We start from the raw sequence: 288358 nt of genomic DNA on the forward strand, positions 1-288358 counted from the left end.
AAAAAAAAAAAAAGGAGGGCCGGCTTTTAGTTTATTAATTTTTTAATTTGTCACAAGAAGTGTCTTGTCTTAAAAACTAGTGTGATAAATCTATTATAAATATGAAAAACAGTAACCTATTTTAAGTATTTCTAAGAAAAAGCAGATAAAAGGAATTAGCACAAATGTACAATTATGTAGTGTATAAAATGGTATTTTAAAAGCTGCTCATGCATTGATTTTGTCATATAATCCCCAATACAATTTTCTACATGAATCTGAAAACTTTAAACTCTGATTTATAATGAAAGCTCAGAATTTTATAAAGTAGATTATGTGAAGTAATAAGAAAAAGCCTATGGACGAATTATTTCTTAGAAAATTGCAAAACTGCTTCAAGCTACTCTCTGTAGAATGTCAGAGGGAAAAAAAAAAGAAAGAAGACTGAATATGAAGTTGTTTTCATGTTTTTAATAAATAGAAGATAGTTTCTTTCTCTAGAATGATTCACAAATGTGTTTTCAATCAATAATAATTTTGTGTCTACTCAGTCTATGTCGTGATGCTAGCTAGCACTGTGGGGACACAAACGTAAACTCTGTCTCTCCTTCCTCAGCTTGTAGCATAGCAGGGGACACAAAATAATTATTAAACAAGAGAGATTGTCACATGCCATAAGAGACACTGAAATACGTCTTTAAAACTTCAGAGGAAAAATAAATCACTTCTGGTGAGGGTGATGGGGAAAGAAATCTAAAGGAGGTAACATTTGAGGTGATTTGTGAAGAATGAACAGGAGTCAACAGTGGGGAGATGGAGAAGAAAAGACATTGTAAAATAAACAACATGAGAAAATATGTGGCAGTGAAAGAATATGGAGAAAAAATGGGAAATGACTGGTGGCAACATAACACATGAACTTTACAAACACTATACGATGCCTAGGGCAATGGAAAGGTGATAGAATTGTGGTGACAAGGGTGATCTTGAGTGATGAAGTAAAGAATTTGGACTACATTTTTTAGTCAAAAGAAACTGGACTAAGGAAGTGGAGGGACTGATGGGGAGCCATTGAAAATAGTAAAAAGATGAACATGGAAGTGAAAGAATTAGAATAATGTTTTAGGATGAATTAGTGAGTATTAAGGAGAGACGTAAGATAAGTTAAAAAATAAGTCAGAAATTTACTGTATTATCTAGATGAGAGCTATTAAGGATATAAACAGCGTAGGTGTTTATATTAATTTTTAATAAGAAAATACCACCTTTTGGAGGAATTACTTTGGTACATAGAGTCTAAAATGAAGGGAATGTTGCCTTATATTTTATTTTATGAAGAAAGGAATAGAAAAGAGAATGGCAAATCTATTGATGACCCATATCTTATTGTGCACTGGGAGTTGCTAATTCATATTAAGTTTTGCTAGTGAATTATCTATGCAAACAGGCCTCTGTGAAAAGTACTTCCTATTAAGTAGCCATGTATTCTGAGTGGAAAAGTTAAGCAAGTTTGGGGAAGATGCAACATTTATTCAACATTTTCAAATCATCCACTTTATTTAGCACGTTTCGTATGAGATTTGAGATATATTATTTAAATATCAAAATCACCAAATTTGAAAATCCCTGTTTCATGTTTATCTAAAAGATTGCAGGTATTTTAAACTAATAAAAACAGATATTTTCTGAGCCCCATAATGTTATCAAGTAATGGCCAAATTAAAGTTTCTAGAAAAGAATTACATGCTATTATATGCCATCCATATTTGTCATCTCATCTTACTTTCTAGAGACTCCAAATATTAGTGGTAAAAAGAAACGTATCCAATTTTTCCAAAAAACTACGCATATTTCTGGTACTATTTGTATGCAACTCCTGGGACGTTTATTTTATATTGCTAGATGTAAAATTCAGTTCTCTCTAGGTAGATAGATAATAGATCGATAGATATAGATATGTAGATATAGACAGAAAGATAAAGATATCTATCTATCTATGTATCTATCTATCTATATATATATATATACTCATGTGTTAAAATATTATGAGTGGCTCTCTCAATCTCTATGTATCTTTTATTTGGAGGTTTTGGAATGCTGAAACCTACATTTTCTAAACTCCCTTGCAGCGAGAGAGAATTCTACATATGAATTAGTGCTCACCAATTAAGTGTGCTCCCATAAAATTTGAAAGTCAAAGTCCAGGAAGGCCCTCTTCCTTCAACTCTGGCTACACCTGCTATTTAGGAAATTCATGACCCTCTTGCACGGGGTGCCCAGTGCTTATTCTTTAGCTTTCTGAAAGAAGCAGTAACCTCTTGATGTTACTGCTTACTCCTTGGGTTACAGCTTTGTGTGTCATTTCAGTTTTTTGCTATTCAGAGCTTCTCTGGAAGTAGAAAAGGCATTATGGCCCAACCTACAGCAGCCTAGCTTCAAAAGCGGGCTGGTTCTAGATTCTTCTTTGTATCACCCTGGAACCCCAGCCTTGAACTGGCTCCTTTAGCCTTTTCAACAATTTTGTAAGCAACTAATTCTAATACTAAATTCTTTTTTCCTTAGAGTGAGTGGTTTCTGTTTTCTGTCTTGGGCATTACATGGTACAGCCAGTATTGTATTGAAATTATATAAGTATGATTATCTCCAACTTTACCTCTTGATATTTTCTGAATTTGTATAACAAATTTCTTCAAGTGAGTGCTATTCACCCCAGACTAAGCAACTATGGAATGGGGAAATATGCTTTGTAGGAATGCTTTGTCTGAAACAAGTTATCAAAGCTAAAAAAGGTATGGTTAATTCTATTGGGCATGCGTTTTTGTGTGGATGGCCATCCTTGTGTGTTCCTTGCTTTTGGACTTAGAGTTTGCTATGTTTTCTTTCCTTCTTTCTTGTGTTCCTGCTTTAAGCATTTTTCCTTTCCTCTCTTCTGCCCTCTTCTTTTTTTATTACTCTGTTTTCTCATATTTCTATTATTTTTCAGTCACTCTTTCCATCCCTGTCACAATAATCCCTCACAGTAGTCCAATCAGTAATTTTTATTTTGCACTGAGAGAACAGGTTCTTTTGGGTCAAGGCCTGAAAGAGCTGTCAAAAATCACAGATATTCTCTAAATGTATCCTAAATTTACTGGTTTGTAGGGTGCCAGAATCATTGCTTTCTCTTAAGGTTCCTTTCCTCTAATAGAATAAAAATTTGAGATTGTGTTCGGTTTTTTCATTGTGTAAAAAAGAAGATATGTACACAAATAAAAATGACAATAATGATTGCTTTAAAGAACGTGGGAAGAAGTAATATAGAAGCAGCTATCTAGACATAATTGAACTTTAGAAGCCTCATGAAAGATTTAAGATGGCTATTGAAATGGTCTTGCTTGCTGGGGGAATTCCCTGATTAGTTTTACAAGAGGGGTCAGGAAATTTTGGCCATTTTCTCATATTGCTACATAAGACCTGTTGTGATTCAAAGGAAAGGGATAATAAGGTCAATGGGGAAACCTAACAACATATATTTGTCAGATGAAAGGAAGTGCCTTGAAGTTTTATAATATGCTTTCTAGATATATATTCAGTTCACAGAGTTAGAAAACTTACCATGTAAACTCAAGGCTTATGGAGAAAATCTTCCCTATAAATGTTGGCAATATAACATACAAAACTCATAGACTTACCTTGACATTGGTTTGTATAAAATATTTTTATTTTCATTACTAGAACTGTGCGTATCACAATTATATTAAACAGACATGAGAAAGAGTAGATACACGATTATGATAGTAAAATGACATGAAAAAGGATAACGTGATGTGCATCTTAATGAAAACAATCCTTATGAAGCAGCTAAATAAGGCTTTTTCTGATTTAATTGTGCAAAATTTGTCTACTCATAGCAATGTGATCAATCTAGTATTTGAGATATGTTCATGATTATTATTTTATTTTCTGAAATTTTTCTTTGACGTTTAATTAAAATCCTCAGTGCAATTAGCAAGAAATTGATCAACACTGTGATGGTTAATTTTATGTGTCAACTTGACTGGGCTAAGAGACACACATAGCTGGTGAAACATTATTTCTGGGTGTGTCTGTGAGAGTGTTTCTTGAAGAGACTAGCATTTGAATTGATAGGCTGACAAAGAATTTCGCCTTTACCAATACAGGTGGGCATCATCCAATCCACTGAGGGCCTGAACAGAATAAAAAGGTGGAACAAGGCTCTATTTGATTTTTCTCACCTGAGCTGGGACACTGATATTCTGCTCTTCGACATTGGTGCCCCTGGTTCTCAGGCTTTTGGACTTGGAATGAGACTTACACTAGCAGCCCCCACAATTCTTGGGCCTTTGAACTTGGACTGAATTACACCACCAGCTTTCCGGTTCACCAGCTTGCAGATGGCAGATTCTCAAGTCTCCATAATCTATTCATGATCATTTTAATTCTCAGCACCTGTTTTATCAATGAGTTAATAATTATCCTAATTGTTAATATAGATTATATTATTTCTAATAGAGGAAAATAATTCTATGCATTGAGTATTTTTAATTTAAAAATCATGTAAAAGTTGGGAAAAAAACTATATCATATATCTCTGCATGGAACAACATCTGGCAAACACATGATGGTAATATTCCTTTAGTCCTGGACATCACATGCAGGTTCAAACCTTTAGCATAAATTCTCTGGAGCAAGAACACAGAAGAAAATGTTAATGGGATTATTGCATCTAACTGGACATTTTCCTTTCTCCTCATTCCTTTCTCTTGTTACCTATAACGAGACACTGGCGCTCACCACAGTTCTTAAGGCTACATGGTTTACAGTCGTCAGAGCTGGTTCAGCCATTTGCCGATAGGAAGCGTCTGCACTTCCAGCTGGAAACTATCATGCTAATGATATCACTAAGTACTAATTAAACTGGTCTATGGCTTTTTTTCCTCTTCTTTCAATTGTCTTTGTGATGCCTCCTGATGAACAGAATTTCTTAAAATTAAGAGGTTAGTTTTTTAAATATATTATTGGCAAGCAATAAAGTGTACATGTTTAAAGTATAAAATTTAAAAATTACATATGTATACACAGAGAAACCATCAACAAAATTAAGATAATTAACATATTAATCACCCTAAATTTTCTTCATGCCCTTGGTAGTTCCCCAGGAGAACACTGATCTAATTTCTCTCATTAGAGATTAGGTTTCATTTTGTAGAAATGAACAATATATAAAGAGACTAATAGAATAATAGACTAATAGACATATCTCCTTTTTTCCTTTTTTATGGTTTGGTTTCTACTTTTTAATTTTTTTTAATTTTTGTTGATTTTTAACAACTTTATTTGAGTATAATTGCTTTACAATGGTGTGTTAGTTTCTGCTTTATAACAAAGTGAATCAGCTATACATATACATATATCCCCATATCTCCTCCCTTTTGTGTCTCCTTCCCACCCTCCCTATCCCACCCCTCTAGGTGGTCACAAAGCACTGAGCTGATCTCCGTGTGCTATGGGTCTGCTTCCCATTAGATATCTATTTTACTTCTGGTAGTATATATAAGTTAATGTCACTCTCTCACTTCGTTCCAGCTTACCTTTCCCCCTCCCTGTGTCCTCAAGTCGATTACCTATGTCTGCATCTTTATTCCTGTCCTGCCACTAGTTTCTTCAGAACCATCTCTTCTTTATTTTTTTTTAGATTCCATATATATGTGTTAGCATACAGTATATGTTTTTCTTTTCTGACTTACTACACTCTGTATGACAGTCTCTAGTTCCATCCACCTCACTACAAATAACTCAATTTCATTTCTTGTTATGGCTGAGTAATATTCCATTGTATATATGTGCCACATCTTTGTTATCCATTCATCTGGTGATGGACACTTAGGTTGCTTCCATGTCCTGGCTATTGTAAATAGATATGCAGTGAACATTGTGGAACATGACTCTTTTTGAATTATGATTTTCTGAGGGTATGTGCCCAGCAGTGGGATTGCTGGGTCATATGGTAGTGCTATTTTTAGTTTTTTAAGGAACCTCCATACTGTTCTCCATAGAGGCTGTATCAATTTACATTCCCACCAACAGTGCAAGAGTGTTCCCTTTTCTCCACATCCTCTCCAGCATTTATTGTTTGTAGATTTTTTGATGATGGCCATTCTGACTGGTGTGAGGTGGTACCTCATTGTAGTTGTGATTTGCGTTTCTCTAATGATTAGTGATGTTGAGCATCCCTTCATGTGTTTGTTGGCAATCTGTATCTCTTCTTTAGAGAAATGTCTATTTAGGTCTGCTGCCATTTTTGGATTGGGTTGTTCGTTTCACTGATATTGAACTGCATGAGCTGCTTGTAAATTTTGGAGATTAATCCTATGCCAGTTGCTTCATTTGCAAATATTTTCTCCCATTCTGAGGGTTGTCTTTTTCCTTTTCTGTGCAAATGCTTTTAAGTTTTATTAGGTCCCATTTGTTTATTTTTGTTTTTATTTCCATTTCTCTAGGAGGTGGGTCAAAAAGGATATTGCTGTGATTTATGTCATAGAGTGTTCTGCCTATGTTTTCCTCTAAAAGTTTGATACTCTCTGGCCTTACATTTAGGTCTTTAATCCATTTTGAGTTTATTTTTGTGTATTGTGTTAGAGAGTGTTCTAATTTCATTCTTTCAAATGTAGCTGTCCAGTTTTCCCAGCACCACTTATTGAAGAGCCTGTCTTTTCTCCATTGTATATTTTTGCCTCCTTTATGAAAGATAAGGTGACCATATGTGCATGGGTTTATCTCTGGGCTTTCTGTCCTGTTCCATTGATTCATATTTCTGTTTTTGTGCCACTACCATAGTGTCTTGATTACTGAAGCTTTGTAGTATAGTCTGAAAGCTGGGAGCCTGATTACTCCAGCTTCATTCTTCTTTCTCAAGATTGCTTTGGCTATTCAGTGTCTTTTGTGTTTCAAACAAATTGTGAACTTTTTTTTTCTACTTCTGTGAAAAATGCCATTGGTAGGGATTGGTTTGGTAGGGATTGCATTGAATCTGTAGATTGCTTTGGGTAGTAGAGTCATTTTCACAAAGTTGATTCTTCCAATCCATGAACATGGTATACCTCTACATCTGTTTGTAACATCCTTGATTTCTTTCACCAGTGCCTTATAGATTTCTGCAAACAGGTCTTTTGTCTCCTTAGGCAGTTTTATTCCTAGGTATATTATTCTTTTTATTGTAATGGTAAATGGGAGTATTTCCTTAGTTTCTCTTTCAGATTTTTCATCATTAGTGTATAGGAATGCAAGAGGTTTCTGTGCATTAATTTTGTATCCTGCTACTTTACCAAATTCATTAATTAGCTCTAGTAGTTTTCTGGTAGCATCTTTAGGATTCTCTGTATACAGTTTCATGTCATCTGTAAACAGTGACAGTTTTACTTCTTCTTTTCCAATTTGGCTTCCTTTCATTTCTTTTTCTTCTCTGATTGCTGTGGCTAAAACTTCCAAAACTATGTTGAATAATAGTGGTGAGAGTGGGCAACCTTGTCTTGTTCCTGATCTTAGAGGAAATGGTTTCTGTTTTCCACCATTGAGAATGATATTGGCTGTGGGTTTCTCATATATGGCCTTTATTATGTTGAGGAAAGTTCCCCCATGCCTACTTTCTGGAGTGTTCTTATCATAAATAGGTGTTGAAATTTGTTGAAGCTTTTTTCTGCAGTATTGAGATGATCATATGGTTTTTCTCCTTCAGTTGGTTAATATGGTTTATCACATTGATTGATTTGCATATATTGAAGAATCCTTGCATTCCTGGGATAAACCCCACTTGATCATAATGTATGATCCTTTCATTGTGCTCTTGGATTCTGTTTGCTATTATTTTGTTGAGGATTTCTCCATCTCTGTTCATCAGTGATATTGGCCTGTAGTTTTCTTTCTGTGTGACATCTTTGTCTGGTTTTGGTATCAGGATGACTGTTGCCTTGAGAATGATTTTGGGAGTCTTCCTCGCTCTGCTATATTTTGGAAGACTTTGAGAAGGATAGGTGTTTGTTCTTCTCTAAATGTTTGATAGAATTTGCCTGTGAAGCCATCTGGTCCTGCGGTTTTGTTTGTTGGAAGGTTTTTAATCACAGTCTCAATTTCAGTGCTTGTGATTGGTCTGTTTATATTTTCTATTTCTTTCTGGTTCAGGCTTGGAAAGTTGTGCTTTTCTAAGAATTTGTCCATTTCTTGCAGGTTGTCCATTTTATTGGCATAGAGTTGCTTGTAGTAGTCTCTTAGGATGCTTTGTATTTCTGTGGTGTCAGTTGTTACTTCTCCTTTTTCATTTCTAATTCTACTGATTTGAGTCTTCTCCCGTTTTTTCTTGGTGAGTCTGGCTAATGGTTTATCAATTTTGTTTATATTCTCAAAGAACAAGCTTTTAGGTTTATTGATCTTTGCTATCATTTCCTTCATTTCTTTTTCACTTATTTCTCATGTGATCTTTATGATTTCTTTCCTTCTGCTAACTTTGGGATTTTTTGTTCTTCTTTCTCTAATTGCTTTAAGTGTAAGGTTAAGTAGTTTATTTGAAATGTTTCTTGTTTCTTGAGGTAGGATTGTATTGCTAGAGACTTCCCTCTTAGAACTGCTTTTGCTGCATCCCATAGGTTTTGGGTCGTCGTGTTTTCATTGTCATTTGTTTCTAGGTATTTGTTGATTACCTCTTTGATTTCTTCAGTGATCTCTTGGTTATTAAATACTGTATTTTTAGCCTCCATGTGTTTCTAGTTTTTTACAGATTTTTTTCCTGTAGTTGATATCTAGTCTCATATCACTGTGGTCAGAAAATATACTTGATACAATTTCAGTTTTCTTAAATTTATCAATGCTTGATCTGTGCCCCAAGATATCTATCCTGAGAATGTTCCATGAGCACTTGGGAAGAAAGTATATTCTGTTGTTTTTGGTTGGAATGTCCTATAATATCAATTTAATCCATCTTGTTTAATGTATGGATTTAAGCTTGTGTTTCCTTATTTATTTTCATTTTGGATGATCTGTCCATTCGTGAAAGTGGGGTTTTAAAGTCCCCTACTATGATTGTGTTACTGTTGATTTCCCCTTTTATGGCTGTTAGCATTTGCCTTATGTATTGAGGTGCTCCTATGTTGGGTGCCTAAATATTTAGAATTGTTATGTCTTCTTCTTGGATTGATCCCTTGATCATTATGTAGTGTCCTTCTTTGTGTCTTGTAATTGTCTTTATTTTAAAGTCTATATTGTCTGATATGAGAATTGCTACTCCAGCTTTCTTTTTATTTCTGTTTGCAGGGAATATCTTTTTCCATCCCCTCACTTTCAGCCTGTATGTGTTTCTTGGTCTGAAGTGGGTCTCTTGTAGACAGCATATATATGGATCTTGTTTTTGTATCCATTAAGACAGTCTATGTCTTTTTGTTGGAGCATTCAATCCATTTATATTTAAGGTAGTTATCGGTATGTATGTTCCTATTACCGTTTTCTTAATTGTTTTTGGTTTGTTATTATAGGTCTTTTCCTTCTCTTGTGTTTCCTGCCTAGAGAAGTTCCTTTAGCATTTGTTGTGAAGCTTGTTTGGTGGTGCTGAATTATCTCAGCTTTTGCTTGTCTGTAAAGGTTTTAATTTCTCCATCGAATCTGAATGAGATCCTTGCTGGGTAGAGTAATCTTGGTTGTAGATTTTTCCCTTTCATCGCTTTAAGTATGTCTTGCTACTCCCTTCTGGCTTGCAGAGTTTCTTCTGAAAGATCAGCTGTTAACCTTATGGGGATTCCCTTGTGTGTTATTTGTTGTTTTTCCCTTGCTGCTTTTAACATTTTTTCTTTGTATTTAATTTTTGATAGTTTGATTAATATATGTCTTGGCATGTTTCTCCCTGGATTTTCCTCTATGGGACTCTCTGCACTTCCTGGACTTGGATTGACTATTTCCTTTCCCATATTAGGGGAGTTTTCAACTATAATCTCTTCAAATATTTTTCTCAGTCCCTTTCTTTTTCTCTTCTTCTTTTGGGACCCCTATAATTCGAATGGTCGTGACTTCAGTGTTGTCCCAGAGGTCTGTAAGACTGTCCTCAATTCTTTTCATTGTTTTTTCTTTATTCTGCGCTGAAGTAGTTATTTCCACTATTTTATCTTCCAGGTCACTTATCCATTTTTCTCCCTGAGTTATTCTGCTGTTGATTCCTTCTGGAGAATTTTTAATTTCATTTAATGTATTGTTCATCATTGTTTCTTTGCTCTTTATTTCTTCTAAGTTCTTATTAAATGTTTCTTGTATTTTCTCCATTCTATTTCCAAGATTTTGGATATCTTTACTATCATTGCTCTGAATTTTTTTTCAGGTAGACTTCCTAGTTCCTCTTCATTTGTTTGGTCTGGTGGGTTTTTACCTTGCTCCTTTATCTGCTGTGTGTTTCTGTGTCTTCTCATTTTGCTTAGCTTACTGTGTTTGGCATCTCTTTTTCACAGCGTGCTGCTTTGTAGTTCCCATTGTTTTTGGTGTCTGCTCCCATTAGCTAAGTTGTTTCAGTGGGTTGTATAGGCTTCCTTCTGGAGGGGACTAGTGCCTGTGTTCTGGTGGATGAGGCTGAATCTTGTTTTCTGGTGGGCAGGACCGCATCCAGTGGTGTGTTTTGGGGTTTCTGTGACCTTATTTGATTTTAGGCAGCCTCTCTGCTAATGGGTGGGGCTGTTTTCCTGTCTTGCTGGTTGTTTGGCATATGGTGTCCAGCATTGTAGCTTGCTGGTTGTTGATTGGGGCTGGGTCTTAGCGTTGAGATGGAAATCTCTGGGAGAGCTTTCGCTGTTTGATATTATGTATATCTGAGAGGTCTCTGGTGGACCAATGTCCTGAACTCGAGTCTCCCACCTCAGAGGCACAGGCCTGACATCCAGCCAGAGTATCAAGACCCAGGTAGCCACAGAGCTCAGAAGAAAAGGGAGAAAAACAGAAAGAAAGAAAGAAGGAAAGAGAGAAAGAAAGGGAAAGGAAGAAAGAGAGACACAGAGAGAGAAAGAAAGAAAGAAAGTTATTAAATTAAAAAAATTTTTTAATTATTAAAAATTTATAAAATTAAAAAGTAATAAAAAGAAAACCAAGGTAAGAAAGAAGAGAGCAGCCAAACCAAAAAACAAATCCACCAATGATAACAAGAGTTAAAAACTATACTAAAACAAAAAATGGACAGACAGAACCCTAGGACGAATGATAAAAGCAAAGCTATACAGACAAAATCACACAAAGAAGCATACACATACACACTCACAAAACGAGAAAAAGGAAAAAAATATATATATCTATATATAAAAAGATGAAAAAAAGGAAGAGCACAACCAAATCAATAATCAAATCTATGAGTGATTATAAACTCTAAATACTAAACTAATATAAACCTAAAACCAGAATCCAGTCAGTCGCATACAGCAAGCCTGAAGTCTGCGGTTGCTGCCAATGTCCACCACCTCAGTTTTGGGATGATGCATTGTCTATTTAGGTATTCCACGGATGCAGGGTGCATCAGGTTGATTGTGAAGATTTAATCTGCTGCTCCTGAGGCTGCTGCAAGTAATTTCCCTTTTTCTTTGTTCGCACAGCTCCTGGAGTTCAGCTTTGGATTTGGCCCCGCCTCTGCATGTAGGTCACCTGAGGTCATCTATTCCTGCCCAGACAGCATGAGGTTAAAGGAGCAGCTGATTAGGTGGCTCTGGCTCACTCCGGCCAGGGGGAGGGAGGGGTACAGAATGCGGGGCGAGCCTGTGGCAGCAGAGGCTGGGGTGATGTTGTACCAGCATGAGGCATGCCACGTGTTCTCTCAAGGAAGTTGTCCCTGGATCACAGGACCCTGGCAGTGGCAGGCTGCACAGGCTCTTGGGAAGGGAGTTGTGGATAGTGACCTGTGCCTGCACACAGGCTTCTTGGTGACTGCAGCAGCAGCCTTAGCATCTCGTGCCCGTCTCTGGTGTCCACACTGATAGCTGTGTCTTGTGCCCGTCTCTGGAGCTCATTTAGGTGGTGCTCTGAATTGCCTCTCCTCGCGCTTCCTGAAACAATGGTCTTGCCTCTTAGGTAGCTCCATACTTTCTCCTGGACTCCCTCCTGGCTAGCTGTGGCACCCTAGCCAACTTCAGGCTGTGTTCACGTAGCCAACCCCGTCCTCTCCCTGGGATCTGACCTCTGAAGCCCGAGCCTCAGATCCCAGCCCCCACAAGTCTCTCAGGCTGGTGAGTTTTGGTCAGCACCAATCCTCTGTGCAGGAATCTCTCTGCTTTGCCCTCTGCACCACTATTGCTGCACTGTCCTTCGTGGCTCCAAAGCTTTTCCCCCGCCACCCCCCATCTCTGCCAGTGAAGGGGCTTCCTAGTGTGTGGAAACTTTTCCTCCTTCTCAGCTCCCTCCCACTGGGGCAGGTCCTGTCCCTATTGTTTTTGTCTGTGTTTTTTCTTTTGCCCTACCCAGTGATATGGGGAGTTTCTTGCCTTTTGGGAAGTCTGAGGTCTTCTGCCAGCATTCAGTAGGTGTTCTGTAGGAGCTGTTCCACATGTAGATGTATTTCTGCTGTATTTGTGGGGAGGAAGGTGATCTCCACGTCTTACTCCTCCACCATCTTGAAGGTCTCCCTCTCTGAAGCAAGGTCCTAGCACAACACCCTACCCAGTGAAGCAGGTGGAGGGCATCTGGTTTTATTCTTAACAGAATTATTTAGAGAATCATTCATGTTGTAGAGTGTTTCAGTAACTCATAACTTTTTGTTTCTAAGTAGCTTTCCATTGTATGGATATACTACAGCTAATTTATCCATTCACTTGTTATTGGATATTCTGGTTGTTTCCAGTTTGGGCTAGTATAAACAGTTCTTCCAGTACTTGATATGATCAATGTTTCTAATGTTTAGCCATCCTAATATGTGTGTAGCTGTGTGTTATTGTGGTTTTAATTTTAGTTCCCCAATTACTGATAAATGATGATGAACATCTCCATTATGTATCTTCTTTGATTAAATAGCTTTTCAAAACTTTTGTCCTTTTTTTTTAATTGGCATTTTAAAAAAATGGATTTTTGACAGTTTTTTTAAATATATATTGTGGCCACTCAATTACATGATTTGCAAATATTTTCTCCTAGTCTGTGGCTTGTCTTTCATTACCTTAAACATGTTTCTAGAAAAGCAGATTTTTTTTTTAATTTTAGAGGGGTTAAATTGATCTTTTCATTCTTTAAAGGAAATCTTTGACAAAATCACAAATGTTTTGTCCTATGGTTTTTTGGTAGAAGTATTATAGTTTTAGATTTTACATTTATGTCAGTAATCTACTTCTGTTAAATTTTCAATATGGAATAAAGTATGGATCAAAGTTCATTTTTTAATATGAATATCTAATTAATCCAAAACATTTGTGGAAAGAAATCAAATATGAGATTTTGCCAAATGTTTTTTCTGTCAATTGAGATGATCATGTGGTTTTTCTTTATTATTTTGTTTACATGGTGAATTACATTTATTGATATTTGAATACTAATCCAATCTTGCATTCCTGGGACTGACTCTATCTGGTCATTGTGAATTAGTCTTGTATACATTTGGGGTTTGATTTGCTAAAGTTTTGTTTAGGATTTTTACATCCACTTTGACAAAAGATATTACTCTGTAGGTTCTTTCTTGTAATAATGTAATTTTTTGTCATTTTTATATCAGGGGAATGCTCTCTTTATTAAATGAGTTGCAATATATTATTTCCTTGTCATTTTATGGGAGAATTTGTGTAGAAAAAGTATTATTTTTTCCTATAAATGTTTACTAGAATTAGCTAGTGAATCCATTCCAGCCTGGTTTTCTTTGTGGGGAGGTTTTTAGCTATAATTTCTATTTTCTTTTACATGCTGTTCTATTCAGTTTCTTTCTTTCTTCCTGATTAAGATGTGCATTTCAAGGATTTTGCCCATTTCTGTTAAGTTGTTGAATCTATTGTCATTATAATATTTATAGAATTTACAGTGATGTCAATTCTCTAAATTCTGATATTTGTAATTTGTGTATTCTCTCTCTTTTCCCTGCTCAATCTGCCAATAAATTTGTCAGTTTATTGATCTTCTTAATGATTAACCTTTTGGTTTCATTGATTTTATCTACTTTTTTTCTTGTATAAATTTAATTGATATTCATGCTTACCTTTATGGTTTCCTTTCTTTTATTCATTTTGCATTTAATTTGCTATTCTTTTTATAGTTTCTTAAAGAGGAACCTAAGGCCTTCATTATGGATACCTCTATTATTTTCTAATACAGTTCTATTATATTTCATTATCATCAATTTCCTTCTATATATTGCTTTTTAACAATGTTTTATGAATTTGAATATGTTGTATTCTCATTTTCATTCAGTTCAAAATATTTGTCAATTTTCCTTTTATTTCTTCTTGAATAATGGGTTATTTTAAGTGTTGTATCTGTTTTCTAATTATTTGGAGATTTTAAAAATAATTTCCCTAGTATTAATAACTGATTTAATTCCATTGTTGTCAGAGAATATACCCTATGGGGATTAATTTTTCTAAAGTCTATTGAGACGTATTTTATGACCCAGAATATGGTCCGTTTTAATAAATATTGCATGTATATTTGACAAGCATGTGTATTCCATTGTAGGATAGAGTGTTGTATAAATGTCAAGAGTGAAGTTTGATAATGTTGAACTCATAACCTTATTTGTTTTCTATCTCTTCTCCCATAAATAATTGAGAGAGGGGTATTGAAATATCTGCTTCTATATTTTGATTTATATATTTCTCCTTGCAGTTATATCTGTTTTTGCTTTACATATTTTGAAGCTCTGCTGTTAGGTGCACAAACACTTAATATTTGTTGTATTCTTGATAAATTGGCAGAGTTATTGCTATGAAGGAGTCTTCTTTAACCTCAGTAATATTCTTTGCTCTGAAATCAAGTTTGTCTTACATTAACATAGCTACTCCTGCTTTCTTTTGACCAGTGTTAGTATATTTTCTCTATTTAATCTATTTGAGTCTTTATATTTAGAGTGTATTTCATTTAATTTATTCTATTTTTATTGTGGTAAGAACACAACATGAGATCAACAATCTTAACAATTTTTAAGTGCACAATACAGTATTGTTACCTGTAGGTATAATGTTGATAGCAGAGCTCTAGTTCTTATTCATCTTGTGTAACTGAATAGCACCTCTCATTTCTTTCTTCCTCAGCCCCTGGAAACCACCATTGTACTCTCTGTTCTTATGAGTTTGACTAATTTATATACCTTATATAAGTGGAATCATGCAGTGTTTGTCCTTCTGTGACTGGCTTATTGCACTTAACATAATGCCCTCCAGGCTCATCCATGTTGCCCCATATGGCAGGATTTCCTTCTTTTTAAAGACTAAATAATAATATTCTATTATATGTATATACCATATTTTCTTTATCCATCATTCATTGATGGAAATTTATGTTGCTTCCACATCTTGGCTAATATGAATAATGCTGCAATATTCATGGGAATGCAGCTATCTCTTCAAATCATTATTTCAGTTTTTTTGAATATATACCCAGAAGTAGAATTGCTGGATCATGTATTCATCCTATTTTTAATCTTTTGAGGAATTTTCATACTGTTCTCTGTAGCGGCCACACCATTTTATATTCCCACCAATAGTGTACAAGGGCTCTGATTTCTCCACATCCTCTACAGGAACTTATTATCTTTTGTTCTTTGGATAATGGCCATCCTAACCAGTGTGAGGTGTTATCTCTTTGTGGTTTAGATTTGAATTTTCCTGATGAGTAGCAATGTTGATCATCTTTTCATATACCTGTTGGCCACTTGTATGTCTTCTTTGGAGAAATGTATATTCAAGCCCTTTGTCCAGTTTTAATTGGATCATTTATACTTTTTGCTATTGAGTAGTTTTAGTTCCTTATATATTTTGGATATTAATCCCGTTTCAGTTATGTGGTTTGCAAATATTTTCTGCTATCTGAATTTTTTTTTACATAAATAGTAAAAATAATCCTGAAATGCATATGGAACCATGAAAGACTCTGAATAGTCAATGCAGTCTTGAAACAGAAGAGCAAAGCTAGAGGCATTACACTTCCTGATCTTGACTGCAAAATATATTACAAATCCACAGTAATTAAAACAGTATGGTACTCGCATAAAAACAGCCATATAGAACAAAGGAACAGGATAAGAATCCAAGAAATAAACTCATACATATATGTTCAACTGATCTTTGACAAAGGTTTCAAGAATACACAACGGGGAAAGAATAGTCTCTTTAACAAATGACATCTGCATGTCAAAAGAAAGTTGACATCTGCATACAAAATAATGAAATTGGATCCTTATCTTACACAGTACACAGATATCAACTGAAAATACATTAAAGATTTAAACATAAGATATGAAACTATAAAACTTTTACAGAAAACATAGAAAATTTTCATGACATTGTGGTAGCAGGGATTTCTTAAATATTACAACAAAAGCATAAGCAACAACAGTAAAAATGGACAAGTTAGACTACATCAAACTAAAAAGCTCTGCATAACAAGGAAACCATATACAGAGTGAAAAAAACTATAAAATGGAAGAAAATATTTATAATTGTATATATGATAAGGGGTTAGTATCTAAAGCATGTTTCATTTAGGCAGCATATAGTTGAGTCCTGGTTTATTGTCCAGTCTGAAAATCTCTCCCTCATAATTGATGTGTTTAGACCATTTGCATTTTACTTTTTGGTTATTATTTATGTGGTTAATTTTAAATGTACTATCTACATCTTACTTGTTTACTACATTTCCAATCTATTTTTACTTTTTCATCCTTTTCTCTCTTTTTTGAATTAATTAATTTGTTATTCCATTTTATTTCCTTTTTTTGACTTACTAATTATACTGTTTTGTTATTTTAGAGGTTTCTTCAGAGGATATATATATATATATATATACACACACAAGAGAGATTTTATATATATAGGAAAATATGTATATACAAATATATAAAATCTTTATGTATACAGGCATACTTTGTCCTGTTGTGCTTTGCTTTATTGCGCTTCACAGTTGGGTTTTTTACAAATTGAAACTTTGTGGCAACCCTGCATCAAGCAAGTCTATCAGCACCATTTTTCCAACAGAATTTTCTCACTTCAAGCCTCGGTGTCACATTTTGGTAATTCTCACAATATTTTAAACTTTTATTGTTATTGTATTTGTTACGGTGATCTGTGATCAGTGATCTTTGGTGGTACTGTTGCAAAAGGATTACACTCACAGAAGGCTGAGTTGATGGTTAACATTTTTTAGGAATAAAGTACTTTTTAATTAAGGTATATACATTGCTTTTTTAGACATAATGCTATTACTCACTTAATAGACTACAGTACCGTATAAATACTCAAAGGGGAAACTCTCCAGATTCCTGAAATTTTCTCTCCATGCTCTTCCCTTCTATCTGTAGTCTTTCCTGTGGACAATAGCTGTCTTATTCTTTCTGTAATCTCAGCTTTGTCTCTGTAATTCAGGGAATACATTGGAGTCTGTCTGATTTCTTGCTCTTTGGACCACACCTGTAAACCATCTACATCTATAAGTTTTAATGTTCACAGAGCTCATCTTATTTTCTAATCTCTCAGGGATCACTAAACATACCTAAAGTCCAGTGACTTTAAAACCATTGTTTCATGTTGTCTGTTTTTTTGTTGTTTAAGCAGGAAGGTAAATCTGATCCTTGTTACTCCATCTTGAACAGAAGTAGAGCTACTACCCATAGGTTTTTGACCTTTGTGATTTTCAAAATCAGAATGTATTGGAAACAATGGCATTTTTCTTATCTCCTCAACGTTCAACTGTTTTCTGTTCTAACTCATTTGGAACCATGAGTTACATTTCTGGAGGACATGTTTAACCTCAAAAGTGATTGCTCAGCCCTTAAGTTAGGCTATTTTCCAGATACATCATTTTCATTATTAATTACTATCAATGCTATTGCAATGGCAACACCATCCACCTCATTAGGCATGTCAGTAAGCTAGGTGTCAGCATTGACATCTCCTTTTCATCATCCTTATTCATTTATTACCAAGTTCACTCAATTTACATCATAAATTTTTCTAAAATCTTTAACTCCTATCAATATCCACAACCAAAATCTACCACCATCTGTAGACTGATGTATTGCAATCATTTGATAATTGGCCTCTTCTCATCCACTCTTAGACTCTTTTTAGCTGTTTTCTCAGGCTGTGATCAGGACAGCTTTCTGACACAAATATTTGATCATATTAACACTTTATTTTAAACACATTATTGACTTCTCTTTCTTTTAGGAAAATTATTAAGATCCTTAATAAGCCTTATAAAACCCCTGTTTTAAAGCTAATTTAATTTTAACTTTAGTATAAAGACTCAGTTCCTTAACATGATGTATTTCTCCTTAACACTAATCACAACTGTAATTTTTTACATTACTTTGTATGATTATTTGATTGATATTTACCTCCCCCACAGGCTTATAAACAAAGTATTTGCTTATTTTCAAATTCCCACTACTTAGTAGTGCTTGACACATTTTAGCAATAAATAAAGATGTGTTGATTTAATCATACAACTTAGTTATTACATTAATGCAATTATAAATATATGTAATATTATTATAGTAAAACTACTTTGAATATTTTAAAAGGCATTATGCTAAATAATTTACATAAAGCATCTCATTTTGTACTTAAATTCACCCACTGAGCTGTTATTTAAACTATATATAAAGAGGGAAAAGGTTCAGAGACATTAAGAAACTTGCTCAGTGTCAAACAGCCACTAGAAAGCAGAATGGAATTTAAATGAAGATTTGTCCAACTCAAATATACACCATCTCCAACACTATAATATATTGTTTATTTCTCCTCTATAAAATCTGAATAAACTGACAACCAGCTTTTATAAATAAAAATCTTTGCCACAGATTTCTAGCTCAACTATGGGCAAAGTTCTTTTTTTTTTTTTTGAATTTTATTTTACTTATTTTTTTATAGAGCAGATTCTTACTAGTCATCAATTTGATACACATCAGTGTATACATGTCAATTCTAATCACCCAGTTCATCACACCACCACTCCCACCACCCCGCGGCTTTCCCCCCTTGGTGTCCTTACATTTGTTCTCTACATCTGTGTCTCAATTTCTGTCCTGCAAACCAGTTCATCTGTAACAGTTTTCTAGGTTCCATGTATATGCGTTAATATACGATATTTGTTTTTCTCTTTCTGACTTACTTCACTCTGTATGACAGTCTTTAGATCCATCCACGTCTCAACAAGTGACCCAATATCGTTCCTTTTTATGGCTGAGTAATATTCCATTGTATGTATGTACCACAACTTCTTTATGCATTCATCTGTCGATGGGCATTTAGGTGACTTCCATGACCTGGCTGTTGTAAATAGTGCTGCAATGAACATTGGGTGCATATGTCTTTTTGAATTATGGTTTTCTCTGGGTATATACCCAGTAGTGGGATTGCTGGGTCATATGGTAATTCTATTCTTAGTTTTTCAAGGAACCTCCATACTGTTCTCCATAGTGGCTGTATCAATTTACATTCCCACCAACAGTGCAAGAGGTTTTCCTTTTCTCCACACCCTCTCCATTTGTTGTTTGTAGATTTTCTGATGATGCCCATTCTAACTGGTGTGAGGGGACACCTCACTGTAGTTTTGACTTGCATTTCTCTAATAATTAGTGATGTTGAGCAGCTTTTCATGTGCTTCTTGGCCATCTGTATGTCTTCTTTGGAGAAATGTCTATTTAGGTCTTCTGCCCATTGTTGGATTGGGTTCTTTGTTTTTTTAATATTGAGCTGCATGAGCTGTTTATATATTTTGGAGATTAATCCTTTGTCCATTGATTCACTTGCAAATATTTTCTCCCATTCTGACGGTTGTCTTTTCGCCTTCTCTATGGTTTCCTTTGCTGTGCAAAAGCTTTGAAGTTTCATTAGGTCCTATTTGTTTATTTTTGTTTTTATTTCCATTACTCTAGGAGGTGGATCAAAAAAGATCTTGCTGTGATTTATGTCAAAGAGTGTTCTTCCTATGTTTTCCTCTAAGAGTTTTATAGTACCCAGTCTTACGTTTAGGTCTCTAATCCCTTTTGAGTTTATTTTTGTGTATGGTTTTAGGGAGTGTTCTAATTTCATTCTTTTACATGTAGCTGTCCAGTTTTCCCTGCACCACTTATTAAAGAAGCTGTCTTTTCTCCATTGTATGTTCTTGCCTCCTTTGTCATAGATTAGTTGACCATAGGTGCGTGAGTTTATCTCTGGGCTTTCTATCTTGTTCCATTGATCTATGTCTCTGTTTTTTGCCAGTACCATACTGTCTTGATTACTGTAGCTTTGTAGTATAGTCTGAAGTCAGGGAGTCTGATTCCTCCAGCTCCATTTTTTTCCCTCAAGACTGCTTTGGCTATTCGAGGTCTTTTGTGTCCCCATACAAATTTTAAGATTTTTTGTTCTAGTTCTGTAAAAAATGCCATTGGTAATTTGATAGAGATTGCATTGAATCTGTAGATTGCTTTGGGTAGTATAGTCGTTTTCACAATATTGATTCTTCCAATCCAAGAACATGGTATATATCTCCATCTGTTGGTATCATCTTTAATTTCTTTCATCAGTGTCTTACAGTTTTCTGCATACAGGTCTATTGTCTCCCTAGGTAGTTTTATTCCTAGGTATTTAATTCTTTTTGTTACAAGGGTAAATGGGAGTGTTTCCTTAATTTCTCTTTCAGATTTTTCATCATTAGTGTATACGAATGCAAGAGATTTCTGTGCATTAATTTTGTATCCTGCAACTTTACCAGATTCATTGATTAGCTCTAGTAGTTTTCTGGTGGCATATTGAGGGTTCTCTATCTGTAGTATCATGTCATCTGCAAACAGTGACAGTTTTACTTCTTCTTTTCCAATTTGTAATCCTTTTATTTCTTTTTCTTCTCTGATTGCCATCACTAGGACTTCCAAAACTATGTTGAATAATAGTGGTGAGAGTGGACATCCTTGTCTTTTTCCTGATCTTAGAGGAAATGCTTTCAGTTTTTCACCATTTAGAATGATGTTTGCTGTGGTTTGTCATATATGGCCTTTATTATGTTGAGGTATGTTCCCTCTGTGTCCACTTTCTGGAGAGTTTTTATCATAAATGAGTGTTGAATTTTGTCAAAAGCTTTTTCTGCATCTATTGAGATGATCATATGGTTTATATTCTTCAACTTGTTAATATGGTGTATCACATTGATTGATTTGTGTATATTGAAGAATCCTTGCATCCCTGGCATGCATCCCACTTGATCATGCTGTATGATCCTTTTAATGTGTTGTTGGTTTCTGTTTGCTAGTATTTTGTTGAGGATTCTTGCATCTATATTCATCAATGATATTGGTCTGTAATTTTCTTTTTTTGTAGTATCTTGGTCTGGTTTTGGTATCAGGGTGATGGTGGCCTCATAGAATGAGTTTGGGAGTGTTTCTTCCTCCACAGATTTTTGGATGAGTTTGAGAAGGATGGGTGGTAGCTCTTCTCTAAATGTTTGATAGAATTTGACTGTGAAGCCATCTGCTCCTGGACTTTTGTTTGTTGGAAGATTTTTAATCACAGTTTCAATTTCATTACTTGTGAATGGTCTGTTCACATTTTCTATCTCTTTCTGGTTCAATCTTGGAAGATTAAACCTTTCTAAGAATTTGTCCATTTCTTCCAGGTTGTCCATTTTATTGGCATAGAGTTGCTTGTAGTAGTCTCTTAAGATGCTTTGTATTTTTGCGGTGTCTGTTGTAACTTCTTTTTCATTTCTAATTTTGTTGATTTGAGTCCTCTCCCTCTTTTTCTCGATGAGTCTGGCTGATGGTTTATCAATTTTGTTTATCTTCTCAAAGAATCAGCTTTTAGTTTTATTGATCTTTGCTATTGTTTTCTTTGTTTCTATTTCATTTATTTCTGCTCTGATCTGTATGATTTCTTCCCTTCTTCTAACTTTGAGTTTTGTGTGTTCTTCTTTCTCTAGTTTCTTTAGGTGTAAGGTTAGACGTTTTTATTTGAGATTTTTCTTGTTTCTTGATGTAGGCTTGTATAGCTATAAACTTCCCTCTTAGTACTGCTTTTGCTGCATCCCATAGGTTTTGGATCATTGTGTTTTCATTGTCATTTGTCTGTATGTATTTTTTGATTTCCCCTTTGATTTCTTCAGTGATCTCTTGGTTATTTAGTAATGTATTGTCTAGCCTCCATATGTTTGTGTTTCTTATGTCTTTTTCCCTGTAATTCATTTCTAATCTCATAGCATTGTGGTCAGAAAAGATGCTTGATAGGAATTCAGTTTTCTTACATTTACTGAGGCTTGATTTGTGACCCAAGATGTGATCTATCCTGGAGAATGTTCTGTGCGCACTTGAGAAGAAACTCTGATCTTCTGTTTTTGGATGGAATGTCCTATAAATATCAATTAAATCTATCTGGTCTGTTGTGTCATTTAAAGCTTCTGTTTCTTTATTTATTTTCATTTTGGATGATCTGTCCATTGGTGTAAGTGAGGTGTTAAAGTCCCCCACTATTATTGTGTTACTTTCAATTTACTCTTTTAGAGCTGTTAGCAGTTGCCTTATGTATTGTCGTGCTCCTATGTTGGTTGCATATATATTTATAATTGTTATATCTCCTTCTTTGATTGATCCCTTGATCATTATGTAGTGTTCCTTGTCTCTCGTAACATTCTGTATTTTATAGTCTGCTTTCTGTGATATGAGTATTGCTACTCCAGCTTTCTTTTGGTTTCCATTTTCATCGAAAATCCATTTCATCTTTTTCCATCCCCTCACTTTCACTCTGTATGTGTCCCTAGGTCTGAAGTGGGTCTCTTGTAGACAGCATATTTATGGGTCTTGTTTTTGTATCCATTCAGCAAGCCTGTGTCTTTTGGTTGCAGCATTTAATCCATTCACGTTTAAGGTAATTGTCGATATGTATGTTCCTGTGAGCATTTTCTTAATTGTTTTGGGTTTGTTTTTGTAGGTCCTTTTCTTCTCTTGTGTTTCCCACTTAGAGAAGTTCCTTTATAATTGTTGGAGTGCTGGTTTTGTGGTGCTGAATTCTCTTAGCTGTTGCTTGTCTGTAAAGCTTTTGATTTCTCCATCAAATCTGAATGAGTTCCTTGCCTGTTAGAGTAATCTTGAATGTAGCTTCTTCCCTTAGATCCCTTTAAGTATATCATGCCACTCCCTTCTGGCTTGTAGAGTTTCTGCTGAGAAATCAGCTGTTAACCTTTTGGGAATTCCCTTGTATGTTATTTCTCATTTTTCCCTTCCTGCTTTCAATAATGTTTATTGTCTTTAATTTTTTCCAGTTTGATTACTGTGTGTCTCAGCGTGTTTCTCCTTGCGTTTATCCTGTATGGGACTCTCTGCATTTCCTGGACTTGGGTGATTATTTCCTTTCCCATGTTAGGGAAGTTTTTGATTATAATGTCTTCAAATATTTTCTCTGGTCCTTCTCTCTCTCTTCTCCTTCTGGGACCCATATAATGCGAATGTTGTTCCATTTAATGTCCCAGAGGTCTCTTAGGCTGTCTTCATTTATTTTCATTCTTTTTAGTTTATTCTCTTCTGCAGCAGTGAATTCCACCATTCTGTCTTCCAGGTCACTTATCCATTCTTCTGCCTCAGTTATTCTGCTATTGATTCCTTCTAGTATAGTTTTCATTTCAGTTATTGTATTGTTCATCTCTGTTTGTTTGTTCTTTAATTCTTCTAAGTCTTTGTTAAACATTTCTTGTATCCTCTCGTCTTTGCCTCCGTTCTTTTTCCAAGGTCCTCGATTATCTTCACTGTCATTGTTCTGAATTCTTTTTCTGGAAGTTTGCCTATCTTCACTTCATTTAGTTATTTTTCTGGGGTTTTATCTTGTTCCTTCCTCTAGTACATAACCCTCTGCCTTTTCATCTTGTCTGTCTTTCAGTGAATATGATTTTTGTTCCACAGGCTGCAGGCTTGTAGTTCTTCTTGCTTCTGCTGTGTTCCCTCTGGTGGATGAGGCTATCTAGGAGTCTTATGCAAGTTTCCTGATGGGAGGCACTGGTTGTGGGTAGAGCTGACTGTTGCTCTGGTGGGCAGAGCTCAGTAAAACTTTAATCCGTTTTACTGCTGATGGGTGTGGCTGGGTGCCCTCCCTGTCAGTTGTTTGGCCTTAGGCAACCCAACACTGGAGCCTACCTGGGCTCTTTTGTGGGGCTAATGGCAGACTCTGAGAGGGCTCATGCCAGCCATGGAGTACTTCCCAGTACTTCTGCTGCCAGTGTCCTTGTCCCCACAGTGAGCCACAGCCACCCCCCACCTCTGCAGGAGACCATCCAAGGCTAGCAGGTAGGTCTGGTTCAGTCTCCCCTGGGGTCACTGCTCCTCCTTCTGGGTCCCGAAGTGCACACTACTTTGTGTGTGCCCTCTAAGAGTGGAGTCTCTGTTTCCCCCAGTCCTGCCAAAGTCCTGCAATCAGATCCCACTAGGCTTCAAAGTCTGATTGTCTAGGAATTCCTCCTCCCATTGCCGGACCCCCAGGTTGGGAAGCCTGACGTGGGGCTCAGAACCTTCACTCCAGTGGGTGGACTTCTGTGGTATAAGTGTTCTCCAGTCTGTGAGTCACCCACCCAGCAGTTATGGGATTTGATTTTACTGTGATTGCACCCCTCCTACCGTCTCATTGTGGCTTCTCCTTTGTCTTTGGATGTGGGGTATCTTTTTAGGTGAGTTCCAGTGTCTTGCTGTCGATGATTGTCCAGCAGCTAGTTGTGATTCTGGTGTTCTCGCAAGAGGGAGTGAGAGCACGTCCTTCTACTCTGCCATCTTGGTTCTGATCTGTCCAAAGTTTTAAATGTACACTTTCCTTCTGGCTGTTAGGAATTGTATGTTAAGAAGTCCAAGACTGGACTTCAGAAGAAGCTGAATCAGGTACTCTCTGCCCCTCAATCAGAGTTTGGGACTAGAGCTATGTCCCAACCACCTTCTGCTACTACCTGGTTGTTAGCAGTGACAGTGGGCAAGTTGAACTGCCTTGGGCAAAGTTCTCATGTGCACATATTCTGCTATCGTTCTGTAAATTATAATCCACCCACTGAAAGATATTTAGATATAATTTCTAAAGATATAATTTCACCACTGAAGATATAATTTCACCACTGAAAGATATTTAGAAATCATGTAATGTGACATTTCTGCCAGTTTTCCCAATGTACAACAAATTACAGTATAATGAGGGAATGATGAGAATGGGATACCTGATTAAGAATTCAAGGCCTGCGTCCAGCTATAAATATATGCAGACCTCCAGAATTTTAAATGTAAGAATTAAAAAGTAACTTGGAATCATTCATGGTCAACATAGTATAAGGAAAAGGGAAACTATGGGATGTGGTTCTTCTAGATGAGTCACTTATTAAATAAATAGCCTTTATATTAACAGAATATTACCTCTCCTCTTTCATTCACAAAGTTAGGTGTATCAAATGTTGAATAAAATAATCTTTAGGAAAATGTTCTATTGTTACTCTTGTGTTCTAATTTTTATTGTAATATCCTTAGGGAAAATAAATCACAAACACAGAGTAGGGTCATTTGAGAAAAAATTCTCTAAATGACTACATCTTATTTTACTAGTAAGAATTCTAGTGGTTTACATAAGTTCTTTCCTATTAATTTTTTCTGATAAACTCAAAGATTTCTTTAACTTGCCCATAAAGTACTATACCTGCCAGGATGATCTGAATCTAGGTGTACTCTTGTAATACAATTCTGTAACCTATGACTTCAGGAAATTAAGTGTTGTTTGTATCTTGTGGCTTGTTAGTGAACTTTGTTGCTAACACAGCCTGCCAAAACCATGGCAGTTTCTGGAGCTGAGGCTCTGACAGCCTGCCTCTTCCTGCTCTTTCTCAGAGCAAACTCTATGATCACTGCCATTAATGCAGATCTTAGAGTATTATCCAGGCAGTAACAGGTTTGAGGTACCACTTAACTCTCCCCTCCTTTGGTCTCCTTCCAATACAGGACATGTAACCAAAGAAAATAGTTAAATGGAAAACATTGTGTCAAAAATGTGCAAGAGGGCTTCTCTGGTGGCGCAGTGGTTGAGAGTCCGCCTGCCGATGCAGGGGACACGGGTTTGTGCTCCGGGCCGGGAAGATCCCACATGCCGCAGAGCGGCTGGGCCCATGAGCCATGGCTGCTGAGCCTGCGCGTCCGGAGCCTGTGCTCCGCAACGGGAGAGGCCACAACAGTGAGATGCCCACATACCGCAAAAAAAAAAAAGGAAAAAAAAATGTGCAAGATTCTGATTTCCCAGTAGAAAGATATAGTATAATAAAACCTAGATTAGAAAACATGGCTTTTAGTTGATATTAAAGTGGGGTCTCCTGCTTCTTACTCTAAAATAAAATTTGGATTCATTTTCTCAGGTGTGCCTATATATTATGAGATAAAACTAGCTCTGCTTGGCATACTCCAAGGCTGACCAGCTACATAGAAGACTACATTACTTACCTTGCTTCAGAAGAAAAAGAAAGTACTTGGAACATAGCCAAATATGGCAAAATAGGCCAGGCCAGGTATGCTTTGCCATATAGAAGTAAAGAACTTAAAGTCGGTAAAAGGATCTGTTATGTATTAGCTTCATTGACATTTCATGTATTAATAGGATTCTTGCACACTAGTGAAAGGGAACTCAGTCAGGCTTTCATCAATAACAGCAGCCCCCCATAATGGGGAGGGATAAATAAGATTAAAAGAAGTATTTACCCCAAATCTTACGTATGGTCAGATGGTCATCTGTGGCCCAGGACTGCAATGTGTGGATATTGAAAGGAGCACAACTGTTTCTCCCTATACCATTACAGTATTGATTACTTGAGGGAGTTTCTTCCCTCTAACTACATTTAGTCTGGAATATTTGATTGTAAAACTTCCTGGAGGGGATGGGGGGCGGTGCTCAAAGTTTATAGCACTAGAGAAGTGATTTTTTGAATTCACACACAGAGAGCCATTACCCCTAAAGTGCAGGTAGTTGGGCTGTATTTGCTTCTAGAGTCAGTTATATGCAATGCCAGCAACACTCTATTTGACACCTTGAGATCCAGTGCTAACTTAAGAACAATGTAGTGCCTAGGCTATCCCATCTCCTAAATAACTGTACTAACTAGAGTACATTTATTTTTAAATGGTACATAAATCTGTCTTATAATCCATCTTGGGACTGGCGTGTGGGCACAGTGTGAGGTGGTGTGATTATTATCAAGGTCTTACACATTTGCCCTCAAGAGTAATCTCTACCCATCTTATGTTTGAATGATGAGATATATTGAAATGCTATTAGCAGCTAACACATTAAACACTTTGTGTTTTGTCAAACATTCTGTGAATGTGCTAGCATGCATTATCTCATTTAATCTTCATAACAAACGTAAGATCCCAAATATAATTCTTATCTTATGGATGGGCATGATGGTTAATTTTGCTGTCAACCTGACTGGGCTTCGGGATATCTAGAGAGCAGGTAAAATATTTGTGGGTGTGTCTGTGAGGGTGTTTCTGGAAGAGATTGGCTTTTGAATTGGTAGACTGAGGAAAGAAGACCACTCTCATCAATGCAGGTGGGCATCATCCAATTCACTGAGGACATAAGTAGAACAAAAAGGCAGAGGAAGGATGAATTTGTTCTCTTGCTTGCACTGGGACACTCATATTCTCCTGACTTCAGACACTGGTGCGATTTTGGACTCAGACTGGGACTTACTATTGGCTCCCCTGTTTCTCAGGCCTTCAGGTTTGGACTGGAACTACACCACCAGCTTCCTTGGGCCTCCAGCTTGTAGACAAATCATGGGACTTCTCAGTCTCCGTAATTGTGTGAACTAGTCTCTTACAATAAACATCTTTCTATATAAATCTATGTATAGCCTATTGGTCCTGTTTCCCTGGAGAACCCTAATACAATGGGGTAACTAAAGCTTAGAGAAAATAAACAATTTGGCCAAAATAATACACCTAATAAGCAATGGACCCAGAACTGAAACTGTAGGTCCAAGGGCAACTGATAATATTTAGCTGCCTCAGGAGCACTGATGCCTTAACTGGGCATGAATGAAACCAATTCCACCTACCATCAGTTTGTAATTCTAAATTCCTCATCAAATAATTTTTAAAAGGTCCTCTTATAGTTACAATATTATAAAATAATCATATATATATAAAACACATATGTAATTACAATATTATGAAATAATCATATATATATAATATATATATATATAACACAGAGCTAATTGTAAATGTACATATATTACTTTGGGCACTAAGTGATTATAGCTGACAAGAAACTTGCTTTTTGTTTTTTCCCATTTAAAAACGTTGTGTTTCATTTTCCAAAAATAGAAGATTATACATGCTTGATTTTTCTTGCTTTAGACCTGGAACTGATTTTAAGGATGTGACAATTGGATCTCACAGCTTGAAATTTTCTATGTCTAGCATTAGATGTAAAGATTTTGAAGGGAATTTATTGCCCAAGAAAACTGTAATAAATGGGCTGTTGCAAAAGATGCAAGTTGATATATTAGAGGGAGTAGTAACTTCTCTCATTGAAAAAGAAGAATTGGTGGAATATTACAATGGTATAGGTATTATTTTTATTTTCAATATTTTATTTGGGGTTTGAGTAACATCAGAATCCCTGATACAACATCAGACTACTTTTCCTTAAATGAAGTGTAGGTAAACACTAAGGGGCAAGCTTGGGTATCACATATAAAACAATAAACAAAATTGTCCTTCAAGGGTAGGTTTGACTGCTAGAGAGAACTGTCATAATGTGTCAAGCAGGAGAGAGCCCCCATCCTGAATGAGAAAGTTACTTGTCTATATGTTTGGCCACTGCAATAACTCACAAAACTAAATGTGGTTATACTGTACAACATTGATGAATGGCTAACTTACTATAAAAGCCTAAGAATTAACATAGAGTTAAGAAGTTCAAAGATTTAATAATGAGGTGGCTTCAATCATATGCCTTATTGAGTTCCAGGTATTATTCTAAGCACTTTCTGAATTAATGCATGCAAAGCTCTGGTAGCACAAAGTCCACATATTTGTGCTAAAAATGTGACTAATCTACTAATGCCTTTTTTGATATGAAAGTGTCTTTGCCAGGAGTGAACAAACTGAAATGGCTACATGCCAAGCTTATGGAGTTGAATAAAGGATGCAAGTTAATATTTAACAGAGAAAATCACCAATGTTAAAGTCAGAGTTTCAGTAGACAAAGACTGGAGCATAAACCTTAGTCTTTGTTTTCTCTTGCCTCCATTTTAGTAAATGTTCTGCTCTCAGACCCAGTGACTTATGAGTAAGGCTCATTTAGGACAACTTGTCTGGTTGGTGTGTCAAACTATTGTTGGAAGCCCAAAGAGTTATGGGAACTTAGACATCTCTGTCCCAGCTGGAGGAAATACCAGCTCTAAGGTGAATGCAGTTACCCACATAATGAATAACAGATATTATTTCAAGAAACTAAACAGACACGACTGATACAACTTGAGACAGAGAGCCTTGTGAAAGATCCTGTAGAGACCATGAATTAAGAGATATGGGAACATATGTATATGTATAACTAATTCACTTTGTTATAAAGCAGAAACTAACACACCATTGTAAAGCAATTATACCCCAATAAAGATGTTAAAAAAAATTCATTTAGAAATGCCGTTTCCACTAAGCGATGATCATTAAACCTGAGATAAGAATTGGCATTGGCAGGTTAACAACTGGATTTTTTAAAATTTTAAGTTGCCGTTTTCACCACTAAATCTTTAAATATAAAAACTTCTTTCTTGTTAGTATAAATAATGTTATCCCTGAAGAATAGCACCAGAGCAATTGTTCTATTTTTCTTTTTTGAGAATAAATTTGGAAAATTTTATTTGAGCCAAATTTGAGGATTGTAACCCAGGAAGAGCATCTCAGAAAGCTCTGAGAACTGTTTCACCCGTTAGAAGTCAAGGCACAGTTATGTAAGTTTTTTGAGGTAGAGGATTGTACATCAAATGACATATTATTGACAGTTTACGTAATCCAGATCTAAGCATGATCGTGGTGAGTCATGTGACCCCTTACAAGATCAAGAAGGAATGTTATCTTTTAAGGAGTTGTCTTGTTGATGCTAGGAAAGTGTTACTCTTTATGGTTGAGTAGACCCCGTTCCCTAAAAACCAAGTCCCCCTAAAACTGAGTTCCTCTCCTGAGTTTATGATTAACATCTCTATCCAAAACGATGGTTCCCTTTTCTTGTCCAACATCTATTCTCCTCAAGATTGAGGAGTATCAAAGAAAAGGGGGGATTGATACTGCACAGGGCCCTGTGGGGCTCCTGGGCACAAAGACTTTCTGTGTCCCCCATTTCTTTGATTATAGGAAACAGCCTTCATTCAGCCTCCATGATCTTCCCTGGGTTCCAATGGGCAGATTCAAGCAGTTGTTAATTAGGGAAGGGAGGGGATGTGAGACCAGGGAGAAACAGTCAAGAGTAGCCTTGGGGCAAGGTCTTGTTTCCCCATTAACAATACACACAACAATATCTTTGAGCTGTTTTGCAGATGTTGAAACCCCCTCCATGTGGGAGAAGTTAGGGATGGTATACTGCCCCGAGCAATGGTTCTTAACCAAGGGCAGTTTCTCCCCCAAGGGGTATCTGTCAAGGTCTGGAGACATTTTTGGTTGTCACAGCTGTGGAGTTGGTGCTACTAGCATATACTGGGTAGAGGATAGAGTTAGTGCTAAATACAGTGCACAGTACAGCCCCTCCCACAAGAGCACTGTTCAGCCCAAAACACCTGTAGTACCTAGGTTGAGAAACCATGCACTAAAGTAAAATTTATAATATGTAAACGAGTCACTGCTGCTATGATCCATTTCATTTTTAACTATTTGTTGGCATCCTTTAGGTAGATAATAGTTAACATGGTAAAATAAGCTGCTTTGTAAACATTTTGGAAATGTTTTATGTCAATTTATAAAACTCTCCCTCTCTCTCACTTTCTCTCTCCCTCTACACACACACTTATGTATATCAGTACTGGGATTAATGTTTAAAAATTAATTGTATTTTCTATCAAGCCCATTAGATTATAAGCTCTTAAATGTTTGAGCCATCTTGTTTATATTCCCAAGTCCTAACAAAAGTCTTTTCTTTCCCTATGATGAAGTATGTGCAAAATAGACAAACAAATGACGGGTTTACATTTTGTGCATGTTGTGTTCAGATAGAAATAAACTGATAAGAAACTAGTGAAATAAATAATATAGCATGATGGTTCTGATTATCATTTATACCTCTTTGGTTTAATCTTATTTCCTTTACTCTACCAGCAGCATAACATTGGCCAAGTTGTGTAATGCCTCAATGCCTCAATTTGCTAACATATAAAATGGATCTATTATACAAGGTTATTATAAGAATTAAATAAGAAATATATTTTAAAAACTCGCAGCAATGCCTGGGCATATAAAACATTATTATTTGTTGCCATCTGTATCCATTCTTCTTCCCAAATTCTTTTAAAGGGTGGTGAAATTAGGCAGAACCCAGATCATTCATCTGACCTCAGCATTTCTCCCTGTACCTCTATAAAAAAAATAGACATGGTACCTTCTTCTTCTTTGTATGGAGTATAAGAATAGGGTCTACAGTGGATGAGAGATTGTGCTTTGCTTCCAGATCCCAGGCAAATAATGAGGACCTCAAGACTCCCTGAAGCTTCAGCATGCAGAATCCAGTAAATTCCATCAGAAAGGGGCTGTGCCTACCATTGGCTGGGTGTTATCTTGGCAGGACCTACTAGAACCTGCTGACTCCATTTGAGTTATTGGTAAACAGCTCTTGTGTGTTGATTGTCACCAGGCTTACTGCTTGGAGGAGGACTTTTGACACATACCAGGAAGACTTGAGATATGAAATTCCTCCATGTGCATTCACAATGGAATAAATCTCTACCAGCTTTTTCTCTGCCTGCTCCCTAGAGAAGAATCCTCCACATCTTCTAGTCATTCATTCACCAGTGAGAAAGGAATCCTGAAAGAATACATTAGGGCTTATTGAACTCAAAATCATGATCAAGAAGAGAAAATAATTACAGCTCAATAAAGGATGTGTTAGCATGAACAATGAAGATGGATGTTCAGGGTAGACATTCAGAACAAAAGTCTCTCCTTGACGTACATTAAATGAAAAAGACAGGATTTCATTGTGAAAAAGTTAACAAAAATAATAGTAATGAGAAAGCCCACAAATAGGCACAATGATTTTCTGAAACAAAAGAAATCCCAAGGTTTTCAAATTTTAAATTTATAGATTAACTGAAAAACAGGATTTTTACTATTATGAATAGAAATATTATTGAGGAAGGTCAAATAATATATAAATATAAATTGTGACTTTTCTCTCTGTAATATACATGGAAATGAAATTCATGAGGGAAAATAACAGGCATGTAGAACAGGTAAAGGAAATCTCATATGCAAATAAAAGAAATTATATAACAGACAAATATTGCAGAGATGGTTATTGAACATAAGAGAATTTCCCTAAATTGAAGAAAATTTTTACTTAAAAAAATTCCTAGAAAAATTAATTTTAAAGACATTCTAAGGCACAACAGTAATATTTCTACATTCTCAGGATAAATGGATATTTTACTGACATTTAGACCCAAATAAATCCTACTTACAGTTACGTTATCTGCTATACTAGAAGATAAGGACATTGGAAGAACATCTGTAGACTGAGAGAATATGACAGAAAGCCAGAGTCCTCTATCCAGCCAATATGTCCCTTTACTGTCAACATCAAGTATGACATATTTAGATATGTGAGAACTCAGAAAATATTCACTCCTATATGTACTCTAACCAAATATCAATTGCATCAGTACAGATATTTAAAGATACATTAGGCAAACAGTGGCTGGTGAAAAACCTTATATTATCTATGCTTAAATTCAGATGGTAATATCATAACTATAGGTAAAAATTAGTAATAAGTTATGATTATTGAGGCAGAAGATAAAGTGTGTAAGAAAAATATATAATAACCCAAAACTAAGGCATTTTATATTTTGGCAATATAATCAGAGATAAAATCAGGCAAGTAAAATAATTCTAAATTAAGCTTTCATGTTGTAGAAGAAGGAAGTAGCAAAGCGAAAGTATTCAAAATGTTTCACTCTGATGGAAAAGCTGTTGATGAATAAATCATCTGGGTGAGAGCATAATTTGAAAGACTGAAGAAGTATGGCTTTACTTATTGTTGATAAGAAAGGGAAGGATCAGGCAAAATTGAAAAGCAGAACTGAATTTAAGAACTAGGAAAAGTGAAAGATAAATGAGCAGAAACACAATCAGATAATAGGTACCAATGACAGGAATACAATCAAATGTCAGTTATTACACTACATGTGGATTGGCTGACTCCCTTATCAAAATACAGATGTTGTCAGATTGGGTGTCAGCCCATAAGATTCATACAGTTGCCCTTCATTATCCTCGGGCTGTTGGTTCCAGGACACGCCCCCTCCCTCGGTGATACCAAAATCCATGGATGCTCAATTAAGTTCCTTATATAAAACAGAGTAGTACAGGCAGTGCTTGGTCTTTCCGAGTTCCACATCCGTGAATTCGATCTGATGTCGATGTGGAGGGCAGACTGGATATTAAAAAAAGTCAATAAGGTAGATATCATCCATAACAAACTAGCCTAAAAGTGAAAACTAAGGCTTAAACAAATATATGCCAAGCAAGTGAAAATGAAAAAAAATCATACATAGCAAATAAATATCAAATTGGAGCTAAGGGTCAAAAGCATTCTGTAGGAGAAAGAAGAACATGTACTTACTAAATTTTAAATCCATGAAGCTACCAGCCACTTATAAACAAATGACAAAAAGCCAAATAAATAAAAACTAATTGGAAATGCAGGGCAACTTAAAAAAAGTACAAGTTTAGTGGATGATTTAATATACCCTTTTGAGAATGTAAGATGCCAGTTATACAGAAAACCAAATATATAGCAATAACATAAAAGATTTAAATAATGCATCATCAAAACCTTAAATGTTTGTGTGTACAAATGTTACATGTATGCAATTTTCATCTCTATAGATAATGCACATTTTTCTTTTATCCATACTTCCCTTACAAAAACCTATCATATACTTGATTACAAAGATACTTGTATTTAGTTCCAAAAGGGTAGATATTTTATGTTATAATGTGTTGAAACTTAAAAATCAAGAATAGAAACATGATCAAAGGAGATATATACTTTTTCTTTTTCCACAGGAAAGTAGGATTTATTGGTGGACATGAGTAAGGAGGGGGCAGCACCAAGGCTCTCATGAGTGCAGGGCCTGTCATTTGTCCAGAGGGCCACAATTAAGGCTGTAGTTGACCCCACAGCCTTCCAAGATGAACTGCTTTTCTGCCATCATGTTTTCAAATTCATCCGCATTAAACTTAGTAAATCCCCGCTTCCTGGAGATGTGGATCTTCTGATGGCCAGGGAACTTGAACTTGGCCCTATAGAGGGCCTCAATCACATGCTCCTTGTTCTGCAGCTTAGTGCTGATGGACATTATGACTTGGCCAATGTGGACCCTGGCCACTGTGTCCTGGGGCTTTCCAAAGGCACCGGGCATACCTGTCTGGAGCCTAGATTGGGAACAGCATGCCAGTCATGAATGTCCACTGGAAAGGGCTGTCTCTAAGGTCCCTTGGGGCAACCCATGCAGGTAACAGGCTGCATACACTACCGAGGAGGCTGCTGTTTGCAGCCATTGCACACTGGGCCCCCATGGGGAGAGATTTATACTTTTAAAAATTAAGATTCTCCAAAATAACCACAGGATACTAGATAATATTAAATAATCTCTAGTAAGTAAATGCAAAAGAAAATGATTGCAAATAAACCAGAAAATAATGAAAAGCAGAGCAATTCAGTAAACCTATGGGAATCAAGCAAGAATATATTTAGACAAATAATTATTACTGCATACATATTTATTATAAAAATCAGATTAAATAAATTAAATATTTAATAAATTGACACAAATTAAACCACAGAATTGGGAAATTAAATTATTACTAATGAAATATGACAAAAGGGAAAATAATAGAACTGAACAATAAAATTCTTTTTTTAAAAAAGAACAATGAGGGCTTCCCTGGTGGCGCAGTGGTTGAGAGTCCGCCTGCCGATGCAGGGGACACGGGTTCGTGCCTCGGTCCGGGAAGATCCCACATGTCGTGGAGTGGCTGGGCCCGTGAGCCATGGCCGCTGAGCCTGTGGGTCTGGAGCCTGTGCTCCGCAACGGGAGAGGCCACAACAGTGAGAGGCCCGCATACCGCAAAAAAAATAAAATAAAATAAAAAGAACAATGAATCTTTCGTAGTTTAATTTATGTAAAAAACAGAGAGATAAAATTTACAGCAATTTCTGTTATTGTTTAAGGCTCTGTTAATTTCCTATTCATAATCATTCTGCCCATTTTGATGCTTATAAAACAAATTATTTTTTACTGCCCTGCAAGTGATCAAGGTCTTCAGGAGAACCCAGATGGTCAATTTTGATGTATCTAAATAAACATGGATAAACTAAATCATGCTACAGAGACCTTGCTTTAGTTATGGACATATAGCAAAATTCTCAAAAATAAAAAGAGAGGGAAAGGCAACTCACTGGCTTATGAAAAAAAAAGTTTCTAAAATGAGACACTAGATAGGGGTATTTTATTTTCTGTCTAAGGATGCTGAAATCTGTATTAAATGCCTGAAAAGTTTCCACCCATTTAGGGAGCCATGAGGGGAGTTAGTAAGATTATTTCTTAAATTAGGGTGCACCCAGCGGCATCAACGTTACCTGGAAATAAGTTAGAAAAACAAAGTCTTGACCCACTCCAGCCCAGAGCTACTAAAGTAGAAGCCCTATGCTGTAACAAGCTCTCCAGATGATTCTGACACAGGTTAAAGTTTGAAAACCACTGCTTTCAAAGGAAAAGCAACATCCTAAAGATGGATGAGGGGAAATATTGAAGATAGTTGGGTCTCAATAATGTTGTTGAGCTGCTTATTTAATGAGACCTGGGACTGTCCTATCTCCAGAATTCTCTCTCCTCCTCTTCCCTTCCCTTCCCTCTCTTCTCCTTTCCTTTCCTTGTATTTCTTTATCTTATTTTTGTAAAGCAATACAATGAGGTTTAATGCATTGTATGACAGTAAAATTATTAAATCCATGGTTTGGTAAGACCAAAAATACCTTTATAGAGACTCTTGTTTTTGCCAACCAGGAGAGCCAACCACAGAGAAAACTGCTTGGCTTGGCCCCAAGAGATCCAAAAAAGAAAATGATGACTAATAGTAAAACCCTGACTGAGGACACAGAGGTCTATGCACAACTATGAAGCTTTGACACCTTTACACCTTTTTAATTTTTCAACTTATCTTTTTCCTTTGTATCTTCCATTAAAATGTTTTTATCACATTATATCCATGTCTTTCTTCACAACTAGGTACATAGTTATTAATAAACAGTGTTAAAATTTTAATTTATGTGACATCTCTTGTTTATAGACGTCATTTGATTATCCAAATTTGTTTATTTGTTGCCTAAAGCGTCTTAAACTCGTAAATAGAAAAAGAGAAACAAATCTAACAATGAAAAAACTAAAATTATAAGAGAATATGACATGCAATGCAATCACAATACTTGAGAAAATCTTGAGAAAATTGATTATTTTTCAGCATAATATAAAGTAACAATTTTACATGGGAGAAGTTAAAAAAATTGAACAGGCAAATACTAATGAAGAAATCAGAAAGGCAATTAAAACTCCACCTTTAAAAGAAAGATATGGAACGCCAATGTTTTCTATTGTTTTGTTTATGTTTCTAAACAAAAAGTAATTTCTTTATTCTTTAGATTATAAAAACAATTGGAACTTAGTATAAACTTAATATTCTAACAAATAAAGATAATCCAAATTTATAGTCACTTGTAAATACAAATAGAACATGCAGAATTATATATGGATCCAGCAATTCATAAAAACAACATAATATGATCAGTCAGCTTTTAATCTAGAAAATTCATTGCAAGGGAAAAAAATAAAGAAGGAAAACAAATAATTTAACAATAGATTCTAGGAAGCCAAGTGATAAAAAATATCAGTCATTCATAGTAAAATTCTAAGTAAGATAGAAATAGAAACTAGTTAAACAGGATAGAGTTAATTTTCAAAGCACAGTAGAAAACATTAGACAACGTTGAAATATTGAAGTCTTTTCTCTTAAATTCAGGAATAAAAGAGGAATGCTTTTCCTCACTATATAATTCATGATCAGGGAAAATTGATACATATTTTGGAAAGAAATGCCAAGTTTGTATATTTTTTAAATGATAGGATTATAAACTTGAGTCTCCAGTTAGACAGTGAAATAAGTGAGAATTTTTAATAGACAGTGAAATAAGTGAGAATTTTTAAGATAGTTGGATAAGAAGATAAACACAAAAAATAGTTTTTCTCTAACTCAAGAAAGAGCTATATACAGATATAAATAAACACACATGCATAAATATATATTCAAAATAGTGATCAAAGATATAAGAACCTGAGGAATAAATGTAATAAGGAATGTATAGTATTTATATGAGGGAAACACCAATTTTTAAGGACATTGAAACTGTAAGAAAAAATAGAGTTATACTGTGTTCTTAATGAGAAGATTTAATTTCAAGAAAGAAACAATCCTCCAAAAATAATATGTAAGTATAATGAAATTACATTGACAATACATGAGGATACTTTTCTAGATTCTAATACGGAAGTCTACAGTTCCATTAAACAGGAAAATACAAGAAAAAATAAGAATTATGGAGAACACAGTTTACAAGCTATTGAATTTTTCTATAAAACCATTGTAATTATAACATATTATCACAGGAATCGTGAATTAGATCAGTGTAACAGAATACACAGTCCATAAGGTTTAATATAAAAATGTTTACATTTCAATTCAGTGAGGAAAGGAGGTTTATTTATAAATGATCTCATCTTAATTGATTATCCATCTGAAAGCAAAAAACACATTTTCTAATTTTTCATTTCACTCCTATAAATAGATAATTCCCAACGTATCAGAGATTTAGATGCAAAAAAATATTAAATGACAAGGAAAATACTTGAGAAAACATGAAATGTATATCCCCAAGAAAAAAGAAAACTCATGATCATAAGGGAAAGATACACGTATTTAGCAATATGAAAATTTTTTTAAATGGCAAAACATACAGAGTCAAAATGCAAATGATGGGCTACTAAAAACATTTTCAATATTTATGAAGTAAAATTTCGAATCTGATTTTTAAAAGAGATAAATAAGAGAAATAAGGTCTGGAGAAAAATCTGAAAAGAATATGAATAAAAAATTCATCACAAAAGTTAAAATGTGCTCATCTTTAGCATCAGGAAAGAAAATACAAATGTAAATAACATCAGATTGACAAAGGGAATGCCTTCCATTGCTAATGGAAATGTTGGCACTCTCATATGTTGCTGAGCACTTTTTTATTACCATGCTATATTTGGAAAAATACAATATATGCTAACATTTTAAAATATGCATAATCTTTAATTTCATTACATGAAAATTTGAGATGTTAGACTATAGAAATTAATTCACTTTTTATAAATATACATATATATGTATATTTTGTGCAAATATATGTGTATATATATAAATGTACAGAACCATATATATATATATATATATATAAATGTACAGTACTATTTTTATGGGCCAAAACTGAAAATATTTACTTTCTTGAACAATAGATAACTATTTTGGTGTTATCATGCTGTATTATATAGGATTATTTCATCTTTGTTGCATAATATTTTATAGTTCTTATATAATTTACTCAACCCAACAATCCTCCAAAGTATTATCATTTCAGAGTTCCAGCACAGTAATATCACAAATTTGATTATGGTGTTAACCACTGGATCTTCTATGACTAATAAAATTAGAATGTAATATCCTCATTTTCATCACTTCTATAAATTTAAAATTCCCCCCATAATGTTGATATACAAATTTTTTCTTGACTGAATTAGTGATTATTTTTAATATGAATATACTTCAGCAACTAATTTATATTGAGAATATGTTTAGTACACTTTCAGAGAGTATATTAAGATTAATAAAATATATTTGAGGCAATGAAAATATTTTCTGAGATTCAAATTTTAGCTATATATTTTTATGAGATTAGTACGAATTTACCATATCAAATAGTTCAGTTGTTTACTACAAATAGTTAATCTAGATTGCTACACAAGTGATTTGGCAAAATCAAATACATATATTTTAATCTCATTGATACATTAAAAAACAATTCTCACGCTAAGTGACTCATAACTGTATCTCCTTGGATTAGGTTAATAGGGTGTCTGAAATTGTGTGTATCAGAAGACTATTGAGATAATCTCAATATGCTTAAACTTCTGCTAATTTATCCCTTTCATCTCAACATTTTCCAAATAAGCTATGCTCCCACAAATCTCTTGAAAATAACACAGACAAATAAGCAAAAAAACAAATGGAGCTGTTTTATGGTATCAATATTTTGAAGCTGGAAAAGACATTAGAACACATCTCTTTTGAAACTATTACTTTATAAAGTTAAGATACTCAACTGTAGTACCAAGCAAGAAGTCTTCTAAACATAATGGACACCATAAAAATTCTGCTAAGGTTAATTTAAAAAAGATACATATGAAGTCAAATAGATAATTAACGGGAGAGCTCGGAATCTAAATTATATTTTTCTATTCCAAAGTCCAGTTTGCCTGTTGTTCCTCAAATGTGAATTCATTAAAATGCATGTTCCTAAACTCCTTTACTGGAGACTTCAAATGATTCTGCAAGTTTGTGTACCTGGCTATTAATGTGATCAAGGAAATTTGGGAAGACCTGTACAATAGGGTTACTGTCAATAGACTAAGATAATGCCAAACCTCAAATTTAACCTAATGGGTATAAATATTAGATGCATCTACTCTGTAGTATTCTCTCCTCCACTCATTCTTTTTCTGTAAACGCTAATCAAGTCAGAAATTCCTGCTTTTTCCTTCCCTTCCCTTCCATTTTCCTTTCTCTTCTTTTTTTTGACAAGTCAGGGAATACTATGAACAATAGACTTTCTCCTCTGACTGTACTCAGAGTTAATATCCATATCTCCTCCTATAGGATTCTTAAAACTCCAATTAAAAAACTCACTTCTGCTGCTTAGTAGGTTGGACTCACTTTAATAGGCATATATGAACATTGTATTTAATATATATATGAAATGTTTATTGACCCATAAATATAACAAAACTTGAGTCTATTAAAGTCATAAAGCCTATCAACAAATAATTAAGAAAATATCCAATAAATATACGTTAATTTATCTCTATTTATTAATGAACACTTGTCTGACTTTTTGTGGTACGCAGGCCTCTCACTGTTGTGGCCTCTCCCATTGCGGAGCACAGGCTCCGGACACGCAGGCTCAGCGGCCATGGCTCACGGGCCCAGCTGCTCCATGGCATGTGGGATATTCCCAGACCGGGACACGAACCTGTATCCCCTGCATCGGCAGGCGGACTCTCAACCACTGAGCCACCAGGGAAGCCCTGTTTGACTTTTATTAGCACAGTAAGAAAACCCTGTGTTGTTACTGATATTTATTTTTATTTTTCAGTACAATATCAATATAGGGTAAGGAAATTGTGCAGCCAGAGTGAATTCAAATTTTGCCACAACTGGTAAGGTGCTTGAACTAAATAATCAGGGCAGACAAGAACCAAAGACAACTGACACTAGTGCATATCAACTTCAGATAAGTATTAATAAGGAGTATTTATGGAGTATTTATATGAGCCAGTGTTAATATGAGTGTTATATGAACCCACATTTGCCAGGTACAAGAAACAGAGAACACAGTAGTTATACAGATGGTTGCAATTCAGTGAGAATTGGGTATTAGCATTATAAATACTTGGGCTCAATCATACTTCTCATTATGTCGAAGAATTTTTGTTAAAGATAATTAATCTCTGTAGGATCCAAGTGTCTTATCTATAAACAAGGTGAAAAGACATTTGTTTTGAAGATTTACTATGAAAATTAAACAATATTTTTCTTCTGAGCTAGTGGCCCATAGTTGTGGCTCAAGCTCCAACAGTCTACACAACTCAATCTCAAGCTACAACTGTTCATACATTCTTTTAGAGTCTCAGACTCAACTGTCCCAAACTATTGAACCTATTATAATGTCTTTTATTGAAAGAGTATCTGTTACAGTTATTAGTACTAATTATCATGAAGATCAGTTAGAATTATCACAAGTAATAACTTAGACCACACAAAATGGGGATGACTAATTCAGTAGTGTTAGAAAAAGTTTCAAAGAGAAGATATACAAGTTTAGCTATGACAATAAATAATTAATTGTTAAACATTGAGTGGAAACTATGATTCTGGTGGGATGGAGGCAAATGGCTGTACAAGCTTCCTCAATTACACTGAATGTTGTCTGTGTCTTATTCTTGGTTGTGTTTATAGAGCTTATCGCAGTGCTCAATAGCTTTTGTTTTAAATGTTGTTCATGTGCCTGTGCATGTATGTGAGAGAAAGAGGGAGAGAGACAGAAACAGAGAGGAAACAATTTAACACTGTTCTTTGATGAGTAGTCACCAAATGATTACTAATTTTTTCCTCCTTATATCTTTTAGTTTTTTTCATTCCTTACTTAATTTCTTTCCACATCTTGGTATTCACTATCCCTCAGTAGCTGCCCTTTCCTACAGTAAGTCACTCCTGTAATCACTAAGTGGATGGATGCCCTAGGAGTAACATGTTAAAGTATAAATTATGACATCATGTTGAATCTCCTGGAGGACCTGGAGAACATCCTGTGCTAAATTCCTAAGGATCTGTTTTGAATAAAGCATAACACTTAGAGATAAATATTGAAAAGTTATTTATCCATCTCTACTCTTGATTAATAACCGAATAGTTTATTGCATGTTATTCAGACAAGCACTTGATATGGCCCTCAACACATAGAAATATAAATCAGTATTCTTATGGCAACTCACATCTACTATAAATATTGAGTTAAAATGAGATGTTTCACAATCTAGCACGTACTTGATCCTCTGAACTGAAAGCTAGAAAATAGAAAATTAATAAACATATATACTTACAACTGCATGGGATTAATATTGACAAATTTCAAACTGGTCTTTCTGAATTAAAAATATGTATATACTTGACATTCAAATGGATTGATTAGTCTCATCATTGTATAAGACTTTCCCTTGTTTTTTCCTAAATTAAAGGTGTAAAAGGAATAAAAGCTCTTAAATATGAAGAAAATAGCTTGGATCAACAAGAAGGGAAGATTTATTCAGAAGAGTTGAAAGTTGGTTGGGCTCTCAGGACTCCAGCTCAAGCATGCCTACTATTCTTTTTCTTTTTTTTAATTATTATTATTTTTTTACATCTTTATTGGTGTATAATTGCTTTAAAATGTTGCGTTAGTTTCTGCTTTATAACAAAGTGAATCAATTATACATATGTTCCCATATCTCTTCCCTCTTGCATCTCCCTCCCTCACACCCTCCCTATCCCATCCCTCTAGGTGTTCACAAGGCACCAAGCTGATCTCCCTGTGCTATGTGGCTGCTTCCCACAAGCTATCTATTTTACGTTTGGTAGTGTATGTATGTCCATGCCACTCTCTCACTTTGTCACAGCTTACCCTTCCCCCTCCCCATATCCTCAAGTCCATTCTCTAGTAGGTCTGTGTCTTTATTCCTGTCTTACCCCTAGGTTCTTCATGACATTTTTTTTTCTTAAATTCCATATATATGTGTTAGCATACGGTATTTGTCTTTCTCTTTCTGACTTACTTCACTCTGTAGGACAGACTCTAGGTCCATCCACCTCATTACAAATAGCTCAATTTTGTTTCTTTTTATGGCTGAGTAATATTCCACTGTATATATGTGCCACATCTTCTTTACCCATTCATCCGATGATGGACACTTAGGTTGTTTCCATCTCCTGGCTATTATAAATAGAGCTGCAATGAACATTTTGGTACATGACTCTTTTTGAATTATGGTTTTCTCAGGGTATATGCCCAGTAGTGGTATTGCTGAGTCATATGGTAGTTCTATTTGTAGTTTTTTAAGGAAACTCCATACTGTTCTCCATAGTGGCTGTACCAATTCACATTCCCACCAGCAGTGCAAGAGTGTTCCCTTTTCTCCACACCCTCTCCAGCATTTATTGTTTCTAGACTTTTTGATGATGGCCATTCTGACTGGTGTGAGATGATATCTCATTGTAGTTTTGTTTTTTTGTTTGTTCGTTTGTTTGTTTTGTGGTATGCGGCCCTCTCACTGTTGTGGCCTCTCCCGTTGCGGAGCACAGGCTCCGGACGCGCAGGCTCAGCGGCCGTGGCTCACGGGCCCAGCCGCTCCGCGGCATGTGGGATCTTCCCGGACCGGGGCACAAACCCATGTCCCCTGCATCAGCAGGCGGACTCTCAACCACTGTGCCACCAGGGAAGCCCCTCTCATTGTAGTTTTGATTTGCATTTCTCTAATGATTAATGATGTTGAGCATTCTTTCATGACAGTCTGTATATCTTCTTTGGAGAAATGTCTATTTAGGTCTTCTGCCCATTTTTGGATTGGGTTGTTTGTTTTTTTGTTATTGAGCTGCATGAGCTGCTTGTAAATTTTGGAAATTAATCCTTTGTCAGTTGCTTCATTTGCAAATATTTTCTCCCATTCTGAGGGTTGTTGTTTGGTCTTGTTTATGGTTTCCTTTGCTGTGCAAAAGCTTTGAAGTTTCATTATGTCCCATTTGTTTATTTTTGTTTTTATTTCCATTGCTCTAGGAAGTGGGTCAAAAATGATCTTGCTCTGATTTATGTCATAGAGTGTTCTGCCTATGTTTTCCTCTAAAAGTTTGATAGTTTCTGGCCTTACATTTAGGTCTTTAATCCATTTTGAGTTTATTTTTGTGTATGGTGTTAGGGAGTGATCTAATCTCATACTTTTACATGTACCTGTCCAGTTTTCCCAAAACCACTAATCAAGAGGCTGTCCATTCTCCACTGTACATTCCTGCCTCCTTTAAAGATAAGGTGACCATATGTGCATGGGTTTATCTCTGGGCTTTCTATCCTGTTCCATTGATGTATATTTCTGTTTTTGTGTCAGTACCATACTGTCTTGATTACTGTAGCTTTGTAATATAGTCTGAAGTCAGGGAGCCTGATTCCTCCAGCTCCATTTTTCTTTCTCAAGATTGCTTTGGCTATTCAGGGTCTTTTGTGTTTCCATACAAATTGTGAAATTTTTTGTTCTAGTTCTGTGGAAAATGCCAGTGGTAGTTTGATAGGGACTGCATTGAATCTGTAGATTGCTTTGGGTAGTAGAGTCATTTTCACAATGTTGATTCTTCCAATCCAAGAACATGGTCTATCTCTCCATCTATTTGTATCATCTTTAATTTCTTTCATCAGTGTCTTATAATTTTCTGCATATAGGTCTCTTAGGTAGGTTCATTCCTAGATATTTTATTCTTTTTGTTGCAGTGGTAAATGGGAGTGTTTTCTTGATTTCACTTTCAAATTTTTCATCATTAGTATATAAGAATGCCAGAGATTTCTGTGCATTAAGTTTGTATCCTGCTACTTCACCAGATTCATTAATTAGCTCTAGTAGTTTTCTGGTAGCATCTTTAGGATTCTCTATGTATAGTATCATGTCATCTGCAAACAGTGACAGTCAAGCATGCCTACTATTAATTTCAACTCAGAGGCTCTGAACTACCATGGTTGATGGTACTGATATATCTTCAACTATAAAAAAGAATAGATTATTTTAAATTTTATGTATCTCTATCTCCGTGTCTATATCCTCTATCTGTTTATGAAAGGGTAAAGGGACTGTTTCATCACATACAATTTTTACTAAGATTTTTTTCTTCTTCTGGCTTATTTCCAATTGTGGGTATCAGATGACCTTTCCTGAATTGAGCAGATGGCTTAGCCTAGGAAGTCTCCACAACCTGAGGCAGCCTGTGGACATTCTTTGGAAGCCTATTGTATGTCTTCCCGTTTAATTTATATAAAAAGATTTATGTTAGTTTTCTCAATTTGCTTTCTGCAGTAAAACCTATGTTGCTTCTTTTCACTGTGTCAGTTTAGCTAAGCTAGAGCCATGTTTCACGATTTTCTTCACAGCATGGTGTCAAGTTAGATTGGCCATAAGAGAAGTTTGTGTGGAAGGAGAAGGTGGCCCTATGTTTTTTTGTTTGTTTTTGTTTTTTTGCGGTACGCGGGCCTCTCACTGTTGTGGCCTCTCCTGTTGCGGCCTCTCTCGTTGTGGAGCACAGGCTCCGGACGCGCAGGCTCAGCGGCCGTGGCTCACCGGTCCAGCCACTCCGCGACATGTGGGATATTCCCGGACCAGGGCACGAATCCGTGTCCCCTGCATTCGCAGGCGGACTGTCAACCACTGCGTCACCAGGGAAGCCCGGCCCTATTTTTTATGCTCTCAAGTGTGGTGCAGGGCCAGGTGCTATTGCTGCTTCCACATATCCTCACTCATATGTGGGCTCAGTAGTTGTTTGGGAACAGCAATCCTACTTGCAGTCTGTTCTGCTCCCACTGGATCTTCTTCAGCTTTGAATCATGGGCCAGCGGTGTGCAGATCCACAGTGAAGAGCTGCAGGCTATCCTGCAGGTGGCCCTTATCATAAAGGCTGGAGGTGGTAAGAGACAGATATGGCTTCCAGTTAGTCCTTGTTTTCCCCTGCTATGCATCTTTCCTTTTCAACCCCTATAGACCTGAATTCAGTCCTAAAACTAGATGCAGAGCCATAGCCAGTAGACTACTGAACTAGCTCCCACAAATGCGTAAGGTCTAATTCTGGTAAAATATTCCTTTTTATATATCACTGAATGCTTTTCTTATCAAATCTTAGCTAATATAAAAGCTTTTATATCAGGATGTTTGGCTACCAGTCACACAAAGACATTTGTTTTTCTCTCATCTGTATTAAAATATGGAATATTTCATGATCCAACTTTACATTACAGCTAGATGCCTAAATAAAATGAAAGACAGTGCAGGGCTTCCCGGGTGGCGCAATGGTTGAGAGTTCGCCTGCCGATGCAGGGGACACGGGTTCGTGCCCCAGTCCGGGAGGATCCCACATGCCGTGGAGCGGCTGGGCCCGTGAGCCATGGCCGCTAAGCCTGTGCGTCCGGAGCCTGTGCTCCGCAACGGGAGAGGCCACAATAGTGAGAGGCCCGCGTACCGCAAAAAAAAAAAAAAAAAGACAATGCAGATACTGAGAGGATCTCTCTCTCTTTTTTTTCTCCTGTGCTAAGGGATACTCCCTCAAAGCTATGTAAAGAGGATTATCCTCTCTTGGAGAAGCAATCCAGATACACACCAGGACCACACCTTTGGAAAAGCTTAGGAAGAAGCACTCTCCACAGAACATGGCAGAATATTGATTTGTTTTTGTGGAACGTAAATCTCATTGGATCATACTACTCTGTATTATTAAGGAAACAATTTTTACTTTCTCATGGGAGAAAACTTTGTTATTCGGGTTCTCAGAGGGTTTTGCACAGCAAAAGAGACAGAGTATGGGGTTGACATTCTGTCAGCACTTTTGTTGTTGATTATTCCAGGCTGAGTCATGAAACTGCTATTGTATAGATGACTCTCTCCCCACCCTTAGTCCACCTTGATGGGTCTATCAAGTAACTCAAGGAGTTGTCACATAACAGAACAGCTGCTAGTCCATGAATGCCTTTGTAGGAATTAGGAAAGACATCTCTCCATGCCAGAGAACACCTACATGATGGCTTTGCATGTCTGTTTGTTTAACGTTCAGTGATAATCTTGAAGATCTTTACCATCTTCCATAACAAAGAAGCTCTTTGTTGGGCTTCAGAGTGCCCATCATTTGGAAACACTTTCTAATATTAATGTACAGTAAGTCCCCTACATACCAACCTTCAAGTTGTGAACTTTCAAAGATGTGAACATGCACTGTTCATCCAATCTATAGACCAGAGAGTTACAGCTACTTTCAAGAAATATTATTTACATCACTCTTTTCTTCAGGCAGTAAAGATGACTGATGAATCAGGAACAACCTTGTGACAATTTTGGAAGGACTGTAACATCTACAAGGCCATAAAAAACATCGCCTTTGCTTGGCCTGTGGTTATGGCTGTCCCATAAATGGGGTTTAGAAGAACCTTTGCCCACAGTTTTTTCACAATTTTCATGGATCTGAGAAGGTGGATGAGGAGTCCAAAGAGGTCTTCAGCAACTTAGTGACCCTCAGCAAGAAGCTGGAGTTAGATCTGCAAGAGGACGACTTCACTGAACTCCTTGCTGTGCCACACGAGGAACTTACTAATGAAGACCTGATGGAATTGGAGGCCCAGAGAAAGGATAAAGAGAGGCAAGAGGAAGAAGAAGTGAGTGAGGAACCGAAGAGATTCACAACTCAGGCAATAACAAGGGGATTTTTCTTTATTGTGGCGGCACTGTTAGTTTTTGAGGCACAGGACCCAAACGTAGAACGGTACATGAAGGTTACAGCAGCCATTCATAATGCAATCCAGTGCCACCGTGTCATCTATGATGAGAAGAAACGAGCTACTACCCAGTGATGTTGTTTTTTCAAGAGGGTGGGTAGAATTGAATCCAGCAAGGAACCAGAACCCGTGCCATTAACGTCAGGTGTGAGCAAAATTGCAGTTTCCCCCCATCTTCTATTGCTGATGATCCTTCAGCTCTACCATCTCCCACCTCCTCTCCCTCCTTCAGTCAGTAACTCTTCTTGCCTTTTCACTTGATGCCAGCCCTTGTATGCCAGCTGTTGTACTGCACTACTGTACTTTTCAAGGTACTGAAAGGTACCTCCTCCCATAATGCCCTTTCCTGCCTGCCTCCTTCCCTCCTTCTCTCTCTCCCTTCCTCTCTTTCTTCCTTCTGTCTACCTGTCACTGATTTCTTCCCTCTTCATAAGTTAAAAAAAGCTTAGCCATGATGGACTTTTTTTAATGAAAATTTTTTTTCTAATTTTAATCTCAAAGTCTCATGTTTGAACTATCTATATTAGTAAATTTCCTGATTCTATCCAAATTCCTTAATGATGCAATTGGCTTGCTATTGAAATAGAAGATTGTTTAAACCCTCAAGATAAAGTACTATAAGATATTATAGATCTAGAAGAGCATACTAATTTATAATTAGTATGACAATTAGTATCTTTCTTTTCAGTAAACTTATTTGTATATTAGTTTCCTCACTTACAAAATGGGGATAAAATTTGAGGACACATTTAAAAAGATACCTAGGAAATTGCCACTATGTAACTTGTGAATGGAAAAGAAATGGTGTAATTATACCGTGGCCTAAAGATAATAAGAGCTTATTTATAGCTTCTACCATTTTTCTGACTGAAGTGTAAAAAATTCTAATCACAGAGGTCTGTTGGTTGACTTGTGAGCAAAGCACTCAGTGATTTAATATTAGCCATTTCTTATTCATTCAGGTTCTTTCTAGTTAACTTTGATTCACAGAAGGCAGGAATTTAATAAATCAATAAATTTTAAGCATACTTTGTATTTTCCTTTTTTTTTTTTTTTGTGGTACACGGGCCTCTCACTGTTGTGGCCTCTCCCATTGCGGAGCACAGGCTCCGGACGCGCAGGCTAAGCGGCCACGGCTCACGGGCCCAGCCGCTCCGCGGCACGTGGAATCCTCCCGGACCAGGGCACGAACCCGCTTCCCCCGCATTGGCAGGTGGACCGCCAACTACTGCGCAACCAGGGAAGCCCCCTTTCATATTTGTAAGCATTTATATTTTCAAAGATAATAGACCTAAAGTATGTTGAAAGATCTTTCTCCTTGAAACTCCAAATTTATCTTAGTGCTTTATCAATATAGTGTATATTAGTAATTTAGTGAAACAGATGAGTCACTTAAACTAGAAAGAACAGATTTTTCAGGATCTCCAAACATATCTCTCAATATATAACAGTGGAAAAAGTACATGAAAAAATTTTAGAAATCAATTTTGGAGGTAATTCTGATTTGCCTTTGCAACTAACACTTACTTGACATCAGCAATCTACTCTGATACTGAATTAATCTTTCTTTCATTGTATAACTCATTCAATTAATAATATAGAAATGAAATGTGCTTATATCCTGGATCTACTTTCCATTTAGATAGGCCAATGTAATGATGATATCATCCTGAGAAAGATACACACTTTCTTTTCTTTCCATTATTTTCCCTTTAAGTAACTAACAACTTAGCCCATAAGCAGAGACATTGAACTAATTTTCCCCATAGTTAACCCAGGAATATCATTGTCTCCTATCTCCACTGTCAGTAGTTCTCATTAATTACTGTTTAGAAAAGGATTGACTCAGAAACCAATTATTTTAATGGAAAAAATTTTGCCACAGAAAGTCATTTTTCATTTGAGACCTATTCTTCATGTCATGCTCATTATCAAAACATTGGTATTTCTTAAAACTGCTGTGTTAATTTGGTTATGTAAAGATTTCCCATGTTTCAGAGTTGTTGGATTTTTCTTCCTTGTCTACTTTTATCCCCCCAAATTAAATTTTTCTATATTTTTATTTTTAGATACTTGGCTCATTTATGGATTTTGCTTAGTTAATGTTGTTTATGAAATAAAATATATCTGGAATTCGTCTTGCACTGAATAAATTAGTTTATTCATAATCAAAATAAACTTAATTTTCTCTTACCACTTAGCTTCTGTTGAAAGCAGGTTTTCTTTCCACTACTTCATTTCTGGCTTGTGTCTATGAAAATCATGTCTGCTGAGGTTTCTGTTTATTCATATACTAGCAAAATGAATGTTTACTGGGTTTTCCAACATTTATAGCTCTATGCTTTTAATATGTTATTTCTAGGCCAGCCAAAGGTATGTTAGATATTGCATAATTCATTAATCATAAGTTTTTCATCATAAGTAATTAGAAATATAAATAGTTAAAAAGGCTGATAAGAAGAAAAATATCAAGAATCATGTGTCTGTTTTGCCCAAACAAGAATACTATAAAAACATTATGAAAAGTTGGCAGCAAGTTTTTTTTTCTTTTAATATCTTCACTGAGTCCAAATTAAGAAGTAGCTATAGATGACAGGATATGTGAGGTAAAAGAAGGCATTTCCATCCCAAATCAGTATCTTCTTGCACATGACCTTATGTTAGCTACAGCTACTCAGCTTTCCAGTTCTTATTTTCATGTTAGTGACATTTCAGAAAAAAATGGCATTTGATTTATTTTTGTCTTGTATCCTGTTTTCTCTTTATTTTTAATGGTCCCTTGTGGGTTACTTTTGCTTCTTGTTCCTTGAAACCCAACCAGTCTCCAGCACGAGTGATAATGATGAAAACATTTGGATTAGTACATTTTGTGATGTTTTTATCATGGGATTCTGGAAGGAAACAGAAATTTTCTTCTCTGGACCCTTTTCATTAAGAAATAGGTTCGAAGAGGTAGGCTGTCTTGCCCAAGGCTATTCAGGTGTTAATGGCAGAGGCAGGTTCAGAACGCAGCCGGTCCTTTTTCGATTACAACATGCTACTCAGTTTCCCGTAATTACAAGAGGGAGTTCCTCTCCTTGGCCAGAATTCTCTTTGGCATTGGGGGCGGTGCTTTGCCTGATTAGCTTTCAGTCAGCTGTCAGGGTTCAGCAACCATCTCAAAATATATTCATCTCATCATTTTTGTGCTTGTTAGCAGCTGCATTTTCCCTTTTACTCTGTCATAATATTTCAGGTCCTTTACAGTATTCTCTCAAGGGTGACACACAGAGATAGTTTCATGCTATGGGAGAAATCCTGAGAGGAAAAGTTCATGGTTTAGTATGTGACCCAAAGAGAGATTTGTCCCAAGCAGTCAAACAAACAGCTTTACTTAGATCTAAGGCACAGAGACTAAAAGTGAGCTCAGTTGAATAGGTAAGTAACTTGGCTTTCTAGAAAAGAGTTGTGACACTCCAGGCTGGAGATATTTGTGGAAAGGTATGAGCCTTTGTCTGGAAGCTATTCTTGTTTGCTCTAAACCCTACTAATCACCTCTGATGTGTGCTGCCCATTGACTTCAAAGAATCTGTGGCCTGGGTAGGAAGGAAGTGTGCTGAGAAAAAGGAAAAAGAAGTTCATGGTGGTTCAAAGTCACATTAATCCTCCTTGATGATTCAGGTAGCCAAGTAAAAGGACAAAAAACAACAAGGAGAGATGCTTTAAAATAAATGGAAATAAATGTAGGAATAAAAGAGACATGAAGTGAAAAAAAGAAGTCTCTTTCGTCAGTGGTTTCTATTTTGTGAATTCTTGTCCTATTTTCAGTGTCTCATTTCTGAAGCTTAGTGAGTATTCTTTCTTTGAGCTTCACATAATACAGAATGGGAAGGACAAAAAGTTTGTCCAACATAATAACCTATGTGTGTTTTGTCACCTACTCTGATTAGTTATATTGTATTGGCAAAATTGGTTCTTTGTTCATAATTAAACAATTCTGCTTCTATGTACTTAATTTTTAGCTCACTTTATTTCTGTATGAATGCCTTAGTTAATTATAGTAATTGATATTAACTGCAGATATCTACTGAAAACATGAATAATTTTATACCTTTTATTTCTGTATGTATACATATATACATAATTACTCTAACTAAAAGGAATTTCCCTTGTCAATAAAATGATTTACATGTTTGGTACAGAGGAGATAGAATTTATACACATAGAGTTATAGTATACTAAGTACTCTATTATAATTTGTCATTAATATACATATACTGTCTTAGCATTGTGTGTAATATGTATTTTAAATTTAGATTGTAAGGAATTAGGATCCTATGATATATAGTAAATTACTTAATCATAATTTAATTTCCCTGAGCAAGAATTTCCACTATCTTCCCATATATCTCCCACATTAATTTTTTTTTTAACAAATGGTTGCTGTTAAGACCCATTCTGAAAAAAGGGGAGTACAATGTTAATCACAGTTTCTTCCCAATTCAGTTATCATGTTATCAGTATGTTTGGTGGTCAGAGAACACAAAAATATTTAAAAACTTTGATTTAAGATAAATATATGTGATGAAATATGTATTGCCATCCTTCAAAATTATGCTATTATTGTAAGAAAAATCATCAGCACTTGATTGTAATCTTCAAGTTGCTAAAATCTTCCTCTTTATCTCTTTATTAAAATTATTCTGTGACAAAAAATATGAATTTTTGTTTTTTCTCAGTGTAATAAAAAGGGAATCTTTTGTCTTTTATTTTTTCCCAGCATTACTGAGATATAATTGACATATAATATTGTGTAAGTATAAGGTTACAATATGTGATTTGATACATGTATATATTGTGAAATAGTTACCACAATAAGGTTAGTTATTATCTCCCTCACCTCACATAATTACAGTGTGTATGTGTGTGTGTGTGTGTGTGTGTAGTGAGAATATTTAAAATCTAATCTCTTAGGAACTTTTATGTATAAAATACAGTATTGTTAACTATAGTCACCATGCTGTACATTAGATCCTCAGAACTTATTCATCTTATAACTGGAAGTTTACCCTTTGATTAACATTTCTCCATTTCTCCCAAACCTCAGCCTCTGTCAGCAACCATTCTTTTCTGTTTCTATGAGCTCAGCTTTTTTTAGATTCTACATATAAGTGAGGTTGTACAATATTTCTCTTTCCATGTCTGACTTATATCACTAAACATAATGCCCTAAAGGTCCATCCACATTGTCATAAGTGGAAGAGTTTCCTAATTTCTCAGGCTGAACAATATTCCATTGTATATATTTATAACAGTCTTCTTTATCCATTCATCTGTAGGTAGATACTTATGTTGTTTCCATCTTATATTGTGAATAATGCTGCCATGAATGTGGGGTAAAGTTATCGTTACATGATAGTGATTTCATTTCCTTTAGATGTATACCCAGAAGTGGGATTGATGGATCATATGGTAGTTCTATTTTTAATTTTTTTGAGGAACTTCCATATTGTTTTGCAGAGTGGCTGTATTAATTTAGATTATCACCAATGGTACACAAATGTTTCCTTCTCTTCACACCCTTGCAATATTTAATTATTGTCTTTTTTATTTGGGGGGGGTTAAATTTTATTTATTTAAAAATTTTTTAAACATCTTTATTGGAGTATAACCACTTTACAATGGTGTGTGAGTTTCTGCTTTATAGCACAGTGAATCAGCTATACATATACATATATCCCCATATCTCCTCCCTCTTTCATCTCCCTCCCACCCTCCCTATCCCACCCCTCTAGGTGGTCACAAATTATTGTCTTTTTGATAATAGCTGTTCTAACTTAACAGGTGTAAAGTGATGTCTAATTGTGATTTTAATTATATTTACCTGATGATTAGTGATGTTGAGCACCTTTCCATGTACCTATTGGCCATTTGTGTGTCTCCTTTGGAAAAATGTCTATTTAGATCCGTTGCCCTTTTTTTTTTTTTTTTTTTTTTTATTTTTTTGCGGTACGCAGCCCTCTCACTGTCGTGGCCTCTCCCGTTGCGGAGCACAGGCTCCGGACGCACAGGCCCAGCGGCCATGGCTCATGGGCCCAGCCGCTCCGCGGCACGCGGGATCCTCCCGGACCGGGGCACGAACCTGTGTCCCCTGCATCGGCAGGTGGACTCCCAACCACTGCGCCACCAGGGAAGCCCCCGTTGCCCATTTTTAATTGGAGTTTTTTGGTTATTGAGTTATATGAGTTCCTTATATATTTTGGATATTAACCTTTATCAAATAGGTGTTTTGCAAGAAAATTTTTCCCATTCTGTAGGTTTCCTTTTCATGTTGTTGGTTATTATTATTATTATTATTTGCCATGCAGAGCTTTTTAGGTTGATGTTGTCCCACTTCTTTACTTTGGATTTTGTTGCTTGTGCTTTTGGTGTCATATCCAAGAAACATCATAGCCAAGACTAAAGTTAGGGAACTTTTACCCTATGCTTGCTTCTAGGAGTTTTATGGTTTCAGGTCTTATGTTTAAGTTTTTAATACATTTTGAGTTCTTTTTTTTTTTTTTTTTTTTGTTGTACGCAGACCTCTCACTGTTGTGGCCTCTCCCTATGTTTAAGTTTTTAATACATTTTGAGTTCTTTTTTTTTTTTGTTGTTGTTGTTGTTGTTGTACACAGACCTCTCACTGTTGTGGCCTCTCCTGTTGCGGAGCACAGGCTCCAGATGCGCAGGCTCAGCGGCCATGGCTCACGGGCTCAGCCGCTCCGCAGCATGTGGGATCTTCCCAGACCGGGACACGAACCCGTGTCCCCTGCATTGGCAGGCGGACTCTCAACCACTGTGCCACCAGGGAAGCCCTAGTTCATTTTTGTGAGTGGTGTGAGGTAGGTCCAATTTCATTCTTTAGAATGTTATTACCCTGTTTTCCCAATATCATTTATTGAAGAAATTATTCTTTCCCACTGTGTGTTCTTGGTTCCCTTGTTCTTGGTTGACTGTATACATTAGGACTTACTTCTGGGCTCTTGATTCTGTTCCATTCAGCTATGTGTCTGTTTTTATGCCAGTACCACACTGTTTTGATTACTATGCCTTTGTAATATAGTTTGAAATCAGGAAATGTGACGCGTCCAACTTTGTTCTTCTTCTCAGGACTACTTCAGCTATTTAGGGTCTTTTGTGGTTCCATATGAATTTTAGGGTTACTTTTTCTATTTCTGTAGGAAATGCCACTGGAATTGTAATTGGGATTGCACTGACTTTATAGGTGGCTTTGAGTAGTATGGGCATTTTAACAATATTAATAATTCTGATCCATGAACACAGAACATCTTTCCATTTTTTGTGGAAAAGTTCATTCTTCAATTCTTTTCATCAAAGTCTCATTGTTTCCAGTATACAGATATTTCACCTCCTTGGTTAAATTTATTCCTAAGGTGTTTTTTTTTTTTTTTTTTTTTTTTGATGCTATTGTAAGTGGGATTTCTTCTTTATTTCTTTTTCAGACACTTCATTTGTTAGTGTACTGAAATGAAACTGGCTTATGTATATTGGTTTTCTATCCCATAACTTTACTGCAGTTGTTTATTAGTTTTAACAGTTTTTTTGTGAAGCCTTTAAATTTTTGTATACATAAGATCAAGTTATCTGCAAACAGAGATAATTTTACTTCTTTCTTTCTAATTTGCAGGCATGCCTTTTATTTCTTTATCTTGCCTGATTGCACAGGCTAGAACTTTCAGTAATATATTGAGTAGGAATATTGAGAGTGAATACCCTACCCTTGCCTTGTTTCTGATTTTAGAGGGAAACTTTCAGCCTTTCACTGTCAAATATGATGTTAACTGTGGGCTTGTCCTATATGGCTTTTATTATCTTGAGTTATGTTCCTTCTACACCCAATTTGCTGAACATCTTTACTGTGAAAGGATATTGTATTTTGTCAAATTCCTTTTCTTTTTTAAAAACAAATTTATTGGAGTGTAGTTGATTTACAGTGTTGTGTTAGTTTCAGGTGTACAGCAAAGTGAATCAGTTATACATGTACATATATCTGCAATTTTTCTAGATTCTTTTCCCAGATAGGTCATTACAGAGTATTGAGTAGCATTCCCTGTGCTATACAGTAGGTCCTTATTAGTTATCTATTTTATATATTATAGTGTGTATATATCAATCCCAATCTCCCAGTTTATTCTTCCCTCCCCGTCATGCCCTGGTAACCATAAGTTTGTCTTCTACATCTGTGACTCTACTTCTGTTTTGTAAATAAGTTTTTCTTCTGTGTCTATTAAATGATCATATGATTTTTATCTTTCATTTTATTAATGTGGTGTATCATATTTATTGATTTGCATAGTTGAACCATTAGTCCAAGGGGTGAATCCCATTTGATCATGATGTATGAGCCTTTTAATGTGCTATGAATTTGATTTTCACTAGAAAACATTTAAAACAAAACATTTTGTTGAGAATTTTTGCATTTATATTTATCAGGGATATTGGCCTATAGTTTTCTTTCCTTATAGTATCCTTATCTGGCTTTGGTATCAGGGTGATGCTGGCCTTGTAAAGTGAGTTTAGAAGTGTTATCCCCTTTTCTATTTTTTGAAAGAGTTTGAGAAGGCTTGATGTTAATTCTTCAAATGTTTTGTAGAATTCACCAGTGAGTCTGTTTGGTCCAGGGCTTTTCTTTGTTGGGAGGTTTTTGATTACTGATTTAATCTCCTTAATCATTATTGGTCTGTTCATATTTCCCATTTCTTTGTGAGTCAGTCCTGATAGGGTTTATGTTTCTAGGAATTTGTCCAATTCTTCTAGGTGACCCAATTTGTTGACAGTGTCCCTTTTGCCTTCCCTAGGGTGGTGCTGTATGCTCAAGTTTGTGGTTTCTCCCAGGCTCTCAGATTCAGGACAGCTTTCTGCACATGCTCACTAGCAGTCTACAAAAGCTCATTATGCTGTTGGGAATATGCATAGGGAGCTGGCCAAGGGGTGGGTGTTGTGTGGGTAAGGCCTGTGGAGCACTGGGGGTGTCATGGGCCCAGCCCAGCAGCTCATGGGTGGGCCTTCAATGGAGTCTATGACAAGATTTGTAGGATCCTTGTCCCTTTGATATGTTCCTCTTGAGCCTTCACTGCTGTTTTCTTAGCTGCTCACTAACCCTCAGTCATACTCAGTACTCTTGATGGGGTGAGAGAGAAACTGGTCTCTTGGGCAGCAGCCCACACAGCTAGGGAAGCCCGGCACTTTCCCCTGTGGGAGAATACAAAGGCTAAGAGGTGCTCTCCTGGCACTGAGCTGTGTAGCCTTGGGAGAGGGTGATGTGGGTTAAGTCAGATAGTTCCTCTTACCCTCTTCAAAACATCCAAGTTTGGCTTTTTTGTTTTGTTTTTGATACAGTGGTGTACCAGAACTTCTCCACTTGACTCCTGGACTTCCACAAAGACTCTGTTATCTGTGGGTTATAGTCTAGATCAGTGTTCTCCAGAGGTTCCTGAACCATGGCCAAGAAGGGCTAGAACTGGCTCAAGGGCCATTTCAGGGTCCACAGCTAGGACTGAGGTCTGTATGCCTATTTCCCAACGTGTGGGTTGGCAAGACTCTTCCCAGGTCCCTTAGCATATGGTGCTTATGACAGAACCAAAGCCAAATGGAGCTGTAACTGTTTTCAAGAGTATGGAGCTGTTTCTGGGTCTATAGTTAGGATCTGGGTGGATGAGTTAGCAGCCTATGTGTGAGCCTGTCTTCTCAAAATGGTTTTCTTTGTTTTGTTTTTGGACTGCACCAGGGTTTCATAAAGTTCTTCCTGGATCCTGCAGCTCCCAGAAAGTCACCTTTGTCCGTGGATAGATGCCAAATTATTCTTAAGCAGAGGATATGAACTAGGGACATCTTATTTGGCCATCTTGTTGACATCACTCATTAAGGAATTTTTTTAATGTGGTGACTTAAAGTTAAAGTGAATTGTAAGAATATACTCTGAGTATAGGCAAAGGATTTCTGAACCTGAATGAGCACTTACTTGGTTGGGCTAATTGTTAATTTGTTTATAATTAGTTTAAAGTCATATATGAATTCTAAATGCTCACTGAGTAAAATCTTAGTTAAATTATAAAGAATTCCTAATTTTTCTAACATTAGCTAAGATGTATTCCTAAATTTTTGTTCTATCAAGTTCATATGAAATATTATTCATTAATAATTACAATCATAACAGTTGAAGTATTTTTGATGTCAAGTAAAATACATAGAATTTAGTATCTAGTTGTACTCCTAGTTGTACTCAGAAATGTTAAGCTATAATTATTGCAATCATCCTTATTATTGCAAAAGAAGTAGAGAAAGTCTATTGGACTTTTTAGCCTCATTTTCCATAAATATTATGATCTTTGTATATTAGATTTTTTAAAATTGATTTTTATTGGAATATAGTTGCTTTACAATGTTGTGTTAGTTTCTACTGTACAGTAAGATGAATCAGCTATATACATATACATATATGCCCTCTTTTTTGGATTTCCTTCCCATTTAGGTCACCACAATGCATTAAGTAGAGATCCTTGTGCCATACAGTATGTTCTCATTATTTATTTATTTTATACATAGTATCAATAGTGTATATATGTCAAACCCAGTCTCTCAATTCCCCCTACCTTCCCTCTTGGTATCCATACATTTGTTCTCTATGTCTGTGTCTCTATTTCTGTTTTGCAAATAAGATCATCTATAATACAAAATGATTAGTCAGTGTTGTACTGGAGTTTAGAAGCATGAACCCTGAACTAGTGTTTAGACTACTCAGAAATCACATTCCTGTTCTTTGACTCTACCACCACAGTAGTTAAAATAGAATCTTTTCTAAAATGTTAAAGCAATAATTCAATACTGTTTAAAAATAAAAACAAACTAATGATTCAATCCAAGAATCAGAATTATATGATATAAAACAGACTACTATAATGAGGGACGTGTTTTATTTTTTTGTTGTAGAAATATTGGTGCCAGTATTAATCATTTTGTCTTCTAGTTCAGATTAATCATTATGGTTCATTTTTGAATAAAAATAATTTTAAAAGAGCTTATATGAAACAATCCTTAGAGACTAATAATATAAAATTATAGGATACAGGCCACAAACCTTAAAAATTTTAGTTGCTAATATATTACTTTTCAGAAATATTTACACACCTTTTATTTATAATAAACTTTTTGAGAAAATTGCAGAGCCACATGTAGTTATAAAAATAATACAGAGATATTGTGTATACCCTTTACCCACTTTCCCCCAAAGGTAATGTCTCGCAAAACTATATAGTATATCATTTCTAACCAGAATATTGACATTGATGCAGCACATTTCCATCACCACAAAAATCCCTAGTGTTGCCCTTTTATGGCCACACCTGCTTCTCCCTCCTTAACCCATAGAAACCACTAATTTCTTCTTTATTCCTGTAATTTTTGTCATTTCAAGGGTGCTACATAAATTTTATATTATGTAACCTTCTGGGATTGTCTATTTTTCATTCAGCAAAATTCTCTGGAGATTCATCCAGGTTGCAATTATGAATCATTTATTCCTCTTATTAACAACTAGCATAGTTGTACCATAATTTGTTGAACCATTCATCCATTGAAGAATACATGGGTTGTTTCCAGGTTTTTGGCCATTATGAGTAAAACTGCTATGAACAATTATGTATAAATTTTGTCTAGTCTGAAGTTTTCATTTTTCTGGGTAAATGTAGTTGTATAGTTATGTGTATATTTAGGATTTTTGTTGTTCTTGTTGTTGCTTGTCTTTTGTTTTTTAGACACAAACTGTTTTGAGAGTATCTGTATAATCATGGCATCCATTTCTTTGTGTCCTCACCAGCATTTTTATTTTAGCTATTCTGAAACTATCACATTGTAATTTTAATTTGCATCTCCCTAAAAGCTAACAGTGTTTAACATCTTTCTATGTGCTTATTTGGTGTCTGTATATTTTCTTCAGTAAAATGTCTGCTCATGTCTTTTGACCATTTTCTAATTGGGTCATTGGATCTTTGCTTTTTGTTTTTCTACCTTTGAATTTTGAGTTCTTTGCATATTCAAGATACTAATCCTTTGTTGAACATGTGTTTTGCAAATATTTTCTGCAAGTCTGTAGCTTGTCCTTTCATTCCCTTTAGGTCTTTCAAAGAGCAGGTTTGATGAAGTCTGATTTATCAACTTTTTTCTTGCAAGGATTTTGCTTTTGATGTCAAGTGTAACAATTCCGTGCCTAGCCCTAGAACCAAAAGAGTTACTCATATATTTTCTAAAGGATTTTAGCTTTATATTACATTTAAGGCTGTAATCTGTTTTGAGTTAACTTTTATATGAGGTGTGATACTTAGGTCAATTTTCATATTTTACTTATCAATATACAATTACTCCAGCATTTGTTAAAAGGGCCATCTTTCCTCACTGAATTGGCAAAAATCAGTTGAATATATTGGTGTGGATCTATTTCTGGGCTCTCAATTCTGTTGCATTTACCTATACATAAATCTGTTTTCCAATACTACCAGTCTTGATTACTGTGACCATATAATTGAAATTGGATAGATTCCTACTGTGTTATTCTTCTTTTTCACAATTGCTTTTAGCAATTAAATTCCCTTGACATTCTATACAAATTTTAGAGTGATCTTATCTACATCTAAAAACTATGTTTCTGTTTTTTTGATAGGAAATGTGACAAACCTTTATATCAATTTTTCCCAAATTAATCATCTTTACTTTGATGAAACTTCCAATTTATGAATATAGTATATCTCTTCATTTATCTGATATTTTAATTATTTCATAAACACTTTGCATTTTTAAGCATAAAAGTACAGCATATGTTTTGTTAGATTCATACTACATATTTCATTTTAAAAAATTGCAAATATTTCTATTTCAGTGTCTACGTCTTCATTGCTGGTAAATAGAATTACAATACATTTTTTAAAGATTTATTTATTTATTATTTATTTAATTTATTTTTGGCTGCGTCAGGTCTTAGTTGTGGCACATGGGATCTTCACTGCGGCATGCAGGGTCTTTCATTGTGGCACGCGTGCTTCTCTCTAGTTGTAGTGCAAGGGTTTTCCCTTCTCTAGTTGTGGAGTGCAGGCTCCAGGGCGCATGGGCTCTGTAGTTTGCAGCACACAGGCTCTCTAGTTGAGGCACATGAGCTCAGTAGTTGTATCACGCTGGCTTAGTTACCCTGTGGCATGTGGGATCTTAGTTCCCTGACCAGGGATGGAACCCACATTTCCTGCATTGTAAGGTGGATTCTTTACCACTCGACCACCAGGGTAGTACGTTTTTGTATGTGTATCTTCTACGCTGTTTCCTTGCTGAACTTACTTAGTTATATGAAATTTGTGTGTGTGTGTGTGTGTGTGTGTGTATGTGTGTGTGTGTGTTTACTCTTTGAAATGTCCTAAAGAGGCAACATATCTTCTGCAAGTAGGGTCAGTTTTAGTCCTTCCTTTCCAGTCTCTATGCCTTTTATTTTCTTATCTTGATTTATTACACTGGCTAGAACTTCCAGCTCTACATTGAGAAAGAGTGGTGATAATGAACGTCCTTGCCTTCTTTCTGATTTTAGGGGGGGAAATTCATTTATTCACCATTAAGTGTAATGTTCTTATTTTCTTCCTTCTGCTTGTTTTGGACTTTTCTTGTCTTCTGCTAATTTCTTGAGGAAGTACCTTAGATTAGTGACTTCAGATTTTTCCTGTTTTCTAACGTATGTGTTTAGTATTCTAAATTTCTCTCTCAGTACTGCTTAATTGTACCTCACAAATTTTGATTTGTTATATTTTCATTTTAATTCAGTTCCATGTATTTTAAAAATTTCTCTTGTTACTTTCTCTTTGACCAATGGATTATCTGTAGTCCATGCGTGCTGGATTATAAATAATCCATATGTGATATTTAATTCCAAAGTGTTTGGAGATTTTCCTGTTAGGTGTAATGTTGTTGATTTCTATTTTGATTCCAATGTGGTCTGAAAGCATCTTCTGTTTGATTTCAGTTAAATTTGTTGAGGTTTATTTTATGACCCATGATATTCTCCCTCTTGGTGTATTTTTCATAGACACTGGAAAGTATGTGTATTTTGCTCTTGTTAATTAGAGTGTTCTATAAATGTCAATTATGTTGATTGATAACGTTTTGAGTTCTATTTCCTTGATATTTTTCTCTCCCTTTGATTATCACTTGTTTAGAAAAGGTTGTTAAAGGTTTGTTGTTGATTTATCTTTGCTTTATATATTTTTCAGGGCTGCTGTTTGCTGAATACACATGTAAAATTGCTATACCTTTCCTGCAGATTCACACTTTTGTGTTTATATACTATTCCTCTCTCTCTGGAATTTTCTTTTCTTTGAAGTCTACTGTTTGTGATAGTATGGCCATTCTTGCTTTATTTTGATTGTTTTGTAATATATCTTTTCCTATTTTTTACTTTCAATATGCTGATAATATTACATTTGAAGTGAGATTTTTACAGACAGCATATGGTTGGGTCATATTTTTTAATCCACTCTGCCAATCTTTGTGTTTTAAATGGTGCATTTAGTTCATTTAACATAATTAAATGATGTATTTAGTAGTAATATAATTCTTGATATGTTAGAGATTATGTTGGCCATTTTGTTTGTTTGTTCTCTGATGTTTTGATTATCTGTATACTTTTTCCTGCCTTTCTGTAGTGTACTAGAACACTTTTAGAATTCCATTTTGATTTATTTATAGAGTTTCCAAGTGTATCTCTTTGTATAACTTGCTTAGTTATTGATCCAGCAACTCTGTTGTATAAAGATAATTTATCACAGTCTACTAGGATGATTAATTTTCCAGTTCTGTTTTCTATTTTTGTAGAAAACTTACTTCCCTTTATGTCTCCTTAACTTCTGTTTATAATTGATTTAATTTTTTATCATACATTTAGAATGAAATCAGTGTCAATTTTTGCTTCAATCATCAAACATAATTTAGAAGATACAATAGAAGGAAAGACAATTGTATTTATCCATATTTTTGCTTACTGTATTCTTTCTTACTTCTTGATATTTCAAGGCTTTTTTCTTTGTTTCTTCTCTGTTTAGAGAACTTCCTTTAGCCATTCTAGTAGAGTAGGTCTGTTAGCAACACATTCTCTTAGTTTTAGTTCATCTGGGAATGTTTGATTTCTATTTCATTTATAAAGAATATTTATGCTGAATATTGGATACTGGGTTGGTGGTTCTTTCTCTTTTGCACAGGAAACATCATGTGCCACTTCCTACTGGCCTTCATGATTTCTGATAAATCCATTGTCATTTGAAATATTTTTTCCCGTAGAGGTAAGGTGATTCTCTCTTTCTGTTTTACTCTTGATTTTCTTTCAAGATTTTTTCCTTAGTCTTTAGTTTTCAGAAATTTGACAACGACTATGACTCTGTCTTGATGTGGATTTCTTCCAGTTATTTTATTTGATGTTCACTTTGTCATTTGTCAAATTTGTTCATGTTTTAGTTATTAATTTTTAAGCCTCATCTTCTTTCTCTTCTTCTAAGACTCTAATGACATGAAGTTTTGATATTTTGTTTTAGTGCCACAAGTTCCAGTGGCTCTGTTCATTTCTTTTTCAGTCTATTTCTTTTTCTGTTCACAAGACAGTATAATTTTTATCAATCTTTATCCAGTTTCACTGATCCTTTCTTCTGTTTCCTTTATTGTGCTCTTGAACCATGCATTGAGTGTTTTTAATCTGTTATTGTATTTTTCAGTTCTAACATTTCCACTTCATTCTTCTTTATTTTTTTTATTTCTTTATTCAACTTTCTTTTTTTTATTTTCTAAGGTGTTCTGTATTTCTTTTGTCTCAGGTGTGTTTAAAATTGCTCTTTGAAACATTTTTATGTCAACTGCTTTAAAATCTTTGTCAGCTAATCTTAGCAATTCTGTCATCTTGATGTTGACATCTATTCACTGTCTTTTTATTCATTCAGTTTTAGATCTTTCTGGTTTTTGATATAAGTGATTTTTTTTTAAATTGAAACTTGGACACTTTGAATACTATGTTATGAGGCTAGAGTTCTTACTTAAACCTCTGTTTTACTGGCTTTCTTTGATACCATTCTGACACAGAAAGGAAGGGGGCACTGCCTCATTACTGCTAGATGGATGTAGAAGTCTAGGTTCCTGAATAAAAATCCATTAACACCTGAGGAGAAGGCTCCTCATTACTGCTAGGCATGTGTGGGAGTTCTATCTCCCACTAGGCCTACAGTGGTATCTCTCTGGATGGCATGGGTGGAAACGCCTCCTCACTGATCCTCATATAGTTGTCACTGACACCAGAGTATGTCAGTGGCCTTATTACTGGGTGGTGGTACTGAAAGTACTGACTCTCCACAAGACCTTCTCTGACACTACCTCAGAGGGGAGCAGAAGGTGCAACTTGCTATTACCTAATGGTGGTGGTGTCCAGGTTTCCCTTGTTATCTACACTGACATCATAGGAAAGGGGCTGCTTACTGCCTTGTGGAGATGAAAGTCCTGACTCCCTACCTAATTGGCCTATTCTGACACCACCCTGGTGCAAGGAGGAGGAGTTGGGGTGCTATATTAGTCAGGATTTTCCAGAGAAACATAACCAATAGGATATGTGTGTGTGTGTGTGTGTGTGTGTGTATGTGTGTATACACACAGTAAGTCCCCTACGTACAAACAAGTTTCATTCTGAGAGCGCATTCATAAATCCAATTTTGCTCTTAAGTCCAACAAAGTTAGCCTAGGTACCCAACTAACACAATTGGCTATATATAATAGTACTGTACTGTAATAAGTTTATAATGCTTTTCACACAAATAGTACATAAAAAAATAAGTAGACACAAAAAATAAAGAAAATAAAAGATATGTAAACTTACAGTAGAGTACCTTGGAAAGTACAGTAGTACAGTACAACAGCTGGCATACAGGGGCTGGCATCAAGTAAAAAGGCAAGAAGAGTTACTGACGGAAGGAGGGAGAGGAGGTGAGAGATGATAGAGCTGAATGATCATCAGCAATAGGAGATGGAGGGCAACCTGCAATTTCACTCACACCTGACGTTGATGGCACAGGTTCTGGTTCCTTGCTGGATTCAATTCTATCTACTCTCTTGAAAAAACGACATCCCTGGGTAGTAGCTGTTTTTTTCTCAACATCTATGACACGGTGGCACTGGATTGCATTCTGAATGGCTGCTGCAACCTTCATGTACCATTCTACATTCAGGTCCTATACCGCAAAAACTAACAGTACCTCCTCAAATAAAGAAAAACCCCCTTGCTATTTCCTGCACTGTGAATCTCTTCGGGTCCTCACTCACTTCTTCTTCCTCTTGTTTCTCTTTATCCTTTCTCTGGGCCTCCAATTCCATCAGGTCTTCATTAGTAATCTCCTCATGTGGCATAGCAAGGAGTGCAATGAAGTCATCCACTGCAGGTTTAGCTCCAACTTCTCTCCGAGGGTCACTAAGTTGCTGAAGACCTCTTTGGACTCCTCATCCACCTTCTCAAATCCACGAAAACTGTGAACAAACTGGGGGCAAAGGTTCTTCCAAACCCCATTCATGGTGATGGCTGTAACCTCAGGCCAAGCAAAGTCAATGTTTTATATGGCCTTGTAGATATTATAGTCCTTCCAAAATTGTCACAAGGTTGTTCCTGATTCATCACTCACCTTTACTGCCTGATGAAAAGTGTGACATAAATAATATTTCTTGAAAGTAGCTATAACTTCCCTCGTCCATAGGATGGATGAGCGATGCATGTTCACACCTTTGAAAGTTCACAAATTGAAGGTTCATATGTAGGGGACTCACTGTGTGTGTATATATATTTAATGTAATTATGTATATATATTTGTTTATATAATGCAATTATGTATATATATTTGTTTATATACATATATTTCCTTGAGAAACATCTATATATATAAAGAAATTTATTATAATGTGTTGGCTTACGTAATTATGTAGGCTGAAATGTTTCAAGATTTACATTCAGCCATATGGAGATCCAGGAGATCCAATGGTGTAGTTCCAATCTGAGCCTCAGGACATGAGGATCAAGAGAGTTAATGATGTAGTTCCTGTTCTGTTGCAGTCAGGCTTGTGACCCAGGACAAGCCCATGTTAAAGTTTAAGTCTGAAGGCATGAAAAAACTGGTGCACCAGTTCAAATGCTGTCAGCCAGAAGATGTTCCCTCTTATTCATGGGAGGGTCAGGCTTTTTGTTCTATACAAACTTTCAATTGCCAGTATGAGACCCATCCACACTGGGGAGGGCAATCTGCTTTACACAGTCTACCATTTCAAATATTAAGATTATGCAAAAACACCTTCACAAACCAGATACACCCAGAAAAATGCTAGACCGAGTGTCTGAGCACCACATGGCTCAGTCAAGTTGACAAATAAAATTAACTTTCAAAGGTGCCTTGTTATAACTTGGCAGGGATTGAAGTCTTAGATTACCACTTGGCCTTTGATTACATGAGTGGAGATGGGGCCACTGACTTTTTTTAAAAATGTGGTGTTTGGCTATAGGAAAGCAGTTATTGTCTAAAAGTTTTTCTATGCTTGTAGCTGCCCACTCCCATTTTTTAGGCCAAAGAGAGAAGGCTTTTGCTGGGGATTTTATTATCTGTGCCTGTTAGTATTTCTGGGGGGTTGCTTCTTCAGCTCCAAGTCCAAAATATATGAAAAAAAAATATGAAAAAAAAAAAAACCCTGAGGGAATCTACCACTGCATCATTTTTTGGGTTTTGAGTTTCCTATCCAGTCTGCCTTTTTTCTCTACTTTTGTAAGTCCACGTTTGTTTTATATATAATGTTGAGGTTTTAAGATTTACTTAGTTGGAATAAGAAAAAGTAAATCTCTTCCATCTTCCTGAAAGCAGAACCCATGAGAAATAAATTTTTAAATGCCTTGGTCTGGGGTCTGATCTATGTATCACAAGGTCAAGAAACAGCTTGATCATCATGCACAAGTTTCTGAGTTGGCATTATATCATAAATTTTGGCTGTGCTTTTGATTATATTAACTAGATAATTGTCAACTTATTAATTCATATTGTACTTTGTAGACACATTCTTTAAAAATAACTTTAAATACGTGAATGCTGGTCTCCAGTATTCATGGACTGTAGCAATTTATTGTCTCATCTTATTTCCTATGAGGCATATGAAAACATATTTGAAGTCAATTGAAGAAGGTTGTTCTGCTTACGTTTAAAAGCCATTCAAGAAATAGACCTTATGGGAATTGAAGTGATCCAGGCTATGCTGTTTAAAGCCTTAGGGGGGAAAGTGTTTCTATGCTTTCATTTAAAAACCTTGAAATAAATGAGAATGTTTCAAGCATAATTTTTTCTACATAGATTCAGTTCTTTTGGAATGTTTTTGTGCCTTCCAGATTGTCTCTGAGCTACAATTTTCTCTGTGACAGCACTGACTATATTTTTAAAAAGGTCAGAAGAATATAGTTATCAAATAAATAGTTTAACTGAGCCCAAAGATTTAGAACTGCATTCACAAATATTTAACTTTTATATCCAGTTGTAGTTTAAATTAGGATGCACTTTACAGCAGTGTTATCCTTCAGTATATTTCAAAAGGGTGAATTCATAACAAAACATTTAAAATAAAATACTTTAAAATATGATACATAAGACTTTTATAATATATGATGAGAGGATGATTTTAAAATACATGCATGCTCTATTATAAGGTGACCATTTTATTTTAATGTTCATATTTCACTGAGACATATATAATCAAGATGTCATAAAATGCTAAATTAAAGTTTAATAAATAGGAAAGTATCAGTAGATTAACTTTCTGTTCTGTATATTGCCAAATATTACTTCCTCTTAAATGCCTACTGCTAGGGATGAAAATCATGGAACATAAACTTCTGTTTATATTTATCACTGAGACATGCCTAAAATAGCATTTGGTAAATATCATTAAAAGCCACTTAGATTTTATTGTATATGTGTCACTCTGTTAGAAATTTCTTTCTAGCATTTGGAAAGGGAATAGGGTTTATAATTTCTATTTCCCTTCATTTACTGAGAACTTACTCTAAGTTAGACACTTTATGTCATTTAATCCTTACAACGCCCAAATACACATATCATTTGTAGACAAACTAGAGCTTTGAATTAAGACATTTTTCTTCTAAAGTTCTCTCATGCCATGACACATAGTCATTTAAATTAGCTTTTATTAACATTTTTACCCTGAATTTTGTATTCTAAATTATATTTTCTTGCACTGAGTTGTAATAATTAAAAATTTTTTAACATAAAGCTTCTACTTTTCATTTTATATTGCAAATATTTTTGTTAGTTTCATTTTAAAAGTTTATTACTAGTTTTCATGTATTCAGATTATTCTTCCCTCCTCAATTTTCATAAAGTAATGTGTGACTAGTTCATGAATATTCCACATTGTATAGAAGTATTTGCTTTCTTTATCCAGTGTTTAGTAAAAAAGATTTTTATTCCTCCGTTAATATATATATAGTTATATATAATCATTATACATATAGTTATATAATTATAAAGCATAGTTATACAGATGATTGTATATATATATATGCATATACATATTACTTTTTTAACATCTTTATTGGACTATAATTGCTTTACAATGGTGTGTTAGTTTCTGCTTTATAACAAAGTGAATCAGTTATACATATACATATGTTCCCATATCTCTTCCCTCTTGCAACTCTCTCCCTCCCACCCTCCCTATCCCACCGCTTTAGGTGGTCACAAACCACCTAGCTGATCTCCCTATGCTATGCGGCTGCTTTCCACTAGCTATCTATTTTACATGTGGTAGTGTATATGTGCCCATGCCACTCTATCACTTTGTCACAGCTTACCCTTCCCCCTCCCAATATCCTCAAGTCCATGCTCTAGTAGATCTGTGTCTTTATTCCCGTCTTACCCCTAGGTACTTCATGACCTTTTTTTTTTTTTTTTTAGATTCCATATATATGTGTTAGCATACGGTATTTGTTTTTCTCTTTCTGACTTACTTCACTCTGTATGACAGTCTCTAGGTCCATCCACCTCACTACAAATAACTCAATTTCATTTCTTTTTATGGCTGAGTAATATTCCATTGTATATATGTGCCACATCTTCTTTATCCATTCATCTGTTGATGGGCATTTAGGTTGCTTCCATGTCCTGGCTATTGTAAATAGAGCTGCAATGATCATTTTGGTACATGACTCTTTTTGAATTATAGTTTTCTCAGGGTATATGCCCAGTAGTGGGATTGCTGGATCATATGATAGTTCTATTTGTAGTTTTTTAAGGAACCTCCATACTGTTCTCCATAGTGGCTATATCAATTTACATTCTCACCAACAGTGCAAGAGGGTTCCCTTTTCTCCACACCCTCTCCAGCATTTATTGTTTCTAGATTTTTTGATGATGGCCATTCTGACTGGTGTGAGATGATATCTCATTGTACTTTTGATTTGCATTTCTCTAATGATTAATGATGTTGAGCATTCTTTCATGTGTTTCTTGGCAATCTGTATATCTTCTTTGGAGTAATGTCTATTGAGGTAGTCTGCCCATTTTTGGATAGGGTTCTTTGTTTCTTTCTTACTGAGCTGCATGAGCTGCTTGTAAATTTTGGAGATTAATCCTTTGTCAGTTGCTTCATTTGCAAATATTTTCTCCCATTCTGAGGGCTGTCTTTTCGTCTTGTTTATGGTCTCCTTTGCTGTGCAAAAGCTTTTAAGTTTCATTAGGTCCCATTTATTTATTTTTGTTTTTATTTCCATTTCTCTAGGAGGTGGGTCAAAAAGGTTCTTGCTGTGATTTATATCATAGAGCATTCTGCCTCTGTTTTCCTCTAAGAGTTTGATAGTGTCTGGCCTTACATTTAGGTCTTTAATCCATTTGGAGTTTATTTTTGTGTATGGTGTTAGGGAGTGTTCTAATTTCATACTTTTACATATACCTGTCCAGTTTTTCCAGCACCACTTATTGAAGAGGCTGTCTTTTCTGCACTGTATATTCTTGCCTCCTTTATCAAAGATAAGGTGACCATATGTGAATGGGTTTATCTCTGGGCTTTTTATCCTGTTCCATTGATCTGTATTTCTGTTTTTGTGCCAATACCATACTGTCTTGATTACTGTAGCATTGTAGTATAGTCTGAAGTCAGGGAGCCTGATTTCCTCCAGCTCCGTTTTTTGGTCTCAAGATTGCTTTGGCTATTCGGAGTCTTTTGTGTTTCCATGCAAATTGTGAAATTTTTTGTTCTAGTTCTGTGAAAAATGCCAGTGGTAATTTGATAGGGATTGCATTGAATGTGTAGATTGCTTTGGGTAGTAGAGTCATTTTCACAATGTTGATTCTTCCAATCCAAGAACATGGTATATCTCTACATCTATTTGTATCATATTTAATTTCTTTCATCAGTGTCTTATAATTTTCTGCATACAGGTCTTTTGTGTCCTTAGGTAGGTTTATTCCTAGATATTTTATTCTTTTTGTTGCAGTGGTAAATGGGAGAGTTTTCTTAATTTCACTTTCAGATTTTTCATCATTAGTGTATAAGAATGCCAGAGATTTCTGTGCATTAATTTTGTATCCTGCTACTTTACCAATTTCATTGATTAGCTCTAGTAGTTTTCTGGTAGCATCTTTAGTATTCTCTATGTATGGTATCATGTCATCTGCAAACAGTGACAGCTTTACTTCTTCTTTTCCAATTTGGATTCCTTTTATTTCTTTTTGTTCTCTTGATTGCTGTGGCTAAAACTTCAAAAACTATGTTGAATAAGAGTGGTGAGAGTGTGAAACCTTGTCTTGTTCCTGATCTTAGTGGAAATGCTTTCAGTTTTTCACCATTGAGGATGATGTTGGCTGTGGGTTTGTCATACATGGCCTTTATTATGTTGAGGAAAGTTCCCTCTATGCCTACTTCTGCAGGGTTTTTATCATAATGGTGTTAAGCTTTGTCGAAAACTTTCTCTGAATCTATTGAGATGATCATATGGTTTTCCTCCTTCAATTTGTTAATGTGGTATATCACATTGATTGATTTGCGCATATTAAAGAATCCTTGCATTCCTGGAATAAACTCCACTTGATCATGGTGTATGATCCTTTTAATGTGCTGTTGGATTCTGTTTGCTAGTATTTTGTTGAGGATTTTTGCATCTATGTTCATCAGTGATATTGGCCTGTAGTTTTCTTTGTTTGTGACATCTTTGTCTGGTTTTGGTATCAAGGTGATGGTGGCTTCATAGAATGAGTTTGGGAGTGTTCCTCACTCTGCTATATTTTGGAAGAGTTTGAGGATAGGTGTTAGCTCTTCTCTAAATGCTTGATATAATTCGCCTGTGAAGCCATCTGGTCCTGGGCTTTTGTTTGTTGGAAGATTTTTAATCACAGTTTCAATTTCAGTGCTTGTGATTGGTCTGTTCATATTTTCTATTTCTTCCTGGTTCAGTCTCGGCAGGTTTTGTATTTCTAAGAATTTGTCCATTTCTTCCAGGTTGTCCATTTTATTGGCTTAGAGTTACTTGTAGTAATCTCTCATGATCTTTTGTATTTGTGCAGTGACAGTTGTTACTTCTCCTTTTCATTTCTAATTCTATTGATTTTAGTCTTCTCCCGTTTTTGTTGATGAGTCTGGCTAATGGTTTATCAATTTTGTTTATCTTCTCAAAGAACAATCTTTTAGTTTTATTTATCTTTGCTATCGTTTCTTTCTTTTCAATTTATTTCTGATATGATCTTTATGGTTTCTTTCCTTCTGCTAACTTTGGGGTTTTTTTGTTCTTCTTTCTCTAATTGCTTTAGGTGCAAGGTTAGGTTGTGTATTTGAGATGTTTTCTGTTTCTTAAGGTAGGATTGTATTGCTTTAAACTTCCCTCTTAGAACTGCTTTTGCTGCATCCCATAGGTTTTCGGTCGTCATGTTGCCATTGTCATTTGTTTCTAGGTATATTTTGATTTCTTCAGTGATCACTTGGTTATTAAGTAGTGTATTGTTTCGCCTCCATGTATTTGTATGTTTTACAGATCTTTTCCTGTAATTGATATCTAGTCTCATACCGTTGTAGTTGGAAAAGATACTTGATACAATTTTAATTCTCTTAAATTTACCAAAGCTTGATTTGTGACCCAAGATATGATCTGTCCTGGAGAATGTTCCATGAGCACTTCAGAAAAATGTGTATTCTGTTGTTTTTGGATGGAATGTTGTATAAATATCAGTTAAGTCCATTTTGTTTAATGTATCATTTAAAGCTTGTGTTTCCTTATTTATTTTCATTTTGGATGATCTGTCCATTGGTGAAAGTGGGATGTTAAAGTCCCCTATTATGATTGTGTTACTGTCGATTTCCCCTTTTATGGCTGTTAGTATTTGCCTTATGTATTGAGGTGCTCCTATGTTGGGTGCATAAATATTTACAATTGTTATATCTTTTTCTTGGATCAATCCCTTGATCATTATGTAGTGTCCTTCTTTGTCTCTTGTAATAGTCCTTATTTTAAAGTCTATTTTGTCTGATATGAGAATTGCTACTCCAGCTTTCTTTTGATTTCCATTTACATGGAATATCTTTTTCCATCCCCTCACTTTCAGTCTGTATATTTCCCTAGGTCTGAAATGGGTCTTTTGTAGACAGCATATATATGGGTCTTGTTTTTGTATCCATCCAGCCAGTCTGTGTCTTTTAGTGGGAGCATTTAATCCATTTACATTTAAGGTAAGTTTTGATATGTATGTTCCTATTCCTATTTTCTTAATTGTTTTGGGTTTGTTATTGTAGGTCTTTTCCTTCTTTTGTGTTTCTTGCCTAGAGAAGTTCCTTTAGCAGTTGTTGTAAAGCTGGTATTGTGGTGCTGAATTCTCTTAGGTTTTGCTTGTCTGTAAGCGTTTTAATTTCTCCATCAAATGTGAATGAGATTCTTGCTGGCTAGAGTAATCTTGGTTGTAGGTTTTTCTCCTTCATCACTTTAAATATGTCCTACCACTCCCTTCTGGTTTGCAGAGTTTCTGCTGAAAGATCTGCTGTTAACCTTATGGGGATTCCCTTGTGTGTTATTTGTTGTTTTTCCCTTGCTGCTTTTTATATGTTTTCTTTGTATTTAATTTCTGATAGTTTGATTAATATGTGTGTTGGAGTGTTTCTCCTTGGATTTATCCTGTATGGGGCTCTCTGTGTTTCCTGGACTTGATTAACTATTTCCTTTCCCATATTAGGGAAGTTTTCAACTATAATCTCTTCAAATATTTTCTCAGTCCCTTTCTTTTTCTCTTCTTTTTCTGGGACCCTTATAATTCGAAGGTTAGCGCATTTAATGTTGTCCCAGAGGTCTCTGAGACTGTCCTCAGTTCTTTTCATTCTTTTTTCTTTATTCTGCTCTGCAGTAGTTATTTCCACTATTTTACCTTCCAGGTCACTTATCTTTTTTTCTGCCTCTGTTATTCTGCTATTGATCCCTTCTAGAGTATTTTTAATTTCATTTATGTATTGTTCATCTTTGCTTGTTTCCTCTTTAGTTCTTCTAGGTCCTTGTTAAATGTTTCTTGCATTTTCTCTATTCTATTTCCAAGATTTTGGGTCATCTTTACTATCATTATTCTGAATTCTTTTTCAGATAGACTGCCTATTTCCTCTTCATTTGTTAGGTCTGGTCGGTTTTTACCTTGCTCCTTCATCTGCGGTGTGTTTTTCTGTCTTCTCATTTTGCTTATCTTACTGTGTTTGCGGTCTCCTTTTTGCAGGCTGCAGGGTCGTAATTCTCGTTGTTTTTGGTTTCTGTCCCCATGGCTGAAGTTGTTTCATTTGGTTGTGTAGGCTTCCTGGTGGAGGGGACTAGCGCCTGTGTTCTGGTGGATGAGGGTGAATCTTGTCTTTCTGGTGGGCAGGTCCACGTCTGGTGGTGTGTTTTGGGGTGTCTGTGGACTTATTATGATTTTAGGCAGCCACTCTGCTAATGGGTGGGTTTGTGTTCCTGTCTTGCTAGTTGTTTGGCATAGTGTGTCCAGCACTGTAGCTTGCTGGTCATTGAGTGAAGCTGGTTCTTGTTGTTGAGATGGAGAACTCTGGGAGATTTTTGCCGTTTGATATTACATGGAGCTGGGAGATCTCTTGTGGACCAGTGTCCTGTTGTTGGCTCTCCCACCTCAGAGGCACAGCACTGACTGCTGGCTGAAGCACCAAGTCCTTTCATCCCCATGGATCAAAATAAAAGAGAGAAAAATTAGAAAGAAAGAAAGAAAAGAAAGAAAGAAAAAAAGAAAGAAAGAAAGAAAGGAAGGAATGAAGGAAGGAAGGAAGGGGATAAAATATAATAAAGTAAGATAAAACAAAATAATGTTATTAAAATAAAAGATAAAAAATAATTATTGAGAAAAAAATTTCTTTAAACAAACAAAAAACGGATGTACAGAACCCTAGGACAAATGGTGAAAGCAAAGCTTTACAGACAAAAATCTCACAGAGAAGCATACACATACACACTCACAAAAAGAGGAAAAGGGGAAAAAAATAATATATCTTGCTCTCAAAGTCCACCTCCTCAATTTGGGATGATTTGTTGTCTATTCTTACATTCCACAGATGCAGGGTGCATCAAGTTGATTGTGGAGGTTTATTCTGCTGCTCCTGAGGCTGCTGGGAGAGATTTCCCTTTCTCTGTTCGCACAGCTCCCAGGGTTCAGGTTATGATTTGGCCCCGCCTCTGCATGTAGGTCGCCTGAGGGCTTCTGTTCTTTTCTCATACAGGACGGGCTTAAAGGAGCAGCTGATTCGGGGTCTCTTGCTCACTCTGGCTGGGGTGAGCGAGGGGCACGGAGTGCGGGGCGAGCCTGCCGCAGCAGAGGCCAGCGTGATGTTGCAACAGCATGAGGCATGCCGTGCGTTCTCCTGGGGAGGTTGTCCCTGGATCACAGGACCCTGGCAGTGCCAGGCTGCACAGGCTCCCAGGAGGGGAGGTATGGATAGTGACCTGTGCTCGCACACAGGCTTCTTGGTGGCTGCAGCAGCAGCCTTAGCGTCTTATGCCCGTCTCGGGTCCGCGCTTTTAGCCGCAGCTCTTGCCTGTCTCTAGAGCTCCATTAACCGGCCCTCTGAATCCCCTCTCCTCGTGCACCAGGAAACAAAGAGGGAATAAAAAGTCTCTTGCCTCTTCGGCAGGTCGAGACTTTTTCCCGGACTCCCTCCCGGCTAGCCGTGGCGCACTATCCGTCTTCAGGCTGTGTTCACGCCGCCAACCCCAGTCCTCTCCCTGCGATCCGACCGAAGCCTGAGCCTTAGCTCCCAGCCCCGGCCCACCCCGGTGGGTGAGCTGACAAGCCTCTAGGGCTGGTGAGTGCTGGTCGGCACCAATCCTCTGTGCGGGAATCTCTCCGCTTTGCCCTCCGCACCACTGTTGCTGTGCTCTCCTCTGCTACTCTGAAGCTTCCCCCCTCAGCCACCCACAGTCTCCGCCCACGAAGGGGCTTCCTAGTGTGTGGAAACCTTTCCTCCTTCACAGCTCCCTCCCACTGGTGCAGGTCCCGTCCCTATCCTTTTGTCTCTGTTTTTTCTTTTTTCTTTTGCCGTACCCAGGTACATGGGGAGTTTCTTGCCTTTTGGGAGGTCTGAGGTCTTCTGCCAGCATTCAGTGGGTGTTCTATAGGAGCAGTTCCACATGTAGATGTATTTCTGATGTATCTGTGGGGAGGAAGGTGATCTCCCTGTCTTACTCTTCCACCATCTTCCTCAACTCCCCATATTACATTTTTTAACAGTGGGGTAGAAAATAAAAGATTTGTTCTAGCAAATTCTTTAGAGGTATTATATGGAGAATTTATTGTAACAGCAATGACTAATACTGGAGTAGACAATCTCTCTTTGAATTCAGGCTAGGTATTATTTGTCTAGAACTCCAGGGCAATCACACACTCTTACCCTATGCAAATAGCTGAGTTTTTATCTACATACTTCTTTTCTCTTCAAGCTTGATTTTGAGTTGATCTTCCTATGTTTCTTGATTCATCTGAAATGTAGAAATATTTCCCATTCTCTCATTAAGAATCCTTAATGTGTGAGTAATTTTTTCAAGTGACACGAACACATTTTCTTTCATTTGTCTACAGTGATTGTACTTTCCCCTTTGTAATTTATGGCCATATTTATATTGTCAGACTTTTAAATTACATAAATTTTTAATAAACATGCAGGACTCGATAATTCATCCAATGAGTTTCTTTCTCATCATTAAAGTCAGGTGGTTTCCAGAGACCTTCTTTTTCAAAGCTCGTTTTGTTTTCCTTTATTTTGTTTTGACAGGACAAAACATGCCTTTCTGTGACATAGATTTTCTGACTTGACAACACTGCTTATGTTTTTCATTTGCAAATGGATAGCATCTGGAGATTCTAATATTACTGGACATTCCATTTCAATTATAAACTCTCCCTTTAAAATAAATTGGTTTTCCAGCATGGAATGTATACTTAAAAGCCATTGAGTAGTAATTTCTTGGCAAGTTTCTAGAATGGGGAGGACATTGGGGATTATCTCCTGTTCTTTACTGTTTTTATATTTTACATTTTTACATTTGATACTCTAGTCTTTCTTCCTCTGTATTTAATTATACTGAAAGCTGTAGGCTTGAATTCTTCTCATTCACAGCTGCTTACAAGGTGTTGTGCAGGTAATTTTATACTTGTTTTAGAGTAACAAACCCTAAATTTTCCACAATTTGATATTGAAAATATGATAACTATAAAGTAATAGCACTGTGATATTACCAGTATCCAAATATTTTCTAAAATCCAGAACAATTGAAAAATGAAAAGCTTGTCATCAGAGAAAAGCAATCCTAGTGGTTACTCTCAATAAATAGTATTGGAGATTGGAGAATGTGTAATAACTTCTACTTACTTCTCAACCTCTGTATCAATTAAGAAATGAGTGGTCAAACTTGTAGTGTGATTAGAAAATATGGCATAAACCTACAGTCAGATATTTCCCAATATAAATCCCCCTCACCTTTTGCTCTCTTGAATTATATTATTCTCCCCAGTCAGAGGCATCCCCAGAGGAACAGGGAGCTTACTGAATTCAAGAGAAAGAAAATATGTGCATCCTGAGGACAAGTGGTTCTGCAAGATTCAGCGAGAAAGCCCAGAAGGGTTGATACACATATGTGCAGTTTATTCCCCCTTATTTAATTATGTACCTCAGTTGTTGAACAGGGAGCAGTAAGCCACCCAAATGTGTTCCTTCCATGCTTTTCCTCCTATGGGAAATGGAGGCATGAGTAATAATGTATTCTAGTAAATAATATTTTAGGAATACAATTAAAGTTTTAAAGGACATTGATTATATTTAAGCCCTTAATATAACTTCAGACATATGTGTTATCTCTTCCTAGCTAATGTAATTTGCATTTTAAGATGGCTTTTTTGACAGTGACTTCTCAACTGTAGGGCAACCAGTGTGCTGTGGGTACTGCTGTATATTTGCACTGTACAAAGGCATCTGGCCAAGAGGAAAGTAGAGAGGTAAAATCTAGTACTTCCTATGCTTGTTAAACCCTTCAATCTCTTTTGAGGCTGAGTCAGCCTGTAGGAAGGGCTGTCTTGTATTAATATGACTAAAAGTGCTATTTGTTTTGCAATATGCAAAAAGACTCTTTATAGAAGGTAGTGGAGGCCCTTTTTGACCAGAAAGGGGTTAAAGATGGCCATCTAAGAAACTGTTTTAAATGTATAGCTATCATTTTGGAGCAGATGAGACTTTTAGAGGCCTATAAATGATATCTCACAGGACACTATGTTGCTACTTAATAGTGGCCTTGACTGTAAAGTACAGTGCAGCATTTTAAGTTTTTTTAAAAAAAAATTATTTTTCTATTCGAGGCCTTGGGTTGTAAACAATCTTGAACGTAGTTGCTGTATGTTTCAGTATTGAAACATTTTATGAATACAAGTGTTCTGATAGGTATAAAAGGGACAGCTCCTTGCTAGAATAAAACACATGTTTCCTTCTGAGACATCTCTACCCTGGCCATGTAGCATAATGATAGTGCTTACAAAGAAACTCAGAAACAAAATAATAGCCATCAGCTATCACTTTTCTATAACTATTCAGCTAATCTTATGTATAACATTAAAAAGTGGCTTTCATTATAGTAGACATCTATTTCTTTTTAATTGTTTCCATTTTTCTTGCAGTCATTAATATGCAAAAATTCAATCATTGCCCTTACTTCATTTCCTTTTCGAGATCCTTAGATGAAAGACTTCATAAAGCTATAAAATATAAAGAATTATTTCCATATTGGAATAGTTTTTAAAGCAGGATTCTGAAGTCTTGCTTTACACAGAATAAGCCTGGACTCTTTTGATATCTAACAGCTGAGAAATTACTTTTGAGAAAATGTTCTTAAGTTCAAGGACTTTTGTCTTCTCTGATAATTGCTCAAATGTCCATATTTTACTTCATGTTTTGTTCCTTGGAGATTTTTCTTTTATTCTAATCGCATGCAAAATTCTGAATACAGAAAATATGATTTAAATTTAGAAATTTACTTCAGAAACACTGGCTTTTCTCTCTTTAGAGGGCAGTGTTGGAAGTGCTATTTTGCATTTCTTTTTCATATATTTTGCTATGTGAACCTCTGTAATTTAAAGTACTTCGGTTTCATCGTTACAATAATAGGGATTCACTTATTTGCAAGTTCTGGTAAAAAGGTATTGTTGGACATATTTTAAAATTTAAACACATATGTTAGAATGAATAATGTTTTTCAGACATTTTTGAGTTACATCTAGAATAGCATTTATGCAAGTCCAGGTTAGTATATTTTTCCAGAGATATATATTATCACAATTTTAAACATTTGCCTCTATCCCTTTTCCTTTTTACAAAATTTGGGTAATACATTAAGAATACTGTTACTCTTATTTCCACTTATTTTCTAGTCATTAATATTTTCAAATATTGTTAAATAATCTTCAAAATTGGGTATAAAATTGTGTCCTTGTCAGCAGGTTGGGGTTCAGGAAAAGTATTATTGTCTTCAGTGTTCCAAATTAATCCTGCAAGTCACTTTATCACCCACTAGGGAAATGATATTTTCTCCTCCCAAGGCCATTTGCCCAGTGGTAACCCTAAACCAACCTCACCCATATATTTGTCCAAAGGCTTTCCTGATCACATATGTAGTCAGGATGGAGGCAGAAATTTAAAACACCCCTGTTTTAAAAATGCTTCCAGTACCACCAAGGAAGAAATCCAGTGCCCAAATGGATACCTAATAAGTTTGCTCACTATAACTGTAGCCCTCATATATGGTTAATCCTCTTTACTTCACTTGGACCCTTAAGACTGAATCCTGTCCTTTTCTCAGAGGTCTTTGAAGATGAGGAGAAAAGAATGAACCACCTCACTACTATCTCTAGTTCTTTACTCTGATGAGAATATTGTATTCTTATGTGCGGCCTAAGTTCCCAGTATCACAATCTTTTATTTTAATGACACAGTGTCTTTCCTTAAAAATGCAATCCTGTCCCCAAGAGACTGGGTCTAACATATTTTGACATCCAAACCCATAACCATTTTTCCCATCTATCTCCTGACTAGAAGGAAATGGCAGAACATCGGTACAGACTCTTTCTACTTCTACAACAATTTAAATTCCCAGGACTCACTGTCCTTCCTTATTGCAGATCTTTTAACAAAATGACTTTTGTACCTTCTTTATATCAAAACCAGATTTCTCTTAGGGGCATCACTTTCCTGTGGGTCTCTCAGTAAGTTCTCAAACTTTTATATATGGAAGTGTCTAGGATCTTGGCGATGATGTCAGCCGCCTCTTCATCCTCCATGAGTCATACGGTTTGCAGCCCCATTTGCCAGAGCAGGGTCACATTTTCTATCCTCCAATCAGACTCCTGAGCTCAACATATTAATAATATATTCTCCAACCAAAATAAAATTTAAAGATTTGTTTTTCTAAGATACTATCATACAAATGATTTGTAAAACTTCTAAATTTTTTTGCATGAATAAAGTAATACTTCAGTATTTCCAAAGGGGGGAATGGAATAACAAACACAAAAGAGAACAGAGGTATTTTTGAAAAGAGAACCTTAATACATAGCCTCCCCTCCTTTAGCTAACTCCTTCTACAGATGTCTCCTTTTTACCTCCTCCAACCTGATTCAGTGGCTGTTTGCAGTATAAGATTAGAGTCCTTAAAAGTCTATATTTCATCAATTACAGGAAATATTTTCTCATAAAATATTTGTTTTATTTAGTGGAGTCCCTACCAACTCCTCTACGGTCCCCCGCCTCTCTAAACACTTCTTATATCACTGATAGTTTTTTTTTTTCAATTAATTATGACTTTGAACAGAAGAAATACAATTAATTAATTCTACTGCTTCTTAGGGGTTGGATTCCTTTGGCAGCAAAATTAATTCTAGCTTTCATGGGGAGTTTTTGATCTTACATCCACTAACCCTGCTTCACAGGCTGCTGCTCTTTCCAAAAACCTAGAGTGCCTAGAAAGCCTGTTGGATTCGAAATGGGAATTTTGGTACTAATACTTTGAAAATTTTGTGGACTTACCTTGTCTTCTTGTAACCTTGTCCTTTTGGTCATTAATGACAATTTACTCTCTTTCCTCCACTGGTATTTTAGCACATCCGCTTCTTAGATTCAACTTCCTTTTTACCTCCTTCTTTTCTAAATGTTCAGCTCTGCAATCAGGAACCTACAATCCATGTTTAAAAATTTCACATCTACTTTAAGCCTATTTCATAAAATTAATCTATACTTACTGGTCATTGCTGACACCACTGCCTTAGCAGCCTTCTCAGTCTTTCTGCTGATTCTTCTCTACCCCAGTTATTACAGAGTTGAGAAGGCATGTCAACATCTTCCTCCCTCTCCAACCTACTTTCAAATACCATTTACCTACCCTTATAAAGTGGAAACTTTTATATATTTGAAAGCCACATTATCTGGAAATACTACCCTTTTTCTTTCTGCCTCAGTACCCTAGAAACTACCTGTCAGTTCCTGAAGAATATGCTCCTTTATGCTGAGAAATCCATGTGCCCTAGATGACGTCATCTTTATGAGGACACCTGAGATATCACCCTTTGCTCCCAATGCATTAACCTTCTAAATCTTTTATGTCATGAATTGAATAGTGTCCTTTCAAAAAATATATGTTGGAGTCCTTACCCCCAGTACCTCAGAGTGTGATCTTGTTTGGAGATAAGGTTCTTACAGAAATAATCAGGTTAAACATGAGGTTATGAGGGTGGGCTCTAATTCATGGTGGCCTTATAAAAAAAGGATAAATTTGGACAGAGAGGCAAACAGGCATAGGGAGAAGATGATGTGAAGAGACATCGGAAAAAGACATCCTCTATAAGCTAAGGAGAGAGGCCTGTACCAGATCCTTCCTTCTCAGCCCTCAGAAGAAATCAACCCTGCCAGCACTTTAATTTCAGGTTTCTAGCTTCCAGGATTGTGAGACAATAAACTTCTGTTCTTTAGCCATCCAGTTTGTGGTACTTTGTTATGGCAAACCTAGTGAACTAATACACCATACCTATTACCAAAACTCAGCTCCTGGCATCTAATTCCAAAACCACATATAATTTGGTTACACTAATAAATCTCAAAAATATTAAAGTCAATAATCCCATACCTGACTGCAATCTTTTTACAGTTGATATCATCTCACTTAATTTATACTTTGACTCTATTAAGGCCACTAGCATTTTGATACACTTCTCTACTGTCAGTCAATTCTCTTCTGTCTTCAGTGATTCACCATCTAACTCAGGTGATAGAATTCATCATTTCAACCTCAGCTGCTTTGCTGTTGGCATTATATTGCATCAAATATTGCATTTTATTCCTGGATTTTCTTCTCTCCTTCTACATTTGAACTGCTCGGTGCTACCGAAAACAAATTCAGGTAACCACAAATATGCTTCCTGTACAAATTTATGGTCTCAAACAACACTAGATCTTTATTAAAAAGTACTAAATCTCTATCCTTCTTTTATTTCTACTCAGCTCTCACCATTGATTTCAAGTACAACATCGAACCTTCTCTATTGTCCCACCTCTTATCCACTTTTTACCTTCAGATGACCTCAGCTGTTTCTCTCAGTTGACAAACACCATCATACGGAAACACCTGACATTTCCTCAATCTCGATGACAAATCCAATTTCTGCTCCCGGAATAATTGCAGTAACTGTAACATAAACGTAAAATCACTCCTTTGATGTATACTCTCTCTGTTCAGGATTCCACCTGAATTTCACATCTCCATCAACTGGTCATTCTCTTTTCTTTGTCATCAAACTTTTCCTTTCCATTGGCTCCCTTACCCATTAATCAACAGCTATTATATAACACATCTACTCCTATCTTTTAAGTCCTTCTACTTTTAACCATTCTCACCAAAACCATTTTATTACAGGGAATCATTCCCCTTTGCCTAAATTACTCTCACTTCCTCCTAAATTGGTATATTGTTCATTCTTGCCAACTGATGAAATCCAATCTATTCTTACACTACATTTCTTGCAATCCCAATGTTTCTAACATATAAATTATTTCCTTTCCATTATTTTAACCCATGGATGTTCACTGAACTTAGTAGCTCACACCCATCAGTATTATATAAAGGAAGCTTGTCGTCCATCTTGGTTTGCCTGAGAGAGTCCCAATTTATACTTCCTGTCCCAGCATAGTTTAAAATTCCAGGGAACAAAAACCACATTCACAGAAAGATAGACAAGATGAAAAGGCAGAGAGCTATGTACCAGATGAAGGAACAAGAAAAAAAAAAAAAACTAAAAACTAAATGAAGTGGAGATAGGCAACCTTCCAGGAAAAAATTCAGAATAATGAGAGTGAAGATGATCCAGGACCTCGGAAAAAGAATGGAGGCAAAGATCGAGAAGATGCAAGAAATGTTTAACAAAGACCTGGAAGAATTAAAGAACAAACAAACAGAGATGAACAATACAATAACTGAAATGAAAATTACACTAGGAGGGATCAATAGCATAATAACTGAGGCAGAAGAACGGATAAGTGACCTGGAAGACAGAATGGTGGAATTCATTGCTGTGGAACAGAATAAAGAAAAAAGAATGAAAAGAAATGAAGACAGCCTAAGAGAACTATGGGACAACATTAAACGCAACAACATTCACATTATAGGGGTCCCAGAAGGAGAAGTGAGAGAGAAAGGACCCAAGAAAATATTTGAAGAGATTATAGTCGAAAACTTCCCTACATTGGGAAAGGAAATAGCCACTGAAGTCCAGGAAGCACAGAGAGTCCCATACAGAATAAACCCAAGGAGAAACACACCAAGACACATAGTAATCAAATTGTCAAAAATCAAAGACAAAGAAGAATTATTGAAAGCAACAAGGGAAAAACAACAAATAATATACAAGAGAACTCCCATAAGGTTAACAGCTGATTTCTCAGCAGAAACTCTACAAGCCAGAAGGGAGTGGCATGATATACTTAAAGTGATGAAAAAGAATAACCTACAACCAAGATTACTCTACCCGGCAAGGATCTCATTCAGATTCGATGGAGAAATCAAAAGCTTTACAGAAAAGCAAAAGCTAAGAGAATTCAGTACCATCAAACCATCTCTACAACAAATGCTAAAGGAACTTCTCTAACTGGAAAACATAAGAGAAGAAAAGGACCTACGAAAACAAATCCAAAACCCTTAAGAAAATGGTAATAGGAACATACATATTGATAATTACCTTAAACGTGAATGGATTAAATGCTCCAACAAAAAGACACAGGCTCGCAGAATGGATACAAAAACAAGACCCATACATACGCTGTCTACAAGAAACCCACTTCAAACCTAGGGACACATACAGACTGAAAGTGAGGGGATGGATAAAGATATTCCATGCAAATGGAAACCAAAAGAAAGCTGGAGTAGCAATACTCATATCAGATAAAATAGACTTTAAAATAAAGAATGTTACAAGAGACAAGGAAGGACACTACATAATGATCAAGGAGTCAATCCAAGAAGAAGATATAACAATTATAAATATATCTGCACCCAACATAGGAGCACCTCAATACATAAGGCAACTGCTAACAGCTCTAAAAGAGTAAATTGACAGTAACACAGTAATAGTGGGGGACTTTAACACCTCACTTACACTAATGGACAGATCATCCAAACAGAAAATTAATAAGGAAACACAAGTTTTAAATGACACAATAGAACAGATAGATTTAATTGATATTTATAGGACATTCCATCCAAAAACAGGAGATTAGAGTTTCTTCTCAAGTGTGCATGGAACAATTTCCAGGATAGATCACATCTTGGATCACAAATCAAGCCTCAGTAAATTTAGAGAAAATTGAAATAATATTAAGCATCTTTCCTGACCACAACACTATGAGATTAGAAATGAGTTACAGGGGAAAAAATGTAAAAAAACACAAACACATGGAGGCTAAACAACACATTACTAAATAACCAAGAGGTCACTGAAGAAATCAAAGAGGAAATCAAAAAACACATACAGACAAATGACAATGAAAACACGATGATCCAAAACCTGTGGGATGCAGCAAAGCAGTTCTAACAGGAAGTTTATAGCTATAAAAGGCTACATCAAGAAACAAAAAATATCTCAAATAAGCAATCTAACGTTACACCTGAAGGAACTAGAGAAAGAAGAACACACAAAACCCAAAGTTAGCAGAAGGAAAGAAATCATAAAGATCAGAGCAGAAATAAATGAAATAGAAACAAAGAAAACAATAGCAAAGGTCAATAAAACTAAAAGCTGGTTTTTTGAGAAGATTAACAAAATTGATAAACCATTAGCCAGACTCATGAAGAAAAAGAGAGAGGACTCAAATCAATAAAATTAGAATTGAAAAAGGAAAAGTTACAACAGACACCACAGAAATACAAAGCATCCTAAGAGACTACTATAAGCAACTCTATGCCAATAAAATGGACAAGCTGGAAGAAATGGACAAATTCTTAGAAAGGTATAACCTTCCAAGACTGAACCAGGAAGAGATAGAAAATATGAACAGACCAATCACAAGTAGTGAAATTGAAACAGTGATTAAAAATCTTCCAGTAAACAAAAGTCCAGGACCACATAGCTTCACAGTCAAATTCTATCAAACATTTAGAGAAGAGCTAACAGCTATCCTTCTGAAACTCTTCCAAAAAACTGCAGAGGAAGGAACACTCCCAAACTCATTCTATGAAGCCACCATCACCCTGATACCAAAACCAGACAAACATACTCTAAAAAAAGAAAATTACAGACCAATATCAGTGATGAATATAGATGCGAAAATCCTCAACAAAATACTAGCAAACAGAATTCAACAACACATTAAAAGAATCATACACCACGATCAAGAGGGATTTATCCAAGGGATGCAAGGATTCTTCAATATATGCAAATCAATGTGATACACCATATTAACAAATTGAAGACTATAAACCTTATGATCATCTCAATAGATGCAGAAAAAGCTTCTGACAAAATTCAACACCCATTTATGATAAAAATTCTCCCAAAAGTGGGCCTGGAGGGAACCTACCTCAATATAATAAAGGCCATATATGACAAACCCACAGCAAACATCATTCTCAATGGTGAAAAACTGAAAGCATTTCCTCTAAGATCAGGAAAAAGACAAGGATGTCCACTTTCACCACTATTATTCAACATAGTTTTGGAAGTCCTAGTGACGGCAATCAGAGAAGAAAAAGATAAAAGCAATACAAATTGGAAAAGAAGAAGTAAAACTGTCACTGTTTGCAGATGACATGATACTATACATAGAGAATCCTAAAGATGCCACCAGGAAACTATTAGAGCTAATCAATGAATTTGGTAAAGTGGCAGGATACAAAATTAATGCACAGAAATCTCTTGCATTCCTATATACTAATGATGAAAAATCTGAAAGATAAATTAAGGAAATATTCCCATTTACCATTGCAACAAAAAGAATAAAATACATAGGAATAAACCTACGTAGGGAGACAATAGACCTGTATGCAGAAAACTATAAGACACTAATGAAAGAAATTAAGTGATACCAACAGATGGAGAGATATACCATGTTCTTGGATTTGAAGAATCATTATTGTGAAAATGACTATACTACCCAAAGCAATCTACAGATTCAATGCAATCCCTATCAAATTACCAATGGTATTTTTTACAGAACTAAAACAAAAAATCTTAAAATTTGTATGGAGACAAAAATTACCCCAAATAGTCAAAGCGGTCTTGAGGGAAAAAAAAGGAGCTGGAGGAATCAGACTCCCTAACTTCAGACTATACTACAAAGCTACAGTAATCAAGACAGTATGGTACTGGCACAAAAACAGAAATATAAATCAATGGAACAGGATAGAAAGCCCAGAGGTAAATCCATGCACCTTTGGTCAACTAATATATGACAAAGGAGGTAAGGATATACACTGGAGAAAGACAGTCTCTTCAATAAAAGGTGCTGGGAAAACTTGACAGCTACATGTAAAAGAGTGAAATTAGAACACTCCCTAACACCATACACAAAAATAAACTCAAAATGGATTAGAGATCTAAATGTAAGACCAGGCAGTATAAAACTCTTAGAGGAAAACATAGGAAGAACACTCTTTGACATAAATCACAGCAAGATCTTTTTTGATGCACCTCCTAGAGCAATGGAAGTAAAAACAAAAATAAACAAATGGGACCTAATCAAATTTCAGACTTTTTACACAGTAGAGGTAACCATAAGAAGACAAAAAGACAACGCTCAGAATGGGAGAAAATATTTGTAAATGAATCAATGGACAAAGGATTAATCTTCAAGATATATAAACAGCTCATGCAGCTTAATATTAAAAAAACAACGCAATCCAAAAATGAGCAGAAGACCTAAATACACGTTTCTCCAAAGAAGACATACAGATGGCCCAAAGCACATTAAAAGTTGCTCAACATCACTAATTATTAGAGAAATGCAAATCAAAAGTACAATGAGGTATCACCTCACACCAGTTAGAATGGGCAACAAAAGAAAATCTACAAATAACAAATGCTGGAGAGGGTGTGGAGAAAAGGAAACCCTCTTGCACTGTTGGTGGGAATGTAAATTGATACAGCCACTATGGAGAACAGTATGGAGCTTGCTTAAAAAACTAAAAATAGAATTACCATATGATCCAGCAGTTCTACTACTGGGCATATACCCAGAGAGAACCATATTTCAAAAAGACACATGCACCCCAATGTTCATTGCAGGACTACTTACAATAACCAGGTCATGGAAGCGACCTAAATGCCCATTGACAGACGAATGGACAAAGAAAATTTGGTACAAATATACAATGGAATATTACTCAGCCATGAAAAGGAACAAAATTGGGTCCTTTGTTGAGACGTGGATGGATCTAGAGACTGTCATACAGAGTGAAGTCAGAAAGAGAAAAACAAATATCGTATATTAATGCATATGTGTGGAACCTAGAATAATGGTACAGGTGAACCAGTTTGCAGGGCAGAAATTGAGACATAGATGTAGAGAACAAACCTATGGACACCAAGGGGGGAAAGCCGTGGCGGTTGGAGGGTGGTGTGATGAATTGGGTGATTGGGATTGACATGTGTACGCTGATTTGTATAAAATTGATGACTAGAACCTGCTGTATAAAAAAAAATAAAATTCAAAAAAAAAACCCCATAAATTCCACCCCTTAACATTCAAAATGGTCCTGATTTAGATGATAAATTATCCTCACTATAGATCCTTTTATCTGGCTCCTGATACAGAGTCAGTTCATCTTTTCTCTTCTGATTTCTTTTTCAGGAAACACAATTTATTAACATATCTTAACAAATACAAGAGTTAACCAACACGTTTTTCTTATATATAAATTAGAAATATTCAAATATGTTTTCCAATCAGTTCCAAGGCACTAATATATTGCTTTTCTTTATATAACAGCTTTATTATAGTTAATATACCTTTCAATTCACCCATATTAAGTGTAAAATTCAATGGTTTTGGTATATTTACATTGTTCTTCAGTCTTTGCTTGTTCTTCTGTTTTTGATAATATCATGATACCATCAATGTAGTATTAGCACACTCAGAACCTGCCTGAAGTCCAAATCCCTCCTTACCAAATTAAGACAGTAAGTTGGTGAATTCAAATAACCCTGTGGCAGTCTAGCAAACATTGATTGGGATCCTTCCCACATGAAGGCAAACTTTAGTTGGCTCTTTTTTGAGATCAAGAACAAGAAAAATTTGTAAGGTAAATCACTGAGTAGTGGTCTCCTTATCACATTGTATTTTTTCCAGCCACTGTGAAAACAAATTAGTGACTGCTGATGCTCTAGGTGGTACTCTTTATTCAAGCCTCAGTAATATATTGTTTAGTCTCCATAAGACATCTGCCTTTATCAGAGGCCACACAGGGCAATTGTACAGCAAATTTGTTGATAACAGTCCTCCCACGTCTAATATGTCCTTAGTTAAAGTGGTAGTGTCTTTTTCTCCACCACGTATCTGATAGTGTTACATATTAATAATCTATATGGACTCAGGCAAATCTCTAGGTTGCTATTTAGTGTATCCAGTTAATACTGGGAAAAGGAGAAACTTACATGCCTTCTGTTTTACAATATTAAATAAGGGGATGTTCACCCATCAAACATGATATCTTCCCCAATAATACATTCATGTAAAGAAGATGCAACCACTTCACATAAAGTCTGTTCTGTTTTCCACTTTTCTTCGAAATTTTACCTTAATCTCATCAACCACTGCATCCTCATATTATTCTGATTTCATTATAGCCCTCATTAGGAGTTCATCAAAGGTTTCAGCATCACAGTGCCTTGGGCTGCTGGGTCAGAGTCACAGAAAGGATTCTTCTCTACCCTTGACCATTTTACCCCTATATGGCCGTATGGCATTGGGAGATCTTGTTTTTTCTTCTATTGTCACTTTCATTAATTTCCCAGGCTATCAATCTGACAATTCAAGGTCAGGTTTCTCATCATCCTTTTTGTCTTCTGGCTTTCAGAATTCCTACAGATGAGGATAAATAGAGGGGGTTTTCTTAGGCCCTTCAAAGTTGAGGGACCAGAGGAGCTCCCATCAGCCTACCCCACCTCTGCTAGTGCTACATTATGATTTTGCTTTGACCCCATCAATGTTTGCTTAATTCATACCATTTCATAGTCACAGTGTTACAATTTTCACCCTGCTGGGACAAGTCCCTTGACTATTCTAATTTTCTTAGCATCTGTAAGACTAATAAGAGGAAGATGACACACCGAATCTGATATGGCTTCTCTGATCGTTGCTTGATTTTGTAGCAGCTAGTTTATATTGGGTGCTGATGCCAAAGGGTTCCTTAATCACGTATTTGTTATGACCTGGGTAAGAAGCATATTAATTAGATGCACATCTAATCATCATAAAGTCAATCTAGCATGGTTTGTATATACAATATATCAGCTGCTTCATCTTGGGAGTTCCACTTGGAATTTAAAGGAGAGGAAGGACAATTCTCTTTCTCAGGATAAGCAAATTTTATAGAAGCATTTATCTAGTCTACCATGCTAGCTGCACCCTTGGGAATACCTGCTGTGTATTTGGATCATTTATAGGCAGACATAATTGTTCAATAGTAAGTTGTGGGTCCTGTATCACCCAAACATGCTCCTCTATTCTGCAGCAAAACCAATGAGATTGCTCCTGTATTAGTTAATTTCACAATGAATTTTAGTAAAAGTTCTTTAGGAAGCTAATGATACCAATCTACAAAATGAAACAACTGCTTAATACTCTATACCCAGATTTCAGTAGTTTCTTGGTTTTGTTCACCCTCATGCTACCTGGACTAATTTGGGGGACCAGATGTCATAGAGGTGCTATCTCTTGTTCCAGCATAATTTGTGACAGCATTTAAAAAATAAAACACATTTAATAGAATGTGGTTTAGAAACTGAAACTATAAAACTTGCTGGAGAAAATTAAAGAAAACCTGAAAAATGAACAATACATGTTATATTTTTTAAATGTTTACAAGTATCAGGGGACGTACTTAAGGTGGAAAATAAACATTACTGCTAAGCTTGAAAATTATTTGAATGTATTAATTATTGACACTGAATGTGACTATTATATATTTCTTTTATTGATTGAATAGGTCTAACAATATGTTCCAATATTCTGAATCTCTCATATCATTTTTTTTTGATGAATTGGTAGAATACCTCATCAAAAATACTGCCAATTGGCTTGAAAAATAGTGTTGGCCCCAGAATCTACTGGTAAGCAGGTATCAGGAATTAATTAATGATTTCATCTGCCTTAATGGTTTTGCATGATATTAGGAATTCTTAAATTTCTTAGCAACTATTATAAAGAAAGGTTAATGTCTTACTTTCACAAACCAATATGATATTCTCTAAAATTATTACAATTATCCAGATACCAATATAATGAGAAAATATTTTAATGATAAAATTGAAAGGCTAAATTAACAATGCACAACAAGAGTGAATGGCAATTTTAGAACTCTGTTCATCTGATCTCCAGTGTAGTGGTCTGCTTTCTGTATGGTATGGTGGACTGCCTTTTCCTTCTTTACACACATAAGTCTCCATCAGCCTCTCAGTCTGCTCAGGTCACCATAACAAAAATACCACAGGTTGTGTGGCTTAAACAGAAATTTATTTCCTCACAGTTCTGGATGTTGGAGAGTTCAAGATCAAGGTCCAGCAGGCTTTAGTTTCTGGTATGAGCTCTCTTCCTGGATTGCAGATGGTCACCTTTTGTTTTTGTTTTTGTTTTTGTTTTTTGCGGTACGCGGGCCTCTCACCACTGTGGCCTCTCCCATTGCGGAGCACACGCTTCGGACGCGCAGGCTCAGCGGCCATGGCTCACGGGCCCAGCCGCTTCGTGGCATGTGGGATCTCCTGGACCGGGGCACAAACCCGTGTCCCCTGCATCGGCAGGCGGACTCTCAACCACTGCGCCACCAGGGAAGCCCGATGGTCACCTTCTTGCTGTGTCCTCACATGGCTTTTCCTCAGTGAGAGAGAGAGAGAGAGAACATGAGAGCGAGCTCTCCAGTGTCTTTTCTTATAAGTACACGAGTGCTCTCCAAACAGCTAATTACCTCCTAAAGACCCTATATCCAAATACAATCATATTGGTACTTAGGGCTTTAACATAAGAATTTGGGGGGAACACCAATTCAGTCTATAGAAATCAGATGCTACCTTTTTGACTTGAGAACTAGCTAAATTTTTCAGTTATATTTTTAAACTTTAAGGTTATCTATATCCAGTTAGCTTAGGAAATCACTCTGGATTCTTCCTCACACATTTTTCTTCCTATTTCTGCCAGACTTTTCTCTAACATCTATTCTATTGGTTCACACCTGGATTTCATCTTTTTACCTCATAATCTCTGATGTCTTAATAATTAGCACAGGGGCTGTTTCCCTGGCTTATTTTTTTTATTTTGATTCTGGATAATGCCTCTTGGAATGCTATTTAAGTGATGCACTACAAATTCATTGATAAAATCCAGATTATTCCCATAATCAACCAATGGTTCTAGGATACCTTACTTCAGTCTGGACCCAATGCTCAGGGAACTCACAAATCTGCAAAGGAGAATGAGAAAAGAAAATACTAGTTAATTATGTAACTTCTCTCTAGTCTTTTTAACTACTTTCTATTTGTTCTTTTGAATTTACATTTACACTACTTCAGATTTTCCCATCTCCTAACCAGAATACTGTTCTGTCTTTCTACCTTATAGCCCATATTGAAAACATTACCTCTATTCTTTGTTCCATATTTTCACTTTCTACCTACATCTCAAATCATTGTTAATTCATCCACTGAAACTGCTCTTACTATGCTTAATTCTTGCTGTTAAACACAATTAATGAAACTTTTTGTCTTTTTCTTACAAGAACTTACTTTTGATTGATCTCCAAAATCCTTTCTCTATTATAATTATTATTATTATTACTGTTACTATCACTTGACACTCATCTGTTTTCCTCTTACTTTCTATCTGCCCTTTTTCAGAATTCTTGACTGAATCATAATCTCAACTGTTGTCATTTCTTCATGTTCTGATTTTTTAGTCCTGTGCTATCCTCACACCACTGACTCTCCTCAGGAGACTTCATTGCATCCATTTTTTAATCTATCATGTATAAACTGATAGAAACTAATCCCTATAATAAGTCTAACTCCTCACTCTACATTTTCATTTAGGCCACTTGTACCACATTCACAACTGACTAAACCTGTCCCCAGATCCCAATTTCTTCACCCACTGTATTCATCATTTCACATGAAAGGACCAACATTGACCTAGTATTCAAAGTCAAAAACCCCAGAATGGTAGTCATGAGCCTCTCTGCTATGGTTTGAATGTTTGTGTCCCTTCATAATTCATATGAATATCCTACCCCCCCAAAAGGGGATGGTATTAGTAGATGGAATTTTTTAGAGGTGCTTTAGTCATGAGGGTACCACCCGCATGAATAAGATTTATTTATAAAAGAGGCTCCAGAGAGATTCCTAGCCACTTCCACCATGTGAGGATACAATGAAAAGTCTGTGACTCAGAGGAGAGCCCTCACCCAACTGTGCCAGCACTCTTATGTTGGACTCCAGAATGCTGAGAAATAAATTTCTGTTGTTTAAAAGCTACCTAGTCTGTGGTATTTTGCTAGAGCAGACACAAAAGGCTAAAGACACTCTCCCTTAGCTCCCAAGTCTAATAAATCACTGTCCTAGCAATTCTACTTCCCAAACAAAACAGTCCGCTTTTGGTAATTTAGGTAATTCTCAATGCTATTATCACTGAAGTTCTCATAACTTCTAGTCTACTAATTCATCTTCCTGTTTCTGTTCTTGCCTACCTTCAATGCATTCTCTATTGTGTAACTCAGTTGATCTTACAAATCTGATTCTTTATTCCTCTGATTAAAAACCATCTCATGATTCCAAGGAGCTTCAGGGCAAGTCTCCTTATTGTAACATCCAGAATGCTTTATAATGTGGCTCATATTTACCCTTCCAGCCTCAATTCCTACAATCATGTTCTCATATTCTAATCTCCTGCCATTCTGAACTAGCTATCATCTATCAGCTGGATCATATTCTCAGGTTTTCATAACTTTTAACATGTACTTCTTCTGGGTGAAATTTTCTCTAATACTTTCTTCTTATTTCTTAGCAAATTTCCATCAGTCATTTAAGACTTATCTTCTTCCCTATACCTAACCCCTTTCTATATATTCACCTATCTTATTTTTGTTTGTTTTTGGTTGCACTGTGTCTTGGTTGCAGCAGGCAGGCTCCTTAGTTGCAGCTCGAGGGCTCCTTAGTTGTGGCATGTGAACTCTTAATTGTGGCATGCATGTGGGATCTAGTTCCCTGACCACGGATCGATCCCGGGCCCCCTGAATTGGAAGTGTGGCGTCTTAACCACTGCATCACCAGGGAAGTCACAGTATATTCAACTATCTTGATTTGTATATATCTTTCAACCAGCAATTGCTATAATTGCTCATTACTCATCCATAGGAATGAGGGTGTATATTGTTCATCTTTAAATCTCAACTTCTAGTACAGTGCTAAGGTGATGTGGTTGCCAAATGCACAGATGTTAGCAAAACACAGGAAGTGAACTCTAAACTTCTAAGTAGATTTAGAAGCTGAATGCCAGACTGTATCGTCCCAAAATTAGTCACAACAGTATCTCCTATTCCACGTGCTCTTCTAAAATGTGACTGTGGAACTTCTCCCATCAAGAATTGTGGTCTCTGTTCCCTCACTGTATCACCTTGGCCTTGCTTCCTGAATGCTCATGCTTGGAGGCTTGAACTACCATATGTGAAGTACAGTTACCCTAAGGCCACAACACTCTGAAAGCCCAGCCACATGGAGAGGCCATGTGTAGATACTCAGGTCCACAGACTTCTAGTCCTGCCTGTTGGAGAAGTGAACGAATGATCCTTCAGATGATTTTGATTGCCAGACATCATTGTCAGTATTTGAGTTTTTCTAGCTAGGGCATCAGACTTTGTAGATCGCCGTCAAGTAGCTCTGGCTGTACCATTTCTGAATTCGCAACACACAGAAACTGTGAACCTGATAAACAATTGTTATTGCATGCCACTAAGTTGGGAGTGGTATATTACACATGAATGGAAACTGGAACAAGAAATATCACCAGTTAAAAAAAAATAGGTCAAGATATAAAAAAAGGCACCAGCTTATTAGGTGACACTCAAAGGGTGAGTAAAAGAGAACATAACTTTCTTCACAACTTGGGAAATTACAGATTACTCTAGAATAAGAAAGTACTGCTTTAATTTTCTTTCACATTCCTGCTATTTTCAAGGAGTTTTTGATTTCTTTTAGGTTTTGCCTTTCAAAGAAATTAAAATTGAAATTAATAGAAATTTTGATTACTAGATAATCCAACATATATATATATATATATCAAGATAATCTAACATGTTCAGATAGCAACTTATACTTTTACTGATTCTAACCATAAAAATCAATCTGCTAAACTGTAGAAACAAGTTTTTAATTGGCAAACAAATCAAAAGCAACACTCAAAAAAAATTTTTTTTTCACTAGTTCTTTCTCCTCTTTGGTGTTGCCAAAACTTCTAAATTTGTTGTTTGAAAGCACTTCAAATATACCCTTCTATGGGAGGGGAAATCACCTTGAATTTTCTCTTCATTTTTTCTCAGTTCATCTTCCCATAAATGTATGGAGCCATTATACTATGAAAAAAAATAAATTAAATCAATTCTTGCATAAGTTGATATTTTTGCCTAAAGTCGGAATTTATTTTGTCTGTAAACGGGAAGGAAAAATTACCAAGTTACTTGAGTTTTTCAAGTATCCAACAAAGAAAAAGAAAAATATTACATCCTATTTGACCTGTAGCTTTTACAAAGACAAGGTATTTTTGCCTTTAGGAATTCAATTACATACCATTATATAATAAACATAATTGTGCATATAATTATGGGGACACTTAAAAAAGTCTTCAGAAATTATTGTATTGAAAAATATGAATTATATATCATATTTTAAAGTACGTATATTAAGACATTTTTCTGCCCTTTAGATGAAAAACATTCTTTGAAAATGTAAGCTTTTAAAAATAATTTTAAGACAATGCTTACTTATTTGAAACAAAAATGAGAGAAATATTGACTCATTTTCTTTCTAGTCCAACAATTGAAATGTTTTTATTTTTATACTCATTTCCAGTCATTGTCTATAAATATTCATCAATTATAAATAGCTGGAATTCTAGAAGTTAATTTTTCATTATGTTTAGTTATATTTATTGCATGATATGTTAAATATATTTATTTTTATAATTATCATTTTTAATTATTTCAAATGATACCATTTTCTGGAGAGATTAACCAAAATTATAACAATTCACATACTATTGGATATTTAGGCCATTTAAAAAATTTTGAAAATAATGCTAAAACATCTTTACACATATGCTTTTTGACTATTCCTTTGAATTATTTTCTTAGAGTGGTTTCTAGTAGTGACCCTATATGTGTCATAAATGTAAAAACTCTTCATGACCCTTGACAAATGTTAACATATTGCTTTCTAGAATAGTTACTCAAAGTCACTGATATATTATGTGTGTTCTAGGATGACTGAAACTTTTCAAACATAAGGTCACATTTTTAAGAAATATTGTTAGTTTTAAAATGTGTGAAATTATATCTGTTCTTATTTAATTGAAAATACTTTTCATGACTTATAAATCATAGAACTCTTTTAAAAGTTGACTTTTTATATAATCTTCATATGGGACCTCAATGGTTCCATGAATCATATAGTTAAAAGTTCTGCTTGTGTAGTCAATGAGAAACTTATTTGAATCCTAGCTCTTCCCTATAGCAGCTGTGTAACATTGGGCAAATAACTTGATCTCATTAAATTTCAGATCTATTAACTCTAAAATGGGAATAAAAATGTTAACCATTCTCATAGTGTCAAGAAGATAAAATGGGATAAAATATGAAACCCTTAGCACAGAACAATGCCTGAGTAGAATGTACTCAATATTATCTACTGTTTTTTTATTATTATTATTGTAGTAGTTTTGCTTGTAAGCCAATTTGAATTATAATATTCAAATTGAAATAATATTATCAAAAAATGAACAATATACCTTGTGTGTCACTGTAACCTTAGTAGCTAACACAGTTCTTGGCACATAGTAAATTCTCTGTACATAATTGTTAAATAATTGAAGAAGTGAATGCATAGATAAAAACTAGAATTCATGTACACCTATTAAAGTATATTTTAAGCAACCATTTTTCAGAATTAATTATTCAATTTACTATGGCCTACACAGAAGTAAAATTGATACTTAAACTTGAAAGCAGTTTTATGGAAATTATCTAATTCTCATTTTAATCTACATGATTAATCTACATTTTATTAGGGATAAACCTATTGTGGAGACTTCATCAAACACAGATTTGTGAAGATTAGTTCTCTATAAAAAATATATACAGGACTTCCCTGATGGCACAGTGGTTAAGAATCTGCCTGCCAATGCAGGAGATGCAGGTTCGAGTCCTGGTATGGGAAGATCCCACATGCAGCAGAGCAACTAAGCCTGTGCGCCACAACTACTGAGCCCGCATGCCACAACTACTGAAGCCCGCATGCTTAGAGCCTGTGCTCTGCAACAAGGGAAGCCACCACAATGAGAAGCCCATGCACCGCAACGAAGAGTAGCCCCTGCTTGCCACAACTAGAGAAGGCCCACATGCAGCAATGAAGACCCAATGCAGCCAAAAATAAAATTAATTAATTAAAAAAAAACTCTGGGCTTCCCTAGTGGCGCAGTGGTTGAGAATCTGCCTGCCAATGCAGGGGACACAGGTTCAAGCCCTGGTCTGGGAAGATCCCACATGCTGCGGAGTAACTACGCCTGTGAGCCACAAATACTGAGCCTGTGCGTCTGTGGACTGTGCTCCGCAACAAGAGAGGCCGCGATAGTGAGAGGCCCACACACCGTGATGAAGAGTGGCCCCCGCTCGCTGCAACTAGAGAAAGCTCACACACGGAAACGAAGACCCAACACAGCCATAAATAAATAAAAATAAATAAAGTAAGAGTCAGATCACTGCAACACAACTGAAAAAAAAAAACCTCTATATATAGTATTTTGGACTTTATCTCTCCAACCTTAAAATTAAATTTCTGCGTAAAATATACTACAACAAAAATTGGAAGTTATAAAAATCCATAATTTCTTAGGAGAACTTGTGTAATATTTATGTTAGCCTTTTATGGAAGATAGTTTATCATTTACTGTTATCAAAAACATAGCAGTTGGGAGTTGAGGAAGATGGCAGAAGAGTAAGACGCGGAGATCACCTTCCTCCCCACAGATACATGAGAAATACATCTACACGTGGAACTGCTCCTATAGAACACCCACTGAATGCTGGCAGAAGACCTCGGACCTCCCAAAAGGCAAGAAGCTCCCCATGTACCTGGGTAGGGCAAAAGAAAAAAGAAAAAAACAGACTCAAAATAATAGGGACGGGACCTGCACCAGTGGGAGGGAGCTGTGAAGGAGGAAAGGTTTCCACACACTAGGAAGCCCCTTCGTGGGCGGAGACTGTGGGTGGTGGAGGGGGGAAGCTTCAGAACCGGGGAGGAGACCACAGCAACAGGGGTGTGGAGGGCAAAGTGGAGAGATTCCCGCACAGAGGATCGGTGCAGCCCAGCACTCACCAGCCCGAGAGACTTGTCTGCTCACCCGGGGCGGGTGGGGGCTGGGAGCTGAGGCTCAGGCTTCAGTTGGATCCCAGGGAGAGGACTGGAGGTGTGAACACAGCCTGAAGGGGTTAATGCACCACGACTAGCCAGGATGGTGTCTGGGAAGGTCTGGACCTGCCGAAGACACGAGACTTTTTCTTCCCTCATTGTTTCCTGGTGAGCGAGGAGAAGGGATTAAAAGCTCTGCTTAAAGGAGCTCCAGAGATGGGCGTGAGCAGTGGAAAAAAGCGCAGACTCCAGAGAGGGGCATGAGACGCTAAGGCTGCTGCTGCTGCCACCAAGAAGCCTGTGTGTGAGCACAGATCACTATCCACACCTCCCCTCCTGGGAGCCTGTGGAGCCTGCCACTGCCAGTGTCCAGTGATACAGGGACAACTTCCCCGGGAGAACACACGGCGTGCCTCAGGCTGGTGCAACGTCAGGCTGGCCTCTGCTGCTGCAGGCCAACCCCGCACCCCTCCCTCCCCCCGGCCTGAGTGAGCCAGAGCCCCCGAATCAGTTGCTCCTTTAACCCCGTCCTGTCTGAGTGAAGAACAGACACCCTCAGGCAACCTACACGCAGAGGCCGGGCCAAATATAATGCTGAACCCCAGGAGCTGTGCGAACAAAGAAGAGAAAGGTAATTTTCTCCCAGCAGCATCAGGAGCAGCAGATTAAAGCTCCACAATCAACTTGATGTACTCTGCATCTGTGGAATACCTGAATAGATAATGAATCATCCCAAATTGAGGAGGTGGACTTTGAGAGAAAGCTATATTATTTTTTCCCCTTTTCCTCTTTTTGTCAGTGTGTATGTGTATGCTTCTGTGTGAGATTTTGTCTGTAAAGCTTTGCTTTCACCATTTGTTCTAGGGTTCTCTCCATCCTTTTTTTTTTTTTTACTTAAAAAAAATTTTCTTAATAATTATTTTTTATTTTAATAACTTTATTTTATTTTATCCTCATTCTTTTTTCCTTCCTTCTACTTTATCTCCCTTTTATTCAGAGCCATGTGGATGAAAGGCTCTTGCTGCTCCAGCCAGGAGTCAGTGCTGTGCCTCTGAGATGGGAGAGCCAACAACAGGACACTGATCGACAAGAGACCTCCCAGCTCCACGTAATATCAAATGGCAAAAATCTCCCAGAGATCTCCATCTCAACACCAAGACCCAGCTTCACTCAACGACCAGCAAGCTACAGTACTGGACACACTATGCCAAACAACTAGCAAGACAGAAACACAACCCCACACATTACCAGAGCGGCTGCCTAAAATCACATAAGTCCACAGACACCCCAAAACACACCACCAGACGTGGACCTGCCCACCAGAAAGACAAGATCCAGCCTGATCCACCAGAACACAGGCACTAGTCCCCTCCACCAGGAAGCCTACAAAATCAAATGAAACAACTTTAGCCACTGGGGACAGACACCAAAAACAACGGGAACTACGAATCTGCAGCCTGCAAAAGGAGACACCAAACCCAGTAAGATAAGCAAAATGAGAAGACAGAAAATCACACAGCAGATGAAGAAGCAAGGTAAAAACCCACCAGACCTAACAAATGAAGAGGAAATAGGCAGTCCACCTGAAAAAGAATTCAGAATAATGATAGTGGAGATGATCAAAATCTTGGAAATAGAATGCAGAAAATACAAGAAACATTTCACAAGGACCTATAAGAACTAAAGAGGAAACAAGCAAAGATGAACAATACATAAATGAAATTAAAAATACTCTAGAAGGGATCAATAGCAGAATAACAGAGGCAGAAATAAAGATAAGTGACATGGAAGATAAAATAATGTAAATAACTACTGCACAGCAGAATAAAGAAAAAAGAATGAAAAGAACTGAGGACAGTCTCAGAGACCTGTGGGACAACATTCAATGCACCAACATTCGAATTATAGGGGTCCCAGAAGAAGAAGAGAAAAACAAAGGGACTGAGAAAATATTTGAAGAGATTATAGTTGAAAATTTCCCTAATATGGGAAAGGAAATAGTTAATCAAGTCGAGGAAGCACACAGAGTCCCATACAGGATAAATCCAAAGAGAAACACACCAAGACACATATTAATCAAACTGTCAAAAATTAAATACAAAGAAAACATATTAAAAGCAGCAAAGGAAAAACAACAAATAACACACAAGGGAATCCCCATAAGGTTAACAGCTGATCTTTCAGCAGAAACTCTGCAAGCCAGAAGGGAGTGGCGGGACATATTTAAAGTGATTAAGGAGAAAAACCTACAACCATGATTACTCTACCCAGCAAGGATCTCATTCAGATTGGATGGAGAAATTAAAACCTTTACAGACAAGCAAAAGCTGAGAGAGTTCAGCACCACCGAACCAACTATACAACAAATGCTAAAGAAACTTCTCTGGGCAAGAAACACAAAAGAAGGAAAAGACCTACAATAACAAACACAAAAAATATAAGAAAATGGGAATAGGAACATACATATCAATAACTACCTTAAATGTAAATGGATTAAATGCTCCCACCAAAAGACACAGACTGGCTGAATGGATACAGAAACAAGACCCATGTACATGCTCTCTACAAGAGACCCACTTCAGACCTAGGGACACATACAGACTGAAAGTGAGGGGATGGAAAAAGATATTCCATGCAAATGGAAATCAAAAGAAAGCTGGAGTAGCAATTCTCATATCAGACAAAATAGACTTTAAGATAAAGACTATTACAAGAGACAAAGAAGGACACTACATAATGATTAAGGGATCAATCCAAGAAGAAGGTATAACAATTGTAAATATTTATGCACCCAACATAGGAGCACCTCAATACATAAGACAAATACTAACAGCCATAAAAGGGGAAATTGACAGTAACACAATCATAGTAGGGGGCTTTCACACCCCACTTTCACCAATGGACAGATCATCCAAAATGAAAATAAATAAGGAAACACAAGCTTTAAATGATACATTAAACAAAATGGACTTAATTGATATTTATAGGACATTCTATCCAAAAACAATAGAATACATATTTTTCTCAAGTGCTCATGGAACATTCTCCAAGATAGATCATATCTTGGGTCACACATAAAGCCTTGGTAAATTTAAGAAATTTGAAACCGTATCAAGTGTCTTTTCTGACCACAATGCTATGAGACTAGATATCAGTTACAGGAAAAGATCTGTAAAACATACAAACACATGGAGGCTAAACAATATACTACTTAATAACCAAGTGATCATGAAGAAATCAAAGAGGAAATCAAAAAATACCTAGAAACAAATGACAATGGAGACACGAAGACCCAAAACCTATAGGATGCAGCAAAAGCAGTTCTAAGAGGGAAGTTTATAGCAATACAATCCTACCTTAAGAAACAGGAAACATCACAAATAAACAACCTACCCTTGCACCTAAAGCAATTATAGAAAGAAGAACAAAAATACCCCAAAGTTAGCAGAAGGAAAGAAATCATAAAGATCAGAGTAGAAATAAATGAAAAACAAATGAAGGAAATGATAGCAAAGATCAATAAAACTAAAAGCTTGTTCTTTGAGAATATAAACAAAATTGATAAACCATTAGCCAGGCTCATCAAGAATAAAAGGGAGAAGACTCAAATCAATAGAATTAGAAGTCAAAAAGGAGAAGTAACAACTGACACTGCAGAAATACAAAGGGTCATGAGAGACTACTACAAGCAACTCTGTGCCAATAAAATGGACAACCTGGAAGAAATGGACAAATTCTTAGAAATGCACCTGCTGAGACTGAACCAGGAAGAAATAGAAAATATGAACAGACCAATCACAAGCTCTGAAATTGAAATTGTGATTAAAAATCTTCCAACAGACAAAAGCCCAGGACCAGATGGCTTCACAGGTGGATTCTATCAAACATTTAGAGAAGAGCTAACACCTATCCTTCTCAAACTCTTCCAAAATATAGCAGAGGGAAGAACACTCCCAAAGTCATTCTCCAGAGCCACAATCAACCTGATACCAAAACCAGACAAAGATATCACAAAGAAAGAAAACTACAGGCCAGTATCCCTGATGAACATAGATGCAAAGATCCTCAACAAAATACTAGCAAACAGAATGCAACAGCACATTAAATGGATCATACACCATGATCAAGTGGGGTTTATTCCAGGAATGCAAGGATTCTTTAATATGCACAAATCAATCAACGTGATACACCACATTAACAAATTGAAGGAGAAAAACCATATGATCATCTCAATAGATGCAGAGAAAGCTTTTGCCAAAATTCACCCATTTATGATAAAAATCCTGCAGAAAGTAGTCATAGAGGGAACTTCCCTCAACATAATAAAGGCCGTATATGACAAACCCAAGGCCAACATCGTCCTCATGGTGAAAAACTGAAACCATTTCCACTAAGATCAGGAGAAAGATAAGGTTGCCCACTCTCACCACTCTTATTCCACATAATTTTGAAAGTTTTCGCCACAGCAGCAGAGAAGAAAAAGAAATAAAAGGAATCCAAATCGGAAAAGAAGAAGTAAAGCTGTCACTGTTTTCAGATGACATGATAATATACATAGAGAATCCTAAAGATGCTACCAGAAAACTACTAGAGCTAATCAATGAATTTGGTAAAGTAGCAGGATACAAAATTGATGCACAGAAATCTCTGACATTAAAAAAAAAAAAAAAAAAGAAATCTCTGACATTCTTATACACTAATAATGAAAAATCTGAAAGTAAACTTAAGAAAACAGTCCCATTTACCACTGCAACAAAAAGAATGAAATATCTAGGAATAAACCTACCTAAGGAGACAAAAGACCTGTATGCAGAAAATTATAAGACACTGATGAAAGAAATTAAAGATGATGCAAATAGATGGAGAGTTATACCATGTTCTTGGATTGGAAGAATCAACATTGTGAAAATGACTATACTACCCAAAGCAATCTACACATTCAATGCAATCCCTATCAAATGATCAATGGCATTTTTCACAGAACTAGAACAAAAAATTTCACAATTTGTATGGAAACACAAAAGATCCCGAATAACCAGAGCAATCTGGAGCACAAAAAAATGGAGCTGGTGGAATCAGGCTCCCTGACTTCAGACTATACTACAAAGCTACAGTAATCAAGACAGTATGGTACTGGCACAAAAACAGAAATATAGATCAATGGAACAGGATAGAAAGCCCAGATATAAACCCACACACATATGGTCACCTTATCTTTGATAAAGGAGGCAAGAATATACAATGGAGAAAAGACAGCCTCTTCAATAAGTGGTGCTGGGAAAACTGGACAGGTACAAATAAAAGAATGAAATTAGAACACTCCCTATCACCATACACAAAAATAAACTCAAAATGGATTAAAGACCTAAATGTATGGCCAGACACTATCAAACTCTTAGAGGAAAACATAGGCAGAACACTCTGTGATGTAAATCACAGCAAGATCCTTTTTGACCCACCTACTAGAGAAATGGAAATAAAAACAAAAATAAATAAATGGGACCTAATGAAACTTAAAAGCTTTTGCACAGCAAAGGAGACCATAAACAAGACCAAAAGACAACCCTTAGAATGGGAGAAAATATTTGCAAATGAAGCAACTGACAAAGGATTAATCTCCAAAATTTATAAGCAGCTCATGCAGCTCAATAAGTAAAAAACAAACAACCCAATCCAAAAATGGGCAGAAGACCTAAATAGACATTTCTCCAAAGAAGATACACAGATTGCCAACAAACACATGAAAGAATGCTCAACGTCATTAATCATTAGAGAAATTCACATCAAAACTACAATGAGATATCATTTCACACCGGTCGGCATGGCCATCATCAAAAAATCTAGAAACAATAAATGCTGGAGAGGGTGTGGAGAAAAGGGAACACTCTTGCACTGCTGGTGGGAATGTAAATTGGTACAGCCACTATGGAGAACAGTATGGAGGTTCCTTAAAAAACTACGAATAGAACTACCATATGACCCAGTAATCCCACTACTGGGCATATACCCTGAGAAAACCATAATTCAAAAGTGTCATGTACCAAAGTGTTCATTGCAGCTCTATTTACAATAGCCAGGACATGGAAGCAACCTAAGTGTCCATCAACAGATGAATGGATAAAGAAGATGTGGCACATATATACAATGGAATATTACTGAGCCATAAAAAGAAATGAAATTGAGTTATTTGTAGTGAGGTGGATGGACCTAGAGACTGTCATACAGAGTGAAGTAAGTCAGAAAGAGAAAAACAAATACCATATGCTAACACATATATATGGAATCTGAGAAAAAAAAAAAAGGTCATGAAGTACCTAGGGGTAAGACTGGAATAAAGACACGGAACTACTAGAGCGTGGACTTGAGGATATGGGGAGGGGGAAGGGTAAGCTGTGACAAAGTGAGAGAGTGGCATCGACATATATACACTACCAAACGTAAAATAGATAGCTATTGGGTAGCAGCTGCATAGCACAGGGAAATCAGCTAGGTGGTTTGTGACCAGCTAGAAGGGTGGGATAGGGAGGATGGGAGGGAGGGAGACACAAGAGGGAAGATACATAGGAACATATGTATATGTATAACTGATTCACTTTGTAATAAAGCAGAAACTAACGCACCATTGTAAAGCAATTATACTCCAATAAAGATGTTACAAAAAAACCCCAAAAACATAGCAGTTGATAGCTGCTTTATTTGGAGTAGCTTTTGGATTTAGTCCAATCTATCTACAATTTCTATAAAAGCAGTGAAAGTTGCTACCATTGCAATTGCTTGATCATAGTCCCATTATAATGGGATTAACATAAAACGTCTTGAGAAACATTTCAAAGTAATAAGTTTTACAGAGTAATACAATTTGTAGCTGTTGGTCACTGAAGAAATATTATGCCAACTAGCAACATTGCATTAGAATAGGGTTTTCTCATTTAGAGCTTAAGGAGTTGTTAACTAAATATGCTAGTCTTATCTCATTTTTGACTATTTCAGAGAAAGAAAAATGAGTAAAGAAACATCTAACGTTATAATTACAACACTCTAAACCGTACTCTGAAATTCAAAACAGAAGAAGTTTTCATTATAAGCATATTTTAGATGGATGATTTTAAAAAGGTTTTTTTTTTTTTATGTCAGGTAACAAATTAACTATTTTGTAAAATTTATTTAAATAAAGACCATTTAATGGCTACATGCAAATCTGAAACTAATTTGAAAATAATTTTGAAAACAGTGCAGTGATATATTTAGAAGATATGTTACTTTAAAGTTTTTTAATTTTTAAGTAAAAAGTTGTAAATATTGAATATATTAGATGTAAAACTGTATGATTTAAAATATGAAGCTATTCATGTGGAGGCGAAGAGGCAAATGAGAGAGATAAGAAGACTAGAAGAAAAATAAGCCTACTGGAAAGAGAAAGCTAGTGATAGGATTTGGAAGGAAAATAGCCCAAATCAGACCAAGAAGAGTTAGCTTGCATTTTTTTCATGTTTACTATTTTATGTGGAAGAAGAATAAAAGAAAGTTAAGGGATAAATAATGTCTTAGATGCGTATAACATAGCTCGGCTAAAGGCTTTGTTGTAATTAGAAGACCATTTCAGGTAAATAGGTTAGAAACAACAGGAGGGAAACGAATGAATGGTTTGGTGTTAGGTGGGAAAAGAGACAAACACAAGGCCTATTCAGAATAAACATAACCAGTCAAAAGTATTGTCTCCTGTTAAGTGGGACTTAATTAACTGAGAAAGAAACCTGAAGTTGGCTTTTGCTAAATCTCTTAGAAACTACAGGGAATTCTTTAAAACTGCAACTAAGGTTATATAATTATATAAGAATAAGTTTTCTTATTTTGAAAAAAAATTCATGTGTACTAAGATTTGATGAAGCCTGGGAGTATGAGTGGTTTAATTTAAAATGTTTTAATAATTGAAAAATTAAAAGGAATTCTTAGTTTAAAATAGTATTAAAAAATAGGTAACTTGAAAAAAGAGCATTACTTACACCATAAATTAAAGTAATTTTGTATTTAAAAAAATACTAGAAAGAAATATAGATGAAGATTTAACCATATTGGAGCAGAATTTTCTAAGCACAAAAAAACTAGAAGATACCACAAGGAAAATTTGGTAAATATATACTAAAAATACTAATGATACATATTGCTCAGTGATTGACTTGATACTTGACTTTTACTGAATATTAAAAACTTTCCAAAATATATTTTATTTCATTTTTGATACAGAATTGAGACATCATTAAAACGATAGGCCTTCTCTCATTAAGCAATATGAAATAAACAGCATTACCTATGTACTCTTATGCCAAAAATGTTTAACCTAATCCAATCAAGCCCCTATCTAATGTCTAATTGGAGAAAATATTGAGGATAAAGAAGCAAGATAAAGGTCAAAAGATACACAAGTTAATGTCATGACAGAGAGAGTAGAGAGAGAAGGTTCAAAATTAAAACTGAAGAGACATAAAAGCAAATATAATCCATGGTTCTTGACTACCTCCTGGTTTTAACAGATTGTAAAAGACTTTTTGGGGATAACTGACCAAAATTTGAATACATTCTGGACAAATTATAGTCTATTTCTTTATCGATAATAACATTGTGAGTATTCCTTGAAAGTAAATAAATTTTCAGACCAAAATTGAAGAGAAAATAAAAATCTAGAAAAGGCAGAATCTTCTAGATTTGTAATAGATTTTCTCAGTCAAATATGGTAATGTTAAATGTGATAATGACAGGAATTGTCAGCACCCATATCTAACCTTATGGCCTTACAGTTTCAGTGTGCACCAGACATTTTCTAACTGTGAATATTTATATCTTTGTGGATGATGGTTTTTTTAAGGGGGTCTCTCTTCCTGCACATGAAGCAGATCAGAAGTACTACAGAATTAACAACTATCAGTCTTCAAAATATGAATGATGAAAATTAATGTTAATAGTCTAGTTCTCTTGACTTTCAAGAAGAATAATGCTGTTTTATACCATTTTCCAAATGTTTTCTGTAGGATTAAGTTTAAGTTGCCCACTGCAGTAACTGGCCTAATAATATATTACTGTCTATCTTCCTTTTTGTATATTAATCTCCATTTCCCTGCAGGGTTGAACTTGGATATTTTCTCTGGGTCTGAATCTATGGAAAATCACAAGAAAAGATTTGGTACCAGAACTGCTCCTAAGAGTAAATCCTCAGCATAGGATTCTGAGTTGGATTCTGGGCTGGCCAGATGGCAAGGACAATTATGCTGTTGGTAAGTGGGGTGGTGATACTGTACTAGCCCTGACATATTGTAGCAGCACACTTACTAGGATCCTTATCTCTGGAGATTTGGGACGTGATACACATAGGAGGTGCCCTGGCTTACCTAATGTCTCTACAATTTAAGAGATATGGTTGCAGTAGTAATGTTAAGGTCCGAAGTGTTGGTTGGTTGCATACTGTTAGCACCATAAATGTGCTGAAGGAGGGAATGTCAGGCTTATGACAGTCAACCTTCAATTCAGGAGCATGGTGAGAAAGCCAGAGTCCTCAGTGACAGCATTTCAAAAGACCTTTATTTCCAGAACTAGAGCTCAGATTGGGCAGAAAACAAAGCCCAGTATATGACTATGACAGTCTCAAGAAAAGGCTTAATTCACAGTTGCAGCGTGTCTCCAAGACTAAAATCAGAGAACTATCAGGAAAAAGTGAGGTCGTGGGACATGAGATGGGGACATAGGTACATGCACTTGAAGACTTTAAATGCTCAGCTCTCCTCGGCCTACTGGCCTGTTGGAAGCGGCCCTCTCCCCTCTGCTGGAAGAGATAGCCCCCTCTAGCCTGCAGACTATGCAGAGCCTTACCTGAGGAAGGAGACTTCCTAAAGATAATCCATGCTTCCTCTTATGGCTTCTAGGTCAACAAAGCAGTGAAGAGTAAACAAAAAACCAGTTGTAGAAGTACTCTTTCTGCTTTGGGAGAAAATGTATTATTCATGGAAAGAACTGAAGGACGTAAGTCATAAGTATGGCTGGAACTTTAAGAAAATATCCTGGAATGGATCTTGAGGTTGCTGACCCGGGGCTGGGGGTGTTGTGATAGAATATCAGGCTAGATAAGGGGACTTTCACTGACATGGTGTTACTCATATGTGTGTCAGGATTTGTGTCCTGGTGAGGATACTTGGAACCAGTCCTAATGTATTCCAGGATGTCTACCTGAAGTTTAGAAAGAATGATGACCTACAGCAAGTGAGGTTTTAAAGAATTGCCTTGGTAGATTGAAGAAGCAGTCAACGGACTCAGAAAAGTGGGCACACTTAAATGGATTTGTTTATCAGGGTAGAGAAACTACCAACTGTGTTTCCTTAGAGTTTCCAAAGAAATCTTCATTCACTAAATCAAGATGAAAGTGTTAGTGTTATGGTCACTGTCATTATTGAGAAAATCAGTGTTGTCTGACCTCTGTATGTAAGGGTTGGTATCTCTTCACCTCCAGAGGCAAAGTGGACATAATTACCACAATCTGCAGCAAAACCACAACAGTGACTGTGGCTACTGACCTCCATAGATCTGTGGTGACAGGTATAGATTTGTTTTTTTTTTTTGGCGGTACGCGGGCCTCTCACTGCTGTGGCCTCTCCCATTGCGGAGCACAGGCTCCGGACGTGCAGGCTCAGCGGCCATGGCTCACGGGCCCAGCCGCTCAGCGGCATGTGGGATCCTCCCGGACCGGGGCACAAGCCCGTGTCCCCTGCATCAGAAGGCGGACTCTCAACCACTGCACCACCAGGGAAGCCCCAGGTATAGTTTTCATACCTAAGTCAGTTCTCAGACATAACCCTTTGGTGGAAGGAGAGTTTGGGACCCTTGAGAAAAGCCTCTGAAATGCTAAAGTTTGTATATACAGTAGCAGTTCTCTCACAGGGGACCCAAAATGCCATCATACCTTCCCAACACAGCTGGGGTGGGAACGTGGGGGGTCTGGGAGATAGAGTCTTTGCTGAGGTCTATCTCAGAGTGGTTCAGTGAGGTCTGTGGACCCATCCTATGTTCATTTACTTGACTCTTGTGTTAAATATGGGATAAAATGTACATAAAAGCTTTCAGAACCCTGAAATTAGTTATCTAAACTGTCCAGGAAGATTTTTAATGGTAGAAAAGTAAAAGTAGAAACTCCTGAAGCTAGACTTTGCCTAAGATAGAAAATCAGAAGCAATAGCAAAACTCAAGTAGAATAGCATTCACCAGTGCCACAATTAGATTTAAAGCATGTAGTATGATGGACCCCACAACTATATGACTAAGTATTGATTATTATTATATTTTTTAATCATATACATCTGGGATCACTTAATTGTTAATAAGATCTCATACTTTAAATGGCTTTATATACATTTTTTATGTTACTGGGTAATAATAAGATTTCTATTTGCAGGCATCATTTTTAACCGCTGTTGAAGTGAAATACAAAAATCTGTGGATTCAAGAGTTAAGTGCCATTTTTGAAGATGGAAAATATTTTTCCATTTGTTGGATTTAAATTTATAAAAATGTTGAGCATGCATTTGGAAGTGTCTTTGTAAGGGGTTATACTAGAATAGAATGTAAAAATGATCAGTCTTTTCTTCTGAAGACCCAGAAATTTCTTATCTGTAGGTGACCTAAAAGCCAGCTATTTTTATATGCAAGAACCAGTGCAAATGACTAACAGAGGACCATTGTGTTGGGCTGTACTTTTACAGCTGCATTTTAACTTCTTGCAGAGTTCTTAAAGGAAGTACTATAATGTGCATTGCCCACGTAGAGGAAAAATGCACACTTCTATTCTTAGATGAGTGTTTCATAAAAGCTCTTTATTTTTTCTTTCTTGGAACAGCTTGTGGTGGCTGCACTCCAAATCAATTATGGGTTTAATGGTCAACTAGGCTAAAATATGTCAAATTCCATTTTCAAAAGTTTCTCTTTGTTTTTCAGGATTAGTCGATATGTTAAAAATGATACCTGTTATACATAAAAAACATATAATATGAGCGACAGTTTATCAGGTAGAGTACATTTTTACCTTTTGGGAGACATGGTTGGTTCCTGCATCCTTCCCTTCCTCTTTTCTGACAGAGTCCTTGTTTGTTTTAGGGTGACCAGCTCTCCATTACGGCACCTTGCTCATCAGAGGAATCTGAGGCACCACCAGCTCCACATGAGGGCGCAATATTTTTAAAGTGAGCTCATCCATCTTCCTAGTGTCTAGACGTAATCAAATTCTGGTCAGTAGGGCTTCCCTGGTGGCGCAGTGGTTGGGAGTCCGCCTGTCAATGCAGGGGATGCGGGTTCGAACCCTGGTCTGGGTAGATCCCACATGACACGGAGCAACCAAGTCCGTGCGCCACAACTACTGAGCCTGTGCTCTCGAGCCTGCAAGCCACAACTGCTGAAGCCCGCCTGCCTGGAGCCCGTGCTCCGCAACAAGGGAGGCCACTGCAATGAGAAGCCTGCACACCACAACCAGGAGTGTCCCCTGCTCCCCGCAACTGGAGAAAGCCTGTGCACAGCAATAAAGACCCAACACAGCCAAAAATAAAAATGAAATAAATTAAAAAAAAAAAAAAAAGAGATGGGTTGCTATTTAAAAAAAAAATTCTGGTCAGTAAAGCATGCGGATAATTCTGCTTGGAGCCACTGGGAATAGTTTCTCTTGTCCCTAGAGAAAACCACAGGAAGAGATGATTTCCCATTTTACCTGACCCTGGATGGTGAAACCTAGAAGAGTTTTAGCTACTTTAGAACAATCTGCCAATACAGAAGATGGCAGATGAGAGACATGAAAAGATCAATCAACTATGAAGCTTACCATATTTTCAACATGTGTGAGGTAATATATTTCCTTATAATAAAGTTAATTTGATTTTAGATGTCTGCTACTTATAGCTAAAAAAATCCTGCATGTTCCGTACACTATTCTTTCTATTACTCTTTCTTCTTTTCCTTTATTTCATATCTTCCACGTGCTTATCCTTCACTTCCAGAATCAACAGTCTCTTGATGGTATTACAGATTACTTAAGGAATCAAAATTCATATCAGGAATCTTAGAATCCCAATATTATATGGAACTGTTTCTCCTTTTTGAAAACAGTGAAATACAGCTCATTAGTAACTATAACAACTAATTGTTTATCTTACACTGTGCCGTAAAATGTGCTAGATCCTTTTTACATGTTACTTTTATTTGACACTTACAAATTTATGATTGGTGTTATTTCCTTTCTGCAAATGAAGAAACCAAAATTCATAGAGTTAAGCAACTTGTTCAAAGTTAACCAGAGTATTAAATGGAAGAACCAAAATTTGAACACAGTCTCTCTCACTCTAAAGCCCTTAATAATGTCCTCAGTGTCTTCAATTTAGCCAAACAGAGAACCCAACACAAATTAGTTGTCATCTGGAATTTCTATTAAATATTTTTGTGATAAGAACAATATTCCATTACCCATTTGGGGGGAACTAAAGTGCACTCACCTTCTGTGGCAAAAATGATAGCACGATTATATTATCCACATTTTACTGCAATAATGTTGTGAAACAAGCAAACCTCAACATTTCAGCAGCTTATATCAACAAACATTTACTTCTCACTCACACTAGCTTTTTTAAATTTAAAAGAGTGGTATGGATTGGCTGAAGCAGCTCTGTTCTCATGTTGATGCAGATATACTTTACCTATCTCACTTTCTGGGGCCAGCAGCTGCATGGAGCATGCATGCTCTTCCCCAGGCAGGTGGCAGAAGCACAAGGCCTCCAAGGAAACCATCATGCCTTTTAAAGCCTGCAGTTAGAATAGGCATACTGGTGCATTAATTGGCCAGAACAAATCACATGGAAGCTTACATCAGTGGGTCAGGGGCCTGTACAACTTTTGAGGTGGTGGCAGAGGGGAAGGGAAGAGTATTTACAGAACATTCACATAATCTACCATAAATATCAGCATATTTTATATATTAGCTATTATATCTGAAAACATGACTCTTTTGCATTTTAAGTATAGTAATTTCTTACAATTATTATTACTGAAAAAGATATGTTTGGATTTTTAGAAAACATGGAATCCTCAAAGGGTGTAAAAAGCTACCCACATCCCCATTTTGCTGAAGAAAGCACTGAATTTTGTTCATATTTACTTTCATGAATTTAACTTACACATTTATACAACTATCTAATCTATTTAAAAATTTGATGTAGTATCTTTTAATCCACAGCCATGAAAAGCAAGACATGTGGACACACACAGCTCCGTTTCTCCTATTCTTTGTCTTTTAATTTGAACAATAACAACCACATAAAACCAATTACATTTTATACACACATAATTATCTGAGCTTAATAACTGGCAATTATGCAATTTAAGTGTAGGTTTAACTCACACAGTCAGCTCTTCTTATATAAGAGTCCTCTGGTCAGAAAAACCAGGGTGGCTTCTCAGTTCTACTGTCTGGCTGCCTTATTCTCCTCTTTTACTCCTTCATGTCCAGAACTCTCTTCTGTCATTTCCTGTCACAGAGTACAGTCAGAGGGTTTGATCTTCCTGAAGACTCTTCCACTTGTCTTGGAATCCTCACCACTTTGGCACTCTGGTGACAGAGGAGAGTCAAGGGTCCCCTTCTTAAGCAAGCATAGGTGTGATAGGTGATTGTCCCCCAGTGAAGCCTCACAGTGAACAATAATAAAAGAACTCTGAAGCACAGTAGCAAAAGACTCATTTTCTCAGGAAACATTCTTTTCACAGTTCCTACCATGATCAGAAATGAATCTGTATACCCAGAGGAAGAAGAAATCGACAAGATATATTAACATTTTCATGTTACCTGTAATTCGTGCTAAGGATTTTTTTAGTTGTGGTATGGATAAAGACACTTTTTTCTATTGTCTCAGACCAAATTGATTAAATAAGAATGATTGGAGGAAATGAACATATAAAGGAAATGATTTTAGCTTACTAACTTGCATGTGATTTCACCTGGAATTCTAAAGGAATGATTCCAAAGCAGCAGGGCCTATGTGTACATCTGTTTTTCCCACCCAGGTTTCATTGAAAAACAATAGAAAAAGATAACTGTGTAGTCTTCTTTGCAAGTAGATGAAATGTTGGTGAATTTTGTGATAAATTTCTCAATAGTTTGCTGAATGGTTCCATATTCAACATCTGGCTCATTAAATATAAAAATACTATATGATAGAACATAATTAGTGGATTATTCTGCATAAACCAATTAGATTCATTGTGCCTAGTATGTATCTAAATACTTGTATTTATTTTCAAATTTCACCTTTATGTTTGTGCCATAGAAAGATATTTTAAAACAAAATATGACAAGTAAATACAAGGTTTTCAGATGGGTAAATATAAAACAACCTTTGCCAATATTCCTTGATAGAATTTTTATGGTAAACAATAAACAATTGCTTATGTATTCACATTCATGCTTCTACTAAATTCATTAAGCAACTTCTCTTAATCCTTTGTAGATATGAGAATTCCCTTAATTAAAAAAAATAATATATCAGACACTGTAATTAAATCATATTGTATTTTTGTTTTTACAAAGTTAAACAACAAAACTATTTACTTTTTTCATCTTTTCCCAGTTTTATAATGTTGGGTTGGCCAAAGAGTTCATTTGGGTTTTCTGTAAGCTGTAACAATCCAATATTTTGTATATGATATATAAGTTAAAACCATAACAATGGAGAGAATCATTTGGGGATAATTGTGGCACAATAGGGATAGATTTCAAAGGAATAAAAGTCTTGACATAAGGAGTTTTTGATTGATAAAATACCTCTACACAGAAAATAATTAATAGAGATATGTTCTTTTTTTTTTTTTTTTTTGGAATAACAGACTACTCCTATCTAGAGCCACATATAAACCAATATTTCCACAGTGGCAGTATTAGAGCTTCTACTTCAAGCTATAGGACTCAAACTGTTAGTTTAGGATTTTCTGATAAAAGCAAAGGTCACAGCCAATAAAATAAATCCTCATTAATTGATGAATTAATGACCTGACTTCTCAGTAGTCTGTTCAACTTCATGAATTTATCTCAGCATTACTGCCAAGATTTTTGACAGGAACTACTGATTGCTGTAAAACCTCCCTTATTAGGAACTCATAAATTATAGAATAGAGGAGATGAGATATTAGAAATAATTTAATTGGAATTCTAACAAATACACTTTTTAAGAGAGGTAGTCTAAATGTAACTATCCTACGCAGTACTCCAGTGTGTATCTAATTATCTCTAAAATGATTATTTCCCAGTTTCTACTCACAATATGGATTTTAATGTATTTCATACTGTATTTTTTATGTCAGCACTGTATAACCCATACATATTCAAGCATGGATCTACCACGTCTTTTTCTCTTTTCTTCTGTGATAGTGCTTGTTTGACTTTAATATTTTCTGTTCCAATGTATCAGGAATGAGGTTACTATCAACATTATGGGCAGATGATTGCTGTAGGGAGCTTTCTGATCCACTATAGAATGTTTAGCAGTATTTCTGCTTTCTACCCATTAGATGCCAGTGTTAAGACTCCACCCCACCCCCAATTTTTTTTTTTAACATCTTTATTGGGGTGTAATTGCTTTACAATGGTGTGTTAGTTTCTGCTTTATAACAAAGTGAATCAGTTATACATACACATACGTTCCCATATCTCTTCCCTCTTGCGTCTCCCTCCCTCCCACCCTCCCTATCCCACCCCTCTAGGCAGTCACAAAGCACCGAGCTGATATCCCTGTGCCATGCGGCTGCTTCCCACTAGCTATCTACCTTACGTTTGTTAGTGTATATATGTCCATGCCTCTCTCTCGCCCTGCCACAGCTCACCCTTCCCCCTCCCCATATCCTCAAGTCCGTTCTCCAGTAGGTCTGTGTCTTTATTCCTGTCTTACCCCTAGGTTCTTCATGACATTTTTTTTTCTTAAATTCCATATATATGTGTTAGCATACAGTATTTGTCTTTTTCTTTCTGACTTACTTCACTCTGTATGACAGACTCTAGGTCTATCCACCTCATTACAAATAGCTCAATTTCATTTCTTTTTATGGCTGAGAAATGTATATATGTGCCACATCTTCTTTATCCATTCATCTGATGATGGGCATTTAGGTTGTTTCCATCTCTGGGCTATTGTAAATAGAGCTGCAATGAACATTTTGGTACATGACTCTTTTTGAATTTTGGTTTTCTCAGGGTATATGCCCAGTAGTGGTATTGCTGAGTCATATGGTAGTTCTATTTGTAGTTTTTTAAGGAAACTCCATACTGTTCTCCATAGTGGCTGTACCAATTCACATTCCCACCAGCAGTGCAAGAGTGTTCCCTTTTCTCCACATCCTCTCCAGCAATTATTGTTTCTAGATTTTTTGATGATGACCATTCTGACTGGTGTGAGATGATATCTCATTGTAGTTTTGATTTGCATTTCTCTAATGATTAATGATGTTGAGCATTCTTTCATGTGTTTGTTGGCAGTCTGTATATCTTCTTTGGAGAAATGTCTATTTAGGTCTTCTGCCCATTTTTGGATTGGGTTGTTTCTTTCTTACTGAGCTGCATGAGCTGCTTGTAAATTTTGGAGATTAATCCTTTGTCAGTTGCTTCATTTGCAAATATTTTCTCCCATTCTGAGGGTTGTCTTTTGGTCTTGTTTATGGTTTCCTTTGCTCTGCAAAAGCTTTGAAGTTTCATTAGGTCCCATTTGTTTATTTTTGTTTTTATTTCCATTTCTCTAGGAGGTGGGTCAGAAAGGATCTTGCTGTGATTTATGTCATAGAGTGTTCTGCCTATGTTTTCCTCTAAGAGTTTGATAGTTTCTGGCCTTACATTTAGGTCTTTAATCCATTTTGAGCTTATTTTTGTGTATGGTGTTAGGGAGTGATCTAATCTCATACTTTTACATGTACCTGTCCAGTTTTCCCAGCACCACTTATTGAAGAGGCTGTCCTTTCTCCACTGTACATTCCTGCCACCTTTATCAAAGATAAGATGTCCATATATGCGTGGGTTTATCTCTAGGCTTTCTATCCTGTCCCCACCCACAATTATGACAAAAAAAAGTGTCTTTCCAGACATTGCCAAATATTCTCCGGGGGGAGGGGCAAAATTGCCCTTGTTTAGAATCACTGCTACATACAGATTTTCATATTTGCCCTGATGCATATCATTTCCTTCCTTTCTCTACATTTATCAAACAAGTAGCTCATTGGTCACACACTCTATATACATAAAATGTTTGGCTGATATACTTGACTCTGATGTGACAGAGCCAGGTGAAGGGGAAGTTGACCAATTTTTATCTACGTGCCTTTTTTCTTACCATTAAATTTCATTTTTTGCATATTTAGAATAAAGAGACTGAATATTACAAAGCCAAATTATGTAAGCTTCCATTGGGATAAAAGTCAAGTCATTAATTAGTCACATTCTTCATCACTACATCTGAGAAATGCAAGTAAAGAAGAGAAAATTATTCTACCATGTTTAGAAAGTTTATAACCTTAGGCCTCAGTGCAAAGCTTACTTCAAGCATTGCATACCATTGATTTCAATGAATTTAATCCCTACCGGTTACAGGCTTCATGAGTGCATTTCCATCTTTACAGGTGCTTCTCAGAATTAATTGCTACTTTATAGGTAATCACCATTTATATAATTAGATTAGAAAAGTTAGTAATTTAAAAGATGGCTAGAATTGAGGAGTGACATTATGAAGAGTGATACTACCATCACGCTTCTTACATTTTCTTAAACCTCTTTAAGGAGTGTGAAAAAATGGTGAGCAAAGAAGTTATTAAAATAGTAGTCTGATTTCAAAGAGTTTCAACTTTAAGATAAAAGTCTAGTAAAATTTTACTTTTTAATTTCCTGATAATTAAACACTGTCTCTCATATGCTGGAACCACTTCTTTTCAAAGAAGTCTGTGGTATATATTAGTACTGTGATTTTATTTCTTTAAGGAGTTAATTGATGGGCACTATATACAGTAATAGCAGCCCTGTCCATTATTGCCTCTGCACTGGCTCCTGTCTGATGGAACTTCCCTGTTGTCTTATCCACCTGTTCTAAATTGACATCCAAATGCTCTTTCCCCTAGGGCTTCTTTTCAAAATATTTGCTTGGAAAAAAATTGATGCTTACTCCCAGTTTTGATATTCTAGTGATATTCTTACTGAGATTTGGGGACATTACAATGTACTTTCAGAAGTGATTGAGCTTGTCTTACTTCCAGGATTTACTGTTAGTACACCAACCTGGCATATATAATATGGAAAGATATTAGTTGATCTGAGGATGAATTAAAATCTATTGATATATGTATATATTTTTAACAGAAAATATATGAAATTATACCAATTAAAGTTTCAGAATCCTTGTGCTTTTTCAAAGAGTAGGCTACCTCTATAAATCTAGGGATATACAAGTACAACAGTGAATAAATAAATGAAGAGGGGACTATAATATTTAAATTTCAGTAAATGAGATACTTGCCATTCTAACTGAACTGCTTAAACTGCTTTTATGTCTAATTTGTATTGAATTTTGCATCTATTGCTATCAGCCTGAACATATATTCTTTTTAAAATTTAAGAGAGAAATAACACTGAGATAAATAGGCTTTATGGACCTAGCAGTATTTTTATAATATATATTCATGATATATATATATAATTGTTTTTTTAGCTAATCAGTTAAAATATCGTTTTAGCAATTCAATTAATTCTTTGCTTTAGTCAGTCATCTTTTGAGATGTCAAACTTATCTTGCCCTGTATTTTGTAGGCTACTAACTTTATTCACCAGTAAGACCAATTTCACATGGGATTCAATGTACAGCCAAAGATGGAGTATGATTAAAGAAATAGGAAATTTTCCAAGTGTGTTACAGTATCATCCTCATCTATGAATAAGGTGCCAAAAATCACAACCATGAGTTATTTATCTGTTTAAAGTTCAGTCTACTGAACACAACATTGAAAGACAAAAAGATATAATAAAATAGAGCTTAGGGCTATATATTAACTTAGTAGTGTTCATTCTTGAATAAGCAGGTATAAGTGATCTATCGTGATAATAATCCTCCTGAAGTGTAGGAGAGGGCCATTTTGATGGTAATTTTAAATTGTTTGAAAATAGGAAAGGATAGATATTGCAGTGGAGTACCAAGGATAAATAGAAAGCAGAATGAGGCCTTTGTTGGTAGATTTAATGAAAAGAAAGTCAATGTTGACTAAACAAGATGACTTTCTATTTATGATCTGATGTAGGACACAGTTCAAGCTGCTTATAATGGAATACAGGGCCCTCTATAAAAACCATTCTTCCTGGCTTTCTGTTAGTTGAAGGGCACCAGGGAATCTACATCTTAACCTTATTTTGTACACCCCTCCCCCAACTTCAATTAACAGGGAGTTAATTCCTGAACGAGGAGTAGATATTTCCATGATAAAATGTACCTCAATTATCTTCTTTTTATTATATTTTCCAATTAATTTTTCTTTAATAGTCTTGCAGAACAACTGAAATAATTTAGGATTTCACAGTTTGGATAGGTGATTTTATACATCAATGTTTTAGATTATTACACTAACTTTTTGCTTCTGGCTCAAGCTGCGACATATGTATATACCTTACCTTATATAAAAATATAATTATTTACTTATATTTATTAAATTTTACTTATTTAATATTTCACACTTTGCAGTATTGCCTTCTTTGCCTTTGCCACATTTAAACAGTCAGGCATTCTTACTCATTACCTCAAGGAAAGAATATGAGAGGAAAAAGAAGCTAAAAGATGAGTTACTGTTGAAACTTTAATTTGTAAAAGCCTGTACCCAAAAAAGGATAAAAAGTATATAAAATTTTTTTTAAAAAATTAAGAGCTGTTATTCCTAACAAGGAGCTCCCTCCTCACACTGTCTTTCCACATAACCTAGAAGAGAATAGGAGTCCGTGAGCAGAAACAACATAGAATGAAGCAAGTGGTATTGAATGTTAGAGAAAAGGACTCTGTGCTCTTTTCTTTGGCCAAATCCCAGGTAAACTTTTGATATTCAAGCATAAAAGAGACCTGTTTCTCATTTCCTGTGAAGAGCCCTTGGGAGATGGTAGGAATGCAGACATCAGAAAAGCATGTGTAATGTCTGTCGCTGTATAAGACCTAAAAAGATTCAGAGATTATCCCAAAATTTTGCCTGCAGATACCTTGAAAATAGTAATTTCTACACAAATAATGGAGAACCAGTAAGAACAATGGTCATCTCAGGAGATGTTAGCATACACATTATCAATTGTACAATTATCTATTGAACCTCTATTATGTGCCAAACATTTTTACAGATTGTGAGACATAGCAGCAGTGATCAAAGCACTCAAAATCTCTGCCTTTGCAGAAATTGCATTCTAGTAACAGCTGGGTGACATTAAGAACCAGATATTCATACCTAACTCCTCAGCATGATGTAAACCTTCCTGAACTTGAATTGAACTCTCAGGGAAACGAGAATCTGTGCAAGTGAACACAGAGAATGGACTATGATAAAAATGACACCACACTTGGAGAAGTATGGGAATTAAATTGTAATTGAAAATCAAGAAAAAATTTAATTAATTATAATTAAATAATAATTATAGTTAATTAAATACTGGAGTTTTTGGACTGAGCATTATATCTATTTCTCATTATATACGGTAACTTTTGTGCTAGAAAATGTGTAAGACACTTCTATTATACATTATTTTATGATACTGCTGTTGTGATCATTTATTGAGCACATTCAACAAACAGTGCACGGGGTAGAGAAAGTACAATACATTCTTTCCAAATTTATAAACTTCTTTAACTTTTTCAAAAAATAAATGTGAACATTCAGGGCTTTCCTGGTGGCACAGAGGTAGAGAGTCCGCCTGCCGATGCAGGGGACACGGGTTCGTGCCCTGGTCCGGGGGGGTCCCGCGTGCCGCAGAGCGGCTGGGCCCGTGAGTCATGGCCGCTGGGCCTGCGCATCCGGAGCCTGTGCTCCATAACGGGAGAGGCCACGGCAGTGAGAGGCCTGTGTACCACAAAAAAATAAAAAAAAAGAAAGTCATTCATATTCAATCAAAGTAAAGAGATACAACATTCTTCAGGATCACTCAAACCCAAAGTACTAAGTATATGTACCATTAAGACACATTGCAGTGTAATAAATCTTTCATATATACATTTTTAGATCAGCATAAGTTTGTAATCTGGAAACACTATGTTGTTCTGGAAAATGCTTCTAATTTGGTGAGATCAAATTTTATTTTAACCGTGGAAAGCATGTTAGTGACACTCTTTATCAAGAGTTGATATAACATAAAAATGACAAATTACTTCTTTTAACTGAGATATAATTCACAAACCATAAAAATTTTTAGTATATATTACAGATTGTGAAACCATCACCTTTATCTAATTCCAGAATATTTTATTAACACTACAAAAAAACCCAGATCTGTATCAATAGCAGTCACTCTCCATTCTGCCCTATGCCTATCCCCAGGCCACCACTAATCTACTTTCTGTCTCAATGGACTTTGTCTATTCTGGATATTTTATATAAATTGAATTATTCAATATGTGGACTTTTGTGACTAGCTTTTTTCACTTAGGATAATGTTTTCTAGGTTCATCCATATTATGACATGTATTAGTACTTCATTGCTTTTTATTTCATTAAGTGCATTTATTCCATTGTACTGATACCATGAGTTACTTATTATTCATCAGTTGATGAGCATTTGCATTCTTTCTATTTTTGAGCTATTATAAATCATGCTGCTGTAAACATCTGTGTACAAGTTTTTATATGGGCATATTTTGAATTCTCTTGGGTATATACCTTAGAGTAGAATTTCTGAGTCATAGGACAACTCTATGTTTAACTTTTTGAGGAATTGCCAAATTGTTTTCTATGGAAGCTGCACCATTTTACATTTCTATCAGCTATAGGTCAGAGTTTCAATTTTCCTACATGCTCATCCACATTTGTCATTTTCCATTTATTTGACTATAGCCATCCTAATGGGTATAAAAGGGTATCTCACTGTAATTTTGATTTGCATTTTGCTAATGGTTAAATGTTTACTGACCATTTGTATATCTTTTTTATAGAAATACCTTTCTAAATCTTTTGCCTATTTTTAAGTGCGTTATTTGCCTTTTCATTTTGAGATGTAAGAGGTGTTTATATATTCTGGCAACTAGGCCCTTATCAGATATAGATTTGTCTTTTGACTTTCTTAATAATGCACTTTGATGCACAAAAGCTTTTAATTTCAATGAAGTCCAATTTATCTACTTTTATGTTGTTGCTTATGCTTTTGATGTCATATCTAAGAAACCATCAACCAATTAAGATCACCAAGATTGACAGGTATATTTTCTCCTGAGAGTTTTATAGTTTTAGCAATGTTTGTGGTTTTTTGATCAACTTTAAGTTAATGTTTGTATATAGTGTGAGGTAGGGATCCAAATTCATTGTATTGCATGCTGATATCCAGATGTCCTAGAAACATACGTTGAAAAGACTATACTATCTTTATTGAATGCTTTTGGCACCTTTGTTGAAATCAACTGACCACAGGTTTATCTCTGGAATCTCAATTCTATTTCATTGATTTTTTTTGTCTAATCTTATGCTGGTACCATGCTATCTTGATTACTCTAGTTTGTTGTTAAGTTTTGAAATTGAAAAGTACGAGTCCTCCAACTTTGTTCTGCAAAATTTATTTTTGTGAACCTGGGTTCCTTGAATTTTCAGGATGAGCTTTTCTATTTCTGGGGAAAATTAAAAGCAGGTAGCTGGAATTCTGAGTAGGATTGCATTAAATCTATAGATCAATATTTGGAGTATTGCTCTCTTAATTACATTGTGCCTTCTAATCCATAATCAAGGGATTTTTAAAAATTTATTTTGTTGATATTTATTTTAACAATATTTTGTTTTAGTTTTCACTATATAAGTATTGCACTTGTGTTAAATTTATTCCTAAGTATTTTATTCTTTTTAATGCTAATGCAAGTGGAATTTTCATAATTTCATTTTCAGATTGTTTATTGCAAGTGTATCAAAATGTAGCATTTTATTATTGAGCTTGTGTCCTGCAATTTTGCTGAACTTGTTTGTTAGTTCTAATAGATTTTTATGAATTTGGGGAAGTTCCTATATATAAGACCATGCCACCTGCAAAAGGTATAATTTTACTTCTTCCTTTACAATCCAGGTACCTTTTATTTCTTTTCCTTGCCTAACTGTCCTGTTAAAACCTATAGTACATTGTTGAAAAGAGATGCTAAGAGTACTCAGCCTTGTCTTGTTTCTGATCTTCAGGGGAAAGCTTTCAGTTTTTCACCAGTAAGTATGACTTAGCATTGAGGAAATTCCATTCCAGTTTCTTTTCTTTTCTTTTTTTTTTAGTGTTTTTATCATTAAAGGGTTTGGATTTTGTCAAAATTTTGTATCTGTATCTATTGAGATAATCATGGTTTTTTTCCCTTCATTCTACTAATATGTTGTATTTCAGTGATTCATTTTCTTATACTGAATCAACCTTACATTCCCTGGGTAAATATTAGTCAAGGTGTGTAAACCTTTTCATATGCTGCAGGATTTATGTTGCTGATTTGTATTGATCTGTTGGGAATTCTTACTTTTACATTAATAGGGGATACTGGTCTCTAGTTTCTCTAATTGTAATGTCCTTATCTAATATAGGTATTATGGTAATACTGACTTTTGAAATAGGTTAGGATGTGTCTATTCTCTTCTATTTCTTAGAAGAGTGTAAAAAGGATTAAGATAATTCTTCATTAAATATTTGGTAGAATTCACCAGTAAAATCATCTGTCCTTCTAATTTAAAAAAAATGTATACAATAAGATTTACTCTTTGTGCTATAAATTTCCGAGTTTTGACAAATATGGAGTGTCATGTATCCATCACTAAATTATTATACAGAATAGTTTTATTGTTCTCAAAAATCCCTTTTCTTCACTTGTTCAACCCCCTTTCCTCATTCTCCTCAGCCACTGATATTTTTACTATTTATATAGCTATGCCTTTTGCAAAATTTTATATAAACAGCGTGTTGCCTTTTCAGACTGGCTTCTTTCATTTGGCAATATACATTTAAATTGCATCCAGTTTTCGGTGTAGTTTTATAGCTTTTTTTTTTTTTTTTTTCTGTATGCAGACCTCTCACTGCTGTGGTCTCCCCCCGCCACAGAGCACAGGCTCCGGACGCGCAGGCTCAGCGGCCATGGCTCACGGGCGCAGCCGCTCCGCAGAATGTGGGATCCTCCGGGACCCAGGCACGAACCCGTGTCCCCTGCATCGGCAGGCGGACTCTCAACTACTGCGCCACCAGGGAAGCCCAGGTCATTTGTTTTTATCACTAAATATTATTTAATTGTATGGATGCAGCACAGTTTGTTTGTCTATTCACATTGAAGGATATCTTGGTTCCTTCCAGTTTTTGATGCTTTTGAATAAAATTGCTATAGCTACTCATGTGCAGGTTTTTCTGTGCCTATCAATTTTTAAGTAAGTTTGGTACTACCTAGGAGTGTGATTGCTTGATCCTATGGTACAATTATGTTTAGCTTTATATTTTTTTACTTAAGTGGATGTACCAGGCTTAATTCCCACTATTAGTGAGAGTTTCTATTGTTCCACAATCACATTGGCAATTGGTATTGTTAGTTTGTTGTTGTTGTTGTTCTGATTTGGATTTTAGCCATTCTAATATGCATGTAGTAGTATCTCATTGTGCTTTAATTTGCAGTTCCCTAATCATAAATGATGCTGAGTATTTTTTTTTGATGCTGAGTATTTTAATATGTTTATTTATTTATTTTTATATGTTCATGGTGATTTATAAATTCAGGTCTTTTGCCCATCTTAACTTTTTTCCCACTTTTTTTTTTAATTTTAAGAGTTCTTCTATATTTTAGATATGCACTCTGGTTTTATTATCCATAAACTTGGGATTAATAATTATAATCTCCTCATTGATTGGTTTAGTTGAGAAAATGCAAAGATTTAGTGGAGACACTATATACTGTAAGTGCCAAATAAATCTATTTGGCTGGGAACAGCTTTGTTCACATCTTACCTTTCCAAAGCCTACCACAGAAACATAAATAAAAATGGGTCAAATTAATAAAAAAGCATGTCTAAAATAGGTGGGATTCAGGCTTATTTGTTTGGTCAGAACCTTTATATACACTCTACATTCACATCAACTGCTTCTAGCTTAAACACAGTAAAATGTAAAACAAAATGTATGATCATGCACACATGCAAACGTGTTTTCTCCTAATAGTCTTATACAAACCATTTGTTTTCATTCTTCTATTATACCATTTATTTATCATTCTATAATACAAACATTCTAAAATATTGATGGAAGAAATTTTCACACATTGAGGTACAGGGAAGTCATTCTGGCTTGTATCTGCTTTGGCTTGAATTTCATGCTAACTAGAATAGCCTGTCTTATGGCCTGTCAAACAGGTATTGCACATCTTTAACCATTAAAAAAAAAAAAATGTTTTTACCAGATTTTGTGGAATGTCCACATTGAAGATAGGGATAAATGCCCCCCTTTCCTATGGTGTCAGTGGTAGTACTCCTTCGAACATGAGGTTCCCTTCCCAGACACTAAGGTCATGCTGACTTACTGTGTATATGCTAATCTATCTCTTCTGAAACCTTAAAGGAACGTACTCCTGTCATGTTTGATATTTGTTCTTTGTTCTGACAAGTTGTAAAACTGTGGTTCATGCATCCAAAATGGAGCCCAGTGGCCATTTTGGTTATGGTTTCAGACACATATCTGCATCACTGAGAACTTGAATTTTCTAGACTGTATCAATCAAGGACTCTCCCAACCGAATTTCCAAACAATATCTGCTAGAAGCTGCCAGCTGTAACCTTATGGTCTCAAGCTCTCCCGTTGTAATTATGCAACAGTTTTAGACTCCAACCAATCCTTGCTTAGCAAGCATCCTTAAATTCTTGCCAGCTCCAGTCTTAATTCTTGACCAACAAATTATATAACTTTGTGGGTTTTGCCTCCCCCATTTTGTAACCGGATAGAACACAATTCAAATGCTTCTTGATTCCATGTCTCCTGGGCTATAGTTCTCAGTTTGGTTTGAATACAACTCTTTTCTAGTCCTAGTATAGATTGCTTGTTGATTATTTGCATTGACAATATGCAATGGTTTCCTCTGTGTAAGTATAATTTCCAGCAAATAGTATGTATTAGTATATGTTCTTATACTAAAATTCTTAATATCGTTGTGAAAAAATATTTGAGAAATACCCTGAATTCCTGAACTTTCAAAAACATATTTCTAAACACTATTTTTCTAATAAAAAGTTGCTAATAAACATTAGTTATTCCTTAGCTCTATGCTGTTTTGCAAATCTTGAACCTTAATATTTAAGCATATCTTGAACCAATTACACATAAATTATTTTAGAATTTTTAATGTACATAGTTGTCTCCTCAATAAAGTAGGTATAATCACAAGGTTAGAACTCAATAAAAAGAAGCATTATAGATCAAAGAAAATACACAATTAAATCAAGTATCTGATTCCTAGCCTGTATTGGCACTATAGTAAATAAATATTTGGCAAAAAATAATTTGAATCAGTTTGGTGAGGCTGCTGGTTCTTAACTAAACAAGTAGTTTGTGTGAAATCCTTCATGAAAACATGTTAAAACACACATATTTGGGCTGAAAAGATACTGGGAGGTAATCTAACATAGTATCTTCATTTTGGATATTTAGACATATGGAATCTGTGAATTAAATAATTTCAAAGGCTTAGTCCATGTTCAAAATTAAAAATTAATTGCGGAAATGGTAGTAGATCTATAATCTCCTCTTACTCATTTTGTCCTTGGAAAGATAACTTCACAACTCAAATACTCTTACTAGCTTATACTTTCAGGCTAATAAGAAAGAAGATGTACTCACCCCACAGGTAATTATGTTGCTTTGCTTGATATAGATGGTATTCTAAAAAATAAAAGTGAAGAAAAATTTTTCTTCAGTTAAAGCAAAAACAGAAACTTTTGATTTTCCTTTTGAAAGATGAAATCTAATAAAAATAGAAGGAGCATAGGACCAACTGCAGAGTGGTGTACAGGTTGTGAGTATAGATTCTAGAATCAGAAATATTTCTGAAAAAATATTGAGCTGCCAATAGCTCTGAGAATTTGCTCATAACTTAATCACATTAAGCCTCTGTGTCCTCATCTGTAAAATGTGGTTAATAATAGTATAATTACGTAGGATTTTGTGAATATACAGTGAGAAAAAATGCATACATATCTAGAGCATAGTTAATGCTTTAAGTGAATGCTGCTTCTTAATGTGTTTTAAGTTAAGCAATCTTTCTTACATCTTACATAAAGGAGGAAACTCAAGAACTTATTTCTGATGTGTGCATGTGTATGCATGTGTACATAAATAGAAATAGAGGCCAAGAATAATTTTCAGTGTTGACCTACTCAGCATAGTAAGAGAGTTAACTGCATTGAAGATTACAGAGGAAACATATTTTAGACAGATTGCTAAGAAGTGGAAGAAATGGGGATAAGTTTTAGGTGAAAAATAATAAATTCTAGATATAATTTGGAAACCTTTGTTTGATAGAGTGTTTCCACAGACAGAAAAAACACATAAGTTTAGTAAAGGTGGTACATAAAAAGGAAGCTTGAATTAAACTCTAAGTGGATCAATCTTTATTTTTCTGTTAAATGTAGTATGTGTATGGGAATCTATTTTGTTCCAGAAAGCTGCTGAATATATAGCAGTTATCAGAGCAAATATGGTCCGTGTCCTCAAGATCTTTTTAATTTATGAAAGAAGAATACACTAAACAAGTACTGTAATATAAATATCCTGAAATTTAGAGAGGGAAGTGTTTTCAAGCTGTGTAATGGACATACCCCCAAATATTCTTTAAACACTAATTTATTTCCTGTTTCATATAAATATATTTATATCAGTAAGTTTGTATTTATTCTGTCAATTTTGAAAATATTTATAGCAAGATGCCCTACTGAAGATTTAACTTCTGTTGTTACTATTTGAATGTTTTACCATTACCACAAGCAAATAGCAAGAAAGTTACCTTGGATATATTTGGGAAGGTAAAAGAGAAGTGATGCTGTTCCAAGTTTAGAGGTCAGTCTCCTTGCTGGAAAGGTAAAAATGCTTTTGGGTAAAAGACTAATGCAGAAACCACATGGACAGCATCCCTAGGACCACCAGCATCTTGTAGACATGTACACGGGATTAAAAGGAGCTAAAAGAGCACAGAAATGTGAATAGGAGAGGGACACCGTGGGAAGAGCTTAACCAAGGAATCAGATATATAAAGAGACTCAGCAGATCTGTACAACCCCTCAGGTCAACTCCTCTGAGCATCAGTGGTGAGATCATTGCAGCCTCGAGAAGACCAGTAGAGCCCACTGAACAGACTTCAGAGGATCCCCATTTAAGTCCTCAGGACTGGCTTCTTTTCAGCCCTTCATATGTTTCCACATTATGAGGAAATCTAAGAAGGCCAAAAGCAAAGAGAGTGATAGTAGAATTTCAGCTCTTCAGACCCATTAGAGGGAGCTTCAGTTTGTGTAGTAAAAAAAAAAAGCATATGTGATATTATTAGAATGCAGCATTCACTGTGCAGATCATTTATGATATATTTTTCTCAAGGTGTTTTACCACAGGTTCATTTTATTCAAATGTCCACAGTTCACAATTGGTGGACTTAGATATCCAAAAAGAAATATCTCTATTTACTACAAACTACTTCAAAATGAATCCAGAAGCCTCAGTCCTTAGAAAGTGGCTAAGCCATTAGACACAAAAGACTAATACTTGTAAAAGTGTCTTCCTTTTGTCATATATGTTTACAGTTCTCTGCCACTTTCTTTCAAAAAAAGAAAAATGACATCATAAATAATTTACTGTTCTTTGAGCCAGAATAGTCCTTAAAAGAATCATCTGATACAATCACTTGCTTTATTCTGTCTGATAAACAAATATTTATTGAGCTTCTTCAAGATTCTGAGCACCCTGCTATAGACACATAGCAGACAAAATTTTTTAGCTCTGAAAATATTTTCTTATCCCATTTCATAGGTAAGGAAACTGAGGTTTGGATAAATTTAGTGACTTTATCAAGTCTGAGAGGCTACAAATAATTGAATAGAGACTAGAACCCAGTTCTTACTCCTAGTGCTGTGTGATTGTCAATACACTACTCTGCTTTGCAAATGTAATCTTAAAATAAGTTCAGTGTTTCATTCAGTGATTTTGATATTGCTTAATACTGTTTATTGATTATACTGAATTAACTCCTATATATAAAAGGATAATGTCTTGCTATTTTTTTTAAAACTTCTCAAAGTCAACAGAACAGTGTGCATATGTATACATTATATATATGCATCTATTTGTATGTATATACACACACATTGCAACACATATATCCATCCTATGATATGATAGAGTGAAATTTCAGGAGAGTATACAAAGACCTTCTTTCACTACTGTGGATGATAAATGGTAGAAATCTTATCAAATCACAGGTATGCAGGAGCATTTTACCACAAACAGCTACTAAATGGGCCAGAAGAATTGTTATGGACGTTGAGAGAGTAGCAACACTAATAAATATTATACATTAAACCTCTAAAAGGTAATGAAGCTAAACATTGCCTGTTATTCTCTTCAGGCAAGATTCAAGTTGGAAGCTACTACCTTATCATTTAAATGCCTTGTGCTGTATACTCTAAACCATAGGCAATCTCCAACAGTGAGATCATTTTTAGGCAATAAAAATCATTTGAATAAAATTACTTAAGCAAGTGAGCATCTGTGCCTTTATCTAAATGACCAAATGCTAGAAATTGAGGAAAGGAGCCAAGATGCTTTTTCTTAAAAAGAGGCAAAACAGACAAAAAAACACAACACAGCATTTAGACACAGAAAACTGGCTTGTTACTTTTACGTTCCTTGAAAGTTTTTTTTTTTTTCTTTTTCAGCTCATTTGTATCTCTGTCTCTTGCTTCTGCAATAATTTGCTACTGTAAAGTTATTTTTGTCTTAAGAAGATAATCTTCAAATATTATGTAAGAACAGTATGTTTAATCATATTTTCTGTAAAAGTGTGCTCTTTTCCTTTATAAAATCTTTGTACATATACTTCTTGACTTTCATATTCAAAAAGTATACACACATATTTTAGGGTACATACTATTTTAATTAATAGTGATTTACTTTAATGTATTTTTCTCAGAAAATATTCTCACAGTACCAGAACACTGAAAAAAATACTTTTTACTTATTAGTGATATCTAAACCTGATACTTCTTTGCATTCTCTTGTAGGTAAATGATGTCAAACTAAGATTATTCATAAACTAAGATTATTTATAAACTAAGCTTGTGTCTAAATAATAGAGAAAGATAGAAGACACATAACCTACAAATAGTAGACATTAAATTATATTCTAAGACCACAAAATTACACAATGATAGAAATTTTTTGCACCTTGAACTTCAATTTGATACCTCCTTATATAGGGCAAACAGTAGGGAATTATAAGGCCAAAACTCAAAATACAACATTTCATTAAAATTGTTAGAAAAATAAAAGTTAAAATATTTTTTAAAAATAAAAGAAGAACGCTAATTTGCCCTTTCTTAGCTAACTTGCTGGGATGTTTTGGATGTAAATGAAATAACCAAAAGTCAATGCAAAACATAGTTATTTTATTCTCAAATCATTTTATACTGCCTGGAGAAAGTACTTCTGAAAGACTTTTTTTTAAATTGTAGATGAACATTTTTAATAACCTAAAAAGAAATGCATCATATGTGGGACCTGATCAGCAGAAGAGAGGGTCAGAGCATGTCCAGACAATAGTTAGAAAAAGATTAGCCCAGAAAGAGAATATGGCTGTTTCAAAGATATCCAAGAAGTAAATAACTGATGGGAATTCAAGCAATGGGTGCTCAGCATGAAAAATTATAACGACTGTTGAAAAGTAGAGCAAGAAATTCGCATATCTCATAATTGGCACAAAGGAAGATCCTGTTAAGCCACAGACTAGCATTCTATCTACTACCGTGGAGACTTTGGGAATCATATTCTGGGTCAGAATTTTTAACTTTTGTCTCAAGTACATTTGTTACCATGCACCAGTTCTGATAGAAATCATAGTTCTTAGTAGGCAGTCATGTTGTATACTACATGATTTTTTTCCTGGGACTTACTAATTAGCCCTGATGTTACCCGGGACATGTCCTGGACTCATGGGCTGACAACCCACTGAATGGAAAGTTAATTTGACATGGCCTGCCTTAGAAGGATAGGCCAGACAAGTTCCCTCTTTGATATCTAAATTAAGGTATACCAAATTAATAATACAGCTTTCAGGGTATGCTATAACTGAAAAGAGATAAGCAGAATAGCCATGAGATCCCATAAGGAATTCATAATACGAGAACACTCATTTTCACATATCCAGATATACAAGAAAGGAGACTATGTGGCTTTCAAAAGAGTAAGAGACTCACAGAGAAACTAGGTCATCCCTAGAATGTATAGATTGAAACCTTATGTACCTTAAAATTAATCTTCCTTTGGTCTTGAGGCAATGTGAAGAACCTCTGTTTCTTTTACATAAAAATCCTAGAGAAGAGTTCATGATCCAGACATTTGGGGGCAAAAGGTAATACAAATGATGAGTCTCCTGGGGACATAAAAATGACAGGAGCCAAATACCAAGAGGCAGGGTATCCAGTCCCTGAGCTTCTAGGCAGTGACCTGCTCCTGGGGAACCCAGGCCAGGAACAAGTCAAAATTCAGAAAGGAGATAGGTTTAAGATTATTTTTATATAAATCTCAGGACTATTAGAATTATTTACTTACCTATAAGCCTTGCCCTCTAAACTCTAGGAATTAAATACATGCTAAAGAATGGAGCTGAATCCATCATCAAGTTTGTAAGTTGTACAGGATGCCTACATAATTTGTGGGGTCAAACTGAAAATGAAAATGCAGGGCCCCTTTTACCAAAAGCATTAAGGATTTCAAGAGGGAAGCAGATGTGCACTGAACCAAGAGGGGGACCCTTCTTACACAGGTTCCTATACAACTGTGTAAGCTGGCCTTGAAGGGGTGGGGCAATCATACCAGTTTACCCTGAATAAATCATTTTTCTGGGATAGCGTTCATTTATGCCCAGTCTTCTTGACCTATTATCTGTCTTGTAATTATAAGGTGACTTTAGATTTAGGAATACTTGCTTTTTTTGCTTATTAGGTATCTGTTTTCTAACTCAAAAAGTGGCACAATTAGGAACAATGTCCAGAATATTCTCATCAGATTGAAAATTCTATGCATCAGGTTTCATGAAGTTCTCAAATTCAAGTGGATAACAGCCTGAGCTGAACTCAAAAGAGCACATGATTGAAGTAAAATTTTGTTATAGACTCTGAAGGAAAATTAGGAATTTCCCTCAGGCATGTATTGTCTAAGGAAAAGCTCCCCTAATTTTGTAGGGAAAAAAACCCACTTATTATTTCATTACTCCTGTTCTTCAAAGTTAAGTTCAAAATCACTATATGTGGCTTAAATACTTGGGAACAAATTATCCTATAATTTGTGAAGTCTAACTCTTTGATAAAACTTCATTTCTGATTAGGAGGTCTTCCAGGTCTATGTAAATTTCAGGTCCCACTATATCTGATCTTTAGGTTCCAGTGGAAAGTTAATGTATATCGTTTCATGCCAATTTATTTTGTGAGAGAGGTTTCTAGTTTGCAATTTCCATTGATTTTGCAGAACTGAGTTGTCATTTCCCATGCCCTGGCCCCTAAGGATGAAAACCATCTTAGTCAAAGATACCTACAGGGCTTCCCTGGTGGCGCAGTGGTTGAGAGTCCGCCTGCCGATGCAGGGTACACGGGTTCGTGCCCCGGTCCGGGAAGATCCCACATGCCGTGAAGCGGCTAGGCCCGTGAGCCATGGTCACTGAGCCTGCGCGTCCGGAGCCTGTGCTCCTCAACGGGAGAGGCCACAACAGTGAGAGCCCCGCGCACCGCAAAAAAAAAAAAAAAAGATACCTAGAAAACAGCCTGAGGCAAATGTCAATTGCCAACTCTACTATGAGGAGTAGAATCCCAGGAAAATTAGGGTAAGAGAAAAAAGAGAGTGAACCTGGGGAGGGGGAAAAAATACAAAGTGGTACATTACAGCAGCTCCAAAACTTCACTAAATAAACTAGACTGAATGCTTATTCACCTGGGACATCTCCAAATAGGAAGGGCAAGGAATTTAAGTATGTGCCATCTCCTGTCTCTCATTGGTCAAATATAATCTCAAGATACATGAATTCCTACACAATCCCTTCTAGTTGTACTCTTTTTGAGCCCTGAGATGTCTCAAAACACAATGCTTCATCTGGGCCCAGGTGTGGAGGGAAGGGTCAGAGACATACAGAGCTAAGAGCAAATCTAAGAAGATGAATAAATCAGGTATGAAACTTCAAGGTTACATTAGCCACAGACTTATTGCTTAGGAAAGAGGGATACAGCCTTTGTCCATTTTTCTTTGTAGGCAAAGTCACCTTTTTACCTGTAATCTGAGTGTAATGTAATTGGTAGTAAATACATTTCACCACGAATATACCTGAGTCAGTTTTAATTTATTCATTTAACAAGATACTCTCGACCTTCTACTATGTGCACTGGATTATGGAAGGGATATAAAGATGAATAAGTCATGGGCCCTACTCCAAATTCTAATTAGTCCATTTTAGATTTGCTGTTGAAAGATTCACAGGTGCAAGTTTATCCTTATTCCACTGTCTTTTTATAACAGAATCATAAGGTGAAGGCAAGGAAGAGGTGACAATTTTATCATTCCTTGTTTTTTTTTTCTTTCTTGCTTCTGATTTTTAAACAGTTTTAGGAAGGATATTCATTTAACTTTAATGGCTAAGACGAGCTCTATTCTACATAAATCTCAAAAGTTAAACCATATCATGCTTTGATATTCTTTGTGAATCCATTGTTCTCACCTCTATAATCTAAGATCCCCATTTCATGATCCTTAATTTTTCCACATCTGCAAAGTTCCTTTCTGTTATATAACATAAAATACTCACAGGTTCTGGGGATTGAAATATGGCCATTTTGGGGGCCATTATTCAGTTTACAATATTAGGCAAATTCAGAAGAACAAATAATAACTCACAAGATACACAATAAGCTCTTCTCACATCTGAATAAAGTTGCAAGATTTTAGGTATCTTCCTATAACCTCTACTTACGTTCTGAGTTGTAAGTAGTCAGCTCTTACCAGACTTCCCTTTCACACATCTATGAGCTGGTTACGCAGAATATCTTTTTTTACTGCATTCATTAGCTGAAGGAGAATCAATAAAACAATCTGTAGAGTATGCTTCACTAATGGGAAAATACAGTTAGTTCTGTCATAGAATATTCTTAAGCTAAGAATTATAAATGTAATTATAAGTTTCTACTTCTTTGAACTATAAATAAAAATAACTAAATCTACAAAGCACAATCCCATTAAATTGGAATCACAACTCACTCTATTATATACTTTACCTGCTACCTATCTTTCTGTCTTTTAACCAACCATTCCTCTGTTATCTTTTCTTTAGTGATAAAAGAGGAATTTTTTCATATAAATTGCCTTTCCAAACTTGCATCTTCTAGAACAACACACTGTGAGATGCTCCACAAACAGCAAGAGTTTCAAAATAGAATTTGTTTCAGAAACATTACATAAGTTATATATCTTTGGGAAATCAACATGCAGGTCTGTGAAATCCTGCATTAAAAAATTTATCTTTTTTTTTCTGCGGTACGCAGGCCTCTCACTGTTGTGGCCTCTCCCGTCGCGGAGCACAGGCTCCGGACGCGCAGGCTCAGTGGCCATGGCTCACGGGCCCAGCCTCTCTGCAGCATGTGGGATCTTCCTGGACTGGGACACAAACCCGTGTCCCCTTCATCAGCAGACGGACCCCCAACCAGTGCACCACCAGGGAAGCCCAAAAAAATTATCTTTTTTAAACCTGAGTTTTACAATTTATCTAATGATAGAACACTTTTTCACATAATGTTAGTTAACATCCTGTAAAATTAGTGTTTTTATAGAGCACACAATGTTTTAAAAAGACCACTCTATATTAATTGGATATTTATTTCAGTTTCATCAGTAGGTTTTTAATGAAACCCTGATCCTCTATTTATGTTTACTTTTATCGAATACTAACTTTGTGTATTGTTCTTTAGATGTGTTAATATTAACTAGCAGATTAAAACTATTAGCATGTTAGCATATTGTTCATAATCCTATGAGGAATTATTATTTTCTTCACTTGACAGATAAGCAACTTGAAAGAGAGAGGTTAAGTAATCAGCTAGAGAATTGCAGCATGAAAATCCAAGGCAATCTGTCTCCAGTGCCCATTCTTTTGATCTCTAATTTTACTACCTCTCAATGTAACCTTTGACTATAGGTGCCTTATTAAAAAAACTAATCAACAAAGGTTTTAGAGCAAACATTGAAAAAGAACCCATTTCTAAGCATTGTGGACAATGACATAAAAGAAAGAGTTTGAATTAACTGGACAGTAAAATGTCTTTCAAGTAAAAGTAAAGCAAGATCTGGTAGTATACATACATGGAAAGAGATAGTTGTTAACGGATGACTGAAAAATAGCAAAAACAAGTAAGGAGCGTGATTCTTTTTCTTCTTGAAAAAATGTGGTAGAGGAGACTCTAGTTAAAATAGTCCCCTCATATGTTATTGGAACATGGACTACACAGAACTCAGAAAACCTGGGAGATCAAAGAGCAGGTTTATTCTACCTGCCCGGAAGACGGGCCAAGTAGTATGTAAGGATAGACTCTGAGGAATGCTGGGCTTATAGCAGCATTCAAGACCTCGTTGTGAAAATGTTGAAAGTTTTCATTGAGGTTCTCAGGTGAATCCACAATCAGCTTACTCCGGGAACTTCTGAGAAACTGTGAAAACTGATCCAAAGGGCAACAAACACCAGAGTTTTTGCACATGGAACCTGAAGAGAAAACTATGTATAACAAATTGTCATTTGAGTAATGGAAGTACCTAGGAATTCATAGAGCTGCTTTTATAATGCATGCTCAAAATTTTAATATTTTTAAATATGTTGTGTTTTGTTAAAATATTTTAGTTTATTATTAAACGTATATATTACAGTTTTCATATTCCTTAGTGTGCTGGTATAGCACAATAAGCCATCTAGCAGTCAGAATGTTAAAATATATAATTTTAGTACACAGTATACTTAACACACATATTTACATATATATTATTTGAAATATTATATATTGCTTAAAGTTACAATAGTTTTTGCTATATACTTTCAAGCTTTATACTATCCAAAAAATTAACCTAAATTATGCTCTATCTTAACAACTCTTATAATTAAAGTCCAGTTATTAAAATATACTATTTTTCCTCAAGCTCCATTTTTTTAACTATTTAAAGTAAACCAATTCAATGTTTATTTACTTCAGGAAGCTCAAGTTTTATTATGTCAAGTATTATGGGTCTGCCAGTGACATTCTTGAGAATATTTTCAATGTTGCTAAATGATTTTTCTATCACTTTTCTCATAAAAGGATAATGTCTCAGAAATATCATTCATCTTTTCTTCACAGATAAATTCAGTATGTGATTATAAGTTTGGTGTGAAATTAGCAGTTTTAGACAAATATACAAAAGATGAAACTTTCTAAGTAAAATCTTATCAAAATTAAAGGATTGTCTTTCCTGCATATATCTAAAACCTCTTTAAATCAATGAAAATTAGTTCTAACGATAGCAATGATAATACAAAATAACTGTCACAACTAAACTAACAATTATTGAACTCTTATCCTGTGCCAGATTGTTCTAAGCACTTTATCTCATTTAATATTTGTAAAAGCCTGAAAACACTGATGGGGAAATGGGAGCAAAGAAAGAAAAGAACCGCTTTCTTATAGGAGAAGAAAACAGAATGGAGATAGGATGAGAAACTGGAGTAAACTAAGGAAAAGAATATGTAAGAAAATACATACATCTCAGTGCTTAGTGAAGCTGGCCTTCTTTAGTCTTGAAATGAAGAACGGCTGCCACAGCTCTGATACAGCGCTCAAGGCTGTGGATTTTTTATAGCATCCTCCTCCTCTGCTTAGGCCTGCAGGCCTCTGCTGCTAGCTGTGCTCACCAAGCCAAGCACAGCAGGAAAGAGCCATCAATTACTCCCCACTCAGCGTGCAGGGCCACAGCCTGCTCTCCTGAATGTGTGTCTAACTCCCTGCAACTTGAGTGAAAGTTAGGTGTGTGTAATTGAGGGCGGAAAGTTAGGTGCATGTAATTGAGGGTGGAATTTGATCCTATGAGGTTGAGTGAGAAATGATTGATTGGTTTGAACTACAGGAGTTCTTCCTGAACTAATGGACTTCAACAGGGCCCAACTGGCCCTTTAGGGATTTTGATTCTTATTCTCTCCAATTTTGGCTACTTTGTGCAACATTTTCCCTCTTCTTTCTTATTTACTGTCCCTCAATGTTCTGGTCAATTGAGTTGTTCAATTGGCTGAGTGTTTATAAAAAGACCCATCTATTCTTAATAATTCTTGAATTTAAAGATCTTGCTTAGCAAACCAGAAAATAAAAAAGTATTATATAGTCTACATATAGTACTTAGTACTCAACGGATTGAGAACAATAATTATTGCTACTCAAAATGTAAAGCTATAAATATCTCTCTGATCAGGAGTAGAGCTCATTTTTCAAATATCATAAAAAGCTAAAGAAACTGAACATGGAAAGTATTTTTAAATATCTGCTAATTGTTCCATATTGGAAAAGTAATTATTATTGTTTTTAAAACATTAACACAAAGTATATTTTTTTTACACTTATAATCTCTAAATTACCTCTTTTAAATAAAAAACATATTAATTTATCATTTTAAAAGGAACTATCTTTAACATATATTTTACTCATAGTTTGATGAAGATCTGTCTTCCTCATTAATGTGCAAGTCCCAGGAAGGCAAGGATTGTGTCTATTTATACTTACCACTGGCTCTCTGGTACTTATTTCTGGTACTTTCTGGATTTCTGCTATTTATTTCTAGTACTTATTCCTGACCCATAAGAAATGCTCATTTTCCAAAATTAAATTAAGCACTGAATAATGCATTATTTCAGAATCTTTACTATATACAAACCAACTGCTAATAGATTTTTTTTTAATTTTAAAGGTCTTACTGCATTCATATCATCGTTTGGAGACAGATGAAATTCTGTGGAAACACAACATCTGAAGTTGTTAGTTTAAAAAGGACAAGGGTTAGATCTATTTTTTCTCTAAATGACAGCCATTCTTTCAGACAAAGATTCATTTATATCAGCAAAGTGAGCTACTAGATGTCCAGTCAAAGATATGGCACTCTGTTCTAATTAATGAAGTCCAAAATCATTAGATGTGCCAGGGTTCAAATTTCAAAAACAAAATAAATTATGTTCCCTTATCTTTGAAATATAAATGCTGTTTCAGAGCATGAGGAGATTCTTCCATGGCTTACACAAGCATGAGTCAATTCTATGAGTGTCTAGGAAGCAATGGCCACATTACTTTTCAAACTTTAGTAATGTTAGTAAATTGAAGCAAGGTTAAAAAATTGTTTTTGTTTTTTCTGTTCTTTATATTTTTTCCCAGGATTAAACCTTTCTGCTAGTACCCAAAGACACCAGGTAAGTGTATTTTTTATTCTATTTTTGCTCTTTCTAACTTTTGAAAAGTTATATTCTCATTGTCTTTCTGACACTGGGCACTCTTCCAGGTGTCTCTTTATTCCCCCTTACAAGTTTTGTGCAGGCTCAGTTTCCATAGACACCGTGAGTGCACAAAATATCCCTAGCAACTGTTCTTAGATTTTTCATTTAACAAGATAATGTCACCATTTGCAAATAAAGTTATGTTCCATTGTTTCAGGAAATGTATAACAGGTGCTTCTTTCTTTAAATTTTTATATTGAAAAATTCAAGAGCTGTATTGATTGTGCCAAGTTGCTGCACTTTACTGCACTATACATCCTTTTATTTTTAAATAGCACTTCCAATTTGTAGAGTGTTTTGCACAGCATGAACTTCTTTGGAGCTATGCAAATATTAATAAATGTCACTCTCCAATCCACTTAGATGGATGTAAGTTAAGGGTATATCAGCTTTCAAGTACAGCAAAAACTGAGACAAATGTTGCAATTCAAGAACAAAGAGTTCTGAACAGTAAAGAAACAACGTGTAGCAACCTTGAGCTAATTCAGTTTGTCTCATTTCAATGTAATCCTAAAAATATTTATTATCTACTTTTGGAAAGACACTGCTTGGCAGTATTATGTATATAGAAATAAACAAGATATGGTCATTGACCTTAAAATTTCTATTACCCATCAGGAGAAACAGGCATGGATGCAAATTTAAAATATTGGACAGGTACTAAAAATACAAACAAAATGCTATGTAACAGAGAAGGGAGTGATATTAATGCTGAATAAAGACGTTCGCTCATTGGGAAGCTGACATTGGAGCTGTATCTTGAAGGATGGGTAAGGTTTAAACTGATGAAGATGATACCTGTTAATGACAGAAATGCATCTGATAATGAGAACAATGGGATCGCGGGCGAGATGGCAGCAAATAAAAGGAAGAAAGCAACAGGGAGAGGTTGAATGGTGTGACTTTGTTATAAGGTAAAGGCATGATGAAGGGATGAGATAGATGGCAAAGATGTATTTGAGGTCAGATCACAGTATCTATAAATGGTATGCAAAGAACATTGGAGAGTCCATCTTGTATATTTAAAAAATCTTTTTTAGAATAGAGTTTTATTAAATTAGCTATAGGTACATATCTTGACAGATTATGTATTTACACACATACAGGCACACAACTAAGATCACTCTTTCTTATATAAGCACTTTATAGCTACTCTGCAATGATTATGTTCATTTATAAATAAACACAACACCTTTATTTCTGTAAAAGATTGTACAACACCTCACCTATTTGAAATTTATGAATCTGAAAATCTCCTTTATGAATGCAGTTAAGCACCAATCAATAAAGAAAATATAAGTAGGTTAAGAAATATTAATGTCACACAGTCAATGAATGAAATTGCCTATTCTTTTTCACAAGGGGTACTTTCTGGATATTGCTTGTGGACTGTTTATTTTATATACAGTTCTTATATGTATGACTGTTTGGCCTTTCAGCCCAAGAAGCAACACGTTAACAGAGGGAAGAGGCATGTTAAGAAATCACTCAAGGTTAGTGGGAAGTGGCAACAGTTGAAAATTAAAATTATACAAATAATTTAAAAGAACTCAAATTTGATAGGTAATTTTGTTAGGCAAATAGCTGGAATAATTTTAAAATGTCTGATATCACATGGTATAATTAATGAGTATATAGAGCTCTCTATTCCCTAAAATAATTTAGGTCTCTGTGATCATTAGAAAACTATTCTTTTCATTAAATGTTTAAAAGAAAAGTAAAAGCATGTAATAAGTATAAAGCTAAACACTTAGATATTGAAACCATATCATGTCTACTTCCAAATAAAAACTGTTTTAACAAACAACTCTAAAAAATTTGAACGATGTGTTTCTAGTCATATACACATAAACCAGAAATTGTACTGATATTTTTACTGTTGGTTTGAATTTGTCTGTTTTCATCTCACATTGTTTCCTCCAACTACTTATCTTAGTATCCAATTTCACCATCACCACATATTTCCAAACTATGATTAGCATGGTGCAAAGGCACATAGTAGGCTCCAGTAAATATAAAATGAATGAGTGAGGGGATGGATACCACCAGCCTCTGCTTTGTGGCATTGCGCTGTGTTCAGGTCATTAACTCTATTAAGGAGAGAAATGCACAGCTATAATATATAGCTACTGGGTCTAAATGCATCCTGTCTTATGGGCATTCAGAAGTAAGTGATAATAGGGGGAGCTGTTAACATGGGAACCCCATCTATTACTGGAAATATCTATGACAAAACATGATTGGCTTGATTAGTCTACTAACCGTATTTTTCCAACATCAATGATATAATGAATTGTAATTTCTCCACAAAGAAGTTAGAATCACTGTGTTTGACGTTCTTTTATTATTTTTTTCCTACTACAACACATTTTTAGGGAAAAAAATTTATAACAGACGATAGGAGGAAAAAACAAATCTTTGTTACGTTTAAAAAATTTACTTTGTTTCCTTTGTTAATATTTTGCAATTTCAATGTTTTATATTTTTAGAAAATGAAAATAAGTATTTAAAATTATTTATAGTGCCCTTGGATCATGTAAACTAGGGTAGATGAGCAACTGAAGCAATTGGAAGACCACACATGAAGAGGATATGTGAAATATAGTGATTTTGTTTATTTTTTTTATATCATCACGAAGTAGTAGTGAATATTGGGCGACAAAAGAAAAGTCAGTGTCAGCCTATACATGCCTTACATGAATGACTTGAATTTTCAGCTTATTGAAGTCTGAATCTAAATTTGTATATGCATACTTGATAACGAAGGAAAATAGATAGGGTCAAATTATAAATAACAGGAAAAGGGAAACATATTTAGACCATACTTTCTTTTCTCATCATAGGTGGAGCTTCATGATATTAAATCCTATGCATTTACTAACACATGGACCTTCACACAGTTTGAATCCCTGGCACTACATAGGCCACGGCCTTTGCAAAAAATCTAAATATCCTTAAGCGTCTTTAGAGGTTTCTGGAAGATTGTGCACATAACCAAGTTTTCCACAATATTTTCTTTTTAAATCAAACTCTGTCTACGTGACACACAATGTGTGAATTCTAAACTGATTTCTGCTCATGTTTTATTAGGATATTTGTGCTTTGACTGAGTGGCTTTAAATGACAGTTTTAGTTTCTTTATGATTCTAACATGCATGTTTTGAGAAAGCAGAGAACTGTATGGTTCAACCTCCTCAAAAGCTCCTCACTAACTTCTTATTGAACTGATTACAGGCATATGTTTTGCTGACAGGTGACATTTGGTACATTAAACAAAAAATACATAATCTTCCACGTATTCTCTCTTGTATTGTCAGCTCATATTATGAGGGCTAGGTGCTGCAATGTCTACTTTATAAACCACCAAGGGATTGAAAATCATTCGAAAGGCAGCAAAGAGTTAGTGATGATATAATCATCACTTAGATTCAGAAGCTCTGGACTTAGATAATTTTCTAGTATTCTGTAGAGTTAATCTAATAACAAACAGAAGGAACATGTGCCCCTGGAGGTAGGCTAGGTTCCTGCTCTCAATTATCCTCCTCAGGGCCAGTTCCAGATCAGCCTCATTTTGCAGCTTTCTTTTATTTAAAAGAAAAAAATATATATCTACATATATATACATATGAGCTCCAGATATTTTCCTCATTTTACCTTTCTTTCCTAATTTCCACTTTCTTCTTTTGTACTTGAATCTCTGACCCCTGCCTAGATGCGGACAGGCTGCTAAACAATAGGAAACAGGATATATCTATTTCTCCCCTAATGGCTATTCTGAAAAATAGAAATTCAAACTTTTGTATTTTTAAGAGGGTTTAATGCTGGTAACTAAAAGAAATGCCAAATAGTGAATAAAGCAAGAATCACTTGAAGAATTATTTAGTCCAAAAAATATTTTAAAAAATAACTAGCTGGTCATTCCTGAGTTTTATTTAGATTTGTTTTAAGTGAATTTAGGTGTTATAGGCCCTGTCTGTCATGCTTCCCTCTGTATTTATAGCACTAAAGCAACATCTTACACATACTAGGTGCTAAGCAAATATTTGCTTAATAGCTAAATGAAAACCTGCATGAATGATTTACCTTCTCATAACTCTGTGTCTTGCCTTACTTTCTACACGTCTAGATTTGTGCTCCTTTAACAGTCAGCATACCGAACCACATTTGAGAGAATATATATTTATTCTTTATGTCTATGTTGAATGTAAATCTCTGTAATTCTATCATTTGTCCATCTATCTTTGTACCATTTTGCTTTCCTGAAAGGCTTTGATTAACCATTATTTTAAAGTCTACTCCTACTTTGAGGTAAAACATTATTCTCCTGTTGTTCCAAGTAAAAGCTTTGCAAACTGTGCTCTTTAGAACATTAGTTGCCAATGATGCTTTATGTAATGGGATTCTGTGGCCTAGTCAAGATTAACACTAACATAATTATAGTTCTGAAAAGCCCTGCAATGAAGGAACCTATTTAATTATGTTTAAACTGATTCTCTATCTTTATTTGACCAAAGACAACTTTTTTTCCAAACAAGCCCAGTATTCCATCCAAATGAAAATATTGTTTCACAAGATACACATTGTCATACCCTGTTCTCAGGTAATACGAGGAAGATTATTTCACAAAGAGTTATGTTCCACATACACTTTGAGGGAGAAATTTGTTCAAAACCTATAAGCTATGACAAAACTGTCTCCATTTTTCACCTCATCCCCAAGTTTCTGAGGACCTCCAATTCTGATTTCATTGGCAAAAGAGAGATGAAGGCCACCCTTATTACACAAATGATTCAAACCACCTATGGTCACCAGCCACAGTTACTTCCATAGGTTCTCAATATCATGGATGTCTCTACCTACAGCTCTTTACATATAGATCTTAGATTTAAGTAATTACAGCCTGATAATAAACCTACAGTTAAAATAACATGTACAATTCACCTAGAACAAAGGAGGTCTATTCTCTCACAGTTTCTTAATATATTTATTCTCAAATAGAATTTGTCCAGAGTTAGTTCAAGGTCAGTGTGAAGAACACAGAGCTCATAAGTAAATTCGTATTCCATGGGTATATACAGGAGATTCAGAAAGGATTGACATATTTGAATTCTGAAGTATAGGACCGATTTAAATGTTTTCTGATGAGTCATGGTTCTACTTATTTTAATGTGCAAATATGAGTAGAATAATATACATTTATATATTTGTACTATAAGCTGAGTTATAAAATTTAGATAATTTTTCAAATAGATAGAATTTAGGTAGAATTCTTACTTTTGATTCTCTACTGTTTTACTCAATGAGCTGGAGGCAATTAGAAAAATCTGAAAACAATTTCTAAGAATGACTTCTAGTAAAGCATGCCTCATAGTTAGCATTTCTTATATTAACATCTATCATTTTCTAAATTAGAACTTTGAACAGTGTTCACAGAAGGCAAGTGCAGTTTCAAAAATGTTTTTAAAGATTTGCTATTGGAACTGCCCTGGAAGAAAATAAGGAATATAGCTATTGTGTCATAAAGTATAAACATAATGGTGGGGTATACAATTTGCTGCAGGAATTACTCTCATTAAAATTTAGCTGCATCCTTCAGTATTTAACCACTTCTTTGGACTTTTTTCCATTAATAATTTAAAAATTGATGATGATTTTGTATCTAAATATAAAATATTAACCACTCTCTACTCATTGGGAATTCCTTTTTAGTAGGAAACCATTCTGATTGGCTTAAAAAGTCATTTAAGGACTTAGCATAGCTCTGACATCTTTGCCTAGCTGCCTGTGCAGGGAGGTTTTGGCTAGTAATCCTAATTATCTATTCAGGAAGTTGGCCACCAGCTTAACTGCAGCTATTGTAAAGTATCAAGGATTCCACCCTCAAAAAGGACTTTTCTATGTTATTGTGTGTATGTGTGTGTGTTTACTGACAAACCTGTTGGGTGTCTTTTAGTCCTTGTAAGACTTTCTGCCCCACTGGAGCTTACAATCTGTTGTAGGGTATAGGCAATAACATCACATGTATGCGTGTTTGCGTGTGTGAGTATAGTAATGTGTAGTAATGGCAAATCCAGGGAAAGGGGCTGCTACCCGTGAGGTAATCAACAAAAGCTTCTCTGAAGTGACACTAAAAAAAAAAAAAAACTCAATCAATGAAAGTGAAGGAGAAAACTATGTTACGATTTAGGACAATGGTGCTCAAGTGTGGGGAACAGCAAATAAAAAGCCATGGAGAAAAAAGCATATGTGAGGCACAGCTGGAGACTCATGTAGCATTTTGATTTCCTTAGAGAAATGAAATGGTCATTGCCAGTCTCCTATGGAAATTATAACACAGTTAAATCTCCAAAAAGTGTTTAGGTCTTTAAAGGAACAGCTTTGCTTTTAAAGTGAGAGACAACAGTCCTGGCAGAGTCTGTTTTATGGGTTTGAATATTTTAAATTGACTTACTTAATGCCAGCATAAGAGACAGGAACAACTTCATTATTTTACTGAGACATTTGCAAATAGCAAAATGTTACCAATGCTATTTTCAGTATAGAAAATAGGATTTTTGCTCAGAATGTTTCCAGTCTTCAATGTATATCTTTTAATATGTTGTATGCAGTGGTTATAATAAAAAATTATTCTAAAATAAAAGAATGAATGGCATTTCAAAATATAATTATGACAATAACCAGGGTAGAGAGGGGAAAGAAAGCTAAATGGCTTATGGATTTGTAATGTAAAGGTATTACTTGTTGTTTCAATGGCTCCCTGAGTGTTGGCACCCACCTTGCTTGTTTTGAACTTTTACCTAGTTATTGCCTATCTCTGGGCATTCATTTCCAACATGTATGAACAATAAATCCCCTGACGATTTCCCATTTTATTCCTCTCCTTTTCATTTTGACCCAGTTACACTCAAATTACCCAGTGAGAATGCTTCTCACATGCCACAGCTACCCCACCCAAACATTTGCTCATGAATCCTTGCTCTGCTCTTTCACTTCCTGCCATGACCAAACTTTGAGCTTTTGGTGACTTTGTGTGGCCCTCTGAGCATGCCATGCCTTCCTCTCTAGAACCTGTGAGGATAATAAATAATTCAATATCACATGCCCCTTCTAGTGTAATTTCCACAGTCATTTTGGAGTGATCCTTAAAGACCCCACTAGGGGACTTACTCTCCCATTTACAATACAATATTTGACCTTGTTATGTAAATGAAGTACTGAAATTGAAATGATTTCTTTATTTTTATAAAATAAATGGTTACTCTACCTTTGGATATACAAACCAGACTACCATATTTGAGAACCCTCAAAACAGTACATGTACATTTTGTGATTAAATAAGCAACTCCCTTTAGATCTACAAAAAAATGAATATAACTAGTCAAAACAGGCATGTGCAAGAGTGTTGTTCACAGGGAGAGAATAGCTGGAGAGACAGGAAAAGTCCAGGAAAAGCGAGCAATGAAAGATCCCAAGCAGCCTTGATCTCAGACATCTCAGACCCAGAGCCCAGTGGTCTGGGCAGAGTTGAAGGAGAAATCAAGTGACAAAATAGATGACAAGGCCATGGGGAACAAGCTTTATAAGAATTTATGGAACTGGGCCATACATGATATTAGAGACCCAGGCAAGGTGAGACATCAGAAACGAGACAAACAGTTAGGAAAGCAGAAGGGAGTCAGCAGTGACAATGAAAAGTTGAAAGAGAGTGATGTTACCTCAGACAGAAAATTTGCAAAGAGTTCCTATGATAACAAAAGTCAGTCCTAGGAAATAGTCTGATTGTGGCCTTAACATAGGAGTCAGTGAGTTACTATAGGGCTATAGCTACCTGGTTGGATTGGGCAATGTGTTGCAAAGAGTAGTTCTGACAGGAAGTGAACAGGCATGGATTTATGGATCATTTCCTGTGGCTACAGGTACTTGAGTTGCGGTCATAATGTACAGCCTGCTGTACAACTTGTTTGAATCGATGTTTACCAGTCACATTCCCTTTGGGGTCTCTTTAGAGGAGTCAGGATGTGGCGCTATTAATTTAAATGAGAGAAGACATATATTTGAAAAGGCTCCTACAAGCATTTCTCTATGACTTTAAAACAATCTGCTTTTTCTCCCCCCCACATGGAATGAAATTAGACTTTAAATCTCATTACTGAGATTGAATGTTTCACGTGGATTATTTCTGCTGAAAGGAATATAAATTCTTCACTCCCTTACTGGGTTTTGGAAAGCCTGGCTAAGGAGACATACCTGTGGAAATGAGGAGGTTCTAACCTCATCAGTTTAAGTGGAGACCATTTAAATAATTACCTTGCACCAAGTAATATATTCTGCTGTCCTATGAATCAATGCCACTTTTTAATGTTTTTCCTTTTCATTTGTATTAATAACCTCAATATCCCCTTATTAAAGGTGACCCCCAAATATATCAAAGATTAATAATGTCATCCCAGTATACATTGATTTTGATTGAGTTATTAATATAATTTATATCCACAAAGAATACATACTACCTAAGACAGCATTTTCCTCTTTATTCTCATTATTCATCTTTAGAATATACACTTTGGGGATATATATGGTGGGAAAAAATCCATGAAAATATCCTCAAGAAAATCATAAACCTTAGAATAATATATAAAAACTTGTTTACACTTTTATTTTACTCTGCAGGCCAAATATTTCTGCACTTAAAAATCGTAAGCTTACTCCTTTGTGAACGGTTCTGGGCTTTGTTTTTGAGACAAGATATCCTATAATGAAAAAAAATCATTTCAAGAAAGCCATGGGGGTAGAATGAATTGATAAGTATTAAGCACCTACTGTATAATAGCACTCCCTTGAGCTATTTACAATCTCTAAATCCTCACAACAGACCTATGAGGTACGGACCATTAAACTCATTTTTTCAAGATAAGGAAACGGAGAGGATAAATTATCAGTGTAGGCTCACTCAGTGGGACAGTGGCTGGGTTTCACATCCAGGTCTCTCTAAATACAAAGTTCATGCTCTTACAGCCTTTGTAGCCAACAATAACTGTGTGGCCTCTGGATTCTCAGGGAAGTGTGTGAAATGGAGCAGATCAAATATGAACACTTCAGCAATGGGGCTAGCAGCAGGAGAGGAATAGCTGTCATCTGGAATAGATTGTAGAGTAGTGTTTTCCGTTCTCTTCTGATATACAGTCTGTATATAAGGGCAAGATGTTAAGTTCATTTTGGCACAAGACTAGTCTAATAAATTAAAAAAAAAAAGACACAAACAAAAAAACCAACAAAGCTAGCACAGTCTGTGAAATTATTGGCAAACCGTTGAGGTATACTATTTGCAAAAATTACCTCAAATCTTCACCCACTGCTGTATCCACATCTTTGCAATGCTATTCTTCCAATAGTTTCATCAGAAATTAGAATCTATTTACCTTTTCTATATGGGCTGGTCTTATAATTTGCTTTGTTTAATAAAATGTAGAAAAAGTAATGGTGTGCCAGTTCCAAGATTTGACCTCAGAGAGCTTGTACTCTTCTACTTGCTCTCTTGGATCCCACCATTCACCACTATGTGAATAAGCCCAGGCTAGCCTTTTCCATCTAACAGCCAGATAGCCAGTTACAACCTGAATCTGACTGTCCTAGAGTCACCACCTCCACTCAAACTTCCAGCTGATAGCAAATCCAAAAGTAAACCCAGCTACAAACAGCCAACCCTGAAACTTATCATCAGATGTGTCCAACCAATCTATGACAATAATAAACACTTTTTTATAGTTTTAGGGTAGTTTGTTATACAGCAATAATTAACTTGTATAGCTGGTAAATCATATGGCTTTAAAATAAAAACAAACACATACTCAGGTACTTCACTTTAGGCAAGTAAATGAATGTTAGTGGTTATTGATGAAAGCCAAGATGGCTCAGGAATTCTGTCTTCCTCTGTGAAAAACATACACATAATGTTTGACATGGCACTATGCAGTATTTTCTGATTGCTGTAATTTCTAACATGACTCAGAAATAAGAATAATTATCTGATACTTTAGTCTTTCTCAGAAGTCAAGAATTGGAGGAGGCAATGGAGTTTAGTACTTATCCCATTTGGAAACATTACATGGAAACTAATATCCAGGAGAATATATGTATAAATGCAAAGATATGAGGATTGTATGTAAATTTTTAAATTTCACTGTACAACTCAATAAGATGTCTCTCACATCATATAAAAATGATTAAATCTCAGGTATTCTGTGATTTTAATGACTAAAAAAGAAAGCACATTCTCAGCCTTCCATTTGTGTCCTACCGTTATAGACTTGCCACTCTGATTGGGTTGAACCTGTCAGAAGTGTTACGAATTTTGAAATGAAAAGTCTGGCCAGAGAAAATAGATTCAGTTTTTGCTGAATGGAAACATCTGAGGAAGCAGAAAACCAGTGTTCCTATTGTTTGTCATGTAGACATTTGAATTTAATGAGCTGTTATACAGACTTGCATCAGTTAGAATCATTTTGATTTTCTAAATATCTGGTACATAAAACATTCTGCAAAATGTACACTATTGAGTAAAGTTTCATATTTACTTAAATATTTTTAATGCTGCTTATTTCCCTCAACAATTTTAAGATATTTGTGTTATTAAAAAACACGTAGGGCTTCCCTGGTGGCGCAGTGGTTGAGAGTCCGCCTGCTGATGCAGGGGACACGGGTTTGTGTCCCAGTCCGGGAAGATCCCACATGCCGCGGAGCGGCTGGGACCGTGAGCCATGGCCGCTGAGCCTGCGCGTCCACAGCCTGTGCTCCGCAATGGGAGAGGCCACAACAGTGAGAGGCCCGCGTACCAAAAAAACAAAAACAAACAAAAAAAACCCACGTAAAACAGGATTGTTGAAATATATAATTGAATGTAACACAAACAATTTAAAAGGAGGAAAAAATAAAATTACTCTAGAGATAGGGTGACCTGATTATTATAACTGAGTACAAATTTGAGTTTTCAGCTTTCTGAGAGCTTAGGCATAATAAGAGTTATTGGAGACTTATTAAGATTCTACTATATGTTAGTCAATAGTTTAAGCAATTTATCTGTTTTATTTCACTTAATCTACAATACAGTAATCCTATAATACATAAGGCTGTATATTATGTTTTGTAGCAGAAGAAGTACAGGATTTATAGCCAGATGCTCTAGTTCATATCCTGGCTTTGCCATTTACAAGCCATATAACATTCTCAGGCTTCAATTTCCTAATCATTAAAATGGAAGTAATAAATAACTCATTCACTTTTTATTTATTCATTCATGCCATTAGCATACATAGAATAGTATTTTGCTACAAGAAATAGCTCGTGTGTGTGTGTGTTTGTGTGTGACAAGGCAGATTCAGAATAAATAAGTGTGCCAAACATTTTGTACTCATCTTCTAAATAGAGAGGAATAATTAACAAACCTATAGGTAGCTCACAGCCTAGTGTCAAAGAGAGGTAGCTAGACAAATATTTAAGGGGCAAAAGAAAGTGTTTTGAATAGTGTATTAGTTTGATATTGTTGTAAAACAAATTACTAGGAAAGTATTGGCTTAACCAATCACATCTACTCTCTTGGAATTTCTGTGGGTCAGGACTCCGGACATGGTTTAGGTGGGTCCTCTGCTCAGGGTCTCATAAAACTGCACTCTAGGTGTTGGCCAGGCTGCTTTCACATTTGGAGTCTCAAGTGGGAAAGAATCCACTTCTAAATCCATCTGTAGTTAACAAAATTCATTTCCTTGTAGCTGCATGACTGAGGACCTTGGATTTTTCCTGTTTCTTGTCATGTGGGATTCTTCAACCTGGCTGTTTATTTCATCATGCCCACAAGAAAATCCTCTAGCTCTAGTTTGCTAAGAATTTGTCTTACATGACATAATGTAATCACAAAGTGACATCATATTATCTTTACCTTACTTAATTGATCAAAAGCAAGTCATGGGTCCTTCCAACACTCAAGAGAGGGGGGGTTACTCCAAAGTATAAACACCAGGAAGTGGGACTCATTGAGGATCACATGATCACACTAAGTTCTATTCTCACACTAGGGTCTATTTATTACAAGTGCACAGAAAAGGGAAGAAGAAATTTGATTCTAAAGTATGTCAGAGAAAGGCTTATAAGTAAAATGACATTTGCATCTTTAAAATATTTATGAAATTTCACCTTGTGAAGTAGAATGACAGGAAGGGGAGGTGAAAGTATTCCAGGTAAGTCTTGAGAAAACTTATTAAGAGTAGGGATAATGTATCATAGATCTTATTATCCCTCACATACCCTTTCATAGTACCCTGCAGATTAGCATGATTAATAAATATTATTTTAATCTATTGATTTCATTTATGTTCACATTATCTTCTTACTTGACATTTGATATAAAGTAAAATTTACAACTAAACACAATTAAAAATAAAATTATTTAAAAATGACTAGTCCGCTGATATCTTCATTTTAAAGAAAGTTCTTAAATTTACCAATGAATTGATGTATATCAGTATTATTTATATTTTTTAACTCCACTTTTGTTTCCTAATTTGTATTATTTTGTGTTCATGTTTTGTGTTTGTCTCAATTTGTGAAACTTTTTGTTATTATCTATGTCTAAATCACATGAGTATCTTATTCAACTGTTCAACTCAAACCTTTTTTACACAATATATTACGTATTAATACTGTTCTTACTGAACCAACTAAATGAAGTGACAAGAACAAATTTAGCTTTAGCGTCTATGATGCTGTGTTTGCCAATCACAAACTTTAGCCACTTTACAGAAATAGACAATTTGGACTTTTCTTGTCTTTGACAGTTGGATTTGAACTCATTCTATCTAACAGTCAAATCAATTTATATAGATATAAATTTAAAATTAAAGCACAAAATAGAAATAATATTTTTAATCATTTAGGTGGTAACAGTAATGTGGTATATACTTTGAAGAAGCATTATAAACCTAGGGTTACTACAACAATAAAACTTTTGATTGATAGAGAGTTGCCAATTACAGACTGATAAAAATATCAATAAATATAAACTATATTATTATTACCTTTTTCTTAATCATATGAATTTAGTGTTTGCTGATAAAGACTTGCCTGTACTTCCTCCTCATCTAAGGTATTGAAATATAATTATTGCAATTTAATTAAATGTATATAGAAACTCAGTCTTTATGTAAGTAAAAGTCCAAGTTCTGGGTCTGTGTCCTTAAATACAAACCCTTACTCCACCATTATGAGTTGTGGGACCTTAAGTAAATTAATAAAACCTCCTGTTCTTCAATTTCTTTATTATAAATTTAAGATAAAAATAATATCTATCTCATGTGGTTATTTTGAGGTTTAAATAAATTACTACACATAAAGAATTTAAATAAGTGAATACTTAAAAGTTTCATGAGTATACAATAATGTTATTATTATTTTGTGAAATTTTGAAGATACAGAAAGCCGATATATTTTTATTTCTAGAGGTACAGATTATTTATTTTTAGAAAGTTCAAAAAGATAACTGATTTTAACATTGCTAAAATATGACTAAAATTAATTAAAGGTAAATTTGGAGCATGCTACTACGGATGTGATCTAAAAAACACATTTATCTCTATGATTTTTTTTTGATTTAGTAATCTATCATTTGAGTAACAATAATGCTTTATGGTCTTATCTTCCAACATATTTTTGAGAGATGTTTCTAGTATTTCTATTATCAAAATAATGTATGTTTCTAGGATTTTAGTTTGCAGAAGTCATAGTATTTGCAAAATTATTTTAAATTATGGAACATCCTAAATATTTATTTTGAACATAGTATATTCACTATATGAAAAAAAGTATAATTCAAAAAATTATATATACCTTGAAAATCACGTTAAATTTTTTGCTTTATGTTGGAAATGTTAATCTCCTTATTTATTCATTTGTCTTTTATAGTATGCTGCTGTTTTGCAGGAGGCAATAGATATGGTGACTTGTTTCTGTGTTTCTCATTGGGGGCAGTTAAAATTGATTTTGCACTTTCTGTAGATATTGATTGGAAAGGAAACCTTGTAAATTTCTACAGTCTGTTAATTTACCAAAGTTATTTATTAAACATAAGTGATCCTTAGTATTTAATTCACGCAGATGACTAAACCCAGTCACAACAAGCAAGAGTAAGATTCATATTAGTTTTATAACATTAGTTTTACCTATATGTGTATATACACACACACGTGTGTGTGTGTGTGTGTGTGTGTGTGTGGTGTGTGTGTGGAGAGAGAGAGATCACTATATCAAATATATTTTAGATGAATAAAAGTAGACTGTTAATAAATAATAATTGTAAGTGCTTATAGAAATATAATTATAATTTATATAGATTTTTCATAGATCATGCAACCAATATTAGACTAAGGTGATTAATGATATGACTAAATGTTTTCCTTTTTAATTCAGGAATTCTTTTAATCCCTTAGAGAAGTTTAACTTGATTTCTGAGATTAGGAGAAATACCTATTTTATGCTCTCATAGTCCCATGTTTCTTTTCTTATAATTTTTTCAGTCACAGATATATTCTTCTTTGCATACGTTTTTGATTGCTATCTTCCTCTTCCCCTGCTTCTAAGAGGGCAGAAAACATGTCTGTTTTGTTCCACATGGAATCCCAGCAATCAGCACGTTTTTGACACATAGTAGCTGCTCAATAATTGACTGACTGACTGAATGAATGAATGAGTTAGGCTGTGGAATTTCTTATGGTTGAGACTTGGACAGAAGCACTGCATTATCAGCACTAATGCTTATGCTGATTAATTTGGAAGAAAGATATAGGCACATATATAAACATTTAAAAAAATGATTTGGAAACCAACTGAAAGAATGTCATACAAATACCACTGAAATTGGCTCTAATTTCACCAAGAATATAACTGATAATACTGAAATAAAATATTTCTTTCCGAAAGATATTTTTGTCAATAAAAATGTTTGATTTTGGGCTTCCCCGGTGGCGCAGTGGTTGAGGGTTTGCCTGCCGATGCAGGGGACACGGGGTCGTGCCCCGGTCCGGGAGGATCCCATATGCCGCGGAGCGGCTGGGCCCGTGAGCCATGGCCGCTGAGCCTGCGCGTCCGAAGCCTGTGCTCCGCAGCGGGAGAGGCCGCGGCAGTGAGAGGCCCGCGTACCGCAAAAAAAAAAAAAAAAAAAAAAAGTTTGATTTTTAAAAATGTGTGTATTTTAAACTTTACAATGAATCTATTATAAATCATAATCTCCTCCCTAATGATTCTTTTTTATAAGCCATTCTCCCTACAACCTAATCTGTTAACATACAAATTTTTATTGCACTGAGTACCAATGTGAAGAGCTTAATTTTTTGTTTTTTTCTTATGGAAGGGAATTACTTAAAGGGTAGGATCAGAGTCTTAAATTACCGTCTAATTGCCCTTAGGCTCTTGCCTCAAGCTAGTGTTTTCCTACAGAGACATGAACTTTATAACCCTATAAGAAATGGAGAGACCAAGATCAGCCAGGGTAAAGTAGACCTTCTACTACTACCATGTTCTTGCAAAGAATCTTCCAAGGTCCTGGCTTGCCAATTTTTAATATTGTATTAGGAACACTCACTTTTATAACAAGTCAAACTAATGCTTCTTTTAAGTTCAGATCCAGAAGTTTATTTCCAAATAATAAGAAACCTGTACCTATTTTACACTTGAAAGAAGTTAAATAATAAATGGAAGTTTTGTTCAATTTCTATTGTTTTACCATACCATTGTTCCAGTACTTTTCTGTCCTAAAACATGAAAAAAAATTCAGTTGAATTCTCCAATTCATAACTTGCTATATTCTTTGATTCAGTAACTGAATGTTTCCCTCTTTTCTCTTAAATTTTCAGGGAGGCAAAAACAAAATAATACTTATTTGAGAGTGAAATAAGTAATACATGGAGAAGCATAATGGTAAACATGTTGTTTTTATTCACTCACACATGCACAATTATTTATTGAATTTTTGAGTGCTGGGGCAGCTGGTGGTGCTGGATATGGGGCAGGGGGTTGCATATAAAAACACACACACACACACACACACACACACCCCCCACACTGTTACCAAACACTGACACCACTGACACCCAATTAGATGAAAAACATGTTTACTTAAATATCTATTATGCCAGTGCCCAAATTATATATGTCTTAAGGGGAATAAGAGATAATTTAAGTAATGTATACTATTAGATACTAAGTTTTTTGACTGTACTGGTTTTTAACTCTAACAAAAGCTCTGTGTGGTAGGTGATATTATTAACCCCACTTTACAAATGAGAAAGCTGAAGTGCAGGGAAGATAAACATATAGTTCAAGGCCACACAACCAAGTGAGGAGCCAGGATTGGACCAGACAGGTAGACTCTGGAATCAGTGTGCCTAGTCACATTTAGATTGCTTTAAGCATGCTGATGGGATATGGTGAGTATTTGACTCCTTGTATCCTATGTTCTAAACAACCCCCCAACCATATGACATTCAAGACCATGCTTGTGTAGAACTATTCCATTATCTGCAGAGGTAGTTCTCCTATATCCAGATGCAGAAAGTAAAGAAAGGAATAGATATGATAGTTGTGGAAGAAGTGAGTAGTTCTAGAAGATGACTAAGAGGTAATCTATAAATAAAAATAAAATTAGATATTGACACCAAGATTCTGAATGAATAAACATTCACAGGCTTTTAAAATCTTATTTTTAAGGTGGTGGCTTTTAGGGTAATGGCTATAAAGTCCATGGACTATCTGAATTCAAATTAGCTGGTTAGCTAGGTGGCCCTCTTATTAGCTTTGTGGCCTTGGACAAGTTGATTAACCTCTCTGGCAATAACAGTATATACTATTGTGAGGATTAAATCACTTAATGTTTGCAATGTGATTAGAGCATCTCCTGGCACTAGTAAAATAATAATAAACTCTTCTCAAATATAACACAAGACTGAGTATAAAGAAAAGAAAAAGAGAACAGGCTGAATGGACAAACGTATTTCACATATGGCTACTTGTATTCACACCAAGTAGTGACATATTATCTCCTATCCTAAAATCTGTATTTCTCAAATAGTTCACAGATTATTTTTACCAATTATTTTTTAAAAATTTTTAATTTAATTTTATTTTTGGCTGCATTGGGTCTTCATTCCTGTGTGCGGGCTTTCTTCTAGTTGTGGGGAGCGGGGGCTGCTCTTCGTTGTGGTGCGTGGGCTTCTCATTGCAATGTCTTCTCTTGTTGTGGAGCATGGGCTCTAGGTGCGCAGGCTTCAGTAATTGTGGCACGCAGGCTCAGTAGTTGTGGCAAACAGGCTTAGTTGCTCCGTGGCATGAGGGATCTTCCCAGACCAGGGATCAAACCCGTGTCCCCTGCATTGGCAGGCGGATTCTTAACCACTGCACCACCAGGGAAGTCCCACCAATTATTTAAAGGAAGCAACAATTTCTATTCTATACAAATTATGCCAGCAATCAGATATAAAGAGAGAAAGGCGTAATATTCTTATGAGGCTAACATATTCTTGATATAAATAACGCCATCATAGGAAAATATTATAGCTCTAATTTATATAGAAACATACATTTCAAATGTCTGAAGAAAATATTAATTAATGAATCTAATAGTTTATTAAAATGAATTCTAATCAAGTGCCACCTACCTCATAAAGGTAAAAAGAGTTATAAGTTAAAATATCTAGCAATGCAATTCATCATGTTAATTAAAAAAGTCTTAAAATTAACAAAATTTTTAAAATTACATAATTCAACCCTGTTTATGGCTAAAAATAAAAAAGAACACTTAGACAAAATAAGTAGAATAAAAAATGCTTATATACCTGATGGAGAATCTTTAGATGTATTCCTTTAATAATAAATGCACCATAAGGATGTCACTATTGTGTCTACATTTTATTTTAGTACTGAAGGTTGTGACCAATGCTACATGAAAAGAAAAGCATCAGATATGTAAATATAAGAAAAAAAGAGAAAAATGTCATTATATGTGGATTACATAATTATTCCTTTAATAAGCTACAATAGAATGAGGCAACAAAAATCTTGCAACCAAGATCAGCAAGTCTTAATAAGTTCTTGCACATGCAATATTTAAAGTTAAACTTCCTTATATCAACACTTCTGAAATAGAAATTGAATTATTTCTCACTATTAAGGCAAATTACAAGTATAAAATAATCACCCTGAAAATCATGGAAAATATCTTTATGGTTAAAAGATTTTTAATCATATTAAGGGACATGAAATATTTGAATTAACTTGATCATTATACAATATTTCTTACTGGGACACATCTTTGTAATGGTAATTATTTTTGCAATTATATCCACAAATTAAAAACCCTCCAGTAAAAAATATCAGCTTGATTTTTTTTTTAGGACTTCTATAGTCATTCTCATATTTATATAGTATAATAAAAGTTAAGAAAGATCTATTAGACTTTGGAAAAGAAGATAACAGAAAGAGGATTACCTTAATGTAATGTTATATTAAGAGATTATAGAAATAAAACCAGTCCATTTCTTGAAAGGATAGGCCTCAGATCAATGCAAAAAAAAAAAATGTTGAGAAGCAATTCCATGTCTATATTAGTACCTGATATATGATAATCATGGTGCTACATAGGGAGAAATGCCAGATAGTTTAGCAGATAGAGCTGGGAAAACTAAATTTCTATGGAGAAAAACAATAAGCCCAGGCCTAGATTTTGCACCATATATAAAAGAGGATTCAAAAAAATGAATAAAAATAATGGAGAAGAAAAATATTTGTATCCTAGAGGAAGAGAAAAACTTATTACCAAAAGAACAGACCTTATAAGCTTAGAATTGGTAAGCTAAATTTTATCCAAATAAAGATTTCTGATAAGAGAAGAGCAGCACTGATTAGGAAGATATTTTCAATGTTTCTGGAGATCACTAGGTATCCATTAGCAGGTGAATGGTTAAATGAAATATGGGGAATTCATGTAATAGAGGGAATGTAACAATAACTTGCAACAAATATGCAGCAACAGATAGCTCAAATTGTTGAATGAGAAAAATAGGAAAAAATAATGCAAACCCTTAATATTATTTGTAAACATACAAACATGCAAAATGTTACTGCTTATATTGCAAAGATACATATAAGTTAAGAACATATATTAAATATTTTAGAATACCTGCCTTTGTAGGGGTGATAGTAGAAATGGAAAAAGAAACTCAAGAAGGGATTTACATGTACCATGATGACAAGAGTGTGGTCCCTGAACAACCTACATCACTTTTTAAAAACAGAAATGTACAAAATCTGCTGTGGAAGGATTTATTCCCTGAATAGAATACATCACCCAACATTTTCCTAGGACATTACTGCAAAATAATGGTGATGATGATGATGATAATAATAATGATAATAATAAAGCATTCATTGAGAACTTACTATGTTCATTTTACCTACATATAGTGAGAAACTATAATTCCCATTTTTTAATGCATATAAAGTAATACACTGTACAGATAATATAATGGTACATTCATCTCAGTTTATTCTCTAAGTAGAGAATTGTCTTCCCATCAAGAAAACACTGTCTTTTCTTATTGTAAACAACAGCAGAATATGCTACTCTCACAAACAGAAAGCATCCACCAGAAAAAACAAGGCACCGAATACTCAGAATATGAAAAATGAAGGACTGCATCGTCAATTGGCCATTTTCTTCTTTTTTTTAAATAAATTTATTTATTTTTATTTTAGGCTGTGTTGGGTCTTCGTTGTGGTGTGCGGGCTTCTCTTGCTGCCAAGCATGGGCTCTAGGCACATGGGCTTCAGTAGCTGTGGCACTCGGAGTCAGTAGTTGTGGCTCGCGGGCTCTAGAGCGCAGGCTCAGTAGTTGTGGCACACAGGCTTAGTTGCTCCATGGCATGTGGGATCTTCCTGGACCAGGGCTCGAACCCGTGTCCCCTGCATTGGCAGGCGGATTCTCAACCACTGCACCACCAGGGAAGCCCCAATTGGCCATTTTCATTATCCAGTAAACAGGTGGCAATTTGAAGAGCATAATCATGGAAAACAATGCCATTCACAGAAATAAACTTATGGCACTCTGATACTAAAGACAAGTCTTTAAGCAGTCCAAGATTGGTGATAAGTGTTGGAAGTAAAAATGCACTCAACAAACACAGAGCAGTATTCCCAGGAGAAAATCTAGACAAAAATGTCTCTTTAAACACACTAATTAGGGTTTGTTATCATCTTTAATGGGGAGGTACTGAAGACCTGCACAAGAGCACACTCTGCATCATTTTATCCTTACTAAAATCTGTGATTGTGCCCATGTCGACTGTTCATAGTTTTACTATAATTCTGATGACTGATATTAATTTATTTGTCAAATATGCAGTATATCATTCTTGAAAATGAGTTTTTGACAATCCTATGAATTTTTAAAAAATATTAGTATATTTCTACCTTTATAAGACGTTTGTTTAATGTATATAAAGTCATCTCATTCCATGGAAAATAACTACTGTATTTTTTTGTCTCATTTTTCACTTTTGCCTTAAATTCTCTATCATTTATATACTTTTGTATTCATTTCTACACAGCTAGAGTTCTTCTTAATGGTTTTCCATATCAAGAAGTTTAATTTTGTTTTTCTGGTCAAATATGAAGCATACGTTGAAGAGGAGCAGAATTACTACCACAAAATATGTCTCTTTGGTATAAGGCTCATTTCAGTCTAATTATTTTTAAGAAACAGCAGACTCAGGAGAAATTCTAAAAACCCAGTAGAAGTTACCCTTTTGTAAGAGACATTTACATTTAAAAAGAAAATCTCTATTTATAAAGGTGTCTCCCTTGCTATACTAGGCAGAGAGGGTAGAAACTCTTTTCAGTGGAGAAGGCTGAGACTTAAATCCACATAACAACCATACCCTAGTTTACTGTGGTTTGACTAAAGTCCTTTCATAACTGCCCACCACCACCACCACCCCCATGGCCACACACACACCTCAACATCTTCTTCTGTCTTTATCTGGATATATTATTTAAAGTGAAAGCTTGGACTATTTCAGAACTCTTGCCAAACCAAACTTGGGTCCACTCGCCCACCATGCAGCAAAGCTAATCTACTGACCATGAACTGTGGTGAAGGAAAGTACAGTGTTTATTGCAGGAAGCCAAGCAAGGAGAATGAGCAGCTCATGTTCAAAAGACTCAAACTGCCAATAGCTTTCAGGAAAGGGTTTTTAAAGGCAACATTAGGGTGAGGGTTGCAGGGTGTGTCATCAGTTTGTGGACTTTCTTCTGATTGGTGAGTGGTGAGGTAACAGTGTGATGTTTCTGAATCTAAATCATCAACCTTCTGGTTCCAACCAGACTGGGGTCCACTGCTTGTGGTCAGCCTGTAGTCACTATCCTCCACCTGGGTGGATCCTAATCTCTGCAGAACAGTTCAAAGATATGCATCAGATTGGTATGTATATCCTTTGAGGAGGAACTAAGACTCTTTTATCAGGGAACCGCTGTTTAAGCTATCTTTACTTTTCTTAATTGACAGCTTTTCCTTTGTTTCTGCATTCCCTCATGTCTCTAATTGTTAACTGTTTTGCCTGCTCTTTGGAACTTAGGGAAGGCCTAGAAGACTAAAGATTTTTTTTTTCCTACAGAAAAGAAATGGGGAACACAGAGGGGCTTTTGTACCTGAGAAGGCCCTGCAGGGTACTGCTTGGTTTCTGGAGTTACTGTTTTCTGGGTATCCCCCATGTATACAGAGGTTATATAGGTTATCAAACTTCTGCCTGTTCTTCTTCTAGTAAATCTGTCCTTATTGCAAGGCAGGTCTCAGCCAAGGACCTAAAAGGGTAGAGAAAAATTATTTTTCCTCCCCTACAGTGTTTTGCTATGTGGGATTTGTTTAGCATTAGGCTTGATTCCAGAATACTTATATTTAAATTTTAAATATCCTAATATTATGTAAAAAACAAAATTCAACCAAGTAAATTTGAAAATCTATTTGGATGGGCTTTATTCAACCATTCATGAATCCAGCAGCATCCCATCTAGCAAGTGGAAGGGTGCTCCACGGGGTTGTACAAAATGAAAAGTTTTCACTGGCACGAGGGTGGGGCAAAAGTGCTGTGAGCAAAAGAAAAGATAGGCTTATTTTTAGGCCAGGAGATGTTTTTTGAAGGGAAGGGAATGGCATGGGTTTTATCATGCAGATTGCAGTTTCTTCCTTGGGGCAATGGAGAGGACCTGAGTGACAGATTACTTCATTGGTACTGACCAGAAAAGTCCAGATGGGATGATTAAGATTACATTTCTGAGGAAAGTGGAAACTGCAATTAAGTCAGGTATTAAGTGTAGGTTTGGTATCATGGGCACAAGTGATACAAGTGAGGCCATTTGGGGCCTGGGGTTTTCTATTTAATACTTAGTACTTTTTGTTGCTTTATTTACTTTAACCACATGTTAATTTACTTACTGATTCATTATAGTGTTAAATTGTGTAAAATTTTGTAAAACCTCTTTAAATATAAAAAAGATCATATATATTTCTATGACATTTATTATATACTTAATATCATTTTGTATAAGTTTACCATTTTATATTATTATGAAATTAAAAGCGTTTTAGTATATGTTATTCTCATAAGTAAAAAATGTTGGATAATCTTTTGAAAAATATATAACTTTGGAAATTTATATAATAGAAACTTGAAGAGTTATTTTCATTTTTTTCAGATATATTTATACTGAACTTTAATCAGAACTTCTGTTTCTCAGTTATATATTCCTTATCTTTTATTCATAATTTTCTTAATTATTTATAATTATGTCCATACATATAAATACAAATATATATTTTAGTTCTTTGTCCAGTTGCTCATTGTTCATGGTCTGTCTTCTCAATAGGAATATAAATTCCACAAGGGAATAGCAATTACTGTTGTATAATTTTTTGTTTACAACATAAGTAGCATACTGTTGTAGCAAGTGGTATTTGCTTAATAAGTATTTGTTGAATTTAAAAAATGACAAGAAAACATCTTGATAATTTAATGTTAAATGAAAAAAGGGGACAACAAAACTGAATGTGTGGAATGGTATTGTGTGTGTGTGTGTGTGTGTGTCTGTGTGTGTAGAAAGTCTGGAAGAAGATTCAGTGAATATTATTCATACTTTTTTACCTTTGAGTGATGGTATTATTGGCAAATTTATTTTATTTCTATTTTTCTATTAAAAAACCTTCATATTATATACTTATATAAAATTTGTTATATAATAGCAAATTTTAAAACAATTAAATTTAATTTTTTCTAATTAAAATAATTTTATTATAAGATTGGAATTTTTGTTTCATATTACTTTCATACTTTTGATGTCTTGTGTGCCAGATGAGTCTGAATTCTAAATTCTTATGGTTTATTTTTGCTGAAGCCTTCTATCTTTCTACAGCATACAGGTAACTCATGCTAGGGTTTTATGTAAATTAAAGCTAATTTTTAGGTTTGATCAATATAGTAGTTTTCTTTGGGGATGCATCCAGGTAGTTGTATAAACCGTAGACAAAATTAATACCCATATTGCCCTTAGCATTACACTTTCTCCTTCTGCTATTTAGTAAAAATGGGTCACATAGATGTTAAATTTGTGCTGTTCTGCTGACAGTGAAACTTAAGGAAAGCCCCCAGTTCTATTAGGCTAAAGTTAAAAGAGTAGAGCTGAAGAAATTTCTCTACTGTAAGAGAAATGTGAGCTTTGCAGAAAGTAAATTGGCTAGGAGAAATTCAATGAGGTGCCATCTAAAATGTGTAGATAAAGTAAAGAGAGTGCTTTGTAGAACCTGTGAGAAAGCAATTTAGATATTCCTGGTGATAGCTCAGATGCCTGGATGCCCAGAAGTAATCTAAATCTGAAACTACTTGAAGGATATTGAACAGGAACACTCTGTCTTGCATCATTTTTGTGTTTATCTTTGCTTGTTGATCTGCCATCACTGTTAACCTTTCATTATTTATTGAATCATTCCATTAAAAAGAGTAGAACAAAGACTTAAAACACCAAAGTCCAAAGTAGCTTCCATGCACAGGAAGTTTCTCTATGTATCCAGTATTCATGAGCACTGCTTAATTCGACATTCTCTTCCAAATGGAACTAAAAACATTTTGATGAAATTAATTTCAAGCCCACATGCATATATATTTTGACAGTAGCTATCTCTTGACTATCCAAATAATTAAATTTCTATATCTAAATAAATCTTTGGTAAATTATAGATGTTTTGGTCTATATATATATTATGTATACCTACATATATTCTTTTTAAGTATGAATCCATGTCGTCCTCATCATTATTTATTATTGACTATCAGCAGGAAGTCTGTTGAAGCATTTATACGCATTATCTAACTCAGTCGCTACAAGCACGTAACGAGCTAAATACTTTCAACCTCCTTTTAGAAGTGAGAAAGTGAGACTCAAAGATCACTGAAGTTGTCCAAACTTTGAACTAACAATGGACAAATCTGGTATTTGAACCCAGTTTTCCTTAGGCTGAAGGCCAATGAGTTAGTGATGTAAGTGTTAAAAATAACATCATAACTGTATTAGAATATAAATGAATACTTTTAAATTTTATGTTTAAGATGGCTTTCTAAAGAACGAAACGTTGCAAGGAAATGCAATGATGGATTTGACTACAAAAATAATGTTAAATGACTTGGCAAAAAACAAAACTGCAAAGAAAATTAGTGTCATACGTGGTGAATAGCAACATATTAAATGTAAAAGAAACCAAAGTAATCAATTAAAAAAGCACACAATAGAAATAAAGTCAGAGATATGTATAAGGCACTTACAAAAGAAGAACTACAAATGGAGCATTAATCTATAAAAGGATGTTGACATACCTAGTAATTAAATATGTAAGCTGCTTTAAAATTTAAAAATCATTTTATAACCTATGGGTTGGGTAAACATCTCTGAAAGAAAGATAGACCAAAACATTTAAAAAAGAAGTTTGCTTTCAAAGAACTGGAAAAAAGTCCAGGCTTTCAAAGAACTGGTTATCAAATTTAAAACACAAAACCAAAAACAGTTATTGATTTTTTTTTAAGCACAGCAGAATTATCAAATTTACTGAGTGTACGGTTAGCCTGTTTATGGTGAAAAAACAATTTTCTTATGTTGTTATCATTTTATCCACAAAGATAAGGTCTTATCCTTAGATGAAAGCTGTGCAAAAATCAAGGATAGAATTTTTTCATTAGGGAACTAGGAAATTATAGAAAATGCCATGGACTTTATTGAGATTGGAGCCTAGAACTAAACAAAGAGACCCAATTATTTATGGTTTATCTCTCAGTGCAAAGTGTTTTGTTTCATTTTGCTTTCTGGCTGTAGGACATAATGTACATACTTTTCCTAATGGATTCAGGACTGTGTCTATATTGTTTCCACAATTTAAACAATTGAAACATGCTTGTGTTGTAAAAGATGTAGGAATATGGGCAAAATCATGCACAACTAATACAAGAGCGAATCAATATAATTTTGCAACTTAAAAAGAAATTTCCAAAGTAAGAACGCCTTTTAACCTGGGAATCTCCTTCCAGAAATATATAATAAAGATTTGAACAAATAAACCACAATTTATATATCATGGCAGTGATATTGATGTTGTCTATTTTATTCAAATATTGGCCACAACTTCTATATGTCATTCTTAAAGAGATGGGTTAAATTTTGATATATCCTTTAAGTGGAATAAAATTTACTGATTCAAATTTATGACAGTCTCTTTACTGGAAATTGGCCAATAAATATAAGGAGGTAATGAAGTTATCAAAACGTGTTGATCATAGTTTTGAAAATATTTATGTATCAGTATAGATAATGAAAGCCTATATACCAAATGGTAACAATAATTAATACTGGATACTTTTCTGACTATTTTATATTGAACACCTGTTTATTCCTTAAACATAAATAGGTGAAATATGTATACAAAAAATATTCTGTTAGAAGTGTGACAGTAGACTGAAATAACACTAGATTCTCTAATCTTGCTAAAATTTAAGCTAAAATTTAATTTCCAACAGTTTAAATAATGAAACCTATATTTCAAGTATTCCTTATTTTATTCAAATGATTGTTTGAAGATTTCAGACTGAATATGAAAGTATCATTTACAGGTTAAATAATCCTTGCCAAAATTACTTTCTCTTAAAGAAAATGTAAAAACTTCAAATTTTCTTATGCTGCATAAAATATGCTGTTTTGGTTCTTGTTAGCTTAATGATAATAAAAATAGTTTTTAAAAAAGCTTTAGTTTTCTTTTATATGCTTACAGGGAAAATAGTGAATTGGCATGCAAAAATTGTAGGTTTTTGACAAACAATATCCTGCATTTACCATTAGAAGGAGGAAACGTGAAGCTCAAGTGCCTAATAAGGACTTGATAGAAGAGTATTTTATTATAGCAGAAACATCCTGTGTGAGAGCATGAGGACAGGCTCTCCCAATACGCTCTCAAGAATAATCATATGCTTTCACTCTGCTCTAACTGCAAACTTTTTCCTCTCCAGCTGTCCACACATTTTTTTGTTGATTATTTTCATTTAACCTAACTGGGCAAATAAATGCATTGTACCATAATATCAAAACTGGAGCACATTTTCTCTATAAAAAATATTAAAGTATATTTTGTCCTTGATTTTCCATATTATGTGCCTGAAATTGTATAGACCTTCCAAAAAAGAAACTAATTATATTTCTAAACATTGTTAGTGATGGGTAGCTAAAATTAATATGTTTTCTGACTCCTAATTCTCCAAATCTGCTGCTTCTTTTATGTTTTCCAGAATAGTTGGAGTGACCCTTGATAAAAATCTAACTCCTTCCCCCAGAAGGTCATCAAAACCCTTACCATTTGGTTTCCTTCTATTTCCACTGTCATGTCTTTAGCTGAGATGCTCTTCATTTCACATTGAAATACTCTATGCGTGTATGTGTGTCTATATATATACACGAGTCTATATATCTCCACCATTTATTTTTCAAGCATGTAAATCTGATATCATCACCTCCCTATGTAAAAGCCTATATTATTCCTAGTAGAGAGTAAAATACACCCTTTCATTCTGATTCAAATATCTTACCCCCTCCCTCAAACTCTGTAACCAATAGATCACCATTTTATGGTTGAGGTTCATAGTATCCTTTAACTATTACTCCAGTCCCCCTCTTTAGTGTATCCCCTTTACCACTATCTTAGATCAGTGTTCTTAAAGGGAAGAAGAAGGTGGGAGATGCAATGGGGTGAAGGGAGGTGTTTGCCCCCAGGGGATATTTAACAAAGACTGGAGACATTTTTGGTTGTCAAAACTTAGGGTGGGGATGATACTGGCATCTAGTGAGTAGTAGTCATGGATTCTGCCAAACATCCTACAAGGCATGGGACAGCCCCCCACAGCAAAGAGTTATCCAGTCCAGGATATCAATAGTGCTGAGGTTGAGAAACTCTGCCTTAGATCAAGCCATTATTAACTGTCATCTAGGTAACTGCAACAATCTGTTAATTGATCTTTCTCCATCAATCTTGCTTTTATCCACGTCATTTTTAACACTGCAACTAAAATGGCCTCTCTATAACTTAATATGAGCCTGTATTTTGCACTTAAGATGTTAATTGTTCCTGAGCATAACGTCTGAAAAGACTTACAAGATTCTTCATGATTTGATTCCCGATTTATTCACTTTCTTCTGTCATTCTTTTCCTTTCTCATACTAAGCTTCAGCCCTACTGAAGTACAGGTACTTTCCATTCTTTGAACATCCATCCTCTCTCTTCACTGTCTGGTTTCCAGCATTTTAACATGCTGTTCCCTCAGACTTATACTAGGACACTCAAGTGTCAAGACTTGTTCCCTTAGGACAAGTGCCTGCCTCTGAGGGAAAGTGGACTGTAATCAAGAATAGGCACAATAACCACTGTAATACCACTGAAGTTTCTGAGACAACAGGTTGGGCTTTTTTGAGATCTAAAGCTTAGTCCATTTGCTACTTTAAGTGTTCAGTAGATGTTTGGTTTCATTGTTGTTTCTGCTACTATTACTGCTTTGTTTAACATACTGTAAGAACATTTAGTACAGTTTTCTTCCCATCTGTTTTGGCACTGGAACCTGGAGTTATCCCACTGGGGCAGAGTAGCTGAGGAAGATGCACTTCCCCTTCATTTGCAGGCTCCCTGGGGATCAGTGTGGGTGCCAAGCGGCAAACAAATGTGGAGAGGCATGTGCACATTGGAAATATTCCATCTATTTAATCGCCAGAATGTCACAAAATAATAGAGAAAAAGAAGACGGGTTTAGAGACACAGGGAGTTCCTCCTGGCAAACTTTGAGCCAGGGGGAAAAACCAATATGAACAAAATTTGTGGTGATATTAACTGGAATAGGAAAGGTAGGGAATACATTTTTTTCTTTATCTTTTTTGACTTCAAGATGCTGGCATGAGAAACATATCACTTAAATATCAATGTTTCTATTTTTAATTTTATAGTATTTTTATGACAAAGAAAAATCAATTATTTTGTCAATCTGAAGAACAGTGCTTTCTTATTAAGAATAAAAACATTCCACTGACTGCAAAAATAGAACCCAGGTTTTTCTTACATCACACTGCTTGATTTTTGTTGACACTACTGCCCAATTTCTCTTAGATTTACTTTAAATCCTCTTATGCAGTCAATCCAAGTAACTTCACAGCAAGTTGGACACACTTTTTTTTGTGATACTGTGGAAATAAAAATCATGAAAATATGCATCGGAAATTTCCATGCCAATTTTTAATAATTATCATTTTCATGTTTAATTTGCAAAAAAGAAAACTCAAACAGATGTTATTCTTTAGAAAAGTCTTCCCTCATAGGAAATTTGAATTTCAAGGATTCTGATTTTTCTTTCAGTTATCCACCGTAAAAATAGTTGTTCTAAAGGGGAGAAATAAATAAGCTTTTATCTTATTGACAAATTGTAAGTAGGAAATGAAATGAGTTCAGGTTGGTAAAAAAGTCATTTTCAGAAAATGTGTAAGTTCGATTTTTTTTAAACACTAAAACCAAGCATCTCTAAATGATTGTGTTTAACTCTTCTATCTTGTAAAAATATTCCCCAGATAAAAGTAGGCACCTCTAAAGCACTCTCGAAATGCACAGAAGCATTTTTTTCTCTCTTATAAAACTCAAGTACTTTGTATTTTTTTCTTTTGTTTTATTGTCTATTAGAGAGGGGTGGAGATGCTAGCTTTAAGAAACAAGGAACTATTAGATATATATTATGTGCAGCAGAAGTATTTAAAATTGCATATCTGCCTGTCTTAAAAATTGTCAATTAAAAAAAACCCAAGTGAACTCCATTCTAATTTTATTCTATTCAAAAATGGAATTTATTCAAGGATATTCAGAAATTTATCTAATGGAAGGTTAGATCATTTTGGGTAAGAAATAGAATATATTACAGGGAAAAATCAGTGTTTTTTTAAAGTTGTGTGCGCCTGAAATGTGGAGTCACACAAAAATAATTCATTGTCAGACATGTATTACAAAATAAAAAATGAATATGATAGTTTTGACCTTAGATATGATATAGAGTAAAGGAACTACTTGGGAGCTTTAGATTTCAAAATATTCTTTCATTCCTTCTTTTATATATTAGATGTTGAGGATACAAAGAAAGACAATGTAATTCTCATCATCATCTCACTATGATATGAAGTTCATATCATAGTGAAGAAAATGTCAATCAGTAAAAACTGGTATACTGGAACTTAGAAGAGACGGAGGAACTATTGGGCCATATTGGCAGAGGTTAAGCATGAGCAGGGGCAGGAAAGCATTGGAAATACAGAGATAGAAACTGAGAGACGCATAGAGTGTATCATAGATGGAAATGTGTTGGTGGGGCAGAGTTTGTTACTAGAGAGAAGTTGGAAATTTGTTTGAGTTCATGTTTGAATAGGTTTTAGGGGTCATATAAATATTTTGGAGCTTATTGCTTGAATAATAGAGTGTAGTGCTACCTTTTTAAGTAGTCTGTGAAATGAATAAATGCTTGTTTAGAAATTAACTCTTGTGGGATAGGAGTGAGATGCAATATTGGGCAGAGAGCCTAATATCAAGGAAAATAGCTAGGAGTCAGTCACTGTTATTTAGGCCAAAGGTAGAGAAAGACTGACTGGAAGCCCTGGCAATAGTTAATAAAAGGAGAACATATTTGGAAAGCAGAAAAAGCAAAATATGATGGCTTGTTGATGGGGGAGACTGATGTGTGAAAGAGGAGAAGGAATCAAAGATAGCACTAAATATGTCAGTTTTTCTGACATCTGGTCCTGGAAAACTATGTATTCTTCTAATCTCACATACCACCTGTGAAGAAATTTGGATGACTTCACAGTTTTTACAAACAATTTAATTTCTCCTTCTTCTGGGTTGTGTCTACACTTTATAGATGCTTCTGATATTCAAATCACATTGTAATGCACTTGTCTAGACCTCTCTCAGGAGGGATGGAGCTAAGAATAAATGAAAATAAGCAAATTACTGAAAAAGTCTAAGTGAAATTATTTAAACTATCAAGTAAAAAATTGCTATGGATGCTGTTAAATTAAAAGTTAAATAAAGGCTAAATTTACATATGACATTTAGTTTCTAAATCTACCAGGCATAGAAAGCATTAGTGGTAGAAATTTTATTTTTATAGAGTATATTATAGCTATGAAAAAATTTTGTTTTCAATGGTATCTGTTGAATGTACAGAGATTAAATTGTCATAAGACTATTTCATTTTTTGTCTTTCCTCAGACATATTAATGTCTTTACTATTTAAGCATATAACCTCTTCTATTTAATCATGAAACAAGTCTTTAAAAGTAATGTTTATGTTTATGACAATAAAAGTAATACATGCTTACTATAGAAAATTTTAAAAACTGAAAAATATATAAAAGAAAATAGAATTGAAATATAATCCTACCACAATACATGGCCATTATTAACATTGCATTAATGAGTCTTACTGATCTCTCTATTTGTGCCTTCTGTCTTCTTCCATGTGTGTATATACATGCCTCTTTATTGATAAATTAGTAATAATTTGTTGATTGTCTTGGACTACGTATCACCAAAATATTGTCGCTTTTCTTAAGATTTCACATTATGTTACAAAAGTATGCTGTGATTTAGAAATTTCTTAGGTTTTTAAAAAGAGTTATAGACAAAAATGCCACAAATATCATAGGGGCTGTTTATGTAAGGCTCTTTGTCAGAATCTATACTTGGTTGTTTTTGTGGGTAATATTTATAACAGATAAGAAAAGGAGAATCAAACTAAAAGAAAATTTGGGTAATGGAAATATTTTAAACTTTAGTTTGTAAGTTAGTAGATGTCAATTTAACATTTATTAAAACATATAAGTGTTGTGATGTCTGAATTTGAAAAATAAAAAACCTAAAAATGGATTGTGTGTAATTTTCAAATTGTTCTGATAAGTGGGAAAATTGCCATTGAAATTTATAGTCAAGAATTGGTTACCTAGAGAGAGGATCTTGTAATTACAGGGGTTTTTTTCTCTTTAACAAGCTGAGCAAGAAATAGCCCTATTAGAACATAATTTTTTTTATTATTGTTTCCATAAATTTGGAAAATGTAACGATATTTAACTTTTTGTGGCAATTCTATTAAAACTCATTAGTATTGTTGATTTTGATTATTAAGTGAACAGAAGTATAATCTCTTCTTAGCTCATGAGCAAAATGTAAAAGAAAGTATCTACTTTTATCCCCTCATCTTGTTTTTCTCCATAGTCAATTTTCACCTAATTGAATTATTCAAAAATGTTGAATGATATTATTTATATTATGCTTAAATATCTAAGTGAATTTAATTGTACATCAATTTTTATTCTTATTATTTTTAAATTTCTCATTATTTCCGTTAGACTGATTTCAATGTTAACAGCATTAGCAAGTCAAATGTGAGAAATGTCAGGTATTAGAAAGGTTGGTTTAGAAAAATGGTGTGGGGAGAAAAAACTTCCTTTACCATAGAATTTCTAACTAGAACCTACCAGCTTGTGCTTTAATTAATTGCAAATGTGTTTTTCCTTTGAGTATTAAGTATTAACAGCTGGTGAGTTGTTGAATTAGCAAAGCTGTATATGGGGGAATGGGGAGAGAAGGTAGCCATTTTTCCATGTTTCATTAATTTTCAATTCTTTTTAGGCCACTTAACACACATACACATATACATACATACATAAGAGTACTCTTATACTCTTATTTCTTTTGGAAGAGGAGTACTAGATAGACATTTTGAAATTGCCCAGAGTTACATCTCACGTAGAAAATGGCCAATAGTTCGTAGGACCTCCCTGAGGCTTTTATTAACACACTGCTAGATCTCTGTAACTGCATGGGGAGATGTTGCTTGTGGTCCAGCTGGCCAATTTATTGAAACCAGGACAAAACCCCGTTTCTATTTAATTATCTGTGACATTGCTTCAACCCTAAGAAATTGGGTTGCCTAGTAATTTTGCCTCATTGCTGAATCTGTTACAAGATAAAAATGGTAAATTCAAGAAATTCATTGGGTTACAGGCCTAGAATGAAACTTTAATGCCTACTTCATTCATCTCCCTGCCTTAATCCTAGGTTGGCAGTAAAGTGATACCAAGAAGATAGACATCTTATTTTTATCTTTAAGGAATGAGAATCTACAATCTTACTTGGAACCCAAGTCTCACATCTCTTCATCATCTCAGCCAGAAAGTTCTTCCAAGCATCTGTGCAAGGTTTAGCCAAATTACTATTTGCTACTTCTCATTGAAAATGGATTGAACTTTTACGTATATAACATCTTGAAGATGTGATGTCTATTACCAGAATAAAGGTAAATGTGTCTATTAAATTTTTCTTATAGTCTTGCTATTTAAACTCCTATATTTGTGATGTGGGGAAATTCCGAACACCATTGATTGTCTCCTGAACGCTCTGTTTTAACCAAAGGCTGTTTATTATTGACATGGAGAATTATGTGAATAATTCTAGGCAACATTTCAGTGCTAGTCTTCTCTTGAAACACTACCAGATGATTCAGTTGTTGAAATATTTACCTAAACACTATTCATAATTATATCTATCTTTTAAATTCATCAAACTATTTGAACTTTAATTGAATTCCCTTAAGTGCATTGCCCTGCTCAAACTGGGCTCAATTTATAAATATAGTGTACACATCTATTTATCTATTTAAAAATTATTTGTATGTTTTGCATTGAATTGAGACCTGATATTTGAACTAGAAAAACGGATAACTTAATAATAGCTACTACTTTCTATTTCATAGAAAGGGAAACTAAAACTCAGAGTGATTAAGTAGATTGCTGAGTGTCTATGTGAGGAGTACACAATTACCTTACCCTTATATCACAGTAATGTTTTCTACAATTTAGAAATTTAATGAGACATACCATTCTAACTAAGGGGGTCTTTATTTCACTGTTTGAAAATACTTGTATCTATTAAGACAAAATGAGAGATAACCAAGGAAAAAATTGATATACCTCTATTATTTCCCCTGAAAGTTCACACACACAATGATACTCATAAAAAAATTATCTTTTGTGGAACAGATTCTGTGGCATCACTGGATTCTCTGGCCATGGAAATTAAAATGTGTAGAATCCACAACAGTGTTCAGGGGCTTAGAAAACATAACTAAAACAATAGCAACAACAGAAACAACATAAAATAATGAACTAAAACCAGATAAATAAAAATGAAAATTGTGACCTGGCAAACATGTGACAGCAGCACAGTTACTTCTTTTCATGCCACTGAATATGGGTTAAGAAGCTAATTGAATTAAGAGAGGAGCTTGAGGGGCTTGCAACTATCATGAAGGAAAGAAACCACTCAGCCTTGTGTTGTTGTTTGTTTTAAGCAGTGTTCGCTCCAATGTTGTTCAGTTTCATCTAGAGCTCTAGAATGTTGCATAGAAGAGCTCTTTCTTGGAAGCCAGAAATTAAGATGGAGAGTCACAAATCACTGAAAGAAAAACTGGGCACATGCTCTGGTTTCCTGCTCATTCATAGGAAAGCAGCCATGCTGAATCCAGGTAAAGCCAACAAATGGAGAGTCCAGGGTCTGTAAATATTCTCTTTAACAGAAAGAGGTTGAAGAAATTGTCTATGTAAACCGTTGAATAATATTGTGAATTATGAGGGAAGGGGTAGAAATCAATAACTCCCTGCAAAATTAAAACTTCTTCACCAAGGCAAGACCCTGACTTGTGTGATGACATCATAGAGAATTACACAAGCTTTGCTAGGGAATCTGGCGGTTGGGTCTAAAAAGGTTGTGACGAGGTATGCTGTATCATCTCCTGCTCTGTGGAGCCACCACATGGATGCTAAATTTCTGTATCTTTGGCTAATTAATTGAGAGTGTGTAATCTGGAGTATATTCTTTTCACTAATCTATTGCACAACAATACTACACATGCTAAATAAGAATCTGTATAGATGTGGCACATGCTGCATATTAAGAAAATTATACATATACTATAAAAAATATAAAACTAACATTTTAAATATTAGGAAATGTATGCCAGTCATGTGTCTGTATGAGTGTGTGTGTGTGTGTGTGTGTGTGTGTGTGTGCGCTTAAAACTGTGTACTTAAAATAATAACCCAGTGCTAAAGACACAATCATTTGATGTGATAAACTATGCGTGAAAGATTTTCAAACTCCTTGGAAGAAAAGCACAAATTTCTTGTAATCATAAGGAAGATATTTTATAACATTAGTCATTTTTCCTTTTGTTCAATTTACACTTTTAAAAGTCCACTGAAATAGTTTTGCTTGATTGGTTTATGCCTTTGGTAATAGTGGCAAAGTTAATAAATACTATAAAGGCAAAAGAGAGTTTTTTACCTGTTATGTCAAATGCTTTTATGAAAGTGCAAATAATAATTCAAAATTATAATTGCCAATATTTATATTGCACTGCCCTAGAGGATTTAGTCATCAATTCACTTAATTTTAACTATAACCTCATTAGATGAGGTCCTCAAGAGGGTGTGACCACTTGTTGACCCACAAGCTGGACCCAGACAGTGGAGGCTCCTCACCCCCCTCTCCTGTCCTTGGAATGTACGTTCTGCCCACCGTACCCACAGCTGTAGCCATTTTCAAGGATGCAGCCTTGAAAGAGCAACGAGTTATTGAAACCATCTGGACTGGATATGTGACTGAATCCAGTTAAGGTCTCTGTATGTACTTTTAAGATTCTGGCGTGTGGGTACCGAGATGTACTCATCTTGCAGCTGCCCAAGGCAAGCCCCTATGTAAGTTCCCTTGCTTATTAAACCCACCACCTACCAATCTGAAGTGGTCTGCCTCTCTCTTTGGTCTCACCTTGCCCTTATGTACTGGGGCAAATTTATGAATCAACAAGCCCTATGTGATGTGTACTATTATTATCTCCATTTTACAGACAAGGATACTTGCCCTGTGAGGATAAGTAATTTTGTTCAACAGTCAATAAATGTAGAGCTGTTTCCGACCAGGGTTCTTGGACTCCTTAATCACTAGAAATTGATAAAAGGACAGACGAGAAATTCAGGCAAGGCTTTATTGGGACTCATGCTACCACATGAGGGAGCAAAAACAACTAACAGGTGTCCTTGCTTGTTCTCTGAAGGGGGGTGAGCTGGTCCCTTAAATGGGGTGAGGGCAGGGGCAGATACATGGGTTGGGCTGAAAGGGGGTTTAGGTGGTTAGCCCACCCCCTTGATGATGCTGTGTGTAGGGATCACGTGCAGTACCCTGCTTTTGCCCCTCAGAAGCGGCAGTTGGGTTTTTGGTCTTTTTGTATCTTGTTATTCATCATTTGCCCCAACTGCACATGAGTGAAGTTACTTTTAGTTCCTTACAGTTTCTTTGTATTCCGTTGCTCTGAGGAGACATTTGTCCAGGTGCAAGCACTGCAGCAAAGGGTCCCAGGTCCCAGCCTGTTTTAGAGCCAGCATAAAATTCTAGGCAGTTTGGCTGCGATGTCTATTAACCACTACACAATAATTTGTCCCACTGGTGAAAAAAATCATGCCTCTGCATAGACTGGAAACACTATAACTATAATATGTAATTAAAACTGGGCATTTAACCTTGCCAGGAAAATCTGTATGGAACTGTTACATTGAAAAGAAAAATACAAGAGACTGTAATGATAAAGTAACTATATTCCTCCTATAACTGTCCTTTTAAACCTATTATGTTTGGCTAGTTCCTCCCTGTCCCTTGGATGATATCTCGGGCAGGATCTATGATTTTTCTGCTCACTCTCTGAGGTAATAAAATGTTCCATGATTACTTTAGTCACAATTAAGTTTTATTTTCGTATGACACAGTTCAGGACATAATACTCCAAAATACGGTGCCTTGGCATACTGAATATTTTCAGCTGAAGAAATTTGAGAAATGGCAGGTGCAAGAAGGACTCTCTGACATTTTCCCCAACTCCCCAAGTTTGATCATAAGACCCTCATATGAGAGGTGCCTACCCAGACCCAAAGGAAAGGACAGTCCCTATTTCTGAAGACTGAGGAAAGCAGGGAGGAATGGAAATGAAACAAACCTTGCTGAGTTCCCCCAGTTTATCACACTTAGCTCATATCCTTTGGTCCTATCACATTTTTCCATGGCACACTTCATCAAGCCTAGCATTAGAATACTCAGGCTTAACAGCTTCTTCCCATCTTGACTTTCTCAGGAAAACTCCCACATGGCATAATACATGAATCTGTATATTTGTTTTCTTGGTAATCTCTTTTGTTACAGACCCCCAGCAAGAACCTAGAAGGGTAGAAGAGAAGATTTTTTTTTTCCTCCCTATGGTTATTAGAATATCTATTCTTATGTAATAGTGAGAACTGTAAACTTCTAAAAAACTTATACTTCCTCCATTTTGCCATTTCAGTTAGAGACCTGCAGTGGTTTGAGAAAGTGTTCAGTCTTTACCTTGTATACTGTTTTTTTTCAATTTTCATTATGAAAACTTTAAAACATGTACCAAAGTTGAAAAAATGTAGAGTAAACACTCATATTCACTCCCGTAGATTATACCACAAATCTTTTGGTGTTCTTGCTTCATCAGGAGTCCATTCCTTTACCCATCCTCTATTCTTCCTACCATCCATCTTATTTTTGGGTCGATTTCAGAATAAATCAGAGACATCAGAACATTTCTAAATATTTCAGCGTGCAGATCTTAAATAGTATTCAATATTTATATACAGGTCTTTTTTCTGATGTCAGATTTACACACAATTTGTGTGTAATGCATTTCACAAATTTTAGTGTATGCTTTCTGAGTTTTGACAAATGCACACACTCTTGTAAACCAAATCAAGATACAGAATATCACCATCATCCCCAAAAGTTCGGACATGCCCTTCCCACTCAACTCATGCCTCTCACAAGAGGCAACTATTGTTCTGATATTTTTAGAACACATATTACTTGTGTCTGTTTCAGAACTTGAAATTAAGTCAAATAGTGTTATCTCTTTTTATTGGTGAGCGGCGTTGCTTTGTATGGTTAAACATTAATTCATTTAATACATTCACCGGCTAGTGCACTCAGCTGTTTCCTGTTTTTAATTATTATGTATAAAACCGCTGTGCAACATTTTAGTACAAGTTTCTTCTGTACATATACTTTTATTTGGGGGTTAAATACCTAGTAATGAAATTACAGGATACTTGAATAAATGATGTTTACTTATATGTGATATTGCCAGAACTTTATCCAGAGTGAGCCTACAAGTTGAGAGTTATGGGTGATCTACATTCTTGCCAATTTTGGTGATATCAGTCAGTTTAATTTATCATACAGGAGGGTAGGTAATGGTAGTTCGTTATAGTTTTATTTTTTATTTCCCTAATGATTAGTAATGTCAAACACCTTTTCATGGGCTCACAATGGGCTCACAGTGTGTTTTGCTTTTGTAGATTAGAATGTTCTATAAATGTCAACTGGGACAAGCTGCTTGATTGTTTTTAACATCTGTCTCATATCAGAGTCTGGCTCTGATGATTACTTTTTGTCTTCTCAGAATTTGTTTTTCCTCGCCCCTTTGAATACCTCATGAATTTTTATCAGAAGCCTGAAATGTTGTTGTGTAGGACAGTAGATACGAGTTAACTATTTTGTTTTGCTGGTAAAATTGAACTCCTTTCCTTCTGCCAGGCCTGTGATGTGTAGGCTTCTGAAAGTATAGTGAGGAATTGAACTGGGTTCTAGGCCCCTTGTTGCTGTGATTACTCTCATTACACTCTAGCCATTAAATTCTTCTGGCTAAACTTTCTTTGAGATGTGGGTTAATTTGCAGAACTTTTTTGTCAGTTTCCTCAATATCTGCTCCCTTCTTGGCCTTGCATTTCCCTTTTGTGCTGCGGCCTAGAGAGGCTCATGCTCTTGCAGTTCTCCCAGCTGTATTCCATCATTGCCTTCACTCAATGCTTATTAGCCTGGGGGGCAGGTGCTGGGGGAAGGGTGCATTCTTTGCTCTGATTTAACCTCAGTCTTGGCCTGAACTCCATGGTGTAGACTTCACAAATCCTGCCTGTCCTTTTGGAGCTGGAATACTGGGCCTAGTATGTATTCCTGCATCTTTTCCTAGGAGCAGTGCTGGTCTTTGTTTTTGTTCTTTTCTAAGTTGCATTGGATTTCCCCCAATCTACAGCCTGCACATAACAGTTTTTATTGCTTTTTCCCTGCAGATTAAGGTTTGTTGTCTGAAGGGAAGATGGGGGAGACCCTTCTCTGAAAATTTCCCCAGCAGCTGGTTTTCCCCTCTACCACAAGAAAAGCTTCTTCTGAATTTTCCTCAATCTTCTGTGAGCACCGGGTAAGGTTTGTGGAGGAAAAGTCTGCAAAAGGTATGACCTTGCTTACGTATATCTGTCACTTCTAAGGGTTTCATGTTTCTGTTTTTGTGTACACTTGACTTTTAGATATTCTTTAAAATGTTATAGCTGTAACTTCTTACCAGTTGAACTTCTTACTTCATTCTACAACATCTTTTCCAGGTAGACAAACACTGGAGTATTGTTTCTTATTTCAAGTGCTTGTGTTTCTACAGATTTTGGGTCACTTGTTTGTCCTGCAATTTCTGTTCTATGGTGGGTTAAAGAGGAGTTGTTAATTTGAATTGTGTTCAGTTTTTGCCTTGTCATAATGATGGGAGGGATATTTATGTGTCTCTCTACAACTATGAACTGAACAAATTTTATTTTGATTAATTGTATTTTTCTCAGCCTGGTGTATTTTTTCTCCATTATTTTGCTTTGAATCTGTTTGTGTCATTATATATGAAGTAGGTTTCTTGTAGGTAGCATATAGTTGAGTCTTGCCCTTAGTTTGTGGCAATGTGTGTGTGTCTGTGTTTTTACTTGGGTTTAACCATTTACATATAACGTGATTATCGATATAGTTGGATTTAAATATACGATGTTGTTAGTTGTTTTTCATGTGTACCATCTATTCTTGCTGTTACATTTTCCTCTTTCTGCCTTTTTTTGGATTAGTTGAATATTATTTATGATTCCATTTTCTCTGATTATTAGATACACATCTTTAGGGTTATAACTGTTTATGTTGACTTAAGGTTTATAATATAAATTTTAAAATTATCACAGTCAGGGACCTTCAAGATGGCAGAGGAGTAAGATGTCAGGAACACCTTCCTTCCCACAAATACCTCAAAAATACATCTACATGAGGAACAGCTCCTATAGAACCCCTACTGAATGCTGGCAGAAGACCTCAGACTTGCCAAAAGGCAAGAAACTCCCCATGTACCTGGGTACGGCAAAAGAAAAAACAGAAACAAAAGAACAGAGACGGGACTTGCACCTCTGGGAGGGAGCTGTGAAGTGGGAAAAGTTTCCACACACTAGGAAGCCTCTTCACTGGTGGAAACGGCGCGGGAGGGGCAGGGTGGAAGCTTCAGAGCCATGGAGGAGAGCACAGCAACAGGGGTGCAAAGTGTAGAGATTCCCACACAGAGGATCAGTGCCGACCAGAACTCACCAGCCTGAGAGGCTTGTCTGCTCACCTGCCAGGGAGGGTCGGGGCTGGGAGCTGAGGCTCCGGCTTCAAAGGTCAGATCCCAGGGAGAGAACTGGGGTTGGCTACGTAGACACAGCCTGAAGGGGGCTAGTGAGCCACAGCTAGCTGGGAGGCAGTCCGGGAAATTGTCTGGAACTGCCTAAGAGGCAAGAGACCATTGTTTCTGGGTGCACGAGGAGAGGGGATTCAGAGCACTGCCTAAACGAGCTCCAGAGACGGGAGGAAGCCACGGCCATCAGTGTGGACACCAGAGATGCGCATGAAATGCTAAGGCTGCTGCTGCAGCCACTAAGAAGCCTGTGTGCAAGCACAGGTCACTATCCATACCTCCCTCCCCTGGGAGCCTGTGCAGCCCGCCACTGCCAGGGTCCCGTGATCCAGGGACAACTTCCCTGAGAGAACACATGGTATGCCTCAGGCTGTGACAACGTCATGCCAGCCTCTGCCAGTGCAGACTCGCCCTGCATTACAATTATAACTACTGTAACCCTCCCTCTCCCTGGCATGAGTGAACAAGAGCCCCCTAATCAGCCGCTGATTTAACCCCCTCCCGTAAGGGCAGAGACCAGATGCCTGAGGGTGACATACAAGCAGAGGTGGGGCCAAAACCACAGCTGAACCCCAGGAGCTGTGCAAACAAAAAAGAGAAAGGGAAATTACTCCGTGCAACCTCAGGAGCAGGGTATTAAATCCCTACAATCAACTTGACGTACCCTGCATCCATGGAATACCTGAATAGACAACAAAACATCCCAAAATTGAGGCGGTGGACTTTGGGAACAACTGTAGATTTGGGGTTTGCTGTCTGTGACTGATTTGTTTCTGATTTTTATATTCATCTTACTCTAGTTTTTAGTATTCTGAGCCATGTGGCTGAAAGGGTCTTAGTGCTCCGACCTGGTGTCGGGTCTGAGCCTCTGAGGTGGGAGAGCCAAGTTAAGGATATTGGACCACCAGAGACTGCCAGGCCCCACATAATATCAACTGGTGAGAGCTCTCCCAGAGATCTCTGTCTCAACCATAAGACCCAGCTCCACCCAACAGCCAGCAAGCTCCAGTGCTGGATGCCCTATGCCAAACAACTAGCAAGACAGGAACACAACCCTACCCATTAGAGAGGCTGTCTAAAATCATACTAAGTTCACAGACAACTCAAAACACACCACCGGATGTGGTCCTGCCCAGCAGAAAGACAAGATCCAGCCCCATCCACCAGAATACATGCACCAGTCCCCTCCATCAGTAAGCTTACACAAGCCACTGAACCACATTACCCATTGGGAGCAGACACCAAAAACAACGGGAACTACAAACCTGCAGCCTGCAGAAAGGAGACCCCAAACACAGTAAGTTAAACAAAATGAGAAGACAGAGAAATACACAGCACATGAAGGAGCAAGGTAAAAACTCACAAGACCTAACAAATGAAGAGAAAATAGGCAGTCTACTTGAAAAAGAATTCAGAGTATTGATAGAAAAGATGATACAAAATCTTGGAAATAGAATGGAGAAAATACAAGAAACATTTAACAAGGACCTAGAAGAACTAAAGAGCAAACAAACAATGATGACTAACACATTGAATGAAATTAAAAATTATCTAGAAGGAAGTAATAGCAGAATAACTGAGGCAGAAGAATGGATAAGTGACCTGGAAGATAAAATAGGGTAAATAATTACCACAGAGCAGAATAAAGTAAAAAAGAATGAAAAGAATTGAAGACAGTCTCAGAGACCTCTGGACGAACATTACATGCACCAACACTTGAATTATAGGGGTCCTAGAATAAGAGAAAAAGAAAGGGTCCGAGAAAATATTTGAACATATAATAGTTGAAAACTTCCCTAACATGAGAAGGGAAATAGTCAATCAAGTCCACGAAGAACAGAGAGTCCCATACAGGATAAATCCAAGGAGAAACACACCAAGACACATATTCAAACTATCAAAAATTAAATACAAAGAAAAAATATTAAAAGCAGCAAGGGAAATGCAACAAATAACATACAAGGGAATCCCCATAAGGTTAACAACTGACTGTTCAGCAGAAACTCTGCAAGCTAGAAAGGAGTGGCAGGACATATTTAAAGTGATGAAGGGGAAAAACCTACAATCAAGATTATTCTACCCAGCAAGGATCTCATTCAGATTCAACAGAGAAATTAAACCCTTTACAGACAAGCAAAAGCTAAGAAAATTCAGCACTACCAAACCAGCTTTACTACAAATGCTAAAGGAACTTCTCTAGCCAGGAAAAACAAGGAAAAGACCTACAATAACAAGTCCCAAACAATTAAGAAAATGGTAATAGGAACATACATATTGATAATTACCTTAAAAGTAAGTGGATTAAATGCTCCCACCAAAAGACACAGACTGGCTGAATGGATACAAAAACAGGACCTGTATATATACTGTCTACAAGAGACACACTTCAGACATAGGGACACATACAGACAGAAAATGAGGGAATGGAAAAAGATATTCCATGCAAATGGAAATCAAAAGAAAGCTGGAGGGCTTCCCTGGTGGCGCAATGGTTGAGAGTCCACCTGCCAATGCAGGGGACACGGGTTTGTGCCCCAGTTCGGGAAGATCCCACATTCTGTCGAGCGTCTGGGCCCATTGGCCATGGCCACTGAGCCTGCACGCCTGGAGCCTGTGCTCCACAACAGGAGAGGCCACAACGGTGAGAGGCCCGCGTACCGCAAAAAAAAAGCTGTAGTAGCCATTTTCACTTCAGACAAAATAGACTTTAAAATAAAGACTATTGGGCTTCACTGGTGGCGCAGTGGTTGAGCGTCTGCCTGCTGATGCAGGGGATGTGGGTTTGTGCCCCGGTCCGGGAAGATCCCACATGCCACGGAGAGGCTGGGCCTGAGACCCATGACCGCTGAGCCTGCGCGTCCGGAGCCTGTGCTCCACAACAGGAAAGGCCGCAACAGTGAGAGGCCCGCGTACCACAAAAAAATAAATAAATAAAATAAAATAAAGACTATTACAAGAGACAAAGAAGGACACTACATAATGATCAAGGGATCAATCCAAGAAAAAGACATAACAATTGTAAATATTTATGCACTCTACATAGGAGCAACTCAATACATAGGCAAATGCTAACAGCCATAAAAGGGTAAATCAACAGTAACACAGTCATAATAGGGGACTTTAACACCCCACTTTCACCAATGGACAGATCACTCAAAATGAAAATAAGTAAGGAAACACAGGCTTTAAATGACATATTAAACAAGATGGACTTAATTAATATTGATAGGACATTCCATCCAAAAACAACAGAATACACTTTCTTCTCAAGCACTCATGGAACATGCTCCAGGATAGATCATATCTTGGGTCATAAATCAAGCCTTGGTAAATTTAAGAAAATTGAAATTGTATCAAATATCTTTTCCAACCACAATGCTATGAGACTAGATATCAATTCCAGGAAACAAACTGTAAAAAATACAAACATGGAGGCTAAACAATATACTTCTAAATAACCAAGAGGTCACTGAAGAAATCAAAGAGGAAATCAAAAATTACCTAGACACAAATGACAATGAAAACACGATGACCCAAACCCTGTGGGGTGTGGCAAAAGGAGCTCTAAGAGGGAAGTTTATAACAATACATTCATACCTCAAGAAACATCTCAAATAAACAACCTAACCTTACACCTAAAGAATTAGAGAGAGAAGAACAAAAATCCCCAAAGTTAGCAGAAGTAAAGAAATCACAAAGATCAGATCAGAAATAAATGAAAAAGAAATGAAGGAAATGATAGCACAGATCAATAAAACTAAAAGCTGGTTCTTTGGGAAGATAAACAAAATTGATAAACCGTTAGCCAGACTCACCAAGAAAAAAAGGGAGAAGCCTTAAGTCAGTAGAATTAGAAATAAAAAAGGAGAAGTAACAACTGACACTGCAGAAATACAAAGGGTCATAAGAAATTACTCTAAGCAACTGTATGCCAATAAAATAGAAAACGTGGAAGAAATGGACAAATTCTTAGAAAAGCACAACCTTCTGATACCGAAGCAGGAAGAAATAGAAAATATAAACAGACAAGTCACAAGCAATGAAACTGAAACTGTGATTAAAAATCTTCCAACAAATGAAAGCCCAGGACCAGATGACTTCACAGGTGAATTGTATCAAACATTTAGAGAACAGCTAACAGCTATCCTTCTCAAACTCTTCTAAACTATAGCACAGGGAGGAACAGTCTCAAACTCATTCTACGAGGCCACCATCACCCTGATACCAAAACCAGACAAAGATGTCACAAAAAAAGGAAACAAGAGGACAATATCACTGATGAACATAGATGCAAAAATCCTCAACAAAATACTAGCAAACAGAGTCCAACAGCACATTAAAAGGATCATACACCCTGATCAAGTGGGGTTTATCCCAGGAATGTAAGGATCCTTCAATATATGCAAATCAATCAATGTGATACACCATATTAACAAATTGAAGGATAAAAACCATATGATCATCTCAATAGATACAGAAAAAGATTTTCAAAAAATTCAACACCCATTTATGATAAAAAACTCTCTAGAAAGTAGGCATAGAGGGAACCTACCTCAACATAATAAAGTCCATGTATGACAAACCCACTGCCAAGATCATTCTCAGAGTGAAAAACTGAAAACATTTCCTCTAAGGTCAGGAACAACAGAAGGTTGCCCATTCTCACCACTATTCTTCAACATAGTTTTGGAAGTTTTAGCTACAGCAATCAGAGATGAAAAAGAAATTTAAAAATCCTAATCAGAAAAGGTGAAGTAAAACTATCACTGTTTGCAGATGACATGATACTGTACATAGAGAAACTTAAAGATGCTAACAGAAAACTAATAGAACTAAGCAATGAATCTGGTAAAGTAGCAGGATACAAAATTAATGCACAGAAATCTCTTGCATTCCTATATGTTAATGATGAAAAATCTGAAAGAGAAATTGAGAAATAATCCCATTTACCATAGCAGCAAAAAGAATAAAATACCTAGGAATAAACCTACCTAAGGAGACAAAAGACCTGTATGCAGAAAATTATAAGACACTGATGAAAGAATTTAAAGATGATACAAACAGATATTACATGTTCTTGGATTGGAAGAATCAACATTGTTAAAATGATTATACTACCCAAAGCAATATACAGATTCAGTGCAATCCCCATCAAGCTACCAATGTCGTTTTTCACAGAACTAGAACAAAAGATTTCACAATTTATATGGAAACACAAAAACCCTGAATAACGAAAGCAATCTTGAGAAAGAAAAATGGAACTGGAGGAATCAGTCTCCTTGACTTCAGACTATACTGCAAAGATACAGCAATCAAGACAGTATGGTACTGGCACAAAAACAGAAATATCGATCAATGGAACAGGATAGAAAGCCCAGAGATAAACCCATGCACATATGGTCACCTTATCTTTGATAAAGGAGGCAAGAATATACAATGGAGAAAAGACAATCTCTTCAATAAGTGGTGCTGGGAAAACTGGACAGTTACATGTAAAAGAATGAAATTAGAACACTTCTTAAAACCATACACAAAAGTAAACTCAAAATGAATTAAAGATCTAAATGTTGGGCCAAACACTATAAAACTCTTAGAGGAAAACATAGGGAGTGGTTTATTCACAGAAAGACATTTAGACAGGGTTGGCAGTCAGGGCACCAAAAGTGATGGTGCAGGTACCCATAGTATCAGCCTCACTCTTACCAGCTGTAGGAAGAGGTAAAAAAAACGGGATGGAAACCTGGAAGGAGACTCATCTGGAGAGAGAGAGGGCCAACCTCAGAGGCACAGTCTGACACTTGAGGATTCAGCTATCTGAGGTGGCCTGGTCGAAAGCTCAGGGAGAGGAACACCCTGACCCTCTGACCTCCTGTCATGGCTCCCCATTGGTTAAACTATGTGGGGATTGGGAAGACATGGGGACACTTCCTCTTTGACATAAATCACAGCAAAATCCTTTTTGACACACCTCCTGGAGAAATGGAAATAAAAATAAACAAATGGGACCTAATGAATCTTAAAGGCTTTTGTACAACAAAGGAAACCATAAACAAGACAAAAAGACAACCCTCAGAATGGGAGAAAATATTTGCAAATGAAGCAACTGACAAAGGATTAATCTCCCAAATATACAAGCAGCTCATGCAGCTCAAATCAAAAAAACAAACAACCCAATCCAAAATTGAGCAGAAGACCTAAAGAGGCATTTCTCCAAAGAAGATATACAGATTGCCAACAAACCCATGAAAGGATGCTCAACATCACTAATCATTAGAGAAATGCAAATCAAAACTACAATGAGGTACCACCTCACACCAGTCAGAATGGCCATCATCAAAAGTCTACAAACAATAAATGCTGGAGAGGGTGTGGAGAAAAGGGAAACTTCTTGCACTGTTGGTGGGGATGTAAATTGATACAGCCACTATGGAGAACAGTATGGAGGTTCCTTAAAAATCTAAAAATAGAATTACCATGTGACCCAGCAATCCCACTACTGGGCATACATCCTGAGAAAACCATAATTCAAAAAGAGTCATGTACCACAATGTTCATTGCAGCACTATTTACAATAGCCAGGAAATGGAATCAACCTAAGTGTCCATTAACAGATGAATGGAAAATGATGTGGCACATACATATACAGTGGAATATTACTCAGCGGTAAAAAGAAACAAAATTGAACTATTTGTAATGAGGTGGATGGACCTAGAGTCTGTCTTACAGAGTGAAGTAAGTCAGAAAGAGAAAAACAAATACCATATGCTAACACATATATATGGAATCTTAAAAATAAATAAATAAATAAAAAGTTGTGATGAACCTCAGAGCACTACAGGAATAAAGGCACAGACATAGAGAATGGACTTGAGGACACGGGGAGGGAAGGGTAAGTTGGGATGAAGGGAGAGAGTAGCATTGACATATATGCATTACTGATGTAAAATAGATGGCTAGTGGGAAGCAGCTTCATAGCACAGGGAGATCAGCTCAGTGCTTTGTGTCCACCTAGAGGGTTGGAATAGGGAAGGTGGGAGGGAGACGCAAGAGGGAGGGGATATGGGGCTATATGTATACATACAGCTGATTCACTTTGTTACGCTGCAGAAACTAACCAAGCATTGTAAAGAAATTACACTCCAATAAAAAGGTTAAATTTTTAAAAAAATTGTTAAGATGGTAAATTCTATGTATATTTTACAGCAAAAAAGACAATAAATAGAAAAAAAACAAAGAAAATTATCACTGTCTATCTTCAATTAATATTGTGCTATCTCATTTAAATTTTAAGGACATTATTGCAACAGTGTGCTTCTATTTTTCCTCTCATGGATTTTATCCTCTTGTTGTCACAGATTTTACTTCTCTCTCTGTTTTAAAACCCACAGTGCATTGTTGTTTTGTTTAAACTACTATATTTTGAAGAGATTATAAAAAATTATATTTATCCACGTAGTTATCAGTTTCACTGCTCCTTATTACCTTGTGTACATCTTGATTTCTATTAGTATGTTTATTTTTTGCTTCAAAGACTTCCTTTAATATTTTTATAGTATATGTGTGCTGGCTTCTAACTCTTTTTCCATATTTGGCATTTTGTATATCTTTAAAAGCCTTTATTTTTGAAAGATATTTTTGCTGGCTAAAGGATTCTTGGTTGGGAGTTTTTAATTTTGAAGTATTTTAAAGATGTTTCTCCACTGTCTTCCAGCTTGCTTTTTTTTAAAACAAGAAATCTGCTGTCATCTTTCTTTTTGCTTTTCTGTAGGCGTTGTGTTTATGTTGCTCTGGCTGCTTTTAAGGTTTTCTCTCTCTCTCTCTCTCTCACTCTTTTTTTTTTTTTTCTCCCAAAGCCCTCGAGGGCAAGGAGCATATCTGTCTTGCTCCTTACTCTTTCCTAAGCATTATCACCCTGTCTAATAAATAATTATTTAATGGTTATAAAACATATGGTGCTTAGCATGGTTGGTTTGACAGGATAAGCTCATGAGAAAGGGTAGCCCAAATAAGAAGCCATGCAATAAAGACTGAGTTCTGTTGTGAATGACAGAAAACATAAGGTAAAAGTTTACATCACTCTCAGATAAGGGAAATTCAGAAATAAGCAGCCTTGGACTGGTATGGCATCTCCATGATCAAAACAGGAAACTTAATTTCTCTATTCTGTTGCCTTGCCATTCTCAAAATGTAGCTTTTACCGCATATCCAACAAGATTGCTTGAGCTTCAGCCATTACTTCTGCATTCCAATCTGTGAGAAAGGTGAAGAAGCAAGAAAGTCAGTTCTTTCTTAGAGAAATTTCCCAGATGTGTCATGTGGCCCTTTTCTCTTACATCCCATTGGTCAGAATTTAGTTGCATGGCCACACCTAATTACAAGAGAGGTTGGAAATGTAGTCTTAATTCAGATAGCCATATGGCCAGATAAAAATCAAAGATACCATTACTCTGAGGTGACAGAAGGGTAGAACAGATGTTGAAGGACATCTAGCTGTTTCTGCCACAGTCAACAATGACAGACATCCATCCTTTTTAGGGCTATAGAGAGGAAGCGAGGCAAGTGGGCATATATTAGTTAGCTGTTGTCAAACTAGTGCTGCAAAACAAACCACTCCAAAGCTCAGTGGCTTCAAACAATAACCATTTATTTTCCCTTATGCTTCTATGGGTCAACTGATCCAGGAGGACCTGGTCTGGACTTAGCTCCTCACTGTGGGCTGGATTCAGTTTGGCTCCATATGACCCTTTTGCCCAGGCAGAAGGGTCAGCATCTACCTGGGGAAAGTTCCCACTGAAATGAAAATGATTTTGTTTTTTTTTTAATTTTGAAATAATTATATGTTCACAGGAAATTGCAAAGATAGTACAAAGAGGTCCTGTGTAACTACTGGGGGAAACTAGGTGAAAGGTATATAGTACAATATCAAAAAGAATCTGATATTGGTCTAATCTGTGTGTATAGTTCTGTGCCATTTTATCATATGTGTAGATTCGTGTAACCACCACCACAATCAAGATACAGAACTATTTCACCACAAAGATTTCCCTCCATACTCCTTTATGGTCATACCCATCCCCCACTCCCACCATTGGCCACCCTTGCCAACCACAAATCTGCTTTCCATTTATATAATTTTGTCATTTTAAGAATATTGTATAAGTGGAATCACACTGTATGTGACCTTTTGAGATTGTCTTTTTTCGCTTGTAATGCCCTTCAGATCCATCTAAGTTTGTGTGTATCAATAATTCAGTTCTGTTTATTGCTAAGTAGTATCTACAGTATGGATGTACAATAGTTGGTTTAACCATTCCCTTACTGAGGGACGTGGTTGTTTCCAGTTTTCGGCTATTAACATATAAAGGTACTATGAACAATTGTGTAGAGAGTTTTGTGGTGATACAAGTTTTCATTTCTCTGGAATAAATGTCCAGGAGTGCAGTTGCTGAGTTATATGGTAAATGTAGGTTTAATTTTTAAAGATGCTGCTAAACTAACTTCCAGAGTAGCTGGGCTGGAGAGATACATTTTTATCTGCATCCTTGAGAGATACATTTTTATCTTCATCCTTGTCTGCATTTAATGTTGCCTCTGTTTTATCTTAGCTGTTGGTGTATTATTTTATAAATTGTATTATAAATTATCATTATAATTGGTTTGAAGCAGTTTACTTGTGATATGCCTAGGTGTAGTTTCTTCATGTTTCTTATGCCTAAGTTTCTTTAACTTCTTATATCTGTGTGTATATATACATATTTTTTCATAAAATTTAGAAAAATTTTGGCCTTTATTTAAATAGTTTTCATCACCCCTTTAATTCAGTGACTTCAACACACACGATTTTAGATGCTTGATGTTCTCCCAGAGTTCACTGATGCTGTTATTTTTTCCCCCGATATTTTTCTATTTTTTATTTCTATTGTTAAATCTTCAAATACGATAATATTCCGTAATGTCTAATCTGCTGTTAATTTCATCCAGTGTATTTTTTTTTTTTTTTTTTGCTATACGCGGGCCTCTCACGGCTGTGGCCTCTCCCGTTGCGGAGCACAGGCTCCGGACGCGCAGGCTCAGCGGCCATGGCTCACGGGCCCAGCCGCTCCGCGGCATGCGGGATCCTCCCAGACCGGGGCACGAACGCGTGTACCCTGCATCGGCAGGCGGCCTCTCAACCACTGCGCCACCAGGGAAGCCCTCATCCAGTGTATTTTTGATGTTAGACAATGTATTTTCTTTTGTAGCCTTCATTTTGGGTATTTATTTTTCTATAATTTTGATGTCTCTTCTTAACATGCTAAATCATTTTATATTCTTAAACAAACAGAATTATAATTATTGATTTATTTTTCTACTAATTTCTATATTTCAAGTTTAATTTTCCACTCTTTTATAACAGCTTTATTGAGATATAATTATCATGAAATATATCAATTCAAAACATACAGTTCAGTGGTGTTAAGTATATTCAGAATTATGTGAATGGTTTTTATATTCAAAGAATTATCAATGCAATCTAACGTGAGAAATTTTTTCTTCTCTCTAAAAAAATTTTTTATATATAGAAGTTGTATACCAACTCCATCCTTAGCCCTAGGAAACTACTAATCTACATTGCCTCTTAGATTGACCTGTTCTGGACATTTCATTTAACTGGATTCATAAAATAGGTGATATTTTATTACTAGCTTACTTCATTTAGCATAATGTTTTCAAGATTCATCTATGCTATAAATGTATCAGTAATTCATTGTTTTTAATTACTCAATATTTCACTATAGGGGTATACAACATTTTCTGTTTCATCAGTAGAATAAATTTGGGTAATCTAATTTTGAGTTTATAAACAATGCTGTTATGAATATTTGGTATAGGTTTGTATGTGGATGTATGTTTTAATTTCTTGGTAGATACCTAGGAGCAGAATTGCTGGGTAATATAATAACTCTATGTTTAACATTTGAGGAACTGCCAAACTATTTTCCAAAGTGACTGTAGCATTTTACATTTCCATCATCAACGCTTAAGGGTTTTAAATTTTCCATATCCTTGTCAATACTTGTTATTGTCTGTCTTTTTGATTTATGCCACCCTAGTGGACGTAAAGTGATATTTTACTATGGTTTTTATTTTTATTTCCCTAATGAGTAATAATGTTGAATATCTTTTCATGTGATCCATTTCTCAAGGGAAAAATATTGTACATTGCTTCAATGCCCTGAGAAATATTTTCCATTTTTTCCATAGCTGATATTTTAGTTATTTCAGGAAGGAGGGAAAAACCCAGTTCTTTTTGTCCGAAAGTGAGAGTCCTTTATTACAATATTAAACAAAATGATTTTAGTGATTCACAGAGGTCAGTTGGAAGTACATTACCTTTTGTAATTGTTTCAAAACAAGCCTAACAGCTGTATATGCTCCTTGTAGCCCAATCCATAGCAAAAATATTATCCTGATTGAGAGTGTACTGAACTGCAGATTTAGGGCAAAAGATAAAACAGGCCATCCCATAAGATTTGCCTTTAAATTCAAAATTATAAGTGCTTCCAGATGTTCCATTAACCAAAGTAGGGTTACAATTTTGACCAATATTTTTCTTTTCACAGATCTTTAGTAAATTATTAACTGTAATCTTCTTGGCTAATTACTTAAATCTCATACATAACTTGAATATATTGGTAAGAGTGACCAGCTTGAGGAAACTCTGGATAAAATAACTATCCATGTTTCAGAGTGCTGTGAATTGAGTCATGTTCCCACCAATTCATATGTTGAATGCATAACCCCTAGTACCTAAAAATGTGACCTTATTTGGAGATAGGGGTTTTACAGAGGTAATTAATCTAAAGTGAGGTTGTTAGGGTGGGCCCTCATTACAATATGACTAGTTTCCTTATGGAGGGGAAATTTGGACACAGAGAAAAGTATAGAGGGAAGATAATTGGAAGACGTAAGGAAAAGATGGCCATCTACAAGCCAAGGAGAGAGGCTTGGAACCGATTCTTTGACAGCTCTAAGAAGGAACAAACCCTGCTGACACCTTGATCTTGGACTCCAGAACTGTTAGACAATAAACTACTATTGTTTATACCACCCAATCTGTGGTAGTTTGTTATGGCAGCCCTAACAAATATAATACACAAGAGAATTAATTTATTTCATGAACCCAGCCCTCCTTTTGCCTCTATTAGACTTGCCTTTCATTTTCGTTAGTGTTGCAGTGAACTACAGAGAAATGTTGATTTTTCCACAATGCTGACACCATGTTAAGCCCCTGTCTGCTCCTGGCAGGTATTTTCTTCCCCAGACAAGAACATTTTCCTCAGTGACAGAACCTAACACAAAGCAGTAACCTGCCAAAAGCTCTAATATATCTATGGCAACAAGATTAGAATGCCATTTACTGCTAAAGTTCAAATCAACAATTCTTTGGAGGGAGGACAGGATGCTAAAATGTGGAATATCTCCTTTATCCAAAACATAAAGAGGCCAGGTTTTTTTTTTTTTCTTTTTTGTGATGACATTTCTTCAATAAAGTTTTGAAAGAATATGTACCAAAAGCTGTATTAAGATTCTTCTTCCTTGAGTAGATTGCCAGTGTACCTCTGCTTAGCAGAAAAAAGAGACAGAAATTTAACAAAGGACAGATTAAAAAAGGAAAAACAATGAATAGAAAAAATTAACTTTATTCTCACATATTTGTATTTCTGTTTTCAGTTCATATGTCTGTTTTCTCTTAAATGATGAAAGAATTGTTTTTGCCAAGGATAAGAGTTTAAATAAGATATAGTGGAAAAAATTAAAAGTTTTTTCTTTAATGTTTAAAATTTTTACTTTCTTCCTGTTTGCATGGTTTCTGATAAGAAGTTAGATATAATTCTTGTTCTTATTGTCCTAAAGTTATTTCATTTTTAAAAAATTTCCTCTTTGTCTTTGGTATTCTGGTTTGAATATGATATGCCTGGGTGTGCCTTTTGGTATTTATGCTGCTTGATGTTCTCTGAGCTTCCTGGATCTCTGGTTTGTTTTCTGTCTATTTTGGAAATTTCTGGGCCATTATTCAAATATTTCTTCTCATTTCTGTCTTCTCCCCTAATATTCCAGTTACATATATATTACACATTAAAATTTGCCCTGTAAATAGTAGTTCTTGATGTTCTGTAGTTCTTGGATGTTTGGATGTTCCCTTCTGTTTCTCTTTCTTCTTCTTCCTCTTCCTCCGCCTTCTTTATCATTTTTTAGCACTTCGAATTTCATTAGTTTGGTAAGTTTCTATGAGTCTGTATTCAAGCTCACTGATTATTTCCTCATTAGTTTCTAGTGAACTGATGAGCCCATCAAAGGCGTTCTTTGGTTTCTGATACTTTTTTCTCTACTATTTCCTTTAAATTCTTAGAATTTTCATCTTTCTCCTTTCAGCCCATATGTTCTTGTATGTTGTCTACTTTTTCCATTTGAGCCCTCAACATGTTAATCAGGGTTATTTTAAATTTCGTGTCTGAAAATTCCACCATTTGTCTCATGAATCTAGTCTGATGCTTGCCTGGTCTCTTCAGACCATGATTTTGCTTGTCCTTTAGCATGCCTTGTAGTGTTTTGTTGAAATCTGGGCATGATATATTGGATAATAGGAACTGGGCTTTAGTTAAAATTTTAAGTTAATCTGGCTAGAATTTGACCTGTGTTTAATGTTTGCTGTAGTTATATATACCAAAGATTTCAAATTCCTCTAGTGTAATTTTCATTTGTTTTCCCCTATTGACTTTGGGTTTTTCTAAGTGCTTGTTTCCAAAATTATGAATAAAGTTCTTTTAGCTGTGATCCACTATTACTATGCTAGAGCCTTGTTTGTTGATAGTGGAGAAGAGGGTAAGCATTCTATAATCATAATTAAATCTAATTATTTCAGGGGACCTGGCATGTGACCTTTACAAGACTTTTTTAGCCCCCTTTCCCCACTTTAGGTGATACAGGAAGTGGTGCGGTAGGAGGATTGCCTTTTACCCAGGTGGGATAAGACTCTGCTAAAGCCTTCACCCTTAGAGAGAAGGACTTTTCTTATGAAATGTGCTCTGGTTCTATTTCACAATGATTATTGTTCCTCTCTCCCATCAGAGCCATAGGTGATCTTTGTCAACTCTTTACTGTGAAAACCTGATGCAGTTCCTCAAAATAAAACCCATGAAAGTGTTGGGCTCCCTAAGGCTGTGGTCCCAGGAGTTTTCCACTTATGCTAGTGCATCTCAGCCTAAAATGAAAATTATGGGTTTTTTTTTTTTAATTCTTGTGGCAAACTAGTCATTGTCCTTTAGGATTATAGTATGATACAGTATTTTTTTATTAAAAAATACAACTTAAAACAGACATGAAAGTGGAGTGTTCCTTTACTAACTCTTCACTGGATAAAATATTTGCTTACATAAAATACCAATAACATAGTTCTAAAAAAAATAATTATCCATTGTGGTTGGAAAATAAATTTCAGGCTTAAAAATGTATTAAAATCTTTATAGCCACAGTTCTAACAAGCACAGTAATTTATCAGATGAAGTATTTTAAAAGTAATATGTATTATAAAATCAAACTTTTATTACAGAATATCTGCTCTAAACATTTGCATCATGTACATAATGATGCAAAATTATTTAAAAATCTGAAGTACAAGCTTTTCATGTATGTTACTAAAAATGATCCAGTGCTTTCCTCATTTTTTATTAAATAGTTATTCTTTTTTAAAATTCAAATATTATTTAAATTCTGTATTATTCATTTGTTTATCATTAGATTATCATTATTCAATAGATTTGTTTCAGTCCAAGATTCTTCCTGTCTTAGAGATGACTAAAACGAAATTTAGAAAAGTACTATCACAGTGTAGAATGCAGCAATGAACCTAGGTGTGTCTAAGGAATTCATTCTTATTCTTTGTACAACTAACAATTTTATACGTTGAAATTCAGATGAGGTTACATCTAAATATTCAAATGCCCAATTTCACTTTAGGCAGAAATTCTTTAGAAAGCACTTTCTTGTGTCTGGTCTGCTGCTTGTGTGGATATATGGCAGGGGAATTTTCCCTGTTGTTATTATGGTAGCTTTCTGCACTTTTTGACTCTGTTGACCACAACCATTTGTCTCACAAATTAAGTGCTGTACCTGCATTGATTTATCTACTATAGCACTTGTTCTGGTTTAATTATTTCTTGCGTATGCAGCTTATTGCATTAGGTTTCATGTATTTATCCATCTAAAATATATTTTACCATGTATTGCTAGAGCATCTGGGCACCTTAAAATAAGTAAGAGTTAAACAAATTTATCAATAATAAAGCTATCCATTTGGCCAGAAACCTATTTCCACACTAACAGCTGTGACAACCTGCTAAATAAGATTACACTTATACCTGACTCTTTCAATCAAAGAGCTCATAAAACAAAATTTATTCATATTGTTCCCAGTTCAATTTACTTAAAATCCTAACTTTCATAGTCATTACTTTATCAATATAGTTATAAACTATGTTTGCAAGTTTTTTGCATTTAAGTAGTAATGTTTCTTGGAGTAATCTGCAAATAGTAGTTTAAGAAATGCCTTCTATGGTTGGTACTTTCTGTAATATGGAGATTAGTGGTGTAATGACAAAGAAGTCAATGAGTTATTTAATCCTGAAGGGGTTTTATGGCTTATTTTCAAGTACGGGTCTTGTAGGTTTGTTGAATCATGATGAGGCTAAGATTATGGCTTTGATATGGAGTTCTTGGGACAGGTAAGGCTTTGTCCAACTCCCCCAGCCATTGGTAGTCAAAAGCTCATTCTCTTCGAAGCACAGGATAGCTTACCTTGGGGGCCCCATCATAAGGGCTTGGGTGGGATCTCTGTTCTATATGCTTTCCATCCCAGAGAGACAGCAGAGCAGTTCTCACAGTGGGGATTTTTGCACAGTTCAGAGAAAACCGCTTCTAAGTTTGAACTGGGAAGCTGATCATTCACATTCCATATTTTACTTCTGGATAACAGAGGTGGAGGAAAATTATGTAACATAATCTATATGTTATTTTTAATCTTTATGATAATCCCTTAAAGTGACTCGGCTAAAATGGCACAGTTAATGACTGAGAAACAGAATGCGAGATAAGCGTTCCTGGCCTCAATGATCAAGCCCTTTCTCCCTGATAACATAATCTCCAAGAGGGTAATTGCATTTTCAGGTCAATTGCAGATGACTGAAAAAAACTTAGTATATTTTACTTGTGGTTACAATTGATAATCTCACACATAAGCTGATGTTTATTAATTTGTAAATATAGTAGTTGTGTTTGAAATTTTAATTATGTCAAACTTTCCAAAAACGTTATAGCAAAACATATGGGAAATCTTAAAGTGATAATTATGAACCATGCATTGGACGCTGACAATTATACACTCATTGATTTTTTTTTTCAATATAGTATTTTGATTTGAGGTAGATGATTTGTACACATGTTTAAGCCAAAAGATATGAGTTTTGCCAATTAGTGGATAAGCTTTTAGGATATAACAGAATTTTAAAATACAGTTCTCTCTTTCTCAGGTTTGGAGACCACATGATAATAAATTGAGGTGCTAGATTTTCTATGCAGGAGAGGAAAAGAACATATTCAAAATCTGGTTTGACAACTCCTACCCTCACATCAGGGGTATAACATGGTTGAAAATAGGAAGGGCAGTGGTAACATTGTGGCAGATTTATTTTGAGAGTTTCTACTGTGCTCCATTCCCTCATCTTTTTTTTTTTTTTGCGGTACGTGGGCCTTTCACTGTTGTGGCCTCTCCCGTTGTGGAGCACAGGCTCCGGACGCACAGGCTCAGCGGCCATGGTTCACGGGCCCAGCCACTCCGTGGCATGTGGGATCCTCCCGGACCGGGGCACGAACCCGTGTCCCCTGCATTGGCAGGCAGACTCTCAACCACTGCGCCACCAGGGAAGCCCCATTCCCTCATCTTGAATGATATACTTCTTTCCTCTAACCTTGATCTAAGAAGAAGAAACTACTTAGAGATGTTATATTTATCCCTTGTAATTTTGGGACACATTGAATTGGTTTTAAACTGTCAATTGTAAAAAAAAGTATCCAAGGTAGGCTGAAGTGGCTTGAGGCTGCCTGGCTTTGGTCATGTTTGGGAAATAATTACATACCTCCATACACTTACTCCAAAGGTGCATGATTTTCAGGGACTAGTCCTGGAATCTATGGTTAGACTAATGGCTGAAGATTGTTTTTAAAAGTTGCTGGCCAAGAAGTCTGTGCCAGAGGCAAAACAGATTGGCAGAATGAATATGGAAATGGCCTCTCAGATGCAGAAAAATTAATGAGATGGCAGTAGGGGTAGAGGTATTAAACAGTCGTTGTAAGGAGAAATACTATCTAACATCATGAGAGTTGCAGTAGGAGGAATCTATCAGGGAGCCCACTAAAGGAAGCAGGAGGAAAAGGGTAAGCCTTCAACATTTGCCTAGTAAGAACTTTTGTGCTTTTTATATTTGCACTTGACTACAATCTTAACTTTGGAGAGTATCAGTAGGCTCTTGGTGTATAACCACCCTACAACTTAGTGGGTTAAAACAATAAACATTGATTTCTCATGAACTGAAGTGTAAGCTTGGTAGTTTTCCTTGTGTGAGCTGGCATGGCTAATATTAGAGTTCAGTTGGTAGCTTGGCTAGGACTGGATGATCTAGGATAGCCAGTCTTACATGGTTGGCAGTTGGCTTGAAGTCAGCCAAGACAAACGATGACTTTGCCATAATATCTCTCATTATCCAGCAGGTTATTCCTGACACATTCACATGGAGATGGTTACAGTGTTTCCAAAAGCATCCAAAAGAGGGTAAGCCTCAATGCACAACTACTTTTAACTCTTTATTTGCATAGCATACTGTCCTATTGCCCAAAGCAGTTCACAAGTGTTAACCTATGGTCTATGAGGAGTATGGATACAGAGGGAAAATATTGTGGCACACTTTGCAAACATTATAACACATGGAGATTTTAGAAGCAGTTTAGTTAAGCAAGCCAAACTGTGAGGAGGATAAAAATACTCAACTTTACATAAAATATATAGCATTGATTATTTTTGCAAGACTACTTTCCTAGGGACTAAAAAGACTGTAGTGCTTTTATTATCAGAGAATGACAGGAAAAGATAAGACCCAATTCTAGGGCTTTATTCAAGTTTAGAGGAAGTACTAGCCTCCTAAAAGCATTTGAGCAGGTGTGGAAAGGGAATAATACTATTGCTTTATGGGTATATCCTGTGAGTTCTCCTTATTCCATGTAATGGTTAGCTAAGAAACAATCTAAGTAGAACCTTAAAACTATTGGATCTAGCCCACAACTATGTTTCTATTGGCCTATTCAGTATTAATCAAATATATTACTTATCCAGATGTAAAAATGAGGAGATTTTACACCAAAAAACTCTGAATTTTTGGTATGATTGAAAAAGTGGAAGGTCTAGCTTCATCACTCAAGACAAGTATGGGCTGGAACTGAGCAACAGCTGAAGAAGATTCATCACTTTTGAATCCCTGTTCGGCTTACTTAAGGTCACGCAGCTAATGGTAGTAAATATATACATATATGTGCATACATTTCTGTATGACTGCAAAACCCCTGCCTTCCCTTGCAATACCTAGAGCGTATATATTCTACCAACCCAAACTCATCATGTTCATATTGTGTAGAATTTTATTAAAAATTATGGCTATACTTTCTTTTTTTAATTCTATTTTCCTCTTCTGTAAATTTTTGTTATTAGGGTTTTTTGTTTGTTTATTTTTATGTTTTAAAAAAATTAATGAATTTTTATTGGAGTATAGTTGATTTACAATATTACGTTAGTTTCTGCTGTACAGTAAAGTGATTCATTTATACATATAAACATATCCACTCTTTTTTAGATTATTTTCCCATATAGGTCATTACAGAGTATTGAGTAGAGTTTCCTGTGCTATACAGTAGGTTTTTATTAGTTATCTATTTTATATATAGTAGTGTATATATGTCAGTCCTGGTCTCCCAATTTATCCTTCCCCCACCCTTTCCCCGTTGGTAACTATAAGTTTGTTTTCTCCATCTATGACTCTGTTTCCATTTTGTAAATAAGTTCATTTGTACCATTTTTTAGATTCCACATATAAGCAATATCATATGATATTTGTCTTTCTCTGTCTAACTTACTTCACTCAGTATGACAATATCTAGGTCCATCCATGTTGCTACAAATGGCATTATTTCATTCTTTTTTATGGCTGAGTAATATTCTATTATATATATGTACCACATCTTCCTTATCCATTCATCTGTCAATGGACATTTAGGTTGCTTCCATGTCCTAGCTATTGTAAATAGTGTTGCAATGAATATTCGTGTGCATGTATCTTTTCAAATTATGGTTTTCTCCAGATATATATGCCCAGGAGTGGGATTGCTGGATCATATGGTAGCTCTATTTTTAGGTTTTTTTTTTATATAGAGCTATACTGCTCTCCATACTGTTTTCCATAGTGGCTGTACCAATTTACATTCCCAACAACAGCGTAGGAAGCTTCCCTTTTCTCCACACCTTCTCTAGCATTTATTTGTAGATCTTTTGATGATGGCCATTCTGACTGGTGTGAGGTGATACCTCACTGTAGTTTTGTTTTGCATTGCTCTAATAAATTAGTGATGTTGAGCAACATTTCATGTGCTTTTTGTAAATCTCTCTTTAAAAAACGAAAGATGCTTTGTTTGTTTTGTTAAAGAAAGATTTACAAAAGTATTTGACCACCCTTGCTTTATAAACTTTTTTTACAGAACTTTCTGGATTTGTTTTTTGTATTCAAATTCTTTATTCAAAATATTTTTTTTTTCAAGTGGGGCTTTGGCACATATCCTGAAGGTCATGTGTTTCTGAGATTCTTTTTGTTGTTGATTCAGTTGAATGCCAATGTGTTTGTATCTAATTTGAAAGTTCTTATTGGTTAATGCTGTAAAAACAACTTATTGTGTTTTATCTAGGATTACAATTGAGAAATTTAATGTTACCTTATTTCTATTTCTTAACAGCCTATTATTTATTTCTGAAAATGCTCATAATTTTCTTTTATTGATTTTTTTCATAACACTATGATGTTTTGAGGAATGAGGTATTCTTAGTTTCATTTGTTTGTCAAGCCAGGGGTGATTTCAGTCTAATGTCACTAATATATCCTTAGATTATTGAAATCTAAATCCCTTTTTATAAAACAGCTCAGGTTTCCCATTTTAATTTTTCCCTCTTATTAATTTTTCCCTCTTATTATTCACGTATTGATGCTAATTCTATATTTTATATCTCTTTTCCTGGAAATTTTCTCTATCTACTTTTACATTTGTACTTCAGGCAATTATTTTCAGAGTTCACTGAATTTTGGTAATTTCAGTGACAAAATGAAAAAACAGAATAAATTTGTAAAATATTTTACAAAAATTTGATACTTCTAAAGTAAAAATAAATAGTATTCATAAATAGGTAATGGACCAGCAATACACACAGTTAAGTTTTTATTAATATTAACTATTTTCTTAATAAAAATACATTTATAAAATGAGATGATACTCAAACTTATGTCAAAGATTTGTGTATTAAGAACATAGAACAGGGCTTCCCTGGTGGCGCAGTGGTTGAGAGTCTGCCTGCCGAGGCAGGGGACATGGGTTCGTGCCCCGGTCCGGGAGGATCCCACGTGCCGCGGAGCGGCTGGGCCCGTGAGCCGTGGCCGCTGGGTCTGCGCGCCCGGAGCCTGTGCTCCGCAGCGGGAGAGGCCACAACAGTGAGAGGCCCGCATACCGCAAAAAAAAAAAAAAAAAAGAACATAGAACAATTCTGGGCACATATTAAGAACTCAGTGTGAATCACTACTGTAATTATTATCATTAAACAGTTATTAAATATGGAAGGGGCAAGTTTATAAAATGGGGAAATGTTCAGGTAAAATTGTAAGTGAAGTTTGTTAGCATTATAATATATATTTAGAAGTCTATCACATATTAAGAGAATTACCCCTTGAAGTTAGGCTTTGTTCATACTATTTTCTGCATCTGGAATACTATTTCCTCTATTTACCAAGTTATTCAGTTCTTTTGTCTAGTTTTCATTCAAAAAGTGTTCTCTAGTCTCAAAATCTAAATTAAACTGCCTACATAAGTTTCCTTATTATATTATAATAGGTTGGTCATAGGACTTACTAAAGATTGTATACTTATCCATTACTTTTCTATGTGCCAGTATAATACACCCTCCATAAGGGTAGAATCATGCCTCTTGTTTGTTATGTCATTCCCAGCACTTATTTGGAAGTAGATTCAGTACATAATTTAAATGATAACCAGAAAGGAAGAAGGGAGGGGATGAAGTGAATGGAGAAAGGAAGGATCAGATCATAGGAGATTTTTATTTTCCTCATTGTGAACTCCTTTTTTTAACTTGTGTGCTATGGGTCTGAATTCCCTGAACTGATTGTTATATCTGTCCACTTATCATCCTTTTTGATATTATGAGAATACATGGATAGTTAAAACTCTCTTGGACTTCTTGGAGTAGGTGATGAATAACTAAGAAATATGTTGACTGTCATAATATTTTCCTAAGCAGTGTTTTAAATTTTTATCCTACCTGTCCTGCAGGAAGTGGGGGTAATACTGTTTAATCATTTAAGAATCACCACTGTTCTATTATTTTGTCTGTCATGGGCTGATTGTATTACATGGTATCAGTATAAAGATTCCATCATAGTACTAAAACACTTTTGTTTTTAATAATCCATACATATTAGTATTTCTTGGCCTGTTAACTTCTTGATTTATTATATATTTAATTCTATTAAATTATAATGATATTAAATACATGATATTTTACAGGGATATTGAAAGCTGACAGGAATTAAGACAAATTATGAAAATGTTTAAAATATATATATATTTGTAATATATAATAAAAAATATAGAAAATGTTTAGTGTTTAAAACATAGATTTGTATGTAGACTGTGTTTTCATGTATCCCATCCATATATGCAAAAATGATAATGCTTGCATCCATTTCATAAGGTAGTAGACCATAGGCTTTATATAGGAAATGAATTAACGGGTCCATTGTGCATGAAATCCCACTTTGTTAAATGAAACAAGCCCATCGGTCTTTATTGATTTTGTTGCTTTTAGATTGGTTATACCTCTTGGTTTCCTTTTCTTTAATCAACGTTATTATGTAAAGTTAGAAAAATAGTCTTAAACTTGTGATGATCAGTTGTCTTAAAGTTAACTTTAAATTCATACTGTCCCTAAATATGCTACCATAAATACATCCTCACTTAATATAAATTTAATATTGAAAACTATAGTAATTAGGAAGGAATGAAGAAATGAAGTAGTATCTGATTACATAAAACCATACCAACTGGATTGAATTTTACAGGTTTGAATTTTCATATCAGGGAATCTACATGGGGAAACATTCAAGTTTTTGTTACATGAAATTAACTACACATACTCATACACAAACACACACACACATGCACATGGCCCTTATACATCTTTTTAGGCCTTAACAGACTGAAATAAAACAAAAAGGGAATTTTACTGATTTTTCACTTTATACCCAAAATATGATAAAGAGTATTGTTGAATGCAAAAACCTGACCTGCTCATGGTTATATACCTTTTCCAAAATCTTATAAACTTATGGGGGCAGTCATTAGGAGATACTTTTCTGGACTCACTAAGCTGACTGAATATAATATGAAAATATATGGTTTCTTCATAACTGTATTTTTTCCTAAATATATATAAATATATACACACATATATACAAATATATATACATACACACATGTATATTCACAATCTAAAGAATTACCCCATCATATCAGGAGAACAGAATGGTCACCATACTGGTTATTTAAAAACACATACTTGGAAGACAGTACTTATCCTATTCCAAAGGAACAACACAATAGGAAAAAGTACAATCATCAGAGTTTCGACCCTCCTTATAGTAAATGATCAGAAGTACGCCTGTATTTTATTGGGTTATTATTATTCCTCTTAAAGCTACTAACTTAACGTTTCAGTAGTCATCTTTTTATGTTGCTGTTAAACTAATTCAGTTGTCAAAGTTTTGTTATAACATGGCATCATTCATTTAACCTTTCACAAATATGTCGCAACAACCTTGGGGAATTCAACAATTTCCATAGCAAAATTCATGGGAAATTAAGAATGACAAATCTGACTTGGTCTTAATATAAACACAATAATTTAATAGGTAACTGTTAACCAAGTTAAATATTATACTTCTATAGTATTGAGTAAAAATGTATTTTGAAGAAGACTTTGATATATTTTAGAAATTCAGTTTTTACTTTTATTAACTTACACTTCTATCTTGAATTTCTCTATTTCCTTACTCATTTTTAGCTAATTTTTAGCTAATTTTGGTTTAATTTAACTCTAAATTTTTGTATGTTTTGTAAAAATTATACAGTCTTAGAAGTGAGATACCAAAAGAGACAACTGAAAAACTATTCAAAAAATTGTTTCTATAAGTAAATTGAGGTAAAATTATTTCTTCAAAGTTCAGTTAAAATAACTTTAATTCCCATTACCAATTTTAGTTGTGAATGTACTTTTGGATCTACGTACTGTATATAGTTTCATTTAAGTATAATATTTATATAAACATTTACTTATATTAGTTTTACTTCCAAGGGAATTTATGTACAGACAGGATTAGATAAAATATAGAGATAATATTCATAGAAAAATAATATATTTTATAGATATTTTTGCAACTCTTCCAAATCCAGTATTAATTTTGACCAATGAATATTTTCAAAATATTTTTTATTACTATTAACATTCCAAAAATTATAAGAATGAGAAAATCTTTATAATATTGGTTATACTGCACTATTAACTCTGAAATACTTGCTATATAACTATCAAGCATACTGTAGAAAACCTAAAATCCTTATTTACTTTTTAAAATCAAATGCATACTGTTATCTGTACATCAAATAAGAATGGAAATAACATTAGGTAACAATAAATAATCAGAAAAATTGATTAACTCATTTTGTCAAGTCACTTATAAAAATATGTAACAATTTTTTTTCTTTACTTCTGGTATTCTCATTTCATTAGTAATGCAGAGGTTTCTTTGGACAAAAAATAAGATTAATTTTCACTTTATAAATTCACTTTTCTACAGAAATATACAATATATGTGACTTAAAGGCCAACAAATATACATCTATAGATCTTGAATAAACAAGTTTATGTCTAAGGTCCTGAAAAATTTTAATGTATTAAAAAACATTTTCACCTAATATTTGTTCACGATTAAATTTTATGTTTTCACAAGTCCTGGTCTTCATGACAATTGAAAAGTTATCTTTTTATAGCACATTTTTAATGTGTACATTATTAGTTGGGATTTGTTCTATTGCAAGGGAAATGATTCCTTATCCAAATGAGCATATGCATAAAAAATAATTTACTGCCTCGTATAATAGTATAGGGGTGGATATAGCTTCAGGTGTGTGTTTTTTCATGACTCAAATGGTCACTAGAATCTTTTCCCAAGTTTGCATTTTTTACCCCAAGTCCCGATTTAAATCATCACAGTATCCAGTTCACAACATAAGGGAGGATCTGATGGCTTACACATACTCCTTCCCTCTTGATTGCCCTGAATTAGGCACACACCAATAGCTGAGCCTATCTCTGTAGCCCCAAAAATGGAATGACTTGATTTTCATCCATCAAAGATTATTCCCTTAGCTCCTAGGGGTACAGTCAGATTTATACACAGGATATGGACTAAGAAAATAGTAATCAGTGATATCAGAATTAGATGATCAGGAGGAGGAGACATTCCAGGAGGCAATGACAAGATAGCTAAGACTGTCTTGATTTTCATTTTTTATATGACTTCAGGAGATAAGTTAAATATCAATATTTGGTCATAAATCAGTGTGTATAACTCAAGTTCCAATTAAGGAATTAAATTAACTTTTTATTGATCTGTAGTAAAGACATTAAATTGACATGCCATGCACAAGGACTAAACACATCCTCTTTTTTTATTAAAGTATTCAAGTACTTACAAAAGTAGAGCTAGAGCATAATTCCCCTATTGTACTCAGCTCTCAGCTTCAACTTTTAACAATTCATAGCAAATCATGTTTTATCTCTGCCCCATATCTCTTCCTTACTTCATCACTGTACAGTTTTCTTAAAAGTTAGTCATAACATTACTTCACCCACAAACATTACATAAATTATATAATTTGACCTATAAGAGTGGTAGGAATTTTACCTTCAGGGAATTTTAAAATGTTTAAATATGGTTATTAAATATTCAGTATTGAACAAGGTTAGAAACAGACATAGCTGATATGTATTCTATATCATATTTCACTATAGTCTTCATACAATGATATCTACTCTGATTTCTGATCATGAAACATTTAAACTGGAAAGATACAACAAACAACATTAATATTTACTTGCTCTTTATATCTCATTTTTTTAATGGATTCTAATATCTAGAAATATTGCCAAATTATTAGAAGATGCTATTTACATTTATTTAAGAGGTAACAATTACAGCTTAAACACATGATTGCTTGAAATGTATTTGTAAACATTCATTTGAAAACTTAATATAAAATACTTCATCTTTCTTATATGTAAAATGGTTATTTTGAACCAGAGAGACCTAAATTGATTAGGTCAGAGACCTAATTGATTAGTCATGGAGTCCTGGAAAAATCGTATATAGTCTGAGACTTGGGCTAGTCTTCTCATTGAGGAATATTATGTTTACCTTGTTGGAATGTCTGTAGAGCTAACAATATTGGAGAATCTAGAAAAGTGTCTAACTGAAAGCAGTTTATAAGAAACAAAATTTATTTCAAAAATATAGTTGAGTTAAATAGCTGAGTCCATTAAAATATAAATAATAATTCATTTATTATGTAAATACTACTAGTAAATTGGGATTGATGTTAAAACATGCAAGACTGAATGGAAAAAGAGGGTGGAGAAGACAACACTGTTGAAACTGATCAAAGTTCTAACAAGGCTAATATTTTCCAATTTTTCATAAGTTATTTGATTTGGAAATTCTTTAATGTAAAAATGATACACGTGAAAACTTTCTGCTTTCAGCTCAGCTTCTCCCAATATGAAACTCAAACATATGAAGTATTTCATGAAATTATTTTAAATATTTTTTGACAATGAGAACAAAAAAGGGAAGGACCATGAATGTAAGAACATCAGTTGTTATAAGTATATTTGCAAATATGATCCATGATACTTGATCAATAGAAATACATTCATAAATATTCAGAACTGGAAGTGACCTTAATTTTTATTGCAACCATCTAATTTTACCAGTTTAAAATGCCAAAGCTCAGAGAGATTAAATTGCCCTAGTTATGTCTCGAGTATATGGTAGAAAATGCAATCAATCAATCAATTAATTAAAATAAAACCATTTTCCTAACATGCATACTATTGCACCAGTTTACAGTGCAGTAACATTGCCAATATGTTGCAGAGTTTTTATTAAGCTCAAATGAATTAATTAGGGCATGCTCAGAAGAATGTCCTGCTCATAGGAAAATCTCAGTACACATTAGAGTTGATGGAGGTAATGATGATATTGATGATGATCGAAATTGTGACAACTATGAGAAACAGTCCCATCACCACAGGAATCCTCCTGCTCACGTGCTGTATCAGTACACTTGATGCCAATGTATATATGTGTGGTAAATTGCTTAAGGACCACAAATTCCTTTCAGCCCAGTATGCATGTCACTTTGTAACTTGGCATTGCTCATCCATCCAGCCGGCAGGCCTTCTGATTTTCTTCAGTCAGCTAAATCTGATGGAACTAATACTGTGTGATTTCTGCAGTCTAGGCCACAAGAGACCCCTTGGCACCTGCACATTTGCCATCTTTAACATTTCCCTGAGATGGCCATGTATGGAAGGCAACGAGGAGCTTAATGGAAAATGAGAGGCCAAGTGGTACAGCAAATAACAGCCAGTTCCATCTGTCAGTGTGACTGTGTCCATCTTATATGTTCTATTCCAGCCCACTCTCCAGCTGACTACAGTCACTCAGCCAATGCAACAGAATTCATGAGAAACATTTTCATTGTTGTGTAAACCACTAAATTTTAGGATAGTGTGATACATAGCAATAGATTAATAGATTCAAGAGAAGCTTGACTTTCATTAACTTTATTTTGATATGATTTTTAAAGTCTATACTTTTTAAGCAGAAAATTACATTTATCTTTTCTAAATCACAGTGACACAGCAGAGAGCTGAATAAAAATTTATGTTTTTGGCAAAGTGTTTACTTATTTACTCTGGCATGGATATGAATCAATAATAATAAATACATATAATGTAACACTTTATAACAAACACCTTTTACAATAAAAATATAAGTGAATTCAACTTAAATGGCTTTCTACTATGTCACTTTTTTCAGGGCCAGAACAGTTGAAATGTATCGGAGAAATGTGAAGGATAGTTAACAGTATACATCATGTAAACATATTGTTAGCTAAGCAGCTTTCTATTGCATATGAAGTATTGACATTATTCAAAAGAATCTATAATGCAGTGGTTGAACTTTTCAACATAAATGTTTTATTTTAGAAGAGCTTTCAATTCACAAAGAAGTTGTGAATATAACATAGAGTTATCATATAACCCAAACCCAATGTTCCCTGTTATTGATGTTGTATATATGATTGTACCCTATATGTAAACAATCAATATATGCAATGTTGTATATTGTAATGTTGTATAAGAAATGTAACTTATGTTACTAATTTACGCTTCTTAAAACTAATGCCCCAATATTGAGATATTAAGCAAAGTCCATGCTTTATTCACACTTCTTTAGTTTTACCTAATTTCCTTTTTCTGTTCCAAGATTTCATTCAGGACACTACATTACATTTAGTCTCTATGTCTCCTTAGGCTTTCTTCCTGTGATAGTTCCTCAGACTTCCATTGTGTCTGAAGTTGCGAGTAGTACTGGTTACATATTTTGTAGACTCTCCCTCCATTGGAATTGCTCTGATGTTTTTCTTATTAGTTTGGGGTTATGTGTTTTTAAAAGGAAGATCACAGGCTAAAGTTCCGTTTTATCATGTACCAGGAGTAAATGCTGTCAAGATGATATATTACTGAAGGTGTTAAATTTGATCACCTGGCTGAGATAGCATTTTTCAGATTTCTCCACTGCAAAGTTACTCCCCTACCCTCAACACCCTCTTGCCTTTCATACTGTACATTTTGAAAGGAAGTCACAGTGCACAAATTTAAGGAGTGGATAATTATGCTCCTTCACCCTGAGAACAGAATATCCACACAAATTATTTGAAATTCTTTTTGTGCTTGGTGAGGTTTGTTTCTTCTGCCTCATTTATTCATTCAATTATGACCCATCAGTATGGACTCACGTATACTTATTTTACACCTTGGGTTATAATCCAATACTACTTTATTCATTTTGTTGTTCATTTGGCTTCTGTGTCCCTTTGACGTACCCAAAAACCCATGTAGGGTTTTTGTCTCTTTTGTTCTTGTTTACTGAGTACTGTCTTAATTTCTGTCACTACGAGATATTCCAGGCTCATCTTGAATATTTCCTGCCTCAGTCCCAGAACCATTCTTCTAAAGGAACCCTGCTTCCTTTAATTGGAGACTGCTATTAGAAATCAAGATCTGGACTCTACGAGTGGTTGTCATTACTTCCAGGCGCTCTAGAGCAAGGAAATATATGTGTGTATACTAACCTGTGCACGTGCACACACGTATAAATATACACATCACCATCTTTTTCTATATTCAACTAAAAATGTATTCATATTGATATCTCAAAGTCCAACTGATTTCCACATGGATTATTCAAACCCTTTTTTATTTCTTACTTACAAGTAACTACCACTCCAATAGTGGGGAAAGTGACCCCCATCATACGTCTTTCATATACAATCAATTACAGAATACAGACAGCCCCCGACTTAACAATGGTTCAGTTTACAATTTTTCAGTCTTATGATGGTGTGAAAATGATATTCATTTAGTAGAAAATGTACTTTGAACTTTGATCTTTTCCTGGGCTAGCAACATGCAGTAGATACTCTTTGGTGATGCTGAGCAGTGCCAGCCACACCTCCCAGCCAGCCGTGAGATCACAGCGTAAACAACTGATAGATTTGCAACCATTATATACCAATACAAACATTGTGTTTTTCAGTTTCAGTATACTACTCAATAAATTATTTGACACTTTATGATAAAATAAGTTTTGTGTTAGATGATTTTGCTCAACTGTATGCTAAATCTAAGTGTTCTGAGCATGTTTAAGGTAGGCTAGCCTCTACTACGAAGTTTGTGGGTTAGGTGTATTAAATGTGTTTTCAACTTAACATTTTCAACTTACAATGGGTTTATAGGGATTTTTCCCATTGAGGTAGATCTGTACATTTATAGTAGTATTAGAATTGTTAACTTGTACCCTCATGGGAAATAGTTTTACCAGCTAGAGTACAGTGGTTATGAGCAACTCTTTTAATTAATTTGTATATAGCCTTTAGTCTTACAGATTCAACTCATTCCAAATGACTTAGACTTAGGTCTGCATCTTTTTCACCACCCCATTCAGTGAGGTTGTTTCATATATTTGTAATAGTTAGATTATTTTGTAACATACTGCATTGCATACTGGGATTCCCCAACCTCCTCAATGATTAAAAAAAAAAATTTGTATGCCTAAAGGTTTGTTCTTTGTGCTATAGAATTATATGGGCTTTGACATATACATAATGAAATATCTCAACCATTACAGTGTCGTATAGAATAGACTCACTACCAAAAAAAAAAAATTCCACTGTTTTACCAATACAACCATGCCTCCTCCCTCAAATCCCTTGTGATTTCTTATCTGATTACAGTTTCTGATTATTTCAGAATCTCATGTAATGGAAATCCTGCAATATGTAGCATTTTCCAACTTACTTTTTTCTGTTAGCAGTATGCACTTAACATTCATCCATGTCTCTTTGTGACTTGATAACTCATTTTTTAAAATCACTGACTTCTAAAAATATTCTATCAATTAGATGTACATCCTATACAACGAAATATTATTTATTTTTTTAACTATTGAAGGGCATCTTGGTAACTTAAATTTTGGGTGATTATGAATAAAGCAGCTATAGATATCCACATGCCAATTTTTACGTCCAAAGTTTCAAATCCATTGGGTATATACTCAGGAACATGGATGCTAAATTGTAGGGTAAGAATATATTTATTTTTGTAAGAAGTTGCCAAATTGTTTTACAAGGTGGCTATACCATTTTTGCATTCACTTCAGAAAGTAATGAGTCCCTTTTACTCCACAATTTAGCCAGCAATGATAATATAATTTTAAAATTTTATCTTAGCTATTCTAGGTTTACAGTGGTATCTCACTGTTTCAATTTACATTTCCTTAACGAAAAATGATTTTAGCGAAGTGTAATTAGCATCTTTACGGAAAAAATAATGAGCATCTTCTCATATTCATGTTTGCTAACCATATATTCTCTTTGGTGAGGTATCAGTTGAGTTTTGGCGTTTTTTTCCCATTTTAATCTTTTTTTTTGGTCTTATTTTTGATTTTTAAGAGTTTTCTTTTTATTTGAAAGAGGAAGTTTTGAGCTGTCTGGAGTAGGAGGAGTGGACTTTCCCAGGTAGGAAAAGTATGAAGTCTTTTCTCCTGGAGATTAAGCTTTTGCTTTCAAGAATGTTCTGCTTATTTTACAATAATTACCTTTCTCCTTTTTTAGCCAGAGCTATGAGGGAGGGGAGAACAGGAATCTTTCTTTGCTTTTTATCATGATATGCTTGTGAAGTTACTGGAAGTCAAACCCATGAAAGTAAAACTGAGTCTGTGGGAGGTGAAACCCACAAATGTGTGGGGGACTGCATCTCCCAGGAGTTTCTCACCCTCACACTAGTCCATGCTCAGACTCCATCAAGTTGTTAAAATTACGATTTAAGTCTTCTTCCCAAGTTGTGGCTCTAGGGTTTCTGCTTCAGGTAAGCAGATCTCGCCTGTGATTCTTTATATTTTCCCTTCAGAATTTGCGATGGTTGTTGGTTCTGTGATCATAGTTCTTTGAGTAGTCCAAAAAGTTGTTCAATTTAATTTTTTTTATTGTAAGGATAGTTTTGATAATTTCAGAGCTCTTTGCATATTACAGCTGAAATCAGAAATCCAGTGTTGAAATTAAAAAAAAAAAAAAGCCCTGATACTCTTTTCATGAAGAGAAAAAAGAGTATTACTAGTATTGAAAATATTTTAACCTATTAAAATACAATTTATTCAAATTGTCAAAAATGTCTTTTGCATTAATAAGTTGGGTTAGGTATTTTTTATTAGATTATTTACATTTGAACATAAAAAATGATTACCTATATGGAAATCTTTAATAAGTTGAATTTAAAGAAACTTTGATTCTTTTACGAAGGCCAACTAGTAACAATATCTATTTTGCTAGCCAAAATGGATAAATAAATTAATCTCAATCTCTTTATAGTTCAAGGGATCTATTTGTGACAGCAGTGGGTATCCAGGTTATGCCCTTGTGGTTTATGACTTTTAATACCTTGTATTTATGTTGTCAAAGCCATTTCAGTATTATAATTGCTTTTACAAATTTTATGCCATGTAGAAGTACTGTGAAGAATATTTAGAAATACACTTCTGATATTTACCTTTTTATATTGAAATTGTTTGTATTTGGATGTTCTAACGTTGTATTATAAACTTTATGCAAATAATTGCATGGGTTGGAAATTTTACTAATTAGTAAAGACCCAATAAAAGACCTCCTGTAAAAAGCAGAAAGACTACACACGTGAATAGATTTTGGTTTAAAAAAGCTTATAAATTATAGCTATAAATAAGAGAGTGTATGTTATTCTTGAAATCTTACCTTACTATAACAAGTTCATAAGAATTTTTCATTAATTTATTCCTTGAGGGTAGAAATAAGTTTTCTTCAGGCATTTTTCATTATCTTTGTTGAAGTACAAGAAAAATGAATCAGGGTAATAACTTATATGAAAGGATCCAGATTACTCTGTGAGCTAAATGAATAGAGACCAAATCTTTAATCTTTGAGTATTCATGTTTACTGAAGAATTGTTACATAGTATACCCTTAATAAATGTTGACTGAATAAAAGAATGAACTGATTGAGCTATTAGAAAATATATTTCTATTCCTCCATCTCAAAATGAGGAAATACATTACAGTAAGCTAAGAGTTCCTAAATAATATTATTATGGAAGGTAAAATACCCCAACTGTGCTATGAATATAATTGCATATTAAGAGTTCATTTTCTCTAGAAACCATTAAATTAGTTCAAGAAATTTACCTTTAATGCAAGAGAAATGAAAAATCTTAGATTCTAGAAAAAAATTGAAAATTTTACTGGAAAAATCAGCAAAAACATGATTTTGTCTTAAGTAAAACAGTATAGTGAGCAATGGAAAAAAAGATTCATATGGAAAGTTAAAATGTTAACATTCATTTCTCGGTGACTAACAGAGCAAATAGATCTTAAAAAGTGACTTAAAATATTTCAGGGCACTTTCTCTAAGGTAAACATATTTAACAACTGTATATTACCAGAAAGGAAAGGAAATACATTCCAGGGGCCATTTAATCATAGGTTACTCCTATGGTAAAACATTCCCATTGGTTATTTAATATTACCTCAAATCATATCTGGTGAAATGGGACATGTAATTCCATGGACAACCTGGTCAAGTGGGAACAAAATGTAAACTTTGTCTGAAGTTGCAAAGATTATTTCTGATGGGGTACCAAAATGAGAAATTCAGAGAGAGCTTGAAGTGAAGATGTTGACTCAAATAGGAAAGAAAAAGGCACTCAGACTCTTCTGACTTATTTTGTAATATTCTCAGTCTAATTCATATTCTAATTGCTATTTGGAATAATACTGTTTGATAGTATAAATTTAATTTTGATAAAAAACAACAACAACACTGATATTGATGATCAGATATATTGTAGAATTGAATTAAAACCTACAAATGAAGTTCTTTTAATAGAAGCTTATTGGCCAGTAGAACTCTTAACTATTGATTAGTTAATAACCAATTAATTGTTATATTGAATTAATCTATTGATACCTTTCATAAAGTTCAAAAATCAAACTAAAAGAATTGTCAAGCTTTTACAAGATTAGTAAAAACTTTGTACTGGTAAACTGAAATACTTCTTTTTTTTTTTTTTTTTTGCGGTATGTGGGCCTCTCACTGTTGTGGCCTCTCCCGTTGCAGAGCACAGGCTCCGGACGCGCAGGCTCAGCGGCCATGGCTCACGGGCCTAGCCGGTCTGTGGCATGTGGGATCTTCCCGGACCGGGGCACGAACCCATGTTCCCTGCATCGGCAGGTGGACTCTCAACCACTGCACCACCAGGGAAGCCCTGAAATACTTCTTTAAAGCAATATATGAATCTCATTTGACACAAATGATTCTTATTTTCATGAGTATCCTTTTGCTTTTATGTTCTATAAATTGTGCAAAAGATACCAGAAAAGAAATAATCATGAGCAAATTATAATGACAAATCCTTGGCCAAGAGTTAGAGCTTGAATTGTAGCGATACTGTAGATTATCTGAGTATGAGAAGCTCTATCTTTATCTCTGGGCATGTGTAGATGTCTGGTTATTAATTCTTGTCCAAGGTAAGGACAATGGAATTTATATGCTGCTTAAGGACTTAAGCTCTCCTGGCAACCCCAGAGGTTAGTTTCTTTACTGATGGCTTGCAAATGGTCTGTGTCTCAATTGTACCTCTGGAATTTTAATTTCTGAAGTTGATTGAGTGCCAACACAGAGAGATCAGTGCTATTGAAAAAAGAACTTATTACTTACAGTTCTCAAGAGGAGGAAGCATACCTTGCCATGCAGGTCCACATGGAGAAGCACCAGGCTTGATTATGAAGCAGAAGGAATAAGGAAAGCATGACCTAGACCTTTATTATTATGTTTTCTGTGGGAAAGGTAAGACAGGGAATGGAAATGGCTTAGAATTGGCCAGTCTGAATAATGTCTTTGGACACTAGGCTATAGTAGTCATCTCTTGTGGTCTGATATCAGGCCCTGGGATGATTTAAGGTAGGGGAAATACTGGCTTGGTGTGTGAGAGATAAAGGAGGTGGCCTTGGAGTTGGTTTTCTTGCATATGAATTTTGTGTTCACAGTGAAATTGGTATCTTGGAAATTAGCTAGCTTTGGGAGGGGCAGTCTCTCCCCAACCAACTAACACTCCCCCACCCCAAATATCAAAGCACTATAAGATATGGAAAATAAAAAACATGATTAATACAGTCCAACCAACTAGAAAAGTCTGGCTTGATCTGATGGCCAAAGGGACTGAAATGTACCTACTGAAAGTTTTTTCCTTTGAGTTCTCCCAAATCCAAGATCCTGGTCCTGGATTTTGACATAGATAACATCCCAAGCTGGAGACAGTCTACTCTGCTCCAGCCCAACCACTGGTATACTTGCATGTTGATGTCGCTTAGTTCTCCAATGCTTTCTAGTCCTCTCTTTTGCTGCACCATATCCTTTGCCTTTAAATAAAAGCCTTATACAAGTTTGTTTTGTGGGATCTGGTGGGTTCTTTCATATATACAAAATAAAAATTAAATCATGCATGTGATGTGAACTTGAAAATATAGCAAAAGAAAGTATCCAAATTGAGGTTCAAAGGGAAAAACTAAAATATGAGAAAATGAAAGATCCTCACTCTCATGGGGAAAAAAAATCAAGCAGCAAATGGAATAATTGGAGACCTAGAAGAGAAAAAAAAGGGGAATGTAGAAAAGAGCATCAAAAACAACTTAAATAATGGCTTAGAGTTTTGTAAGTTTAATGAAATCAGTAAACTAAAAACCCAAGAAACTCACTGAAGCAGAAAACGGGACAATCAGCAAGGCACAACATATTTGAATTGTGCAAACCAATGCTAGAAATAATCCTGAAGCACTTAGAGATTTATGTTCCTGGTGATAAAAGGTAAGAAATTATGTAGACTTTTCCTCAGAAACGATGAAACACAGAAGAAAACAGAATTGTATCTATAAAGGACAGGAACAAACATGTAAACCAAAAAACAATAGTTAACTATAATTCTATATCCAGCTAAATAATCTTTTGAAAAATGAGGTAGAATAAATATATTTCAGAATTGAAAAGCTGATAAAATTCATCAGCCAACTTGCACTATTAGAAATATTAAACATAGTTCTTCAAGTGAATAGAAAATCATACAAGTGAAAAATTGAATATACACAAAGTAACAAAGAGTACTAAATAAGGTAAATATATGGAGAAAGATATATAAGACATTTTTATAATGTTTACTATTTTCAAGTGGTAATATATTATTAAAAGAATAATTAAAACAATGTGTTATGTGATCTGTGACATAGGTAGAAGTGGCAACACAGTATAGTAGGAGAAAATTAAGATGTATATGGTATAGCAATATTAAAATATATTTTGTTAATTTAAGGATGCATCTTGCAGATTCCTAGAAGAAAATTATTATAAAAAGAGGTATGGATAATAAGTAGCATTTTAGCATTCTAAAATGGAATGCTAAAATTGCTCAGTTAATCCAAGTGATGTTAGGAAAAGAAAAAGGAAAAAAAAAAAAACAAAGACTAGACGGTGCAAATAGAAAACATATATAGCAAGATGGTGGACTTTAATCCAAACATAGAGATAATTTAAATGGTCTAAATACTCTAAATAAAAGGCAGATTGTCAAATTGGATAAAAAGCATGACCTAGCAACATGCTATCTAGAGGAAACCTGCATTGAGTATAAATACATAGCTAGGTAAAAAGTAAAAAGGTGAAAAAACTATAATATGTTAAAAATAATCCTAAGAAGACTGGAAGAACTATATTTATATTAGACCATGTATTCTTTTAGACAAACCGTATTTCTAAAGAGGGACATTCATGATTATAAAAGTGATAATTCATCAATAAAATGAAATATACTTAAATATGTATGTTCCTCTTAAGAGTTTCAAACATATAAATGGTAGAAATGGAAAATTTTCCTCTTCGCTTCTAGGTTCTTTGGCTGGTCTAACAATTAAATTGACATAAGACAGATTAACAGGAGAAAAGCAAGTTTAATTTTGTACAAATGGGAGCCCATAAAGATGAGACTCCCCAAGCTAACCAAAGCAGGCATCTTTTATACCTTTTAGACAAGGAAACAATAATTTGTGAGAAATTGACAAAACAAAGGGCTTTGAGCTTTGGGTAGTAAATTAGTGAAAAAAGTAACAGGTTTGTTTATGCAGCCTTTTCAGCCTTGAATTCCCTATCTTTAGCTATAAGGATACCTTCTACCTTCCTGATATACGGAAGGTTGTTTCACATGGGAGATTTATTTCCTACTTTCAGGGGGATAAAGGAGGATCAGAGTGTCCTTTTTGCATGGTTGTTTCTTAGTAATTTTAATTCAAAATAATCAATGTGCCAAAGTGGCATATTTTGGGGTGTCATATTCTGCTCTCCTTTAAGACAAATTACTGGCAAAACTGAAAGGAGACCTAGATATGTCCATAATTATAAGTGAAAGTTGCAATTCCTATCTCAACTCCTATCTCAAATAGACAGACTGTGAGTGCACATGGAATACTAATCTACATAGACAATATATATGGGCCATAAAAATATCCCAATAAATTTCAAAGAATTAAAGTCAAATATATATTTCTCAGACCACTGAAGAATTAAGTAGCCTAAAATAATAAAATAATGATCGCTTAAATAATACTTATGTATAGCCCATGGGCCAAAGAAGAAATCAAAATAATAATTATAAAATATTTTTAATTGAATGGAATAAACAACTTATCAAAATTTGTTGGATTCCCCTAAAGCAGTGCTTCATGAATATAAATTTTTAAATTAATTACATATAAGTAAATGCTTACATTTGTAAAAAAGAATTATCTAGAATCAGTGATCTAAGCTTTAACCTTAGAAAGGCAGAACAAAAAGAACAAATCAAATACAAAGTATGTAAAAGGAAAGAAATAATAAAAGTAAGAGCAGAATATGAATTAAAATAGAGAACTTATTAAATCAATGATAGATTTTTGAAAATGTCATTAAAATGGATAAATTTCTAGCTAGACCAGTCCCTTTCACACAAAATTTTTGAAAGATTTAAACTCTATTTTTAAAGTTTTTTTTTAATGTAACTGATCTTATATATCTGATTTTGCTAACTATATATTATGTTTGGAAGAAATCCTCAAATAATTTTTGTAGGCCTTGATTTTCTTACAAAACTACATTTGAGACAGTCTGATTTAAATTAATGGCAGAAAAGAGCAAAACATCGCACTAACAATGTGAAGAAGAAATCATCCTATATGTCCTGCAGATACAGAGAATATTGGGAACAATTTCTTACTACTGACTTTGCTTAGAAGAAATGGGCATGGAAATGTAAACTAGCACAGCCACATTGAAAACAGTGTGGAAGTTCCTCAAAAATAATTAAAAATAGAGCTGCCACATGATCCAGCAATTTCACTTCTGGGTGCTTATCCTAAAGAAATGAAATCCCTGTTTCAAAAGGACCTCTACCCTCATCTTCATTGCGTCATTTCAGATAAACTATATAGTCAACTATGAATAGAAGGAAATCCTGCTATTTACAACAACATTGATGAACCTCGAGGGCATTACGCTAAGTGAAAAAATAGAAGCTAGCAAGTAATCATATGTCCAAAAACTGCAGCCATTAAAATACAGAACAATCTCCTAGATACACCATTTAGTGGAACAAGCAAAGTGCAGAAAGGTGTGAAACACTTGTGTAAAATTTTTGAAAGTATGTGTATCTGTTGTTTGTTTTCCACTGGACCCGTATATAGGAAACTATTAACTGTTGCCACCTTTGGAGAGAGTTTAGAGATTTGGGGATCAGAGGGTAGGAAGAAGAGATTTTCATTTTTCATTCCTTTTGGCATTGTTTCATTTTTACAAACCATGTGCCTGTGTTATTTTTCATGTGCATTATTTTTATTTTTAAAAAATATAAAATAAATGAAGTATAATCAAAAACTAAAAAAAAATCATTTATGTTCTTCTATGTGGTTTCTTGTATTTAACACTATACTTTATTTGAAATTTACCTCAGAAAAAGGTAAAGATAGGTAAAGATCTAAAATCTAAAATGATACTTTCCCAAGTTGTCAATTTTCTCAGCACCCTTTTTTCTTAATTCTTTCTCATTGATTTGCAATGCTTTTTATTTTATTTCATGTTGCTTTTATGCCCATAGTAAGGTTGGTTTTAGAGTTATTAGTTATGAGACATTGATGCTGTCTGGTTCTAGAGCCAGTACTGTGCTGTACAGTTACTGTAGTTTTAAAATACATCTTAATGTACATTAAAACAACAACAACAAAAAGGACAAATTCCTATAAAACACCCTGTAGAAAAACCAACACAAATAGAAATATAAAAACTGTATATTATAGTGCATGTCATATACATATACACATATATATGCATATACAAATGCCATATAGGAGTGTCTGTATTCATATATGTGTGCATGGGTGTATATACATATAATTGCCACATATATGAAAGTCAATTTGTAATTTTTTAAATTACCACCAAACAAAATCACTGGTGAATTTGTCAAATATCTAAAGAATAAATATTGTAAATTCTAGACAAACTCTTTCAAACAACAGGAGGAAAAAACAGTTATCAAGTCATTTTGTGAGGTAAGCTTGTTATTAAAAAATATACCTTATAAGGAAACAAAACTGTAGACTAATACTCTTTGTGAGCCTACTTTTAAAAATATTAGAAAATAGAATCCAGTAATATATAATAGCATGTAATATACTGTAACAAAGTAAGCCTTACTCAGGAATTCAAATTCAATTTAACATTCTAAAAATAATGCATGTAATTCACCATATTCATTGAATAAAGAGAAATTTATATAATCACTAAATGCAGAAAAAGCACGTGGCAATATATGAACATAGTTCTACCCAAATTGATCTATCACTTCAACATAATTCCAAACAAACTCTCAGCAAGTGTTTTTCTTAGGAAATTGAGAAACTGATGCTAAAATTCATGTTGAAATGCAAAGGATTTTGAATGCCAACCTAATTTTGAAGAACAAAGTCATAACACATACTCTACCTGGTTTCAAAACTTATTACAAAGTTAAATTAATATAGACAATATAGTACTGATGTTAGGATAGACATGGATATCAATGGAACACAATAGAGTCCAAAATTTAACTTTCACATATATAATTAAATGATTTTTGACAAGAGTTCTAAGAAAATTGAATAGGGGAAAAAATACAGTTGACCCTTGAACAACCTCTGGGGTTAGGGGAACTGACCCTCACCTAGTGGAATATCCATGTATAAATTTACATTTGGCCCTTCGTGTCCATGGTTCTGCATCTGTAAATTCAACCAACTGTGGATGATGTAGTACTGTACTACGTATTCATTGAAAAATATCTGCGTATAAGTGAACCCATGCAATTCAAACCCGTGTTGTTCAACGGTCAACTGCAGTATTTTTAATAAACAATATTACCACAATTGGATGGCTTTATGAGAAAAAATGAATTTCAATCTTGCCTAATACCACACACTGATTATCTCAAATGGATCATAAACCTAAATGTAAAAGATAAAACTAGAAACTTTTAAAGAAAAAACACAAAGGAAAATCTTTTTGACCTTATGAAAAACAAGGATTTCTGATTCAGGACACAAAAATAAGCATTAAAAAGGAAAAAATAGCTAAATTGTACTTAATCAACATTTAAAAAAAAACTAATCCAAATTTAAAAGTTTAAGGATGTCTTCTAAACAGAATGGTAACATTAAAACAAATGGCGCTACTAAATGAAAGCAAATGGAGGAACTGGGGCACCCAAGTATTGCTGGTGAGAAAATAAAATGTTACAGCCATTTTGGAAAACAGTTTGGCAAGCTCTTACACATTTAAATAACCCAACAATTTCAGTCCTAGATACATATCCAGGCAAATGAAAGATTATGTTTAAACACATTTTGCTGCCAATGCTAATAGCTTGTCCATAATAGTCCCAAACTGGAAATGCAACTAGTGTTCATCAACAGATGACTGGATAAATGGACTACTCATAAATGGATATAACATACAATAAATGTATATTCATACAATGGAATACTACTTAGCAATAAAGAGGCAGAAACTAATAATGCACAAAACAACATAATTATATCTTAAAAATCATTTTGTTGAGTGAAAGAAGCCAGATACAAAGATATTTATTATTATTGTAGAATTCTATTTCTATGCAATTCTAGAACAGAAAAAATTAATGTGAATATTTTATATCCTAATTATAATAGTGTAACATTAGAATGTACATTTGACAAAACATATCAAATTATAAACTTAATTGAACTTCCCTCTTGGTCCAGTGGTTAAGACTCTGTGCTTCCAATGCAGGGAGTGTGGGTTCAATCCCTGGTCAGGGAACTAAGATCCCACATGCCCCATGGGGCAACCAAAAAACGTTTGTATAAAAAAAATTATAAACAACATGTTTGCATTTTACTGTGTCAATTATATCCAAATAAAATTGATATCATGTATCAGGTGTCCCATATCTTTAAGAAATTTGGTACTATTTATAAAGGCATAATGCCACCTTCAAGGGCTATGATCAATTGCAAAAGATCACATAAGAAAAACTCTAGATTTATCACTCATCTTAGCAGCAATGTAAATTGCATTTTTATAATTTCCAGAGGATGTAGATATGCTCTTTCTTGCTCACTAATAGATATTTTTAGTCTCCATAGGAAACATAGGAAACACAGGAGACTATTTCAGCAGCTTCTCAGGAAATCTTCCTACAGTAAAATAGTGTTTATTGCTGTTTTAGGTGGAAACATAGTTAAGTATCAGAATAGAAGTTCCTACAATCCAGTTGAGTTGCTCTCTCTTCAGAAGTTGCTATCCATTATTTTCAGACTCCAGTGACTTGGTCTTATTTATTAATCAAGTTCTCTCTGAGTCTGCTTCTTTACTTGTGCCTCTCCACTACTCTTGCCTCTAATACTAAGGGCATCTTCTACATTTGCTTATATCTTTTGTTATCTGTGTCTCACTTTTAAAATATTCCCAATACATGGTATGCTTTTTTTAAAAAATTATCCAATATGCTTATTATTAACGCATTATTTATATTTATATTTCATTCCATAGATTGTAGGTCTCAAGTGTTGACAGCTCTGTCTTCTTTACGATTTATGTATATGTTAATATGTATATATGACTTTATGTATATAATACATAATAGATATACAAAAAGTCTATCTCTGCAATGAGTGATTTAGAAGACAGTGTAACCTATATGTGAAAGCTCTCAAGTTTTATGTAATCATTTATATAATACTGAACTGATTTCACTTTTGAAATACTCATAAGGTTTAGCTTTATTTTATTCTTACTAGTTATGCTGAGGTATATCCACACATACAGACTAGGACACACATAGCTAAAAACGACATGCTAGCATGATAAAAAAATGTCATATATATGAAATATTATATATATATATAGACATGTTATATAGATATGTAAAAGAAGAAGAAAATTGAATTTCCCAAATTAAAGTAATACTTGACTGTTTTGTGGAAGACTTTTTCAGTTAGGATGTCTTATATTTTCAATTAGAATAGAATGTCTAGCTTGTTAGGAGAGAAAATCTTTTCCAAAATATCTTTTAAAGGGATTTCTATTTATATTAGGTATACAACATCACAGAAGCAAGTTGTGCCATTCCTCCCATCTTTGCAAATTTACTTCAATGTGAATTATTTTTCATTAGAATGTCTCATCTTTCTGGCCAGTTTCCATTGTGAGTTCTGATGATTCATAAGTTCCTTCCAATCCATGGAATGAACATAAAAAAAATATTAAACATCAGAAGCAGGCTAAACTCCACATAAAGGCAACATCACTTTTGTTTAAGAAATAATTTATTACCTCTCTGCACTTCAAAGTAATTTTAAAAATTGACTCCGTGAACAAGTCATAATTCTTATGAAGAAGGTAAACATTGCTATACTTTTAACAAGAGTGAAAACTAAGGCTAAGAATTTGAGTCTTCAAAAAAGATGAAAAATAATACCTGACTCTCCTTATCAGCTTTGGTTCATTATATATGACTCCAACATCTTTCTTAATACTCTATTCACAACCTATATAACCTCCTTTTAGTCAACAGTACTAAGTGCATTAACAGATATCTCAAAGCTTGTATTTTTTTCCGATATGATTCACAGCCTAACAAAATTTTGTACAGGTGGTAGATCTTCACATAAGTACATTGTCTTTGATTCACATTATGACAATTAAATTCAACAAACATTTTTGAGTTATAATATGTGTCAGACACTGTGGGAAATGCTTGGGATAAAAATATAAATATGGAATGCTGTTTGCTCTCAAGGGCACACAGTCAAGGATAAAGAGAGTGATATAAGTAAATCATTGGGATAAAATGTGATGAGTACAATTTTGCCAGTATTTTCAAAATAGAATATTGACACAGATTACAAGTGATCAACTTGAATGCATAAGGTATATTTTCAAAGAAAAGATGTTTTACATGGAACATAAAATAGGAGTAGGTTTTTTCCAAATGGGAGCAAAATGAGATTGGGAGATTGGTGAGCAAAGAAGTGTATTTCAGGAGGCAGAACAGCATGTGCCAAACTAGAAGTATGTTAGACAGCCAAGAGGACTGCGGAGTTTTGGTCTTGACTGAAATGTAGACAATATTTATGTAGCAAAGGCAAATTAGGCAAAGGAGACATTTTGGAGTGTAGCTTATGATATTCTAATAAGCCCTCAATCAGTGGTCCCACTGAGAACATTAAAAACCAATCAGGAGTAGCAAGGTCATATTTCTATTTTGATTCAATCTTTGTTGAAGATAGATAATAGATTATGAGACTGTGGATAAGGACAAGAGTGGAGCTTACTGTGCTTTAGGTGGGAGATGATGAAAATCTAAATTAAGTCATTGGTAGTTGGAAGGGGGTGATATTTACAGATACTATCATAGTAAAATCATATAGGATTCAATGCCCCATGAGATGTGGTAGGAGAAGGGATGGAGGTTTAGGGGTCTCCTGCAATCATGGGTTAAATAAAATAAATGGTTTATTGAAAATGGAAATACAGGAGGATGAGTGAGTTGAGAAGAAAGATTATAAGCTTGATTTTGGATGTGTTGACCTGGAATCTACACATTAAAAAGCGTTTTGGGGCTTCCCTGGTGGCGCAGTGGTTGAGAGTCCGCCTGCCGATGCAGGGGACACGGGTTCGTGACCCGGTCCGGGAAGATCCCACATGCCGTGGAGCGGCTAGGCCCGTGAGCCATGGTCACTGAGCCTGCGCGTCCGGAGCCTGTGCTCTGCAACGAGAGAGGCCCCAACAGGCCTGTGTACCACAAAAAAAAAAAAAAAAAAAAAAAAGCATTTTGGTAATTGGCAGTTACTGTTTACTGTGCATTTGTGGATGAAATGCTTGAACAGTTTACCGAATCTGAAAGTTTTAGTGTATTAGCCTCATGTTTCATTTGTATGAAAATTTTAACTAAGCAAATTATTTTTAGTTTGACTTATTAGTGCTGCTTAATACAGATATTTAGATGATTATACTGGCCCTACTGAACAAGACTTTTGTTTTGTCTATTTCTAGTGTTTAATGTTTCCTTTTGATATATTGTTACAGAACACAAAAGTTGAGTGGAGGAAAATCATATTTGTTTTCAACAATTTTGAAATCACTTGGAGCTAAATTCTCTCAGGTTGGATGTGAAATGAAAAGTAAAATTTTGAAAAGCCTGATGCAAGGGAGAAAACGGAAACATTTGTTTCCATTATAGTCAGAACTATCTTCTCACCTTCTTCCCAATGGCAATTACATTGCATCCTGTGACTGCAGAAAAGTGCTGATTTCATTAAATTAAAATTTGACATGAAAGGCTTTACAGGTAAATGCATCGCTGAATGTTACTATTTCAAAAAGCAGAACTAAAGAAAAAAGTTGCTTGCATCTAATATGGCTGTGCTCCCATTGACCATAATATTAACACCTCATTAAACTGACAAAGTTTAGGAAAGGCTGAGTTCACTTCATTGCTACTGTTATTTAGCTGGATATGAATTTCATTAAAATCATTATTGGTGAATTTTATTTATATAAATCATTGAAAAGTATGCTTTCTCTTCATGTACAATGTAACTCCCCCACCTACCAACCCAGTGCAGGCAAACAGCAACAACCTTCTCTTAATATCTGGAGGGGAAGTACAAAACTATTTTCTTACTAGATTATTTTAAGATATGAAAAGATGTTAGGTATTTGTCCCAAATCCTCAAAATGTCTTATTTTACCTGTGATACATTTTTTTAGGTAATTGCTATATCAATAAACAGAGAAGCAATCACTCATTTGGTTTAGTAAATAGCTTTAAATCTATGAATTATATTTTATATCATTAGAAAGTTATGTCTGAGTAAATAAAACTGGGAAAATGAAAAGTGCTTGATGATATGATCACAGTACTTTGATTGGAACTGAGTTCCTTTAGGATTGAGATTTGATGAATACTTTATTTAAATATGCCCAGGATGGTTGAGTCATTGCAGGACTCTTAACACTCCCAGTTGAGATCTGTCTTTAGTAAGGAGACTGCCTTCTTTCCCCACTGCCATCTCTGAGGTGACATCCATTCTTCCAAGTAGAATTAATCTTAAAAGTGATTCCTTTTGCTGGTTTGCTTTAATACTTTGACCTACCATGAAAACATTATAACTTGAACTGGCATGTATTTAATTTTTCAAAACTCTGTTGTTTCTTCTTGACAAGTAAAGCTATTCCTATTCAGAAAATATTCACATACCTCAGGTGACATTAAATAATGGAATCTCTACAGCACTATTACTGATCGCTGAGAAAAGACACAAATCCATCCTTACTTTGACCAAAATATATAAACACACATTTTAAACTATATTTTTATTTTTAAAAGCCAAAGTAAATCAACCTACACTCATGTCACTCTGTGATCAATTTTTTTTTTTCTTTCCCCCCCCATAAAGAGGCCTACAGTTTCTCAAGATATCAGTAAGTAAATCCATAGCCTGGAATAGAATTCATTAATCACCTTAGATTTCTTTTTTTAACAATCACTCACACATTGTCCAAGACACCTGATCTCCTGTTTAACAAAATCACAACCAAGCGAACAAAAGTGACACAGATATCCAACAGTGGAAAAATAAGTCCATTAGACTTGGAAAGAGATCATCATTTTCTAGCTGCTATGAGAATTTTGAAAATAGCAGACATTAAAGAGAAAAATCCTAAGACAGTGTCTAGTGGCAAGTGGTGTCTCTATGGCCATAAGGCAGTGTTTCAGCCAAATGTAAATGCCAGTAAACAGAGAATAAGTGAAAGATATACTTTTCTTCATAGAAAAGCAATGAAATGGGGCAAATTATACATATTTCCAATGCCTTCCCATTTTTTTCTACATGTCCACAGAAATATATACTTGGGAACTCACTCTATTTTTACATAAATAAAAATCCTTAGAAGCATCATTTTTTTCACTAATATTTTACAGAAATTCAGTGAAATGAGCAAATCTCTCTCTATTCTTCCTCTGTTTATACATTTATCTTTCTTGAATTGAGTAATCAACCCCCAGCAAGAAAGTATATCTTCTCAAATAACAAAATTCATGAATACATAAACATTAAAAATAATTTTTAAAAGAGGCACTAACACCCTTGATACCTATAGAGAAAGCTTTACAAATATACGATTTGTTTGAGAAAGACTGTAAGTGATTTTGTTTTAAGCTTAATTTAATTTACCTTTGTTCAAACAAGGTAATTGATAACGTTGAAATACTTATAATCCAAAACAAGTCCTTATGAATTTGAAAAGATTAACTTGTACCACCATCTTAATATGGAATCTAATAAGATTGTTCACATGGACAAGAGAAAGCTGAATATACTTGCAAATATTCTGTATTTAGTATGGATACAGATATAGATGTTTAATCTTGGGAAAAATACCTGGATCAAAGTGGGGAAATTCGGAACAAACTTATGAATTGGGAGTCTCTAAGTAAGAATTTTTGGAAGTTGTTATACTTGATGCAATTCTGAAAAGGTTCATCTTTGACCAATACGGCCAATTCTAGTCAAACCTGAAAAGGATTGCCAAAAAGACCCAGAGTACATGACATCTGGGGACAAAGTAGAGTGTTTACAAAGTTTATTATTGAGAGAAGGTTGTCTCATAGAGAAAACCTAAGAGAAAAAGGTTAGGGATTTAAATCCAAATAGCGTTAACAATTAAATGAAGTTCAAAAGCTCTATCTAGTTAACTAGTTCTTGTGTTTAAAGAGAAAAAGAGTTGAACAGTTTAGGCATGGTGGAAAGCCAACAGTTCTGATATTGAATAAATTATGAAGACTGACCTGATTTTCTACTTCGTTCCACAGAAGCGGCTTTTATGTTTCAGAACTGGATCACATCAGGATAAAGAGTCTAATTTCAACCTTATAGTCTATTATTGGTTTTACTACATCATTTAGGGGTAAATCCTAAATATCTGAGACTCACAACTTCATATCAATTTTACAGGGCAAGCTGAGTGGCATGAATAAAGACTTTGAGCTAGAGCAATATGAATATTTTGTTCTCATTTTAGGTTGTTAGTGAAAGGTGGGCGAGGTGAGGGGTACCACTTCAAATTTTTTTTATTTTTAAAAATCCAATTATTTGAGATCTTTTACTTCTTAAAAATTTCTTATTCAAGAGGTGGTCTAATTCATTTGAGCTGCATGAACAGCCTAGGAAAAATGATTCAGACTTCAATGTATTAGAGTGAGTTCAAAGAAGTAGTTTACAAAAGGTTCCAGAAGAATAGGGCCGTAGCCATGCAGGGAATGGAGTATAAGTACAGGCTAAGTTAAAGCTAGAATTCGCCATAGATACAGGCTCATCCTCAGACAATAGGCTTGCACTTTGTGGATGGAACTTGTCTCAAGCAGGAAAAGTCTCTCTCTCTTTCTCTCTCTCTCTTCCCTCCCCCGCCTTCCTATTCCTCCTCATGCCAAGATTTGAATTTGAGTAATTGCTAAAACAGAGTTTCCTTAGTTAGGGGTGTCATAATAGTGTGCCCCTCATGCAAGGAGCCTTGAAGCCATTCTGGAGTCAGGATGGGGGTTATTTCCATCATGGATGAATAATACAAATTACTAAAGTATAATGTAAAAGTCTGACTTGCTGAATTTATATCAGTCTCAGGGACTACTTCACTCTCTTAACATCAACCTTTCACCAGAAAACATTTTGCATGACTCAGATGTAGATCAGCTCCAGTATGTTACAGGGAATCATCTTCCATTTATTTATTCCTTTAGAGTTTCCCTTCATGCTCAGAAAAGAATGAACATGAAGGCTGTCTCTTTTTGACCAGCATGGTAGGGGTGGTATTCAGCGAGTGCCACTGAAGGTAAAAAGCAAAACAAAACAAAACTTTATCGAAGAAGTTAGGGTCAAGAAGGTTAATAGATCCTCGTCCCAGAGAACTTCCTCTGTAAGTAACAACAATAAAGCGTTTAATATATTTAGGGAGACAGATAGAATTTTATTGCACTTCAGTGGTTTTGTATTTGAAATTTTTAAACTTTCTAAATTTATTTAGCAACTAAACGGAGATTAACAGCATATAAATATCAAATGGTAAAATTTAGACAGCACTTTTATAGACATTATGCAGTTTGATCCTCAAAAATTACTGTTTTTGATAGAGCAGATTAAAAAAAAAGAGTACTTTGAGAGATGATTCAATATGGTTAGGCATTTCAGGATGTTTTGTCTTATACCACATCTCAAAAAGATAAACTTTGCAAACAGAAAATCCTAGGGGACGGAAACTTTTCTAAAACCAAAATCAAATAAGAAAATTAACAAATCATTTTCTTTGTTTTTTGTACCTCTAACCATATAATAATGCTGCGTAAATATCAATGATGATTTCTAATGTATAATTAACTAATAGGAAGTTATTTTTTTTCTTGCAGATTTTATCATTTACTTGTGGTTCCTTGTTTTTTAGAGAGGGAAATTTTTGCTATTGATTCTTATTTTCCTTTATTTTGTTATGTCATGGAAATGAAAAGCCTGTGCTAACTTTAGCTTACATAGCATAATATATGACTTGCATATATATGACTTGCATAGCATAATATATGACTAATATATTATGTTAAATAGCTTGTAGAAGGGAGCAACAGTGAACCACTACAATGACACAAAGTTGTTCTCATTGATAATCTATTAAATGCTCTACAGGAGGGTAATACACACTGCAAACAGAATTAAAATTTGCAAAATAAGCATCCTTACTAAGCAAGAAACAGGTCACAAAGTATTAATAAACAGAATTAATGAAATGTTCTACAGAAAATAAATACCGGGTCTTGATTTTTCTGATCTTAATTGAAATTCCAAAATTAGGCCAAGATCACCAAACTAAGCTGATATAATGAAAAGCCGTTTTGCAAAGTTCTAATGAGACTAACAAATATTACTTTTTAAATGTAAGATATTATAATACAAAGGAAAATTAATTTTCAAGAAAAAGTGATACTGCTATTTATAGCATAGAGACATAAAAGGCGGGGTCTATAGAAAAGTAGCAGAAGGAACCACAGTTGGCCCTTGAACAACTGGGGGCTTAGGGGGCTGACCCCAAACAGTCCACAATACACATTTAATTTTATAGTTGGCCCTTTGTATCCGCAGTTCTGCATCCATGAATTTGAGCAGATCGTGTAGTCCTATAGTCTACGTATTGAAAAAATTCTGCATGTAAGTGGGCCCACAGAGTTCAAGCCAGTGTTGTTCAAAAGTCAACTGAATTATGAATTAGATTTTGGAGTTTAGATAATCCCTTTTTTCCTCATATAAACAGTCGTTCCTTTTGCTAGGGTTTTTTGTTTGTTTCTTTGTTTTTCTTTATTTAGCTGGAGAGATGTAGTGTTGGTTATTTGATTAAATGTGCAGATTTCTGGGAAATATTTATTTGCTTCCTTAAACTGTACCTATATCTCCACACGGTAAAAACTGAAATTTTAATGAAATATAGCTGAAATACAGATTGTATGAAACAATATAAGAAATATATTTGCATTTTGTAGGATATGTGGGGATTTTTTAACATCTTTATTGGAGTATAATTGCTTTACAATGTTGTGTTAGTTTCTGCTGTATAACAAAGTGAAGCAGCTATACATATACATATATGCCCAATTCCCCTACCTCTTGCGTCTCCCTCCAACCCTGCCTATCCCACCCATCTAGGTGGTCACAAAGCACTGAGCTGATCTCACTGTGTGATGCAGATCCTTCCCACTAGCTATATATTTTACATTTGGTACTGTATATATGTCAACACCACTCTCTCACTTCATCCCTGCTTACCATTCCCCCTGCCCATGTCCTCAAGTCCATTCTCTACATGTGCATCTTTATTCCTGTCCTGCCCCTAGGTCCTTCAGAAACTTTTTTTTTTTAGGTCCCATGTTTATGTGTTAACATACAGTATTTGTTTTTCTCTTTCTGACTTACTTCACTCTGTATGACAGACTCTAGGTACTCCACTTCACTACAAATAACTAAATTCCATTTTTTTATGGTTGAGTAATATTCCATTGTATATATGTGCCATACCTTCTTTATCCATTCATCTGTTGATAGACACTTAGGTTGCTTCCATGTCCTGGCTATTGTAAATAGAGTTGCAATGAATATTGTGGTACATGATTCTTTTTGAATTATGGTTTTCTCAGGTTATATGCCCAGTAGTGGGATTGCTCAGTCATATGGTAGTTCTATTTTTAGTTCTTTAAGGAACTTCCATACTGTTCTCCATACTGGCAGTATCAATTTACATTCTCACAAACACTGCAAGAGGGTTCCATTTTCTCCACACCCTCTCCAGCATTTATTGTTTGTAGATTATTTGATGATGGCCATTGGTGTGAGGTGATACCTCATTGTGGTTTTGATTTGCATTTCTCTAATGATAAGTGACATTGAGGATCTTTTCATGTATTTGTTGGCAATCCATACGTCTTCTTTGGAGAAATATCTATTTAGGTCTTCCACCCATTTTTGGATTGGGTTGTTTGATTTTTTGATATTGAGCTGCATGTGCTGCTTGTATGTTTTGGAGATTAATTCTTTGTCAGTTGCTTGGTTTGCAAATATTTTCTCCCATTCTGAGGGTTGTCTTTTGTCTTGTTTATGGTTTTCTTTGCTGTGCAAAAGCTTTTAAGTTTCATTAAGTCCCATTTGTTTATTTTTGATTTTATTTCCATTCTTCTAGGAGGTGGGTCAAAAAGGATCTTGCTGTGATTTACTTCATAGAGTGTTCTGCCTATGTTTTCCTCTAAGATTTTGATAGTGTCTGGCCTTACATTTAGGTCTTTAATCCATTTTGAGTTTATTTTTGTGTATGTTGTTAGGAAGTGTTCTAATTCTATTCTTTTACATGTAGCTGTCAGGTTTTCCCAGCACCACTTATTGAAGAGCCTGTCTTTTCTCCATTGTATATTCTTGCCTCCTTTATCAAAGATAAGGTGACCATATGTGGGTGGGTTTATCTCTGGGCTTTCTATCCTGTTCCATTGATCTATATTTCTGTTTTTGTGCTAGTACCATACTGTCTTGATTACTGGAGCTTTGTAGCATAGTCTGAAGTCCAGGATCCTGATTCCTCCAGCTCCATTTTTCTCTCCCAAGATTCTTTTGGCTATGCGGGGACTTTTGTGTTTCCATACAAACTGTGAAATTTTTTGTTCTAGTTCTGTGAAAAACGTCATTGGTAGTTTGACAGGGATTGCATTCAATCTGTAGATTGCTTTGGGTCATATAGTCATTTTCACAGTGTTGAGTCTTCCAGTCCAAGAACCTGGTATATCTCTACATCTATTTGTGTCATCTTTGATTCCTTTCATCAGTGTCTTAGAGTTTTCTTCATACAGGTCTTTTGTCTCCTTAGGTAGGTTTATTCCTAGGTATTTTATTCTTTTCTTTGCAGTGGTATTTGGGAGTGTTTCCTTAATTTCTCTTTCAGATTTCTCATCATTAGTGTATAGGAATGCAAGAGATTTCTGTGCATTAATTTTGTATTCTGCTATGTTACCAGATTCATTGATTAGCTCTGGTAGTTTTCTGGTAGCATCTTTAGGTTTCTCTATGTATAATATCATGTCATCTGCAAACAGTGACAACATTACTTCTTCTTTTCTGATTTGGATTCCTTTTATTTCTTTTCCTTCTCTGACTTCTGTGGCTAAAACTTCAAAAACTATTTTGAATAATAGTAGTGAGAGTGGGCAACTTTCTGTTGTTCCTGATCTTAGTGGAAATGTTTTCAATTTTTCACCATTGAAACTGTGATGTTAGCTGTGTGTTTGTCATATATGGCTGTAATTATGTTGAGGTAGGTTCCCTCTATGCCTACTTTCTGGAGGGTTTTTATCAAAAATGGGTGTTGAATTTTTTAAAAAGCTTTATCTGCATCTATTGAGATTATCATATGGTTTTTATCCTTCAATTAATTATTGTGGTGTATCACATAGATTGATTTGCATATATTGAAGAATCCTTGCATTCCTGAGATAAACCCCACTTGATCATGGTGTATCATCCTCTTAATGTGCTGTTGGATTCTCTTTGCTAGTATTTTGTTGAGGTTTTTTGCATATATGTTTATCAATGGTATAGTCCTGTAGTTTTCTTTTTTTGTGCTATATTTGACTGGTTTTGGTGTCAGGTTGATGGTGGCCTCATAGAATGAGTTTGGGAGTGTTCCTCCCTCTGCTACATTGTGGAAGAGTTTGAGAAACATACTGTTAGGTCTTCTCTAAATGTTTGATAGAATTCGCCTGTGATGCCATCTGGGCCTGGACTTTTGTATGTCGGAAGATTTTTAATCACAGTTTCAATTTCAGTGCTTATGATTGGTCTGTTTATATTTTCTACTTCTTACTGGTTCAGTCTCGGAAGCTTGTGCTTTTCTGAGAATTTGTCCATTTCTTCCACGTTGTACATTTTATTGGCATATAGTTGCTTGTAGTAATCTCTCATGATCCTTTGTATTTCTGCAGTGTTAGTTGTTAATTCTCCTTTTTCATTTCTAATTCTATTGATTTGAGTCTTCTCCATTTTTTTTCTTGATGAGTCTGGCTAATGGTTTATCAATGTTGTTTATCTTCTCAAAGAACCAGCTTTTAGTTTTATTGATCTTTGCTATTGTTTCCTTCATTTCTTTTCCTTTTGTTTCTGATCTGATCTTTATGATTCCTTTCCCTCTGCTAACTTTGGGGTTTTCCTGTTCTTCTTTCTCTAATTGCTTTAGGTGTAAGTTTAGGTTGTTTATTTGAGATGTTTCTTGTTTCTTGAGGTAGGATTATATTGCTATAAACTTCCCTCTTAGAACTGTTTTGCTGCATCCCATACATTTTGGATCATCCTCTTTTCATTGTCATTTATTTCCAGGTATTTCTTCATTTTTCTCTTTTATTTCTTCAGTGATCTCTTGGTTATTTAGTAGTGTATTACTTAGCCTCCATGAGTTTGTATTTTTTACAGTTTTTTTCCTGTAATTGATATCTAGTCTCATAGTGTTGTGGTCAGAAGAGATACTTGATATCATTTCAATTTTCCTAAATTTACCAAGGCTTGATTTGTGACCCAAGATATTATCTATCCTGGTGAAAGTTCCATAAGCACTTGAGAAGAAAGTGTATTCTGTTGTTTTGGGATGGAATATCCTATATATATCAATTAAGTCCATCTTGTTAAATGTGTCATTTAAAGCTTGTGTTTCCTTATTTATTTTCATTTTGGAAGATCTGTACTTTGGTGAAAGTGGGGTGTTAAAGTCCCCTACTATGACTGTGTTACTGTCAATTTCCCGTTTTATGGCTGTTAGCATTTGCTTTACGTATTGAGGTGCTCCTATGGTGGGTGCATAAATATCTCGAAGTATTGTATCTTCTTCTTTGATTGATCCCTTGATCATTATGTAGTGTCCTTCTTTGTCTCTTGTAATAGTCTTTATTTTAAAGTCTATCTTGTTTGATATGAGAATTGCTACTCCAGCTTTCTTTTGATTTCCATTTTCATGGAATATCTTTTTCCATCCTCTCACTTTCAGTCTGTGTGTGTCCCTATGTCTGTAGTGGGTCTCTTGTAGACATTATATATACAGGTCCTGTTTTTGTATCCATTCAGCCAGTCTGTGTCTTTTGGTTGGAGTATTTAATCCATTTATGTCTATGGTAATTGTCAATATGTATGTTCCTATTACCATTTTCTTAATTGTTTTGGGCTTGTTATTGTAGGTCTTTTCCTTCTCTTGTGTTTTCTGCCTAGTGAAGTTCCTTTAGCATTTGTTGTAAAGCTGGTTTGGTGGTGCTGATCTCTCTCAGCTTTTGCTTGTCTGTAAAGGTTTTAATTTCTCCATCAAATCTGAATGAGATCCTTGCTGGGTAGAGTAATCTTGGTTGTAGTTTTTTCCCCTTCATCACTTTAAATATGTCCTGCCGCTCCCTTCTTGCTTGCAGAGTTTATGCTGAAAGTTTAGTTGTTAATCTTATGGGGATTCCCTTGTATGTTATTTGTTGTTTTTCCCTTACTGCTTTTAATATTTTTTCTTTGTGTTTAATTTTTGATAGTTTGATTAATATATGGCTTGGTGTGTTTCTTCTTGGTCATATCCTGTATGAGTCTCTCTGAACTTCCTGGACTTGATTGACTATTTCCTTTCCCATATTAGGGAAGTTTTCAACTATAATGTCTTCAAATATTTTCTCAGTCCCTTTCTTTTTCTATTCTTCTTCTGGGACCCCTAGAATTTGAATGTTGGTGCATTTAATGTTGTCCCAGAAGTCTCTGAGACTCTCCTCAATTCTTTTCATTCTTTTTTCTTTATTCTGTTCTGCGGTAGTTATTTCCACTATTTTATCTTCCAGGTCACTTATTCATTCTCCTGCGTCAGTTATTCTGCTATTGATTCCTTCTAGAAAAATTTTAACTTGTTTTATTTTGTTTTTCATTTTTGTTTGCTCTTTAGTTCTTCTAGGTCCTTGTTAAACATTTCTTGTATTTTCTCTCTTCTATTTCCAAGATTTTGGATCATCTTTACTATAATCACTCTGAATTCTTTTTCAGGTAAACTTTCTTTTGGTTTGTCTGGTGGGTTTTTACTTTGCTACTTCATCTGCTGCGTATTTCTCTGTCTTCTCATTTTGCTTAACTTACTGTGTTTGGGTCTCCTTTTTGCAGGTTGCAGGTTCATAGTTCTTGTTTTTTTGGTGTCTTCTCCCAGTGGGACTGTTTCCTGTGTTCTGGTGGATAAGGCTGGATATTGTCTTTCTGGTGAGCAGGACCACCTCCAGTGGTGTGTTTTGGGGTGTCTGTGACCTTATTATGATTTTAGGCAGCCTCTCTGCTAATGGGTGGGGGGCTGTGTTCCTTTCTTGCTAGTTGTTTGGCATGGGGTGTCCAGCATTGGAGCTTGCTTGTCATTGAGTGGAATTGGGTCTTAGCACTGAGATGGATATCTCTTGGAGAGCTCTCACCGCTTGATATTTCATGGGGCTGGGAGGTCTCTGGTGGTCTGATGTCCTGAACTTGGCTCTCCCACCTAAGAGGTTCAGGTCTGACACATGGTCAGAGTACCAAGACCCTGTCAGCCACACGGCGTCTATGTGACTTTGACCAAGCCACTTAACCTCCCTGTGCCTCCGTGTCTGTTTCCTCATCTATAAACTGATGTTTGGCAGAGATGCTTTGCAGCTGTACTTGGAGAGATATACAGTGGTCAACCACCCTGGAACTGGTTCTGACTTCAGGAAAAGTCCTGGTCCAAGGTGGCCATCCCTGGTTTTGCATCAATATGATCTCAGGCGCATTTCTCTTTGTTTTTCCATTTTGTCTTTAAGTTACTTGTTGAAACAACTGGCCTGCAGTCCCAAGGATGGTCAGGCTTCATCTGGTAGGGTCTCTCCAGAGCCAGCAGCCTCCGAGAGGTCATCCTCCCATTTGGCTCCAGGGAAGCTCAGTGACAGCGGAGGGAAGAAATCCCAAGCCTGGAATTCCAGCTCTGGGGAAACGCAGGTTCTGTTTTGGAGTACCCGTGCTTAAATAACTTGGTTTTGTGTTAGCAGTATGGACTTGGATAAGTATGTTCATTTTTAAAATGCAGAATGCAGACAGTTCCTTCAGTAGGTGAATTAATTTATATGAACTGACTTATAAAGTATTTTTAATTATTTGACTAAAAAATGTAATGCTCATCTTTTGAAATAATCTGGAAAATAAAGATATATAAGGAACAAATATAATCTCAAATTTTACTGCTCAAAATTAAATGCTGATTACACTTTGGCTCATTTTTTTGCACTCTTTTACCTATGTCTATAGTGATACTGATTTAAAATTTAGGATAAATGTATATAATATTTAATCTATTTTTTACTTAATACTTTTCATATATTTATTTCTATATAATAATTGCATAGTATTCACTATATAGTTGTAGGTTTATACAGTTATATTTTTAAAATTTGATCTAATGGAGAATCATATCTTCGGGTAGATTTTTTTTTTTACTATTACAAATAATGCTAAAATAAAAATCCTGATACTAAATTGTGACAGCTTATCATAGTGATCAATAACACAGATATTTGGAACTTGGCAACCTGGATTCTAATTCAGGATATACCAAATGACCAGCTGGATGATCTTGGTTAAATTATCATATCTCAGCTAATAGAGATTTCTACTAGGTAAAATGGAGTTGATAATAATAATGTCTTTTCATGAGCTTGTTACAAGAATTTAATACATGTATATTTATATAACATGTAGAACATTGCCCAGCATATAGTGAATGATATGTACTTCATACAAACACATAACAAACGCCCACATATGTGCACACACAGAGTATCCTGTATACATCTTACCCTGTTAACTCTGGTTAAAATAAAAGCAAAAAACAAACAAAAGAAACTTGGCCCCAAAACTTTTATACATTCAAGTTTTTGATATATAAATCTCTCAAAATATTTTTATCTGCACTAACGCTGTTTGAGAATGTTCAGATTTCTATACACATGTCAACACAGATTATTTTTATAAATATTCTCCTATTTGGTATTCTAGAAACAATACCATTTTTTTTCATTTTGCTAATTATGAATTAGTTTACCATGGTATTATGTATTCCTTTGACATTTGAATTTATTCTCATGTTTCCTATGAGGAAAAGTGAAACATTTGTTTAAAAATTATTGTTTTATTATTTTTAATAATTTATCATTTTCAAAAATTATTTTCTTGGCTAACATTTTTAGAACAATATTAAAAATACTACATATTTTTAAAATTAATGGAAATGTCTGTAGTTTCACAATTAAGAATAACTTAAAAGCTTTTGCACAGCAAAGGAAACCATCAACAAAATGAAAAGACAACCTATAGACTGGGAGAAAATATTTGCAAACAATGTGACTTACAAAGATTTAATTTCTAAAATATACAAATAGCTTATACAGCTCAATATCAAAAAAAAAGCAACCCAATTAAAAAATGGGCAGAAGACCTAAATAGACATTTCTCCAAAGAAGACATGCAGATGGCCATCAGGCACATGAGAAAATGCTCAACATCTTGCAAATCAAATCCACAATGAGGTATTACCACACACCAGTCAGAATGGCCATCAGAAAGTCTACAAATAAAAAATGCTAGAGAGGGTTTGGAGAAAAGGGAACACTCTTACACTGTTGGTGGGAATGTAAATTGGTGCAGCCAGTATGGAAAACAGTATGGAGTTTTCCTTAAAAAACTAAAAATAGGGGATTCCCTAGTAGTTTAGTGGTTAGAACTCCGTGCTTCCACTGCAGTGGGTCCAGGTTCAATCCCTGGTCGGGGAACTAAGATCCCACAATCTGCACAGTGCAGTCAAAAATTTAAAAAAGTAAATTTAAAAAAACCCTAAAAATAGAGCTACTATATGATCCAGGAATTCCATTCAGAGGTATATATCCAGAAAAACAAACACACTGATTCAAAATGATATATGCACCCCAATGTTTACAGCAGCAGTATTTACAATAGCCAAGAAGTGAAAACAACCCAAGTGCCCATCAAGAGACAGTTGGTTTAAGAAGATGTGGTATAGTATATATATACACTAGAGTATTACTCAACTATAAAGAAAAATGAAATATTGCCATTTGCAGCAACATGAATGGAAGTAGAGAATATCATACTATGTGAAGTAAGTCAGACAGAGAAAGACAAATATCATATGATATCACTTATATGTGGAATCTTAAAAAATGATACAAATGAACTTTATTTACAAAACAGAGATACATTCACAGACATAGAAGACAAACTTATGGTTACCAAAGGGGAGAGGGGGAGAAGGGATACATTAGCAGTGTGAGATTAATAGATACAAACTACTGTACATAAAATAGATAAGCAATGAGGATTTACTGTATAGCATAGGAAACTCTATTCAATGTCTTGAAATAACCTATAATGGAAAATAATCTGAAAAATATATATAGTGATATATATAAATGATTTTATTATTGTCTAACATGCTAACTAAATATGCTTCAGTTATCCAATTGAAAGCTAAATTTAATTTCTTGACAGCAAAGGTAATAAGGAAATCATGAAAAGTTTTATACTTCTCATTATGTGATAAGGCAAAGCCAACATGGTTTTTGAAAAGAAACATCTTCCTGACAATCTATGTGAAATCCAATAAACTGATTCTTATACACCTTCAGAGATTTTTTTTTAATGGCTCTTGGTTTTCTTTTATCAGTTGGTCTTTTTATTTTCAATGGAAATGTTAATGTACTTTTCTTAAATATATTGATAAGATAAATCATATTAATTTCCTGGTACTGATTTATCCTGCTATCATTCATGGTGCATTAATATATTATTCATTAATGTGCTACTGAATTTGATTTGTTAAGATTATATTTAGGATATTTGCAGTGATCTTCAAACATGAAACTGATCTTAATTTTTGTTTGTTTATTTGGATTTGTGAATCGTAGGTATTCTTCATAAACACTTTCTTCTAATATCCTCTGGAATATTGTTAGTGGAATTAGAATTATTTTTTTCCTATGGAATATTGTTAATAAAATTCAAATGCTATTTCCCCCCCAATATTTGATTGAACTGAACTGTTACATTTTTGATGGGTAGTACTTTGATAATTTTCAGGCCCTAGCTCATCATAATTATGTAAGTTTTCCAATTATTTCAAAATCAGCAAATTTCATTTTCTTAGAAAATTATCCTCTTGTTCCATATTTCTAAATTCATTTTTGTGGAGGAACTTATGGTTCCTTTAATTTCCTCTGTATCTATATTGATTTTTAATTAAGTATTTATTTGATGTGTTGTTTCCTTTATCATATGGGTTAATCATTTAACATTTTTAAAAAGCATATGTGTGTGTGTATATATATATATATATTCTACTTTTTAAATTTATTCAAAAGCATTTTTACTTGTATCTTTATTAAATAATTCTTCAATTTATCATTGCTCAAATGTTAGCTCTTCATAAAGAATTTTACTGACAAACCTTTTGAGATATGAATTAGCTTCTTCATAGCACTTAACTCTTTATGACATTTTACCTAATTGTTAATTTAATTCAGGAAATAAATCTAAATATCTCTTGAGGACATTTTTTTAAACATTAGAGTGAGGAATAAGTATCTATCATGTTTCCATCATTAAACATTTATAACTGTATGACATTAGACACCTTTACCTTAAGGAATACACCTTCAATTAAAATTTCCTTTTTGGCTACCAGATTTACTCTGAAATTTTCACTTTCAAGGCTCCTTTTCTTGTGTAAGGAAAACAAACTATCTTTTTCTCTCTCTAAGGCTATTAATTAGTGTGTATCTTTTAATTCAGATTTTATTTTTTGAGAAGTTTTATACATAAGCAAAATAGACATTAAGATATAGAGATTTCCCAGGTACTCTCTCCCCCACTCATTGCATAGTTTCCCCCATATCAACTGCCCCACCAGAGTGGTATGTTTATTACAACTGATGAACCTACATTAACACATTGACACATCATAATCATTCAAAGTTCATAATTTAAGTCACAGTTCACTATATTCTATGGGTTTGGAGAAATGTATAATGACATGTATTTATCATTATGGTATCACACAGAGTATTTTCACGGCCCTAAAAATTTTCTGTTATGCCTATTCATTCCCCACTCCCCAACCCCTGATCTTTTTACTGTCTTCTTAGTTTTGCCTTTTCCAGAAAGTCATGTAGCTCGAATCATACAGTATGCCGCCTTTCAGGTTGGATTATTTTGCTTATCAATATGAATTTAAGACTTCTCTTTCATCACTTTATAACTCATTTCGTTTTAATGCTGGATAATATTCCATTGTCTAGATGTACAGCAGTTTATTTATTCACCTACTGAAGAACATCTTGGTTGCTTCCAAGTTTGGGCAAATACCAAGGAATGGCAATTGTTGGATTATATGATATGAGTAGGTTTAGTTCTGTAAAGAACTGGCAAAATATCTTCTAAAGTGACTCTACCATACTTAGTATATTTTTCATTGGTTTGTTTCTCCCTGTATTATCTTTATTTCTTTGGGATTTCATTTCTTACTTTATATATATTATACATATATATTTATATACATATTTTAATGCAGGAGGTTTTCTGCAGAAATCTGATAATTCATGGTGGCTAAGAAGAAAAGTAATAAAAATTTTATTGGAATCTGTGTATGGAAGAGTAGTATATTTTAACTAGTAGCCTTCACTATAAGCTGATCTGATTTTGCCCTTTTGTTTAGATGGTCTCAACTCTCAATATCTATAGGTCTTTTCTCTTGGATTGGTGTTTCTCTAAAAGAAAATTTTCAATCTCCTAAATTATGTGTTGAAATCTAATCACAAGTGTTCTTAGAGCTGAGTGGGAGGATAGGCATAAGGTCTCAGTGTTCAGCTTCTGAAATTTTATTCCATACTTGGATGTTGAGTAGGGTGACCCGTAGTCTTGGATTAAGTACTACAGGAGCAGAAACTAAGACAGAGATGTAGATGCTTAGGACTTATTAAAGGAGGGTCTCTTTGGCAGAAACCTGAATGGTGTGAGGGAAACTGAATAAAGAAGAGAAATAACTATGGTCTTAAATTACAACCTTGGCCTAATCCATGAGATATGGGAGTGACCTGGGACATAAATATCACCATATGATCCTTCTGTACCTGTGTACCAGTAATACTTTGCCTTCCTTCTTTTTGGTGTTGGTCATGGTAATAATATAACTCCCAGGCATCTCTGGTCAACCAAAGAGAAATTCTGTAGAAAAGCGCATAGGCATAGGGCACTGCCCTTGTGTGATGAAAACTCTACTAAGGAAACGGATCTGGCTGGTTGGATTCCCACGTGAATATGTCCTAGGGTCCAAACTCTTTCTGATTCAACATCTGCAGGGAGTAAACTGGGTAGGTAAGGACTGTTCTAGGATTAAATTATATCATATTTTTAAACTAAAAATCTTACTTTTTTGTACCAATGTGTATTGAAATGCAGCTATACTTTGTCAAAATCCAGTGCCTCCAATTTCTCAGTCTTTTTAGGATTCTGTGGTGTGATCCATCTTACATGTAAAACTTCCCCATTACTGGCTTATGGTCTTAATTCTCTTTGCTTTTCCAAGTCACTTAGGACTTTTTTGATTTCCAGTTGTAAAAATGTTGCTGTCAGGCTCTGTCTATTTTCGTTATTCTTGTGTACTTTATGTGCTTATGCTCTTTTTATCCATTTGACATTCAGAATGGTTTCAGGAGGGAGAAGTCATAAATAGAGGACTATTTAAATGGAGGACACAATGATTTACTTCTGTAGAGTATTCCCATTTGAGAAGAGTGTTTCTAGGAACATGGAATAAAAATGATAAAAATCAGGATAATATTATATAATAATGAAAATATTTAATTAAAATAATTAAAGAGGTGCTAAACACTGTTTAAAATTTTTGCATATGTCATTTTATTTAATTCTGACAGCATCTGTAAATGGTAAATTTTGAGACAGTTTTTATTACTATTACAATCAGTTGAATGATCTGTCAAGTGGAGACGTACCAAGAATACAGGTTCTTGTGAAGATAAAGTCCATAATTTTAATTATATGAATTTATTTCACAATATTATTTAATAATTTAATGAATTTTAATTCATTAAAAAAAAGTAACATAGTGCCTGGCATATAGAATGTACATGTGGTAGGCAAAATAATGCCTCCCACCCCCCACAAGGATGTGTACATCCTAATCCTCCAGAAACTTGCAAATATTTAATGTTACATGGCCAGGGAGGATTAGGTTGCAGATGGAATTAAAGTTGTTAATCAAATAATAAATAGTTTATCCTAGATTACCCAGGTGAACCCAATGTAATCACAAGTGTTCTTTAAACATGTAAGTTGGAGGCAGAGAGTCAGAGGAAGCTGAAGGGAAGCAAATTTGGAGTGAGGAGATGTAAAGACTCAAACTGATATTCCTGGAAAAGGTGGAAGGAAACAATAGGCCAAAGAATACCTGGAGCCCATAGAAACTGGGAAAAGGGATTCCCTTCTAGACTTTCCAAAGGGAACACAGCTCTGCTGACAGCTTGATTTTAGTCCAGTAAGACTCACATTTCTGGCCTGTAGAATTTTAAGATAAATTTCTCTTGTTCCGAGCCACCATATTAGTAGTAATTTCTTGCCACAGAAATAGGAAACAAATACAGGACATAGTAAGTATTATTTTTTATAATTCCATTTGAAAGATGAAGAAAATGAGCAAAAGAGACTTAAGTAACATTCCAAAGGTCATATTGTAAATATTAGAGCCAGAGTATAAACCCAGATTGTCTGAATTCCAAAATATCCTATGCTTGTAACTACTATGCTGATAACTTAATGCTTATTATACTACAAGAAAAAAAATCAAGAGAAAAACATAACCCAGCCTTTCCTGCATAGTTATTAAATTATCATTAATTATAGTGAAATAACACATTCAAATATCAAGTAAACAGTTTTACTTCAAAGAAGTTAAAAATAGTGGCTAATTAAATTCTAAACTCTAATTTGTAAGTTCATTTTTGGCAAATAAAATTTATAATAAAAGAAATTATAGAATATGTATAGTATATTTATGGACATTTTGTTTTACTCAAAGAATTTTTTTTTTCAATTTTAGGTATACTAATCATACTTCAGTACAAATAAGAATAATTACATTTTCAGTCCTAGCATAGCTTACATACGATCATATTCATATACAAGTTCAATAATTCTTCATAGTTGAGTTGAATATATTCAAATCAACATTTTTTAGTCAGTTATACAAATGCAAGTATGTACAGATTTTCAAATTTCTAGTATAATGCACCACTTATAATATATACTAAATAAGTGTGGACAACCACACATATCATGTTTTCTATTTTTTAATGTGAAGAAGAAATTTGAAGTTTCTATTTGCTTAACACTGTGCTCAGCTGCAATTTAGTCAAGTATAACAAGATCTTGAGTGCTTCAAAATAGGGATGTTTCAGAGAAAAGAGTTGGCTTAAATTAAGCATAGAAGAGTGCTTAGAACATAGATACTAGATTAAAATCACTGAATTTATACCTGAAACTAGTATAACATTGTATATCAATTATACTTCAATTTAAAAAATTGTTTAATGAACAAAGGAATAATACTATGTCTTATGGACTGAATTGTGTCCCCCTAAAATTCCTATGTTGAATATCCCAATGTGATGGAGACGGGGGCCTTAGGGATTTAGATTTAGATGAGTACATTAGGGTGGGACCCTCATTATGGGGTTAGTGCCCCTTAAAATGACACCAGAGAGCTTGCTCTCTTTCTCTCTACCATATGAAAACAAGCCAGGAAAAGGCTCCTCACCAAAACTCTACCCTGCTGCAACCCTGATCTCTCAGGATTTCCAAACTCCAGAGCTGATAGAAAGCAAATGTCTGTTGTTTAAGCTACCAAGTTTATGATATTTTGTTACAGCAGCCTGAGTGAGGACACACAAAGAACTTATGTATTAAGGAGATCATTTAAATTAGAAGTATTTTATTTACCTGACCTAAGTAAAGACCATGTTACTTGGAAAAAATAAATTCAAAGTCCAATTGTTAATAACTGGATTTTATTGTTATTAGAATAAGGTTAAGCCAATAGAATAATATTGACTATATAGGAGTTCATTAAAATTATGTCTAGACATATATCTAAGGGGGGGACACACCATCAATGTTTTAGTGATAAATATTTGTTGTGAACCATGCCTAACTTATCCACCCATTTAAGCACATTGGCAAGTATGGATATAATTTAATTTATGAATTCTCTAAGAATTGTAGAGGATTCTGCATATTCAACTTTTTCACAGCCAATAAGTGTGAAACAAAACTTTGTACACTCGGCCCTCTGTATCTGCAGATAGGCGGGGCAGACCATACAACAATTTGATGAGAAAAATAAGTATTGGAATAACAGAAGTACATATGAAAATTTAATTAGAGTATTTTTATGTTATTAATTAAAATTCTTATGTTTCACATAGTAACATAATTACTTTCTGAACTAAGAAAAATGTAATTTCTAACTCAGCTACAAAGCTTGCATAACTGGATTAACTGTGAAACATTCTTTCTGTCTTTCTCAACGAATCTTGGCAGGAAATCCCAATCTCTTAATTCTCTTTTAGCCACATGTATTTCTTATGACAAACATTAGTAAATAATAAAAGAATCAAATGCTATTTTGCATACTGAAAGGTAGAAGTGGAGAAAGAAGTGGCAATTACTAATCCTTTTTTATAGTTAGAGATCTTGGGAAAAGAAATCATTTGAGAACAAAATTAAATATTAATATGGTCACCTGATACAATATGTTGCATCTATACTTCAGCCAAAAGGAAAACATGTAACTAGTATTCAAGGAAAAGATATATTTGAAAATGACAGAAGAACAATATACTCTTATTAGACTGAATTTAAAAAAAAATTCCATATGAGTATTTAGAACTCATACTTTTGAAAATATTCTAATTAAAATAGAAATCTGTATAACTTTTATATAGTTGAATTTTATTTTTACCTTTTGTAGTTTTTTTACCTTTCTAATTATTTTTTAAAATTTATATTTAATCCAAAAATATTTGCTAAATAATTCATCTAATTATTTGATGTTATTCTTCATATTAGTTTTCCTTTTTTTTATATTGTTTTATAGAAATTGTCACCATGACTTATTGTTCTCCCTAATTATTATTCAGATATCAATTAAGCTCCTAACTTTCCTGGAGGAAGACTACTTTCTATGAGTAACTCACATGGCCTGACTTTCATAGTATCGCATCAAACCCTCTTTTTACAATTCTTTTGAGTTGGAATTTTATATATATTGGTGTTTTTTACATTAGTGTTTTACTTTAGTGTGTGTGTTTTAATATAATCATTTATTTCTTTTTGTTAAACTCTAAGCTCTATGACAGCAGAAACATGTCTGATTTACTATCCTTAGGACTTTTCTAATGTGTCAAATACATGGTAGGTATGATAGTCCTTATTTGTTGAATGGATGAATAAACTGAGCAAAGATACCATTTTATTTGGAAGGCAGGAATGGTTAATTTGAATAGAGTAAATTTAGAGTAAATGGAGATTTATTTAGAGTAAATTATATTTAGAGTAAATAAAAATATAAAGGAACAAATATTTTAAAAATCAGATAATAAGATTATACTTTAAGCTTTACAAGGCCCATATATTAGCACAGTGATGTTTTTTACCATGAAAAGTATGGCTAGAATCAATTGTTGTGATTATATAAAAGAAAAACAGCTCATCACTAATGTATTCTAATTAGGGATTATAATATCTTAATTCAAGTGTTGTTTCTTTTATCCTTACATTATTTTCAGTTCATTTTGTTTATGGCCTATTTCTCATATTCTATACCAAGGTAGAAAGACATTCATTTAAAATGATTCTATCTATTCATTGTTATAGAACCTTCCTATCCTTTAATTGGAAGTATTTTCAGTTACAAAAAGATATTCAGACAGTCCCAGTATCTCCTTAGAAATGAAAGAGGTCAAAACAATTTGACACTTAAAATCTAAGTAGACTATCTCTCAGCTGTTAGATGTTCTAATCTGAGAAGTAGAAATTATTTGAAAAAGGAAAAGCAGAAATAATAATTTTTTCCCATAGAGTGAAAAAATCTGAAATTATAAAAAATAATTTTGAAAATAACCAAAGCCTTTACCATACTGATTCCAAATATGTAAAGAAATGTTATAGTTATATAAATTTAAGCTCATTTTAGTTCATTTATATAATTTTGTAAAATTAGATTCTACATATGAGTGATATCATATGATATTTGTCTTTCTCTGCTGGCTTACTTCACTTAGTATGATAACCTCTAGGTCCATCCATGTTGCTGCAAATGGCATTATTTCATTCTTTTTTATGGCTGAGTTATATTCCATTGTATATATGTACCACATCTTCCTTATCCATTCATCTGTCGATGGACATTTAGGTTGCTTCCATGTCTTGGCTATTGTAAACAGTGCTGCAATGAACATTGGGGTGTTTGTGTCCTTTTGAACCATGGTTTTCTCCAGATATATGCCCAGGTGTGGGATTGCTGTATCATATGGTAGTTTTATTTTTAGTTTTTTAAGGAACCTCTGTACTGTTCTCTATAGTGGTTGTACCAATTTACATTCCCAGCAACAGTGTAGGAGGATTCCCTTCTCTCAACACACTCTCCAGCATTTATTGTTTGTAGAATTTTTGATGGTGGCCATTCTGACTGGTGTGAGGTGGTACCTCACTGCAGTTTTGATTTGCATTTCTCTGATAATTAGTTATGTTTAGCATTTTTAATGTGCTTAAAACAGAAAGAGACTCACAGATTTTGAAAACAAACTTCTGGTTGCCAAAGGGGAAACGTGGGGGAGAGTGATAAATTAGGAGGTTGGGATTAACATACACACACTACTATATATAAATAGATAACCAAAAAGGATCTACTGTATACACAGGGACCTCTCCTCAATATTCTGTAATAACCTATATGGAAAAAGAGTCTGAAAAAATGAATATATATATATATGTATGTATAATTAAATCACATTGTTTTACACCTGAAACTAACACAACATTGTAAATCAACTATACGCCAATAAAATTTTTAAAAAAGAATAAATTTTAGTAAGGTTTTTTAAATTTAAATTAATCAGATTTAAAATAATTATTTAAAATAATTTTATCTTTTTGAATAAATGTAGATACCACATTAACAGTTATTTTTTAATAGATCAGATTATCATCCTAATGTTGTTTAGGAAAATTCTGAGAATAAATATCTCCTTTGAGTTTGAAACTTTAATTGTTCTTCAGATTTTATACCAGATTTACAGTCTAAATTTTTCTATTGGATATATCAATAGAACAGATTTACAGAGCAAAGTTTTAAATTTCTTGATTTGGAAATGAGAGAATAAATGCATATATTTCTACTTACGATGTTCTATATCTACTCACAAGACCAATTCAATGAATTATGGGCCACTAGGCATTTTATCACACTTCAGGAAAAGAAAAAAAAAATATATATATATATAGCTGAAGAATATTACAGACACGTAGCGGTCTCATCTGTGAAAATCTAAAAAGAGATGAAAGCTATATGATATCTGCAGCTTCTGAAATGTACTGTTAAGAGATGGTGACAGAGATATTGATAACAGATCCGTCTATCTGGCATATCTTTTGGGGGGTCAGCAGAGACCCTGTGATGTCCACATGAGGTGAGAAAAAGATTGGTCTTTACAGTCAGTTTCTTTTTAACAGTTTTATCACAGTATCACCAGTGAACTAAACATCAAAGGGTACAGCAGAGTGAAAAATAACAGTTTTGTGCATCTCAGAAAACAGTCCAGCAGTTAAGTATCTTTCTTTATAACTCAGTAATGCTGGGCTGAATAAGTAGAGAGAATAAATATTGGGTAACCCAAAGCTTCATTCAGTTTCTTCCATAAGATGACTCTAGTAGCACTTAGTTGTCTTTAACTTCATTCAAAACAATTTCGTTAGATTGTATGTGACAGCTGTCGTATCAGTGTGCATTTAAAAAAAAGACATCAAAATTGGTGATTTTTGTGTAGCCATTTTAATATTGATGACAGAAGGAAAAAAGGCAACATTTTTTCATATTATGCTTTATTATTTCAAGAGAGGTAAAAATGCAACTGAAACGCACAAAAAGATTTGTGCACTGTATGGAGAAGGTGCTGTGACTGACTGAACGTGTCAAAAGTGGTTTGTGAAGTTTCGTGCTGGAGATTTCTCACTGGACGATGTTCCACAGTCGGGTAGACCAGTTGAAGTTGACAGCGATCAAATCAAGACATTAATTGAGAACAGTCAATGTTATATCATGCAGGAGTTAGCCAACATACTCAAAATATCCAAGTCAAGTGTTGAAAATCATTTGCACCAGCTTGGTTATGTGAATCACTTTGATGTTTGGGTTCCACATAAATTAAATGAAAAAAACCTTTTTAAAAAAAAAAAATTTATTTATTTTTGGCTGTGTTGGGTCTTTGTTGCTGTGCGAGAGCTTTCTCTAGTTGCAGTGAGCAGGCGCTAATTTGTTGCAGTGCGTGTGCTTCTCATTGCGGTGGCTTCTTGTTGCAGAGCATGGGTTCTAGGCACATGGGTTTCAGTAGTTGTGGCATGCAGGCTCAGTAGTTGTGGCTCATGGGCTCTAGAGTGCAGGCTCAGTGGTTGTGGCGCATGGACTTCGTTGTTCTGCGGCATGTGGGATCTTCCCGGACCAGGGCTCGAACCTGTGTTCCCTGCATTGTCAGGCGGATTCTTAACCACTTCACCACCAGGGAAGTCCCCCAAAAAACCTTCTTGACCATATTTCCACATGCAATTCTCTACTGAAACTTAATGAGAACATTCCGTATTTAAAACAAATTGTGACGGGTGATGAAAAGTGGATACTGTACAACAATGTGGAACAGAAAATATCATGGGGCAAGGGAAATGAACCACCACTAACCACACCAAAGGCTGGTCTTCATCCAAAGAAGGTGATGTTGTGTATATGGTGGGATTGGAAGGGAGTCCTCTATTATGAACTCCTTCCGGGAAACCAAACGATTAATTCCCACAAGTACTGCTCCCAATTAGACCAACTGAAAATGCCATTTGATGAAAAGCATCCAAAGTTAGTCAACAGAAAACGCATAATCTTCCATCAGGTTAATGCAAGACCACATGTTTCTTTGATGACCAGGTAAAAACTGTTATAGCTTGGCTGGAAAGTTCTGATTCATCCGCCATATGCAGCAGACATTGCACCTTCATATTTCCATTTATTCTGGTCTTTACAAATTTCTCTTATTGGAAAAAATTTCAATTCCCTGGAAGACTGTAATAGGCACCTGGAACAGTTCTTTGCTCAAAAAAATAAAAAGTTTTGGGAAGATGGAATTATGAAGTTGCCTGAAAAATGGCAGAAGGTAGTGAAACAAAAGGGTAAATACGTTGTTCAATAAAGTTCTTTGTGAAAGTGAAAAACGTGTCTTTTATTTTTACTTAAAAAACAGAAGGCACTTTTTGGCCCACCCAATACAAAATCCCCTCAACAAATATTTATTGCACCATTACGAAGTGCTAGGCACTGTGATGGACACTTAGAACACCCAGTGTTTGCCCTTATGGTCTTCCCAGTTGTATGGAGGAACCACCAAATAACAACACATTATAACACATAATAACACATTATAAATAACAATACCAGGGCACTATAAATACAATATAAGATATTCCCCACAAAGTTATGAGAACATAGAGAAAAGGGATCTTATCCAGCTTAGAGACAAGAGAAGAGTTTTTGGAAGTTTACAGGTTTTGTTTGTTTTGAGTTTTTCTTTTTCTTTTTTTTTTAGAAGAAATAAGGCAAGGAGAATACCATAAAAAGGGAATAGTATGTGCAAACTACAGAGATGTGAAAAAGCACATTCAAGTAAGTACAAGTGATTTGGTGTGATGACTCACAAAAGATATGTTGGACAACCAGGAGAAGAAGAACAAATAAAAATTTAGGCAGAGGCTAGATAGCAAAGGATAATACAGTGAAAGACAGAATCATCATTTTAAAAATCCCGTAAAATATAGCTGATTAGATAAAAGAGATGACTAAAAGAATGGATATGATAAATTGTTTAAATGGTAATAATATATGCTAAGTGCTTTATGTGGATTATCTCCTTTAATCCTTAAAATATCTGTACAAGCACCATTATTCTAATTTTGTACATGGGGGGAAAGACTCAGAGTGCTTCACTAACTTGTCCAAGTCACCCAATCAGTAAATCTTCAAATTCAGGTAGTCTGCCCTCAAATGTTGGCCCCTTTACCTCTCTTTTATGCTGCAAACCTATTCTAGAATTTTGGCTGGGCATTGAGGTAAGTGAAAGTGTCATTTATTAGAGTAAAAAATGTTTTTTTAAAGAAATGGAAATGAGAAGATACTTCAGTTTAAGATTTGTTGAGTTTGAGAAGTCTTCAGAACATTCAATGAGATGTAAATGATAGGAAAGTCAATATATACATCTGAAAAACAAAACAAAGAATTCTGCAGTAAAATATAGATTGTTTAATGACTTATTAGACAAGTCATCTTCCTTGGAGAATTCATGTATAAGAAAAGATCATGAATGAGATCTTGAGAAACAAAGTAACATTAAAGAGACAGCCTTCATTTAAGGCAATCACACCATTTGTGGAGAGCTCTAATTGAAAGAAAACTCTTGATACTTTTTCCACATAAATATAGCCAATAATTATATCTTTATAGCAATTTAAAACAAATATATTTATATTCTTCTAATGAAGATTCTTTTAATATTTAAAGATAGCCATGATATGTTACTTAGGCAATTCCTTTTCAGGAGATTCCCCCATTATTATAACATGAATCCTAAATATTAGCACCATCAGAAATACTTCTTGGATTAAGATATTGCCTCTAGAAAGCACCTGTTAAAACATCTGTTCCTGGGTAGAGAAGAAGATTGCAATTACTTTTAGAATATATTAGTTTATAAGATTAACCTTATTGAGAAAGTTCAAATTCCTAAGTAAAATCAACTTAAAATAAGGCAGTTTTTACTCTAGAGGCAGAGGACAACCCAGAGAAGGGCTACCTTCCATGAAGGTATCCTTTAGTGACACGCCAGAAGCTGCAGTCATCATGAGCTCCCTGGAGCAAATCATTTGGACAGAAATTCAGAAAATGGAAAGGAGCTAAAAGCCTATTATAGTGTTTTATGAAATTTTCCATTGTTGACCTCACACACATAAGGAACAAATTTACAGTCAGTGTCAACTAAGTTTGGAAAATATGTTTATAACAGGTTGTATGCATATTTTTCATTGAATATATAGTGTTGGTGCTTACTTAGCCCTGTTACACAATCTGATTTCTTTTAATTCAGAGTTTTCTTCATATATTCAGTAGAAAAATTGCAAGTCATTTGCTATGTTCAAAGCATGGCTCTGAATATAGAGATGGATAAGACTCATTTATTTTTTTTCTATGAAGTAAGGAAACTTTAGTCTTCAAGTTTTCAAAACATATTCATATTTTATTTTATGAGACTGTTGAAAATTCATGATAAATAGAAACAAGGGACTTTAACTTCATAAAATATAAAACATTGAATAGTAATATTTTAGGTATTATTGATGAAGTTGAGTATAAAGAATAAATTTGAAACTTGTTAGAACATGCTAGATATAACAGTTGAGCTGTATTTTTAAGTAAGTAGTGTTTCTTAGTATTATATACAGAAGTGACACAAATTTGAGTGTTTAACTTCACATTTTTCCATAGTAGGGATATCACCTGGTGGTTATTTAATATTAAAAACTCTGAATTAAAAAAAAGATTTATTTTTGCAGATGAATTATATGTTCCTGACTATGACCCAAACTATGAAGCTTAAAGATGTAAAACCACAAAATGGATTTCAGCAATTAGTCTGTTAGTACTAGTATTAAATATCAAATTAAAAAGAAGAGGTAGATTACCATAAAAGCTTTGACTCATTTTTGATATCAGACAAAAACAAATTACTCAGAAAAAGGCAATATGTCATGATTAAAACCTTTACTTATTTTTCTCTTCTTTCTATACCTCAATAATACTTTTCCCCCGTTGGAGCTATCAAAATATTCAATAATTATGCATAATAAGTTTAGAATCATAAAACAATGCAGTATTATACTTTAAAAGTTATGCTCAAGCAGTTATAGAGATTAAAATAAAATTATATAGTCCAATTTCAAAACTTTTGTAATGATAATTTTCTTACAGAACAACCTAATAGCAAGGGTGGTTTTTCCATTGTATTGCTTCAAGATTAATTAAAATACTTGTTCTAGTGCATTACAAATGGAAATCAAACATGCCACTGATGAAGGTTGGTTTCACTGATTATAATTATCCTGTGGCTTTCTCATGGTCATAACTACATAATTCACCTTTATTCTTATTAAGCCCTTTTAAACTCCACCAAAATGACCCAACTGTATAATAAACTCATATCAATAAGACAATATACTATCATGACTTATGATAGTATTATCAAATAAAGTATTTCACCAATCAGTATTCCTGACAAAATTTAATATAACAATATATCTTTTGTAAAATGTCCAAATATGATTTGCTCACAAAACAAAACTATATTTTTTCAGGTGGACTTATTCAGATCATCTATGATATGAATCCAAATGTCTTAGTTTTGTAAACTCTCTCCATTTTTCTGCACCATTTTTTGGTGTGTGTGAGAATTTCATTGGAGGGGAACTTCCTTGTTAATCCCCCCATTCTATGTTCAGCTAATTTGGCAACATGATCTCTAGTGAAAAGAATGAAAAGGGAAAGGAAGAAAACCCAAGGCACCAGTGAGTTATCCAACTGGTCACCACCAGCCCGAGGGCCTCAGAATTGTCTGCTGGAAAGATACAAAAGGAGAGCAGTTATCCACTGGTTTCTGTTCTCTTTGGTCAAATGGTAGTCCATGGAGTGTATAATCTTTAGAACTCCCAGGTTTATGTGTGCATGAGTACTGAGTAGTTTTTCAGGTGTCCAGAGGCCTGGCTTCAGAAAGACCCTGGGGTAGAAAGCAAGTGCCGTAGTGAAACTGAGCAAGGTACTGTCCAATATACTTGTGCAAAGCTGTTTACTGCAGCAATAGCTGGAGGTGAGTTGAGCAGCAGATGCAAACAGTAAGTGCTCATGTAAGTTATTGGGTTAAGTGCTCATTCCATGAAATGAATCCGAGTATGCAGTGTCCATGCTTAAAAATCTGCATGGCTTCAAAAAATTTAAGATCCTTACCACACAAGAATTCTCTGGGAAGCTGTATATATCCCTCCAAATCTGAATCAAGTTTCTTTTTAAGTGATTCTGTGCTTACTACAGTCTCTGAAATAGACGTACATGGGAGCTCCTCATTATCAAAGAATGATTAGTACAGGAAAAAGACACTTAAAATAGATCTATTTAAAACTGGAGTCAAAATTTCATAGAAAATAGTGGCAGAGGCAGTAATGGACTGGGATGGGGGCATGGCTAATAGAAGAATTACAATGAAAGTAAGAAATAAAAACATAGCTTATTTTCTATTATATTTCAACAAGTTTTAACATATAGAGACACTATATTCTCATTCTCAAATATATTGTCAAAGTGTTACTTCTCTGCATGGAATTTTTCTGATATTTTGTAATATTGTGAAATTAGATTCTTTATCACAGTTTGGGTTTTACAAAAGGATCATAAAGAGGGCTTCCCTGGTGGCGCAGTGGTTGAGAGTCCGCCTGCCGATGCAGGGGACACGGGTTCGTGCCCCTGTCTGGGAAGATCCCACATGCCGCGAAGCTTCTGAGGCTGTGAGCCATGGCCGTTGAGCCTGCACGTCTGGAGCCTGTGCTCCGCAACGGGAGAGGCCACAACAGTGAGAGGCCCGCATACCGAAAAAAAAAAAAAAAAAAGGATCATAAAGAATGTCATGTTTATTAAAATATATGTTCTTATTAGTTTCCCCAAAAGACTACCTTAAATCTTGATTTCTAAAACATTATTTTTAAAAAAATAATTGACATAACTTTTATCAATATTTTCTTCTTCATGTGTTGTTAAACCTCTTAAGGTATTCATTTGGCAGTGGCTTTGTATGTGACTGGAATAGTCCATGAACATTATTTTATTGACATATTGAAAATGAGATTCTTGCAAGATACACACTTTCACTTTCTAATTAATTTGCATTATATTTGCAGTTCATTGACCAATGTTTACAGGACACTATCGTTAGTGAACAGAGTTATTGATAAAGAACTTGAGGAGAGGAGCAGGGATATTCAGTAATGTTAAGTGGCTGAAAATGGAGAGGGAAATATTTTACTAAAGAATAATTTTATAAACTGTCAGTTCCTTAGTGATTATTTTTGCCCTATAGCAAATTTTATTTATCTTTTCAACCTCATAACTATGGGGATTCAGAGAATGAATAGGTAATGGGAATACACTGTATATTTACTTTTTATTCTTTTATTGTTCTCAATGGAGCTTTCCTATTCTATTAAAATTGCCAGTGTACTCCTCCTTCTCCAATTAGATCCTAAATTCTGTAAGGTTATTTGACTTTTAATAACAAAAAAGCATTAGCAATAATAGATAATCATTGATTATATCATTTACTTTTGGACAACAGTTTCGGTAAGACCCATATTTGAATTATCTCATTGACCTTTTCATGACAACCCTAGATGATGCTGTACACTTCAGTTGCTAATTATTATTCCATATTACATGTCAGAAGACCAAAGTACAAAAAGAAAAGTCATTTTTTTTCAAGCACATGCGTAAAAGTAGTAGAGTCAGGATTCAAATTTAGGTTGGGCATCAGAGTCCCTATATTTCTTATAAAATGGCAATAAAATATAGAGACTGTGAGCTGGACTGGATGAAGTCCTTCCTTCATCTTTTTTTAAAAAAGAAGTTCCCATAGATGATGCTCTATCCTTTTTTTTTTTTCTTTTTTGCAACATATTGGGAGGCATAAAATGTCTGGTTGTCTCTTTCTTACTGATGTTCGTTTTGACCAATATGTTTGAGTATAGTCACCTTGATTGCTCTCTTACAGTCTTTCACCTAATGATTTGTGCAGCCATTAATGCCAGATCCATTATTCCATTAGTGATTGCAAAATGGTCGACTTCTAATTCTATTATTCCTTATGCATTTATTAGATAAAATTCTTTTGTTAAAAAAAACTCAGCAGCTTCAAGAATAATAGGACACATACTAAGTTATTTCCATTATTTAGTGGGTTTTGTCTTTTTACATACTCTTTGCCTCCTCTCTTCATATAACTCCTCGTGGAAGAGAATACTAAGCTGTTATCTCTTCAAGGAAGCTTCCTCTGACTTCTCATCCAAGCCTCATTTAGTACTCTTCCTCTATATTCCATTTTATCCTCATCCTATCTATGTTATAATATAACAGTAGCCTCTGAATGATAATTTTCCTCTGTCTCACTTCCTAAGAGATACATTCCCTGGAGGCAGGGTGGTATGTCATATGCCTTTTTCTTTACAGGTCTTAATACCCTGCTCTTTAAATATTAGATGAAAGAAGGGTTGACTAAAATAATGAAATTAAAAGGAAAAAACAAGATCATGCATAGTAAGTTCCACTAGTTCTTAACACCATGTTTTTCAAGTATTGAATAAAAGAAAAGCTGAATGTCTATTAAATTAATAAGATTAGAGGTAAATACTCAATGACACAATCTGAGGAAATACCAGCAGTCCTGGTCCTCAGAAGAACATAGAAGTAGAAATGATTTGCTTGTATAAATGAACATCTGTCTTTAAAACGTTCCAGCAAGGAAAGACATTTACCTCAAATTAAGCTTATGTCAGTTCTCTGTAACACCGTGAGAGCATACAAGGAAATTTTATGATTACAACAGAATTTGCCTAAGTGATATAAAAAATGAATACTGTTTCATTATACCTGAATCTAACCAATTGAAGCTGTTACAGAACTAAACTATGAATTATCTCAATACACCCGACTGTTACTGGGCATGTCTGGAGACATTTTCCTGATCAACAAACAATAGGATTAGTTTTTATCAGCTGGATACAGATCTGTGCATCCATTTTGTCCTGTTCGAATGCTAGTTTCCAATCCTTAATTAGCATTACCACCTTCACTACCATGGCCCTTTCTAACACTTGAGAAAAAAAAAATCTTACCTTTCCTATAAATGGACTACTCAATGAATTACTTCACTAGAGGTGAGTTAATAAACTTGGCTTTGTATTTTTTCCAGTGCTCTCTTTTTATTCTTTGACATCAGAAATGTGATAGAAACCATGGAATATAGCTAATTTATATACTTGATAGATGTCACATTCTTAACTAACTCCATCCCTCCCAATTTTTTTTTTCTAAGATTTTATACAGTAAACCAGATCCTTAATTTTTTTAGTACTGAACTATATCTTCAAGGTTGTGACTTAAGCTTTGGCCAGTTCTTTATTTTTTTGTGTGGGTTCAGCTATAGGTTCACTGCAGTGGATTGGTGTTAACTTCAAAATAGTAGACCAAGTCTTTTGACTGATTTCTGAGGGATGAATAGAATACAGCATAGTTTATGATCTCAACATCTGAAGACAAGCTGACTGCTTTTGTATCCCAGTTCTGCCACTTTCTAGATAAGTGGACAAGTTATGTAACCGCTCTATGTTTCAGTTAACTAATATAGCTATTATAAGAATTAAATACGTTAATAGATATTAAGTATGTTAAGTACTTATAATCATGCTGGGGACATAGTAAGCACTTAACAAAAATGTTAGCTATTGCTATTATCCTCTTGTATTAATGTACCTTAATATATTCACCAGAGCTCTCACATTTCCTATTGATATCGCCAGCCTCTCTTCATGAACTGTTACAGTTCAAGAGAAATGAGAAATACAGATAGAACATAGTACCTGGCACATCCTTAAGTATGTAATAAATATTTGAGGAAGCAAAGAATATAGATTAACTTGAAGAAATCTGCAATTGTTCAGAGTTAGAATAATCTCAAAGAGATGATGGAAATGTGATGTTCCTTTCAAAGACTGAGGTCCTAAAGTGCATCTCAAAGAATATTTTGTATACAAATCACTTGCCAGCTAGTTTCTGTTATGAAGTATTTGATAGTAGTGTTAGGTTGTGATATAACAGATGGTATAATTTGGTTTAAACCATAACTCCTTGGAACATGGAAAATTAACACCCAAAGGATATACCACATTATGTTTCGCTAGCAATTATGTAAGGAAATATAACCTTATATTTACTATAACTAAAATAGTAACAAATTCACTTTTAATTTTTATAAATTCCTTAATATAAAACAAGGCAAATAATCAAAATAAGTGTAAAGTCTTACATGTACTAAACATGTTACTTTTTTAGTATATATATTTTAGTACATATTTTTAGTTTTTTTCAGATTTTTGTAAGCTTAAAATATCTATTATAGCATCTGTTTTAGAACAAAAGTAATACAAATTCCTTTGTTGAAACAGCTTCATTATTGCCTAGGAATAAGAAAGGAACTTGAAATGCACTTGGTCCCATGCTTTCTTGTTTTCATTAACAACTGTCCTTTCTATATTTAAAAGTAAACTATCTTTTCTGGAATTTACTTTCTGTTTTGGATCAACCACTTTTCCAAACTAATCTCCTCATTTGTATCCTACTTTTCTAGTAGTGGCATATGATGATTATATGTCTGCCCCAGCTGTTTCTAATTTAATGACTGGTCGTCTTTGGGAAATGACTTGGCAACTTTACTCTTTTGTTTAGGTAGAGGCAGAATGTTTTACTATATAATTACTATATATTAAACAAAGTTTCCCCTGCTACATTATATGGATAAGACAAACAAACACATATTTTCACAATTGGGTAATGAGAGGGAAGAAAGCATTACAATTTAAACCTATGTCTATTCTGTGAAAGAAGAGAAGAGGTTTTACAATTCATCAAACACACACACACACACACACACACACACAGTGAGAACATAAAGAGAAGCTTTTTTTCCTTCTACCTAAATAATTTTTGAGTAGTTTTATCTATATTAACACTTGTAAATAATACCAAATGTCAAATGCTAAAATAGTGTGCTTTAATGATATGTGATTCTTTCTCTTTTTTAAAATATCAATCTATTCCAGTGTCATTCCAGTTATGTTTTATTTAATTAAGAAGTTAAGGCACTCTTAACATTCATCCCTAAAATTACCATTTGGGTTGTAGAGCCAGTATATGTGTTATAAAGAGATTTAAGCTGTGGATCCATTTAAACATAGCATATGTTACTAATTTTAGGGTTTTGATTTCCAACCAGAAATGGAACTATTACCTTTTTCTTCTTACTACAACTTCTGTGCTCTTTGCTTTCCCTGTGCTTCTTTCCCTTTAGGCATGTTGCTGGTATACACATGCATGCTGGATGGATGAGTCCAACTTCTCATAAATATTCTTTATACTACACAGCTGTAGGGAATATTTACCTTGTGAGTTACTTCCTGGTAGCCTTATAGGAGAAGGGCTAGGTGGAATTGCCTCAAGTAAGTAGGTCTTACCTGACAAATAAAACCGTTGGCCCTTGAACAACACTGATTTGAACTGGGAGGGTCCACGCATATGTGAATTATTTTTGATCAATACATTCTATAGTACTACACAATCTGAGGTTCGTTGAATTGCAGATGTAGGAACCATGGATAGGGAGTGTCGATTTTTAAATTATGACTGGATTCTTGACTGTGTGGGAGTCAGTGCCCTTAATCTCTACATTGTTCAGGGACCAGCTCTATCTTTCTTTTCTGTTTTTTTTTCTTTAGATTAAAGTAGCTTCCTTTTGTACGAACTTTTTGGATGCTTTTCTAAATATCTTGAAATTTCACTCAATAAAACTAGATGACTTTTGCACAGATATTTGAGAAGTAATGTCATGGTTATTTCTTTAGTTATTAAAAAAATATAAAAACTGTAATATTTTATTAGGTTAACCCATTAACCCCTTCTACCAGTGGTCTTGAATGTATTTTGGCTTCATTGTAATGACTCAAATATGAAGGGTGAATAGAGTGCTGTATTGGTAATATATGAAGTTTGGACTCATGTTTAGTAGATCAGTTTTCTTATTTACCTTCTCCAGAATAAAAATATTATTGCCTGTCATTGTTAACGAATTAAATTGGATAAAATATGAATTTTTATAGTATGAAATAGAGATTATGAAGACTAATCCCAGTGAATAACATCAAAAGCAAGATGTGTGACCATAATTGGCAAAAACAACCACTACCCTAAAAGTTATAGTTGGCATGTTATGGTCCTAAGATTATGAGACCTTCCATATTGTGTCCAGTTCAATTGCTTGTTTTATATTACCATAATCAGTCAAGTGCAAGACATTATCCTAGAACACGTTGATTCATTCTTGGAATCTAGGGGGCTGGCCCAGGAGAACTTCCTCAGTGAAAATGGGAATTAGATGTGCAAAATACCTTCAAATTCTCTCATGAGGTCCTCAAATACACTCCTTAAAATAACATAGGGTAAGACAGGAATAAAGACACAGACCTACTAGAGAATGGACTTGAGGATATGGGGAGGAGGAAGGGTGAGCTGTGACAAAGCAAGAGAGAGGCATGGACATATATACACTACCAAACGTAAGGTAGATAGCTAGTGGGAAGCAGCTGCATAGCACAGGGAGATCAGCTCCGTGCTTTGTGACCACCTGGAGGGGTGGGATAGGGAGGGTGAGAGGGAGGGAGACGCAAGAGGGAAGAGATATGGGAACATATGTATAACTGATTCACTATGTTATAAAGCAGAAACTAATACACCATTGTAAAGCAATTATACCCCAATAAAGATGTTAAAAAATATATATAATATGGTAAGCACTTCTGATTCAAGATAGGCATTGGAGCACATGTTTAATGGCCCTCTTGAAAAATAACAGTGAAAGCAAAGAAAATATTAAGAGAATAAATATGGAGAAAAAAAAGAAAGTAGAAGGGGAAGTGGTGCAGGGGGAGTGAAGGAGAAGGAGAAGGAGAGAAAAGGGAATACTTGGTTTCACTCAGAAACTGATAGCTACCTTTACCACTATGTTGGCCAACCCTGCCTCATTGCCTTAGAGCTCTTTTTAGAGGGAAGACTATGCGTTGACATGTCCTTTTAATTTTCTGAATAGCAAAATCCAGGAAAGATATCTAGAGGGGAAACAAGCCTGCACTACTGTAGAAGAAAACAAAACATTTCAAACTTTCAGCCTTTAATACAAGCAAGGATAAGATGAGCAAGGTCCAATAGATATTAACAGGAGTTCAAAAAGGACTCGACTGAGATCATGGGAAATAAGATAAAATCAAAACAATAATAGAAAACAATCTTCTGGCTTGGATAAAGGTTTTGTACTTTACTTTGAAAGACTTTGTGAAATACTAAGTAATGACAGTTGTAGAAAATCAAATAAAATCTTAATGTTATAAAAATCAAAAGAAAATCCTAAAAATGAATAGAGGTAAAAAAGGAAACTAATATGAATCAGAAATCATCAACACTAGATGCTAAAAGACCATAAAGCAATGTTTATCAAGTTCTGTTGAATGATTTGAACCTAGAATATAGAGCCAGTCTCACTTTTTTTTAAGAATGAAGAAAAATAAAATTTCAGACTTGCCAGCTTTACCTAAAAGCATTTTCCATTTTTTTTCAAATTTAAGTTAATCAGACATATCTTGTAAAATATGCAAAGAATAGTAAATTAGAAATACAGGACATAGAAAGCAATAAAATGAAATTAGAACAGTATATCAGGGAGCTTTTTGAAGAATGATTTCAGAAGAAATTATAAATATCTCATGAGCTTAATGAACAACAATCTGGAAGTACAAATATGTAATACATTAAGGGAATTAGGGTATGTGAGTCTTCTGATATATTAAAATGTATATTTTGAGAAGGAAATCAAATCTTTGGGAAGAAATTTAGAATAAATAGTCATGGGGATTGATAGTGCTGTTTAGGTCAAATATATCCTTATTGATATTCTTCCTACTTCATCTGTCAATAACTGAAAGAAGGGTGTTGAAGTTTCCATCTATAATAATGGATTCATTTATTTCTCCTTGAAGATTTTTTAAGTTTTGTCTCACATATTTTAACACTCTGGTGTTAGGTGCATACACGTTTAGGATTGTTATTCTTTTTGGAGAATTGATGTCTTTATCATTTTGTAATCCCCCTTTTTATCTCTGAAAATTTTTCTTGCTCTTAAGTCTACTTTATCTAAAACTAATATAACTACTCTAGGTTATTTTTGATTGTTAGTTTCCTGTATCCCTTTACTTTTAAAATATCTGAATCTTAATAATTAAACTGGATTTCTTGTAGACAACATTCAGTTTTCTTATTTTTTTAAATCCACTATGACAATCTGTCTTTCTTTGTATATGTGTACCATTTTTTTCTTCTCTTGTTTTTCTCCCCTTTCTGGTTTTACTTGAGCATTATGTTAGTTTGCTAGGGCTACTATAATAAAATACCAAAGACTGTGTGGCTTAAACTACAGAAATTTATTTTCTCACAGTTCTGGAGGCTAGAAGTACCAAGATTAAGATGTGGGCATGGTTGGTTTCTCCTGAGGTCTCTGTCCTTGGTCTGCAGATGGCCACCTTCATGGTGTTGTCCTCACATGGTCTTTCCTCTGTGCACTGGCATCCCTGGTGTCTTTTTCTGTGTCCAAATTTTCTCTTCTTATAAGGACAGCAGTCAGATTGGAAGAGGACCTATCCTAACAGTGTCATTTTAACTTAATCATCTCTTTAAATGCCCTACCTCTAAATACAGTCACATTCTGAGTTATTGGGATTTGGACTTCAATATATGCATTTGGGGGGTCAAAATTCAGCCCATAACAAAAATATGTATATTTTCTTCCCTATATAGATAGAAATTATTCTTCAAAAATATTTTAGTGGTTGCTCTGGAGTTTAAAATATGTATTTAAAGTAATCTAATTTCACCTTCAAATAACACTATACTGCTTCACTTGAGTACAGGTAACTGACAACAAAGTTATTATTACTTTGAATGAACCACTATGTTTTAGATCAATTAATAAATCAAATAGACTTTATTTTACCTTCAGTTGTTCCTTCTCTGATACTATTCCTTTCTTAATGAAAATCAAAATTTCTGGTGATATGATTTCCTTCTCCTTTAAAACATCTTTGATCATTGATTGTAGGGAAGATCTGCCTATGAAGAATACCTCAGCTTTTGTTTTTCTGAGAAAGTCTTTATTTCTCCTTCAGCGTTGAAGAAAAATCCTATTGTAAATAGGATTCTAGGTCAACAGTTTTTTCAACACTTTCAGTATTTCACTCCATTTTCTTCTTGCTTGCGTGGTTTGTGATGAGAAGTCTATAATTCTTATTTTTGTTCATCTGTAGGTGACCTTGTGTTTTGCAATGCACTTTCAGATACAACACCAAAGCACTATCTGAAAAGAAAAAATGAAAAGTTGTACTTATTAAAATTTAAAAATTCTATTGTGTGCAATACTGTTAAAAGAATTACAAGACAAGACATAGAATGGAAGAAAGTATTTGAAAACATACATTTAATACTTGTCTCCACAGTATACAGAGAATTCTTAAAGCTCAACAATACAAAAACAGATGACACAATTTAAAAATTGGAAAAATTCTGAACAGACATATAACCAAAGAAGATATGCAGGTGGTAAATATATAAAAACCTACTCAACATTATTTATAATTAGAGAATCACAAATTAAAGCAACATGACATACCAATACGATGGCTAATATCAAACAAACTGATAATACCAATTGCTGGTGAGAATGCAGAGTAACAGAAACTTTCATTCATTAGTGGTAATTCTAAATGGTAAAGCCACTTTTGAAATACATTAATGGTTTCTTATAAAACTAAACAGTCTTACTACATGATTCAGTAATCACACTTGTATATATTTATTTCAACCATTTGAAAATTTATGTACACATGAAAATCTATACATGAATATCAATATCAGCTTTATTCATAATTACCCAAAACTGGAAGCAACCAATAAGTCCTTCAATAAGTGAATGGATAAAAAAATCCCATTTACATGACATTCTGGTAATGGCAAAGCTAGAGAGTTGGTAAAAAGATTACTGGTTGCCAGTGGAAAGAGGTAAGGTTTAAATATGTGAAACACAGGAGAGTTTTTAGGGCAACAAAATTAATGGTACTGATTAATGGTCAAGTGGCACTATTTATTGTCAAAAGTTATACAACTTTAGACCATAAAAAGTGAACCTTAATGTATAGAAATTTTAAAATTAATAAATTAGGATTTGGGGATATCCCAGTTTGGAAGAAGGTGACAACTGTCTAATCATTTTATTTAATTTTTAAAAAATTTTTATTTTTTTACTTTTATCTATTATTTTTCAAATTATTTTTCCATTTAGTTTATTACAGAGTATTGAACAGAGTTCCCTGATATAAATTATTGAATAATTTAAAACATAAATAGGGCAAAATAAACAAATCTCTCACGCAGGAAAATTCCAAAAAACTTATGTGGCTATTCTGCCCTCAAGTTGGATAATATGACTTCGCTATGAAGTTTCATCTCCTTAAGAGAATTGAGTGGGGTACCAGGTACAGAAGCAAATTTAGACAAGAAGTTTCCTAAGAACTGCCACATAAGAACAAGTTCCAATTTCTGACTTAACAGAGGAAACCTTCAGGGATCACTGAAAGCTCTAAGCTTCTAATTCCCCAGAGACCAGTCCTAATATGAAAGTCAGAACATTCCAAATTTAAGAAAGAAAGAAAGATCATTCCAGTATTTTCCCGGTAAATGCTTTACAAATGGCTCCTCAAAGGAAAAGAATTGTACAAGTTTATCATAAATTTTATTAGTATCAGTATTATGTAAAATAAAATTTACAAATAAAGCTAAAATATGCAACACTCTTCATTGTAAATTCCATATAGCCAATGGATGTATATAGAAGGATATCATAGGATGCTTTTGTTGATTTTTGAAATATTCTTCTATCCATAGCCAATCTATGGTTGCATTTGATGAATAAGTATAGTTCTGATATTTTTTGTTTGTTGATATTTTTGTTTACATTAACAAAAATGACAAAAGTGAAACTAAAAAGCATACATACGTTGGAAATTCTCTCATTTTCCATTGCATTTTCCATTGAGTGTTTTGATTAATTAGATAATTGTTTTTGAATACTGGAAGTATCTCTCTTTTCTTTTTGGAGGGCTATTAATAATAACTGCAGATAGCATAAGTTTAGGTTTATTCTACATTATTAACATTTTCTATCATTTCTTAGTCTAAACAATTAACAAAATAGTAAGTTGAAATTTAAAATTTGTAATATTTGCTTATTTACATGGTTTAAATACACCCAGCCATGGCCAAAGAGACAGCCTTCAATGCAGAACTGGGAAGGTATGAGTGGTTACACAGCATTGTATAACATTTAAAGCACACTATTACAATAGATGTAAATAATCTCAGGAACATAAATATTAATAAAATATGGAAATGAGAAGTTTTGAGTAATATTTGTTTTTAATGTAATTTACTTAACTGTAAGTTTACAAGATTGGATTCTTAATAGTGATTCTGTTGTAACTACCACCTATTAAATTGCTTGAAAAATATAAAGCTTCGCTCTCTCAAGCTGGCTCTCTCTTTACTGATTCAGTCAAACAAGTGTGTGAGGCTATTTGATTTTACTTTCAATTTTCTGTTAGAGTTTAGGTCAATTTTATTATCTTATTCATTTTATTTCCAGAATCCAAGTCAACATATCCTAAGCATTCTCCTTAAAATTCTCCCTTGCCTACTGGAACAATGAGCCTTCTCTTCACATCTAACTTTATTGCCTTTTTCTGCATCTAGCCTTATCATAATAAATTGGTAAAGAGTGTACAAATTTCCTCAACCCAAACATAATTTGAACTCACCAAACATCTAGTGCATCCACCTTCCAGGACAAATGTTTAGCTTGGTATTGATAAAATGCAGCTTTTACTTATTTATCTTTTACTGAGTAAAATTAATATAACAAAATTAATCACTAAGCATTTTAAAGTGTATGTTTCAGTGTTGTTTAGTACAGTCACAATGTTTGTAACCACTACCTTTTTATAGCTCCAAGATATTTTTATCACTCCATGAGGAAACCCTGTATCTGTTGGGCAGCCATTGACATTGTTCTCTCCCCCCAGCCTCTGGTAACCACTAGTTGGCTTTCTATCTCCATCAATTTACCTATTCTAGATATTTTATATAAATAAAACCATACAATATGTGAACTTTTGTGCCTGACATCTTTCACTGACTTTAAGGTTTTCAGGGTTTGTTGAGATTGCAGTATATGTCTGTATTTAACTCTATTTTATGGCTGAATAATATTCCATTGCATGGATATACAACATTTTGTTTATCCATTCATCTGTTGATGGACATTTATGTTTTTTTCCACCTTTTGGCTATTGTAAATAGTGCTGCTATAAACACTTGTGTACGAAATTTGTTTGAATAAGTGTTTTCAATCCCCTTGGATATAAACTTAGGAGTAGAATTGTTGACTCCTATGGTAATTTTATGTTTAACATTTTGAAAAGCTGCCAAAATGTTTTCTACTGTAATTACACCATTTTATATACCCAAGAGCAGTGTACAAATGTTCCAATTTCTCTACATCCTAATATTTATTTTCCATTTTTGTTTTGTTTTTAAATTATAGCCATCCTAGCCAGTGTGAAATGGAATGTTAGTGAGGTTTTGGTTGCATTTTCCTAACCGCTAATGGTGTTTAACGTCTTTCATGTGCTCGTTTGCAACTTATACATCTTCTTTGGGGTGCTGTCTATTCAAGTCCTATGCCTGATTTTTACTGGGTTGTTTGTTTTGCTGTGATAAGAGTTCTTTATACGTTTTGTGTATTAGATTATTATCAGATTTGTGACTTGCTGATATTTTCATTCTTTTGGTTGTCTTTTTACTTTCTTAATAGTGTCATTTAAAACACAACTTTACTTTCCATTTTTATGAAGTCCAATTTGTCTATTTTTTCTCTTGCTGTGTGCACTTTGGTGTCATGTCTAAGAATATTTTGCTAAATTCTAGATCATGAAGATACAACTTTCCATTAAGGGCTTTATAGTTTTTTAGTTCTCACATTTATGTCTTTGATCAATTTGATCATTATGTAGTTTGATCCCTTGATCCCTTGATCATTATGTAGTTTCCTTCTTTGTCTCTTGTAATAGACTTTATTTTAAGGTCTACTTTTTTCTGATATGAGAATTGCTATTCCAGCATTCTTTTGATTTCCATTTGCATGGAATATCTTTTTCCATCCCCTCACTTTCAGTTTGTATATGTCCCCAGGTGTGAAGTGGGTCTCTTGTAGACAGCATATATAGGGGTCTTGTTTTAGTATCCACGCAGCCAATCTATCTCTTTTGTTGGAGCATTTAATCTATTTACATTTAAGGTAATTATTGATATGCCTGTTCCTATTACCATTTTCTTAATTGTTTTGGGTTTGTTATTGTAGGTCTTTTCCTTCTCTTGTGCTTCCTGCCTAGAGAAGTTCCTTTAGCATTTATTGTAAAGCTGGTTTGGTGCTGCTGAATTCTCTTAGCTTTTGCTTGTCTGTAAAGGTTTTAATTTCTCCATCAAATCTGAATGAGATCCTAGCTGAGTAGAGTAATCTTGGCTGTAGGTTTTTCTCCTTCATCACTTTAAATATGTCCTGTACTCCCTTCTGCCTTGCAGAGTTTCTGCTGAAAGATGGGGATTCCCTTGTGTGTTATTTGTTGTTTTTCCCTTGCTGCTTTTAATATGTTTTCTTTGTATTTAATTTCTGATAGTTTGATTAATATGTATCTTGGCGTGTTTCTCCTTGGGTTTATGCTGTATGGAACTGTCTGTGCTTCCTGGACTTGATTAACTATTTCCTTTCCCATACTGGGGAAGTGTTCAACTATAATCTCTTCAAATATTTTCTCAGTCCCTTTCTTTTTCTCTTCTTCTTCTGGGACCCCTATAATTCGAATGTTGGTGCGTTTAATGTTGTCCCAGAGGTCTCTGAGACTGTCCTCATTTCTTTTCACTCTTTTCTCTTTATTCTGCTCTGCAGCAGTTATTTCCAACTTTTTATCTTCCAGGTCACTTATCCATTCTTCTGCCTCAATTATTCTGCTATTGATCCCTCTCGAGAATTTTTAATTGCATTTATTGTGTTGTTCATCACTGTTTGTTTGCTCTTTCATTCTTCTAGGTCTTTGTTAAACGTTTCTTGTATTTTCTCCATTCTTTTGCCAAGATTTTGGATCATCTTTACTATCATTATTCTGAATTCTTTTTCCGGTAGACTGCCTATTTCCTCTTCATTTGTTAGGTCTGGTGGGTTTTTACCTTGCTCCTTCATCTGCTGTGTGTTTCTCTGTCTTCTCATTTTGCTTAACTTACTGTGTTTGGGGTCTCCTTTTTGCAGGCTGCAGGTTCATAGTTTCCGTTGTTTTTGGTGTCTGTGGCTAAGGTTGGTTCAGTGGGTTGTGTAGGCTTCCTGGTGGAGGGGACTAGTGCCAGTGTTCTGCTGGATGAGGCTGGACGTTGTCTTTCTGGTGGGCAGGTCCACGTCTGGTGGTGTGTTTTGGGGCCTGTGAACTTATTATGATTTTAGGCAGCCTCTGTGCTAATGGATGGGGTTGTGTTCCTGTCTTGCTAGTTGTTTGGCAAAGGGTGTCCAGCACTGTAGCTTGCTGTTCGTTGAGTGGAGCTGGTTCTTGGTGTTGAGATGGAGATCTCTGGGAGATTTTCACTGTTTGATATTATGTGGAGCTGGGTGGTCTCTTGTGGAGCAGTGTCCTGAACTTCACTCTGCCACCTCAGAGGCACAGCCCTGATGCCTTGCTGGAGCATCAAGAGCCTGTCATCCACAGGGCTCAGAATAAAAGGGAGAAAAAAAGAAGGAAAGAGAGAAGAAGATAAAATAAAATAAAAAGTTACTGAAATAAAAAATAAGTATTCAGCAAAATTTTTTAAAGTAAGAAACCCCCAAAAAACAAACAAACAAAAAAAAACAGACAGACAGAACCCTAGGACAAATGGTAAAAGCAAAGCTATACAGACAAAATCACACACAGAAGCATACACATACACACTCACAAAAAGAGAAAAAGGGGGAAAAAATGTATATATCATTGCTCCCAAAGTCCACCTCCTCAATTTGGGATGATTCGTTGCCTATTCAGGTATTCCACAGATGCAGGGTACATCATGTTGATTATGGAGATTTAATCTGCTGCTCCAGAGGCTGCTGGGAGAGATTTCCCTTTCTCGTCTTTGTTCGCACAGCTCCCGGGGTTCAGCTTTGGATTTGGACTCGCCTCTGCGTGTAGGTCGCCTGAGGGCGTCTGTTCTTCGCTCAGACAGGACGGGGTTAAAGGAGCCGCCAATTCGGAGGCTCTCGCTCACTCAGGCCAGGGGGGAGGGCGGGGCACGGAGTGCGGGGCGGGCCTGCAGCGCCAGAGGCCGGCGTGACGTTGCACGAGCCTAAGGCGCGCCGTGCGTTCTCCCGGATCCCGGGACCCTGGCCGTGGCGGGCTGCACAGGCTCCCCGGAAGGGGGGTGTGGATAGTGCCTTGTGCTCGCACACAGGCTTCTTGGTGGCGGCAGCAGCAGCCTTAGCGTCTCCTGCCCGTCTCTGGGGTCCGTGCTTTTAGCCGAGGCTCGCTCCCGTCTCTGGAGCTCCTTTAAGCAGCGCTCTTAATCCCTTCTCTTCACGCACTAGGAAACAAAGAGGCAAGAAAAAGGTCTCTTGCCTCTTCAGCAGCTCCAGACCTTTTCCCGGACTCCCTCCCGGCTGGCTGTTGCGCACTAGCCCCTTCAGGCTGTGTTCACGCCACCAGGCCTCTCCCTGGGATCCGACTGAAGCCCGAGCCTCAGCTCCCAGCCCCCACCCGTCCTGGCAGGTGAGCAGACAAGCCTCTTGGGCTGGTGCGTGCATTCGGCACCGATCCTCTGTGCGGGAATCTCTCCGCTTTTCCCTCTGCACCCCTGTTGCCGCACTCTCCTCCGTGGCTCTGAAGCTTCCCCCTTCTGCCACCCCCAGTCTCTGCTCTTCCTAGTGTGTGGACACCTTTCCTCCTTCACAGCTCCCTCCCACTGGTGCGGGTCCCGTCCCTGTTCTTTGTCTCTGTGTTTTCTTTTTTCTTTTACCCTAACCAGGTAAGTGGGGAGTTTCTTGCCTTTTGGGAGGTCTGAGGTCTTCTGCCAGCGTTCAGTAGGTGTCCTGTAGGAGTTGTTCCACATGTAGATGTATTTCTGATGTATTTGTGGGGAGGAAGGTGATGTCCGCGTCTTACTCTTCCGCCATCTTGAAGCTCCTCCTAGGTTTTTTTTGAATATAAGCACTTATAGCTCTAAATTCCAAATGAACTCTGCTTTCACTGCATCCCAAAAGTTTTTGTGTGTTGCGTTTTTATTTTATTTGTACTAATGTATTTTCTAATCTCCCTTGTAATTTTTTCTTTGACCCATTGGTTGTTTAAGATGGTGAACCAAGTGTATCACAAGCTTGTTCCAAGTGTTATTCCTTGCCTAAGACTGCTGTAATTAATATCTGTTAAGTTTAAATGCTTCTGACAAAAGCCACAGGGGAAGTCATCCCAGCCCAGGGAGTGATTCAAGTCAGGTGAAACAAATGCTATGTACTTGTCCTTGAGGGAGATGCCAGATGTATGGAGACCCACAACAACAGTCCTTTGAGAATAAGGTTCATACTGCTTTCTCTGGTTTTACCAAATCTGCATTTGAAGTGCAGCTGCTGATGTTTAAGTTTTGAGGAACCTCCATATTGTTTTCCACAGTGGCCTTACCAATTTACCAACAGTACATAAGAGTTCCCTTTTCTCTACATCTTTGCCAACACTTGTTATCTCTTGCCTTTTTGATGATAGTCATTCTATAACATGTGTGATATCTCATTGTGATTTTGGTTTGCATATTCCTGATGGTTAGTGATGTTGAGCACCGCTTCATATCTATTAGCCATCTGTATGTATGTCTTCTTTGGAAAAATGTCTATTCAGGTCTGCAGCCCATTTTTAATCAGTTTATTTATATATTTATTTTGGTTATTGAATTGTATGAGTTCCTTATATATCTTGGCTATTAACCCTTCATCTGATATATGATTTGCAAATATTTTATCCCATTTCAAAAGTTGCCTTTTCATCTCATTAGTTGCATTTGGGGAGGGAGGAGTGGGATTTGCTCCTCTGCTCTTTTCAGTGACATCACTCTTAAAATGCTACTTTTATAGCAGTTCTCAATATGAATCTAAGTTCTCAGTTTGCTTGATTTCCACTGATTTGTCTCCCCTCTCTCTCCCTCTCCCTCCCTCTCTTTCTCTCTGTTTTTTTCATTCAGTTATGGGTCTGGAAAGCAAATAACACATTATTTTAGTTCATTTACAAAGGAACTATTCAAAAGTCAAAATGTAAAACAATTGGGAAAGAAATCTTTGAGAGCTATATTTATATTTTGAGGAATATGACCTAGGCACAAATAAATGCACAGGATAAGCCAAATGCAAGGATACAGCCAGAAAGTGTGAAAGTAAATTACTTCTAAAATTATTCAACAGCCTGGAATGTAACTTTGGTCTTCTCTCCCTGCAAATGGGAATATAAGATAGTTAATTTTTGAGCAAACAAATCACTTTAATTGAACACAGTTTTCATTTTAAAACAAGTTGTAGAGCTTAGGGCTAAAGTCCTCCAGAGAAAATAGCCCTATGATTTATATCAGTACCGCTCGAACTCAAAGCAATTTGTGAGGTTGCATATGAATAATGCAGGGTGAGAACAGCGCAGGAGGAAACCATTGAAAGAAAGTAAATGAAGTTCCTTTAAAATGGAATATATAGGAAACTATTTAATTTGAATTATTCACCAACACTAGTGATATTACAGGAATAACCATAGATCAGTGACTATTTCAGTTTTTAAGATGGGGTCATGCTATTCCTTTTAGATATTAAAAAAAAAAAATCCCAGACACCAGGAATGGTAAAAAGAATGAGAAGTGCGTTAGAGCCAATGAATATGCACGTATGTGCTGGAGTTCATATGAAAAGAAGGGAAGAGTGGCCTGTTGAACTCTGACACACAGGGGTAGCTGTTGACTCAAGATCCACAGGGGCAGTTTGTGCCAGCTTGAGAGGATGTCAAATGATCAGCAGAAAATGCACCTTTTAGATATGCTTTAACTATTGCTGCTTCTAATGTTAAGCTATATGTTTTGGAGAAATTCCAAGCATCCAAGTAGTATCTCTGTTCCTTTAATGTGGAAAAATAATGCATGTTGTTTCTTTTTTCTTTTACATAATCGTAAATGCTATAGTGTTAAGGAGTTTAATATGTAATTATTTCAAGAGAGTCAAATTAGAAAGTAAAAAGGTAGATTGTTCCATAATGTGGTAATAACTGTACACTTATCATATAAGGTGTTTGCTGTTTACTCCATTAAAATCAAATACAAAACCTTATCAATTTTAATATCAATGAATCCTGTTTAATGTTGCATATTATTTTTAGCCTTAGGCAGTTCCTTACTTATATACCTACTATGTGTACTGACACTGCTTTAGTGTCACTGAGTTGAAAAGTCATCTTGTCTATAGGAGTTAGAAATCAATAGTCATTTAAAGTTAATAGTATAGGAATTCTAAATGATCTGGGAAGACCGCCAGCTGACCAATATGAAAGTAAATGACTAGACTCAATATTTGTATGGACACGTTTTGTAAGGAGTTTTGGAGACAGCCTCAAATCATCCAGTTTATCTGAATACTTCTAGAAATCAATTACTGCTGAGAGGCCTTAATGTTACATAGTTGAAAAAATACAACTTTAAAAAAATTATATTCCTTTGAGCAGTATCATAAAGATAACATGAATTTGTATAATGCAAGTTAAATGATAGAGTAAAATGAAAATTATTCAACTCCCTCAACTCGATGGTGCCTTAATATTCACACCAAACCAATATGTGATTTCCAGATTCCAGTGCATACTCCTGATCAATAAAAATAAACAAAATTCTTTCATTTTGAATATACACGTCTGGTCTGTTAGGGTAGCTAATTTGATTTGGCTGCTTTTAGCATCAACTTTGACTTCAGGCCTGCCTTGGGATTGGCTAATGTTTGGTTAGCATTCTGTATGAGAACTTCTTTCTCATGTTCATGTTTTCAGGTCTCTATGTATGTCATGGTTCACCCTGCAAATTCTCTAGAAACTGTATTTTGTTGACCTGGACCTGGACATTTAGAGGTGGTGGGAAGTAGGGATAGGATGTTAGGAGGAATTTTTAGAGACCAAAAGGACTATTCTATTTCAGGGCTTCCTAGAATGCTTTCTGATGATCTGAGAGGATTCGGAATTCTTTTAGACCAGTTACAAAGACCTTCTCAAATGTTTTAAATATTCTTTAAGCACCGAGTTTTTCTGAAAGTAACTTCAGTGCTCTGATAATTCCCATTAAAATGAATGACTCACATCTTTCTTTGTCCAGTAATACCTCTTAATAGGCCACCTGAGAGATATGGAAGTTACAGAGAATAATATTTTTACTCAAATTTCATCAGTTTGATATTAGCATTAAAGCAAAACTCTGGTAATCCAATTGGTTTTAGTACAGCTGTTTATCCTGGCAATTCCCTATTAGTTCTGTTTCCTATTATGTTAATGTGCAAGGAATATGTTTAAGGATAACAGTCTGGGAGTATATTTATAATATTTTTTCTACTTAGGCATAAAATGAGATTTTTTAAATAGGTAAGATTCTGCATATATGATAGAATATACATTAAATGATAATCTTTAGTGTGTATAGTGTGGAGAAGACATCTTTATATACAAAACATCTATTAGAGTGGAAATTAAATTTATAAAATCACCTTCAAAAAATATACAATCAGGCTTCCCTGGTGACGCAGTGGTTGAGAATCTGCCTGCCAATGCAGGGGACACGGGTTTGAGCCCTGGTCTGGGAAGATCCCACATGCCGCTGAGCAACTGGGCCCGTGAGCCCCAGCTACTGAGCCTGTGCGTCTGGAGCCTGTGCTCTGCAACAAGAGAGGCCGCGACAGTGAGAGGCCCGTGCACCGTGATGAAGAGTGGCCCCCGCTTGCCACAACTGGAGAAAGCCCTCGCACAGAAACGAAAACCCAACACAGCCAAATATAAATAAATTAATTAATTAAAAAATATATATATAATCTGTGATATTTGAATGTGCTTTAAAATTAAGAACCCAGACATAGGAGCCAGATTGCCTTAGTTTAAATTCCAGCTCCACAACATATTAACTTTTTAATCCTGTGAAAATCACCAAATATCTGTAAAATGTGATAATCATTATATTTAACCTTGGAGTTTCCGTTGAGATGAAACTCAGATGATCAGAGGTTATCACTGTGCACAGAACATAAGTACTCAAGAAATAGTAGATTTTAGCATTAGCTTCTGTCATTTCTGGTATTGAAAATATATGACAATACTTTAAATTTTCAACAAGAATACTAATTTCCTAAATATTCTGTTGGAAATTACTGAAAAGTTCTACCTACATTGTAATCAATCTTCTTTATTTTATTGATTGTAACCCTGCTGTCTGTTATCAACTGTGGCCTCAATAATGCTGCACAACATAACTTCTCAAAATTGAGTGACTTAAAACAGCTGTCATTTATTCTCTCCCACACATCTGCTGTTCACCTGTGTGTCAGCTCATCTTGCTTGGATTCATCTGGGCAGCCCTGCTTTATGCTGGGGGTCAACTGGCCATGGCTCTTCACTGTAAGTTGGTCTTAGGTCTGCTCAATGTGAATATATTCTGTGGCCCAAGATGAAAGGGGCCAAACAGTCACAAGTGCCTCACTGCACAAACACATCTCAAACTTCTGTTTGTATCACATTTGTTAATATCCCACTGGCTAAAGCAAGCATGTTGACAAGCCCAATATAAGGGGGCAGGGAACTACACTTTTATGAAGCTAAGGAGGGCAGTGAATATCTTTGAACAATGTTCTAATCTACTATGCTCTCTTAATTTGAAAACTATATAATAGATCCATAAAATTTTGAACATTTAAAAAATAAGTGTGCGTAACTAATACTATTACTTGAATCTTTATGAATCCCTAAATTTTACAATCATTATCTCATAAATGTTTACATCAGTCCTTCCAGGAAAGTGAGATAAAGCTGTATACTTTTTCTTTACAATATTTAATAAATATTAGGAAAGAAAACTTAGGATCTTTATTAGTCTGCTCAGGCTGCCATGACAAAATACAATAGACTTGGTGGCTTAAACAGAAAAGATTTGTTTTGTTACAGTTCTAGAGGCTGTAAGTCCAAGATTAAAGAGTTGGCAGAGTTGGTTTCTTCCGAGGCCTCTCTCTTTGGCTTGCAGATGGTTATCTCTCTGAGTGCACATGTTACTGGTGTCTGTGTGTGTGCGTCCAAACTGCCTCTTTTTATAAAGATACCAGTCATATTGGATTGGAGTCCACCCTAAAATGAACAAAAACTTCATTTGAACTTAATCACCTCTTTAAAGACCTTATTTCTACATATAATTACATTCGGAGGTATTGGGGGTTAGGATTTCACTCAACACATCAATGTGGAGGGGGGACACAATTCATTCCATGAAAGGATGTAACAAAATGGTTTTAAGATGTCGGGAAATTTAATTATTTACTTATTCATTTATTTATACATTCATTTGTTTATAATTGTTTTTATTTTATTTTTTATTGACATATATTTGATTTACAATATTGTGATAGTTTCTGGTTGAGTTTCTTTTCCATTATGGTTGATTACAGGATATTGAATATAGTTCCCTGTACTATACAGTAAGACCTTGTTGTTTATCCATTCTATACATAATAGTTTGCATCTGCTAGTCCCAAACTCTCAACTCAACCCTTCCCACTCCCCCTCCCAATATGTCACAAAATTTAAAAGGTTGATCCTTTTTGTTTAATAGTAAACAAGCTGAGATTAAGACAAAGATATATATCCTAAATATCAGAGCAGTGAAGAGCCATGATGGTGTTGAGATTGGGATTCAGAATTATGTTTTAGTCAAAATTCTATCACTAATTAGCAGATTTGTGCTGATTCATGTAATAAGATTTTTCTAAAGTATAAATGAATGCCATTAAAAGTGATTTAGAAAATTTGGGGGAGGTGCTTTCTTATTAGAGCACAGACAGTTTTGTGTATTATATACTGGAAAAAATGTCTTAATATTAGGGAATTGTCTAAATGTCTCCTTTGAGACAGGCTGTTTACACCACTGGTAATTGTTTTCAAAGATTATTAATGTACTTTTTCCTAGTTTCCAAAGATTTCTGAACAATAAAATTAGCGGTTGCAGTTTTTTTTTAAAGAAGATGTTGGGGGTAGGAGTTTATTAATTTATTTTATTTATTTTTGCTGTGTTGGGTCTTCGTTTCTGTGCGAGAGCTTTCTGTAGTTGTGGCAAGTGGGGGCACTCTTCATCGCGGTGCGCGGGCCTCTCACTGTCGTGGCCTCTTTTGTTGCGGACCACAGGCTCCAGACGCGCAGGCTCAGTAGTTGTGGCTCACGGGCCTAGTTGCTCTGCAGCATGTGGGATTTTCCCAGACCAGGGCTTGAACCCGTGTCCCCTGCATTAGCAGGCAGATTCTCAACCACTGCGCCACCAGGGAAGCCCGTGGTTGCAATTTTTTAAATAAAAGAAATAAACATAAAGTAAAATAGTGTAGTTTCAGGTTTTTCCCTTTTTCCCTAAAGTAATAAAGTTTTTTTTTCTCTTTGAACTGTCTCATTTATTATCCATTTTCTGAATCTAATGTTTTAAATGTGTAACTGAATCAGTTTGTACTCAGACGGTGATCTCTAGGGCTGACCAAAAATGTCTCATCATACAACATATGCCTAACTCTCTGTCATTCTGAATTTTTTCCCTAAGATTTGGCATATTTTCAAATTTAACGACTCATGAAACCTATGGGGTTTTCTCTCTCATTCTTTTTCTGAATGGAAAACTTGAGTTTCCAGATCTTTTCCATACACACATCACAAAAATAATAGATTTTCTCTCCCTTCCTCCATTCTTCTTTCCTACCTTCCTCTCACCCCCTTTCTCTCCCTCCCTCCCACTCTTGTTTCTCTCTCTCTTTCTCTTTACTCTTTCTTTTCCTTCCCTCCTTCTCTCCCTTCCTCTCTCTTTCTTGTCTTTCTTCTCTCTGTCCCTACATAATCTTCCTCAACTTAAAATGGGATTAAGTCCCAATAAATCCATTGTAAGCTGAAAATCAGTTGAAAATGCATTTAATACACCTAAACTACCGAACATCATGGCTTAGCCTAGCCTACATTGAACATGCTCAGAACACTTAGAATACCCTACAGCTGGGGAAAATCATCTTAACACAAAACCAATTTTATAATAAAATGTTGAATATCTCATGTAATATATTGAATACTATACTGAAAATGAAAAGCAGAATAGGTGTATTGGTACAGAATGACTGTGAGTATATCTGTTGTTTATGCTTGTCATCGTGTGGCTGACTGAGAGCTGAAGCTCACTGCTGCTGTCCAGCATCATAGGGAGAGAGTATTGTACTGTGTATTGCTAGCCTGGGAAGAGATCAACATTTAACATTTGAAGCACAGTTTCTACTGAATAAATATCACTTTCACACCGTCACGAAGTTAAAACTTCATAAATCAAATCACTAACTTGAGGACCATCTGTATACATTCTAATGGACAATCAAGAGGCCTCTGAAATGTAAGAAGGCAGAAAAGGGAATAAAAAAGTTTAAGACCAGAAATTAGATTTTAATATCATTACTTATTGAGATTATAATATGGGATAACTTCTTTGTCATAAGTTCCATTTGAAAGAAACATTCCTGTAAAGCTATTCAGTGTAATATTTTAAATACTTGAGAGTCAACATTACGTACTTTAGCGAACGATTTAAAAAATAATTGACCTAAAGTAACCCTGGTTTTAGACTTTTGAGGAATTATAATAATCAACCATATATTTTTCTCTATGTATAAGATATCTCTTATTAGATTTCACAAGGTTAAACGTTACGCTACAAGATGATAAAGTATTTCAAGCTTTGTAGAATATTTGATCTTGGAGGTAATAAATTATCATAAATGAAGTTCTTATGGTGTTATATCCTTCCCACATATTCTGTATTCTTGGTTTTACATCACCTATTCTTAACAAAGCAAAACTGAAGCAGCAGGGAGAGAAGAAACACATTTGGATATACACTTATATACCACTCACCAAGAGATAAACATCCTAAATTCTAAAGTTTTTGCTTATTTGATATGTCTACAAAATGGCTACCGTATATTTGGGCATTGATTGATTATTAAAGGATTTATTGTCAGTTTGAAACTTTATTGACTGTTTCTACTCTCCCATTATTAGTGGCTCCATGTATGAAAGACTAAACAAATTTATAACTCAGACTCAGAAAGTCTGATAAGAAAACTCAGATGATGATTCTGTTAATTTATTCTAGATTCTTAGTTATTTTCAGGCTAAAACAAAAATAAATAAAATTAGTCTTCTTGGAATTGAAGATTTTTTTTCTTCTGTATTAAAGTTCATTTCCATTAAAAAAAATTCAGTGGCTTATGCATACATAGTCTTAAATAGCTGACACAGGTCATGTGACTTCTCTGGGTCACTGTCATGTACATAATGACTCACCAACCTAGAGGTCTTTCATTTGTTTGTTCCATTGTCCCCTAGGGGCTCCACGGCATATCCTGGAGGATACCCTCCATCAGGGTGACTGAAGAGCCGAAGAAACACATTAGACTCTTCAGGATCTTTGGGATGCCAGGCCTAGAGGTAATATAATGTTTTTTCCAACATTCTCTTGGCAAGATATTAGTCACAGAACCTAATTATTTGCAACAGAAGCTGGCAAATGGAAAGGAGCACGTACTAAGTTTCAATAATCATCACTGCCGTAGTTTCTAGTTTTGGCAAGTAAGAAAGCAACAAAAATGTGTAATGAAGATTGAGGTTGAAAAGATTAATGTTGTTTATTAAGTGCTCTAGTATGTCAATAGAGACAGAAGTGACTGGTTTTCAGAGCTAGGGAGAGTCTTAGCTTTCAGCTAGACTCATTTCCTTATAATAAAAGGAGTAAATTGATGTCCACTCACTTATTTCTTCCTTCTTTCATCTAATATTTATTTACTAAATGCATCATGTGAGCTAGGCCCTCTGTTTACACATGGAGAATGAGATACCATTTCTGCTTTAAACAAGTTCAGAGACTTTGAGGAGTATTGTGAATTAAATGCACCAGTAGATGCATGCACAGGGTGCTCTGGAAGCAGAGAAGAAAGAGCACCCTCTATATGAAGAATGGGATTTGGAGAGTTGGGAGCTGAAAGAAGCATGTTCATGCAGAGTCAGTAGGGTGAGTTAAGCCAACTGGGTTAAACTGGACAAAAGAAAGGAAAACCCATGTTAAGGCATAGGAGAACTTGGAGTAAACTGGGAAAGGCAAATATTTTACAAAGTCACTTTGAGTCAAGCAAAGTGATTTGTTTAGGCTCCAGGACTCACTTACTTTGTAACCTAAACTTTAATGGTGGTCTCTAGAGTTCCAACCCATTTCTCTTTCTTCCTTGGAAGGAAAACACGTAAATGGGTTAAAAGCCTCTGGTGTGGGACTGGTATAAATCCTGCATTCCAGTTTTAACTGTTCTAAGGTGTTATTTGTTGAATCCTTAGGTTACATACCTTAGTTCTTGGTTCACAATAAGCATTTGATAATTATTTGCACACATTATTATGTATTTAAGTATATAAGGTATTAATTATATTTTATTGTGGCTTAATGTTAAAATTCATAAAAGGGATTCCATGTTTAATTTATTTCTTATTGCAAAAGGAAAAAATAACTAATTCACACCCCTTACATGTGGGTTACGTGGTTTATTGGTTAAAAAAGCTTTGGTTGTTCAGCCGCATAGTTCCTTTGACAGTTTGTCCAAATGGTCAAAGCATCGTAAGCCTATTAAGTACAATTCACTATATTTGGCATAAATATCATAAAATGGAACTTTTCAAAAACACTTATTGAGATTTTAGAGTAGAGAAGCAATATTTTTTTCTTAGTGATCAAGACTTAAGGATATATTGAAATCTATTGTTTGGTTATGCCATTGATTACACCTTGGTTACACATGGTCTCTTCATAGATTATAGCATATGAGACTATTAAATAGGAGTCAAGAGAGGCATTTCCAGAAGTCAAACTGCAGTGGAACATCAACAGTGAATGCATAAGGAGTAGAAATCTCTAGGGAGAAGATGGTCTGTACAGACAACTTTGATTCTGAATTCTGACTATGCTATATGTTATTTTGTACTCTTGTATTTGTTACTTATAGTTTGATACTAATTTTCTTCATCTTAGAAACAGGGCTAATAATCCATCCTATGTGATGTTTTTATAAAAAAAATCAAATGAATGATTTCTGCATTTCATTTCTTCTAAGTACATATGTTTAACATTATGACATTTATAAAATTGGAATCAGTCCTACATAGATAGCATGTCATAGTTTAATTGGTGGTATTTATTTTTCTTTCTTAGGGGTACATAAAAGAATAATGTGTCTTTCAATTGATGGATTTGATGAAATAGATATATGTAGTTCACCCTAGTGCTTAATCAGTTTTATTTTCCTTTTCTTTTTTCCTCATGTCACAAATTATTTAGTCATAAAAGTATGTCGAAGAGCCTGTGCAAATAAAGTAAGTGGGCAATCAGAAAAATTACCCAGATAATTTTCTAAGAATAAGATTGTAGAAAAATTAAGCTATGTAGCAGAGATGTTTGAATTTATATTAAAAAGACAGTGTTTATATTAATATAGTTTTTTATGTAAGGGAGATAGTATCAGTTATAAGCTCTCTGAGGGAATGAAATTGTAAAGGAAGTTAAAAGATTCCTTGACCTTCTCAGGGAAGATTCATACTGTGTCTCTATGATCGGACTTCTTTTCTCAGCTGGTGTGTGTGTGTGTGATACCATAAAACTATAGGCCAAAACCTAATTTCTCAACATCTAAGACATTGTACTTTCTGTGATTTTAAGAGAATTCTTGAAACTATCAAGTAATTGTACAATAAGACAAAAACCACTTTTCGTATAAGTTTAAAAATATGTCAGAATGGAGTTATTTTCCAACTCTTTTAAAATATTTTAATCAGAGACTGCTTTATTTAAAGAAAAGTTACTTAGTAATCTAATATTTAACACAGATGAAAACAGAGCGGCTCACATTCAAAAAGATGGTGTGATCCAATGTCATCTCGTTGGTCCCTCCCTTACGCTCTTTCTACCAGGAGGAACACTGGGGGAGCTAGGTCTTTGGAACAGCCAGAGCACAGTTTGCAAACTACTTCCACAAAGTACAGGGGTGTAGAACATGAGAGGGCTAACATCTAAAAGTGGAATTCTGTATTGGAATTTGGAACCAGCGTGAGAATGGCTTTAATAATTTTTCTTTATTTTTTAAAGGGTGATTTCATCTAATTTAAATAAAGATTTTTTAAAGTGTATACATTCAGAAAAAAATACAAGATGTGAAACTGTTTGAGTTTGTACCAGTTCAAAGAGTTGTTATTGATTGCTCATTCACTATAAATGGAGCTGTACTCTGATTCAGAAGAAAATATTGTGACCCTGCAGCTCAGTAATAAAACAAATGACAACAAAAGAACAAGAAAAATAATTTAATGTCAGACTATACTCTGATAAAGTTGATGATGCTGAAACTCTCCCTGCTCTTTAATTGAAGGATGGTATTAATTCTTTGAAACCTTAAAGGCAAAAATCCATTATAGACTGGATAGATAGTAATACTCTCTCGAAAGTATTAGTTGCAGTGCCTCCATATGAAGAATACTTTTTTTTTTAATAAATAATTTATTTTAGTGGTTAGATTCCCTTGTAAAACAATAACCAATACATATTAACCTCTAACAGAAAATATTTTAACTGGATTTTTATTTTTCATTGGTACACGTCATGCTACATACAATTAGTTCCTTTCTTTTCCTTCTGTCTGCAATTTGCGATAATTAACAATATCATTTTGCAATGATAACAATATCATTTTGCAATATCATTAACAATCTTGTTGGTGTCTACTAACGTTATTCAACATCCACCTTTCATGTATAAAAGGATATATTGTATTCAATACCTTTTATTTAACACTGAGCATACCAAAACGGGAAAAATTGCAACTGTGTTGAAAACTGGACTAGTGACACCCAGAATAATGAAAGTTTTCATAAAGATTGTTTAATGCCTATGATTCAGCACTTTTTATGAAAATAAAATATGAAGTATTAATTTTGTGAAAGTAGTATTTGATCTATATCAAACAATATAGTATACATATACATATATAAATATATATAAACATATATAAACAAATACATATAAATAATTTAAAACTACATATGCTCTGGAGATATTTTTAATTAGAAAATTAATCTAACTCTCGTATAACCTTTATATTTTTTAATGGAAGCATATTCTTTTTTGTTTATTTTAATTTTTATTATAACAAAAACAAATTAATAGACATATACATACATGTACACGTACAGCAAAAGATAAATATTCTACTTATTAATCTTAGAAATTTTCAGATATATGATAATACATGGCACAGTAACAGAGTTAGCAATATATTTCCTTACTATAATATTAGTTGAAAACTTATAAGAATACAATTTTTATTAAAAACATATATTAAATAATTTCACAAAAGTAATTTCACATCTATATTTAGTACTGTTAAATTAACTACTATTAAAATCAGTAATTTAAGTATTTACATGCTGTCTACCACAGTACTATACTTCAATTAAAAAATCCACATTAATTGGTTCTAAAATATTGCATTACATGAAGGTAGTACTTTCAAACACAATTTTCCTGGAATGAAGAGCAGGGCAGCTCTTTTTTGCTGTTGATAATTTTATTATTATCCTTGTATTCCATAATCAATTTCTCCCTTAATCACATTCTTGTAGAGAAGCCATCTTAAGTTAGGGCAGAACAGTCTTTGTTATACCTCCATTTACCTAGAAAAGTGTCAGTAGCAACTTTCTATTCTTAGAATATACTTGAAGAGGTCAGTAAAATGAAATGCATTGAATCATACTGAAGAGCTCAGAGAAACATTAAGGGTTGTATGCTGCCTACCTAAATCTAGATCAAGAATAACCATTTTAAGTGTTTCCCAAGTAGCATTTACTAATACATGAGATTTGGGGATTAAAGTACACTGTGATGGCACCTGATATCTGACTTCTAGCCTTCAGAACTGTGAGATTTCTGTTGTTTAAGCCACAAATCTATGGTATTTTTTTATGGTAGGCTGAGCAAACTAAGAAAAAGGGTTATATGGAGTAATAATTAAGACAGTCATGTATTCAATTAAGAACTCACTTGCTATCTCACATTAGAACAATGACTCCTCCAAGTGTTTACTGATTATTTATTTACACCAGAGAACTAATAAAAGAACTAACTTAGATCATTAAACATGCACACACACACTTGCATACAATAATTTTATGTTATAACTGAGCAAAGATTCGGCTCAAAGTTAAATGTCAGAATGCATATTAAAATATAAAATGATATTCTCAATTTCTTTATAGTTTATATGTACTTATAACTCAGCTTCTCACGTTAAGATCTTTAAAGGAGAAATTCAAAATATAGTTTCTCTCTGAAACTCACATTGAAATACAGCATCAAAGACATTTAATTTAACCTGTAAATATAACTTAAAGTCCCATTTACAAATAATTAGGGAAATTTTATTTTTACATTAAAATAAGTATTTCAGCATCAAGGAAGAAATGTTCTTCTAAAATAATACATGAATTAAATATGTTTAGCTGTGTGGTTGACTTAGTTGGGATGACTTGCAGGAAATATAGTAGGCATAAAAGCAATTCATTAAGAGGTAAACAAAACAAACTTTACAAAATGAATTGCCCTTCTCAATGGCAGCAATATAAGGGAAACAAGAGTGAAAAATGTGTAAGAACAATTTAGGAAATTAGGAATAATATATACCCAATGTGGGCTCTACATTTTCATACTTCACTTTTTGGAATAATTTTGTTAATACTCAGTATAGATCTGGTTAATGTGAAATGACATTAAAAGCAATGTTATATAGTTATATAACCAGGATTTATCTAGTAATACACTATAATTTTGATTGCCCAAAAAGTACAAATACACTAGTACTCAGTGGTCCAGCAACTTCCAAAGGCAGTTTCAGGTTCAAAACTGATCCAGCTTCAAAGGGCTTTTAATTCTTTAGAAAGACCAAGTTACTTATTTTAGGTGTTAGCTTATACATTTAGAAAACTCTATTTATAGTCTTGAAAAATACAGATTACGATTAAAAACTAATTGAGTCCTTCAGCTAAGATTTTGCTTATATGGAGTATAAAAATGTCAGTATAAAACTAAATTTTTGTTCTTTTACTTTGGACTCTCTGAGAGGAGATTATCTAATAACATAGAAGTCAAACTGATTTAAAATTACCTAGGAGTTGCTGTGTTGTATTAAGGGGATCTCTTTTTGAGAAATCATTTCTCCTAGCAAAAACAAACATACATATTAATTAATCTTTGAAAGATATTTTATCCTAAAATAGTCAAATGCAGCCTAACATGGCTCTTTAGTTGCTTTATGGTTAAAACACTAGTCATTTTCTACTTCTGTATAATGAATTGCCCCCAAATTTAGTGTCTTAACATGCATGTGTAATTTTGTATTTCTGGACAACTGGGTTCTCTACTTCAGGGTATCTCATAGTCTGCAAAGTGTCCACTGGGCCAAAGTCATTTCAGTGCTTAACTGGACAGGGTTTTTAGCAGAAATCAGTTTCTAGACGTTTGTTGGACTGATTCTGTCCTCAGTTCTCTGCCAGGTGGGCCTCTCCAACATGGCAACTTATCATTAAAGTATGCAAGCCAAGAAGGCAATAAAGTGAGTCTGTCATCAGGAGATAAAACTCGTGGTCTTTCTTAACCTAATCATAGAAGTTATGGCTTATAACCACACTGGTAGTCTATTGGTTAGAAGTAACTCTCAAGGAGAGGGGATTACCCAAGTTGGTGAATGTCAAGAAATGGGGATCAGTGAGGGCCATCTCTGAAAGCTGTCTACAATAGTACATATTAAATTTGTCAATTTTCTTTCAGACTTCGTTTGTATATCCTTCATAGACATTAAAATAATGCTGCTTTATTATTGAGACGGTTATTGAAATGAAAGTAAATACATTGGGTGAAATTTACACCCAATATAAATTCAGTACAGGAGCTTTTCAGCAAATTAATGTATTAGCAGTTGTAAAGAGTTGTTTAAAGTAAGAAACTGTCTCTAGTAAAGAGATCAAATGAAGTCGTTCTTTTTCTTGGGTTGTGAAACCATAGCAATACAGATTTCTATAGCATCAAGGGACTTTACTTGTGTTTTATGTGAATTTAAAAGGACTACACTTAGATAGATTACTCTAAAGTAATATGGGTTCTGATGAGGTACTTCATACAGCTAGCTGAGCTAGCCAAAGGTAAGGAAAGAAATACAAAAGTAACATATATTAGACTGTGATAGATTAATAATAATAATAAGGATAATAATAACGATAATAATTATTATCATTATTTAATGCAAGAACTGCATACTATTTTCCATGTAATGCTCTAAGTATTTTATAAACATTAATTGATTTTATTTACATAGTAACCCCAGGAAGTTGATATTATTACTATTTGCATTTTACAGGTAGGGAAACTACTGGAAAGAAAAGTTAAGTTACTCAGTAAGAAGTAACAAAGCTGGCCTTGAACTTAGGCAGTATGGCTTTAGTCTCTGGGAAACTAAATATACTGCCTCAGTTTAATAACAATTGGCAATGACTTATTATGTGCTTGATTATGTTCTGGCTAATCACAATATACATATAATACTGAAACTATTACTGTACCGATGAAACTGACACAGTGAGAGGACAAGGAGCAATCCAAAGCCAGACAGCTAGTAAAACATAGGGGAAAAATATAGAAGAATCTAAAAATAGAAGACCTATACCACTGAATTAAAAATGAAATTAATTAATTTTAAGTGCTCTAAGCAATTAAATGAAAAACTTTAAATATGATAGATTAGATTCTTCTGGCTTTAAAAACATACTGTTTCTGGATTGTTAACATAGAGATTCAAATAAGAGAAAGATTGACACATATAACTTGACCTGATTCAAAAAATACCAAAAAAAATAAATTGTTAACACTTTAAGTCAGTAGAAATGAATGTTAATGTATTTTCATTTGTTTGTAGACTTCACTAAGATCAAGTATGTTCTGGATATATAATTATAAATCTTTAACTTAAGGGCTGAAAGTAATTCAGTAACATATTTCATGATCCCTATACTATTTTGTAACACTTTATTTTGTTATAATTTTAACATACAGAAATCAATTATGAACTACTTGAGCATTAAAAATATTATTTTTCTTAGCCACTAAAAACCTCATGCACATTTCACAAGCAGATTTTCATATATAACCATGTTAAAATATTAAAATGTAACATTTATAGATTTCTGGTATCTATTAATACTAATTCAGATGAGCTATCAATTATCAACTGTGACAAAAACATTTTTACACTTTTAAAATTCTTGCCCCCAATTCACTCTAGGACAAAATATTATGTTTAGTGATTATTTGTCTTTTTTCTCCTTTAATTTGGAACGTTTTTCTTTCATGTATTTTAAAGACTATGTTCCATGAGTCTTACAAAGACTATAACCAGTTTTTTTGTGGAATTGTCCTTCAGTTTGGCTTTGTCTGATGTTTCTTCATGGTTAGATTTGAGGTGTTACATTTTTGGCAGGAATGTTACAAAATTTCTTAGTGCATCATGTAAGTAAGTACGCATTGGTGAGATTATCCCAATATTGGTAGCATTAAATGATCATTTTGCATAAAGTAGTATATGCTAGGACTTTTCACATAAACTTATTTTTTTTTCTCCTTATAATTAGTAGGTAACATGGGGGGATATAGTTTGAGACTCCACGGTCTTAATATCCTGTTCTTCATGAAAGTCTCTTACACTAGTTTTAGTATCCACTGATAATTTTCTATCTTCAATGTAATACAAATTGGCATAATAGTGTAATAAGGAGCTTCCCCTCCATCTCCTTCATACATTTGGTATAGAATTTATGGATCTTTATTTTATTTTTTCGGCTATTATATCTCTTACTATCAGTATTTATTTTGGTGCCAAAATTTGTCAAACATTAGAGTAATATTCTGTATGATTTCAATTATTTGATACTTGTTGAGACTTATTGTATGGGTAAACTAATGTACTAACCTGATGAAGAGTCTATGTTCATTTGAAAGAAAAGTAAGATTATGGAATTCTATAGTAACATAATCTTGATATTTGATAGTGTTGTTCAGATTTTCCACATTCTTACAAGTTATTTTCTGGTTTGTCTGTCATCTGATGAGAGAATAATATTAGAAGGTTCCAAACAAGATTATTGAATTTTCTACTTCACCCATTATTTCTGTTAATTTTTGCTTAATATATTTTTAACTCTGTTATTAGGTACATATGTATTTACAACTGCTATGTCTCTCTGATGAATTACCTTTCTATCATTATAAAATACTAATCTTTAACTCTGATATACTCCTTGTCCTCAAAGGTATTTTGCCTGTTCTTAATATAGTCATTCAGCAACTCTTTTTTTATGTTTTTTTAGTTTAATTTTTATTTTATATTGGTGTATAGTTCATTTACAATGTTGTGTTAGTTTCAGGTATACAGCAAAGTGATTCAGTTATACATATACATATATTCATTCTTTTTCAGATTCCTTTCCCATATAGGTTGTTACAGAATATTGAGTAGAGTTCCCTGTGCTATACAGTACACTCTTATTTTTAATGATCACCTGGTATTTCTATTTCCATTCCCTTACTTTACACTTGTATGTGTTTCTTTATTTAAAGTATGCTACTAGGAGACAGTTATTAGGGTTTGGTTTTTTATTTTATTGAGTCAGAGAATTACTGTATTTTAACTGATTTGTTTCATTTACATTTAATGCAATTACTGACATTGAGTATATCAATCATTTTGCTAAATGCTTTCTTTTTGTTTGTTTGGTTTTACCTCCTGTTCCTTATTTCCAGCCTTTGGGGAATTAATTTTTTTCTACTCCCATTTTAATTCTTATATTGCCTTTTCTGCTATACTGCTTTTGCATTCCTTTTTTAGTCACTTTAAGAATTACAATACACATCCTTAACCATCATATTCTACTTCCATTCAATGTTTTATTATATCACTTAGAATGTAAGAACCTTGCAATAATATGGTTTCATCCCCCTGAACTTTGTGCTGTTATTATACACATATTGAATCTACCTAGATTAAAAACCCACAATATATGGTTAAATTTTTCTTTTTACCTATCATATATTTTAAGATGTTAAGAGATAAAAATAAAAAATGCATTAGATTTTATATTTACCCAATATTTACTATATCTGGTGTTCTCCTCTTGAGACTATAGATCTAATATTCATCTGACATCATTGTCTTTCAGCTTAAATAACTTCCTTAAACAATTTATAGAAATAACTTTTAGATTGGCATATAATATACATACAAAAAATTGCAAACATTATAAATGTCTCAGTGAATCATCAGAAAGTGAACATCACCCAGATTAAGAAGTAGAATATTAATAGCACCTCAGAAGCCCTCTGTAGGTCTTCCCAGTTATTGACTGCACTCTCTTCCTCAAAGATAACTTTTTTATACCACAGATTAGTTTAACCCACTTAAACAATTTTTGACTTGTAAGTCTGCTATCTACAAATTGTCTCACTTTTAATTTGCAAATATTTTTATTTTACTTCCTTTCAATTATTGTTTTACATTTTTAAGTATTATAGGATAACATCATCATTAATTATTATTATTTTATTTTTTAGCACTTCAGTGATGTTGTTCCATTGTATTCTATCCTCCATTGTTTCTGATGAGAAATCAGACTAGACATATTTTTTTTGTCCTGTTTGTATATTTTCATGGTGCTCTTTATTTTTTATTTTCAGCATTTCAACTATGGAATGCATAGTGTGGTTTTCTTTGTATTATTTTGCTTCTGATTCTCTGATCTTCTTAAAATCTTTGAGTTTATGCTTTTTCTTAAAACTTGATAATAAATTAATCATTTTTTCAAGTACTTTATAATCTTTCTCTCTCTTTTCAGTCTTAAACTCCAAGTGTGTGCATGTTAGACCATATTAAATTGGTCTAACATGATATTAATGTTCTTTCACTTCTTTTAAAGTAGTTTTTGTTTATTTGAATTTTTGCTTGAATAATTTATATCTTCAATTAACATACAATTTTTATACTATCTATAAACTCATTAAGCCCACCCAGTACATTTTTAATTTCTGAGATGTTAGTTTTCTTTTGAAAGTTCCATTTGGTCTTTGCAGATATTCTTTTTTCATACATGATGATCATATTGTCTTTAATATCTTTGAGAAATATTTACAAAGACTACTATAGAATCCTGTTTGTTAGAGTATCTGGTTCCTCTTGGGATCAGTTTCTGTTGCCTCCTTCTTTCTTGACTGTGGGTCATTCTTTTCCACTTCCCTTTTTTTCTTTTCATATCTTATATTGATATATACTAGGAATAAGCATAGGAAGTGTGGATTATATTTTTTTCCTTTAAACAGTATTGATTATCTTTTCTGACAGTCAGTTAAATTAGCTACCTCTGGCCCTTTAGACTTACTTTTATTCTTTGCTTGACAAGTCTATTTCAGTTTTTAATTTAGACCTAGAGGATACACTTTATTCTAGAGCATTGTTCTTAACTCTAATCCATTGTCTATATGTAGTTTCAGTTGAATGCATAAGGTACTCAGTGAGGCTCTCAACTCTGTCTGGGATTGAATTTAACATATTCCATCACTGCAAGACTTTGTCACTGTTCATCTCTTACCCTCACAGATTCTATGAAGCCCTCTCTGACATCTTGGCCTTTGCATGTGCCAAGGTATACAGTGGACAACCAAACAGACTTTTGGGGAAGCCTTATGCCCAGGTCTCACTTCTTAGGTAACTTGGTCCACACATATTAACCTTTTAAGTAGCTTGCAATTCTGATCCATCTCTGTCTCTCTCCCTCTGTGTGTGTGTGTCTCTCTCTGTGTTTCTCTCTCCTCTCTCCTCTCTGAAGACCCACTCTTTGCTTAGTTTCTGCCTCCCTGCTTTATAGGAAGATTCATCCCAAGAAGAAAGAAAAGGCAATTGTAGAATTATTTGTTGACTTACCTCAATGACCACAGTCCTGCACTATGTTGTTCAGTGCTTGAAAAGTATTTTCTCATCTATTTTTCCAAGTTTTGTAGGTGTGTTAAGAGAAAAGATAAGTCTGGTACCAAGTACTCCATCATAGAGACTAGTGAAAGTCTTTCATACTATTTTTGAATTATATAAAGGAAGGTATATATTGCCATTTATTTTTGAAATAGGAATGAAATTCAAAATAATAAGGGTGTGCCATGAGAAAAATAGATATAATATGCAGATCTGCTAATGTTGGGATTAATGAATTAAACTTTGTATTTAATGTTTGTTCATAAAACCTCTGCATTACATTTCTTCTTTATAAATGCCCCCCTCTATTTATTCAAGTTAAAACTGGCTAAGCTGCTGTAACAAAAAAACTCAATGTACAGTAAATTATATATTTCACTCTCACATTACCAGTCTACAAACATAGGCAGCGCATGGCTAATGGGAAATAATACTGTCCTTAAGTCATGGCTTCCAAGATTCTTCCAGTCATTTCAAGCCAACAAAGGAATAATAAAATAAACAACTTTGTCTTTCAGAGTGTACTTTAAATTTGCCCATATCACTTTCACAAATGCCTTTGGCTCTGAACTGAGTTATGTGATAACACCTGGCTCCAATAAAATATGAGAAGTATAGTCTTTTGTGGGGAAGCCATATGCCTGGTTAAAAGTCAAAGAATTCTAGTAATAAAGAAGGGGAAAATGAACAATGGGGACAAACCGTAGACTATGCCACATCTTCTGTATCTGACCCTCTTGGGTCCCAGAATAGTTGCATTTGGTTATTTTCCCACTTTCTTTAGTTAGAAAGAAAGGAAACACTGTAGTAT

The sequence above is a fragment of the Grampus griseus genome, assembly GCF_964374135.1.
Source record: "Grampus griseus genome assembly, chromosome: 4".
Taxonomy (NCBI): domain Eukaryota; kingdom Metazoa; phylum Chordata; class Mammalia; order Artiodactyla; family Delphinidae; genus Grampus; species Grampus griseus.